Source organism: Vulpes vulpes, chromosome 6 (genome assembly GCF_048418805.1).
Source record: "Vulpes vulpes isolate BD-2025 chromosome 6, VulVul3, whole genome shotgun sequence".
Classification (NCBI taxonomy): Eukaryota; Metazoa; Chordata; class Mammalia; order Carnivora; family Canidae; genus Vulpes; species Vulpes vulpes.
This window is the reverse complement of record NC_132785.1, coordinates 387,914-643,235: the sequence shown is the minus strand read 5'-3', so window position 1 is coordinate 643,235 and position 255,322 is coordinate 387,914. Positions and strand designations below refer to the sequence as shown.

Genomic DNA, 255,322 nt, shown 5'->3' with positions numbered 1-255,322 from the left:
GGCAGAGCGAGAGGTGTGTGCACAGGCAGGCGGGGAGAAGCGGGGTCCCCAGGCCTGGAGCCCCAGGCGGGCCACGACCCCAGCAATGGGGGGTCACATCCTGAGCTGCCCCCGCGCCCCACACCTGAGGCTTCTAAATGTGAAAACCCTTGAGTCTGGAAGCCACACGTGTCCACAGACACTTGGCGTGGACCCCTGTGGGGGCCGAGGGGTGGCGTGGACACCTGTGCGGGAGCATCGGCGCAGAGTGGCTGAGCACAGGAGGAGCGGCAGGTGCACAGGGGCGAGCGCACTGGACCCCAGAGGACAGCTGCAGGGACGCCGGGCCCAGGGGACATGGTGGAGCTCCCTGTCCCTCCGGGGCCTCAGCCGCTTGCTTACGCTCTGTCCTCAGGTTTCTAAGAACCGTCAGAAATTACCATGCAAGGACAAAGACCCTAACCCCACCCTAACACGGCCACCCCCCACCTCGCAGCCCGTCAACGAATCCGATGTCCTCCAAATCTGTGCAGTCTGCTCTCCCGTGTGCTCCCTCCGCCGGCCCCACCCCACCAACTCTCCCTGCCTCGTGGGCCCCAGTCCCCGTGTCCCGGCTTCCACCCTCACCGCTTCTGTGCTCTGTGCTTCCCAGCGCAGCAGCCACAGCAGTGGTTTCCGCGTCCTACCGGGGCTCTGCACGCCGCCCTCCAGGGCACCCCACTCCCGAGGGCACCCTACTCTCCAGGGCACCCCACCCTCCAGGGCACCCTACTCTCCAGGGCACCCCACTCTCCAGGGCACCCCACCCCCCAGGGCACCCTCCTCTCCAGGGCACCCCACTGCCCACAGAAGAAAGCCAGATTTCTTCGCATCTGTATGGTCCTGGACCTTGTCTCTTCCTCGGCGAGGCCCTCGCTCTTCCTGCCCGGAACGCTCACCCCCACCTCCTGCACGACACTTGCATCCTCCTGGAGGTCTTCACCTAAGTGACTGCTCAGTGGGGACTTTCCTGACTACCTTGCGCGCCCCCTTCCCCACTTTACTTTTCTCCACAACACTTATCATTGGCGTGAACTGCAGTTTACTTATTTATAATCTGTCCAGGCCGGAACGTGCAGGGACCGGAATCTTTGTTTTGTCCACGGATGGAACCCCAGAGTCTAGAACAAGGCCTAGCACACGGACATCATTAAGTAAATATTTCTTGAATGAATCCAAAAATCTCTGACTCTTCCAAAACCAGCTTCTAGGGACTACCCTTATTTTTCCTAAAAGTCCACAGTTTGCTCCCACAAAAACAATCTATCGAGACTCAAAATCCTGCAGTTATCTTTGCCATCTGATTAATTGCTAAATTCTTTCCATTTCACCGTGTTATTGGACTCTGTCCCCCTCCTTTTTATTTCTGCGGCCACCACCCTCATTAATAATAGTAGTGGTTGGAATTGGAAGACTCGGGTTTGAATGGCATCTCCACCCTTTCTCAGTCATAAGGTTTGGGCAATTTCATTTGGGATGGGGTAGGGGGGAACGTCTGTGTTCTTCATTGGTCGAGACATACCTACTCTATACGGCGGTTATGAGCACTAAATAAGATAATGTATCTGAAACATATATTTGTATCGTATGATCCCGCTTATCTGCGGAATTAGGAAGCAAAACAGATGATCATAGGGGAAGGGGGGGCGGGAAGGGACAGGAGGAAGGAGACCATCAGCGGCTCAGCTATGGAGAAGCAACTAGGGGCCTCGGAGGGAGGGCGTGGGAGGTGGGGATGAGGAGGGCCCCGTGCTGAGCCCGGCTGTTGCAGGTAAGGGATGCATCAGTGGATTCTACTCCTGAAACCAATATTGCACCATACGCTAACTGGCTAGAATTTAAATAAAAATTTGGCAGCAAAAATAAATAAATAAAGCATCTGTACATGCCTGACACGCAGCGAGTGACTCATCTCGTCCCTCACGCTGACCCACAGCGGCGGATGTCCGGCTCAGAGCCCTCCTCCGGGTCCCCTCTTCATACTTCATGTCCTTACGGCCGAAGACAGTTTCCGCGAGCGTCGCTCTGCCCGTGCTCCTCGGTTTCTCAGCGGCTTCAAAGGCTTTTTACAGACAAAGGAGGGGTCCCTGGGTGGCGCGGAGGTTTGGCGCCTGCCTTTGGCCCAGGGCGCGATCCTGGAGACCCGGGATCGAATCCCACGTCGGGCTCCCGGTGCATGGAGCCTGCTTCTCCCTCTGCCTGTGTCTCTGCCTCTCTCTCTCTCTCTCTCTGTGACTATCATAAATAAATAAAAATTTAAAAAAATACAGACAAAGGAAATGATGATTTGAGCACCTGCTGCGCCTCAGGTGCCCTGACGCACGTTTCATGATTTGATAACTTGGTAAAGGCAAACCGAGTGGTCGGGCGCTCGAGGCCTACCGAGGCCGCCTGCCTTCCTCCGGGCCGGGCCCGCGCGTCCGTGGCCAGCACAGCGCTCAGACGCTCGGCCGCGGGGCGGGTTCTCCCGGGGGACCGCGCACCTCAGCAGACCCTCCGTGAGCCGGTGGCCTCACCCGGCCATCGAAGACGTGAGAAGAAAAAGACAAAGTCTGCCAAGAAGGAAGGAATTTTGCCTCCAAAGCGCCTTCAGACCTGAGCGCGGCGCCGGGCCTGCGGCCCCACTCGCCAGCCTCCCCGAGCTCGCCCGCCCACTCCTGAAGCCACGTTTCTGTCTTTCTGTCGTTTCTGCCTTTCTGTCGCTCGCCCCATCACCTCACGCTCACTCTGGCTTCCTCCGTCCCTCCCTCTGTACACACGTCACACGGGCCCGTTCTCCGGAAAATCCTGACACGTTGGCCAGCCAAGACCGAGGACGCCTTGTCCCGTGGCGTCAGTCTCCTCCTAATCCGGCCACAGGTGGCTGATTCTCCGCTATAGATTTCCTGAATTTCTCTAAAACCCTTCGGCCGCCCCGATTTGTATCGGCAGGAAGTGCACTATCCCACTCGTGCTGCCGGCTTACCAGGAAGATCACCACCTCGGAGCCTCTGGGACCTCGTGGCAAAGTGAGGACAGTCATCTCCTCGCTGAATTTTGCTGTCAAGTGTGCACGCCCCCCGTGGGACACAGCGCGGAGGGCAAGTCGTGTCCCATTCCCCTCGTGGCCAGGAGGCTCGCGTGCAGAGGAGCCCTATCATGTCCCGCAGGCTCAGGAACGCAGGCGGATGTCCCGGGTTGGGTGCTGACCGGTCATCTCAGAGCACAGCCACCTGTGGCTCAGACGGAGCGCACAGCGCGGCAGGCGTGTAAGACCCTCGACCGAAAGGTGGACCCAAGACGAAGACCCCTGCTGGGCCGGGATGCCCACGACCCAGGGCACCCCCCCCCGGGGAGCGTGAGCAGCCCCCAACACCCCAGGCAGGAGGAACGGCAGCCTCCGGGAGCTCCGGCGATTTTCCTTCATCGAGCAAACCCCAGAATTCTAGCAGGGGTTAGCGGGGGCTTATGCAGACGCTCAGAACCCATCCCGGCTCGCAGACGCCCTCGCTTCGGGGCGCCCAGGGTCTGGGTGGGAGCAGAGCAGGTCGGCGACTTGGGGGCTGTGACGTCAGAGGGAAAACGCATGTTCTTCTTCCCCTTTTTCGGGGGTTGCTGCTGAATACAGTTAGACGTCCTGGGTCCTGATGACAAGGACCACACCCTGGGGTCGCAGTGAGGGCAACGGGCTGGGGGCTCCCGGGGGCTCGGCTGGGTGGGCGCCCGCCTGCAGCCCAGGTCAGGATCCGGGACGGGATGGAGCCTGCAGGCCTGCCCCGCTCGGCGGGGAGTCGACTTTCTCACCTCCGTCGATGCCCCTCGTCCCCACCCCTGCTCCTGCTCCTGCTCACTCTCTCAAATAAATAAATAAAATGTTAAAAAAACAAAAAAAAGTCTGGGTCTTGGTCCTTGTGAGGCCGCCACATTGGCCTTCAACTGCCCAAACGTGTGCCTTAATCCTGTTTGGGGTCAGGACGGCCAAACTAGCATGGAGCAGCTCCTAGGGCAGCCTGTCGATCGAGCCGATCGAGCCGTGAGGTTTTGCAGACCCGGGTGGGCACAGGGGCAGACTGAACCCGCGCCCCCGTGCTCTCTCCCGGGGGTGCGGCTCTGGCTCCACGCTGAGGCCTGGACGGTCCTCCCCTACCCGTCGGCCGAGCGGCCGAGTCGGAGGCCCGGACTGAGCTCCTTCTGTGCTTTGCTAAGGGCTGTGGAGCCACTTCTGGGCTCCTTGACCCTTTTCTAGGCAAACGTGATCGTGTGTTGGCTCTTAGTCGCGTCCTGAGCTTCGTTCCTGAAATTCTCTCCTGGCTTTCAACGGAAGATAAGAGCTGGAGGCTTAGACTCCAGGGAGCAGCCCAGTGAATAAGGAACAGCCTGGGTGGCCCTAGAGGCCGCTGGGGTCACCACTGATGAGCGCTTTGCAGGTCTTTGTCCGGCAAGTACGAGCTTCACCCTGAGACCAGCATTGAGGAAACTGGCCCTACAAAAAAGGAGACTCCTGCGTCACTAGACACCTCGAAGCTCATTCTGGGCCCTATATACACCTGCAGACTTTCGCCATGCAATGACTCCAAAACTGATAAATATGTTCTATTTCTGCCGCTTATTTTTTTTTTGTTTTTTCCTGTGATAAAATATCCATAACGTAAAGTTATTGTTTTAGCCATTTTAGGCATCACCTCCATCCTCACCGCCGTGCAACGATCACCACCCTCCTTCATCCCAAACTCAAATGCTGTAGGTGGTGGCCGCTCACACCCCATCACTCCCCCTCCCAGCCCCGGGGAACCACTCTTCTACTCTCCATCTCTATGAATTTGCCTGATCCACGTAAGTACGAGGCACAGAATCATACGATACGTGTCCTTGACTGACTGGCTTACTTCACTGAGCACGTCCTCTAGGTCTATCCTACTGTAGCAGGTGTCACAACTTCACTCCCTCTGAACGCCGGATAATAGTCCATTGCCCGTATATACCACGTTTTGTTCATCCATTTATCCATCGATGGATACTTGATTCCGTCCATATTTCGGCTGCGTAGAAACCTCGCAGCGATGAGCATGAGCGTATGAGCGTCTATTCAAGTCTCAACTTTCGATTCTTTGGGGCATATACCTGGAAGCGGACTTGCTGGGTTATATGGCAATTCTATGTTCGATTTTTTTTTTTTTTTGAGAACACCATACTGTTCTCCACAGTGGCTGCACCATTTTTCATTTCCATCAGCAACAAATAAGGATTCCAATATCTCTACGTCCACGGCAATATTTGTCATTTTCTCCTTTTTTTCTTCTGGATGGTGGTAGCCATCCTAATGGTATCTGCCTCTCATTTTTAATGTCCTCAACTAATTAGAGTTTTTTTTTAAGATTTTATTTATTTATTCTTGAGAGACACAGAGAGAGAGAGAGAGAGGCTGAGACACAGGCAGACGGAGAAACAGGCTCCATGCAGGGAGCCCGACATGGGACTCGATCCGGGATTCCAGGGTCACGCCCTGGGCCGAAGGCAGATGCTTAACCGCTGAGCCACCCAGGAATCCCCTAATTAGAGTTTTAGAAGCTCCGACCAGTCAGTGCTGGTGTGAACCTTCCAGCTCTGACCGTATTCTTTGATAAAGCGCCTCAAGGAGGAGTTAGACATGGAACGGACGCGTCTGCTGGTTTTCACACGTCCTTCCTCAAGGCTCCTTCCCCAATTTTCGACCAAACTACCTCTGCCTCCGATTTCATCGGTTTTACGTAATACGAGTCCGAGTAAGACTTTGTTTGATGAGAGTTCCTCAGCCTACAAGAAAAGTTTGAAAAATTCCAGTCTAGTCGTACTCGCAAAGGTTCAAGGAGCTCAAGTGGCTTTTCCAAGGTCTTTCAGCCAGATATTGGCCGAGGTGGGACCCGAATGGAAATGGATAACGAGTCAGAGGACACCCAGGACCGTCCTGGCACACAGGCGTCCTCTCGATTACGCATTCATTTCTCGGCGTACACGGCACACACGACTGAGCTGCAGAACAGAGCTCACTTACAAAACAGACCAACCTTTGTCTTTCTCTCCCACCGATTTGACCAGGAGAGTGGTAACGGAGCCCGAGCCGGGGGATGAAACACGCTCTGGCAAATACCATCATCTTAGTAGACAAGAGACCGATAGTAGCAACAGTATCGCATCCCTTCCAAGGGGATTACGCATGGGACACAGTTATGCTGGAGAAGTAGGGGCATAGTCCGTTCTGTCTAAAGAGGGAATGTACCACAAGCCAAAATTTAAAACTAGTTACGGAATGAAAAATATTTCTGCGAAATGCACAGCATTAACCCCGAAGGAGATCCAAAGCGGAGAAGGTGGCACAGGCCATGCTTGCGAGAAGCTTACGATATAACAAGGGACGGAGACAAGCGTCCGCGTACCGTGAGCGGGGCAGTAGGGGTACTTATCTCAAGAGGAAGCCAGGAAACACCGGAGCCTCTTGGCCTGTTCTGCTCAAACCACCCGGGGCGGGGGGGGGGTGGCAGCAGGTGGAGGAGGGTGCAGAGTGGATACCCCCGTCCATCCTCGTCACCCCTGATTTCACACAGCAATGGGGGTAACCTGGGCAGACAATTAGAAACAGGATCTTCGGGTAGCGTCAGCCAATTAGTTCAGTTTTGGGGTTGTTTTTATTTCTTATGTTTTTAAACAACAGAAACCGACTCTTAAGTTATTTTTTTATGGGTCTCTAGTTTTATTTACATGTCATACATATTATCTGACATATAATGATAAATATTATCATTATTTCTTATTATACTGTTTGATTTATTAGAAAGTTAGAAGTTGCTCAGAGAACAACAAAGGCCGGAAAGCACGAGGCCCACCGAGGGCAGAACCAGGGTGGCCCTGGATTATCTTGTGGTAGGAACCAATCAACGACCCCTCCAGAGCATCTCTGTTGAAATAAACCCCATTCCTTATTTTTTTTTTCCTTTTAACAGTCCTTAGGTGACCCTACTCAGAGGGAACTGTCCCAGCATGAAATGTGATTGGCCACCGTCAGCCAGGGGTCACTCTGGGCAAGTAGAAGACAGGATTCCTTGCCTGATGCCCACGGAGACCCCCGTAATGAGGAGCCAGTGGCTTCCAGCAGGGAATGCAGGGCGCCCGGGGGACAGGAGGGCGCTGGGTGCTGGGAAGGGCTCCTGTGCCCCAACCCGACCCGACCCGACCTTGCTGCAGGGCCCTCCCGGCTGGGGGCGCAGAGCACTGGCCTGCAAGCGACTGAGAATCAGTCGTTGTTTGGAAAGCTCCAGGCACGATGTCCACAGCTCAGAAGGTCCACGATGTCGTTGGCCTCAGGCTGAAGACCCCACAGCTGTGGAGGAACGTGGGAAGGAAACCGGGCAGGACCCCGAGGGAACAGCCGGGCTGCAGGTGTGCAGGGAAGCTCAGGTGACCCCCTGCCCTGACCCGGCGGCCAGCACGTGCCTTCCAGCTGCAGAGCAGCGCAGGGAGCCCGTGGGGGCCTCAGAGCACCACCCTGCGTGGGGGGACACGAGCGACCCTGCTGCCCTCCCAGACGCCTGCACCTGCCCTCGCTCGGGCCTTCCTGGGGTGCCCGGTGACCCGGCCTGGGCTGCTGCAGGCCCAGGCACCCCAACTCGCTCGTCCTCCCCTCCCAGCTCTCATCCACCCCGCCCTGGACGCGGGGCCGCAGGCAGCATTGGTCCCCTCGGTCCCTCCCTAGCCCACCTGCTCCTGCGGAATCCACGGGGCCTGCGGGTTGAGCCGCCACAAGACCTGCCCCCGGCTGTGTGCCCGCTGCCTGTGCTCCCCGCGCCATCGGTTGTGGTCCCCCGGGCACATGGGACATTCACGCCCCGGTCCTGCGCTGCTGCTGTCTCCGCCGCCGGTTCTCCCTCAATGACGTCATCGCTCGGCAGCCTCGGCCCTGGTCCACCTGCCATCGAGGTCATTGCTCAGCAGCCTCAGCCCTGGTCCACCTGCCAATGAGGTCATCGCTCGGCCACGGTCCACCTGCCGATGACGTCATTGCTCGGCAGCCTCAGCCCTGGTCCACCTGCCAATGAGGTCATCGCTCGGCCACGGTCCACCTGCCGATGACGTCATTGCTCAGCAGCCTCAGCCCTGGTCCACCTGCCAACGACGTCATCGCTCGGCAGCCTCGGCCACGGTCCTGGGCGCGGGGCCACCTGCCTGCAGCCAACTCCTGCCCCAGGCCCATGTTTGCACCCAGATGCGCTGCAGACCTCGCCCTCAGCAGGTCCTGACCTGAGCCCACCCCTCTGTACACACCTAGTCCGCTTTTACGGAAGCTTTGACCTCAGCAGGCACTAGGCTCCATGACTGGGGGTGACAACCCCAGGAATGCTTCAGCCGCCGCATCTCCCTGTCACCGGCTCCAGCCACTGCCCCGGGTGCATCGGCCTCGTGCTTCCAAGGCCTCGCTTTCCGTGCAGCCCCAGGTCTGACCTCCACCAACCCAACCCAGACCTTACAGGAACATCCTGGCAGTCCCTCTGCCTCTGCCCCACCTCGGCCCGGCTCTGTCACTAGAGCTCTGTCCCCAAACACTGGTGGGGCCCATCGGGCCTCGCACCCCCTCCACACCCCGAGGCTTAGAGCCCCCCTGCTCTCCACGTGAGCGATTCGGGCTGCCCACCGCCTGTAGCCTCATCTCCTCTACAATCCCCAAACCTGAGGCCACCCCCTGGCTTCACAGTCCCAGAATATGCCCCCCACTGTCACACAACTCATCTTGTCGGAGCGGTTTCCTTCGTCTTGAATAGTCTTGCCACCCGGCCCAGGATCTTCGTAATCTCGCATCTTCCGAGACACTGCGCTAATTTTAACAGTTAGAAGTAATTGTTCCTTCAAGTAACAACTGCCATGAGAGACCTGAGTGTGCGCCAGGGACTTCCGGACGTCATCATGCTTGATCCTCACCACACCCGGGCAGGTTATGATCCCTTACCCAAAGCCTTGAGGCCAACTGTGCTTCCAAATTCTGAATGTCTTCTTTTTTAGAAAGGTGATATAGTGGGATGTGACTCAGTTTCCCCACCTATGAAATGGGGAGGGTGAGGAGGGCTAGCAGAGCAGCTTTCTCATGGGATTGTTGCGGAACGGGCAATGTGTTCCTTCAGTGAAGGGCCTAGGGCGGGGCCCTTACGGGGCGTATTGTGGGGTCTCTATCCACTTGACCGTTATGAATAATGTATAATAGCTTATGAACAAGACCTTACGAGGAAAATGAACGGCTCTAACTACTTCGTATCAGGAAAGTAATTTGGATGCTGATAAGAGCCCTCATTGTGCTGGATGGTGCGCGTCTTTTTCTTTCTTTACTTTCACTTCCTTCTGCTACTTAACCGCACCCTTTACTCAGCATTTCCTATCAAAATCACAGGCCGCCTGCCACCGCAGAACAAAGTCTTCCTTCATTTTTCTGGCCTGTCTTACCATTAATTCATAATTTTCTCTGGCAAAAAAAAAAAATACGCTAGATAATCATTCCCTTCCTCTCCGACAAAAATAGTTGATGACAATTAATGCTAGTTTTTAAAAATTCAATGTAAACTTCAACAAATTCATTTGCTTGACTCTTTTATTAGCCTGGATGCGGGAGAGACCAAGAATGAAGGGCTGGCAGGGCCCTTGGACATCAGCCAGTGTGTGTGACCTGGGTCTGCTTCGCTCTCTTTTATACTTGAAGGAACTAAGGAGAAGGGGGGCTCGTGTTCAAGGTCACGCAACTAGTTAGCGCCTCAACACTAGCTAGATTCCAGCTGCCCCTCCCCTCCTCCATCCCCAAGCAACCCCTGATCCACTTTCTGTCTCGCAGATTATTTTCCTGGAATTTCAACAAATGGAATCATCCAGTATATATTTTTTTAATCTGGCTTCTTTCACTCAACATACTATTTTTGAGGTTCATCTACACGGTGGCATGTATCGGAAGAGTGTTCTTCCCTATTGTTGAGGAGTATTTTATTTTAAAGCTATATTGCAACATATTTATCCATTCTTGTGCTGAGGGAGGTCTGGGTTATTTCCAGGTAGTGGCTATTATCAATAAAACTGCTATGAACATCCTTGTATATGGCTGTTTGTGAATATACATTTTCATTCCCCTCGGGGAAATGCTCACGCGTGGGTTTGATGGGTCGTAGGGTAGATACGTATTTCATTTTGTGAGAAATTACCGTTTGCCTCACACGTCCACCTAAGGTTGGGGTTGTCAGTCGTATTGGCCAGGGTTCTTCAGAGAAACAGAACCAATAGGCTGTAAAAAGAGATTTATTATAAGGAATTGGCTTATATGATCATGAAAACTGAGAAGTCCCATGATCTGCCATCTGCAAGGGGGAGACCCAGGAAAGCTGATGGTGTAATTCAATCTGAGTCTGAAGGCCTGAGAGTCAAGAGAGCCGATGACGTAAATGCTAGTCCGGGGGCTGGAGAAGATGAGATGAGAGGTCCCCGTTGAAGCAACGAGGCAGAGAAACGGGGGGGAGTTCCTCCTTCCCCCACCTTTTGTTGTAGTTAGGCCATTCACCCATCAGACGATGCCCACCCACCCTGGGGAGCGCCACAGTCTTCACAGAATCCACCAGCTCAGATACTAATCTCATCTGGAAACATCCTTACACACACTCAGAAATAATGCTTCGCCCAATACCTGGTGAACCCCCTGATCCAGTCAAATTTCCCTATAAAATTAACTCTCACGTCCGTCTTTTAAATTTAAGTCTTTCCAGTGAGTGTGAAGTTGTATTTGAATTTGCATTTTCCTGGTGACTAATTTGTGTTTCCCTGATGAACTTTCATGTGGTTATCGGTCATTCTTTATACCTTCTTTTGTGGGGTGTCTGTTCAAATCTCTTGCCCATTTTTAATTGAGTTATGTTTGTCCTTTTACTATTAAGTTAAAGTCCTTCATGTATTCTGAATACAAGTCCATTGTCAGATATGTGTTACAAATGTATTTTTCCAAGAGGTGGCTTTCATTTTCGTATTATTAAAGATGTCATTAGAAGAGCTCATTTCAAAGCTTGTAATGAGCTCTAATTTATCATTATTTTCTTTCAAGGGTTGTGGTCTTTTGTATCCTATCAAAAACACCCTTTTTTGAAGGTACTCCAGTGTCACAGATATTTTTCTCCTTTTTTTTTTTCCAGAATCCTTATTGTTTTAACTTTTGTGTTTATGTCTATGACCCATTTTGATTTATTTTTGTGGACGGTACGAGGTGAGTTGAAGTTGTTTTTTTTTTTTTTTCCGTATAGATTTCTAGTTGTTTCAGCACTATTGAAAAGATTATTCTCTCCCACTGAATTATCTTTGTACCATTGTTGAAAATCAGTGGACCTCGAATGTCTATTCTATTTCTGTACTCTGTTGTATTTTGTTGATCTATATATCTATTGTTAGGACAAATAATACTGTCTTCGTTACTGTAGCTTTATAGTAAGTCTTTAAATAGGATAATTTCTCCATTTTTAAAAAAATTATTTTGGCCATTTTTTGGTCATTTTATAATCAGCTTGCTAATTTTTGCAAAAAAGGCTGTTGACATTTTTATTGGAATTGCATTGTACCTATAGATCAATTTTCGGAGAACTGACAGTCATTCAGATTGATGATATGAAGCCCTCTAATCCATGAACATGGCATACTTCACCATTTATTTGAGTCTCTACATTCTCTCAGTAGTATTTTGTATTTTGTGGTGTTTAGATTTTTTACATATTTCATTTTCCATAATATTACATTTTTATGTTATAAATAGAATTTTAAGTTAGTTTTATTTTCTCTAATTTTTTTAGTTGTTCTATTGTACAGAAATATAGTTGGTTTGTGTAAATTAACTTTATATCTTGAGCATTTATGAGTATTAGTAGCTTTTTTCTTGGTTCTTCAAAACTTTCTTTTTTCTTTTCTTATTTATTTATGATAGTCACAGAGAGAGAGAGAGGCAAAGACATAGGCAGAGGGAGAAGCAGGCTCCATGCACTGGGAGCCTGATGTGGGATTCGATCCTGGGTCTCCAGGATCGCGCCCTGGGCCAAAGGCGCCAAACCGCTGCGCCACCCAGGGATCCCTCTTCAAAACTTTCTATGAATAAAATAGCTTCATTTGTGAATAAAGGCAACTTTACTTCTCCATTTCATTTTCAGTTTGTAGGCTTTTTGTTTCCCTTTCTTTCCTTTTTTTTTCTTTATTGTCCTGCTGGAACCTCTAGCACAATGTTGAATAGAAATGGGGTGAATGGACAAGCTTGCCATATTGCCAATTTTAAGAAGAAAAAAACATCCAGTCTTCCAACATGAAGGATGATCTTAGTCTTAAGATTCTTTGTTTTGCTTCATAGGTATTCTTTATGAAGTTGAGAAAGTTACTTTCTAGTCCAAGTTTGAGAGGCTTTATCGAAATTCACTCTCAATGTGGTGAGTTGCATTGATCGACGTTCAAGGGCTAACCAACTTTGCATTCCTGGAATAAATGTGTTATTTCTATATCTTGTTCATAATGTATTATCCTCATTATATCTTAATGAATTTGAGCTGTCGAAATTTTGTTAAAGGTTTTTGCATCCATGCACATGAGGAATATTGGTCTATAGTTTTCTGCTCTTGTAACACCTATGCCTGGTTTTGGTGTCCGTTTAATATGGGCTTCTTCAATGATTTGGAAATGATCCCTTCCTCCTGTGTTTTCTGAAATGGTTTTTGAAGGATTTGTATTGTTTCTTCCTTTAACGTCTGGTAGAATTTACCAGTTAAGCTATTTGGGCAAAGTTTTAAATTGCTAATTCAATTTCTTTAGTAGGTATGAGATTATTTAAAATTTCTCTTTCTTCTTATGTCAGTTTGGTGAATTCCGTCTTCCAAGGAGGCTCTCTATTTCATCTAAGTTGTCAAATTTATTTACATAAGTTGTTCATAATATTCTTCTTATTATCCTTTAACGCCAGTAGGCTCTATATATTCTTTTTCCTGATATTGTTAATTTGTACCTTGTCTGTTTTTTCATTGATCTTTCCAAAGAACCAACTTTTAGTTCCATTAATCTTCTCTGTTTTTGTTTTTGTTTTGTTTTGTTTTGTTCATTGACTCCTGCTCTTTCTTTGTAACTGCTTACTTTAAGTTTAATTTGCTCTTCTTTTTCTAATTTCTTAAGGTCAAAACTCATATCATTGATATTAGAGCTTTTGACCTTTTCTAATATAAACATTTAAAACTTTAAGTTTCACTCAAACTAAGCACTGCTTCAGCAAAACAAATTTTGAAACACTGTGTTTTCATTATTAATCCGTTCAAAATATTCATTTCCCTTGAGATTTCTCTGACTCACAGGTTATTCAGATATGTGCTATTTAATTTCAAAGTATTTGGCCTTTTCCTATTTCTTTTACTATTTCTCATTTAATTCTACTGTGGTCAGACAACGTGCTATATAAGATTTCAGTTTTTTGATACCTACTGAAACTTATTTTATGACCCAGGATATGGTCTGTTTGGATGAATATCTCATGTGTGTTTGAAAAGAATGTGTAGTCTGAAATCACTGAGGATATTGTTTTATAAATGTCAATTAGATTATAGCAGTTGATCATGTTACTCAGATCTTCTTATATACTTAGTGATTTTTTGGCTGTTCTATTTATTACTGAGAGAAGTATATTAAAATCTTTATGTTTATGCATTTGTCTTTCTTTAGTTCTATCAGTTTTTGCTTCATGTATTTTGAACCTCTACCCTTTCTTTGTATTTTAACAATAGATACAATTGTTACATATTGTGACAATAGATACTATACCATAAAATGCCCCCTCTGCCTCTTATTAAACTTTTTTTAAAAAATCTATTTATCGGGCAACCCCGGTGGCTCAGCGGTTTAGCACCACCTTCGGGCCAGGGTGCCATCCTGGAGACCCGGGATCGGGTCCTGCGTCGGGCTCCCTGCATGGAGCCTGCTTCTCCCTCTGCCTGTGTCTGTTCCTCTCCCTCTCTCTCTCTGTGTCTCTCATGAATAAATAAAATATTTTTTTAAAAATCTATTTATCTTTTATTAATATAGGCACTCTAGCTTTCTTATGCTTACAGTTTGCCATATTTATATATTTTTGATACTTTTACCATATTTATGTCTGTAGTTAAATAAAGTGAGTCTCCTGTAGGCAGCAAACGATTGGGTCATGTAGTTTTATCCTGACGCAGCCTCACAATCTCTGCCCTTGGACTGGAATGCTTAGTCAATTTAATGTAATTTTTATCAGACTAGATTTCGTCTCCCATTTTGCTATTTATTGGTCTCATCTGTTTTTGTTCCTCTGTTCCTCTTTTCTTACCTTCTTCTGTGTTAATCAATTATTTGTAGCTTTGCTTTTTAATTCCTGTATTTACCTCTTAAGTGTTATCTCTTGGTATTACTTCTTTAGTGATTGCTGTAGGGATGACAATCTCTATTTTACAACAATTTACTTAGCGTTACTGTTGAATTAGTACTAAATTTGAAATACAGGAACCCTGTGACAATATGGTTCCACTTAACATTCACTCATTGTGCTAGTGTTATGTATATATTACAACTGTATGTACTATAAACCAAATAATATTAAATTCCAAGTTTCTGGTTTTTTAATGCCTGATTCATGATAATATTTTGAATTTCGAACAATACTCTTAATAGTTATAGCCTGACCCAACAAGGCCAAAACCGATTTCTTATTGCACCAAAAAATTTCCAAAAAAAAAAAAAAAATTCGTGTCTTTATGCCATTATAAAAGCTAGTGATGGGGTAACTGAAGCGGCTCATTGAGGTTTATTCCTTGACTCTGAAACAAACATTTGGAATATTTAAATTTCAAAGTTGAAAGAGAATTTAAAATCCTCTTGTCAGCACTCTCACTCTGTACCCAAAGAAATGGCATCCAGATATGCACAGGGCTGATCTGAGAGGACATGCATTCACTTGTCTAGTAATTCACTGAAAAACTCACCATTCGTCGTAAAAACATTTATTAAGTGCTGACTACATACCTGTTAATGAAGATACAAAGGTGAGTAAGAACTAAAAGGCATTGAATTGTACGCTTAAAACAGGTGATTGTTGTGGCAGGTAAGTTATTCCTCAGATAAAACTGTTAAAAAATGAGTGAGATCCAGCCCTTTCCATCAAGGAGATCAGAATGTAAGGGAAGTGTAAGACACAATTAGAATAAAATGTGAACATACTATAAACGACCCGCATGCTTAACCACCCTGGGGCTCAGGCGGGGACCTCTTATATTTTCTTTCCACGACCACACCCTTTATGATCTCATTCAGTGTCATGGCTTTAAAGATCAAGTGTAAGCTGATGACTCCAAAATTTCTATCTCCAGCAGATTTCTCTCCCAAATTCTAGACTCACACATCCAACTGACAACCTGATACCTCTCCTTTGGAGGCTAATTAGCATCTCAAACCCAACACATCCAAAAACAAACTCCTAACCTTCCCCCTCCAAACCTGCTCCTTCCACAACCTTCACCATCCCAATTCCTAACAGCTTCATCTTCCCAGTTGCTCAGGCCAAAAAACCTTGAAGTCATCTTTGAATTGTTTCTTTCTGTCATTTAATCCATCATGAAGTCCTATTGGCTCTCCAGTCGACTTATATCCAGAATCTGACCGTGTGGAACCCGATGTGGAACTCGGTGCGAGGACCCCAGGATCATGACCTGAGCAGAAGGCAGACGCTCAACCACTGAACCACCCAGGGGCACCAAGCAGAGGAACCTTTAAATTGTAACTCACGTTGGGGCGCCTGGGAGGCTCAATGGTTGAGCATCTGCCTTTGGCTCAGGGTGTGATCCCAGGGTCCTGGGATTGAGTTCCGCATTGGGCTCCCCGCAGGGAGCCTGCTTCTCCCTCTGCCTGTGTCTCTACCTCTCCCTCTGTCTCTCTCAGGAATAAAATAAATAAAATAAAATAAAAAATAAGATGAGGGCAGTCCGGGTGGCTCAGCGGTTTGGTGCTGCCTTCAGCCCGGGGCGTGATCCTGGAGTCCCGGGAGCGAGTCCTGCATCCGGCTCCCTGCATGGAGCCTGCTTCTCCCTCTGCCTGTGTCTCTGCCTCTCTCTCTCTCTCTCTCTCTCTCTCTCTCTGTCTCTCATGAATGAATAAATAAATAAGATCTTTTAAAAAATAAATAAAATGTAACAAGTTAAGTCAGTTCTCTGATCAGGTCCTCCAACGGCTTCCCATCTCCCTACTAGTTAAAGCCAAAGTCCATATAGGGGTCTCACAGACCCCATAAAATCTGGGCTCCCGTGTCCACTCTATTACCTTTCTTATCTAGTCTCCACTGCTGTGGTTTCTGCTCCCCGGGTCCCATGCGCATGAGCTTCCTTGCTCTTCCTCAAATATTCCTGGCAAGCTCTTCCTTCAGGGCCTTTGGACGTGCCGTTCCCTGTACCTGGAGCTCCCTTCATCAGGTATCCCCACTGCTCGCTCCCTCACCTGCTTCGTGTCTTTGCCCCGATGCCACCTTCTCCCGGAAGTTCCCCTGATTACCCAGTTCCAATGTGTAAGCATCTCACAGGTACCCTGGCACTTCCTATTGCTCTTCCGATTCTGTTTTCTCCATAAACACGTATCTCCTTAAATATGCGTCTTAAACAGTGGATTTATTTATTTGCTTCGTACTGCGTCTATCCTCAATAGGCCAAGAGCCCTGGGAAGGCTTCTCTGTGTGTCCATCACTGTTTTGCAGCATCTAGGACAGTGAGATCCTCAAGAAAACATTTGAATGAGGGTATCAACGCACCTGGTGCTGTTAGAGAAGCAAACGGTGGGCTTCCTTCTGTGATCGGACCAGGTTTGTTTGCTTGTTTGTTTGCAGGAGGCCCCTGATGGAGGGGAGGTTGCTAGATGTCAGGGGCAAGTTTACTGTGCAAGTGATAGCTGAACTCGGCTGTGAAGGATGAGGAGGAATTTTCCAGACAGAGAAGAGAGTGAAGGGCACTCCAGGTAGAAGGAGCAGCGTGCGCAAGAGCAGTATTTTACAAAAGCAAGGCACGATCATAAAATGCCAAGGAGCAGACATGGGGGCAGAGCGGAGCGAGGAAAATGAATGAACGGGTCCAGAGAGGAGGCCCGGGGCGCTGTCAAGCCAGCCACGAAAGATGGAGCCACCGCAGACCTGGGTCTCCGCTGCTTCAGAAAGACTCTCTTTTCAGCCCACAACTGATTTTTCCTTCGGGTGTTATAGGTTGATTCCTTTGTCACCTGTGTTGCCCTTTACAAATAAATTGTATGCGTAACACCAGAGTGTGATATTTAAGATAAGTGATTCTAAAAGTATGTACATTTTCCAAAACAAAAAGCTGAAAAGTCATGTATTTTGAGATAGATTAATAGATTTTTGATTATTCAAATCCAAAAGACTGAAATAAAATTTCCAAAGAAGTGACAGCTGGTGCCTGGTGCAAGCCTATTGACGCCATCCATTTAGAGAGTTCAAACTCTGTAGAAAGAAAATGCCAATGATCTAACACACCGAGAACTATGGAAATGGATGTAAATTTGGGGAGGATCGAAAAATGTCCTCCACGTTTTTTGGCAGCTGACAACTGACACTGGTATTATATTTGAATTATGAAATTAAGCAATGAGGAGTAGGAAGTTGAAGGTGGTGAACTGATCATGGACTACAATATTGTTTCATTCTCAAAAGTGGTATTTCTTATACTTGAAATTTTTTTTAAAGATTTTATTTATCTATTCCTGAGAGACCCAGAGACACAGGCAGAGACACAGGCGGAGGGAGAAGCAGGGTCCCTGCGGGGAGCACGATGCGGGACTCGATCCCGGAACCCTGGGGTCATGCCCTGAGCCACCCAGGGGCCCCTGTACTTTAATTTTTCTTAATTCCATCTGTAAAGCTGAAGATCTTGCACCTTTTTATTAACTTCGTCAGAATTAAATATCAAATATTTAAGACAGGCAATAAGCAGAACAATTGTACATGAATTCATTCGACAAATATTTGACGGCCCATCACAGAAAGGGAATGTGATCTGGTTTTGGATTCCGCGCAACACAAAAGCAAGTAGCTATTCCCCTTTTCTTAAAACAACCGCGAGGAATACGCTGCTGTGCAGGGCGAGCTCAGCCGTTCAAATTAACCTGTAAGTTCATAGTGTGATGATGTGTCGTGCGAATGCCCCCGAAGTCCTAGGAAAGCGAATCACTTCCATGGACTCGGACGCACGGCAACTGGCTCGGTTCTGCTGGGAGCTGCATCGGCCCACGCTTCGCCCCAGACAGCCTTGTTTCTGAGACTCCTTCTGTCAGGGTGGACGCGGCCTGCGTCCAGCCCTGGGAGTCGGGCACAACTGCGACAGACCCGCTTCCCTGTGTAAACACGCACCCATCGCCTTCTTAAATTCGCATCGGGGCAGCCCATGGTGAGAGCCCCCCGCTGCTCCGTCCCGCCGACCTGGCAGCTCCGCGCCCGGGAACCATCCGGGGAGCCCATTCCACAGAAGCAAAAATCTACCTGCACAGGGATGGTTAGCACGGGGCCACCTGGAAGGGTCGAAAGAGGGAAGCAATCCGGCTTGCTACAGCAGGAAAACGATGTAAAAACGTGTCATGCGTCAACGTGGTCCTGTTACGTGATCCTTAAAAGTCAGAACCAGGAAGACTGCAGAAATATCAAAAACGTTTTTGATGAACCTTAAATCAAAAGGTAATATTTTCAAAAATGGCATTTACATTGTGGTCATAAATAGGCAAAAAGAGACGAACATGTGGAGGACCAGGAGATAACATGGAAAAAAGGCAAATGAATCTGTTAAGATAGAATTGGGAGTTTACTTCTTGTAAAAATTTTTCAAGTTTTGTTTTACATCAGCTTTTCTTCTTCTTCTTTTATTTATTTTTTTTAAGATTTTACTTTAAAGTTGTCGCTTTGCCCGAGGTGGGGCTTGGACTCCCGAGGCCTGGAGGCCTGCACCACCTCCGAGGTAGGACGCCCCGCATCGTGGGACCGTAGGTCGCAACGGGCGTTGGCAGAACCCAGCGCTGTCCCCTCGTGGAGGGCCCGGCCTCGAGGAGGAGGGGACCCGGAGCCTCCTCTGCAGCCTCCGGTCGGTGGGCACCCCGCTGCTCCCGCTGCTCCAGCCTCGGCCTCGGAGCCGCCGCTGTCCTTGGGGTCCCCGCTCGGAGCTGCATCACTGCACCTGTGCCCCTGGCTTCCCGTGGTCTGTGCGAGGGGATGTGTGTGTGTGTGCGTGTGTGTGTGTGCGTGTGTGTGCCTGTGCATATGTGCCTGTCTGTGTGCGTGCGTGTGTGTCTGTGTGTGCACATGTGTGTCTGTGCGCATGCCTGTGTGTGCACATATTTGTGCACCTGTGTGTGCTCGTCTCTGTGTGTGCACGTGTGCGTGTGCAAGCTGCCGCCTGACGCCCTGCCCTCCCTACCGCGACACCCAGGCCAGGGCCGAGGCCGCCCCACCTTCCCTAATGAGGCCCCAAGGACCCTATTTCCAAGCAGGTGGGCGGCAGGTCCCAGATGCGCTCAGATCCGGGAGACAGGATACAATTCACGACCCGCACTTCTCGCTAAAATACCATGTTTACATTCATGATTGAACAAAACGAGTCTTTTCTTCCCAGGTGCGTTTGTGCGGCTCGTGGGAAGGAAAGTCCCAGGGGCAGTGGGAGCCGACCCCTAGCAGGGCGCGGGGCTGAAGTCCAGGAGGCGCTGATCTCCGGTGCTGCTGCTCCCCGGGGAAGCCTAGGGGGGCGCACACTTCTGGAAGGAACCAAACAGGCCTTTCCCCGAAGGTGCCCTCAGGAGGGGGGTCGGCCGGGCGGGGTGACGGGGTGACCGCGGGTCTGGGCCCAGGGTCCCCAGGATGAGGACAACACACTTGTGCTCCATGAAACGAAAACGTGGGATGATTCAATACCTGCAAACTGTGACCAATTTCTTCTGGAAATAAATTTTTTTAGATTTTTATATATTTATTTGGGGAAGAGGGAGAGCGAGAGGGAGCAGGAGGGGAGGGGCCGAGGGAGAGGCGAGCGGACTCCCAGAGCAGGGAGCCCGACCGGCCCGATCTCAGGACCGGGGTCATGACCGCCCAACCGGCCGAGCCCCCCGGGCGCCCCTAATAGCTTAAGCCCCTCATCTCTCCCCCAGACTCGGCGGGCCCCTCCTGTCCGTGGAGCCCCCTGAGCCGGACCCACCGAGGCCCGGGGGCGCGTCCCGGGAGAGAAGGTGGCCCGGGCCAGCAGGACCCCACCTGCCTTGCCGCCGCCGGCCGTGGCCCTCGCGTGGCCTGGTCTCCGAATAAAGTCACCAGCCCCTTCCGGAGAGGCCCGCGAGCCGCTGCGGCCGCTTCACAGCCAAGGGCTAGTGCGGCCCCGAGGCCCAGGGGAGCTCCCACGCGGCTTTCTGTCTCGTTCTCTGCTGTCCCTCTGTCTCTTACCCAGCCCCGGCCCTTCACACCTTGTCTCCTCAAAACACCAGCCCTATGCTTTTGGGTAGCGGCTCCTGCTCTCTCCACCGTCCCCCACATGCACATTTTATTATTTTTTTTTATTAAAGATTTTGTTTATTTATTCATGAGAGATGCAGAGAAAGAGGCAGAGACCCAGGCAGAGGGACAGGCAGGCCCCATGCGGGGAACCCGACGTGGGACTCGATCCCAGACCCTGGGGTCACGCCCTGGGCCGATGGCGGACGCCAAACCGCTGAGCCACCCGGGGATCCCCCCACATGCACATTTTACCCCCTGCACCTCCATCCCGTCTACCCACAGCTGCCCACTTGACGCCCAACCATACCTCCCCGTTCACTGTGATGTGTAGGGCCTCAGGGGGTCACCCCTGAAACCCCACTGCCTGCGACATGGCTCTGTGCTCAATTCAACACCGTTGACAGAGTCGCCCCACCGCGCCCCGGCGAGCGGCACCGTGGAGAACAGCACAGACACCGCTGCTCGTGCCCACGGAGCCCCGTGTCCCCCGCCCATGTTTTGGGCGTCCCAGTGCTGGGGTTGGCCTGGGCGGGGAGTAAGCATGAAAGCCCGAGTATAGGGGACGTCGCCACTTCCACTGGAGACAACGCTCCGTGCAGCATTTCATCATAGTTTGGCCCCTTGTTGTCTTTCTTTCTGGGTCCCTGCTTTTTCATTTAAGCGGTAGCGACCGAAAACACTGTTGTCTCTAAAGAAAACAAGACACTAAATCGAAACCTATAAGCATCACGGATCGTCGCAACGTGATTTAACGCAACCTGGGACCCGCCGGTGGAGAGTCGTGAGGGGAAGGGCACGCGGACGACGAGGGGGAGGTCCTGCCGGTGCCGCAGCCCCCGGAGCCCGGCCTGGCCCTGGGGCCGTGAGACGGGGCGCAGACCTCATGACCTCCCATGTGCAGACTCTGAGACACTAAGCAAATGGACAAGCAAACGAACTGCAGAATCAGACCTAAAAATACAGGGAACAAAGCGATGGTTGCTAGAGGGGAGGTGGGGGGCGGGCAGCACGGGGGATGGCGGTGGGGGGCACAGGCTTCCAGTTCCGGACTGGCGAGTCCAGGAATCAGAGGCAGGAGGGCACCTGGGGGCTCAGGGTGAGCGGCTTCTCCGGCCCAGGCCGTGACCCCGGGTCCTGGGATCGAGTCCTGCCGTTGGGCTCCCTGCAGGGAGCTGCTTCTCCCTCGGCCTGGGTCTCTGCCTCTCTCTGGGTCGCTCAGGAATAAATAAATAAAATCTTAAAAAAAAAAAAAAAAGATCTGGAGAACAATACCAGAAACCTTTTGATTTATTTTGGGAAAAACACAGCACAAAGCATTCCGTATGCGTCTCTAGCGTGTGGTTCTGATTCCAGAGGGTAACTTGGCGGCCCCCAGGCCTCGTGTGGCCTTTCTCGGGGCCCAGGCTGGTGAATCCCCGTGGGGCCGCCAGGCGCACACCCGGCCCGCAGGCCTGAGTCCGGATCCAGGTTCCCAGAGCCGGCAAACTAAGTGTGCAGCCCCCGGCAGCTTCCCCCATAAGGGTCTCGGACTTATTTTATTTTATTTATTTTTTTAAAAAGTATTTTATTTATTCATTCATGAAAGACAAAGAGAGAGAGAGAGAGAGGCAGAGGCGCAGGCAGAGGGAGAAGCAGGCTCCACGCAGGGAGCCCAATGCGGGACTTGAACCCAGGTCTCCAGGACCCGGGGGCCCAGTTGCTTGGCGTCCGCCTTTGGGGCTGGGGGCATGTCCCAGGGCCTGGGATCCAGCCCCACCTGGGGCCCTGCAGCCTCCCCCTCCGCCCCTCTCCTGGCTCCGGCTCTCTCTCCCTCTCTTTCTCTCTTTAAAATAAAAAAAAGAAGAAGAAGAAGAGGAAGAGGAAGTCCCGATTCCGACCGGGGAGAAGGGCCGGGCCGCACCACGGCCCAGCCCAGTGGCTCCCGGGAGGGCTGCGGCGGCCGCTCTTGGGCTGGACCTGAAGACAAGCTGTCCTGCCCCGTGGAAGGGGGCAGCGCCGGACTTTGGCACATCTGCCCTTTCAGAATGTTCCCCGAACGGTAACAGCTGCAGCGGGGCCTGCCAAGGGGATGCTTCAGCCACACAAAAAGCCTTTCATTACAGTCCTCGATGCTGGTTGTGATGTTTGGGTTCTTCTGTTGTTACTGCTTCTCTCCAAGGTTGCTGGGTCTTGCTTGCAGCGCCGGTGACAACTTGGGAGTATCTTTCCCCTCGGTCGAAGTCACCGTGCGTGCGTGGACGGTGGTGGGTAGGCACTCCACGCGCGGCTGTGGCACGCACGCCCGTCCACATGGGGCGGGAGGCCGGAGCTACTTGCTGCAAACCCACATTCTTAGTGAGGGAGGTTCAGTGCTTGCAGTTCAGTGTCAGGTCCGTGCGGCTTCAAACCTTCCTCCCACTTTATTTATTTTTTTTTAAATATTTACTATTTTTTTAAATTTTTTAAAATTTATTTATTTATTATAATCACACACACAGAGAGAGAGAGAGAGGCAGAGACACAGGCAGAGGGAGAAGCAGGCTCCATGCACCAGGAGCCCGACGTGGGACTCGATCCCGGGTCTCCAGGATCATGCCCTGGGCCAAAGGCAGGCGCCCAACCGCTGCGCCACCCAGGGATCCCCCTTCCTCCCACTTTAAATGGGAAGATTCTCTTTAAGCTCATTTCTTAATGAAAAACAGAAACTATTAGGGAGATAAAAAGTTTAGCGTCTCTAAGTGCACGCTCCAGAGGTATTGATTCACTCACTTCGTGCCCCGCGGTGGTGCAAACGGACGAGGGTACCAGGCCACCCTAGCGGAGCGGGCTGCTTCCCTCCCAGGCTTCCCGGCAATTAACGAGGACGACGGGGGGCGGCTCGTGGAAGTGGGTCTTCGGGCTTATCTTCACTTCTTTTATTTTAACGTGACATGTGATCTGTAATTTCATTTTTCCCCCTTTAATCACGCAGCTTAGCAGCCAATCAAAAGGCAAAGAGAGGGCAGCCCAGGGGGCTCAGCGGTTTAGTGCCGCCCGGCCCAGGCCATGACCCCGGGGTCCCAGGATCGAGTCCCGCGTCGAGCTCCCTGCACGGAGCCTGCTTCCCCCTCTGCCTGTGCCTCTGCCTCTCTCTCTCTGTGTCTCTCACGAATAAATAAATACAATCTTAAAAAAAAAAAAAGGCAAAGAGAATCCCTAACGTTACGGTTACGATGATTTGCACACGATCCGCCACATTCCTAATTCAAAGCCCAGCCTTAATCCGGGGGGGGGGATGTCGCTCCGTGAGCTCCCTTCTCCGAACCGCACTTGGAATCGTGGCTAATTCCTGATTTTCCCGTGTGAAGAGCCTTCCCCAGGCCCTGACGGGGTGAGGGCCGGCGGCGTGTGGCGCAGCACCCGGGGTGCCGGCGGGAGGGCGGCAGGAGCCTCGGCGGCCCGGTGACCAGCGACTCGGCGACCTGGGGGCCACGGCCTGGGGAGGCAGGACCGCCTGAGCCTGCTGGGCCGCCAGCCTTCCTGTGCCCCGGGGACCGGCCGGTGGCTCTCCAGCCCTGTCCCCACAGGCAGGTGGCCTGTGGTTCCCGGGGGACCCAGCCTGGGGACGACTCAGAGGCTGGGCCCCAGGCATCCCCTCGGGGCTCCCTCTGGTGTCCGCGGAGCTGTCCCCGAAGTCTGGGTCCGGCCGGAGCGCTCAGTCCCGCAGGGAAGGGTCCCGGTGCCCACAATCAATCCTACAATCGCTTTCCTGATGCCCTGGCCCGTCTGACGACACGGAGCAGGTTTCCCCCCAGGTGTCCGCCTGGCAGCAGAGGTGCTCCTGGGAACGTCCTCCCTTTCCTTCTTTCCTTGGGTTCCCTTGGAGGGAGCGGCCGTGGGCAGGAGGGGCCGGGGCTGGGGGCCGGAGGGCCTCAGGCGGAGCACCCCCAGCCAGCGGCGGCTCCACCTGGTGACCCGAGGCCCCCCTGAGGGCGACACCCGCCCGCTGAGCCACCCAGGCGCCCCTCTTGTAAATCATTTCTTCTCTCTTTTTAAGATTTTAGTTACTTACTCCTGAGAGACCCAGAGAGAGGCCGAGAGCCGGGCAGGGGGAGAAGCAGGCTCCTGCGGGAGCCCGATGCGGGACTCGATCCCGGGACTCGGGGTCACGGCCCAGCTGCAGGCGGCCGCCCCGCCGCGGAGCCCCCGGCGCCCTTGGAAACCGCCCCAGGCTGAGTGTCACCTCAGCTGCCACCCTCTGTGCCCAGGGTGCAGGAGTGGGTGAGGCCCCTGCACTACCCGTGTCCTCCCGACCGCGTGGGCCACCGCCACTGCGGGGAGGGAAGGTGCGACCCGCCCGTAGCCACCCCGTACCTCAGAAGCAAGCAGGACCGCGGGAGCGTCCCTAAGCGGTGAGTGTAAGGGATGCCTAGGAAAAGGGGCTCCTTTAAGACAGCTTCATGGAGATTAACAGAAAGAATTTCGGCCAATTTATTAAATTAAGCCCATCGCCCTAATGAGGACCTAGGACTGCGCTGCCCAAAGCCCTGAGGGCTCCGTGTCTTGGGAGCGGGTCACGTGGAGGTCGTCGCAGCCCGTGCGTCCGTCCCGTCCTGCCAGGCCAGGCCCGTGCGTCCGTCCTGTCCTGCCAGGCCAGGCCTCGGGGGACCGAAGCTCCCCGCCGCGGGCCCCGGCCTAGGATGGCGCGGCTGCTGGCGGGCTCTCCCCGGCTCCGTCCCCCTCCTTCCCTGGTCCTGTCTCCCAGCTTGTGGCCTCCCTCCACACGCACTTTGTCCCACGTCCCGTGTGGTAGTGACAGGCTCCCTTCCCGCCCGCTGGCTTCCCAGCTCGCCCAGGCCGCCCGACCCTTCCTGGGCCCGTCTGGGCACCCGGCCACCTCCTCCTGGTGGTGCAGGGGTGCAGGGGGGGATGTGGGAGGGGTGTGCTGAGGTGTGGGGGGTGTTATGGGGTGGGGTGTGGTATGGTGAGATATGGGGAGGGGTGAGGAGGGGCTGGGGGTAAGGGGTGGGGGGTAAGGGGTGGGGGTAAGGGGTGGGGGGTGAGGAGGCACGGGGGTGTAGGGAGGAGCAGGGTGTGGGGAGGGCTGGGGGGTGTTTGGGGTTTTCTGGCCGTGCGCACAGCCGAGGCGCTGTCAGCGGCACAGGCAGGTCACCTCTGGCCGAGGACCGGCTTTGCATCCCCCCCACCCCTGCGGGCCCTGGGGCTCCACCTGTGCTGCAGGTGACCGGGTGCAGGGCAGCAGCACCCGGGCCGCCCGCCACCACCCGGCCGCGTGTGCACAGGCCCCTCGAAGGCTTCCGCAGGAGCCGTAGCAGAGCCTGTGTCCCTGTGACCCCTGAATGAGGCGCATCGGGCCGGAAAGAGGCCTGGAGCCCCCCCGAGCTCACCCCGTCGGGGCGTCTGCCCCAGGCCTCCCCCCTCGCCCGCCGCTGCCCAGCCCCGGCCCCACAGCCCGAGACACCGGGACGGCGACAGGACAGAATTAGTCTTCCAGATGGTTTTTGATGTTTTAGTTTTTAAAAAGACCTGGTATTTCAGAGCGGGCTGAGGCTCGCAGGAAGAAGGAGCGGAGCCACCGCGACCTTGCCTGGACCCCCCGCCCCCCGCGCTCCCGCCCGGGACGTTGGTGGCAACCGGTGAACCGACAGCGACACACCAGCACGGCCGCGGGGCCTAGTTCGGTCACAGGGTCCCCGGGCCGGGACCACCCCACGGTCCTCCGGCCCCTCCTCGCCTCCCTCCTTCCGCAGCTGCCACCCACCCCTGTTCCACGATGTCGGGTGGTTGGAGTCACACAGACTGCAGCCCCCTCAGATGGGCCCCTCGCCCGGTCTCCTGCTCTTGAGGCCCCTACGTGTCCCTTCATGACGTCATAGCCCATTTCTTTTTAGGGCCGAGCAGCAGTTCACTGGACGTAACAGGGTTCACCCCCTCACCCCCGAGGCCGCCGCGGCTACTCCCGAGGGCCGGCAATCATAAATAAGGCCTCTGCATATCGCCTCGTTCAAGGTTTTGCGTGGACATAAATCCTCACCTCCTTATTGAATAAGATTCCAAAAGGCCAGAGTTCCGGGTTGTCTGGTAGGAACGTGTTTATTTTTTTTATTTATTTTTTTTTAAATATTAAGAACGTGTTTATTTTTGTAAGGAATTGCCAAACCGTCTTGCAGAGTGATTGTACCATTTTGCATTCCCGCCTGCGATGAACAGACGCCCCTGCTGCTCCACACCTTTGCCTGCACTTGGTGTTAGGCCTTTGGACCGTGGCCACTCTAATAGGTACGCAGTGGTGTGTCTCGTTGTTTTACTTCGCATTACATTTAATTTTTAAAAAATTATGTCTCCTTGTAGTTCCTCTATAGATATGTTTCATTTTGAAAAAAAAAAAAATTTAAGAGGATCTTTAACATGACTGAATAAAAGGTCATGTTTGATCAACGCTGGAACGGTAGATATTTATCAAGCGTTTTTTTTTTTTTTTTTTTAATCAAGTGTTTAACCAGGAAGCATCATCAGGTACTTTGGCATCTGGACCTTAGGCTTTGTCTTCAGTCCAAGGCCTGTCACGGACCTAGGGAGTCTCCCTCTCAACGCAGCTGACCCCCCGGCACCCTGGCCTCGCAGTTCAGATAAGGGTATGGAGCTAGTCCCCTTTATGATCAAATCTAGCTCCGTTCCTGTTGGCTCCGTGACCTTGGGCAATTATCTCCCCTAGAGCCATTAAAGTCTTATGGCTCCATAAAAAATAAAAATTAAAAAAAAAAAAAAAAAAGGCTTATGGCTCCATTGCCTGGATCAACCCGGACATAACTCCAGTCTGGTCTTTGCCCTGGTGACCAATCAGCATATATGGCGCAAAATAGCACAACTGTAGATTTATGACCTCCAACCACAGACAGATCCCCCACAATGCTGTGCAGTCATCCTACGGGGCTTTGTTTATTTTATTTTATTTTATTTTATTTTATTTTATTTTATTTTATTTTATTTATTTATTTTTTCCTACGGGGCTTTAAACCACCCCCAGAATCCTAAATTTCTAGATGGTGCTTCCAAACCGTTACCACCCTCCTCATGACCCTTTCCCACAAACCATCATTAGATGGGAACTCCCTCAATCTTTTACCCTCCCTCCACCCAACTTGAGATTTATTTCCATTTACACTGGTCGTTTCCTGCTTCCACCTGACCCGGAAGGCTGTTCCAATACTTGACCAAAGCTACTCTGGATGCCATCTTTTCTTTTCTTTCTTTTTCTTTTTTCTTTTTTTGACGCTTTCGTCTTCTCACTCACGCATTCAGTATTGCAACCTCAATCTCTCTCTCTCCTGCTATCTTCCCTGAGTCTATGAACATGCTCGAGCTTTTTATCCTTAAAGAGAAAAAAAGGGCCTTCCGTCTTCTGCACCAGCCTTCTCTTTCCAATCACAGACCACCCTATGAAGCCGTCGCTGCTCCTCTCCTACCCTCCCGCTCGCTGCTTTTCGCGCGTCCGTCTGGCTGCCATTCCCTTGAACGGTGAAGCTACCAGCAGGCAGCGGGGACATCCACGTCACCCAATCCGTCACGGGATTCTCAGACTCTGATACCCACGCTCTTCCTGGGTCATTGACCACTGGCCACCCTCCTTCTTAAGTCCCCTCTTCTTTGGCACCTGTGACATCACACTCTGCTGGTTCCCAACTTACCTCTGATGATTATTTTTCTCCGTCTTCTCTTTCTAAGCCATTAAATCCTTATTTTTCTAGGGCTCTGCTCTTACCTTGTGTCTTCCTTTCATTCGCACTTTCGTTGCTTGGTCCCATCCAACTCATGGCTCCGACTTCACCCACAATCTCAGGATTTCCTAAAACATTTGCCTAGACATCCCAGACGTCCCAGAGCACTTCTGAGCCCTAGGACAGCAGCTCCGTTTTGCGCATTTCCCCTTGGTGGCCACACGGACGTATCAAATTCAACACGTCCTAACTTAAATTCTTCACCTCCCCTTCACCCCAGCCCCACCCCCATGCCTGCCCCTTTTAGGCTCTCATCTTGAGCGATACATGATCCGCCCAAGCACAGAAGCCAGAAATCTGAGTATTGTTCTTAGCTCCTCATTCAAATCCTCTCTTTCCTACTATTTTCGATTAGTAAAATCCTATCCCATTTATTTCCTAAATCTCTTGAATTTGTCTTTCTCTTCTGTCATCATCTATTGCTCCATCCTCTCCAACCTGGACCCATGTACCTGAGTCCTGTCTTATCCTTTCCAATCTATCCTTTGTAAATCTGCTAGCAGCTCTCTTTCCTTATTAAAGTAACTTTCTTATTTACTTATTTATTTATTTATTTATTCACAAGAATACACAGAGAGGAGAGAGAGAGAGAGGCTGAGACAGACACAGGCAGAGGGAGAAGCAGGCTCCATGCAGGGAGCCCGACGCGGGACTCAAACCCGGGTCTCCAGGATCACGCCCTGGGCCGAAGGCAGGTGCTAAACCGCTGAGCCACCAGGGCTGCCCTTAAAGTAACTTTCTAAATAGCATATCAATCTTCATTTTAGGGTCTTTAAGTGAGACGAATATGTTCATAGGAGAATGAAGTTATATAAATTAAGTTTAAAAACTTATAATCTATAATTTTTATGTTCATACTTAAGCATAGTTGATACAATGCTACATTATTCTCAGGTGTATTAAATTTATGATTTTAAAACATCAGGACATTTGGTAGAGAAATGTGCGGAACTTCTATATCCTCTTTCCCAGAATCAGGCAAGGTAACGTGGCATTCAAGAATTTGGTTTTTATGGCTAAAATCAAAACCACAAGAAACAACACGTGTTGGCAAGTTTGTGGAGAAAAGGGAACCGTCGTGCACTGTTGGCGGGAACGCGGACTGTGGAGTTTCCTCGGACGGGGGTGTTGGGTGAAATAGGATGGGGTGAAGGAGGGCGCTTGTGAGGAGCGCGGGGCGTGGTACGGAATTCGCTACACCGTACACCCGACACTGATGTAACACTATCTGTTAACTGTCCTGGAATTAAAATTAGAAACTTAAAAAAAAAACCCAACTTGGTGTTTGACGGCTTTCAGCTACCAGTTTGGTAAAATACACACTATATGGAATTTCGTGCTCAAATCAGATAGTAGAACTGCAGTCACTTCATTCACGCAAATGCTAAGGTTCTCCCCACATGATGGGGGAGGATTGCGTGTGTCGTCCTTTTCCTAGGAAGCATGGACTTCCCTGTGGCTCCTGGACCTGCGCCAGGCGCTGGTTTGGCTGGAGAAGCCACCGCCCGGCGACAGAGCGAGGGGCCGAGCAGCGCGTGTCCGTCCCGTGGTCTCACTGTCGCCCCCATTCCTAGGTCCCGGGTCGGAAGGAGGCCGCCCAAGCCTCTGCGTCCACGTGCCTGTGTCTGCAGCCTTCCGGGTCCCGTCGTGCCGGGGCCTGGCCCGCGTGGGCCCCACAGCGCGTGTAGGCCGAGGGCGGTGCCAGGAGGAGGCTCCCCAGGTGGGGGTGGGAGCTGGGCCTCAGGTCACCAGAGCCCCGCCCCCAAGAGCCAGGGGACAGGTAGGCCTGGGGGCTGTCGCACATCTGCACTCGCACAGGTTGTCCTTTGCTCCAGGCCGCACCAGCGACCGTGGTCACCGCGCCTCTAGGCTTAATCAGTGTATTTTTAATGCACTTAGATGTCTGACATGGCCATTATCTCCTCTTAACTTTTTTTGGGTTTTTTTTAAGATTTTAGTTATTTATTCATGAGAGAGAGAGAGAGAGAGAGAGAAAGAGAGAGAGAGAGAGAAAGAGGCAGAGGGAGGAGCAGCTCCCTGCGGGGAGCCCAGTGCAAGACTCGATCCCGGGACCCCGGGGTCATGCCCTGGGCCGGAGACAGACGCTCCACCACTGAGCTACCCCGGTGCCCCTCTTCTTTACTTTTTTAAAGGGCGTATTATCTTTAATTTTAATTTTAATCCTGCTTTTTTTTTTTAAGATTTTATTTATTTAGCGAGAGTGCACAAGCAGGGAGGGGGCAGAGGGGAAGGGAGCACGCAGGGATCTCAAGCAGCTTCCTGCTGAGCTCGGAGCTGACTCGCGGTCGACCCCGCAATCCCGAGCCCCTGACCCGAGACAGAGCAAGGGTCAGACCCTTTACTGCCTGAGCCAGGCCCCTCCCCCGTTACTCTTGCTTTCTTACATGTCTATTATTTCCAAGTGTTTCTGTCAAATAAAATTAAATCTTAGGTTGCTAAAGAGAAAAAGGACCGAGGGAGAATGGACGTTTAGAGTTTATTTTTTATTTCATTGTCCAAAAATAAGCCGGAAAGGCACTTGGGAATTCTTGAAAGGCTAATCCTAGGCGTTAGGACCGAGTCTGGAAGCAAGACTCCCGACGGTGGGCGCCAGCTGTGCCTCACGGCCGGGAGCCTCGGATCGTCTCTTAACCTCTCTGTGTCCTCAAGAGGGACTCCGGGGGCTCACACCCCGACACCTGCCACAGGCCGCAGAGATCGCACGCGGCCACACGCAGCTCCAGGACAGCGCCCGGCAGGTGGGACGTTCTCAGTAACCGCCACCTCGCGGTCCGGCCTCCCCGGGGCCTGTGCTCCCGAGGACAGAAACCCCCGGTCGCCTCTGCCCGTCCCCAGCACCCAGAAGACAGCTCAGTTCAACTCACGACAGGCCCGACGGGCCCAGATGTCCAGCGATGGGTGAGGGTCGGGTCCTGGCGCAGGGGGCGGACACAGGCGGGGGGGCTCTCCCCACTGGTCCTCAGCCCGGAGCCCCACACGCTCACACTCACGCTCACACTCACCCCGTCCTCTGGTTACTTCCTACATCGTTCGCATCCGTAAGACGCTCAGCTCAGGCTCGACACCCGCACAGAGACGTCTCCCTGACGCCCAGCATGGGCAGGCACCGGGGCACCTGCGCTGCTGTCCTGTCCTTGGCAGGTGGCGATGTGTGGGGCTCCTGCCCCCGAGACACTGAGCAATTGGAGGTCGGGACAGGGGATTCCAGCTCTGGGGCCTCGGCGCCCGCCCGGTCTCTGCCGTGTGATCCGTGCGTGATATGTGGTGAAGAAATTAAAGATGAAGAAAGATACCCGGTAATCTTCACCAGGCCAGAGGAGTTTTTTTTTTTTTAATATATTTTTTTAAGATTGTATTTATTCATGAGAGAGAGACAGAGAGACATGAGAGAGAGGCAGAGACAGGCAGAGGGAGAAGCAGGCTCCATGCAGGGAGCCCGACGTGGGGCTCGATCCCGGGACTCCAGGGTCATGCCCTGGGCTGAAGGTGGTGCTAAACCACTGAGCCACCCGGGCTGCCCGTTTTTTGTTTTTTGTTTTTTTCTGAACAGCTCTGTCACAGCTCGGAGAACAAAGCCCTGTGCTCTACTGCAGCCTGGTTGTAAATGGCAGAATAAACCCAACTTTATAAAATCACCTTTCCCGCCTTCCCAGGTACTACCTGGTTTTGAGGCTGCCTCAGAGGAAGTATCTCCCTTCAGGGGCAAGACACGAAGAGGAGATGTCACGTCCTGTTGGTGAGATGGGCAGGACCCAGTAAGAGGAGCCCAAGGGGTCCAGACGACTGCAGACCCGGAGTCGTGTCTATGCGGCCTGGGCAACCTCGCTCCCTCGTGAAACTGTGCAGGGTGGAGGTGGGCCCCCCCACCCCCGTCAGAAGGGTTCTGGGCAATACCTCTTAAAACGGTGAATTAGAGCATCTCTGGGGGTCGTGGGAATGCAGAAGATACCGGTCAAGGTAAGCAAGCAGTGCGGCCAGTGCTGGGGGACTAAGTGCTGGGATGGTCCGGCCGTAGAGTCCCCCGGGACTGGGGGGCTGTCTGGGGACGCTGTCACCGCACCCATGTGTCCTCCTCGGGCGGGGAGGGAGGCTGTGGGAACACGGGCAAGGGCGCCTGCACCCCCCGGGCCTGCTCCCTGCTGCAGCTGTGGCACCTGCCCAAGGAAGAACCGGAAGAAGACCAAGAGGTGAGGCCCCCAAGGATAAGGCCTTCCCCTCCCCCCACTCCCCTCCCCCCACTCCCCTCCCCCGCCTCCCCTCCCCCTCCCCCACTGCCTCCCCTCCCCAACATCTCCCCTCCCCCTCCCCTCCCCCACCGCCTCCCCTCCCTCACTGCCTCCCCTCCTCCATCTCCTCCCATTCCCTCCCCTCCCTCACCTCTTCCCTTCCCCTATTCCCTCCCTTCCCCCCACTCCCCTCCCCCACCTCCTCCCCATTCCCTGCTGGGCTCCCCTCTTCCTCTCCCCCTCAGTCCCGGGGCAGCCTCCCCACCTCCACTCCAGGTGCCCGCCCGCCCCCACGGCCAGCTCGGCCTCCTTACACACCCCAGTTCCGATGACTGTTCAGTTGTCTGCAGCACAGTACAGATTTATTTGGAGAAAGGTTTTTAAGTTATTTCCGTGGCATGATCTCGATGTATTCAAGCTTCTCTGCGCTAATGGAAGAGGCTTGGTACATTTGGGTGCAGGGATTTGGCCTGTCTCTGGCGTCCGGGTTGCCTGCCCTCGGGAGTGACCTGTCCTAGTGGCCGCCAAGGCCCGAGGCTGAGGTTGTGGACTCTCCGCCCAGTGCACTTCGTGTGGATGGATCCCAGGTTTAGCTCTTGCTGTGACTCGGTGAGAAAATGAACTTGGGGTTTAAATAAACCAGTAACTGACAATATTGGGAAAACACCAAATAGTTTTTCTCAGCTTCTTCTCTCTCTTTCTTGTGACCAGACTCTTCACCAAGTCTTCGCCTCCCCTCTGACGCCATAGGACAGCTCAGCACCTTGTTTTTCTTGGGTAAACATTTGATATAGTTTGTATATATTACAGATATTTTTGTAGGTGCGTGTGTATTTCCTTTATTAAAAACAATCTGCTTCCTCCTCTCTAATACTAACTGCTTGTAAGGAGAAGCACAGGCCGCCTATAGGAGAGGGGTGAAGAGGGGGTTTTCTTCTACAGTAGTACTGTAGTCTACCTTTTGAAATCTGAAGTGTGAATTATCTATTCCAGCTCATGGATTGATTGACTCTTTTTTTTTTTTTTTAATGAGGTATTTTTTTTTTAATTTTTTTTTAAATTTATTTATGATAGTCACAGAGAGAGAGAGAGAGAGAGGCAGAGACACAGGCAGAGGGAGAAGCAGGCTCCATGCAGGGAGCCCAATGTGGGATTCGATCCCGGGTCTCCAGGATCGCGCCCTGGGCCAAAGGCAGGCGCCAAACCGCTGCGCCACCCAGGGATCCCTGGATTGATTGACTCTTAAAACTACAATGTTCAAGAGAAATTATTCTCTCCTAGAGAGAGTCAAAAACACCTTATATTTCATTTATGAGGAAGGCCTTATTTATTTATTTTTTATTTAAATTCAATTTAGTTAACATATACTGTATTTCTAGTTCTAGGGGTAGAATTTAGTGATTTATCATTTGCATATAACACCCAGTGCCCATCCCATCAGGTGCCCTCCTTAGTGCCCGACACCTCCCGACCCTTCTCCCCTCCAGCAACCCTCCATTTGTTTCCCAGGGTTCGCCCAGGGTTAAGAGTTTCTTGTAGTTTGTCATGACTTTTTTTTTTTAATGGAAAAATAAACTGCTCTGGATAAATATTGTTGTAGAAAAATATTCCTCAAAAATGATTGTTAAAGGCACCTCCAACAAACCTTAAGCCATATGCAAGTAGAATTATAACAATATATTCTCAAACATAATTTGAAAGCTATTTTACAGTAATGTTATGTTTCTTCGGTTTATATCAGTGGTAGCAAAATACACATGCCGTGGTAGACACGGAAAGGCATTTATTACTGAATAAAGACAAAGTACAGTCCTTAGTGGTGGCAAATGTCTAGAAACACTCCCATTAATGTGAAGAATAGTACAAAGATGATGTGTTCACCACTGTTTTTTTTTAATACCTGAGAAACAAAATAATACATACGTATATTGTTAAAGAGAAAGCAAATTCATCATTTATACATGATAATATCTACTTGAAAAATATACAATAATCCATTAAATCTGTTAAAACTAATGTCAGGTGAGTAGTTATAAAACATTTAAAAGTCAATAGGCTAGGTGCTGGGACAACTGGATATCCACATGCAAAAGAATGAATTTGGACCCCTACCTCACACCATACATACAACTTAACTGAAAATGGATCATAACAGTTAAAATTTAAAAAATCTTGGGAGAAAACGCAGGAGTAAGTTTGTGACCTTGGATTTAGCAATGGCTGGTTTAAATATAACACCCAAAGCACAAATGACAAAATAAAAAAAAGATACATGAGACTTGGTCACGCTTTAAAACTTTTGTGCTTCAAGGGACACCACCAGGGATCCCTGGGTGGCGCAGCAGTTTGGCGCCTGCCTCTGGCCCAGGGCGCCATCCTGGAGACCCGGGATCGAATCCCACATCAGGCTCCCGATGCGTGGAGCCTGCTTCTCCCTCTGCCTGTGTCTCTGCCTCTCTCTCTCTATCTGTGTGTGACTATCATAAATAAATAAAAATAAAAAATAAAAAAACAAAGGACACCACCAAGAAAGTGAAAAAAAAACCAGAATGGAAAAAAATATTCACAAATGATATATCTGATGTATCTGATGTTTAGAATATATAAAGAACTCTTGCAACTCAACGATAAAAAGATAAATAACCCAATTTAAAAATGGGCAAAAGACTTAAGGAGACTTTTCTCCAAAGACAACATACAGTTGGTCGAAAACCACATGAGAAGAGACTTGAGCTTCAGCCACCATTGGATATACTGACCACCTGGAGTTGGGGTCACCCCGCAAAGTAAAGGGCACAACTGGCAAGACCGCCGGTATGATTTGCCTGCCCTTTGGAGGTCCCGGGCTGTCCACACTTCTGATCACGGAGCGATTACTCAGGTGTCTCCATGACTCCCTTCGAGTGGATAACTCACTGGAATGACTCACAGGACTCCAGAAACTAAACTGATGATTATAGTTTTATTACAAAAAAACAGATTAGAAACAGCTAATGAGGAGACTCATAGAGCTGGGGGCAGGGGAGATGGGGAGTGACCTGATGGGCATGGGGTGTTTTTACCGGGTGACAAACATGTTCTAAAGTAGATCGTTGTAGCTGCAAAACCCCGTGAAAATACAAAACACCACTGAGAAGTACACATTGGAAGGATGAATTTTATAGTAAGTGAATGATATGTCAGCGAAGCTGTAATTTAAAATAAGTCAATAGGCTGGGTAAAAGCTAAAAAGTATAATTGAAAAAATCCTATTTAACAATAACAACATTAAGAATGAACTTAACGTGAAATGCGCTAGGATAAGAGAAGGATCTATAAATCTTGATTGAGGGTCACAATCAAAGACCTAAATAAATGGAAGGATAAACTCTGTTTCTTGATATTTTAATATTGTAAAGAGCAATTTCTTCCTGAATTCACATATAAGTTTAATAGTATCTCAATGAAAACCCCAAAGGATTTGAGAGGGTGGAGGAAGAAGAAGTGTGCTAAAATTAGTATAAAGAAGATACTATATGTAACATAGTATAAAAATATATGCAAGAGGGGCGCCTGGGTGGCTCAATGGTTAAGCATCTGCCTTCAGCTCAGGTCATGATCCCGGGATTCTGGGATCAAGTCCCGCATAGGGCTCCCTGCTCAGCGGGGAGCCTGCTTCTCCCTCTCCCTGTGTCTCTGCCCCTCTCTCTGTGTCTCTCAGGAATAAATAAATAGGGCAGCCTGGGTGGCTCAGCGGTTTAGCGCCGCCTTCAGCCCAGAGCGTGATCCTGGGGACCCGGGATCGAGTCCTGCATCGGGCTCCCTGCATGGAGCCTGCTTCTCCCTCTGCCTGTGTCTCTGCTTCTCTCTCTCTCTCTTTCTGTGTATCTCATGAATAAATAAATATAATCTTTTTAAAAATAAATAAATAAAAGACATGAGATAAGATATAAAAAGTCAAAATATATTATAAAATGATACTGATTCAAAGTATAGTATTGGTATAGGACTCATAGACAGAAGAACCAATCAGAATAAAGAGTCTGGAAGTAGATTTAAATTTAAGAATTTATTATATATTAATAATAGCACTTCAATTGAAGAAAGGACGGACTATTTCATAAATGTTAATATAATTGCCTAAACAGTAGGAAAAAATAAAGTTAGGTTCTTACCTCAGAGCTATAATCAGAGGTTGTGTAGGCTAAAGATTTAAATGTGAACAAGATTTTAGGAAATCTATAAACTGGGAGGAAATAAAGTTTCTCTTGGATTATTTATATAATTTCGTGTACTGAATGTGAAACACGTTTTTAGTATTGTGACATAGGCAGAATTATAAAGGAAAAACTGATACATTTGATTACTTTTTTAAAAAGACTTTTAAGAATTATTTGAGAGAGGGAGTGAGTGAGAGAGAAAGAGAAAGCACAAGTGAGGAGAGGGAGAGGGACAAACGGGCTCCCCTCTGAGCAGGGTGCGGGCCTTAGGGCTCGATCCCAGGCCCTGGCATTATGACCGGAGCTGTCGGCAGATGCCCAACCCACTGAGCCACCCAGGCGGCTGATATAGTTGGCTATTAAGATAACCTTTATGCCCAGAAAATTTAATTTAAAATTAGGACAAACTTCAGAAAAACAAGTTGGAATATATGTAATTCTATACATACAATATACATGTGTGTATTATAAGTATATAGACAGGACTCTTTTTAAAACCTTTTTCACCCAATTTTATTAAGAATTTTTAACATTCTAGTATAATTAACATAGAATGTTACATTAGTTTCCGGTGTATGATATAGTGATCCAGCAATTCTGTACATTCCTCAGTGCTCATTGTGATAAATGTATTCTAATCCCAATAAATACGCCATTAAAATATTATTTAATAGTTGCATGATATTTTATAGTTTGTGCATATTGTAGTTTTTAAATCAATATCATGCTATCAAACATTTATATTATTTCCTGTTTTTTTTTAACTTCTGTAAACAATGCATCAATGGACTTCCTTGTAAATAAATCTTTGTATAAATAACTGGTTATTTCCCCAGGACAACATATTTATAAAATATTATGCATCTATCAATAATATTTTAATGGTGTGTTTATTGACATGGATAATATTTATTACATATTGGTAAGCTAACATATAAAATGGCATGAATGTAGCTTGTAAAAATTGTAAATGCTAATATTTTGGCAAAGGTCTGTATGTAAATAAACCACCCTGGTTTATTCTGCTGTCAGGATTATGGATAACTTTTCTTTTTCATGTGTCTCATTTTCATTTTTCTATAATTACATGATAAAAGGATTTTCAACAGATAATGACAAAATTCAAACATTGAAAGGGAATAAATGGAGAAATTACCTAGAGAAATAAAAGAGAGGGCACCTGGGCATCTGCACCTGACTCGGGTCATGAGCTCAGGGTCCTGGGATGGAGCCAGGCTTTGGGCTCCCTGCTCAGGGGGGAGCTGCTTGTCCCTCTCCCATTGCCTCTCTGCACCCGCCTCCCCAGCTCGTGCTCTCGCTCTGTCTCTCAAATAAATAAATAAAATCTTAAATAAAATAAAATAGAATTCTGGGGCACCTGGGTGGCTCAGAGGGTTAAGCATCCGCCTCTGAGTCTCAGCTCAGGTCTTGATCTCAGGGTGGTGAATTCAAGCCCGGCTTTGGGCATGTGAAAGGCATGTGGCCTCTTAAAAAGAAAAATAATAAATAAATAAATAAATAAATAAATAAATAAATAAATAAATAATAAATAAATAAACAAATAAATAAATAAGAATCCTGAAGAGAAATTTTCTTCATGACTGCAGATTAGGCTACTTTGGTACCGTGAGAAAGATCCTCTGGTCTCCTCCAAACCCTGACCTGCGGCTAAGTGACGGAGGAAAGGAGAGCTTGAATGTTCTTTGTGAAATCCTGCCTGTGCAGGGCTATTTCAAAAATCTTACTAATGGTCATAAAGGATCTTGAAAAGTGAAGGCTGAATAAATTACGATGATGGAAATGAATGAGCAGAAAATCTACGGTCTGGGAATTTTTATATGTATGATAAATCAACTCGGCATCTAAGTCCTGATGTTCAGACGGAGCCACACAGCCCCTGCTGGGGAATTCTTAAGGCCTGCTGCCCGCCTGGATATTTCATCTTATTATATTCTCTTCATTGTTTTTTTTTCCAAGAATGCTCGGACCGAAATTTGGCTTCCTGTCGTTATAGTTCTTTAAGAAATAAATATAAATTCTCGCGTAATGGGATTAAAACTCGGTTCTCTCTCATGGTAACGCGTTCAGAGATGGGTCCCGAGGAGCACGCACTGCCCCCTGCCATAGACACGCCCGTGGTGCCAAGCCGGGGAGGGCAGGGTGCATGCAGAGGGCAGGCCGCCAGCCCGGGCGCGGCCGGGGTGCGCTCTGGGCCCCCCACTGGCCTTTCATGCTGCGCCGTGGCCCACGTGAAATAGAAGGCGGCGAAGCTTCGGTCATGTGTTGTTTGAATAAGCTCTTGAGGGAGAAGAGAGCCCTCCCGGAGTCGGCGGCGGGTGCCTGGAAGCCGGGGCCGGGAGCAAGGGCTGCGCCCAGGCCTGCTGGGGACCGATGCCCGGCTCCTGGCCCCGCGGGAAGCCGGGGTGGGCGCCTGCCGGGCCGGGCCCGGGCCTGATCCTCCTCCCCATCCTGGCTGCGCTGTGCGGTCCCCACCTCCCAGGAGCGGAGACGGAGACGATGTGGAGGAAGGCACCTTCCTTCGGGGAGCCCAGGGAGGACTCGGGGAGGCTCTCGGCAGCCGATGCCCGGGCACCTGCAGGTGTGAGGGTCTCCAGGCCGAAAGGCCTCCGAGCTGGGAGCTGCAGGTGAACGCTCGTGTGCCCCGTCCCAGCCCCTAGGTTAAAACCCTGATCACCAACATGACGCCGCGTGGATGGGGACCTCGGGACACCTGAAAGGCAAAGAGGGTTAGGGTAGGCCGTGGAGGGGGGCCCTCACGGCCGCAGGAAGAGACACAAGCTAGTTGTCTGTCCGCGAGGCGAGCACCAGGAGGGCCCCGTGAGGACCCAGCCAGGCCCCGGCCCCACGGCACCCGGATCTCAGGCCTGCGTGACGTGACCCTGTTTGGCTTCCTGGACTTTCCGAGACACTGCGGCAAGCGCAGCAGCAGTACCTGACTCCTGGGAGCACTGGGACATGTCCGAAGTCTGTCCTACTCAGGGCGACTGCGCAGAAGGCAAGTTAGTAGTTGAAGGCAGAAAGCTGAAGAAAGCAGTGCTTTATTTTTACAAAAAAAAAAAAATATATATATATATACATTTATTTTTTTATTTTTTATTTTTTATTTTTTATTAGCTTCTCGAGTGCTAAAGTAGGAAAAAAGTGTTACTCTCTACCTCCTACCCCATTATCAGCCTCAGTTATATAGTCAGTTATTCAGTTAGATGGGAACTTAGCGTCTAAGAGGAAAAGTTTAAAGAACATTTGTTTCCCAGATTACATTTGTTTGCACTTTGCTTAGGACACTGGAAAGGCCACTTAGAGTAAGTCACTTGTGTTTCATATAAATAGTGAAAAATCTCTGATTCAAACTTCATCTTGAAAAATCAGGGATGCCCTGGGAGCCCAGGGGTTGAGCGTCTGCCTCCGGCCCAGGTCGTGACCCCGGGTCCCGGGATCGAGTCCCACGTCGGGGCCCCCCCCCAGGGAGGCTGCTTGTCCCTCTGCCTGGGTCTCTGCCCCTCTCTGTCTCTGTATAAATAAATAAATAAATAAATAAATAAATAAATAAATAAATAAAAATAAATAATATATTTAAACAAACTTCATCTTGAAAAATGAAACAAAAATTGTGAAACTATATTTATTCTTACTTTATGTTGAACAAAATGTAGGCTCTTGAGATAACCACCGGCTGGTTTTGACAACGAAGAACAAATCCAGGGATCGCTCCCGAGTCTTTAACCTGACTTTTCCAACAACGTTCCAGAGTAGCACAAATGACACTCCTTCCCGTATGTTTCATTTGTGCAGCACAACGACGAAGACGGACGTTGGTTTGAGAGTTTTAGTGATTTCACCGGCGTCTCTCGATCCTTTACTTTGGACTCATGGGAGTTGGACTCATCTTTGGAAAAATCTCTGCGGTCTTCATCCTTCCAGATATTTCTCTTCAGCTGTGCACCTCTGCATTCAAACATGGTCTCAGCACGTCCGACATACGACTCTTGGTTCTTGATCTTCCTTGGCGCCCCCCAACCCCCACCCCTGCCCACGTCACCTTCTCTCCTCTAGCTGCTCAAGACAACCTTCTAGGACTTATCTTTGAGTCTTTTTAGCTTCTTTCACACCTGATCCACCGACAGGTCCATTAGCTCTCTACCCCCAAACCCACCCATCTCACTACCTCCTCCGCTGCCTTCCAGTGCCTGCTGCCACCACCCCTCGCCTGAACTACTTCAGCAGCTTTCTTTTTTTCTTTCTTTTTTTAAGTTTTATTTATTTATTCATGAGAGACACAGAGAGAGGCAGAGACACAGGCAGAGGGAGAAGCAGGCTCCGTGCCGGGAGCCCGACGCGGGACTCGATCCCGGGACCCCGGGGTCACGCCCTGAGCCGAGGGCAGACGCTCAGCCACGGAGCCCCCCGGGCGTCCCTGTTCCATACTGTTGCGATCTTGCTTTCTTTCACTTACAAACGCGTCCTCCAACTCTTCCCGTAGCCGTAGATAGAGACCTTCCTTGTCTGCTTCCACAGCTGCGCGTCACACCACCCTCGTCTAGCCAGGCCCCTTGTGCTGCACGTCGCAACTGCATCCAGTTTTTGCTCTTACACATAATAAATAACCTCACACATGTGTCAGCTCATACATGAGTCTTTGGGATAGAATCCCAGAAATGCAATAGCAAGATCGTATATTTTAGACCACTTGCCAGTGTCCAAATGAAGGTTTTAGAGATAAATCTGATCGTCACTTCTCTTGCTTAAAGGCTCCCCAAACTCCCCATCCCAATCAAAATGAGAACATCCAAGAACGACCAGTCTCCGCCCGAGCTGCCCTGTGCCCTCCTCGCCGATGGCGCCCCGTCGCTCCCTCTCCTGCACTATGCAACTGAGCACCCTGGCCTCCTTCACGAATCTTGGAAAGTTCCATAGCTTTGCAAGATGGGCAATTTCTTCACTTTGATTTGCCTTGTGCTTGTGCCATATTGTCAAATATGTATAAAAATGCGGCCGTCAGCTGGGGACCTGATGAAAGGCTTGATCCTGGAAGGAGAGGATCAGTGCTCATGTTGAATGGAGATGGATATTCAAGCCGGTTTTAGGCACAGTCACCTGGTAAGTAAACATGTCCAGGTTACGGCGATTCCTACTGTCCGCCTCCTGCGCCCCTTCAAACTTCGGGAATTCAGGAAACGGCTGTTGAGACCCCGAGGATGCTCCACATTCCAGCGCGGCGGGCCCGGGGCGCGGAGCGGGGAGGCGACGGCCTGGCTCACGGAGAAGCGCCGCGGGGCTGGCGCCGCGACTCCGGCCCTCGAAGCCGCCCCACCTTTCCGGGCCGCCTCATTTATGGATGAAAAGGAAGAAAGTGGGATTCCCCATCATTAGCCTCCACGCCCCACGGATTCTTTTTGTTAACTCCACCCCTCATTTTCATGATCCATCGAGAACCTCTGTCGGCTAAAAATTATTCGTTAGTGATGTACTTATCGCTTTATAGTCTTATTATTTAAATGCAAACAATATTTATTTATTTATATGTTACCGTGTTCACAGTGTGTTGTTCACTGCTGATTTATCAAGGACCCGGATAGTCTCCAACTCTGCTTACCGCGTGCTCAACTGACCTGGGCTGGCCTGACGCAATCCTGCCCGAGCAAAGAGGTTTCGTAGCTTGATCGTCCTCGATGGCCCTGCCTTGTTCAGTCCCCAAGAATGAAGAGGCTGTAGTTGGGGAGCCCCCGGCCCCAGCCGACAGGTCTCCCTGCGGGCCTGGGAGTTGGTGTTGTGGACACACCGTCCGGCGGGGTGTTTTCTTCATGGGGCGCCTCACGGCACCCTGCGGCTCACGAGGGGCTCCGGGCAGAAGCGAGGGTGGGAGGGAGAAGGGAGGGCAGGAGGTCTTAGGGCCTCCCAACCTAGTCTATCCACAGTAGCCCCACTTCTTTCTGTTACGTGCTGGGTTCTGAGACTTTGTTTGAAGAAAGGGCTCAAACTGTTGAAAAATAATTTGGAATCCAAGAAACAATCCAGTCAATAGTGGCAGAAGACGAGCAGACCTTTCTCCAAGGAAGACACAGACAGGGAACCCCTGGGGGGCTCAGCGGTTTAGCACCTGCCTTTGCCCCAGGGCACGATCCTGGAGTCCCGGGATCGAGTCCCACGTCTGGCTCCCTGCATGGAGCCTGCTTCTCCCTCTGCCTGTGTCTCTGCCTCTCTCTCTCTCTCTCTCTATATATATATATATATATATCATAAATGAATAAATAAATCTTAAAAAAAAAAAAAAAGGAAGACACAGACACGGCCACCAAGCACATGAGGAAATGCTCCATGTCACCTGCCGTCAGGGAAACACAAATCAAAACCACGATGAGATCCCACCTCACCCAGTGACAATGGGGAACATTAACAAGACGGGACACAACAGATGCTGGAGAGGATGCGGAGAAGGGGAACCCTCCTGCACTGTTGGTGGGAATGTGACCTGGTGCAGCCACTCTGGAAAACTGTGTGGAGGTTCCTCAAAGAGTTAAAAATAGACCTGCCCTACGACCCAGCAATTGCACTGCTGGGGATTTACCCCAAAGATACAGATGCAGTGAAACGCCGGGACACCTGCACCCCGATGTTTCTAGCAGCAATGTCCACAATAGCCAAACTGTGGAAGGAGCCTCGGTGTCCATCGAAAGATGATGGATAAAGAAGATGTGGTCTATGTATACAATGGAATATTCCTCAGCCATTAGAAACGACAAATACCCACCATTTGCTTCGACGTGGATGGAACTGGAGGGGATGATGCTGAGTGAAGTAAGTCAATCGGAGAAGGACAAACATTATATGGTCTCATTCATTTGGGGAATATAAAAATAGTGAAAGGGAACAAAGGGGAAAGGAGAGACAATGGGTGGGAAATATCAGAAAGGGAGACAGAACATGAGAGACTCCTGACTCTGGGGAAGGAACTGGGGGTGGTGGAAGGGGAGGAGGGCGGGGGGTGAAGGTGACTGGGTGATGGGCACCGAGGGGGGCACTTGACGGGATGAGCACTGGGTGATATGCTATATGTTGGCAAATCGAATTTTAATAAAACATTCAAGAAAATAATAATAATTTGAAAAATCTGACGGTCAAACTTTATTGCATCGACGAGGATGATGAAGCCTCGAAAACGTAATTAGAGTCGCTGAAGGTTCCAGAGCTAATTAAGGGCAAGACATTCAGTCAACCCACAGGTAGCCATTAAACCCCGTGGAAACAAAAATGATAAATACGAAATTTGGATTCGGTCTTGGAGGGCAAGCAAGCTGTGGGCCACCCGGTGCGGGTCAGAAGTGGCGGCGCCGAGACCCTGGCTCCGTCCCTGTGGACACTTGCCCTTGGTGGCCATGGCGGCGGGGACGGCGAGGGGACAGCTGACCTGGGCCTGGCAGCAGCTGGCACCACTATCGCGTGGTGTCTGCGGGGCAGCGGGGGCCCACCTCCTCGGTCACTCTGTGTTTCCCGATGGCCTGGGATCGCCTGGGGAGGCGGGGACCTAACCTTCGAGCCGCGGCCGGTTGGTCTGCCCGGCGGACACGCACTCGCTGGCCCCGGACAACAGGCAGCCCTGGCCCTGCGCTGTCCTGTGCTTGGGCCAGGCCACCGGCCCCCCGGCTGACCACACGGGGTCAGTAGCTCTGGACACACGTCACACGAGACCTCACCCTCAGCCCAAGAAAGAGCGGGGCCCCTTCCCGGCACAGGGACACGGCGTGACATAGGGACACGACAGTGACATGGGGACAGGTTCCTGCATCCCTGGGCCAGAACCCAGTGTCTTGGGGCTCCAGGGCCAGAGGCACTTCGGCGACACCCGCCAGGCCGAGGAGGCGTGGTTGCGGCGACACTCGTCCTAACAGCACGCGCACATGTCACCCACAGATGCGTCTACTGAGCAAACCTGTGCTGAGTGGCCGCCGCTCCCCAGTTCCCGTGCCGGTGTTGCGGGGACCGCCCTGGGTGCTCCCGCCCAGAGCTCGGGCTGCTGCAGGCCGCCCCGCTGCACCCTAAGCCAGTGACGCCCCGTCCCCCGCCTGCGGCCAAGCTGCCATCTGCTTCCCAGGCAGGCCCGGGGGGAGCAGAGCCCAGGGACTGGAGGGCACAGGCGACACCACGACGCGGCGGGAACCCCATCTGACGGGTGCTTTCTCGGCGAGGGAGGGAGGCAGCTTGTTTCTGAGAACGAGGAAGGCAGAGGCTGGGGAGGAGGGTGGAAAGGAGGCTTATTTATTTATTTTTAAAGATTTTATTTACTTATTCCTGAGCGACACAGAGAGAGGCGGAGACCCAGGCCGGGGGAGAAGCAGCTCCCTGCGGGGACCCGACGCAGGACTCGATCCCGGGACCCCAGGGTCACGGCCTGGGCCTAAGGCAGGCCCTGACCCCCCTGGGCGGCCCTTGAAAGGAGGTTTAAAATAATTATTGCTGAACTGTTACTAAGCTAGACGGGAAGCCGGAAGGGGACCCCAGGCTCACGCACAGGGGAGCTGTCGCTAGGCCTCGGGGCACCCCGCGGCAGAGCCCGGGCAGCCGGCACTGATCTGTCCCGCTAGGCCGGGAGCTCCCCCCTCGACCCTCTGGTGAAAAGCCAAGGCGCAGAACCGTGTGGACTGACTTGACTCGCGTGTAAAGGGCAGGAGGAAACGAAAACCACGTCCTAAAGGCATATACGGTGTCTCTGGAGGAACGGAAGAGAGCAGCAGCTCTGGTCGCCCCCGGGAGAGGCCGGCCGGGCAAGGCGGCAGGGGGGCGAGGGGGACACTGCACTGCAGGCTGCTGAGCTTTGGGTACACACACAGGATTCCTTACTCAAACGTAAATTAAGAGCGAAATCTCTGAAATCTTTTCGGAAAATAAAGAATAATTTCCGAGCGCCACGGAAGAAGAAAACTAAATCTTGGCCTCATGGCTGCGTCCCCCAGGGAGCCTATGCTTAGGCCTACCTGGGGGAGCTGCCAAGGGAAATGATCCCTTTCATTAGTGGTTTCTCTTCGGGAAGGTGAGGTGGTTGAGTCACGGGGAATCCGAGCCTGAAAGGATCTACGGGAAAACCTCACCAGGGCTGCGGGCCGGCCCGGCCCCGGCCCCCGGCCCCCAGCCCAGCCCCTCGGCGCCCCGGCAGCACGGCTTCAGTTACATGGAAGCGGCGCCTCCGAAGGATTCCAACACCTGTGAGGCCCCCCGGCGGTGCAAGGCCCTACTGGTACGGGGTGAGCCAAGACAGAACTCGGCCCTTTAGTGGCCGGGAAGTTCAAAGGACACTATTTATTATTTAATACATACACGAATAATGAACAAGACTGACTTCTGGGTGTGGATTCCCAAATCACACACGATCTTACAGATATATTCTTTTTTTTTTTTTTAAGATTTATATATTTAAGAGAGAAGGAGAGAGAGCACTGAGACAGAGGAAGAGAATTATTTTTTTTAATTTTTAATTAATTAATTAATTAATTAATTAATTTTTTGAGGAAGAGAATCCCAAGGAGACTCCCGGCTGAGCACGCAGCCCGACTTGGGGCTCGATCCCACCATCCCGAGAGCATGGCCTGAGCTGTAATCAGGGGCCGGGTGCTCGACCCACTGAGCCACCCGGGCGCCCCGTACAGATGTACCCTTCTAGCTCTAACCACACGATAGAGGTTCTGGTTATTCAACAGTGAGGCTGTGAAGTGGTGTCTTCAGGCCCGACATTGTCAGGCGACGGCGATGCACGGATGGCCGAGCCACGGTCCTTGGGGTCTGGGGCCACACAGGGTGGTGCAGGCAGACATCAAGACCCCACTAGCCCGGAGCCCTGAACAGAGGTCTGCGGGAGCCCCGGGGAGGAGCAGACGGCATTGCCTGAAGGGAGGTAGGAAGGGCCTCGTCCAGGACGACAGCGGCAACCACGTCCTGAGTTCAAGTGGAGGGAGGATCAGAAGGACACTCCAGGCACAGAGAACACGGGCTGCAGAGGAGCGCAGCTCGGCACAACGCCGTGTGCTCTTGGACACCCCGCAGCGGGGCCCGAGCGTGGCGTCGGGGCCTCCCAGGGCGTGGCACCATCAGGGCCGGACGGGCAGGTTCCAGCGGGGTTACGAGGAGCCTGTGCGCCAGCCAACAAGTCCAGGCTGTGTCACGTCAGTAACACACCTTGTTCTGTCGACACGCTGAGCCGTGGGTGTCTTGCCGTGAACGTCTCGCCGTCTCTCGCCGTCTTTCACGCAGCTCATCCTGCTGTTGGCTCCCAGATCCTCGGGGGAGGCAGAGCCAGGGCGTGGAGGACGGGGCTGTGAGCCTGTTACCGCGCCCGTTCTCCCTCCTTCGTCCTCCTCCACATCCAGACAGCCATCAAAGTCGGTCACTTTTCCCTCATTTTCTTTGTGTTCTCTTAGAGCAATGGTAGAGTCAGGGCTTTCCCATGACACGTCTTTGGTAAAGGGCCCGATACACATTGTCCCGCCCCCAAAATGGTCCTGTGAGGACTTGTTCTAGTCAAGGTTCTTGAAAGCAAATAGCAGGTAACTGAAGTGGAAAAGGAAGTAACTGGAAAGATGTCAGGCAATTCACAGGATCCACGGGAAGGTAGAGGACAGGGTTTGGGGGGGAACCAAGGGAAGAAGCAGAGCACAGAGCGGACGTCCTACCTCAGTCACAGTCTCCAAGGAGGTGCCCCATCATGCCTCCTCTGGATTCTTTTTTTCTTTTTTTTAAAGTAAGCCCTACGTGAGGCCTGAGCTCACACCCCTGAGATCAAGAATTGCATGTTCTAGGGACACCCGGGTGGCTCAGTGGCTGAGCCTCTGCCTTGGGCTCAGGGCGTGAGCCCAGTCCTGGGATCGAGCTCCTCACTGGACTCACTGTGGAGCCTGCTTCTCCCTCTGCCTGTGTCTCTGCCTCTCTCTGTGTCTCTCATGAATAAATATTAAAAAAAAAAAAAAAAAAAAGAATTGCACGCTCTACCGACTGAGCCAGCCAGGCAGGCCCGTACCCCCGGATTCTAATCTCGACACAGAGGGCTCAAATATCCTCAAACTGGCCACCGAGTCTTTGCATCACTGTTCCCCAGAACGGAGAGGTGGGTGAGCATCAACTGGCCCTGCTCGGAGCACGTGCCTGTGTCCTAGATGCCGGGGGCCGGCTGAAGAGCAGCGTCCCCTGTGTCTTCGCACTTAGGTTGGGATTCACTCAAATTTGGAAGGATGTTAAAATCCCTTTGGAAGGCAGCAAAATCGACAAGTGTCCACACGTGCGTTTTGTAGACGAAGGGACAGACCTTCAGCAGGTAGGTTAGTTACCCAAGTAACACAGCGAGTCGGTGGTAGAGCCAGGATCGGAGCCCAGATCAGTTTGTCTGCAAAGCCCACGCTGTTATGCAACCCACTGCAATGCCTTCTCTAAGCCATTCCAGCTCTATTTCACAGCCCACACACCAGTCCGGGTGCCCATCACCTCTTTTGCATTCCTGCCTCCTACCTGGTCTCCCTGATTTGTGCTTTCCCATCTCGGCTCATCTCTATATAGTTGCTAAGACAATAGTTTTGCGTGCCATCTACATCATATCAGCCCCTGGTTCGAAAACCTGTGACTCACCCCTGCAAGAGCCCTTCCTGGCTAATATCATTCCGCCCGGATCCCTCCCTCCGTAATCAGCCAAATACTGTTGCTGCAGCGCCGTCACACACGTATAATTTATACTACAGGATCGTACACTATTAATAGCCTCTAGCTGTTACTCACATGTGACTTCCCCGAGGTCGTAGAGCCTGTCTTCTGCTGCTTTTGCGACTCCGAGGAAAGCTACTGGCATCTGGTGCAGTGAAGGTCTTGTCATCTTGGACTCCCAGGGTCCTCCAGACTATTTGCATCACCACCATCAGCGTTATCATTGGCAGAGAAGTTATCATCTGTGGGTTCCTTATTAGCCTCCCTGGCCACACACACTGTGCCCTACCAAGAGTAGGGGTATTAGAAGCAACTGCTGACAGTGATGATCACTTCATTTCCTTAGACATCGCAGGAGGTCACACCTGCGCGCAGAGCACATGGCATGGTGACCAACAGGTGGTGATCAATCTCCAGTAGAATTAACCAAACTCAGAATTTATTTAAGGGATACTCGTCCGGACGACTGGGTGGCTTAGCGGTTTAGCGCCGCCTGCAGCCCAGGGCGTGACCCTGGGGTCCCGGGATCGAGTCCTGCATCCGGCTCCCTGCATGGAGCCTGCTTCTCCCTCTGCCTGTGTCTCTGCCCCTCTTTCTCTCTCTCTCTCTGTCTCTCATGAATAAATACATAAAATCTTAAAAAAAAAAAAAAGGATACTCGTCTATGCTCTGGTCATTCTATAAATGTCAAGAGGAAGGATTAAAAAAGATAGGGGTTCTGTACTCAAGAAGTTAAAGATCTATTGGAGGGAGACAAATCTATCAAACAAATAATTGATGAACAATGAGAAAGGCAATAAATTGAGTTGGTACTTGGTCTAAGAATGGTGTACAGAGGGACCTAATCCCCTCTTTGGGGTAAATGATCCCAAAAGATCTTACGGAGGGTGAAACGCTTGGCCTGGAATTGAGAGCACAGTGAGAATTTACTAGACAGATGAAGAGGGAAAAGAACTTTCCAGAAAGAGGGCAGAGAGCTAAACCACGGGACGAAAGGCTTGGAGAATTGTAAGTAGTTTGGGGTCTGAAGGTGCCTATTTTGCATCCATTCTTTCCTTCCCTCCAAATTTCCCAGCCACGGGGGGAGCATAATGGACCTTACTCTCTCTTGACTGGCCTTAGCCAGGCAGCGTAAACCACTCTTCCCTTACAGCGGGGTCTCGGAGGAGCATGTCGCCCACACGGCATTCCTGGGGGACGTCAGGTCAGGGCTGGGTGTGTCCAACCAGAGAGCACTCCAGGACTGTGGCTTGATGGGTGGGGAAGACCTGCAATCGGATGGAAGAAAAAGCGTCTAAACCTGAGAGCCGCCGGCTTCTACTTTGTTACCTCCAGGAGAGCCAACCAGAGGACAAAGATGTCACACGGGACTAAGCGACGGCAGAGAAAGGAAGCCAGCGGCGTGACCGAACCGGGCCCAGTGCGGTGGCCGCTGGCAGTCCCTCGGTGTCTAAAAGATGGAGCAGGATTTCAGGTTACTTGGGGCCGTCGCTGCGGTCGAGGGGGTGTCCGTGGGAGAGGGATTGCAGAGGGAGGCCTGAGCCAGGTGAATGAAGGTGCTTTCAATTCTGGAGACGTGGAACCTTCCCGAAGGTTCTAGGCTCCGCCAGGGAGTAACCCGAGTTTCAGGAAGCTTACTCCGGTGGCACTGAGGATGGCCTGAGGGGGCGGGCAGCGAGGGAGCCGCACCGCTAGCCACCGGCCGCTTCGCTCCTCGTTCTGCCCGGGGTGCGGCTTCTAGCTCCCCTCCTGCCCCAACTTCGGAAGAGGATCAGCTTTTCGAAAATACTTAATCTGCGAACCTACGATGTAGGATATACGTTCTTTGGGATTTCATACCCTGCAGGTAAAAAATGTATGTTTTGGAAGAAGCCCGTGAAATTCTTCAGGGATCTAAGGTAGGAGGACAAAATTTGGGTTCCACCATTCGGCCTGGCGTTCACATCTTGGTTTCTTTCTCCTTAGGACTTTTTTTTTTTTTTTTTTTATTTAAAGAATTTATTCATTCATTCATGAGAGACGCAGGCAGGGGGAGAAGCAGTTTCAGATACAATTCTTCCAGGACTCCAGCGGCAACATTAGAATCGTGGTCGTTAACCACAACCTTCAGTCAAGGCCTTTGAGATAAAGACGTTCTCGTTCCTTGTTTACAGAATCACTTCTTCTCCTCATGTCTATGATTTTACATGGAAACTGGAACTGACAACAGCCCCATGTAGAAAAATGTGGTACCTGGGACTCCTGGGGGGCTCCGTGGTGGAGCATTTGCCTTGGGCTCAGGGCGTGACCCCGGGGTCCCAGGATCGAGTCCCACGTCGGGCTCCCCGCATGGAGCCTGCTTCTCCCTCTGCCTGGGTCTCTGCCTCTCTCTCTGTGTCTCTCATGAATAAATACAGTCTAAAAAAAAGAAAAAAGAGAAATAAAATGTTAAAAAAAAAGAAAAATGCAGTATTCCCCAAAAGTTGCCACAAAATGCAAAATGTTCAGTCCTTAGTAAAGTCATGGTGGTTACGTAAGAGACTCAGGGGCCGCACCCCTCCAAGTGGATTCATCATTTTGCCTAGATGGCAATTTATTTCACTGCTCCTCCCATCTCAGTATTTTGTCTGAGCAACATTCATTCCTCAGAGGCCCCATTTAATTCCTTCATACATCCTATTTAACCTTATTTGAGGCAGGAGATTTAGAGCAAAACTGACCACAGCAGAACCTGGGCATAGTCCTGACCTTTATTTTTATTTTTTAAAATTTTATTTTAAATTTATTTTTATTTATTTATGATAGACAGAGAGAGAGAGAGAGAGAGAGAGAGAGAGAGGCAGAGACACAGGCAGAGGGAGAAGCAGGCTCCATGCAGGGAGCCCGACGTGGGATTTGATCCTGGGACTCCAGGATCGCGCCCTGGGCCAAAGGCAGGCACGAAACCGCTGCACCACCCAGGGATCCCCCCTGACCTTTATTTTTAAACCCAGATCTTCTCACATCGACTCCTCTTCGCTACTTGCCCAGAGCCAGTGGCCGTCCAACGATGAAATCGGGGTCTGGGCCAAACTGAGCTCTGCCCTTGACTCACAAGGGTCCATCCAGTACCTTGCTCACTCCCCGGAACGCAGCAGCCACTGGTTTGCTGGAAGAGAGAATGAATGAAGACAGTGTCTATAAAAGTGTGAATAGGTCTGACTTTCCTGAAGCTAAACCAAGGGTCTAATAGATCTAAGACCTTGGACGGGTAAACTGAGGGGTTTAGGTTTCCATGCACGCTTTCCGCCAATAAACACTTTTTGAGAGCTACGAAGTGACAGGGGTCGTAGAGCCACTTCTTGACAAAATGCACTTGGGGTTCCTCTGCTCTCCTCTGGGTTTTCTAAGGAGCACAGCCCCAGGCCCTGCCTCTCACCTGATCTCGCTCAGGGCTGGTGTACTGGTGTACGGGTGGGGCTGCAGTGGCATGAGAGTTGTTAGTCAAGACAAAGCAAAGAAGGAACAGAAACATAAAGTCTCTTCCTCTTTCTCTCTTTTCTTTCACTGTTTCACCTGCCGCCATTTCCCTAAGGCTCATTTCCACTCCCACTTCATTCTACTCTGCCTTCTTAGTTCCTCTGCAGAAAAGCCCAGGAGAATTAATTTTCTTCTGAAATACAGATGAACCTAACTGGTGGGAAGACACTTTAGAAGACAGATTGGCAGCTTCTTATAAAAATAAATACACTCTTACCACACGATCCAGCAATCAGGCTCTTTGGTATTTACCCAAAGGAACTGGAAATTTGTACCCACACAAAAACCTGAACACGGATATTTATCACAGCTTTATTTGTAGTTGCCCAAACTTGGAAGTATCCAACATGGCCTTCGGTAGGTGAATGGATAGACGAACTATGATACATACAGACAATGGAATATTACTCAGCACTAAACCCAAATGAGCCAAAGGCCATGGAGGAAACTTAAAAGCATACTAGTAAACGAAAGAAGCCGATCTGGAAGTCCTACGTGTATATATGTCCGAGCATATTCATCCCTCGTAGGCTCCATTTCATTCCTCCGTGCATTCTATTCAACCCTGTTGGATGCAGAAAATCTAGAGCAGCGTGATTCCGATTACACGACATTCTGGAAGAGGCAAAACTATGGGAACAATAAAAAGATCAGTGACTGCCAGGGGCTTGGGGACGGAGGGATGGTAGGCAGAGGACAGAGGATGTTTAGGGCAGTGAAACTATATTCTATAGGTATTATTGTCATGGATACATGATACATCATACGTTTGTCCAAAGGCACAGAATATACAACAGCAAGAGTGCACCTGAGGTAAACTCTGGGCTTTGGTGGTAAAGATGTATCAGTGCAGGTGCATTGATTGTAAGGCATGTGCCACTCTGGTGGGGGATGTAGATAAGCCAGGACACTACTTTCAGGTCAATTTTACTGTGAATCTAAAACTGCTCTAAAGAATATGCATCTACACATTCAGACAGGTTCATAGATGCTCTTGTACATAGAGGAGCCTTACTTCATACCTTTGCATATACGAAAACCTGTTGTTAACCCCAGCCTGCCCAGGCTAGGGGAACGGAGAGGAAGATTAAGGGAAGAGCTCTGCAAAAGTCTTGTGCTTGCTTCTGGCACAGGTGAGGAGGGCTTTTTGCCACTCGATGGACCACACAGAAAGGGACAACGCTCTGATCAGAAGCACTAGATATTACCCGTGGTAGAGCAAGCAGCCTGGCTAGTCCCTCATGCTGGGGAAGGACAAGGGAAGGGGAGATGTGCCCCATGATTGGAGGCCCAGCCCTCTGTACCACTCATCACTTTTCTGCACCCTTCCATTGGGTTCCTAGGTCTGGGCTTCCCGAATGAGACTAGAAACCAAGGGTTACCTGCTTTAGAATCACCTGAAACTTTATAAATATTCATATTCTCAGGCCAAGCTTCCAGAAAACCAAATTCAGTCATTCAGAGATGGTTCCCAAGGCATTCTAATGTGCAGCCAGGCGTCAGAGCCACAAAACCTTGCTGCTGAGGGGACCCTTGTGCCTGCTGCCAGGAAGAGAAGGGATAATTGCACACGAGGCCCTTCTCTTGGATACCAATTATTCACCTGTTGGCTTTACCATATTGATATTTTCATCTGCCTATTGTGTGTCTTCCCCCAAGGATCATCCCATCCTAGGAATTAGGGCAAGGGCCAGATTCCAGTCTTTCCATTATGCTCTAATGGGAAAGACTTAAATTCAGACCCGCTTCTCTTTTTTTCTATTTATTCATTTGACAAATACTTACCCCATGTGCCAGGGACTATTCTAGGGGCTGGGAATACAATGATGAAAGGCAGATAAGGTCCTTTCTCTCCTGGGCTTCTCTTCTACAAGAGGGAGAACTAAAAGATAAGTAGTAATAATAATAATAAGTAGTAAAGATTATTTGGGGCAGAAGTGAAGACCGAAAAACAAAACAGGGTGATAGGACAGTGAGTGTCATGAAGAGGTAGGGTACACAGGTGGTGAGAGGGTAACACTCTTTAAGGAGCTAACACTGGAGTAAAGACTGGGTGGTGAGAAGAAAGTATCTTGGGGACCCCTGGGTGGCTCAGCGGTTTAGTGTCTGCCTTCAGCCCAGGGCGTGATCCTGGAGTCCCGGGATCGAGTCCCACATCGGGGTCCCCACTGGGAGCCTGCTTCTCCCTCTGCCTGTGTCTCTGCCTCTCTGTGTCTCTCATGAATAAATAAATAAAATCTTTAAAAAAAAAAAAAAAGAAGAAAGTATCTAGAGGCAAACACTGCAAAGGCCACCAGCAGGAAGAAGGTTGGTGTTTCTGGGACTTTGCAAGTCAAGTCTTAGAGAGTGTGAGGCTGGAGAAGCATTTTATCTCAGGTGCAATGGTAAGCCACTGACAAATTTTAAGCAGAGCAGTAATATGATCTGGTTTATATATTTCAAACAAAATCCTCTGGCCACTTTAATAAAAATGGATTGGATGGGTTGGGCTCAGTGGGGTAAGGGTTCAAGAGAAGCAGCAGGGAAAGCAGTTAGGTTACTGTGGTGGCAGAGGCCAGAGCATATGGTGACGTGGACTGGGGTAGAGGTGATGTAAGTGGGAAAATAAAGATTTTTTTTTTTTTTTTAAGATTTTATTGGGACACCTGGGTGGCTCAGTGGTTGAGCATCTGCCTTTGGCTCAGGGCGTGATCCTGGAGACCTGGGATCGAGTCCCACATTGGGCTCCCTGCAAGGAGCCTGCTTTTCCCTCTGCCTGTGTCTCTGCCTCTTCTCTTTCTGTGTCTCTCATGAATAAATAAATAAAATGTTAAAAAAATAAAATAAAAAAGATTTTATTTATTTATTCATGAGAGACACGCAGAGAGAGAGAGAGGCAGAGACACAGGCAGAGGGAGAAGCAGGCTCCTCGCAGGGAGCCCGATGTGGGACTCCATCCCAGGTCCCCGGGGTCACGGCCTGAGACAAAGCTTGATGCTCAACCACTGAGCCACCCAGGCGTCTAAGTGGGAAAATTTAAATCTACTTTGGAGGTAGCGCATGCAGACAAGGCTCGTTCACGGTTTGGACAAGAGCTGGGAGGAGAAGAGAAGAATCAGGATGACGCTTAGGAACCGAGTTCTAAACCACTGTGTGACTGATGCAGTGGATTTACAGGTACTCTTCGGGGATGTTCGGAACACCTACTGAACAGGTAAGTGTCGGAGTGCAGCAGCAGCACGTATAGGGGTTTGGAGGTCAGCAGTGGATAGGAGGAGAGTCAGGAGCCTAAGAATAGTACCTGATTCCACAGTGGTCGCTGAATAATGACCCCCCCCCCATATGTCCATGTCCCAATCGCTCGAATCCTACAGCATCTACTGTGCATGAAGACACTTAAAATCTGTCTTTTGCAGGCCTCACGTGACACCCACGGTGGGTGTTACTATTTTCCACTTAAGGGATGCGGAACCTGAGGCTCGGAGAAGTGCAATGCCTCGTTCCAGGTCCCCAAACCGGGAAACACCTGTCTCCCTTTCCAGCGCCTCGCAGAACTTCCGCAGGGATGGGCCGTGGTAGGGACAGGTGCTTCGCAACATGCCGCCTCGGGACACGCGCTTCCAGGAGGCCCGGCCCTGGCGGGGCTGTTGGGACCCCCAGAGCCTGGTCCCAGAGGTCGGGGAGGGTCATGGTGCAAGGAGCCCTGGCGCCAGGCACCCAGCACTCCGCAGTGACCTCGGTAACGCTCGCCCTTGCCCCTGCAGCAAGCTGCAAAGGCTGGACCCGGGATGGGACCCGGGGCAGGTCGGGGGCGCGGGCCCGGGGGAGGCACAGTGACCCCGCACCGCTAAGGTCACTGAAGGAAACCGCACGGATCACAGCGCAGACGGCGTCTCCACGCCCTCGAAGACGCCTGCACCAGGGATTCTCTTCGGTCTCCATCTCCGGGCTGCACAGTCGCAGGCAGCGGCCTGAGCCCAGCGGGTAGGGACCGCCTGTCGGCTCGGCCCGGGCCGCCAGGTGGGCGATGGGTCGTTCCAGGCGATGGGCGAGGAGGCCCCGGAGAACTACAACTCCCAGGAGCCCTCGGGCTGGCCCCGGTGCACGCTGGGAGCAGCCCGTGCCCGCAGCCGCGGCCGGCTGCTCCTTGAGGCCGCTCGCGACAGGTAAGCAGCGCGCATGCCCGGTCACGTCCCACCGCGTTCCGCCTTCCTGCCTGCGGGCGGCTGCTTTCCGGCCTCGCCCCGATGCGCTCTCCCCGCCCCGCGTCCGCCCCCTTGGCGGGGACTCCGGAGGGGGCGGGGCACGTGGCAAGCGCGTTCCCGGGGGTGTTTACACGCGCGCTCCCGGGACAGCAAAAGGGCGGGGACTGAGCCCCTGACGTGGAAGGTGACGAGTCGCGGAGCCCGCAGGTAACGGACGGCGCATGCGCCCCGGGGGCGGGGCTGACGGCGACGGGGCCGCGGGGGGCGGGGCCAGCGGGCCGGCGCACGCGCGTGGGGCCGCCCCGCCCCGCCCCCTGCCCCGCGTTTCCGCTCCTCCCCCACCGCTCTTCCGGAAGAGCAGCCGCCCTCGCGCCCACCAGCGGCCGCCCCCAGGCCCCGCCCTCCCGGCCCCGCCCCCGGCCCCGCCCCCAGGCCCCGCCCCCCGCCGGCGGTGGCGCCGGCTCGCAGCCGGGTCGCGGCGGTCTGGGTGCCCCGAGCCGGGGGCGCGGAGTCGGTCCCGGGGCGCGGCCCCGTCAGCCCGAGTCGCCGCCTCCGCCCGTGCCCGCCCCCGCGCCCTCGCCCCGGCCCGGCCCCGCGGCGCGCCGCGTCCCCGATGGCGGCGGAGGTGCAGCCGCAGCCGCAGCCGCAGCCGCTGACCCGCAAGCCCATCCTGCTGCAGCGGGTCGAGGGGTCCCAGGAGGTGGTGAACATGGCGGTGCTCGTGCCCAAGGAGGAGGGCGTCATCAGCGTGTCGGAGGACAGGTGCGCCGCCGCCTGCACGCGGGGAGGGAGGCTCGGCGGCCCGGCGGCCGCGGGTGTGCGTGCGGGCGGGGCCTGCGGGGACGGGGAGGGGGAGGGGGCCTGGGGGGGAGGGGAGGGGGAGGGGAGGAGAGGGGGGTCTGGGGGGGAGGGGAGGGGAGGGGGGCCTGGGGGGGAGGGGAGGGGGGCCTGGGGGGAGGGGCGGGGAGGGGGGCCTGGAGCCCCGAGCGCGCGCTGGCCCTGCCCGGGGCGGGTGGCCGGGCCGCGGGGCCCTGGACCCGGGGCGGCCCTGCGGGGGGGCGGGGCGGGGGGGGCGGGGCGGGGCCCCTGCAGGTGCGCGGGGTCTGCTCGCGCTCGCAGCGCCGCGGTGCCCGGGTTCCGCCCCTCCCGCCCGTCCCGCCCGTCCCGCGGACCCGCGCCCCCGGCTCCCCGCCCCCCTGCGCATCTCACAGCGAATTCGGCGGATGCCGCAAGTCGTGCAGAGTCCAGCTCCCGAAAGGAGAGTCCCCTCGTCTTTGCTGTCCTTCTCCGGCCCCTTGCAGGGGAAGCACCTAGAACTCGCGAGGGACCACTGCTGCAGACAGCTCCGAGGTCCTTCCCTTTGCTCGCTTCCTTCCTTCCTTCCTTTCTTTTTTTTTTTTGCTTAATTTTACTTAATTTGCAGAAGTGAAGCGGGTTGTTCTGCCTTTCCTAGGTCCCCTTTGCTTTTCAGCCAGTCGTAGCATTTGCGCTTTAACGGAATTCATCGAATATGCAGAAATTAGGCTGATGACAGCAGATTTCCATGGGACTGGTGCTTGAACATAGTAGTCACGGCATTTATCGGGGACTTTTGTTTCACGGGTACCCACTAACGTCCTGAAAAATGCAGCAGCGTCGAGGTATAGGACTTGGGGCTTTTACTTAAAACAGGAGTTAGGTTTTCTTAATGTCAGTTCTTTATGCTGAGCCAGAGAGATTTTTTTCTCTGTGACTGCTCTAGTTGCAGGCAGGGGGAAAGCAGTAACGTGTTCGTTTCTGTCCTTATAGCCATTTCCCCAGAGTATGCACTTTGCATACATACCTACATCGGAAAAATTTGCCTGCTCGGTGTGTTCATATGATAGGTTCTTCAGTGCGACTGGGATGAGTATATTAGGCACATGTGCTTGTCTGCATCCTACTCCCTACAAATGGCCAGAAGGTGCTGGACTCATTTCCTAGATCCAGTAGGGAAAATTGTAAAATTGTAAACATAGGCCAATGCCCCCCCGCCCCACAATGAACAGAAAAAATATGTTGCAGAAATGGAGAACATGGATTAAAAACATTTTGAAATTCTCAAAGAAGTTAATGAGTGTTTAATTTTTTTGATAGAGGCAAAATTCCATTTAGGGGATTGCTTCTGGACCTAGAAATGTTTTGTTACATAATTGTTTCTAAAGGGATATATTGGTGTCAGTTTCCCTGTCTATAAGTCTATAACTGTAGGAAACCACTTAACCTACCTGCTGTAGGAAATTCATAAATAAGTTTGTTGACTCAAGTAAAAGAAGGAGAAAGGTAGTTAAACTTAAGGTCCTTTAACATTAGTTTTGAAACTTTTTGCTTTTGTTGATGGTTTGAGAGTAAGAGGTAAGTTTTTAGGATTTGTCTTTCTTTTCTTTTTTCTTTTTAGAGTTCAGAGGGATCTTAGCAGGTATTTGCTCTAATGGCTTCATTTTATGGATTCGAAAATTTAGGCCAGAGAATTTACCTGCCCAAATTCAGGTAGTAGGTGGTGGAGCCAGGCCTGGCTCAAGTCTCCTGATTCCCGTTTTAATGCGTTTCCCTTGAAGGAACCGGCTTTAGTGAGATGCATTTCAAGGTGTTTGGAGAAGCAGAAGTAGCATGATTTTTTAAAAAAATATCTTATTTATTTATTCATGAGAGAGACAGAGGCAGAGACTCAGGCAGAGGGAGAAGCAGGCTCCCTGCAGGGAGCCCCAATGCAGAACTTGATACCGGGACCCTGGGGTCACGCCCTGGGCTGAAGGCAGTGCTAAGCCACTTAGCCACCCAGGTGTCCCAGGTGTCTGAAAGAAACTGGAAGATAAATTTCATTTGTTTATAGGACAAAAGAAATGTGATGTGTAGCTATATAGTAGCCAGATTTTCACTTTTCTAGTTTATGATGTAAATAATAGGAGTTATCGAATTACTGTTAAATAAGGCCCACCCGTAAGACCAGAATTATTCTTTACATAGATTTTATCAGTACTCAGATTGACAAATCTGTGTTTCCATACTCACAGGTGACAATAACTTTGTTATTTAGAGTAGTTTTGGTGATGGTTTCCATTAAAAGAATTGATCTGTATTCTTTTCAGAATCCACTGTCGGTTCCATTTGACATAATGCTAAAGATATGAAGATAGAATATTGATTTTCGTCAAAACCTACAAAGCCATTTCCATTAACCACTTCAGCTAGAAACTAATCGTTTTCATTCCTGAACTCTAAGGTTAAATCACAAAGAATGTCCTATCCCAAATGGCAGTGTCGCGGAAGTTCTTTGGAACCTGGTTTCCCTTTTTGACCTCTGACTCCAGATAGCCTTTATCTAACCTTTGAAAACCCTTAACATTTTCTATTTTAAGTAGTATTAGAGTTACTTATGGTCCATTCATCCTCTCCATAATTTCCCTACGGAGCTACATGTGGCGTACTCCTTGTAGCATCTTTAGGGCCTGTAGCAAAGCGTCTGACACATGGGGGCCCCCAAACGTTTGTTGTATCAGTGACCCATATATTTCTGTTGTTGTTCCTAAAAGCACAGCATCTTAACTATCGTAGGCATTTAGTTGGTATTTGTTGATTGGCTTTTGTGACAACCTATTAAAGCCCTGTGTGGACAGACGTGCACTTGTGGGAGAAGGACTGGACTGGGTGGTCTTCAGGATGTCTTAAAACTGAGAAAGTCCATGCATTGCTTCATTCATTTCACCAACACACATTTAAGTTTCTGTTGTGTTCTGAGCACTTGTGCGTACCACCTTGGTGAAATGGCAAGACCCTTTTAAGATACAGTGTGGTGAGGGAGCAGCTTTAGAAGATAGTAAGATGAAACCACAACCTCTGAGATTTAGTATTGAAAAGTGAATTTGGCGTGGGTGGGGGGGGCCTGGGTGGTTCAGAGTTTGAGTGTCTGCCCTCGGCTCAGGGCGTGACCCCGGGGTCCCAGACCGAGTCCCACATCGGGCTCCCCAAAGGGAGCCTGGTCCTCCCTCTGCCTGGGTCTCTGTGTCTCTCATGAATAAATACATAAAATTTTTAAGAACCAAAAAAAAGAGGATTTTGGGGTAGGGAAGAGATTTTGGGATAGGGATGTGGCCGGATTCCACAGACCTTACTGCCCCTTACATTTTCTCTTCTTTCTGAGGACTCTTTCACTGGGATTACCATTTTCATCCTACTGCTGCTGTCGGTAGTGGGTTGATAATATTCTAAACTTCAGGCCAAAGAGTCAGTAAAAAGCCTCCCCCTCATTTCATCTTAGCACAGTTAGGACAGTCTGGAGCTTTCCTGGATGCGGGGGAAGGACCTGTGAGGGGCCCTAACAAATAGATACACAGTCCGAGGGGAGAGGTTAGATTCCTGGTGCTGTCAAATGACAGAACTTGTTCTTAGAACTCCCCATTTCCATTTCAGGGTCTGTCTTTGCTCCCCACAGAGCTGGCTTCTGTGGGGGGGGACACACCCCCTTTGGTACTCTGGGTCCCTCGTGTCCCTGCCGCCTTCTGGACTGTCTTTTCTGAGTGGAAGCCATTCCGTGCTTAGGACCTTCGTACAGACATCTCAGCTGGATTTGGGTTAACACTGATACCTAGTCTAGCTTCCCCCCCCCCCCCTTGACCGGGGCTACCCCTTCTGCGTGACGAAGGCCAGAAGAGACCTCTCTCCAGGTGGGACCCAACCCCATGTTTAGGTTTATATGTTCTTTGTGTCCTGTTTGAACACAAATCAACAATCTGGGCATTCATGCAGACGGTTTTGGGGACTCTAGGTAGTTACTATTGGGCCGCTAGAGGAAGTTGTTCTTTTACCAGGAGTCTGTACCTTTGCAGTGGGTAATGGGGGTCTGTTTTTATCTCAGTGTAAGGAGATGTACTGAAGACAGGTGCAAACAGCATCCTCTGGGGTTCCTGAAGAATCTCAGCTCACGGCGCTTAGGGAAAGGCAGCGCTCCTACAGATGGGTCTTGCAGGATGAGTAGGAGTTCATGTGAAAAGGGGAGGGTAAAAGAAAGCTTTGTAGGTAGAGGCAGGGAAAAGAAAACTCATTCATCGAGAAGCCCTAGAATGGACCGGTTAAGAGTATAGATTCAGGAGCCAGTCAGCTTGAATTCGGAACTCAGCTCTGAGTGATTTGAGGAATCTGGAAAAGTGTCTCCAGAGGAGTCACGGCGGCGAGTGAAACTTTCCAAAAATTCTGGGCACAAGAATTTGCAATTCTTTTCTGGGTAAAAAGATCCAAGGCTATGGTGGTGGGTGTTGGGGTGGGTGGGAGGGCACTGTTGGGGATGAGGGTGATGGGGAAGGGAGTGTGGGGGAGCAGCTACCTTATATTCTCATTTTATTCAGGGCCAGTTTAAGCTTCGGGCTGTTAGCGGTGTTCCCTGTAATCCCCTGGGGCAGACAGTTCTCCCCCCCCCCCCCCCATGGTAAAAGAGTCAGATTTTTATCTCAAGGTGAAGGGATCTGGTCCCTGGTGCCTAGCACCAGGCTGTGTACTTGTTCATGGAAGGAGTAGAGCGGATGGGTTTTGAACGAAAGGGGCCTGAGGTGGTGATTGCGGAGATAAAGCCAAAGACCTTTGGACTGAGTGACCGAAACCAGCAGCTTGCTCAGCCAGGACAGCGGGCCAGCAGGGGCTGGGGCTGGGAGGGCGGAGGGGTGGGGTTGTTTTTGTTTTTAATCTCTAAGGCCAGTCTTTTCCTTTTCCTTTTCCTTTTCCTTTTTTTTTTTTTCTTTCTTTCTTTCTTTCTTTCTTTCTTTCTTTCTTTCTTCTTTCTTTTCTTTTCTTCCTTTTCTTTCTTTCTTTTTTTGAAATTCTAAACCACTTGGTTCTAAGTGGTCATGACTGCTTGACTATTTCTTGAGCAGATATGTTAAAATTTCATTTTGTTTTATAAATCCTCATGCTGTTGGTGGATTCACCATTGGTTCTTATTGTGAAATTGCAGTATCTCAGTTCTCTGTTTGAAACCATTGTTTCGGGATCCCGGGGTGGCTGAGTCGTTTGGCGCCTGCCTTCGGCCCAGGGCGTGGTCCTGAAGTCCTGGGATCCAGTCCCTGGATCCTGTCCCGGGTGGGGCTTTCTACATGGGGCCTGTTTCTCCCTCTGCTTCAATCTCTCTCTCTCTGTGTCTCTCATGAATAAATAAATAAAATCTTTTAGAAAAAAGAAAAGAAACCATTGTTTCACTAATACTTAGACCTTGGCTCAATTCAACTGAGTTCCTGGTAGTTTTTATGCACCACGTAATTCATGACACTTGCATCCAAAAAATATGCTTGAAAATGCAAATCAGAGGTTTCCCACAGTGCAAGCATAGTTCTGAAAGTTGAATTCTTAAGAGTGATGATAAGAGGTTGGTAAAGTGGACAGAATTAGAACCCATCTAAAAGAATTTGTGCGTGTCCGGTCTCTACTTAATGGCATAAAATTAATAAACTTTTAGCTCTGCACTTGAGACTCATTGCTTGGTGGTAATAATTGCTGGTTTCAAGGTCCCAAACTGGGAACTTACCCCTTTGTGATGGTTGAAAATTAGACCTTTAAGCTGAATTCAGAGCATGAGGCAGTCTTTATGCCAGCAAATCTGTCCGGAAACAGGCTGCCTCTATGTCTCTAAAGGTCAGAATACAGATTGACTTTTTAAGAAAAGATCACTAAGGGAAAGCTTGTTTAAGGAGGATTCCTGGAGGAGGCTTAGCTCCCAGTGACCCCAGAGCTCCTGATGGTTCTGAATTTTCCACTTAATGTATGCACTTAAACCAGATTCTGTCCAGGACCTCGAAGATCTTAATCAGGGCACATTCACCTGGATATTGCAGGACAATGGAAAATTCCGACCCTTCGAAAATGATTGATTCTTGGATTGTGAAATCCTGGCCAATAATCTTAGACCTCATGGGTTAGCCAAACTTTGAAAAAGAAAAATAGGTAAAAATCATAGGATGTTAGTAGCTAGACAAGGCTTTAGAGAGCTGATCTTTTCCAAGCAAACCAAATCAAACTTGTTAAAAAGGAAATACTGCTTTTCCTTGTAGAGCATCTTTCCCTGTGTTTTCATGTTGAATTTGGCTTTGAGAGAGAAACGTTTTCTGTTTGTCGTTGAGAATCATCTTGATGTCATTAAAAAGTTAACAGTTTTGGGGAAATTAAAACAGTGTCATTTAGAAATCAATCAATAAATTGCGATTTAAGATTATTTCAAGTGGTGATCGGTTGGTATCTGTAACAATGACTTAGATTGTAACAACATATACTTACCTGAAAAGAAAGTGGCCATCAAGCCAAGCTTTTCTTCTCTACAGAATCAGAATAGAAGGAATTCAAAAGGGGATAATACTTGTTTATTTTTATTTCAATAGATCTTGAAGGAGATGCCACAATTAACTTAAAAAGTTTCTTAACACAGAAAAAATAACTGCTCCTGCAACTTTAAGCAGTCTCATTACTTTTTTTTTTTTTAAAGGGCAGTGGGCCTCCTCATCCAAACATTGCATTTAGTTGTTAGTAAAAATTGAGGCGCTCTTGGGTGGTTCAGTTGGTTAAGCGTCTCTTTTATTTCCTTTTTTAAAGATTTTGTTTGTTTCTGAGAGACACAGAGAGAGGCAGAGACACAGGAAGAGGGAGAAGCAGGCCCCCTGTGGGGAGCCTGATGTGGGACTGGATCCCGGGACCCCAGGGTTGTGGCCTGAGCCCGAGGCAGACGCTTAACCCCTGAATCACCCAGGTGTCCCAAGCCTCTGACTTGATCTCAGCTCAGGTCTTGATCTCAGGGTGGTGAGTTCAAGCTCCACTCTGGGCATGGAGCCTATTAAAAAAAAATCATGAAAAATGAATTCAGGGGTGTAAGAAACTAGCAAGTGAGACCACAAAAGAAAAGAGGTCCCCTGCGGGCGTGCGGGCAGGGTGGGCTGCTCTGTGCCGCTCCGGGCCGGCCTGGGGGTTCTGCAGGAGGGCTGGGCCTGGGAGCCTGAGCCCGCCGCCGGGGCCTGGGCCTTCCTCGCTTCTCCTGCAGCCGGGGCCGCTGTCGGTCCGCGGTGCCTGGACGGGCCGGGCCGGGGCAGTGTCCCCCATGAAGGGTCAGGGGCCGCCGCCACCTGGGGCCTGCAGGCTCCTGTGCCGGGTGGGCCCGGTCCGGGGGTGACGCTGAGCGGCCCGGCGTTTGCGTGCGGACTGCCCCGGGGTCTGCAGCACGGTCCTGGGCAGCGCGGACCCGCAGCCCCGCACAGCACACGCGTGTGCAGACCCGGCCGGCGCGGGCCTCCGTGTGCCCTGCGGCCTCCGCCGTGGGCCCGCCCGTGGCCGTTCACGGGACCCCGAGAACCAGCGCGCCGAGCCCACTGCAGCACGGGGGTGCCCGAGGTTGGCCCCGTGAGACGAGGCCTTGGTTCTCCGGAAGCTGCCGGGACGAGTCCAGCCACCCCGTCCAACCGCCCCTGCCCCGGGCCGCGGGCAGTGGGTGTCTAACCCCCCTCCCCCTCCCCACCGCTGCTGGCAGGAGGTGTCTAACCACCTCTGGGCCACTGACAGTGGGTGTCTAACTGCCCCCCAGGCCGCTGGCAGGAGGTGTCTAACCGCCCCTCCCCCCCAGGCCAGTGCCCACCTGGCCACGGGAGGCCCTGGCCGCCCACAGCGCCTGGCTTCCTGGCCACACTCGCCTGTTGGCAGCCCGGGGCCCAGGACCCAGGACGCATCCTTGTCCAGACCGCGGAGCTCAGCTCCCCGCCCCCCTGCGCCTTCCTGCTCAGCTGCTCTCCTTAGCTTCTCACCTTTAATGTGAAGCTACTTGGGGATTCCACGCTTTTTCCATTTGTTGTTACATTCTTAAACTTTTTATTTTAAGTAACCTCTAAACCCAATGTGCGGCTCGAACTCACAACCCTGAGATCAAGAGTTGCATCCTCAGGGTGCCCAGGGGTCTCCGTGGCGAAGTGTCTGCCTCGGGCTCAGGCCGTGCCCCCGGGTCCTGGATCGAGTCCCCGTCAGGTCCCACACGGAGCCTGCTTCTCCCCCTGCCTGGGTCTCCGCCTCTCTCTCTGGGTCTCTCCCGGGTAAAGACTTGACACTGCGGACTAAGCCAGACGGGCACTCTTGCTGTTATATCTTTTATCTTTTCCTCAATTTCCGAGGATTAATTTGTATTTTAAATAACCATAATAATTCCTCTGGAGTCTGTTTACATTTTAAATAAAGGTAATATAACCATAATAAAAAATAATCACTCACAAACCCCATAGCAGCACCGTGACTGCTAGTGTTTTATATATATTTACTTCTAGAAGTTTTGCTAGTGCAGCTTTCAAAAATATGGCTGTAATCACAGACTTTTATTATTTTTGCCCCCACTTAAAATCACGCCACCATCCACCTAGTCCTTAGCCATTGTTTTAAATAGTGGTATCTTTTTGTTTTCCTTCAGTTTGCCCTCATATTTATGTGACGCTTATACTGTATGTACTTGGCCCTTCGTGAGCAAGGCACCCTGCCCTCAGGGTACTGATAATCCGTTAGGATGAAAAGTGTTAGGCAGACGGCTGTTTCTTCTCCCAGATTTTTGGATTATTTCTTTAGAAGAAATTAGAAGGTTACCATCGTGCCTTCCAAAATGTTTGTGCCACTTTATAATATTAATTTGTAATATTAGAATATTAGTTTTGCCACTACTGACCAGCTACGGATATTCTCATTTTAAAATTCCTGATAACTTACTTGATAGTCTTTTCTGTGAGAGTGGGATTACTCCGTCACTTTGCTCTGCAAACAGCCACCTCCCCGACGTGCCGCCTGACGGCCGGGGTGGAGAGACGCGTGTGCTCGCTGGCCGCCACCTTCTCCTTCGCAGGCTTTTTCCTCTTTCCGTGGGCTGCGTTGTCCTGAAACAGTGTGTCCATCATCCCCACTGGTCTCTTGGGCCTTGCTTCCTTGGTGTTTATATGTTTTGGTTGGTGGAAAAATTTTTTTTAAAGATTTTATATATTTATTCTTTTACAGAGAGACAGACAGACAGTGAGGGAGGAGCAGACTGGGAGGGAGAGGGGGAGAGAATCTCAAGCCGACTCTGTACTGAGCACAGAGCCTGACATGGGGCTTGATCCCACGGCCCTGAGATCATGACCCGAGCCGAGTCAGACGCCCAACCGACTGAGCCCCCCAGGGGCCCCCTGAATATTTTGTATTTTACTTGTTTACTTGTTATTTTTCCTTTTGTGAATTGTCTGCTCCTGCCCTTTGTCCGTTTCTCCCTCTCGCCTGCCGGCTCCTGGCTCCTCTGCACGGCTCCCGGCGCGTCCTCCGCAGACGGGTGCGGCCTGAGCCTGCGTCTGATGGTTATCCAGGTGGTTGCCTTGCCCTCTCTGTTTTTCACACAGAGGACATTTCCTTTTTAATTGAACCATCTGTCCTCTGTTGCTAGTGAACTTCCTTCTATCATTCTAATCCTGGGAAGTACTTTTCTTAACCCAGGGAGTCATTGCATATGCGTCTTTGTGTTTATCCTGATTACATAATTTGGTGAAAAAGTAACTTCTTGACTTGTTCGGAATGTATTTCGTTGGTCGGTATAAATTGAGGAATGTAAAGGATTTTTCTGAAATTTGCTGTTGATTATCTCAACATCATTTATTGAATGGTCCTTCTACTTCCTTTTGTATATCTTTGTGAAACCACCTTTATCACAAAATTAAGTTCTCATCATCAGCAGGGCCTACCACGGGCTTCTTTTGATACTAGTTCTACACTTTGAGTTACTGTGGCTAATGAGTTGTTCTTGACGGCTTCCTGTGATGTGTCTGCGGTAGGTAGTACGTCTCTGGGACTGGTCGGTGAGCGAATAAGACGGCATCACTGGGCCCCAGATGCTTGGCTCTTTCCCAAGACATCCCAGACGTCTTGCATTTCAGAGTTTCAGTATCCACATCTGTACGTTGGGCATAATGAGTCCTCCTGGAGTTTTTGGGAGGTTTACATGAGCTGACATTCCTGCAGCACTTGGCTTTGTACTGGGAGCTTAGATGGTGGGGACTAAAGGAGAGTTGTGTTTTTTATGATACCACCATGCCTCTAAGTAGGGAGAATTTTCCCGTTGCTATGGTTCCATTAAGGCTTGACTATTTTGAGTCACCCTGGATACACAAAGGCAGGGCTATTGAATATGTGTTTGTGTGCGTTCATATAGTTCTGAGCCCTTGTTTCTCTTTTCTAGATAGGGGAGGGTAATGTTACTCTGATATTTTTTTTTTAACTGCCACTTCCCAAACTTGCGCCCCGAAAGCCAGTGGTCAGGAGATACATGTGGCTGCTGGCTGCGTGCTCCTTCGTAGGCTGCTTACTCTGTCCGTTTGTCAATGTCCTGAAATGGTGTGTCCATTGTCCCCACGGGTCTCTTGGAGGTTAAGGGCTGCAGCTTCCATGTATTCCATGGGGAACAATTGAGGTAGGGATGTAAGTCTAACTGAGCTGTTCTCAGTTGGAAGCCTGGTCATTAGAAGCCCACAGCTGATGGGTTGAGTTCACCCTCAGGCGGATGTTGATCCTATGCAATGTTTCTGGAAGTTTGAATTAATAGCCAAGTTTAAAAATCTGGATTTCACATAAAAGTCCAGATTGCTGGCTTCTCTTGACACATTGGGGAGTTGTAGCTGTGCCAAGCCTCGAATTCCCCTCTATTTCCCCTCTACGGGCTCCTTGCTCTGCCCACTTCTGGCTAAGGTCGTCTGGGCAAGGCCATGAGCGGGACGCCCATGCTGCACCTGCTGCCTACTGGCGAGGAAACCGCGTATGAGATGCAGCTTTCTGTCTTCCTCTAAATCTAAAAGGCAGTGCTTCCCTTTTGTGAAGCCAGCAGTTTGAGGTTTTTGGGTATTTGGAAGAAGAAGTAGAAGAAATGGGAAGATATCCAGAGAGTCCATATTTTTAAAAAATTAGGTGGGGGGGATCCCTGGATGGCGCAGTGGTTTGGCGCCTGCCTTTGGCCCAGGGTGTGATCCTGGAGACCTGGGATCGAATCCCACGTTGGACTCCCGGTGCATGGAGCCTGCTTCTCCCTCTGCCTGTGTCTCTGCCTCTCTCTCTCTCTCTCTCTCTCTCTCTCTCTGTGTGTGTGACTATCATAAGTCAATAAAAATTAAAAAAAAAATTAGGTGGGGATGGAAGGAGAAAGCATGTATGCTAAATATTAAGACAGATTTTATAAGGGATCCTGATGTTATACACAGTAAATATATAAAATAAAGGCAGATACTGGTAAATTAGGCGGAGCATTTATCCCTCCCTACCCCCTCTCTGAAGGCTTTGTGGCAATGTTGGGGCCTGGGGCTCAAGTCAGGGAAAGTTGGATTTGACCCTTAGTGCTGCCACCACCAGTGGTGTGACGACCTTCGCAGCTATAAACAGGAATTAAAAGAATACCTGCCCTGTGGGATTATTCTGAGGGTTCAGCGATGCAGTGCTCTGAAGTGTTAGGGTTCTGCGTGCCTTCCTTCAGGCTGCTTTTCTAATTCTTCAATAACTGTCTTGTCCCTCCAACTTTTCCTTGTCCCTTCTCTTTCAGTCAATCCTTCTTTCCCTCTAGTTTTCTCCCAGCTCCTTCCTTAGATGCCAGTGCTTCTGGAAAGAGGGCTCAGCATCATGACACTAGTTCTGGGGCCCTCTTTGATCCTCTTCTGAAATTGATTTTTTATTGTTTTGCATAATGTATGTGAAAACACTTCATACACTGGCAGGCCCTATACAGATGTTAAGGACTGTGGCCATAAATAGAAAATGTGAATGTATACTTTTTAAAAAAAAATTATTTTTATTTGAGAGAGGGAGAGAGGGAGAGTGCGCTAGTGCATATGGGTAAGCCGAGAAAGGGACGGGGCGGGGGGGGGGGGGGGGGGGGGGTGGCGGGGGGTGGGGTGGGGTGGGGAGAGAATCCCAACAGGGAACCTGACCTGGGATTCCATCTCACTATCCTGAGATCATGATCTGAGCCGAAACCAAGAGTTAGTCACTTAACCAAAGGAGCCACCCAAGTGCCCCAGATGTATACTTTTTTGAATTTAGAGAGTTTTGTGTTTTCTCTATTTTCGTTTTTAAAGTAGATAGATGTAATATTTTTAAATTCTAGTGTAAAAAACCTCTAAAATTTACATTGTTACCTGTTATTTTGTAGATCTGGGTTAATATTTTTCTGGAGTCAGTTACCTTCAGTAGAAGAGAGGCTTCCCATGCCGGTGGAATTACAATAATCTGTTTTAGCGCTCGCTGGCATTTCTGGCCCTTGGAAAATACTAGCTGTCTGGTATGTTAGAGATTGATTTTGTTGTTACCAGGATGAACCTATATGGACACATCATTATCATCCAGAGTCCATAGTTTACCTAGGATTCTCTCTTTGTGTTGTATAGTCTGTGGACAACTGTATGATGATGACGTATCCGTCATTACAATACCAAGCAGAGTATTTTCACTGCCCTGAATATACTCTGTGCTTGCCTGTTGGCCTTGTCTCCCTCCTACCCCCAGGCCCATAGCTGTGCTTTTTCCAGATTGACTTCTTTCATTTAGTAATACGTGTCTAAGTTTCCTCCGTGTCTTTTCTGATGGCTCATTCCTTAGCGCTGACAATAGTCCATTGTCTAGAGGCAGCACAGCTTATCCATCCACCTTCTAAGGGACGACTTGGTTGCTTCCAGGCTTTGCCAATTATCAGTACAGCTGCTGTAAACATCCCTGTGCAGGTTTTTGCGTGGACATGTTTTCAGCCTCTTTGGGTGAATACCAGGGAGTGCAGTTGGTGCTGACTCGTATGGCACAAGCATGTTTAGTTTTGTGAGAAACTGTCTTCCAGGGTGGCTGTACCATTTTGCATTCCCTCTGGCAGTAAATGAGAGTACCTATGGCTCCACAAATCCTTACCAGCATTTGGTGGTGTTAGTGTCCTGGATGTTGGCCATTCTCATAGGCTTGTAGTGATAGCGCATTGTTATTTTCATTTGCATTTCCCTGATGACATGAGGTGGGGTATCTTTTCGTATGTTTATTTACTTTCTGTTGCTCTTTGGTGAGGTGTCTGTTATGGTCTTTGGCCTGTTTTTTTTTTTTTTTCTTTTTTCTTTTTTTTTAATTGGATGCTTTGTTCTCTTATTGTTGAGTTTTAAGAGTTCTTTTCTATTTTGGATAATAGTCCTTTTTGATGTGTCTTTTGTAAATATTTTCTCCCAGTCTGTGGCTTATCTTCTAATTCTCTTGATATTGTCTTTCACTGAGTAGAAATTTTAGGTTTAAAGAAGTACAGCTGATCAATTATTTCTATCATGGATCGTGTCTTTGGCCTTGTATCTAACAAGATGATCACCGTATCCAAGGTCATCTGATTTTTTTTTTTTTTTAATTTCATCTTTTAGGAGTTTGTAGTGTAAGTTCCTGACATTTTGACTGGGGGCGTTCCTTTCCAAAGGTGTCCATCTTGAGTAAACATGTTGCCAGTCGTCTGACACAGCTGCTCGTTAGACAACCAGATAAGGAACTAGGCCATTCCCACGCATGAAGGTCTTTCTTTCAGAAAGCCCCAGGTAACCCAGATAAGTGACCGCTTGAGAGATCCCACTTCTCTCTTTCTGTGCCTTGATTCTGCTCTCATGTATTAATTTAGCTCATAAAGAGTGAACTCATGAAACCCTAGACACCACCTTTGGACCTTAGTGACTGAAGGCAGAACCTTGGGTCCCTTCTCTCACTCGTTCCCTACCTGCGACCTCCCTCTGTGTCCCTCTGCAGTGCTATGTACCACCCACAGTCTGAGTAATGAATCTTGTTCCTCGAAGTTCTGTAATGGTTTCTTGCTGAAATGTGTTTTACAGTTGTAATGAGAACCCAAGAGGTGACCCAGCCATAAGTAGGGGCTATAGCGGGGGAAGTGTCTGTGGAGCTCACGGTGAGTGATGTGTGTGCTGCAGGCATTCGGGGCACTACCATCCGTGGACTCTGGACTGTCAGAACAGAGTTTTATAGTTTTGCATTTTATATTTAGGTCTGTGATCCATTTAATTTTTGTAAAAGCTGTCAAGTCTCTCTAGATTGATTCTTTCACATGTGGATGCCAGTCTTATAAGCACCATTTGTTGAAGAGACTGTCTTTGCTCCATTTATTGCCTTTACCCTTTGTCAAAGATCATCTATGATATTTATGGGGGTTCTGGTCTGGGGTTCTCTATTTCATTCCGTTGATCTTTTTGTCTGTTCTTTCACCCATACCACACTGTGTCTTCATTACTGTAGCTTTATAGTAAGTCCTGAAGTCTGGTAGCATTAATCCTCTAACTTTGTTCTTGTCTTTCAATGCTGTTTTGGCTATTCTAGGTCCTTTGCTTTTCCTTACAAACTTTAGAATGAATTTGCTAATATCCATAAAACAATTTGTTTGGATTTTCATTGGGATTACATTGAAAATACGCATAAGTTAGGAAGAACTGATGACATCTTGACAATATTGAGTCTTCCTATCCATGAACATGGAATATCTTCTCATTTATTTATTCTTTGATCTCATTCATTCATCAGAATTTTGTAGTTCTCCTCATATAGATCTTGTACATGTTTTGCTAGATTTATACCTAAGTATTTCATTTTTCGGAGTACTAGTATAAATGTCACTGTGTTTTTAAGATTCCGCTTGTTCGTTGCTGATATATAATAAAGCATTGGACTTTTGTATATTAACCTTGTGTCCTGCTACCTTGCTGTGCTACTCTATGCTTTAATGACTTAAAATTATTAAATGAATCTTTAAAGTTTACATACATCTAGACGTATATATCAGGATCAGTATTGAACTCAGAAGATCCATACACACTCTTAAGTTGTTATTTGCTAATAAGTAAACAAAAGGGGACACTTGGGTGGCTCAACGGTTGGGTGCCTGCCTTCAGCTCTGGTTGTGATCCCGGAATCTGGGATCAAGTCCTGCATTGGGTTCCCTGTGGGGAGCCTACTTCTCCCTCTGCCTGTGTCTCTGCCCCCCCTTCTCATGAATAAATAAATCTTTTTAAAAAAAAGTGAACAAAAGGTTAATTTCTTCTTCTTATTATTATTATTTTAAAGAGACCAGAGAGGGGTGGGTAGGGGCAGAGGAAGAGGGAGAAAGAATCTTAAGGAGGCTCCACACTATCACAGAGCCTGACAACGGGGCTCCATCTCATGACCCTGAGATCATGACCTAAGCTGAAGTCAAGAGTCCAGTGCTTAGCCTACTGAACCACCCAGGTGCCCCCAGTAGGTTATTTCTTGAGATTACTCTGAGTAGCTTCCAGTGGTCCATTGGAAATAGGATGGAAAAGAAAAAAAAAAAAAAAAAAAAGGAAATAGGATGGAACCAGGATGGTCCTTTTATATCTCTGATTATAACTGACATTTTAATATTTTGGCATAGGCCCTTGTTGATGTCTTACCACTAAGTAATTACTGGGAAATTCCACTCTTGAGCCTGAAGGACTGCACTTGAACTTAAAAAACTTGAAGCATTGGACAGTTTTTATATAGCACAGTATTAAGTTTGTCCTTTTGGTATGCTATTATATTCAGTATTTTCAGGGCTCAGTGCTGCTGATTTCTACTTTTCAAAACTTTTAACCTAGAAAATTGGTTTCTTTGTTGCTTTTCTTGCTGAGTAATCCATGCCCATATTATGTAGAAAAGTGAGGGTAAAGCTGGTGACGAATCCTGGATGGATTTGCATAGATTGGGATCAGAATGGTGAAACATAGGGACGCCTGGGTGGCTCAGTGACTGAGCCTCTGCCTTCAGCCCAGGGCAGGATCCTGGAGTCCTGGGATGAATCCCACGTCGGGCTCCCGGTGCATGGAGCCTGCTTCTCCCTCTGCCTGTGTCTCTGTCTCTCTCTCTGTGTCTCTCATGAATAAATAAAATCTTTACAACAACAACAACAACAACAAAATGGTGAAACATTTAGTTATTTGAAATGTATTTTAGCTGAGGGATTGCCACAATTTGAGAATTAAACATAGTATAAAAGAAACAAGTTTTCTTAAGGTTAAAAAAATAAAGGTTGCTGATTTGGTAGTTCATTTCCTTTGGGTACTAATTAATCCATACCATAACTGAAGTTCTGAATATTTGAATGAAAAATAGCAGGTAAAAATAGCTGGATACTAGCAGTTATGATTAAAAAAATACTTAAACTTGTTTTTAAGGTGATAGTATGTGTGTATGTGAAACTCAGGCTATACTGAGAAAAGTTAAGCTCTTTCCCACATAATGGGTTTTATGATTTTGTGAAAAGAAAACTGAGAGGATTTGCACATGCTCCATCTGATATGTGTGCCCTGATAGGGATCTCTGGGCATTTCTGCTTTCATAGCTGGAAACTTCTGTAGAACTACTCTGGGGATTAACAATGCTGGCCTGGCCCCCGCCTCCTTGCCTCCTGGTTCTCACCTGATAACTACAGTCCCTCAGCACACTCTTCATGTGTTTATTAAAACACCTCCTTACCTGCACTACAATTATCTATCTTCCTATTTATTTATCTTATGCTCTGGGATCCGCAGCTCTCTGTTTTTCAAGGCCTCTGGCTTAGAACCTAGAATGCAGTGGGCACAGTGGGAGGTGTAGAGGTTTGTGCCGTGTGGTCACGGAGAGGAGGAATCTGTGAGCCAGGTGCCGTCTGGGGGTAGGTGATGGCACAGCTCGCGGGTGGGCTTCTGTGGTGCAGTGAAGAGGAGCCCACCCTGGAACTTCCAGGCGGAAGGCCCCGTTCCCTACAGCCCTCCTACCCTGCAGCCTCCCGCCCTGCAGCCTCCTGCAGCCTCTGAGCACCGGGCGTCTGGGTGCTGGGAGGAGCTGGGGGCTGGGGCAGGCCAAGGTCGGGAGCTCTCCCGTTGTCGCACTGCTCCGGGTCCGCCCTCCGTCTCCCTGGCTCACTGGCCTTCTCCTTCTGACGTCACCCCGTGGCCCCTGGGCTGCACCTGCTCCGAATGTTCCATGCGGGTGAGCAGGGCTGGGAGACTGTGCGGCTGCGGTGCTGGCTCCGCTGTTCCTCGGGCGGCCTGCGGCCCGGCCTTGGCTGGCTGTTCCCGCGGGGACTGTGGGCACGGGTGGAGGGTGGGGCGGCAGGTGCGCGGGCCCCGCGGCCTGCCGAGTTGCTGCTGTTCTCTGGTCGCAGCACAATAGGGGCGCTCGCTGCTTTCCTCAGGATCTTCGTCGCTCTGGGTTTGTTTTGGTTTTTTTGAAATCTACTCCTAGAGCCCTTGGCACCATCTTCTCCTCGTTGCTTCACGTGCTGACTTGACACGTTGACTGCTATTTTCTTGTAGTGAATACAAGGTGGAGAATGGGTAGGTATTTCACTATGAATGTTTTTTGAACAAAAGCCATTATTATATGACAAATTTTAGCACTAGTGAGTAGACCCCATATGGTAACCATATTTTCTAAACTCCAAAACACATGGCTAAAGAAAAGGTTTTTTTCTTTTCCTGATGGATGTATTTATATATATGTTTCATTATATTTTTAACAAACTGAAATTTGAAAAATGACATTAAGCACATACGGGCACAGTATGTATTCCATTCCAGGAAGAAGGCTGGAAAGCCTCAAGAATAGTAATCGTAGTTAGTGACAGTTGACATTCATTGAGTACATACCCTGTGCCAGGCATGGTGTTAAGCCCTTTATGTGCTTTTTCTTATTTAATCCTTGAGATGAGTTTATGAAGCCAGCATTTTACTCTCATTTGAAAGATTAGGGAACAGATGCAGGCAGGAGGAGGCGGGGTGAGGATGTGCTCCCTGGGTCGTCGGACTCCACGGCCTTCCTGTCCCGCCTCGCCGTGCACCTCCACCTCTCCAGCCTCTGGAGGGGTGGAAGGACCAGCCTCCGTGCCTCTCACAGAAGGCACATTTGTTTTTGTTTTTATCACATTTGGTTTTTCAGAAGAAAAGCTAGCAAATCAACTAACTGGTTAACAAATTAGAATACACATTAAGTAGAAAGAGTAGGCATCATTTCACATCCGTATGATACCCTTCTTCACCTGCTCCGAGTGCCGGTATCACAGAATTGTAGATGTGAAATAGATCACGCAATTAAAAACTGGGCAGAGGACCAAAAAGAGTGAAATCTTGCCATTTGCAACGACGTGGATGGAGCTAGAGTATGTTATGCTAACGCAAAGTAAGTCAGTCAGAGGAAGACAAATACCATATGATTTCACTCACGTGTGGAATTTAAGAAACAAAACAGATGAACATGGGGAAGTAATAAAGGAGGCAAACCCTAAGAGACTCAACTATGTAGCAGAGATAGGGCTGCGGCGGCAGGTGTGTAGGCCTAAATGGGGGATGGCCAGTGGGAGGGCACTTGTGTGTAAGTGATGAATCACCAGATACTACACCTGAGACCAACATCACACTGTGTGTTACCTACCTAGAGTTTAAATAAAAACTTGAAAAAACTTGGACAAAGGACCTGAGAAGACATTTTTCATAAGAAGATATGTGAATGGCTCACAGATAGGTGAGAAGTTGCTCGACATCACTAATCACCAGGGAAATGCTAATCAGAACTGTACTGAGGGCGGCCCGGGGGGCTCGGCGGTTTAGCGCCGCCTTCAGCCCACGGCATGACCCCAGGTCCCGGGATCGGGTCCCGCGTCGAGCTCCCTGCATGGAGCCTGCTTCTCCCTCTGCCTGTGTCTCTGCCTCTCTCTCTCTCTCTTTCTCTCTCTGTGTCTATCATAAATAAGTAAATAAATAAATCTTAAAAAAAAAAAAAAGACAAGGTAATGAGTGCCAGCCAGGATGTGGAGAAAAGGAAACCCTGATGCGCTGTGGGTGGGAGCGTGAACTGCAGCAGCCTCCATGGAAGACAGTGTGGAGGTTCCTCGGAAAGTTAAAAATAGAGCTGCCATATAATTTGGCCATTCCCCTTCTGGGAACGTATCCAAAGGAAACAAAAACACTGTTGGGGGACCTGGGTGGCTCAATCAGTGAGGCGTCTGCCTTTGGCTCGGGTCATGATCTCAGGGTCCTGGGATCGAGTCCTGCTTCCGGCTCTGCTCGGCGGGGAGCCCGCTTCTCCCCCTCCCTCTGCCTGCCAGTCTCCTTGCTTGTGCTCTTTCAAGTAAATAAATAAAAATCTTTAAAAAACCCCCACTTTGTTGAAGAGATATCTGCAGCCTCATGTTCATTGCGACGTTATTTACAGGAGCCAAGATACGGAACCAACCAGTGTTTGCCAGTGGATGAATGGACGAGGAAGTTGTTTGTGTGTAATAGAATATTACTCAGCCATAAAAAAGAGGGAAATCTACCGTTTGCGACAACATGGATGGACTTTGAAGGCATCGTCTAAGTGAAATAAGTCGACGGAGATATGATCTCACTTACATGTGGAATCCAGAAAAAATAACCAAACTCATAGAAAATGGTGTCAGGTTTGTGGTTATCAGAGGCAGGCTGTAGGGAGAGGGAGAATGGGAGGAAGGTGGTCCAAAGGTCCGAACTTGCAGTTAGAGGACAGGTAAGCCCTAGGGGTGTGATGAGGTACAACACGACGACTAACGGTGCCATGTGCTATATTTGAAAGTTGTTACGCGAAGAAATCCTAAGTTCTCCTCCCAAGGAAAAAGAGAATTCTTTGTGTGTGTGTGTGTGTGTGTGTGTGTGTGTGTGTCTGTGTAAGATGATGGATGTTAACTGATTGTGGTAGTCAAGTCAGGATTTTAAAAAAAAGGATGTATTGACCTAAAACAAAGTTATAGGTGTGACTCGGAGCTCCGTCAGAAAGGGCTGTGCATTTATTGGTGAACAGGGCTTTTGAATGAGGAAGGCCGTTTAGGCTGCATGGGGCCTCTGTCAGTCAGCCTACCAGGTCCAGGCTTACGTTCCTCCTACGACCAAACATCCCCAGGTAGGTGGTCCTCATCTCTTCTTGTGCAGCCGTCTCCAGCAGGCTGTCCTCCCCGGGGTTGCCTCACGGTTCCAGATGGCTCTTAGGCTTTCAGCTGATGTCAACCCTTCCCCTTCCCCCAACTCTGTCCTTCCTGCCTTTGCCTCTGGGAACAGATTCCCAGATTGGCCTGAGTGCTGTCATCTAAATCCTTGTATCTGGGGACCTGAGTGGAGGCCTGGGACTTTGAGGATGAATGTATCTGAGTGCTTTGGCCCCGGACCCCCCTGAAGTCCATCAATTAATCTGGCAAATAGAAGTATTAGAAAGCTGGCCAATTCCTGACAGCCTTTTAGAACCGCCTGAAAGCATCCTTTGCTCTGCTCCTTTAGGTGCCAGATGTTGAACTGCTGGAAGAATTTGCAAGCGTTCGGGCCCTGTGTGTTCCCTAAACTTGCAGTGTGTTTCCTCCTAATATTGGTGTGTGGGGTATCTGGAGCTTAAGTCCCTTGGGGGGGCTCAGTCATAGGTGTGCGGTGAGGAACCCAGCCCTGGGCGACGTGCTTCTGCTGGGAGGAGCTTCACGTGGCTGCTCAGGGTGCTCTAAAAGGTCGGGAAGCCCTTCTCTAGGGACACTCATGGCTTCTATGTTGTACTTACAACAACCAGATCAAACCTGGCCACCTTTTCTCACTGACATTTTGAGCAAGATTTTGAAAGATGTTGGTTTTTTAAATACTGTAATATATGTAATTTGCCCAGACTTTAAATTCTGGAATTGTTCTTGGGCTGTTGTCAAGCAATGTTCTTGGTAGAAACGGTAGAAAGAGCATGAGAGAAGGACTTCTAGGGCCTAGCTTTAAATAATGCATCTCCCGTGTCGTCTTAATTTTTCTGAGGGTCAGCTTCCTAATTCATAAAACAGGGAGAATAATGCCACCTTTCTTTTTTTTTATAAGATTGTGGTAAGAATTAAATGAGATAACAGATACGAAAACACTTCGTAAAGGCCCGTTGGGGGGTCAGAACGTCCCACAGCCATAGGCAGAAGGCACGTCACGGAAATGAGGGAAGCGGTGTGCTTTGAGAATGATTAATTGTAAGCAGATCCGGCCTCGGTGTCCGTGAGACAGGAGGGTATAGCGGGGCCTGTGGCAAACGGCAGTGCCTGCCTAGTGAAAGAGGACAGCAGCCCCTCCCCTCTTGCAGATGTTCGCCACGTGGGAATGCCGGCCCAGTGTCTCCAGATCCTTGGATTTTTCAAGAAGTACTGGAAACCCAGATACATATGTGACATCTTTTAATTTTTAAAGTTAGTGCAGAACTGTTTTTACAAACTCTACAGACCCAGCAAAATACTATCATGGGCTGAAGCCTGTCCGTGGTGGTATAAATAGTAATTTCTTTGGGAAATGATGCACACCAGTTTATCATACTTACTGACGAGGTGTCCAGTTAGAAAAGGCATTTACATTGGGGTTGCCTCCCTCATTTTGTCTTTTTGTCACTTTGTCCTCTCAGAAGTTTCTGCTTCCGAGTCTCCACTGAGAGTTTCTTCCTGGTATACGTTGAGGAACATCACTACGGTCCTGCCTCTATGATACCAAAGCTCATGAGGAGAGACCCTTCTAAGAGTTAGGAATCAGGTTAAGTCTTGACTTTTACTTATGAAACAGAGATGTACCCAGAGCCTAAGGAACAGGGTGGGGAGTCGATTATGAGCCTGCAGGAAACCTCCGGGAACCAAGGAGGGAGGGAATGCGGCTGAGCCTTAGGAACGTCAGGGTTTGGGAACAGGAGAGACTTGAGGACTCCTTAGAGCTGTGCTTTCCAGTGTGGTATCCACGAGCCACATGTGACCATTTAAATTTAAGTGTAAATTAATGAAAAAAACCCGATACTGGCACTAGCTGCATTTCCTACGCTCAGAACCCACATGTGGCTGCCACATTAGACTGTGGATTATTGAGTGTTTCTGTCATCGCGGAAACGTCCGTGGAGCAGTGTGGAGAGAGTTAGGGCCATGAGTGAGGTGGGAGGGCTGGTGAAAGGTCAGACTAAATGATGGCGGTGCCTGAACTGAAGAGCATCGGCAGTGGGGCCTTTGAAGGACCCCAGGCTCCCTGAGGAAGGTTACCCTGGGAAGGCAGCTTGTGTAGGTGCTAAGAGTGAGGACTGGTGTCAGATGGGAGTCTCCTCTAGGTTTCCCAGCGGTACAGTCTTAGAGAAGTTACTGAGGGGTCAGTTTTCTAGACTAAAACTTGGGATTTTTAAAGCCTTGGGAATGGATACAATAACCGGGAAGGTAGAGGTAGGATGAAAAGGGAAGAAGGCGAGAAGTGTGATCAAAGAAAATGCTGGGGAAGCTTTTTGCAATGAGGACTGTTAGGAAGATCTCAGAAAGAGATGGATGCTAACCAAGTTTCTAAGGATGAGTGGATTCTGGATTTTGGGGTTGGTCGTTGTCCATCCACATACACATAGCACGTTGGATTGAGAGTCAGGCCTGGGTGCAGTGTCACCACATACTAGCCACGATACCACATAATTAGCGTAGCAGCTCTCAGTTACCCAGACCTGTTTTCTTATGAGCTAGATGGGCATGGTGATAGAATTTAGAATCTACTTCAAAATGGTATATTAAGGGATGTATTTCATATAAAGATTCTGGGAAGAGTCTGAAAATACAGTAAGTGTTCAATAGATGTTTTTCTTATTTAAGAATCTATCCTTGAGAAGTAAAAGTTCAATACTGAATGGAGAATCCTAGTGGATGTGGATTGTACAAACATGGAGAATTTCCATCAAATGCGTATTATTAAAGCTAAAGGGGCACCCTGTCAGATATTCAGAATATGAAGAAAATAACTTTGGTATAAATGAAAAAGTGTGACTTTTGTGTACCTGGTCATTACTGTGGGACTCATTACCCCGAGCCTTATTGAGAAAGACAATTAATAAAGTTTAGAATAGTTGAATGCGTGGATGGTTAATCCACACTGGACAATTGAAAAGGATGCTGTGCGTCCGAGAGCGTACAGAAGGTGCAGGAACCATTTTAAATGTTCTCATAATAGTTGCACGCCTTAGAGGGACCTGGAAGAGGGCTTTCCCAGCATTTTATCATGATGCATTGCTTCCAAGAGGACTCTTTTTTCCCCCTTGTTCCTCTATGGGATTGTTCTTCTTTTTCATTCTAACGTAAACCTATATTATTCTCTTCTTACTTTAAATCAAAAAGCACAAAGCAGGGACAGGAAAAGGCGGTTTGGATGGTAAAGAAAGCCAGATAGATGTATCTGGATCAAATCCCAGCTCCTTCGTTGACTAGCTGGGTGACTTCTCCCAGACACGATAAAGGCATTTTTAAAATGTGTCATGTTTGTGTGGATTGAAGGACAGAGAGTTGTTCGTAAAGCTCTTGGCACATGATAGCAGTTTTAGAGGTGAGCAGATACATTAATTCAGTTGATACCTCCAGGTCAGAGTTTAGGTTTTTGAATTTTAGCTTTTATTTTTTGGAGGGGGGTTTGTGTCCCTGCTCCTAAGTACATAAGCACTCAACTGGTGCATTAAATTAATAATTCAAGAATTTATGTAACTTTGTGTATATGGAGAAGAAATTGCTTAAGGGTAAAGCTGCTCTTTCTGCTGCTTATTTACCTTCAGTGATGCACCCAGATCAGGTATTATTATAACCTGTTATTTGGGAAACAAGTACTCTGTAAATGGTAGCTATTATAATAACCCAGAAACTGGATTTTAAAGCAGAAAATTCACTTTTTATTATGAGGCTATTGTTTGACTTAAAAAAAAAACGAAAACAAAAAAACTATGTCTTGTCTGTATCAGTGATCCTTCTGAACAAGAAGGCCACGGTATGCTTGTAAATGCCCCGTCGTAGTGAGAAATGACTTGAACCTCTTTTGTATTTGGAATCATTTTGATTAAAAAATGACACGTAATAAATGCTAGACTCACGCTGTGCCACTGTATTTTCAGTTTTTTAATAACATTATCTACTTTATATGATAAAGTTAAGAGATATTTGCTGGCGTTGTCACTCTTAATTTATGATTCACGGTACCTACCTGTGTGGCAGAGTAATAATTCTTCACCATTTAATTCTAGAGATTGTTAGTTTCTTTCCCATTGAACGGACAAGATCATTTATCTTGCTCTAATACTCCGCTGCGGAAAGCGTATTGCCGCAGTGCCAGCGATCACTTACCCAGTGACTTCAGCCATATGAAATGTAACTGAAAACCAGAAAATAAGCAAAAGTAACCTTTAGCAGCCAAAATGTGGCATAGAAACTAGCTCACTAATTTGTACATTTTCCTCCTAGAAATACCCTTCAGACACCCACTTCTATACTGGTATTATACTGAATATACTTACTGAAATGTCATGTTTCATTGGTTTGAAGTTCCAGGTTTTTTCACCTTTAAATATTTCTGACGTCAGGATCAGTGGCTTCCAGCAGCGGTCGTTACTTGCACAGGATTTGATGAGTCGGCTGGGGTGGCTGGCACGGCTGGGGTGGCTGGCACACCTGCCTGGACTTGTTCCCTTGGCAGAAAGGCAGCATCCAGCGGGAACGCCAGCCCAAGCATTTTCCCATCTTCTGTTTGAGTCACATTTGCTTAGTGTCCCATTAGCCAAAGCAAGTTTCAAGGCCTCGCCCAGCCCTTGATGAGAGGAGCAGTCAAGTCACATTGTAAAAGGTTTGGACATGCTGGGATGGGAGGGATTTCTGAGGACATTTTGGCAGACGATCTTCCATGATATTAAAATGAATATCATAATTTAATAAGTGTTTGCTTCTTAGTCATATATAAAATGTGTATTTTATGAACAATGGCATCTTAGAGCTGGTGAAATATGGTATATGTATTGGGTTATTGGGTTTTTAATTCAAACTATATATTCAGTGTAAGAATTTAAAATAATACACAAGAATAAGAGTTAAAGTGCTTCCCCACCGCTTTTCCCCCACATCTCAGACCCTGAAAAGAATCCTCCATAAGAACAATTTCGCATATACTTGTTGTGATAGGCTGAACAGAGCCTCCCCTCCCCCATGGTAAAAGGGACATTGCAGATGTGATTAAGTTAAGGGTCTTGAGATGGGGAGATTATCCTGGATTGTTGGGGGTGTGCCCAGTTATAAAGGTCCTTAGAGGGATCCCTGGGTGGCGCAGCGGTTTGGAGCCTGCCTTTGGCCCAGGGCGCGATCCTGGAGACCCGGGATCGAATCCCACGTCAGGCTCCCGGTGCATGGAGCCTGCTTCTCCCTCTGCCTGTGTCTCTGCCTCTCTCTCTCTCTCTCTTTCTCTCTGTGACTATCATAAATAAATAAAAATTAAAAAAAAAAAAAAAGGTCCTTAGAAGAGGGTGGCGGAGGATGAGTCAGAGGAGAAGCAGTGTGAAGATGAAGGCAGAGATCGGTGAGATGTGGCCACAAGTCAAGGAATGCCAGTAGCCTCTAGAAGCTGGAAGAGGCAGAAACAGATTCTAGATTCTCCCTTGGGACCTCTAGAAGGAACCATCTCTGCTGACACCATGGTTTTAGCTCCTAAATTAGGACTCATTTTGGATTTCCAACTTCCAGAACCGTAAGAAATATGTTTGCATTGTTTCAAGCTATTAAGTTTGTAGTGATTTGTTACAGCTACAAATGGAAGTAATGTATTTGTTTAATTTTCCCCCTTTTTTTATTTTTTTTTTTATTTTTTATTTTTTTATTTTTTTAAATTTTTATTTATTTATGATAGTCACAGAGAGAGAAAGAGAGAGGCAGAGACACAGGCAGAGGGAGAAGCAGGCTCCATGCACCGGGAGCCCGATGTGGGATTCGATCCCGGGTCTCCAGGATCGCACCCTGGGCCAAAGGCAGGCGCCAAACCGCTGCGCCACCCAGGGATCCCCTCCCCCTTTTTTTAAAAACGATTTTTTTTTATTTGACAGCACAAGCAGAGGGAGTGGTAGGCAGAGGGAGAGGGAGAAGCAGGCTCCCCATTGAGCAAGGAGCATGATTCGGGGCTTCATCCCAGGACCCTGAGATCATGACCTGAGCCAAAGGCAGATGCTTAACCAACTGAGCCATCCAGGTGCCCCTAATTTTTTACTTTTAAAGAAATACAGGGCAGCCCAGGTGGCTCAGCGGTTTAGTTGCCACCTTCAGCCCAGGTTGTGACCCCGGGGTCCCGGGATCGAGTCCCACATCAGGTTCCCTGCATGGAGCCTGCTTCTCCCTCTGCCTGTGTCTCCATCTCTCTCTCTCTCTCTGTGTCTCTCATGAGCAAATAAATAAAATCTTAAAAAAAAAGAAAGAAATACATCATTATTAGGAGTTCACGTAGAATCAAAGAGTATAAAGTAAAATTCCCTATTTTTGATCAGCCCTTTCCACGTCCTCTGGGGGTCCACTGTTAACAGTTTCTTATGCATTTCTTCAAAAATAGTCACATTCATTCTCACATTTTGTACAAATATGACCATATCAGGCATGTGTATTTTGTTCTGCAACTTGCTTATTTAATTAAATGTGTTCTTGGATTTTTTTTTATCAGAATAATGTGATTCACTTCATTCAGTACCATAATATATCTTACATACCCTTTTAAGGAACATTTAGATTATTTTCATGTGTTTGTGGGTGTTGTTTTCTTCTGTTTCTCTCTCTTTTCCTCTGCTACAAACAGTGCTGAATGAAGTGGCCGTGGCTATTATCTACAAGTATAATTTAAGCAATTGAATTCCTACCTGAATGAATGTCCCCGTGTGTGTATGCGCTCATGCATGCTGGAGTGAGAGGGGAAAAACTATCTTCTCCTTCAACTCTTTGCCTATTTTATTTTAGCTCTTTTTTGTAAAGTTCTGTGTATATGAAATATACTGAAAAGCACATAAAGCATAAATATGTAAGTGCAGTATTGAAAAGAAATCCATGTCAGGACATTTAATGCTGTTGGCTCCTCGGAAGGACCTTGTGTGTCCTTCACTGATTACAACCCCCGAGAGGTAAACAGTGTTCTGACTTTTATTTGCCGCTGTTTGGTTTGGACAGAACTCGAGCACACTTGATCATCTGGCTCTCAAAATCTTAGGATTGTGAAATGAGCTGATTAGGGTATTCCTAATAATAGATTGAGAATTGATAGTTGACCTTAGAAAATTGATAGGAACTGGATATAAGAACTAAAAGCCAAAGGTGAGAGTTTGGGGACAGTTAGTGTTAGAAAAAGCAATCTCTGTGTAAGACTGTAGCTCTTGTTGTAGCTACAATTAAGGCATGAAAAATATTTAAAGACATAGGGAAATATTTTAGGAAGAATGTCATAAAGGTGATGAAAGGAAAAACATGGCATTTGAAGGGACATCTGCTTACCTTGAACATTCACTCAGAGAGATGGCCTCAGTGTGCTGAGATGCCAGGTTTGTGCATCCACTCATTATGTGGTGCATTAGGCAACCGTGTCTTCATGTTTAAAAGCTAAATTGATTCTAAGGGAAGTTGATTTAGAGCAAGCCCTGAAGGTCTAGCTCTCCGTCTCCTCCTGCAGACTCCCCGAAGGAGTCCTTCGTGATGGGTGCTGATTAGGCGAAGGTGGAATTGAATTCTAGACACATGTAATTCTTGTCTTTTTTTGACTTTCACCCAAGCCGGTAGTGCTAAAATGGCAAATAGGAGTTCCTACTCTAGGAGAGCTTTGGCCGGGTTCTGGCGGTGGGTGGCGAATGGGTGAAGATGCACAGACAGAGGCAGATCTCTCGCCTCAAGCAGTTGGTAGCTGTGGAGTCTCCTGAGCTGGATTCAGAGTGGTATCGTCTTTGTTATTTTGCCCCCAGACATATCTGGCTTGCTTTGGCCCGATACCCAGCTCTCTGATTCGTTCCATTGATCATTTGTATGGATATAACGTTTCCGGGAAGAGCAATGAGTTTATCATTTGGTTGCCACTTGGTGTGTGGCACACGCTAATGGGAAGGGAGGCGGTGGCGTGGTTGGCACAAAGTAGTGCATTCACGGTGCCCCCTACTTGGAAAGTTCATGTATCATGTATTAGAGGAGTTTATGTATCTTTCTCAGTAAAAAGAGCCAATTTGGTACGGCCTTGAGCGAAGATCTCTAAAGGAGTTAAGTGAAGTGAGTCCTTAAGATGCTCTGCTAAATGCTGATTTGTTCAAAGAAGTACAGGTTTTTCTCCCCTCAAATAAATATGCATAAGTATTATGTACTTATTGTATGAAATTACTAGAGAAGATTCTTTAATTAGAACCCAGGTGGTGAATATTTACTTAAGTTCATGAATTTCATTCTCATTTCTAATTTGTAGGATTCCTTGGTATCAAAGAACTCTATTTTTTGCAGATATGAAAAATAAGGCAACTAAGCCTTCTTTACATGCGGTAACATCATGTATCTCATTTGGTAAGGATTGGTGTGAATTTACTTGTAAGATTCCTGTATAATGTCAAAAAAGTATGAAGTATAATACATAATATAAAAAGTGTAAAGTATAACGTCACATTTAGTGTTCATAGACAATCATGGAAAATATGAAGGTTGTTTCCAGGATTCTCAGCCTGTATTTTGTGTGTATTTTGATTGTTTTTAGACTATAGATATTGATGTTATTTTAGCTCTGCCCTTTGCAAGTATCATTTTCGGAACTGATAGTTGAAACATGGCTTTGCTTTTGGGCATTCATCCAGAATTGGGGGGAAAAAAGCAGCAAAGAAGAGTCTGGTTAACTCATCCTTTCTTCTGTTGGTGAGCACCTGTCCTTTTTTTTTTTTTTCTCTTTCGGATTTGTGTTTTATTTTGGGGTAGTATGGGGAAGTAAATAAAAGCCAGAGTTATTCCAATTAATTCAGAGTATCCATATTCTGATAACTTGAATTCAACATATGCTGGTGATTAAGAATGTTTGTCTTCAAAAGTGGTCATGCAGTTAAGTGTGGTTACGTAGCACGCACAAGGCAGGGATTTTGCATCGTTCGCTGCGCAGTATCCCCAGTGCTTAGAATAGTGCCTCAGAGTAGGTGCTCAGAAAATATGTGTTGCATATAGTACAGAAGTGTATATTGGCTGTGAAACCTATTGCTGGTGCTTCATATCATCCGCATATATCTAAAAAATCCATATATTCACAGTAGTTCAGAACCTCACGTTTTTTTATTATAATATGAATGGTGGTCATTAGTTTGCTGTTTGGCCATTGTTTAAGAAAAGAATAGCCTTTCTCGGGATCCCTGGGTGGCGCAGCGGTTCGGCGCCTGCCTTTGGCCCAGGGCGCGATCCTGGAGACTCGGGATCGAATCCCATGTCGGGCTCCCGGTGCATGGAGCCTGCTTCTCCCTCTGCCTGTGTCTCTGCCTCTCTCTCTCTCTCATAAATAAATAAAATCTTTAAAAAAAAAAAAAAAAGAATAGCCTTTCTCTTCGGTGAATCTATTTCATCATAAAGATTTTGGGGGGCTACATTTCCTCCATTTACAACATTCTTCTTTTTTTAAACATTGTTTTTGAAGATCTTGTTTGAGAGTGAGCAAGTGAAAGCGAGTGAGCACGAGCAAGGGGCGGGGCGGGGGGGGTGGAGGAGAAGGACCCCGGCCCGGACCCAAGGCGGGCAGAGGCTTCACCGACCAGCCGCAGCATCCCTCGGAGGAACCCTCGCCTGGGTCAGAGGCTTCTGTACTCTGCGGCCTTCTCATGCTCTTGCCTTGGACCCGGTCCAGTACTGTGCACAGTGGGGGCGCCTGGCACTGCTGATTATTTGCCCCGTTGTCTGCCATAGTCTGTTGTTTTTTTTTTTTTAAAGATTTTATTTATTTACTCATGAGAGACCCAGAGAGAGGGAGGCCGAGACCCAGGCCGAGGGAGAGGCAGGCCCCACGCGGGGAGCCCGACGCGGCCTGGGCCCCGGGGCCCCCGAAGCTCCCGCGGGTTCCCCGGCGGCGGCCTCCTGCCGCGGCCCTGCTGGTGTGGAGGGGCCCGGCCTGCCTCAGGGCCCTCGCCCAGGGCTCCCGCCTTCCCGCCGTGACCCCTTTTACCTCTAAAGCGGTTCTAAAGTCGTTTGGTGAATGTGGTTCTCAGCGGTGCGGCGCCGCCCCCGGCCCAGGCCGTGACCCCGGGTCCCGGATCCAGGCCGCGTCGGCCCCGCGTGGGGCCTGCTTCTCCCTCCGCCTGGGTCTCTCATGAATAAATAAGTAAAATCTTTAAAGGGAGCCTAGATTCTTGGGAACTAGCAGCAAAATAAAAATTCAGCCTTATATAATTATGAAGAATTCCTCCAATGCTGTGATTTTTTTTTTTTTCCATTAAGGCATCTTTTGTCCCCAAGACTTTGCTTCACAACTAAAATGAGCCGCGCGGCGTCCTGATGAGGGTGATTTCGCACCAGGATTAGCACAGGTGACACCATATGTTGCTGATTACTGACTGCTCCTTAGGGTGCACTTGCATTTCTAGCTGAACTGCTTAATGCTTTGATTTCTCCTCTTTAAATTAATGTATCTGTGAATGGAGAACTTGCCCTTCAAACCGGCAGAACTTTTGTTCAAGGGACGTCTCAAGCCAGGAAAATGGAAAGAAGGCTCACGGATCTATAGATGCTGGCGACCACGACGCGCGGTCCAGGTGTCCTGCTGTGCTGCAGTTGACCGCCACCCTGACTCCGTACTGTCTCAGACGAGTTACGGGGTGATTTTCCTCTTGTAAGGAGGTGGGCATTCCAGGATTGGTCAGAGCCGTCAGGCCCCTTCGGTCACCTTAGTGACCTTGTCAGTGTGAAATCTCGAGGTGGCCGCTCTCCAGCCAGCGCTGCATCTGCCTCCCAGGCAGGCCGAGCGGAGGGCAGGTGGCGAAGGACAGATGCCAGCTGCTCCTGCTCCCTTTCCAGGAGCTTCCTGGAAGCTCAGTCCGTGACGTCCACCTACATCCCCTTAACCAGAACAGTGTCCCACGGCCACCCCTGCCACCCCTGCTGTACGCAAGGCTGGGAAACAGGCTTGTTTTGGCGGGACGTGTCGTCACCCTGAACACAACTGGAACTGTAATGGAAAGTATTTTGGAAAGAATTATGTGTCTGTTTCTAGACTAATGGGACTCGGGAGGGATAAAATAAAGGAATATTTATTGAAAACTTAACTGCATACTGGATGCTGTGCTGGTTGCTTTGGGAGCTTTCTCTTATTTAAGCCTTAGCATTCAGAGAGACAAATCACATACACATTTATATTAAAGAATAAAGCAAGTTCAGGGTGGATTTAAAGAGCCAAAAAGGCAGGATTAATTGTATTCTTTGTAGAAATGTTCTCACAGTCTACCTATTAAGCTTGGCATGAATTTAAAGGACTTTATCTTGAAACCTAGATATTATAATGGGAAATTTTGATGAATGTAAACATATTAATTTAAAAAAATTTTGTGTTGGAACCCAGCATTCATAAATGAAGACTTGAAAATACATCCAGTGTAGATTTAAAAGTCTTAATATTTGTAGTAGATAAAAGGTGTCAACAAATAAATAATAAAAACATAACTATTAAAAATATGGATAGGCACACATTTCTCTGGAGAAAATATACAGATAGTAAAAAAAAAAATGGGAAAAAATAATAAAAGCAGTACAAATTGAACACTAAAACACCATTTTAAAAATTCCTGCTTGACAAATATCTTAAAAAATTAATATCCAGTTTTGTAGGATCTGGGGAGCAAAGGCACTTTCATATACTATTGGTAGTCCTGTTGGATTGATACCATCTTTTTTTTTTTTAAGTAGGCTCCATGCCCAACATGAGGCTTAAACTCATGACCCTGAGATCAAGGGTCACATGTTCCACCGACTGAGCCAGCCAGGTGCCCTGATACCATCATTTTGGAGAGCAGTTTGGCAGGACCTGTCAAAGTGCAAAATGTTCATACCCTTTGATACAGCAGGTCCATTTCTTAGGATAAAGTTTATAGAAATACTAGCATGACTTTACAAGGATGTTTATTGTAGCATTGCAATTAAATAGAAACGTGGAAGGAGCCAAAATGTCCATCAGTAGGGACATGATTAAATAGGGTATAGCCGCACAACGTAATCTTAACTGGCAAGCTGTCTGTGGACTATTACGTAGGCAAGCTGCGAAGTAACATGTGTATTATTTTTGTGACACCTCTCTCTTAAAAAGGTGAATTTATTTATGCACATAAAAGAATTGGGGTAAAAGATGTGATGAATTTACACTTTTTGTACATAGATACTCTTTGAATCTTAGCAGGGGCAAATCTGTGTGTGTGGGGGATTTGCAAGAACGGATTGCCTTTTTTAAAAGTTGCTAACAACTCTTTTAAAAGAATTTTTAAAAATAAAGGAATATACAAATTTTTGATTCTATAAAAATGCTAAAATGCAGATAATTATGTTTATGACTTGTTTCCTGGGAGTAGTAGGGGAGGAAATGATGGGTAAGAAGAAAACAATGTAGATTAACAGTCTAAAGGACAGACCCCCTGGGAGAGAAATGTGTTTTCAGCTACCTCGTAGGAGTCCGGATGGGCTAGATGCTAATGACTGACCGACAGCCTCCGAATTTCGGGGTTTACATCACAAATCCTGATTTGTCAGTCCTGGTTCGGGGCTGGCGGGAGCTGTCTGTGAGCTCCTGGGACAGAGCTGGTGGCCGGAGAGACTCGCCCGCCTGAGCACCACTGCTCCGCATGATCCGGGAGGGGCTCGGCCGAGCCTGCGCTGGCTTTTAAAGACTTTCAGAAGTGACACCCGTCGCTTCCACTTCCCCCGGTTAGTTGAAGCGAGTGCCACGGTCGTGCCCGAGTGGAGGAGGCGGGGACGGGCCACTCTGCGCGGTGCCTGGGAGGAGGAGAATCCACGTGTTGGGGAGCAGCCTTCCGGGTGCCGGGAGCCGCCCCCGCGCCAGGGCCCGCCGCTCGTCGCAGTGCCACAGGGGCTCCCGTTTTTACGGAGGTGAATTCCTTAAGAATCACGCGGGGAATGACTTGCATAGTTATTAATCAGCAGGCATTTGCTGAGTTCATGACTTGTATCAAACCTGTGGAAGTTAGAGATGTGTCTGGATATAGATATTTTTATTTTTATTTTTATTTTATTTATTTTTTTTTAATTTTTTATTTATTTATGATAGTCACAGAGAGAGAGAGAGAGAGAGGCAGAGACACAGGCAGAGGGAGAAGCAGGCTCCATGCACCGGGAGCCCGATGTGGGATTCGATCCCGTGGATATAGATATTTTTAAAGTAAGATTTCGGGAAAATGTTTCTTAAATATCTTGAAAACCCCTGCCCCCAAATTGTTTATTCTTACTATATCTATAAAGAGTCTGTTACAATGGAAGTTTCTGTGGGGCTTTTGGCATATTTTTATACAATTCTAACCAGTAAGGAAGGCCTTAACCTATTCAATAAAAAATTCCTATTTATGGTAGCAGCTGCTAGGGATGTGTTCTATTCTGTTTTATTTAATTTATTTATATTTTTTAAAGGTCTTATTAGAGAGAGAGTGCTCAGGAGCATGAGTGGGGGGCGGGCAGAGGGAGAGGGAGGAGCAGGACCCGGACAGACGGTGGCCTGAGCACCCGGCTGCCCCTCAGGGATGACTTTCGTGCGGTAACTCTTCAGCTACGTCCGTTTGGGAAGGTGCGTTCCATCGATGGGAAGGGAATCTTCCAGACAGTCTTCGGGGCTCGCCGTGGTCCCCGCGTTCCGTGTGGTGTGGAGGTGCGAGGCTGTCTCCCGTGGCCGTGATGGAGCTTCTCTTCCCTCCGATCTTCCTCCCCGCCCCCCTGCCCCCCTCAGGCATTTTTTCTTCCTTCCCTGAAGGACTCAGCCCTTCTCCATCCCCGTCTTCTGCATGAGCACGTCCGTCCTTAGGTTCCTTGGGATGGAGCGGGACGGACAAGCCTTCTCCTCGGGTCTGCGTGGGGAGGTGGGGGGAGCGGAGTCCCGCCTGCCGCCGGGGTAACGTGGCGGGGGAACGCGGGACGTGGCAGAAAGGCCGTAGCCCGATTTCCTTGGGAAGTCGGCGGCTCTCCGGGCTCGGCTCCGCGCTGGCACGTTCGGCTTCCTGGGTTTCTTGTTCTCTTCTAGGTGGTCCGGAGCCGAAGCTCGTGAGTCCTTGTAATCGTCGGGAGGCTTCGTGGGCAGATGAAGCTGCCGGCCGAGCCCCGGTGCCTTCTCCCGCCTCTGCCCGCAGCGGCCCTGGGCCCGCCGTGGCGACGGCTCTGGGGACAGCGACCCCAGCTCAGCTCACGGAGAAGGTTCCCTAATGCCGGAATTCGGGCCGCCTGTCCCATACGAGGGACAAGCACTCTGCAAATCCAGCAGAACTTTGTCGGGTTGCCCTGGGTCGCAGGGTTGGGTGCGACCTTTCGGCGGATCCGCTCCCTCGGGGGTCAGTGGGGAGCGCAGAGACGCGGCATCTGTGGGGGCCCTGGCTGCGCTCCGCCTGTCGGGCCTCATGACCTCGTCGCCCGCGCTGGGCTGACCGACGGCTTGTCCCTGGCTCCGTGATGCGACACTAAGCGGGGTGACCGGCTCCGCCCGCCGCGTGTGTGCCGCCCCTTGGGAGCCGCCTCTCGTGGGCAGGGCACCGGCCTGCACGCCTGTATCGTCGCGGTCGCCCGTGGATGCCTGTGTGGGAGGGACGGAGGTGGGGGCCCCGGCGGGCCGCCCGGTCTCTGACCCGGAGAGCTTCGCGCCTTAGAGGTGGCGACGCGCCCTGGGGCCCGCGGTCAATGTCTGGGGGCGGCCTGCGCTGGAGCGTGCGGCCGCCGACCCGGGGACCCTGACGCGGCTGCTGCCTCCCCGCGGGGCGCCCCGTCCGCACAGGGCACCGCTGGCATTTCCTGGGCCCGCAGCGCCGCGGTAGGAGGGGGCGGCCGGGCGGGCAGGGAGGGCCTGGGGAGCCGGCCTCGTGCTCCCGGCCTCGTGCTCCCAGCCTCGGGCTCCCCGGCCTCGGGCTCCCCAGCCACGTGCTCCCGGCCTCGGGCTCCCCGCCTCGGGCTCCCCGCCTCGTGCTCCCGGCCTCGGGCTCCCCGCCTCGGGCTCCCGGCCTCGTGCTCCCCGCCTCGTGCTCCCGGCCTCGGGCTCCCCGCCTCGGGCTCCCCGCCTCGTGCTCCCCGGCCTCGGGCTCCCCAGCCACGTGCTCCCGGCCTCGTGCTCCCGGCCTTGGGCTCCCCGCCTCGGGCTCCCCAGCCACGTGCTCCCGGCCTCGGGCTCCCCGGCCTCGGGCTCCCCAGCCACGTGCTCCCGGCCTCGTGCTCCCGGCCTCGTGCTCCCCGCCCTCGGGCTCCCCGCCTCGTGCTCCCCGCCCTCGGGTTCCCCGCCTCGTGCTCCCCGGCCTCGGGCTCCCCGGCCTCGGGCTCCCCAGCCACGTGCTCCCGGCCTCGTGCTCCCGGCCTCGTGCTCCCCGCCCTCGGGCTCCCCGCCTCGTGCTCCCCGCCCTCAGGTTCCCCGCCTCGTGCTCCCCGGCCTCGGGCTCCCCAGCCACGTGCTCCCGGCCTCGTGCTCCCGGCCTCGGGCTCCCCGCCTCGGGCTCCCGGCCTCGTGCTCCCGGCCTCGTGCTCCCGGCCTCGGGCTCCCCGCCTCGGGCTCCCCGCCTCGTGCTCCCGGCCTCGGGCTCCCCGCCTCGGGCTCCCCAGCCACGTGCTCCCGGCCTCGGGCTCCCCGGCCTCGGGCTCCCCAGCCACGTGCTCCCGGCCTCGTGCTCCCGGCCTCGTGCTCCCCGCCCTCGGGCTCCCCGCCTCGTGCTCCCCGCCCTCGGGTTCCCCGCCTCGTGCTCCCCGGCCTCGGGCTCCCCGGCCTCGGGCTCCCCAGCCACGTGCTCCCGGCCTCGTGCTCCCGGCCTCGTGCTCCCCGCCCTCGGGCTCCCCGCCTCGTGCTCCCCGCCCTCAGGTTCCCCGCCTCGTGCTCCCCGGCCTCGGGCTCCCCAGCCACGTGCTCCCGGCCTCGTGCTCCCGGCCTCGGGCTCCCCGCCTCGGGCTCCCCAGCCACGTACTCCCGGCCTCGGGCTCCCCGGCCTCGGGCTCCCCGGCCTCGTGCTCCCGGCCTCGTGCTCCCGGCCTCGGGCTCCCCGCCTCGGGCTCCCTAGCCACGTGCTCCCGGCCTCGGGCTCCCCGGCCTCGTGCTCCCCGCCTCGTGCTCCCTGGCCTCGGGCTCCCCAGCCACGTGCTCCCGGCCTCGTGCTCCCGGCCTCGTGCTCCCCGCCCTCGGGCTCCCCGGCCACGTGCTCCCGGCCTCGTGCTCCCGGCCTCGTGCTCCCCGCCCTCGGGCTCCCCAGCCACGTGCTCCCGGCCTCGGGCTCCCCGGCCTTGGGCTCCCCGGCCTCGGGCTCCCCAGCCACGTGCTCCCCGGCCTCGGGCTCCCCGGCCTTGGGCTCGGCTGGAGCCAGGTGCCTATGCAAGGCTGGGCCGCCAGGCTCCGTCCTCCCCAGGGCGCGCTCCCCGTCACATGGGGCCAGCAGGAGAGGCTCCAGGAGGTGTCCCCACCTCCGCCTCCAGGTGAGCTGGTGACGGTGGCCACCCCCACGCGGGCCGCGGGCAAGGACGGGCAGGGCCGCCCCGGGAGGAAGTGGACGGCAGGCCGCGGGCGGTGGCGGGGGCTGCACGTGCCCCGCGGCCCTGGGGCTGCGTCTGGGAGCCCGCGTCCCGTCCGGGCAGTTAGGACACACAGCTCCCCTGTAGGGGGTGGATCCTTTTCTCACCTACTGCAGTGATTTTTCCACTATCCCATCCCTCCCCAAGCTTGTACAATAGAGGAGCAGCGTAGACATGATTAACGGGCTGTGCTCCCCCTGTCCCCGAATATTCCTTTCAAGAGCCCTTGTTGGAGCGATTGAACCCTGTTTTGAGATAATGTGATAAGGGATGAAAGATCACCGGGAGGAGGGGGTTGGGGAGCCACTTAGGGTCAGGTGGATTCATCTAGTCCGGCTCCTCCAGGCACACACCTCTCGGGTAGCTGTGGACGACTACTGCTGGACTCGGATGGAAGGAGTTGTTCATGGCGGGAGTTCGAGTCCATCCGAGGGGCTCAGACCCTGCCCGCGTGTTGCCTGGGTGCGTGCAGCCCTGCGTCCCTGCTCCGTCCTCGCCGCCAATGGCGGGACCTTGTGCGCTGGGCTCCGTGGGTCCGACGAGGCCGCCTGGGCTCTGCTCTGTTTTCCTTAAATCCTCATGTGTTCGGCAGATGTGAGGCGAGCTCCTGACTCTCTCGGGCCCTCTCCTGGGTGGGGGATAACGTTAGCGAGCCAGACAGGTCCCTGCCACTGTGGGGAGAAATAAGCAGTAAGCATCATCGGTAAGTAAAGGGGGTGTCAGAGGTGAATAAGGCGCACGGAAGAAACAGCGCAGGGCCGAGGGCTGAGAGTGCAGGTGTGGGTTGGAGGGGAAGGCTCCACTTTTTGCCAAGGAATGTCCGGGCCGGCCCCGCTGGGGGTGTAAACCCTCCCAGCGAGGGCAGCCTTTGAGTGAAGATGGGGGGGGAGGATCTCGCCAGATGGGCTCCCCAGAGGGACTTCCTGGTCCTGGGAGCTGAGGCCCTGTGGCAGGAATGCCCCCATGGTCCGCAGGGAGGCCGCTGTGGCTGGGAGGAGAGTGCTGGGGCTTGAGGTGGGGGATCGCGTGGAACGAAGCATTGGAGACCTTGGAGACCTTGGAGACGTTGTGCAGATGGGGCTTGCCCAGGGGCAGGGTGGGCGGGAGGGGGCACAGGGGAGGAGGACCGGCTGGGCGGCCGGCCCAGGGCAGCGGCTTGGCCAGGACGCGGTGGCAGAGGCAGGGAGCGGTGCCGGGTTCTTCACCTACGCTCGGGTCATGCAGATCTGCTGGTGGTCTCTGGCCCGGCGTGTCCTGGGCCCACGCTCCCGCCGGACATTCCCAGGGTGGGCACGGTGGCGTCCTCCTCCTCTGTTAAGGGCACCGTGTCTAGCACTTGTTTGTGCAGCTGTTGCAGGTGCAGAATTCAGGTTTCTTGAGTTTGATCTTGTGTCTGGGCTGGATGGACGGCCGTGTTTTAAGCCTCGGTCATGTAATAAACAGGAAAAAGATGTATCTGTTTACCTTAAAAGTGATCATCTTCCTTAAAAAACAAACAGATATTTTAATACACAAACACTTTAATATTTGTTCCACCCAAGCCACCCGCAACCAAACCACCACGACGCTTGGTCCCTGCCCTTCCTAAGAGTCCATTAAAATCTTGCTCGGTCTGGAGGGCCCCGGAGTCCACGGAGTGGAAACCACGTGGAGGAAGGGCCTGGGACCTGAGCGCCAAGCAGAGAGAGGACCGAGGCTCACCCTGGGCGCTCGGCGGAAGCTGCCCCCCGTGGAGGGGCTTCCCCCCCACGGAGCCTTCCGCCCCCCACACCCCTGCCAGTGGCTTCCATGGGGTTGTTGTAGCGTTGTCGTACGTCGTTTGTCTAGTTATGAAGAAGCCCAGTGAAGAAGTTCTGGAGAAGTAGGAGAGAGGCCGTGGTTGGGGCCCTGGAGCAGCCCCTTCCCCGGCCGCCACCAGGCCCCTGACACCCCAGGGACCTTGCGGTGGTCTGCGCAGGGAGACGTGCTGGAGGGGAACTCGTATTTTAGAATTTCACTGGAAATCTCCAGCACTTAAATGGGTGACGGCGTGAGGCCCAAGTTTGTCTTTATTTTTTATTTTTTTTTAAGATTTTATTTATTCAGGGGACAGGCAGAGACGCGGGCCGAAGGCAGAGGCTCAAGCCCTGCACCCCCCGGGCTGGCAGCATTGGTGCAGCAGAGGAGCCGTTTGGTTCACATTCCTGCTTCCCGTCCCGTCGTGGGTGACGCCCGCGTCCGTTGACCTCCACACGGCCCCGCTCACCCTTTCCGGCGGCTCCTCGGGTCTGGCACGGGAGGTGTGGGAGGGCCGTCCCCACGCACGTCGGCCACCCGGAGGCTCGCCAAGTGGCTCCTTCCTCTTTCCCCACTGGTGGCTCAGATGGTTAATTTTGATCGACGATTAACAGCGTAAACGTTCATAGTTTGTTTGGTCTCGTGTGATGGAGCGTGTGGTTCCCGATTCCTGTGACTGACGGGCCGGGCCGCAGAGGGAGCGAAGCGAGCCGGACGCAAGTTTGCATTTCAGTGAATCTCTGTCGGCGAGTTTTGTGAATCTGATGTTTACGACTCTCTGGTGCCTCTCGTGACGTTAGTAAAGACAACAGCAGTACAGGCGGGGGCACCGGGGAGGCTCCCGGTGGAGCGTCTCCCTTGGGCCTGGGGTGTGGCCCGGTCCCGGGATCGAGTCCCGCGTCGGGGTCCCCGCAGGAGCCCGCTTCTCCCTCTGCCTGGGTCTCCGCCTCTCTGTGTGTCTCTCATGAATAAGTAAAATCTCTAAGAAACAAACAAACAAACGTAAAGGCAGAGCCTCACTTCCGCCCTTTGTGGATGGACCAGAGGAGGGAGGAGGCGCTCCTAGGGCACGCGACGCCCCACGGCCTCCCCGCAGCGTGGCGGGCTCCGCGGGGTCCTCCCACTGGGCATTTGTAATGTCTGCGCAGGGCCTTGGGGCTGGCGGCCCGCAGGTACCGGGGAGGGCCCAGCTCAGGATGGGCCCTGCGGCCCTAGGCGCCGTCTGGGACATGACCGTGTGCTCGCCAGAACGTTCCCGCGCGCTGCGTCCATGTAGGTGGCCTTAGCGTGCGCTCGCAGGCTCCGTGGCCTGGGGTCGGCAGGGGCTTGCCCGCAGTATTTCTCAGGTGTCCTTCGGCTCCGAGATTGAAACTGAGACTCCGATCCCGGTGTTAAGCTGAGGAGGTGCCGCCTCGAAGGAGGCCTGGGGGCTCCGGGATTAGGCTCCGCCGCGGGAGGCCCCTCGCGCTGTCCGTCCGTCTGCCGGGGGGAGGGTTGGCAGGAGGGAGCCGCTGCGGCCCGCCCGGCCCGTGGAGGGTCCCCGCTCCGCCTTGGTCTCTGCACGCTCATTCTGTCTGCGGTGGACTCGGCACAGACGGTCGCCGCTGCTAACGAGGAACCTGACGGAGCTGGACCCCTCGGAACCTGATGCATCATCACCAGGGACCCGTCTTCGTGTCACCTCCATGGGACATGACTCAGGAAAGGAGAAGTTCGCTATTGGCGAAAAATGCGTTTCAGTTCCCGGATTTAATGTGATTTTAGGGAGGCCTCTTGAATGGTTAAGGTTTCAAGTTCTTCACTGCAACATGCTCCGTTTGTCTATTTGAACTTTCCTGTATTGGTCTGTGAGGGCTGTAGTCAGTAATCGCGAAATAAAGGCAAATAAAAGGGAACTAGCCTAGAAAGTGTCACAGGCTACGTAGGGGATGATCATCAACGACATCGCCGCTCACTTGTTGTGTGCAACTATTATGCATGTGGCGTGGACTCGGGACACTAGTACCTGTGGCGGATCAGTGTGAAAGGTCTAGCTGGAAAACAAGAAACAAAGTCCCTGCGTCATTGCGGCCTAGGGGTCATCCAGCCCTTTCTTCAGTGGTACTTCTCTTTTCGTTCCGTTGAAATATGGACTTACTTGCTTTTCAGTCTATATGAGTATTCACATTCTTACAAAAAATATGGAAATTCTAAAAAAGTATAGGAAGCAGGACATAAGAAACCACCATGCTACAGGAGCCACTCTCAGCAGATTTCTTTTAGTTTCTTTTTTCTCCAATTTTAGTATAGTTTTATGTATACAGTCTCACAGACTCTGTATTTGCCCAGCATGGTGTCCCCCAGCACCCCGACGAAGGTCATCGGGTGGAAAAATGGAGCCTCAGCCATGGAAGATACATGGGAGCCACTGAGTCAGCCTGGAACTGCCTTCCCTTCTGGCTTTTTTGTTTAAATCGCTGTGGTTGGAAATCTGTTATTTGCAGCCCAAATCATCCTAAACTGAGAAAACTGCCTTGAATTTATTCATTCTTCCCACGCATGATTCCTTACTGTCGCACCCAGTGAGCGCAGAATCCATACTGGGTGACACACTGCCTTTCTCTCCTCATAGCACACAAAATTGCTACCTTTTCTTTATCTCCCTTAATTTTTTTATATTTAAGTAATCTCCACACACAAGACAGGGCTTGAACTCACAACCCTGAGATGGAGAATCGTATCGTACACTCCCCTAAAGGAGCCAGCCGGGCGCCCCTTGGTTCCTTATTTTTTGTTCCATGTGACTATAGAATAAATTCCTCTAAGTGGAATTTCTGGGTCAAAGATTATATGCTTTTTAAGGTTTCTGACCTCGAAGGGTTTCCTTTATTTTCTTGTCAGCTCATCATAAGACTTTAAGAATTTTTTTTTTTTTTAATGAGTTTTTGGTGTTTTAAACTGGTGGAGTTTCCCTCTTTCTTTCTTCTCCTTTTTTAACGTGTTTGGTTCACCACAGCGCCTGCAGTGTTACTTCTTTCTTTATATATACTTTTTTGAGCAGTTACAATGTACTTGGCACTTTTTGCAAACATTTCCTCATTTAATAACCCCAGGGAATAAGTGGTATTTCCTTTTTTTTTTTTTTACCCAGTTTGTGAGAGGGTAGGGGTGTTTTGTAGGGGTGTTTGACCACTTAGTGTTCACTGAATATTTGGTCTTACCTGGCATTTTGTGTTAGGTTTTCACATTATCCTTTCTTATTATTTACCTTTATCTAAGTTTTGTTTTGCTTTGTCATTTTCCTCTCTTTTAAAGTAGAAAAAGAATTTTATCTGTGACTTGGGAGTTCAATGTCCAGTTTTTGTTCAGATTATGAGTACATTTAAAATTTGAACTTATTGGGATCCCTGGGTGGCTCAACGGTTTGGCGCCTGCCTTTGGCCCAGGGCGCGATCCTGGAGACCTGGGATCGAGTCCCACGTTGGGCTCCCGGTGCATGGAGCCTGCTTCTCCCTCTGCCTGTGTCTCTGCCTCTCTCTCTCTCTCTCTCTGTGACTATCATAAGTAAATTAAAAAAAAATTTTTTTTTAAAATTCAAAATTTGAACTTATTTAACATTGGAGCAGTATCTGTGGAGTCCCCATAAGCCACGAGTGCTTTGGCACGCTGCTTCCTCCCTCCCTTCCTCCCTCCCTTCATTCCTTCCTTTCTTCCTTCCTTCTTCTTACTGCCTGAATTTTGTTGAAATAATTAGAAATGTGTTTGTTCATACTTTTTTTTACGTTTTGCTCTTTTAAGCATCATTGCTGAATATTTCCATCATTTCAACACCATTAGTAGTGTTTTGTTAGCTTTATTGTTCGCTGCTATTTCTTGCATACTTCTTTGTGTCTATATTTCTTTTTTTTTTTTTTTTTTTTTAAGATTTATTTATTTGAGAGAGAGAAAGAGCAAGTGATAGGACGGGTAGAGGGAGAGGGAGAGAAATCCCCAGGCAGACTCCCTGCCGAGCACAGAGCCCTATGTGGGCCTTGATCCAGGATCCTGAGATCATGACCTGAGCCAAAATCAAGAATCGGCCGCTCAGCCAACTGAGCCAAGTATGACTACTCTTCTGTAGATCTTCTACTCTCTTGAGTTCCTTATTCTAACTTATTTTTTTCAATTGCTTGTATGTCCTCCCTTCCTTGAGAATTTTCTTTCCAGAGGCACCTGGGTAGTGGCTCAGTCTGTTGAGCATCTGACTCTTGATTTTGGCTCAGGTCATGATCTCAGGTCATGAGATCCAGCCCCGCGTCAGGCTCCGCGCTCAGAGGGAGCCTGCTTGGGAGTCTCCCCTCTCTCTTCGCCTCCCTCCCCCAAAAAACAAAACTTTTTCCCCGGAAAGGGTCTATGGAAAGTGTATTTTTTTCTTATGTATTATATGTTTTTAATTTCTTATATTTCTTACGTATTTTTAAATATTTCTTGGCTTTCTAATAATAATTAATAGTACTGATAATTTAGCTAAGTCTAGACTTCTTAGGTCACTGTCTCTTCCCCTCAGAGTCCTGTAAGTCTTACTCCATCGTCCTTTAGTGGTTAGTGCGGTGGATGAGAAGCTTGATGTTTATTTCATTCATGTTCCTTTTTATTGTCGTTAATAAATCTTGGTGGAGGTTCAGATGTCTTTATTTTTCCCCCAGCATTCAGAAATTTTGGGATGTGTGGCTCTTTCATGATGAATTCTTCCAAGCTCTGAATGGATAATTTCAGTCTTAAAAACTGACTTTTAAGTTCTGTTTTTTTCCCCCATTATTTGCTTACTTACTATTTCTCCTTTACACAACCATGATTTCTTCCTGGTTCATTTTCTCTTTCAGAATTTCAATCATGCACGTATTGGAGCTTCTGGATCTGTTATTCTAGAGCTGTCTTTTCTTTTAGATTTTATTTATTTATTTATTCATTCATTCAGAGAATGCACACGTGTGAGCAGGGGGAGGGGCCAGAGGAGAGGGAGAGAGAACCTCAAGCGACTTGTGCTGAGCGGAGCCCGGAGCCCGAGCCCGTCGTAGGGCTCGATCGTGACCTGAGTTGGCTGCTTACCCGACTGAGCCCCCCAGGAGCTGTCTCTTCACTAGTAGTTTCCAGTTTTTCTGCCTTTCCCTGTGAGTTTTGGGAGATCTCACCGAGCAGCTACATGTCCGCAGGTTCCCTTGGTTTTCTGTGGTGGCCAGTCTGCATTTCACTGCCTGTTTTTTAGGCCTCCAGTTCCACCTTTTGCCTTCGACTTATATTCCTTGTTGCTCCTTTTCACCTCTCACCCTTCTGACATTTGTAGCAGCGATTCACTGTTCTTTTGGATCTTAACCGAGAATGTAAATTTTAAGATTTGTAAACCTGTCTTTTTTCTTGCAGTTGCCCAAATTATTCAGATTATTCTACTTGTCTTAAAATATCGGAGTCTTTTCTCCCATCTCCTTTGCCAGCTTCTCTGTTGGCTCCTCTGCCAAGCGCGGTCTGGTCTGTTCAATATTGGTAACTGAAATATGCTTTGTCAGGGGTTGTGTAGGTCATTGTTCAGTTCTTTTCATCATAGGCAGAAATCGGGGAAAGCTGGATGCATTGTACTTTCTCATCAGCAGCCCGGGTCCCAGTGGTCTGTGTGGGGTAGGGATGGAGAGTGGGCAGTGGGAGACAGCTGCAGGGCGGAGTACCCCTTTGTTGAGGAACAGTCTCCCTTTTGTGCTGCACTGGCAGCTCTCGGCCGACTGGAGTAGTTTCCCTGCCCCCTGAATAGCTGCGTGGCCTGGCACCCAGGCAGGAGCTCCAGCACAGCCCTTTGTCCCCGCTGGTCCTGCTTCCAGCCTCTGCTCCAGTTCACAAGCTCTTCGCACCGTCTGGAGAGGGGCCCCGGGTGGACTTGGGCCCTCTGCGTAGTGGATGCTTAAGAGTTTAAGTTGAGCCCCCTCCTGGCCTTGCTGGTCAACATTGGGCCCCTTGTTTAACCCTCTGAAGCCAGCTTATGGGTGGATGTGACAATATTGAAATTTGTCGACAGCTTGAGGCACTTCGTTGGTCTTCGAGCTCTCAGTAGCTGGTGAATGGCAGCAGCTTTGTTGCTAATGCTGTTCCAGGGACTGGCTGCTGGTTGGGCTCTCCTGCCTCTGCTGACTCCTCAGGGGTTCACGATGGTGGATGGGTCTCTTAGCTGGCCAGTTGGCGGTGAAGAATGATCCTTACGGAGTTGGCTGGGTCATTTTCACAAAAAGTGATGAGAAAAGGGAGTCGTATGCATCATACTGGTTCCAGGTGGTTCCATGTAATTCTTTATTTTATTTTTATTTTATTCTTTATTTTATTTTATTCTTTATTTTATTTTTAAAGACCTATTTATTTGGGGGGGGGGGAGGGTGCATGGTGCCTGTGTGAGCAGGAGAGGGGCAGAGGGAGAGGGACAGAGAATCCTCAAGCCGTCTCCCACTGAGCATGGAGCCTGATGTGGGGCTGCTGAGATCATGACCCGAGTTGAAATCAAGAGTTGGACACCTAAAGGACTGAGCCACCAGGCACCCCTCACATGTAATTCTTTAAACCAGTGCGATTTGTTTTAATAAATGGTGTGAGGTAAGGGTCCACTTTTCTGGAAAGAAATAATTAGGGTAGCAGCTTTTATTGTATAATTTAACTTTCCTCCATTATTTTTAATAACTTGTTAGTGTGCTCATTAGTATATATGCTTGAGTCTGTTTCTGGGCTTTTATTTTTTTCCACTGGTCAGTCTATTTAATTGCTATCATGCCATGATATTTGAATCTTTCTTTCTTCAGTGGTAGGCATGGGGTTTGGAGACAGGCTGCCAGGGTTTGAATCCTGGCTCCTTTTATTCCTAAGAGCTTAAGTAAATTACCTAACCTCTGTGTACCTCAGTGTTATAATCTTGAACACGGATATAGTGTAAAGCTTAAATAGTTGTCATCAAGTAACTAAAACTGAGCCTTGGTTAGTATAGTGCTCCCTAAATGTTATTATTACATCTCAAATCTTTTACCATATACAACCCAGATTTTTTTAGTTTTGAGTCCACCTTTTAAAACTGGAAATCAAAAAACTGTAAAAGATTCTCTTCTTCATGATCATCTTTCCTCTTTATTTCTAAGCAGAGATGTGGCTTCAATTCTATAAATAAAAGCACCAAGAACTCATAGTGTAGTCTTGCAAAGTCCTGGAGTGTGTTTTTGAGAAAGAGTGAATAAAAACCTGCCTCTGGGCTCTTGAGGGCTGGGACCCCGTTTATACCCTCTTAGTATAGTACCAGTCCTGGTTTGAAATACGTACCTGCTGCATGCTTTCCAAAATGAAGGAGAAGTAATACTTTAGCCACTCATTCATTCATTTATTTAAGATTTTATTCATTTACTCATGAGACAGAGACGCAGGCAGAGGGAGAAGCAGGCTCCATGCAGGGAGCCCGACGTGGGACTCGATCCTGGGACTCCAGGATCCCTGGACCGAAGGTGGCGCTAAACCTCTGAGCCACCCGGGCTGCCCTACTTTAGCCTTTTAATAAACAAGAGTTGTAAAAAATACCCTGAGGGGCGCCTGGGTGGCTCAGTCGGTTGAGCATCTGACTTCGGCTCAGGTTATGGTCTCAGGGTCCTGGGATCCCGCACTCAGCAGGGAGTCTACTTGTCCCTCTCCCTCTGCCCCTCCCCTTGCTCGCGCTCTCTCTCAAATAAAATCTTTAAAAAAAAAATAATGAAACTGGGTTAGAGTCGATTAAACTTTTTCACATTTGCAATACGAGTGGAAAAGCCTGATCTTTCTCAAGATACTCAGGGCCAGGAAATAAATTTAGTGGAGCGAGGAGAACTTGTTGGCTAAAGCATTTTCGGTGTACTGATCCAAGTGGTCGATGTGTTATGATTGGACGAAGTGGATTTTGTCCACACTGACAAGGCGCGGGTGGAGAAGCCCCATAGGAAGCCCCCGTTCTTTTCAGGGGCCTAAGAGGAGTTGGGAGAGAAATGAAGAAGTGGTGGTGGTTTTCTGTGCCGGCCTGTAAGGGTCGCAGCCCCGAGAGGCCGAGAGGCCTTGCCTGAACAGCTCGCGGTCTGGTCTGTCTCGCGGCCTCTGGGCCTGCTAGACCTGCCTCAAGTGCTGTGCAAGGGGCTGTAAATGCCCACCGGCCGTTTCTTTGCTTCCTGTCTTCTGTTACTAACAGTGAACATTTCACCAGGCTTCCTGCATGTCCCCTTCGGTGCGCACAGTCTGCTCTGCTCCGAGTGGCCAGACGGCCTCAGAAATAAGGTGGAGGCGAGGGAGACGGAGGCTTCCAGGTCAGGCCCCCGGAGGGAGGCCTCCGGGTCTTCCCTTCACCGGCTGGGGCCCGGGGGGTCGGCGAGTGCACACTGCAGCTCCTCACCTCTGAAATGGAGATGAAAACAGGATTCCACCCCCCCCCCCGCCCCCCCAAGGCAAGTGAAGAACAATGTCTCTTATGTAAGCGATGCCCAGATGGTGGCATCCTAGTTTGGGCTGTAGTAGCAAATTCCCATGGATTGGGTGGTGTTCCCGTGGCGTCGGGGCTGGAAGTCTGATCAGGGTGTGGAGGAGGGTCGGGCTCGGGGTGAGAGCCTTCTCCTGGTGTGTAGGTGACTGTCCTCTTGGACCCTCACGTGGAGGAAAGGTGGTGTTTCTTCCCAGGGCGCTCTTCACGAGGGCTCCACCTTCAAGACCTTATTCCCCCCCCACAGGCCCCCCTCCTAACCCTAGCACATAGGAGGTTAGGGTTCTGGCAGAGGGGGCACCTGGCCTCAGTGCTTGAGCGTCTGCCCTCGGCTCAGGGCGTGACCCCGGGTCCTGGGATCAAGTCCCGCCTCAGGCTCCCCATGGGGAGCCTGCTTCTCCCTCTGCCTTCGTCTCTGCCTCTCTGTGTGTCTCTCATGAATAAATACATAAAACCTTAAAAAAAAAAGGATTCTGACAGAGGAATTTGGGGAGGGACTTAAGCTTTCAGTACCTAACAGTTATTATTCCTTCCACTACTCCTGCTGTTGCACTTTCTCAGCCAACAGGAGAGCTGGAAGCTTTACTCTGACCATCCCCCCAGTCTCCATTGCTGTTTCGGGGTCCCATGTCCGACTTCTCCGACCCTGGGAGTGCCTGCATACCCTTTAATCTGGCTTGACTCTTTTTTTTTTTAACGTTTTATTTATTTATGATAGTCACACACACAGAGAGAGAGAGAGAGGCAGAGACATAGGCAGAGGGAGAAGCAGGCTCCATGCACCGGGAGCCCGACATGGGATTCGATCCCGGGTCTCCAGGATCGCGCCCTGGGCCAAAGGCAGGCGCTAAACCGCTGAGCCACCCAGGGATCCCTGGCTCGACTCTTAATGGAAGGGATGCCTACTGGAAGTTTTTGATCTTTTTTTACAATGTGATTGATGGGTGCCCACCTCTGTCATCCTTTATGTATCAGGAAGCGCAACACGCATCTGTTGGGCAGTTGGCGGTACTTGAAAACTTTCAGCTTTTGCTGGGCTTTGCTCCTTTTCAGGTTGCTGTGTTAGCTTCAGCTGCCTTCCTTAGCCTACATTTATGCATATGAATTAGACTGATAGACTCTGATTTGTAACTACGCTTTACATTTTGTATTTTGCAGTTATCTTAGTTATCTTGGCCATGGTTAACGGTTATTATCAGCAGACCTGTGGGCCGTGATCAGTGTGACTTGGGAAGTGCCATTTTCCTAAGAGAGAATTGACCTTGACCCACTTAGGCAAGATAGAAAACAGCCAGTTCTTTGGCTTTGTGTTCTTTTTAATCACAGAAAGCAGAATCATTGCAGCAGTTACCCAGGCTCAGCTAATTGAAAGGACTCACAACATTTCACAAAGTAAACTCACCTAAAGCTCTAGTAGAGACAGTGAGTACAACACAGCGGGAGGAGGAGAACGCAAGGCAAACGTCCAGGAGGTCTGGCACATCCCAGGTCCTTTCTCACGTGCACATATACTTTTTGTCTTTGCATCTTGAGCCTTCGGGAAACACGTGAGATGGTGTCGCCTGGACAGATAGATCAGTGGAACAGAGCAGAGTCCACAGAGAGAAACACACACATAGACAGTCCACTGATTTTTGACAAGTTTGGTGGTGAAAGGATTATCTTTTCAACAAACGATGCTGGAACAATTGAACATGCACATATTAAAAAAATGACCAATGCCTCATACAGTTATAAAATGAACACAGAATAGATCATAGACTTAAATGTAAAACCCCAAACCACAAAGCTTCTGGGAGAAATATAGGACAAAATTTTTGTGACCAGAATCTGGTCACAGATTTTGCAAAATCCCCAGGTTATTCTTAGGCACATGAAACTTGGAAAAGGACCTGCCTATCAGGTGTGTTTTGAAGGATGAATACTAGTTATGCAGGTGAAAAAGGAGGATGGGGGGGGAACCAATGCTTCAGCAGAGGGTCAGCACATTCAGGGGATATGATGAGTGAGGGCATGGCTTTCACTGAATAAGTTCATGCAAGAATTTTCACCACTGTGCAGTGAAATAAAAACAAAAAGGACATAATGAGGTTTTTATATCTAAAGTTAAATTTATTCAGATTTCAGAATTCTCAGATCATGCCCTTCTTAACTTTTCGTAAAATGAAAGTGCTAGCAAATTGTAGGGTTTTTTGTTTGTTTGAAATCGTTTTTCCTTGGCAAAATCAAAAGGTGACAACCCTATGTTTAACTCACCACCCTTTCAGTTTTAGTTTTAATTTTTCTCCTGACCTATGAAATCCAACCACGTTTGGCCATTAAGAGGAGTTGAGCAGAGTATTGGACAGCTGGGGCCAGAGGAGCAGACGGGGGTCAGGTTTTGGAGGACCTGGCAAGCTGTGCGGGTGGACTTGATCCCCACATCATGGAAGGCTGAGCCACAGTTGGAATCGCACGTTAGAAAGTTGACGTTAGAGGCGGGTGAAGGGAGCAGAGCAGAGTGGAGCGGGAGGCAGGAGACCAGGCCGGAGGCTCTTGATGTATCACTGGGAGTGTGACAGAGGCCGCCGGATAGAGCAGAGCCAGGACAGACTCCACTTACTACAGGTGGAATCAACAGGAATTAACAATCTAGTGGGCAGAAGAGGTAATTTTACATTATTTAAATTATTGTCTGACTTTAAATTTTGGTGAATTTAGTATGCCCAAATTAGTGCGAGTCAGGCCTACTCAAACCTCTTAAAAGGATTGATTTAAATGACTATGGAGTGGAGTGATTGAGCATCTGTGCGGTGTAGTCCCTCAAAGACAAAGAGAAACTCATTAAAATGAGATCAGAGAGTTAATCCATCTTCACACTTAAGTACCCATTCATGAAAAGCCACGCTGTGTGAGTCAGAAAATGCTGATTTCATTCATTTTATTACGTATGTAACGACTTGGGAGAATGCGTGGCTAGTAAAATACTGGGTACTGCTAAGCTTTTTGAATGTTTATTTTTGCAGGGATTAACTCAATACTGCTGCATATTATGTAGCGTAACAATTTACATATCATGCTTGCTTTACGGAATGGCTTCTGGTGGAAGGGCCTCTGATTTGTCTGCCTTTAGCTCAAGATCCTTAGGAAATTCTTAGGAATTTCAGAATCTTTTTGGAAGTTAATGAATTCTTGAAAAGAAATTTAGGAAATGATTTTGTTTCTACTATTACTTTTACCTGACTTCTCCAACAAAAATATAAACGAGTGTTGACTGATAAACAGGAGGTTCTGTTTCTCTGGCTTCCCTGTGCTTTTAATGAATTTGCTTGTAAGCTTTTCTGTTGGTGTGGCTTACTTTTAAGCCTGTTTTTCAAGGAAGGTCAAGATACAGTGATTTATTTCCAGACTTTTACAGACTGTTCAACCAGTGCGTAAACAAATTTGGCTGTTTGTAGGTTCATCTACACTGTATTTTGATACATCAAGGATATTCTGTGGGAGCTTATGTGAGAGGTTCACTATGGGAGGAAAGTTAATATGATTTTGATTTATGGGATTTATTAACATTCATGAGTTTACATTATGTATCTCAAAAACCCACAGGAAGGGAGGTTGATTATAGGAGGAGCGGGTATCTGTACTGTGGTGTTTCAACAGAACATGAAATTTTCCAACCATTCATGCTAAACCATCATTTTATATCAAGCAAAATTGTGGAGGTTCATTTGACCTGGCAAAGTAAAGATGTAGTCTTATTGTCTTTTTTATTTTCCCGTTTTATACCTCCTATATATTCACACAAAGCATATCTGATATGTTTAAAATTTGTGAGAAATATGATTAGTCTTAGTTACTTCATAAAATAGGCTAGATTTTAAGGGCTTTTATGATTCCATCTAGAAATTCACTACTTGTCTCTTGTCATAAGGGAGAGCAGATGGATGTTCAAAATAATGTAGATTATTTAATATGGAATCTGAATACTTTTATGCCATTTAGTGTTTCCCAGTAGTGTGGAGAATTTAATCTCCTAATGAAATATGTTTAAGCACTGCAGAAAATAGACATTTTCATCCACTCTGCTAACTTCAAAGCAGTCCATATGCTATTGTCTCCCTTATCATTTACATGTGCTACTATAATTTATGTATTGAGAATATTTAACAGGAGAACTTTAAAAGTTTTCTAGCAGGATTATTCTGATATTTTGTATTGATTTCTTTTGGGCATATGTGCCAGGTAATTGCCTCAGCTGTTAACACCTTTCAACGCAGGACTTTTTCTAGCTTGGTCATTCATTTTAGAGACCCAGAAATTGTTTGTTAACCGTTTTCTAGAAATAAAACGTGTTTCATTCGTGAACTTTTTATTAACACCAACACAGGCTGTTAAACCAACTCAAGATTGCCAACTGGATGACAAAAGTGTTTAGTACCACTTGAATTAATATCCACTACTGTTTCTTTTTCATAATTCCTCTGTACTCAAAGGAGGCTATGCCTATCTGTTACATAGTTATTTTTATATATATACAAATATATATATATGTTATGAGTTATATATGTATGTATGTTACGAGTTAAGGCCTCAAGATTTTTTAAAGGATATTTTATTTCTTTAAAAGATTTGTTTATTTTGAGAGGGAGAGGGTATGAGGGTGAGCAGGGGGAGGGGTAGAGGGAGAGAAGCAGACCCCAAGCTGAATGCAGAGGCTGATGAAGGGTTCAGGACCCCGAGATCAGGACCTGAGCCGAAACCAAGAATCAAGATGCTTGACCGACTGAACCAGCCAGGTACCCCAAGACCTCAAGATTTTTTGTTTAAAGATTTTATTTATTTATTTGAGAGAGTGAGAGAGATCACAGAGGGAGAAGGGGAAGGAGAAGCAGACTGGCCACTGAGCAGAGAGCCCAGAGAGGGGCTCAATCCCAGGACCCTGAGATCATGACCGGAGCCTCAGGCAGATGAGGCCAACTGAGCCACCTGGTGCCCCCCAAGACCTCAAGATTTTTAAGAATAATTTATTTTGGACAGTTTCAACATATATAACACATGAAAATAATGTTGATACCCATCATCCAGCTTCAGTGATCAACCTTCTGCCAATCTTGTTTCATGTATCTCTCCACTCCCTGCTTTGGGGTTTTGGGATTCACTTCATTCATTCATTCATTCATTCATTTGGCTCCATGCCTGATGTGGGGCTTGAACTCATGACCCTGAAATTAAGAGCCCGCCCCGTGCTCCTCTGGGATTCACTTTAAGTGAACTTTAGATTACTGTATCATTTTACCTGTTAATCCTGTAAGTGATAACTTGTTCCACTTTCCGCAGTGCTGCTCCTGTGGAGGGCTAAATTAATAATAACTTCTTCATATCCTTGAGCATGTTCAAATTTCCCTAATTGGAACATATATTTTTTATATGTGATTTATTCAGACCACTATCCAAACAAGGTTCACATGGTGTGTTTAAGACAGTAGGCATTTTTTTTTTTTTAAAGATCTAATTATTTGAGAGAGAAATCGAGCACACAAGCAGGCGGAGCTGTAGGCAGAGGGAGAGGGAGAAGCAGGCTCCCCGCTGAGCAGGGAGCCCGAGGCGATGCGGGGCTCCATCCCAGGACCTGGGATCATGACCTGAGCCAAAGACAGATGCGTAACCCATTGAGCCACCCAGATGCCCAAGATAGCAGGCTTTTTTTTTTTTTTTTAAAGATTTTTTTATTTATTCATGAGAGGCTCAGAGAGATAGAGAGAGGCAGAGGCACAGGCAGAGGAAGAAGCAGGCTCCATGCAGGGAGCTTGACATGGGACTTGATCCCAGGTCTCCAGGATCACACCCTCGCCTGAAGGCGGCGCTAAACCGCTGAGTCACCCGGGCTGCCCTAAAGTAGGCTTTTAATGTGATTTTTCCCATGATCTTGCCCTGTAATTTTGATCAAATTGTTTGATTCTCTAGACCCCCAGCACCTGCAGACATTCACTAGAAATGATGATACTTTGCTTTACTCACCTTAGGGTATTTTGTAAAGGATAAAGAGAAGTAGGGTAGGGCAGGCAAAAAGGATGGACTTTATATTTTCTGCCCTGCTTTAATTTTGTTAATGGAAGTTACTTCCCAAAATCATGTCTTGCTTAACTTGGGTCCATATTTTCATGGAGCATTTCTAGTCACCGTCAAAATACAGGAGGTGGTGTTGAAAAGTATGCATATGGCTTGTTTCTTATGAGAACATGGACAGCAGAGAAAAGTGGTTATGATCTAATGATGGATGACTGGATTCCTGTTTTCTCTAACATTACCACATGCATTTTTAGAGAATATTTTCTTTGCTTGAAGTTCTAGGACATCAGGGAAGTGGGAGCATAGCTGAGTTATAGTCGTAATCTGATCAGTTATCTAGGAAAGGAAATGATAACTTTTCGGTGCTTGGGTGACTCAGTCGGTTACGCTTCTGCCTTCGGCTCAGGTCCCCATCTCAGGCTCTTGTCCTGCTCAGCGAGGAGTCTGCTTCTCCCTCTCCCTCTGCTCCGTCCCCCTGCTCACTCTGTCTCTCTTTCTGTCTCAAATGAATAAGTAAAAAGTCTTTAAAAAAAAAAAAAAAGGAAAGGAAATGATAACTTTGGATCTGACCTGGGCTCATTTCCCACCATTGATTACCTTCTTCATCTTAGAATTGACATTTTTCAAAATTTCTCTAAGAGGCTAAGCCTTTATCTCTCAACTCTTCCCTCTTAGCCCTTCTCTGTATTATTCCCTTCTAATTATACATTATGTAAGAGCTTCTCATTCTAATCTTTTTCATTCTTTCATGTTTTTAAACTTTTAATATTTTCCATATCATTGTGCTCTGTTAGGATTGTCTTGTAGAGTGTTTTTCATTTATCTCTCTCTCTTTTTTTAAAGATTTTCTTTCTCTTTTTTTTTTTGGCTTTTAAAAGACTTTATTGGGGAAACGTACAGGGGTGGGGACCGTCCGCGGAGACCTCTCCGGACGCTGTCCTCCATCTCGCTGGGCAGTAGCCATCCCCAGGGACCCCTGCTCAGAAGCATCAGATCAGTTTTGGCAGGGGCCTTAAAGATTTTATTTCTTTATTCATGAGACACACACACACACACACACACACACACACACACACACACAGAGGTAGAGACACAGGCAGGGGGAGAAGTGGGCTCCCTGCAGGGACTTGATCCCGGGACCCCCGGGGTCACGCCCTGAGCCGGAGGCAGAGGCTCCACCGCTGAGCCACCCAGGCGTCCCTCATTTATCTTTTAGTTTATAAATCCTCTCTTTGATTGTATCTAATCTGTTCCATTTGTCTATTGAAATTTTTACTTCAGTAATACATTTTTTCATTTTCAGAAGTTGTTTTTTTCAATCCACTTAACTGTCTTCATTTTTTAACCTCTTACTTTTGAAACACAGTAAATGTAGTTATTTTATATCTCTTTCTGATGATTTTAGTATCTGAAGTCTTTATTGGTCCCTTTTTGCTCTGTAATTTTTGTTGGTTCTCACTCTGATACCTAGTTTCCTGGTGGGTTTTGTTATTTTTAAAAACTGGATCCATTCATTTTCCTTAGAACCTCACCTGGGGAAAGTTTTTCAGGTGTCCTTGAAAGTGAGTTCCTCTGTAAGACTTGGTTGCTTTTGCTTCTGTGGTTGCCTGAGGACATCACAGATTTAGGACCACTTATTAAATTCTCCATTAGAGAATAAATTTGTACTGGATGTTTCATGAGCGTCAGCTTGCGGAGAACAGCTTTATTGATTGATTGGTTGATTGATTTTTGGGTAGATACGTTTCCTTACTGTCCCATCTCTGCATGGGGGATTTATTTCTTATAAACTCTTGCACCCAGGGTGTAGCGTTTGGAATCCTTAAATAAGGTTTCTTACTAGACTCCCCCTGTCGTTTAGGCCTAGACCTTTTCTCCCACAGCCCACACCAGTGTGACAAGAAGATGGATACTTGCAGTCTACAGGGTCCAGCAGAAGTTCTTAAGGTCAAAAACATTACAGTTAAAAAGTGCTAAGAACTCCCTTGTTAGAATTTTGGGGATCTGCAGATCCCTCACTTTCAAACAGGTTTTAAAGTAACAACAATAAAAAGAAAACCACCTTCTGCTGCATTGCAGCCAGCGTTTGCGTTAGTCGGAAAGGTCTTTCTGCGTCTATTCTGCAGTCGTGCTCGAAGTCCGTGCGGTCCTCCAGCTTCTCTTTCTGGAAAAGTTAGTTGCCCTTGTGAGGTTTTCCGTTTTTCCGACGTGGGGAGTAACCGAGGCGCAGTCTGCCATCGCCGCGGGGCTCCCCGGGCTGGAACCATTGCGGCCGCCCCGGGCTCTGTGTCCGGCCCGTGGGTGCCACGCGGCCGCTCGAGGCCTCCCGGGGTGTCGGCCCGGCCCGGGCTGCTGCGCCGCCAGAGCCCTGTTCTGAGGCCCCCGTTCTGTAGCCGTGCCCGCCCCCACGGCTCAGAAGCTCTGCTTTGTGCCCTTTGTCCCTGGACGCCGAGCCTGGTTCCTGCAGCCCGAGTCCCGGGGAGCCTCTGTCCCTCCGTGGGGGAGTGGCCGCGTGAATTCCTGTCCCGTGTTCCCGGCAGGGATGCCCTGTCCTGGCCCTCCCGTGGCCGCACCTTTGGCGGCTCTGTGAAGGTCACACTTTCGGAGAGGTAGCCTGTTTCTTTTTTAAAAACTAAAAAAAAAAAAAGAGTTTTTAATGTGGTAAAATAGACATAACATTTACCATTTTACCATTTTTAGGTGCACAGCTCAGTGACCCTGGGGACATCCACAGTGTTTTGCGACCGTCCCTACTGTCCGTTTCCCAAATGCAAACCTCATGCCCATGAAACAGTAGCCTCTCCTCCCAGCTCTGCTTTGTTTCCAGGGTGTAAGACCCTTGGCCACTTGGCTATAGGCAGCCTCCCTGGGAGGGAGCAGGGGCAGCCAGGGCACCTCCGAGTCACTGCTCGTGCGTTCACTGTTTCCTTAGGTCCCTGGTGAGCATCGGTCAGTGGTGTGCGGTGACGACGGACCATGCCCGCCTGCTGTGTGGACGGCCAAGAACACTACTTCAGTCTCTTGTTCCTCTAGTGATTCCGCCCGTGTTCCTCCTGGTGGGGTAGCGGTGAACACTCTCACGTGGTTGAACCGCTCAGACTGACAGTCCACGGCTTGTTCCCCGTCTCTTTAGCCTGTGAGGGCCTCGGGCTGAGGAACAGGTGGCCCTGCTGCTGCTGCTCCCCAGGACCCCATCCAGCCTCGCCGCCCGGTGCTCTCCTCGGCCGCCCCCTGGGTTACACTTCACCACTGCACTGGGCATATGTTCTTTTTTTTTCCTCTTCTCTTTCCTGTTCTTTGTCCTTTCTTTTATGTATTTACATGACCTTTTCCAAGCATGACCTTCTCTGCACTGAGTACTACATATTTTAAATATATGAAAGTGTTATAGGTATTTAAAAAATCAAAGGTAAAAAGTAAAACATCAAAGGCTTTTACCTTTTTTATTTTACCAAAAATAAAAATTTTTTGAAGTTCTCCTGGAATTCCGGGACTTGCTAACTAGCATTGTCAGGCCATGTGACTGCTCGGACACTGGCGAGGTGCAGCGTGGCTCCGGAGCTTCCTTCCGCCCAGGAGTCTGGCAGGCTTGCCCGGAGAGTCCCACTAATACAAGAGAGCGGAGGTGCAGGTCCCAGCGGTGAGAGGTGAGAGGGAGGGAGCCTGGGAACCCTAAAGCCCACAGCTACGCGCAGGCGGGGAGCTGCGCTCCAACATCAGCCACAAAGAGCTGAACCGAGAATCAGAACCTACAAGGCCAGGCTAGGATGCCAGGAAGCTAGTTGCAGCCCCAGAGTAGTGCCTAATAGTAAGGAAACCCCTCGGAATTAAGTCCTTGTGGGGGCTTCTTTCTCTCGAGGCCTTAGTGTTGGCAAAGCCAGTAATTCCGTGTGTTTTGTGTGCGTGTAACTTCTCACCTGCTGTTTACGTCTGTTTCACCTCTTTTGGGCCTTCATTTTATAGGTTTAAAAAAACAAGAAGATACTGCTACTTGATTGTGCTGTGTAGAGTTCTGAGTTTGAAGGCTCGCGTGACCTCTGGTTTGACGGAGGGGCCCAGCCGGCCCGATGGGCGGGGTGTCGGCGGTGCACAGCACCCCTCGCTGACGCACCTGACCGCGGGCGCCCAGGTGGCTGGTTGTTTTGAAGCAGAGCTCCAGGTGGTGAAGTTAGGGGCGCCCCGGGGTCCGTGCTTGGGCAGCGTTGCTCGGGCGGCGGCGGGCCTGGCGTGCAGCTGCCTGCAGGGTGGTGGGGAGCCTGAGCCCCGCCGCGAGCCCCAGTGCCCTGGGGCCTTGGCCGCGCAGCCAGTGTGGCCGGTGATGCGCGTGCCGTACTCCCCACGAGTGATCGGGATGCATGTGATGAGACTCCGCTGGTCTGTTTCGTTACAAATAATCCTAGAGGAAGGGCTGTAAAAAAAATCCTTTAGGTATGTTTTCCGAGAGTTTCCGCAACATTACTTGCATCAGAGGCATTTTCCACCTTTAAACAAGTCACCGTGAAAAGTACCAAAAGTTGTCGACGGACGTCCCGTTGCTTCCAGTTCCTCTGTCCGTCGGCGGGTCGCGGGGGCTGCCTTCGGTTTGCATTGAGCTGCAGTGTGCGACCTGCGACCTGCGACCTGTGGGGAGAGTACTCCCTGGAAATCCAGGGTCGGCCTCCCTCGGCGCCCCCGCCCCGGCCCCCGCCCCCCAGGCACTTCAGCGGTGGCAAAAATAACCATTGTCCCCTGGGAAATGGAGCTCATTGCTATGGTAACTAATGAAGGTTGCATCATTCTAGGGCACATTTTTAAAAGCCTGGATTTCAACACGGGTAGACGCCTCGTCTTACTTTATTCAGTAGCTTAGCAACCCGCCGTGTACTGTTTGTCGCCGCCCCCGTCCTCCTTCTCTGGGAACTGACCTACATAGATAGTCTGTGTTACGGGCGCCTTCGCTCTGTGAATTTGGTTCCGTTCTTGGGTGTGTGACGACCTTGCTTTGTGGACCAAAACCCGGCCCGTGCTGCGTCTGAGAAGCGAGGCTGCTTGTCCTCCGTGCGGGGCGCCCTCGCCGCTCTGCGACCTCCTGCGCTGCACCCCTAATTGTTGCCGCTGCTCTGCGTTTGTCCGTGGTCCTCTCCCCCTCGCTCACCAGCGGCTTAGCTCTCGCCTGTTGCTGGTGGCCTCGCCCTGGGCTCCAGGTGTGCAGCCGCTCGGGGAGCAGCCAGCATCGCCTGCCGGAGCGGTCTTCGCCGCAGCTCCCCACGCGCAGTCACCCCGAGTCTGCAGGCTTCCCTCCCGCATGCTCTACCGTCGCCGCCTTCTCTCCTCCCTTTAGGCCTGGCCTCCTGGCCGCCCGGCCGGTTGCTTCACGTAAGCAGGTTTCCTCCGGGCCTCCCTAAACAAACAAACAAATTGTGGTTTTCTGACTGGCACGAGGCCTTCAGGGCTCCCGCAGTCCTCAGGGTAAACCCAGACTCAGGCGGGCGGCCTCCTGCCCGCCCCGTTGTCCAGCCGTCCCATCACCCCACCTGCGCCCCGGCTGCCCTTGCCGCCGTCCTCGTCCTCAGGTGCCCCCGTCGCCTGCACCCCAGACGCCGTCCCCTGGGGACGCTCACACCTCCTGACCCAGGCCCCATGTCAGGGCTGAGGCCCCGCGTGTTTCCTGACCGGCGTGGCGTCTCCCCCAGCTCCTACCCGGCTGGGCTGCAGTGCCCCTGGGGAGCTTCTGGGACGTCGGTGGCGCGGGGTGGTCTCCGTGGTTCCAGTGCGTTTCCTATACGCGGGCCTCGTGGGCACCTACTAGGTGTTTGTGAGGGAATCGGAATGTGTGTAAATGCGCTCGTGAGCCCCGGGGCAGACCCCTCGCTTCTGGATTTCAGCAGCCGGGAGATCCGGACGGTGTCGTCCCTGCAGCTCCTCGCCTCCGTGCAGGTGGACTGGCCAGGACCGCCGGAGCTCAGAGCCAGGCTGTGCTTTCCCGGGACGATGGGGCGGCCGGCCACCCGCGCCTGTGCGCTCGGTGTGGGCTGCAGAACCCACCCGTGGCCGCTGGAGAGCAGGAAGTCGAGCGCGGGCTGCAGTGTGGGACCCTCCCCAGGGGAGCAGGGGGCTTGGCTGCTGGAGCAGTGCCTGAGCTCCACGTGGCACGTCGGCTGCTGCCGCGGCAGGAAGCACGAAGGCTGCGTGGAGGCAGTGCCGGGTGCCCTTCCCGTCCGCTTCTTTAGGTGCTGGCGGACTCGGGAGCCACAGATCTGCACCCATGACCCCCCAGCACAGTGTGCGGATCGCCGGGTTTCAGGCCCGCGTCCTTGCTGCCACTCCGCACAAGGTCTCTGCAGGTGTGATCAGCGCATCTCCTGGCAGGGGACAGTCGGGGTGGGTGGCAGGGAGGAACTCGTGACCGATCCCCTTGATGTGTTAGGAATGACGAGCCCACGCTCGGGCCTGGCGTGGAGCTCGGCCCTGGGCAGACGCCAGTGGGACAAAAGGCGATGCTGTCCCTGATGGTGCGTGGAACTCAGCCGAGGAGCAGCCTAGCCCTGAGCAGGGTGGGGTTCTGATAGATACTACAGCGCACCCACCTCTGCTTTCTCCTTAAAACAGAAGCAAAAGAAGAACGTTTTTTAGGTTTAAGGGTAATATTTAAAATGATTCTTACCTGCTGAAATGTGGTCAGCTGTGTCCAGTACGGACCAGGAGAGGCAGCCGCCGCCGCGCCGCACACCCGCTGCGGGGCCTTGTCTTACTAGTTTTGAGATGAGAACTTCTCCCCTCCTCGGCTGCCCTGACCGCGAGCGCGAGCGGGAGAGGAGGAGCTGGGAGGAGAGGACCGGCGGGCGCCGGCCCCGGGGGGTTGCGGGAACCGGGAACCGGGGCTCTGTGTCGGGGTGAGCGCTGCCTCTGCCCTTCGGAGGCGCCTGCATTCTTCTCCAGGACACTGACCTCTGCTGGCTTAGCCTGACTCGCAGCCACAGCTGAGTGTCTTTCTTGGATTTTTTTCAAGGAAAAAAATTTCCACTCACTATTAAAGTCTTTTTATGCTGCTTTAAAAATATAGTTTGCCATGAAATTAGTACCTATAGGCTTTGTATAGTGGAATTAACATTTACCTAGGAAATTTGCATTTATCTGGGGGAATTCCTAGCTATCTAAATTTTACTTTTGACCTTTAGGATGTAGTGCTTTTTTTTTTTTTTTTTTTAGTTTTTTTAACTGTTATTATACCTCTAAAGATAAGGGAACAAACATTTTTATAGTTTTGTTTTTATTTTATTTTTTATTTTTTCATAGTATTGTTTTTTATTTTATTTTTTTATAGTTTTGTTTTTGATTGTAAAATTTATCAATTGTTCTTGATACATGTTGGTGCAGGGAAGGCAATATGTCTAGTGAAGAGAGCACAGAGTTTAAAATCACAGGTTTTGGTTCAGGCAGATTCTTAGTTCAGGCAAATTGCTGAAATTCTCTGGGCCTTCTCACCTCTGAAGGGTGATTTGCTCACAGAGCTATTGTAAGGATTAACTATACACAGAGTGTTTTGGGGGCTGTTGTTCCCGCAAAAGTGTTTGTGGCTACTATTAAGGTGAAAACTAACATTAGGCAGCCACCCTGCTGACCTATACAGCTGTCTAAAAAAATCTTAAAATAGACCTGTATTAGCTGTATTGTCCCGTGCCTTTTCTCCGGGATTTTTAGAATCTCTGCTACTTCAGTGTCTGTCTATACGTGCGTATCGGTGTAAGCTGAGAGTTTGTGCACCTGAAAGGCCAGGAGCGTTGGCTGCGGTGACATCGCGGTGCCCCACGACCTGCCTTCAGCTCTGCTCCTCACGGAGGACGCTGTTCCACATCTGCAGTTCTTTTAAACTCAGTATGTTGAACACGGAACCTGCCCTTCTCCTGCCTTCCTGTCCCTGCTGTGCTGGGAGCAGTTTTGCGAAGTGTGGTTGGGAGAGCGCAGCCTTTGGGGTTAGCCTGCCTGGGTCGTGGCTCCGTGTCCTGGGGCTCCCTGTGCTTCAGAGCCCTCCTCTCGGACAGCGGACAGGAGAGCCGTAGCTGTCGGGGTTGTCGGGAGGCCACGTATTGGAATTTTGTTGGCCGAACCGCCCCTTGAAAAGCCCAGCAGACTTCTTTTTGTTCGCCTACGGTGGTTTCCGTGGCCGATCACCTCTGCCCAGCAGCCTGTGTCGCTCCGGGTGTGTTGTCTTCCACTGACTGGCCCCCGCGCCCTGCGCATCCTCCCAGGTCACCGTAAGCGCCGCAAGGGAGGCAGAGGAGAAGGCAGAGGAGAGGAGTCCAGCTTAGACAGCCAGCGTCTCGGCTGCCTTAGACCAACCTATTTTCATCCACCCAACAAATATTTATCACGTATTTGCCATGTGTGATGCACTCCGGCAGCCTCTGGGTAGATAGGAGTGAGCAGGAAAAGATGTTCTTTATCGCCATGCTATTTTCTTATTTTTACTTTTCAGATAATAAAGACATTTACAAGCGGGTAAGTCAAATAACAGATTGTGGCCAGGGCAATGAAGGAAGTAAATAGAGCGACAGATAACGCCGTCCCTCCAGAGTCAGCACTTCCTGAGCCTGCTGCCCTCCTCCCCGTGGATGAGATTCCTTTCCTGCACTGCCGTACAGGGATTTAAAATCCCTCAGAGCCCTTGTCATTCATGGTTGTCGTGATGTTTACTTGTCTGTCTACAGGTTGCTCCTGCACAGTGCCTGGCACATAGCAGGTGCTCGGTACCTGGGGAAGGACTGCATAAGGGACTGGATGAACAGTTCATAGGATGTCTTTGGAGATTGAGCAAAAAATCCCTTCACGTGTTCGGCATGTTGGCAAAGCCAGAAAGGCCTTGGATCTTAAACTCTCCCAAGCTATGGTGGATTAGTGTGTTTTTAAAAAAACAGTGATAATAATGATGATAATAATAACCGTTGGCAATTATTGAGTGCTTCCTGTATGCTGTATGTCAAGTACCTTACATTGAGGAGTGCCGGGGTGGCTCAGTTGGAATTGAGGATTCGACTCTTGATTTCCGCTCGGGTCATGATCTCAAAGTCATGAGATTGAGCCCCATGTCAGGCCCCGCACTCATCGGGCAGTCCGCCTGAGATTCTCTCTCCCCCTCTTCCTCCGTCCCTCCCCCCTGCTCATGTGCTCTCTTTGTCTCTAAAATAATAAAAGAAGAACCTTACATTTAATCTTTGCAACAACTTTCTGCCGTAGGTTCTAGTTATATTTTTCATCTTTCACTAACTAGGAACTCTTCGCTAACTTAAACGCACCTCTGGTTTATTTATTTTTAAAAGTTTTATTGTTTTGTATTTTTAAAGACTTTATTTTAAAACCTTAAATTTAAAATCTTAAATTTGAAATATTAATTTAAAAATTAAAAATTTATTCATGAGAGACACACAGAGAGAGGCAGAGACACAGGCAGAGGGAGAAGCAGGCTCCATGCAGGGAGCCCGACGTGGGACTCGATCCCAGGGCCCCGGGATCACGCCCTGAGCCGAAGGCAGACACTCAACCACTGAGCCACTCAGGTGCCCCAAGACACCTTTGATTTAAATGTTCAAAATTGAGCTCACAATTCTCACCTCGTCCTGCCCTTTTCCATTGTTCCTCATCTCTGAGTGACAGCCCCATCATGTAGTTGGACAGACCCCAAACCTAAGGAAAGATGTTCCTTCCCTTCATCTTCTCTATCTGCTAACATGTATTCAGATCCTGGTAACAAAATCCATCTGTCAGTGGCTTAGGGTAAAAGTAAAGGAAATCCTCTCAGACATATCTAGAGTCCGTCTAAAGGGTTGGTGGATCGGGGTATTACTGAGGCCAGGCCCTTTCCATCTTCAACCCTGTTGACCTCAGCCTGTCTGCTTCTGTCCTCGAGCTTGTTATCTCATGATCGAAGGTAGCTGCCTCAACTCCAGGCAAAGCCTGTACTGATTGTTCTTCTTAAATTTTTATTGCAGCGAAGTTCGCATGACATACAGTGAACCACTTTAAAATTTACAATTTGGTGGCATTTAGTGCATGCACAGTGTGGTCTTAACCACCAACTATCTTTAGTTTCAAAACTGTGTCGCCCCATAAGTACCCACTGGGTAATTACTCCCCTTTTGACCCCAGCCTCATCCCCTGACAACCTCTAATCTTGCTGTCCCTACAGATTTGTCTGTTCTGGACGTTTCATGGAAAAGAATCAAATGTTATGTGACCTTTTTTGTCTGGCTGCTTTTACGTTAGTGTAGTGCGTTTGAGGTTCATACAAGTTTAGCGTGTTATCAGTACTTCATTCCTTCTCGGGGCTGATAATATTATATTCTATCCATACACTTTGTTTATCCGTCCATCTGCTGAGAGACATTTGGCGTGTTTATACCTATTGGCTATTGTGAATTGTGCTGTTGTTTTTTGTTTTAAAAATTTTGGGGGGGGGATCCCTGGGTGGCGCAGCGGTTTGGCGCCTGCCTTTGGCCCAGGGCGCGATCCTGGAGACCCGGGATCGAATCCCACATCGGGCTCACGGTGCATGGAGCCTGCTTCTCCCTCTGCCTGTGTCTCTGCCTCTCTCTCTTTCTCTCTCTGTGACTATCATAAATAAATAAAAAAAATTTAAAAAAAAAAAATTTGGGGGGGGGCAAATTGCAGCGTACCTGCCATACAGCGTTATGTTAGTTTCAGGTGTACAGCGCAGTGATTCAGCACTTCCGCACACCACTCCGTGCTCATCAGGATCAGTGAACCCGTAATCCTTCACCTGTTTTACCCACCCCCACCCACCGTCCCTCTGGCAACTACCAGTTCTCTATTTTTAAGAGTCTCTTATTTCTTATATTCCCCGTATGAGTGAATGCAGACGGCACATGTCTCTCTGACCGACTTACCTCACCAGCAGTATCCTCTCCATCCATCCGTGTTGTTACAAATGGCAAGAATTGTGCTTTATGAACATACATGAACACATCCCTGTTTGCATACCTGTTTTCAATTCTTTTGAGCCGATACCTAGGAGTAGAAGTAGTGGGTCATGTGGTTTAACGCTTTTTGAGGAACTGCCAAGGCATTTTCAACAACGGCCGCGTCATTTTATATTCCTGCCAGCGATGTATGAAGGTTCCTATTTCTCTACAGCCTTTAGAACACTTACTTCCATTAAAAAAAAATTATTGTAGCCTTTCTAGTGAGTGTGAAATGGCATCTTACTACAGTTTTGATTTGCATTTCCTATTGAGCGGTGATGTTGAGCATCTTTTCATGTGTTTGTTGGTCACTTGTTTATCTTTGGGGAAATTTCCACTAACGTCCTTTGCTCACTCTTTAATTGGTTTTCTTGTTATTTTGTCATTGTTGAGTTGCAGGAGTTTCTTACAGAGTATGAGCACTAAATCTCCCTCATCTATGTGATTTGCAAACGTTTTCGCCCATTCTGTAGATAGTCCTTCCACTCCCTTGTTGATGTCCATTGTTGCAGAAAAGTTTTGAATTTTTATGAGGTCTAATTTATTTATTTATTTATTTATTGTACTAAAGGCTGTGGCATCCAATTCAAGAATCCATTATTGAATGAATGCAAGGTCATGAAGATTTGCCTCTGTATTCTCCTTTAATAACTTCAGTTTTAGCTGCAATATTCAGGTCATTGATCTATCTCTTAAGTATAGATACTTAAGTGGGAAAGTATCCTGGCACCCTTGTCAAAAATTTATGATCCATAGATGTTGGAGCCTATCTTGATCCATATCTATCCTTATGCTAATAATACTGTGCTGTTGTGATTACTGTAGCCTTGCAGTTAAGTTTTGAAATAAGGAAGTCGGAGGCGTTCAACTTTTTCTTAATACGGATTTGAAGATTGATGTTTCCATTTCTGCAATAAAAGCCATTGGAATTTTGATAGGGATTGCTTCAGTCTATAGATTGCTTTGGGGAGTGTTGTCATAGATCTAGCCTTCCAGTTGATGAACATGGATTGTCTTCCCATTTATTTGTATCTTTAATTTCTTTCAGCAACGTTTGTGTTTGTGTCTGTGCAAGTCCTTTATTTCCTTTGGTATCAGGTAATGCTGGCCTCAAAGTTAAGTCGTCCTTCCTCTTTGTATTTTGGAAGGTTGAGTAGGATTGTTGTTATTTCTTGAAATGTTTGATTGAATTCAGTGAAGCCATCTGGTCTGCACTATTATTTTTGATTACTGATTCTATCTTTTGACTTGTTACAAGCCTGTTGAGATTATTTCTTTTTGAGTTAGTTTTGGTAGATTGTGTGTTTCTGGGGATTTTTTCCATTTAATCTAGATTCTCAAATTTACAGGCAGACAGTTCATGTACGTTTCATTTCTTTTAGGGTAGTAATGTTCTCACTTTCATTTCTGATTTTAACTACTTCCATTCTCTTTGCCTTTTTGTAATCCGTTTAGCTGAAGGTTTCTTAGTTTTGGCGACCTTTTCACAGGCCACATTTTAGTTTCTCTGATTCTGTCTTTGGCTTTCTAATCGCTATCTTATTTTTCTCTGTTTTAATCTTTAATACGTACCTTTCTCTGCTGGCTTTGCGTTTAGTTTGCTTTTCTGTTTTTAGTCCCATAAAGTGTGAAGTGAGGTTGTTGATTTGAGATCTTTCTTTTGTTTTAATAAAGGCATTTACTATAAATGAACCTCTGAGTCCTGCTTTCACTGCTCCTCATAAGTTTTTTTATGTTCTTTTTATTTTCATTCATTTCAATATATCTTCTGATTTTCCTAGGGATTCTTTTTTTCTTCTTTTTCTTTTTTCCCTAGTGATTCTTCTTTGATCCATTGGCTGTTTATGGTTATATTGTTTAATTTCCACATATTTGTGATTTTTAGATGCTGCAAGCACCTAAGTAGACCTATGAGTTCTAAAATAGCGATTCTGATGGCTTTTGCCAGCTTGATATTGGATTTGGTGTAGGGACTGATTTCTGGAGCTTCCTACTCTGCCATTTCCTGTGATGTCACTTGTATTTATTTTTGTTGAGATAACAACGTCCATAGTAAAATGTTGTACTAGCATATTCTAAAAAAATTTATTTAATTGAAGCTGATATGAATATAGCAAATATATTGAAATTACTTTTTTTAAAATTTTTATCTATTTATGATAGTCGCACAGAGAGAGAGAGAGAGAGAGAGAGAGAGGCAGAGACACAGGCAGAGGGAGAAGCAGGCTCCATGCACCGGGAGCCCGACGTGGGATTCGATCCCGGGTCTCCAGGATCGCACCCTGGGCCAAAGGCAGGCGCCAAACCACTGCGCCACCCAGGGATCCCTGAAATTACTTTTTATAGATTATTTACCCTTATATCTGTCCATCCCTTAAAATAGGATAGTTGACCAAAAGGATGACAATTTTGCGTATATATATATATATACACATATATATATGTAGTTGCGTCACTGTATATCACTACATTGTATCCTGTGGCTGTGCAGAGAAAATGACATTTCTTTATTATGTCTATAGTTAATCTAGTTTTTCCTCCTACTTACTACTCCCTATGGGAAACCCATTGGTTAGGGCAAAAATCCAGTACAATTTTAAACTTAGTCTAGTACAATGACTTAAATAGTGTGAGATCAAAATGCTCAGTCTTTTGTTTTTTACCCTGGGATGATTTAAGTGTGCAGGGTGTGGGGTGTGCCCTATATGATCCCCCCCACCGTGAGGAACTGCTTATTTCCCTTAGTTTGATTTCTGCTACTTAGTCTGGTCTCTAGAAGAATGTTCCATTACCTTCTAGATGTGTTTGCCTTGTCGGCATGTGCAGAGGATGTCATGGCTGGTGTAACTCATAGTGGGCCTTTCTGGTTGGTCAGAGCCTGGTGGTGCTCCCTGACTGGTTCATCTTCTCTTTGGCCCCTTCTCTCTGAGCTCTCCTGGGTCACTGCCATGTCTGTATCTGGCGTGCTGGCCTGGAACTTCATCCACAGCCTTTGCGGAAAGATTTCCATGTTTCACGGTGGGCCCATTGGCCGGCCCTCTGGCTTGGGAATCTGAGTCTCAGAGTTTACAATACCTCACCATGCCTGGAAAAACCTTCTCTCAAGACAACGGCCTGGCCTGTAAGACTATGGATTTGCTATATGTGTCTTTCTGCATATGTCAGAGGCTTCATTTTATTTCTTTACGCTTCCTTTACTAGTAAAGCTTATTAACTCCCCATACAAATGAATGTTTCCAGCAGACTAAGGCAAAGGTCACAAACTTGGACAGGCAAAAGAACAACAAAAATAGTAATTTTCAAACACTTTGACTTTTGCATGTGTGTATATAGACCTATATGAGGATAATACTTACAGAGTCGTGTAATTCTAAGGGTACTCAAGCCTTAAATTTAAGGAATATAGGATCTATAGAGAGGCCTAAGTGGTGTGTGTGTGTGTGTGTGTGTGTATATGTAAATACTTACAGTTAAGATCTCTATGTATATATAATATATACAGTTAAGATGTATGTAAAGTTATTTGGTTTCTGTCAACATTTTCCCATGATTAAAAACGCTATAATTTAACACACTTTTTTTCTTCTTGTAGGACCGTTCGTGTGTGGCTAAAGAGAGACAGCGGACAGTATTGGCCAAGCATATACTATGTGATGCCTTGTAAGTATCTCGATCTCTGTCTTAAAAAATCAGACATGGACCCCACCTCCCTTTCCTTTCCAGATTGCCTTCTCTGTATCTTCTTGAGTAGGGATATCTGAGGGTTGGGATTATCATTTTAATGGAAAGTACCATATTAAATCATTGTGGCTCTCAGTATGTAAAATAAGAGTATCTTTCTGACATTGACTATATATTCACAGTTTCTGAATAAGATTAATGGGAGAAGGACTACAGCACATAGTTATCTCAGATTATAGCTGTCTCCCTCTTTTCCAACTTTTTGTTTAACTTTTTTGTGGAGTACCCTCCTTCAACATTTGAAATTTTGCCCTGTGATTACATTTGTGAAGTCAGTTTTTGCATTATTGTTATGTTATTCATTCAAATACAAGAGAGTCCACATGGACGATTTTTGCTCTCACAAGGATTTGCTTCAGATTGAAACATTCTAATGGGAGGTCAGTCTCATTTCCTCGAGCTCTTATATGCGATATATGTCCTTGTACTGATAAGTAGCTACTCTTTAAAATCTATTTTTAAAAGATGCATGTGACTGATTCTTAGATTTGTGTGCTGGCAAAGTTCTCCTACAGGGAGAGAAGAGCTGGCTCCTCAAAGTAGGAAATTTCTTTTTAGTCTGGTGTTTTATTATTAAAAGTTAATGAAGTGTGGGCATCCTATTCCATGTTTCTTTGAGTCTAAGATCATTATTTAAATTCATTATTAGTTATATTAGGAAACATTTCCCTGAGTCCCCTTCCTTCCAATCTTAATTAAAATTGATACCCTAGCAACAGCCCTCAGGTTTGCTGTTTGGGCCCGTAAACCCTCTGGCTTTCTGCAGTGTGCACCTCTTTCCTTGATAGAAGTATCCCAGTGTGAGAAGTATATATCACAGCGTACAGCCAAAATAAATTCATGCTAAATTGTAGATGAGATTAAGTTTATGCCTCTGGCAAAAGAATGCTGTAATAACTTCAGTAAGCAATTTTGCTTGTGTGAACAAATGAATTATTAAGGATATAATGGTTTTCTGTGATTTTTCAAATTATCTTTGAGGTTTTGCGTGTCTTTAGAATTTTTTAGGAAATATATGGTAATCATGAAGCTGAACCAAGTGTTCAGTCCAGCACTAGGGAAGAAGAAACTTCTTGTAATTCTTATATTGGCTCCTTAACCGTTGTGCCTCCAGCAGACAGCATTATATAGCGAGAGCCCCAGGTGAACTTGACCTGTGGCAGTGCTGAGGGCTCAGGTAAAAGGAGAGGGAAAGGGATTCTCTGATTGTTTTTTCTGATTTCTGAGTGATATAACCAGTCCTAGCTGTGGTCTTGCTTTTTTCATCAAACTTGACATGCTATCTAACTAGAGGAGGTGGGGAAGGTCTTTAGTCCAGGCAGCTGAGAGTCGGCTCCAGACAATGTCATTCCCATGACCATGAAGACAGAGGAGAATCAGACCTGGGCAGAATGATGAGAGCTCAGGGATGGTGAGCAAAGAATTTTCTTGAGGTGAACACGAATAGGAACCTCATGGAGACACAGGGTCCTAATAAGCAATTGCTTATCTGCCTCTTCCCCATACACACATCCAAATGCATTTTTTGCTGTCACTCTCTGATACTCTCTTTATTTGAATGTCACTGAGAATACAGAGAAGCCTCTAGTTGCATTTTTTATCATTGATTAAGCTGTATGAATAACTATGGGCTTGCTGTAGTTCCTACACCAGGCAAGTTGCTCAGTACGTAAATACTTATTGAAGACTTGAATCTGATAATAAAGAAGAGTACCTGAGAATATATATATATATATATATATATATTTTTTTTTTTTTAGTACCTGAGAATATTATCAAACATTTTCCTAGTGATTGATCAGTCTTTGAGGAGGAGGAGGACTCTTTAGTTATTTGCATATTTTGCATATGACCTTCTACTAAAGGGGGTGAAAAAGGCATCACTTTGCTTAATTAAAATGTGTGTGGGCTAACCACATTAGGGTCACCTGAGAACTTACTAGAAATGCAGATACTGGGTTCCATGCTAGATCTTCTGAGTCAGAATCTGCATTTTTAATAAGATCTCTAGGTGATTGTATGTTAAAGTTTGAGAAGATTGTCTTCTGGCATTATAGCCGACATTATAGCCTCTGATCCACTTACATGTGTTTATATGAACACATAGAAAGCCTCATGCACCTATACTATTGATTTATAAATACACAGGTCAAAGTTAACATCATAAGTACATTTTCTAGTGGATCATTCCTGCATCCCTGCTCTACACAGGACACTGAGCTAGTTGCCAGGGTTTGCAGAGGAATAGGTGCATATGGTCAAGACGATTTCCATAATCTTTCCTTGTTTGGTGGCTCCAATACCACGGAGAGGCAAAAAAAAAAAAAAAATCAAAAGGCTGTGTTCATTACAATTGATCAGATACTGGCTTTTATGTTCCTAGGAATTAAGTGCGTTCGGATAACAGAGTAGCTGATCTTCGAGCAAGAGTCCATTTTGTCGAACTCGAGAGAGGTGGAATCTTACTGCATAAGGAATTATGCTGTATTTGGGGGCAGTTAGAAAACCTGAAATACCTTTGGATTTCCAAAAGATTGTTTTGCATTTCTTTCTATTGAAAGGTGTTTTGTTAAGAGATTGCTTAGTAAACAGTTACGTGGTGTTAGTCACAAAATAAGTAGAAAGGTTGGGTGTATCTAGAGGCTGTGACTGTGATGGGTCTCAGGTGGCGAGTAATCAGTAGTGTTCCAAATCTGGAGGAGAACGTAAAGTATCCTGTACATGTAATATATGGCTTATTTGTGTATTTTGTTCATTAAAATACCATTTAATGTAGTGTTTGTCACGTTTTGGGCAGGACAGTAATGTTTTGTAGCATTAGGAAGAATTTGACGTTTAATGGAGGGGAGGAAGCAGAAGGCTAAGGCGTCAGATGAGAAGGAACGGATGGCGAAGGCTAAGTGTGATGGTTGGGAGTGAGCCTGAAGGGCCGGGGAGGGTGAGAAGGCTGATGGATGTAGGGAGTGAGCACATACATCATGATCAAAAACACACCAGCTTTGGGGATGTGTCCTCATTCCCTGTCTTGTCTGAGAAGCCCCGCTTCCCCTTTAGGTGGGAACCAGGAGAGACCAGACTTGCCTGCTTAAGGCTGTTGGCTCCTGAGCCAACCTGGTTTTCCCAGAACTTAGAATTTGGAGTAAGAAATGCTAGTTTCAGCCTCAGCTGGTCCCTGGAGCTGGGAACATGTAAACCTTATAGCTGTGAGGCATTCGTGTGCATAAAGAAACAGTGAAAGCTGATCCGCTTAAAAGGAAGTATGAATCCGAGAGGAAGGGCCACTTGGTCAAGAGGGAGAGAAACCTAAACAGGTGATGGCTGAGGGGTTTTCTCCTCCTCCTCCTCCCAACCTTCAGAAGCCCGACTCTGCTTCTGCCTTTGAATTCAAGAGATGTGCCCATTAGTGCTTACATCCTCTCCGGTGGGTTTGTGGTACTCGAAACTACGAGTTTCTGACTCAGCCTCGCCCTGACTGTGTACCTCCCAATTCCTGTCTGTTCAGTTTCCCCTGGATCGCTCTGATCTCTAAGAGCAAGGACTGAGCCGTGTCCCAATTGATGCCACTGTGATGTTGAGCCGAAAATAGTCTGGGAAAAGTAAGGGCAAGTAAAGAAGAAAAGCAAAGAGACTTGTCCCGTTTAATTTCTTTAGATGGTTCAGTCGATAAATTTTAAATGTTTCTTCCATACTTAGCGATGTCCCAAGGATATGGTGGTTAAGTAGGACAGATGATTCCTGTCTTCATGGTGTGTACATTCGGGGGGGGGGGGGGGCAGACCTAAAATAAACACCACTCACGCTGGGTGGTGTTATAACAGGAAACAGGCGTAATGGGAACCTGGTCACAAAGGTTCCTAAAGAAAGTCCCATTTAAAACCCCGCTGTCTATAGAGAATCTGGGGTGACTGATGACTGGTTTTGTACTTTCCCATGTGCCAATTTTTATGGATGACTGAGAAATAAGAGCCTTTCCTTATCCAGTATTCTTTCAAAAAATAGTATCTTTTTGACGTATCTCATGTGATAGCTGCTTATTGCCTATGACAAGATCAAATTACAAAGTATCCAGCTGGGACCTGCTTGAGCTTGGAAACCAGAGAGTGTTAGCCTTTCTGAGGGTATAGAGTTGAGGTTTCAGGCGTAGCCATAAATGATTATTTGTTCCAGGCTTCTAATAGGTACCATTTCAGCCACCACATTTGCATCTCCCTCTACAGAGGGCAAAAAACAAAACGAAACAAAACATGGAAAGCATAGGCATTCCCATTTTCATGGTTGAGTTATTTTTTTTTTTTTTTAATTTTTATTTATTTATGATAGGCACACAGTGGGAGAGAGAGAGGCAGAGACACAGGCAGAGGGAGAAGCAGGCTCCATGCACCAGGAGCCCAACATGGGACTCGATCCCGGGTCTCCAGGATCGCGCCCTGGGCCAAAGGCAGGCGCTAAACTGCTGCGCCACCCAGGGATCCCTTTTTTTTTTTTTTTTTAATTTTTATAGGTTGAGTTATTTTAGATTTACTTTTTTAACTAGGTTTGCCGTTCATGGGGTCAAAGGGATGGATGGAGGAGAGAAATCTCAAGCAGGAGCCAGGATGGCAGGTGTTTGAGATTTTGTTTACTGTATTAAAGTATTGGGTATCACGTCTGGGCGTCTGTTGCCAGCTTTTCCCCCTGGGCACGGAGACTAGGTGGAGTGAATAGGGGGTAAGAGGCGCGGAGCCTCGGGACTGAGGGTGTGCTGGACAGTCGGAGAGCCTCTGTGGGTTCTGTGGCTGCCTGGGCTGGCGGGTGGAATTTACTGTGGCTCCCAAGTGTATGAATTTGTCCCCAAAGCACAACAGTAGATGGTTTTTCAAAGGTACGAATCAGAGGCGCACGCAACACAGCAGCAAAATGACCTCTTCTTTCCAGCCCTGGGTCTTGGCATGGATCGGGGGTGGCGTTGGCCAGCGGGCGCCGCGCTCGGCCCCCTCGGTTTTCACACAGGTGCAGCCACTTTACCATGTGCTCGGCTAACTGAACGGATCGAATTCCGACCTCACCGAAAAACATAATTTTGAACTTCGAACTAAAAACGTCCTAGTTTTTATCCAAAGCTTGGTTGGAAGACTTTCTACGGAGGGCAGGCCGCAGGCTGCGCAGTCCCGTCGGCAGCTCCCCGGGCTGGTAGCCCTCGGCGGGAGGCCGCGGGGAGGCCGCGTCGTGGGCCCCCAGCTCGCCCCCAGCTCGGCCCCAGCTCGCCCCCAGCTCGGCCCCCAGCTCGGCCCCAGCTCGGCCCCCAGCTCGGCCCCAGCTCGCCCCCAGCTCGGCCCCAGCTCGCCCCCAGCTCGCCCCCAGCTCGGCCCCAGCTCGGCCCCCAGCTCGGCCCCAGCTCGCCCCCAGCTCGGCCCCAGCTCGCCCCCAGCTCGCCCCCAGCTCGCCCCCAGCTCGGCCCCCAGCTCGCCCCCAGCTCGGCCCCCAGCTCGCCCCCAGCTCAGCCCCCAGCTCGCCGGTGGAGTGCGAGTGCGGGCGCGGGCCGCTCTGGCTCCTCGGACGGTTCCCGGCTCCGCCGCACTCGCACTCCTCTGAGGGAGCACGAAGGGGTCTGGAGGCCCTTTGCTTTCTCCAGGGCAGCGCTCAGCCCCCATGTCCTGCATCATGCTGGGACGACGCGGACGGCCTAGAGGCCCCGACAGCCCGTCTCCGAGGCTGGGAGGGGGAGTCCAGGCACCCGGGCCCCGCAGTCCCTTCCGTCTCCTCCTGGGCCTGCTCCAGCCGAGTTTTCTGCACGTATCATGAGGCGAGGAGGACTGGGCGGGCAGCTCCGAGGGACCTGGCTCGCGGTCCTTAGGGATGATGTGACACACGGGCGGGCACGGGCCTGTTCCGTTCGCCAACAGATCTTTACTCGCATTTTCTTTGCTCTTTTTTTCCTTTCCCCCTTTCTGTTCTTATACATCTTTTCCTTAGTTGTTATATTTTGCTTATTTCTGTTGTTTGGTTTCATTGTATCTGCTTTTTGAGTCATTTCAAATTCTTGGTGAAACGAGCTAGGGAATGCATTAAATTATCTTGGTTAAGACAGAGATCCAGTGTGGACATAGGCTCATGTTTACATTCAATTCACCCCAAACTATGTATTTTTTAAGATTGGAGTTTTCAAAATAGCATGTAGGTTGGAACCTGTGCCTGGGTGGGAAGCTGGAATTGGATTTTCATTTTTGTTGCCAATTTGCTGAGTCATTTCAGGCAAATCCTTTACAATTTTGCCTCCTCTGGAGCCGGATGGATAAACTAGCCGTTTCCTTTGATCTCACATTTGCAAAAATATTTTGGTTATCAGTTATGTTAAATAAGTAATTTACAAAGTACTTTCCGGCTCTTGGTATCTAGCAATACAGACTGTCATGGCTGATCTGAACCCAAGGGGGACCAGGAAAAGATTGAGCGGTTTGTGAGGTTGTGGCTAGATCGGTTTCCTTTTCCTGTGTGTTGGGACTTTAGCTCTGCAGCAACAGATAACTCGGAATTGAGGATTTAGAAAATTAAAATGATTACTGTGTTCATATGCTGTACACCTGGGATGGAAACGTGTCATTCTATATGTAAATTGCAAATGTCGATTTTCCCACTGGTCAAAGGAGGATTTTCTGTACTTAAAGACAATGGATGGAGCTGGTTTGTGTGTTGTCCCACCTCTTCTACTGGGTTTATTGGAGTTTTGGGGAAAATTCATGTCGTTAGAGTAGTGATAGAAAGGAATTTAAAATAATGAATTTGGCAGTTCTGTTTTCATAAGGTGGTGATTGTTTTGGTGACTTGTAGACAACATCTTTAACTCCGTTGAGGGACTTTCTTGGCAGCCTGGGGGGTGTGGGTGTAATTGGGAAATGCTCATCATATTATTTTATACCTTATTTCAAAGAACTCCCTGGTTCTTAGTTGAGAAGTGTATTGCTCCTTTGTTGGTTTCTTTTTGGTATAGGTTATGTTGTGGAACCATCGGTAAAAGCAATTTACTATTTTTACCATTTACATTTTCAAAAATAATTTTGTAATATGATCTTCTAATTCTGTATTTACTGAAAGAAAATATGCCCAAGGGACTTTTAGTTTTTTAACGGAAATGGAAACATGGATCATCCAAGGTAGAAATAACATGTTCATCAATCTGAGTAATCACAGCGTTTATTTAGCACACTCTTGCTTGGTTTTCCTGTGACAGGATATTTCAGGATTCTGTTGTCCTTAGATCTTAAACTGATAGTTGAGGCTTAAAACTTGTTGGGAGAAAAGTGACCACTGCTAATCCATTAATTTTGCTGATGTTGCTCAGACTAAAGTCAAGGGAAACAAGTGGTCAGTTTTAGTAGAGTGCATAAAACACTTGAGTGGAATGGAAAATGATTTTTAATGCTAGGCAATTGGGGTCCTGAGTAGAAGTGTTTCTCATAAAGTAAAACAAGGGTTGACTATTGTAAAGCCAGTAAGCACCGTCTTGTGGCAAACGGGACTGAGTGAAAGCGTGTCCACGAGCTCCGTCTACGCGGGCGCCGGGCTGCTCCTTGAGGTCCTTCTGTAGGATCCTGAAATCCCACTTGATGGGGTGCCTTTAACCCCTCCAGGTGTATTCAGGGAAGTGCCATCGTTTGATTAGTTTTAAAGTGACCCCCAGAGCATCCCAGAAAGATGAGTGTGTCCCGCCACGTAATGCCTTTCCAGGCCTTCTGTCAGGTGATTGAAATCCACTGCTTGGCCTTCATGAAGCTGCTGTTTTTTGGGACAAAAGTCCCAACCAATAAGCAAAGGACAAAAGAACTCAGTCGCAAAATGAAAAAGATACAAATAGCAGAAATTAGGTAACTTTCCCCCCAATAAGAGTATTTTGAAAATGCCTTTTCTTAACTTTATTTTTTTTTTAAAAAGCAAGAGCAACATCTTTTTGAGAACATTTGAGGGACAGAAGTATTTGAAATACAAGAAGTCAGTTTCTCTGTAATCCATTTAATGACTAACTGTTGAGGTTGATGTTGGTCCCTTGAGTTCCCTTTGTCTGGGGCTTAGATCTCTTGAGCTTTTCTCTCTTCAAATTATATGGTTTTTAATATAGTGACCCAGACTGGGATTTCTCTTTATTTTACTTTTCCCTAAACCCTAAGCTGAATACCTGCCTGAAACTACAAAAATTTCACTTAAAAAAATGCTCAATGTTATGAAAGTGTTTAATTTTTAAAATAAGATATTGACAGGTCATCAGGATCTACAGTCCTGATACTTACGTAAGAGACTCTTATGTTTCATTATTCACAGACCTGCACAAATTTCTTTGCCGACTTATTTTTATCTTTTATTATCTTGCTTCCTAAAATTTTGCCAAATATATTTCTTCTGGCTGTCCTCAGTCGGAAACAGAAAAGAGGGATGCCAGGTCTTTTTTTTTTTTCTCTAAAGATTTTATTTATTCATGAGAGACACAGAGAGAGAGAGGCAGAGACACGGGCAGAGGGAGAAGCAGGCTCCCTGCGGGGAGCCCGACGTGGGACTCGATCCCGGGACCCCGGGGTCACGCCCTGGGCTGAAGGTGGCGCTAAACCGCTGAGCCCCCCGGGTGTCCCCAAGGTGACAGGTCTTAATCAGAGAGCATGGAAATGCATTTTCGTACTATCTTATTAGGAATAAACCATGGGCATTTTTTTTCTTGGGTTTTAGTAGACATGTTGGGGCAAACATAGGAAGCTAATGAGAGAACAGCAACAAGAGCAGTGGCAGGGCCGTGAGTTCCAGGTGTTGGGTCTGTGTAGGAGCAGCCCCAGGCGAACCGCACGATGGTCTGTGCGCGAGGACCTGGCAAACGGGGCTCGCCCCACACAGCTCGCCAGCGTGCGTGTCCTGCCTCGAGGGGAGGACAGTTAAAGGTTCATGTTGAGGGTCCTGCTACATGGATGCCCTCCGGGGGCGAGGGCTGCGGCTCGATGCAGGCCGGTGGAGGGGCTGCACCCGAGCTGTTGGGTCCGGCCGGCCCGGGCCCTGGGCCCCCGGAGGAGGCCCTGCCCGGTGGGGAACGGGAGGCTCCCGGCCATTTGGTCTCTCACCCCAACTCTCAGCCGTCAGACAGGGCAGTTCTTTACCAATCTCTGCACTATTTTGTGTCGCCTAAAGCTGAATTCCCATCTGCGAGACATCCCATAGCACCTCTGGGTGAGCTGGCTACACACTCCGGGCTTGAACCATGTTTGGTTTGTTCCTTCTCTAACCCTTCCTGTCAGGAGCCCTTTTGCCGTTCGGCCGGAATTACCGGGACCTCACTGTATCGTACTGTCCTCCGCAGACAGTTTTGCCCCCTTGATATTTTCTCGCGCGGATAGGAGCCCATTTTTGAGCCATAACTGGTCTTTCAGATGTTGCTTTTTTGTTAATTTCTGGAGTTAGAAGGATCTCCGTGTCGGTCTCGCTACTCCTCCGCTTCCCACAAGGAGAGATGTTTGCTGTGACAACAAGTACGGCCATCAGCAGTCTTCAGTCCACTCCCTTCTTGGCCCTGCCAGGGTCTATGGGAACCAAACGAGGGCCTGCTCCTGTGACAGTGTCACAGTTGGGCAATGGCTTGAGCAGCCTCATAAGGCTCGGCTCCCAGAAGTCTTCCCTGCGCACATGCACACACACGCACACACGCACACACGCACACACACAGGTTGGCTTGCTGGTTTACCAGTGGTGCCCCTTGGGGGGTGCTTTGGTCTTTAGGCGTCTGGAAGCTGATGCTCTTTAGCTCTGGCAGTCCCCTGTCTAGAAGAACCATCTTGGGTTTCAAGCATCTGGGTTCTAGAACAACAGGATTTCTAAATTCCTTTTGTTTATGTGGCCCTAAGGGAAAGATCTTTTCCTTTGGGATTCTGAATTCTGGTGGTGGTTCTTACCGTGAACATAAAGTGATTTGGACTCTAATGGTGACATTGCAGTTCCTGTACATGGTTGGTGCCACCATCTATAAACTCCATGATGGCAGCTATAGCTCCTTGTGTATCATTATATCATATGCCTGGAACATAGTAAACATTCTAAGTTTTTCTTCAAAATAAGAAATTTAGTAAAGAGGAGAAGAAATCCAGGAATAAAGAAATAGCAGTGTAGATGTCAGCGTAGCCTATACAGTGTTGTAAAAAAGTCATTTAAGTCACGTTCAGAGATCAGTGGGTTTTCTTTACATAACCAGATATGAACTTTGGAGGAAATCACACAGAAAGACTTGTATATAGTCAGGCAGAGGCAGCTAAAGTGATAAGGTTATTCTTGACTAGTTTATAGCCCTTTGGGCGGCAATCGAGTGGTACTTCACATGCTCATGCTTATATCCTAATAAACCATTAGCTGTTTAAAACTTTTAACAGTAATAGCAAAATAATAAGATCAAAGACAGAATTATAGGAGTACTCTTGTCACACAAACACAAAACCTGTTTCATTTCTCCATGTTCATTTTTAGGTGCTGATATACTTGATGTAGTTGTAATCACATTATTTTTCTCTTTTTTTCAGCAAATATGATAACTTTCCAATAAAGTTGTTAGATCTTAATTCTGAACGCACGTTACAAGCTTATGAGACCTGGCATCTTAACACCTGCCTAGAAATTGTGCCAACATAGTTTATGGGCCACCGGTGAGAAAGACTGACTTCTTTAGAGCAGCACATTAAATACCATTTGACTGCTTTTTTCAGCAGTGTACTTTCGGGAATCCACTTTAATTTTGTGGCTCATCAGAGTGAAGATATCCTGCTGTACTGGTGGAAGTCGTGGGGAGGATTATTTTCTGTGTTTCCATTCTCTGAATATATCATGATTGAAAATTAGAAAAAAGTAAATACTTGATGCAGTTTGGAAGATCTTTTCTGTTCAGGGTCCTCTTATAGGGAACAAAAAGAATGTTACCAAGTGATGTGTTTACGAAGTGGCTCTGTCAGAAGAACTTGAAATCCTTTTGTAGTTGAGAGGCAATCTAAGTTGGGTATTTCAAAGTAGGATTGTGTGTTTGAATTGTGTCTTTGAACCTTCTCCAACTTTTTCTTCCTGTGTGACCTTGAGTAAGACATCTAATCATAGCAGTAGACAGCAGGAATAAAGATATCTGAGGCTGACTATGATGATGAGCAGTTTGTGATCTACTGGGCTGTGAAGGTGGAAGAGACATTTAAAATTTGCGTTGGACTCGTTTATCGAACAGCGATTTCATTTGGGATAAACTGTCAACACGCCCCATTCTTACGAGCCAGTGTAGACGGAGGAGGCAGGGACCTGGAAGCTGTGTGTTCAGCAGGCACTTCGTGGCCACGCTGGCTTCCAGGCATGCTTACTTAGGCTCAGGTCTACTCAGGTAGTAGCCAATGCTGCGGAACAGGGAGGCCCTATCCAGACTTGATTTTTTTCCAGTAGAGCCTGGCCCTGTGTCCGGTTGGTTCTCCCTCAAATTGAGACAGATCCTCAGTTTTTTTATTTTTCCAATTAACAGCCTTCAGTGCTGAGAGTAAAAGATTTCTGTTAGTCCACATGCCCTGAGTCAATTCTGAATCACAAAACAGATTTTTATACTAGTATGTGTACGTCGGGGGAGGAGGGAATTATAAGATCTTTCTTTCTTTCTTTTTTTTTTTTCCCCGCCTAGTTGAGAAAAGATAGGTTGTTTGTATTACAGATGGAGTTTGAGTGGAAGAGAGAGAGACCGGTGACAGAGCGATTACACAGCACAAAATATTGTTAATGTAGCCAAGCGCGTTTAGATTCCATACTGACGGAACAGCTGAGACCAAGCCCCCTGGAACTAGTCCAGTTTGAGAATATCTTACTCGTTATATTCATTAAAAGGGTAACTGAAAAACTAGGGGTTGGTTGTAAAATTACTGTTTTTATTTTTTGGTGAGTGGGTGTTAAATGAACTGTTTTTCAGGAAATAGTGGGGGAAAAAATAGCCACACGCTTTTAGCTAGTTAGTCACTCCTGAATCAATGAGAGTCATCATTTTGTTAATTTCATCAACATGTTCATTTCTTTCAGCTCCATGTTCATGCATGTCTTTTAACCCGGAAACAAGAAGACTGTCCATAGGTCTAGACAATGGTACAATCTCAGTAAGTACACGTCAATAAGATTTCCAGTTGAAATACTTCCCTTCCCGTGGAGTGTGCATATGTGTATTGTGATGAAAGTTATGTATTAGTTTTTTTCAAACTAACAAATTAATTTTCTTGCTAAGCGAAGTGGACATTGCAGTGCAGCCGATTACGGTGAGGGGTAGGGAGTCTCAGTTTAAACGTTGACAAGATTCAGCTTGCCTCGCCGTGGACACGGTGGCTAGGAGAGGAGCTTTGTGAGGCCAGTGAGCGAGCTGCTTGAGTCTGAGTGAGCGGGAGCCCGCAGTCATCAGATGGCTCGTCATGGCCCGTCGGTCACATGCTTCCTCGACCAGCGACAGAACACCAGGGAAATGTCTTCTTTGACCCGCATGTCTGATCTCTGATACTTGATGTTTTCCTCCTTTCCCTCTTCTCTGCTCCTTCTTGTCTTAACTCCCTCGAACATGTGAGTAGAGTCCGGTAAATTGTATGAATTGTTAAAGCACAGACTCTGCATGAGGCCTCAGGGTAGATTCAGATAAGTGTTAGGCTCTTTTTTTATTATAGATCTTGAGGGAACTAAAGTGATTAGGGATTGGAATTTCAGGTTTTACCACTTACTTAATCATCTTTTTATATATTTAATCTTAGCTGGTATATTAGCTAAAGATAACAAGACCGATCTGGTAAATTCTCCATTTTGGTAAATCAGCCAGTATTGCCTTCAGACCCAGCAAGAGAGGCCCTTCTTTTGGGGCCCTGAGTGAGAGAACACTGTTCTGGTCACATTTCCCCACAGGACGAAGGACCTAAGCGGTCAAGGGGGTGTGCGCAGCCTGGGCCCTCACACCACCACCCCTTGTTCTGAGGACCTGAATGACGTTTTCCTGACCCCAAACAGCAGAGAGCCTGCACGTACTATATTGTGGAGCTTTCAGGGGTCCGAAAATTCTAGAGTCACTCCTGCACTGCCAGGTGGTTGAAGGGCTATTTGTCAGGATTAGCAGAGGAGAACATATTTCATTTAATAGTTTAACTTGATGTATGACTTTTAAGTAGTTAGACATATGGAATGTGGGTTTCCATCTGTTATCTAACCTGATTCTTACAAGGGTCTGAAGAGGTGGGCTTGAAATTTTCCATTTGGTCTTTAGTCAGAACATTTGTTTGGTGACCTTTATGGAAATTTTAACAATATTGTTATATGTAAATCTGCCTATTGACAAATATTTATGCAGTTTCTATAATGTCCAATGCAGTCGGTAGGTCTGTAAACTCTGTTCTGTAGGAGGACAGAAGAGAAGTGAATGATACAGATCTTCATCTGCTCGAAGGAGAGTTATTTTTAAAAAGTGGGATGTGGCGGGGGGATAAATTTATTTTTAAAAGATGAAGGAAGGGGGGTAACTGGATTGTTCAGTGAACTGAAATATTCACTGCAAAGGAAATCTGAAAAGATGAGCTAAGATCTATATATTGTCCAGCAGTTCATGGGACAGTATATGTAGCACTCACTGTCCATGAAAAGGCTGAAATGTATATAACATATGGGTGAGGTGAGTCTTTGCGTTTTTTGGAATCAGCGTAGGTGGTTAATGGGTGCTGATAAATTTGGCTCTGAAGGTAAGAAAGGTGAGCAAAGTAAGTAAGTCACGGAGAGTTCTGGCTGTTTATCGTGTCCAGGAGGAGAGACCGTCTTAGCCATTACTCCCTTAGTAAATGAAACTGCCGGAGAAGCAGAACGTAAATCAAGGGGTCTCGGCTGGGGTTCTTCTGTAGGGATGTCGGTGCAGCGTGAATGTACCAGACCTTACCTTACCCTGATCTTCTAGAGGAGATTAAGGACCCAGCTCCCATGACATAATTCCTTAAAAGGACCTGTTTTATGTTGTGGAAGAGGATGAATTAATTGTATATGCTCCCTCTTCTCATGTGAAGAACTGTGAAGAGCTGAGTTAGGGGAGGGCACCTGGAGAGAAGGGCTTAAGGTTCAGTGTTCTCATGGGGTGAGAAGTACTTACAGAGTCTCAGCTGTTGAATAGTTTGTGGACGTGAGAAATCCTGTGCAGACTATTCATTCTCTGTTCCCTGAATATAGCAAATACATTTTAAAAAGAAATACTGGTTAACTTTTTTTTTCTGGTTAGCTTATTTTAAAAGAAAGAGAGAGGGCTATCAGAAAGTAAATCCTTGTTTCTGTTTATTCTACCGAATAAAAAGGATTCAAGAAGTAGTTAACCTCAAGTAATCGGATGAATTGGAGATGAAGCAGAGACGACCGCACAGACCATGCTCACAAAAACTTGTCTGCAAAAGGAAGGACAGGGAGAGGGAGCACTGCACCAGGATGAGCCCTTAGACGAGCAGCAGGGGGGTCCTGCACCACTTGGAGACTGTAGCCGTGGGGAAGAGACGGTTATGAGATGTAGGAGGGGAACAGCCTTTCAGCTTCTCACGAAGCAGCAGGTCAGGTCACCACTACCGAGAGGAGCTAGAATGGGTGAGGTCGTGCTTTCATGTCTGCACATCCTGCTCTCGCGGACCTTGTCTTCCCGACCCCCCTTCTGCCATCGTGGTCTGCAGAGCCCCAATTATCTCTCAGCGCCTCATTCCAATGTCCTCTTTTCCCTTTTTTTTTTTTTTTTTTTGGTTTTGTTGTGTTCTGATGGGTGGTTCCTAACGTCCACCAGTAGAAGTTAATCACCCGGCTTACTCCGTAGCTTAGCTATACTGTATTGCTCATTTAACTCGTTTTGTAAAAAGTTTTCAAGTCTGTCTCTTCCATTAAAGTTTTGAGTGTTGAGGACTTGACCGGCCTTTTGTTCATCTCCTCTCCCAGTGGATCTCAGTGTGGCTCCTTGTACAGATTAGGGACTCAGTGAATAGTTTGCCGAATAAGTTGTTGACTAAGGTGCAAACGCTCTAACTATTTAGGGTAGCTGGCTGCGATAAGCACCTGCTTGAATTCTGAGATAATTTATTTGTATAATTCTGTTGCCATTCAAAATGGTTGTCACAATGGAATCACCTTCTGCAGGGGAAAACGTTATGGCAATAGAATTCATGTTGAGTTTTCAGAAATGTCATCTGTTTTAATGTCCAAAAAGTCAGCCCTATTGTGCAGGCTATTCATGCTGAAGTGGGACTTTGAAATTTTCTGTCAATTCTAACATGTGGCTTCTGGTCTCTGAAAGCTTACTCAGTTGGAGGAAAAGGGAGAGTGAAATTAGGGAATAAGTAACACAGAGTAAAAAAAAATAACAGCCCCAGCCGCAGCACACCAGTGAGTGGGAAGCCGACAGGACAGCGAGGTGAGGAGAGCGTGGGAGGTAACGGTCCGGGTCGGCTCCGTGGAGACTGGATGTGAACTGGGTGTTGGCGGTGGGCTGGGGTTCCTTTGGCTGAAGATGGGAAGGGAAGGTATTTCAGGCAAGGTGAATGGCATAGGGGAGGGAAACATGGCGGGAAGAGAGGGCAGGAAAGGTTTGGGGACAAAAGAACCAGTTTGAGAAGTAGAGATAGTGTACAAGGTGGTTGGGGTCCTGGCTCAGGACGAGCAGTTGGCCTATGAAGGAGCTCGATCCCCAGCAGGGAGGATCTCCCTCCGGCATCCCCGGCAGAGTTTCTAAGGTATCCGGGAAGGGTAACTGGTAAGGAAATGTCCACACAGAAATGAAAGAACTTCCTTGAGCCAATTTTCACCGACCCTACTGAATAACGCCGTAGTCACAGACATGTGTAGATGCTAATCTTTATAAATATATGGATTTTCTGCTTCATCAGAACTGTTCGTGGGTGGGCAGCCCGGGTGGCTCAGCTGTTTAGTGCCGCCTTCAGCCTGAGGTGTGACCCCGGGGTCCTGGGATCGAGTCCTCCATGGGGCTCCCCACAGGGAGCCTGCTTCTCCCTCTGCCTGCGTCTCTGCTTCTCTCCTTGAGTCTCTCATGAATAAATAAATAAAATCTTTAAAAAAAATGTTAATGAACTGAAGTTTTTTATTGAAATCTTGCCGGATAAATGCATATTCATTGAAGGTTTTTTTTTTTTTTTAAACAAATCCCCCAAATCATAAATCTCTGTTCTCTGAAGGTTGTTTCCATATATGTGCTTCTGGTAAGTTTGGGATGAGAAGAAAAGATTGACGTTTACGATGCTTAGTGTTCAGGATAATGGTCATGACGCCGACCGTGCGCGGCTGTGTCCTGTTGTGGTCGTTCCCGTGGGGATTGTGCTCCTGTGGGGATTGTGCTCCCGTGGGGATAGTGCTCCCGTGGGGATAGTGCTCCCGTGGCACATGCCGCTGTCAGCTCACAGGGCTGTGCAGGGGGTGGAAGGAGAGAGAAGACACGGTGCTGCGCCTCTGTGTCGCCCCGACACTGGGTGTGTACCCAGCGCCCGGCCCCAGGGGCCCTGTCTGTCACCCAAGGACGCCAAGACCCACGGCATCCCTGGGCCGGGAGGCAGCTGTCCACCCAGCTGGGAGCCCTGCGTGCCTGGCGAGCTGCGTGTCCTGCTGCCCGGGCTGCATCCGGGGCCGTCGGGGGCCGTCGGGAGCCGCCGCCTAGTGCAGAGAGTGTTCCTGCTCAAGGCTTTCCATCCCGCCTGTGGTCCTGGCCCACGGGCAGCTTGTGTCTGTTTTTCCACAGTGTCCTGGCCGTGTGGCCTCGTTCGTCTGTGGGGCTGTGTCCTTCGCTAGGCCGACCTGGCGGAGGCAGAGGCCTCGTGTGCTTCAGTCTGTGTCCCCACGGAGTCCCCGGCCCACCACGGACGCTCTGCGGCATCGAAGCGCGGAAGGAAGGCTTTTAGTTGGGGTGGTCTGGGTGCTGACAGCTCAGTGGGCGCTTAGCCCGGGCCGTAGTTGCTCCGACGGCCGGCACGCGACAGTTGGGGCGCACGGAAGAACCTGGTGTCCATCCTCTGCTGCTTGAAACTCATAAACGGAGCTTCACTAAAGCAAACGGCCAAGAAGTGGAAGCAGAAATACGACCTGCTCCTGACGCCTGGTGGGCCCCCAGACTGCGCTGTTGAGGAGTCTTTCAGGGCCTCTTCTTTTGCTTAGACTACAGCTCTGTTGAGCGTCTGGGATTGCTGCAGGAATATACCGTCCCATGCCGTTTCCTATCATTTGGAGATTCCTGTTTTACAGATGAGTTAACAGCCTTCCGAGAGCACCGCTCTGTGTCACCGGCACTTACTCCCTGGGCGGTGTGCCTGAGGCTGCTTCACCTGGTGGATGCCCAGGGGTGTACGCCTTGGCAGGATCCCAGGGATTGGGCGTCTGCGTCGCAGGAGTCAGGCAAAGGGTCCGGTTGCACCAGGGAGGCAAAAAGTGTCCCCTTCCAGAAGGCTGATGCTTCCAGCAAGAGACGTGCAGGAGGTCACTTTTTCAAATAAAAGGAGAAATTACCTTTTTGAAAATATAATCCTTAGCATCCACTACAAGGTCACTGAAGAATCGTCAGAGCTGTTTTAATCACCTAAAACCAGTGTCTCGAACTCCCCGGGTGTTTTCTCATATTCTGAAGGTCTGAGGTATTGTATGTCTTAGTCCTCACGTGTGGCCGTGAGAGCAGCAGGAGTCGTGACCGGTGCCTGGCCCCTGCTTTCCTGGGGCCGTTCTCACCAGTACTGCCAACCCAGGGGCTGAGGACGACAGAATTTATTTTCTCCCAGGGCCAGAGACTAAAGTCCCAGCCAGGTGGTGACAGGGCCCCTTCTGAGGCTCTACGAGAGAACCCTCGTTTCCTCCCAGCTTCTGGTGGTTGCTGGAAGTCTTGGCTCGTAGATGTGTCCCTCCAACCCCTGCCTCTGTTTTCATGTCCCCTTCTTCTCCGTGTCTCCGTGTTTATACGTGGCCTTCTTACAAGGACGGCAGTACTGGATGGAGAGCTCACCCTAGGGACGCCTGGGGGGCTCAGCGGTCGAGCGTCTGCCTTTGGCTCCAGATGTGACCCCGGGGTCCTGGGATTGAGTCCCGCATCGGGCTCCCCGCAGGGAGCCTGCTTCTCTCTGCCTGGTCTCTGCCGCTTTCTCTGTGTCTCTCATGAGTAAATAAATAAAATCTTAAAAAAAAAAAAAAAAAAAAACCTCATCGTAATCCAGCATGATCTCATCCTAACTAATTACATCTGTAAAGGCCTTTGCTCCCAATAAGATCACATCCTGAGGTTCCAATGGCCATGAATTTAGGGAAGACCCTGTTCAACCCAGGATACCTGATAATACTATACGCACAGTGTCTCCTTACCGTGTTCTAACCGTTGATTAGGAAGCAGTTTGGGGACTATGCACCATGATGGCTCCGGGAAGAAGTATCCAGCGATATGAAAAGGTGATTCAACATCCTCTTGGAGGAGACAAGGAGATACTAGAATTGAAAGGGACCTTCATTCTTCTACAGCTAATGCCCCCCTCCCCTAGACTGTGATGTATTGTAGGTCACGTGTTAAGAACTGGTGGCAGAGCTAGGATTCTCCTCTTACGATGCCAAGTTAATTTTTTTCCCGTGCCACTAAGCCCAGCCGCAGGGAGTTGCCCCACGATGGTCACTACTGGATTGGAGGCTCGTGTTATTCCATGCATTTAGCCATGGCTAAAAAGGTGTAAAAAAAAAAAAGAAGAAGAAGCAGCAGAAAAGAATTTGAGCCTTTCATGTAACGAGATGGTTTGGGTGAGTTGTTTCTTCCTGTGGTTGTAACGAGCGCACGTGGGACGTCGTGTTCTCGGTGGTGACAGCCTGCGGATACCGGGCGTCAGCTGCTACCTGCGCTGAGCATCCAGCCGGGCCGCTCCTGCGGGAGAGATCCTGGTGCCTCCCGACGTCCGTACTCACGGAGGAGCTGTTTCTCTGCTTAGCAGGACGGGCCCTGGGGTGCCGACATGTGCTCATCCAGTGTGATTCACTGACGGTGGTTTTGTCAAAGACCGTGCTTCCTGTCGGGGTGGGCGTCAGCGCGTCGTTAGGGTTTTGTGTGGATCACAGACCTCCTCAGCACGTCTCAAGGATCAGCTTCTCTCCTCAGTTACGTCACCGTGCGTGTCATCCTGTCCTCTTTTGTTCCTAAAACTCGGTCGAGTGGTAGTGAATGCAGATGCCAAGGGCACTCTTTGGCTCAGGGTTATTTTGTGGCATCTCCATTGCAGTCACGGACTTTCGAAGGGCTTCTTGGTCCCACTGTTGCGCGGATTCTGCAGCGTGCGTGTCCGCAGGAACTCCCGGATTGCCCTGCCTTAAATCGGGTGCTGAGGAGATGCAGTGTAGCACATGGTAGGTTGACATCGCTTACCCGTCGTCTCCAGACGTGATCTGCCACAAAGGATGGCCTCCGGGGACCTGGTATTACTGATTCAGACGGTGGTCGTCCTCGTCTCTTGAGCACGTCACGTGGTGTATCTGTTGCAGAAGGGCCATGGCTGGGAGCTGATGAGCGCATCATGTTCCAAGTGACTTTCTCTTAGTCTAACATCTCTAATGTCTGCCTCCTCCCGGGATCCTGCCCATTGGTTATTGGTTTCTGGTTTTTTCTTTTTTAAGCATTATTTATTTATTTAACCAGGGGGACCCAAGTAGGGGGCAGGGATAGAAGGAGAGGGAGAAGCAGGCTCCCCGCTGAGCAGGGAGCCCAATGTGGGGCCTGATCCCAGGACCCTGAGTGCATGACCCAAGCCAAAGGCAGACACTTAACCCACTGAGCCACCCAGGCCCCCATTTTTGTTTTGTTTTGTTTTGTTTTTTTAAGATTTTATTTATTTATTCATATGAGATAGAAAGAGAGAGCACGATCACACAGCAGGGAGAGGCGGGGTGGGAGAGGGAGAGTGCCAAGACCCCCCCCCCGCCCCCCGCCGACAGAGAGCTCCGTGTGGGGCTGTCTCACGACCCTGAGATCATGACCTGAGCTTATCAGGAGTCGGTCCTTAACCCACTGGGCCACCCAGTCGCCCGTTATTGTTTTGTTTTAACGAGAACAAAGACATCGTAGCTCTGTTCTGTCCCAGAGTCGCAGTCCTCCCAGGACCCGTCCCCGTGACTCTGCACCCCGCCCCGGCTCTGCAACTCCGCCCCGAGATCTCCTTGGGGCCTGACCTGCTGACATTTTTAGGTCGTCGTCTTTGGCCTCCTGCAGCATTTAGCTCTTGTCTTTCTTCCTAAAATAGTCTCCTGATTTGTGTCCACAGCCCTGTGCTCCCCCGGCTTTCCCCCGTTTTCTGGCCGGTCTGTTTCCTTTTCTTTTTTTTTTTTTTTTTTTAATTTTTATTTATTTATTCATGAGAGATACAGACAGAGAGGCAGAGACACAGGCAGAGGGAGAAGCAGGCTCCATGCACCGGGAGTCCGACGTGGGATTCGATCCCGGGTCTCCAGGATCGCGCCCTGGTGCCAAACCGCTGCGCCACCCAGGGATCCCTGGCCGGTCCGTTTTCAGCACAGAGGCCGGTAGCCAGCTCTGGCTCAGCTTCCCCTCCCTGGGCCGTGGTCCCCGGGGCACGGCTCCGTGGGCGCCCCTGTGACCGTGGCCCCAACGTGTTGATCTCTGCGCGGAGCTCTTCTCTGACGTTCTGCTTCCTCCGTATTTCCTGTGACTGGTTCCCGGGTCCCAACCTCGCCGGGTTCCCCCCGGCCCCGCCCGCACCCTCCTCCCGGTCCGCTCTGGGCCGCGGTGGCCTCCGTGGCGTCCTCCCGTGCCCACCCTGCCTCCTGCAGTCCGCTTTCCGTACTGGCGGCGGGAGGATGTGCAGGTACGCGCCTGACCTTGCCGTTCCCCTGCCAGGCCCCTCGGTGCTTCCCTTGCTCCTGGGCATGGGCTGCGAGTCTCCCGTGGCCCTGCCCCTGCGGGATCTGGGCCTTTCCTCCACTGCCTCCTTTAGCTCGGCGCCCTCCCGTCTGGAGTTTCAGCCGCAGCTACTTTCTGTTGTTCTTTTTTTTTTTTTTTTTTTTTTAAGATTTTATTCGTTTATTCAGGAGAGACCCAGGGAGAGACGCAGGCAGCGGGAGAAGCAGGCTCCCTGACTCGATCCGGGCCACCAGGGCCGCGGCGGGTGCGGGAGGCCCATCAGCTTTCCTCGCCCGTCCCGCCGCCCCGCTCGCGCGACCCACGCGGCCCTGCTTGGACACGCGTGTACTTGTTGCTGGGAGACCCAGAGGCAGAGACCTGAGGGGGGTCGATCCCGGGACGGGGGAGGGAGGGAGGCGCGGGAGCGCGGGCCTGGGGCTCGGGGGCTCGGTGCCCGGCTGTGCCCCAGGTCCCTGGGGGCCGCCGCCAAGGAGAGGCGCTCCCCGGAGCAGGTGCCCCGCGTGCTTCGGTGCCCGCCCCCTCACCCCTCGCCCCCCGCCGGCGGCTGCCCTGCTCTCGGTTCGCGGCGGTGCCAGGGCCCAAGGACCTGCCGGCGGGCCTGCGGCGCCTGGAGCGCGAGCCACGGCTGCAGAGGGGCAGGGCCGCCCGCCCCGGGGCCCAGGAGGAGGGAGGAGGGCCAGGCTGGGGGGCGGCGGGTATGGGGGGCGGCTGCTGTGTCCATGCCCCCCGCCCCCCGCGGAGCCGCCTGAGCACCCAGCCTCTGCCTCGCGCTCCCCTCCGTGATCCCTGCCCCATGAGCCCCGTGCAGACTCTGCACTTCCCCGCCCTCCGGCCGGGGCCAGGACACCTGCGGGAGGTCATCCCCGGGGCCCAGCGCCTCCCTCCCCCCTCACCCCTGGGGCAGGCTCCACGGCCTGGCCCCCCCGCAGCAGGAGGCAGGGCCGCGTCTCCCCTCCAGCCTCGCAGCGCTCCCGGCCCTCACGGCCCTCGCCCGCTGACGTCAGAACGCCCTGCCCTGCACACTTCCTCGGCCTCTGTTCCACTGGTTCCTTAAAAATCTCCGTGTCCAGGGGCCCCCGGGGGGCTCAGCGGTGGAGCGTCGGCCTCCGGCCCAGGCTGCGACCCCGGGTCCCGGGATCGAGTCCTGCACTGGGTTCCCCGTGGGGAGCCTGCCTCTGCCTCTGCCTCTGCCTCTGCCAGGGTCCCTGCCTCTCTCTCTGTCTCTCATGAGCACATAAAGAAAATCTTTAAAAAACAGTCTCTGCTGCACGTTTCGCTCGGGCTGCTGCTCTGAGCCCCACGTCGGTCCTGCCGTCTCTTGTCCGTGGTCACCAGCTCCCGCCGTCACATACTCCGCGTCCTGCTGCCATCACGCCACTCCTCTGCGTGTAGAGTCAACAGCTTCCCAAGGGCGAGCCCCGCACCTGTCAGCTCCGGCCCGTTCCTTCAGCCTCACCTGTCACAGCCCTCCTGCCCTGCTATCACACTTGCTCGGTTCACACATCAGTGCCCGTGCACGCGGGGTCCCCTTGCCTACAGCCGGCTTCCCGTCCCTTGAGAAGCTCCTCTCCCACCTGTAAGAATGGGCTGCGGGCCCCAAGCCCGTTCTTAGGAGAAGCCCCCTGTACCCCAGGGCAGGGTGAAAGGGTCTCCCTGCGGGTCCTCACAGCGCTGAGCTCAGACTCGCACGCCAGCGCCTGTGATGCCTTCAGCCTACGTGCAGGTTTCATTTATAAGACTGTGGGTTAAATAAGATAACGTCTGCCGTTGCTGAGACGGTCTGGTCCGTGGGAGTCATTTCGCAAGTGCTGAATTGCCTTGTTTTCCCGACCTCCGTGGGCCTGAGCAGCTCGAAGGCTGGGAACATGGTAAAGGCACGGCCACGTGGAGTGCCCGCTGCAGAGCCTTCCGCAGGTGGGAACCTCCGTAGTCGCTGTCGGAGGAATCAAGGCCAACCAGTTCCGTTTGCATTTTTGTCTAGAAGTTCTTTCTCCTTTCCTTCCATTCTGACCATCGGGTCGGCCTTCTAGTTCTTTTTTTTTTTTTTTTTAAGGTAGTCACCAGAGAGAGAGAGAGAGAGAGAGAGAGAGGCAGAGGGAGAAGCAGGCTCCATGCACTGGGAGCCCGATGTGGGACTCGATCCCGGGTCTCCAGGATCGTGCCCTGGGCCAAAGGCAGGTGCCAAACCGCTGCGCCACCCAGGGATCCCCTAGAAGTTCTTGTTTCCTTCCGCTCTCTGCTGTGGGGTCAACACGCTTGGCCTTCGCACGTCAGGGGCGGGCATCCTGGTGCTGAGGTGACCACTTGGCCTCCAGAGAAATCTGCATCTCAACTCCAGCTCTCCCGTCTTTTAGCTGCATAATAATGGGCAGGTTGGTTAACTTTACATGAACCTTAATTTACTCCCTGTAGATTGGGAATAATCACATGTGCCTCTTGGGATTTTTATGAGGATTACAAGAGATCGTTTATATAAAGGCCTTAATAACTGGTAATTATTACTTCTGTAGCAGAAATTGTGTTCAAGAAGAGATGAACTTTAATTTACTTTTTGATGGGGTTAACAGTTTTATTTAAATTAAAGAGTATGATTTGTTACATGATTATTTGCCATTTAAGTTCAAAGAGAATTTTTTTAAAGCAGAGCTTATTTTTTTGTTTTTTACTTTATTTTTTTAAAGATTATATTTATTTATTAACGGGAGAGAGAGAGGCAGAGGGAGAAGCAGGCTCCATGCAGGCAGCTTGACGTGGGACTCGATCCTAGGTCTCCAGGATCAGGTCCCGGGCTAAAGGCGCCACCAAACCACTGAGCCACCTGGGCTGCCCAGAACTTATTTTTTTAAAAGATTTATTTGTTTGAGACAGAGAGAGCGTGTGGGGGAGGGCCACGGGAGGGTGTAGGAGAGATGCAGACCCTGCTGAGCGTGGAGCCTGATGCTGAGCCAGCCTCTCCTCAGGACCCTGAGATCATGACCTGAGCTGAAATCGAGAGTCAGGTACTTCACTGAGTCAGCCACCCCGGGGCCCCTACAGATAATCTTCTAAAATCATAATTTTAAGCCACTTTGTTTCATGTGAGCACCTTTTTGGGGGCCAGTAAAAGTGGGTTTTATGTGTAATAACGCTTTCTATTTGTGCTTACGACTACCTATCTGCACTTTCTTTGGTTTGAATAATGTTCAGGCTGAAGATAATTGAACATTTTAGCAGAGAGACGATGGTTAGAAATAGTTCACCGTGTACAGCAGCACGTCACAATATGTACGACTGTTGAATCTTATGTTGTACACCTGAACTTAATATAATGTTATATGTCTTATATCTCAGGGTTTTAAAAGAGCGGGACCTTATTATGGTTTCCTGTCGACCTGGGAGTGAAACAAAGATAAGTCGTGAGGTTTCAGTCAAAAGTATACTTGGCATTGGGGCGACCGGGTGGCTCAGTCAGTTAAGCGTCTGTCTCTTGGTTTCAGCTCAGGTGATGTTCTCGGGGTCCCGAAATCGAGCCTCGAGTCCAGCTCAGGGCAGCTCAGCAGCTCCACAGGTCAGCAGTTTTGCCAAAAACTCCACAACTGTGGAGTCTGCTTGAGGTTCTCTACCCCCACCCGCCCCTTCCCACCTCTTGTGTCTGTATCCGGCCCGCCCTCCCTCCCTCCCTCTCTCTTTCAAATAAATAAATATTTTAAAAAGTACATTTGACATTGATTACAAATAGTAATAGCATGGCAGTTACTTTTTAAAAATTATCCTTTTTAAAAATTATTTGACTGGTAATTGTACATTTTCAGTCATGCCTACTCTGGGTAGATATGTTTATTGTAGCCATTACTAAAAAATATCATACTTTGTAATACGTATAGCCTATTTATATTATTATTTCCACATATATCAAAGTGTACTAATAATGAGCTCAAAATAACATTTTACATAAAATAACTTAAAATTTCCTTAAAATAACGTTTGAATTCTTCTATTCAGTTCTTTAAAGAAACGTCTGTTGAGTGTACACGGGCCAGGCAGGGTTCTGAGTGTCCGAGATCCGTCAGTGACCACTGTCCCTGCCCCAGTCCCTCTCCGCGTGAAGGTTCCCTTCAGTAAGCAACTGTGGTAACTTCCGTATGTTGGAAGGGGCGAGGGGCTACGGGAGAAACAGCAGAGGAGGGGATTGGAACGTGAGGGAGGGGTGGAGGAGACGAGTCGCAGTTTCCCGAAGGCTGGACGCGCCAGGCTTCATCGGGGAGGTGTAATCTGGCAGAGGGCGGGAAGGCTGGGGGAGTGGACCCGGCCAGCAGCTGGGAGAGGAATGTTCAAGCCGGAGGCGCCGAAGTGCAAAGGGCCTGAGGCAGGGTGTTGATAGTCGTACGCTTACGTCTTGACTTGATATTTTTTAAAGAATGGATGTTTCTTTATGTACAAGTATTTATTGATTTGTTTTCATATGTTTTTGGTAAAACTGCTGACCTGTGGAAGACACCGTGGAGAAAACAAAAGCTCCGTCCCTTTCAGCTTAAAATCCACAAGAAAAGGTAAAACGAGGTGATCGAGGATAGCTTTAACTTAATGAGGTTGTACAGTAGCGTGCGAGATCCGCAGCCTCCCGGGACCCAGCCACGCAGAGGCCCGTCCGGCCGATGAGTGAGGGCGAGAGCGCAGACCGTGGAGCCTCGCCTGGAGACAAGTTTGAAAGGCGGTGGGGATCGGCGCAAGGGAACCGTCTCCTGGGAGACGAGAAACCAGTGCCCGGGCCGGGTAGCAGGACGTGGCGCAGGCCCCCAGCAGGGACACGGGGGAAGCACTGGAAAGGCCGCGGCTCAGGAGGGACGTGCGGGAGCGGCGGTTGGCGGCCGTGACCCTGGGCGCGATCGTCCCCCGCCAGGGAAGCGAGCTGCTGCTGTGGGCCGGCGCCCTCGGTCGGTGCCCGCCGCCTGCCAGTCAGTCCCCTCCCAGGTGCCGGGCTGGGGTGCGGGGCCGATGACGGGGCAGATGTCATTAGTGTGCTCTGTGCCTTCCTTGCGTGTTTGTCCTAGTGGATTGTCATCCTGGTTTCTGAAGAATCTGGTGATTTCGGAATCTGCAGCGTAACGTTTCCCTTTGCTCACGGCAATTCAATGAGGCGTTCGCCTGGGTGTCAGGATCCTTTTGAAGAGACTGTTTGAGGTTTGTTTGAATCAGAAGATCAGTAGGTTAAAAAAAAAATAAAGAGACAGACCCATGTTTTAAGCCTGGGCTGTGCAACCCAGTAAGCCGGTGACCTTGGACAAGTCCCTTAGTATCTCGGGACATCAGTTTACCAGAAGGGTGAGTCACTGGGCTAGGCCGTCTCTGAGACCCCTTACAAACTCCAGAATTCCAGGAAATAACGAAGCTTAGCAACCAGAGATCCCAACTTGCAGCTGCTTTCACAAGTAGGAGCGCTGGTTGCCAGCCTTGACTGTCAGGCCCATAAATTTCGTGACATCAGCTCTAAGCGATTTCCGATGTCAGCAGGCAGCTTTCTTGTTCAGAATAATTTTGCCCAAAGTTTTGAGCCTAAGAAATAAGTATGGGCGACAAGACATTATACAAACTGATCTCTCCTGTAATTTGCTGTTTAATGTTACAGGAGAACTTGTGTGCAGCTGTCACTGAGAAGGTGCAGGCTCTTCCGCTGTCCCTGGAGGGTCATGGGGGGTAGGATATACTTCAGCGACTTTCTTTGTGTCACGCGTCAGTGTTCTGGCTTCGGGTTTGGGCCTGGAGCAGGATATTCCCCATTTGTCGAATAACTTCCAGGACTATTTGTCCTTAAGATTCTGGAATTTGCCGGAGGCAGCCTTGAAAGTTGCTCTTAAACCGGGTGTCTTTTTCTTTTACTCTCCCCCTGCCATCCCCTTGGGAGAGCTACTGTCCAACGACCAACCGCATCTGGTTACTTGCAGTCGGCGTCGGAAGGCTCAGGGTAGGAAAGCACAAACTGTGTTCCCGTCCAGCTAAAGAAGGATGGGGACAGGTAAACCGTTAATCACCCAGGCCGACCCAGAGAGGAGGCAGCCAGCCCTGCAGTTTGTGTGGAAAGACCTTGAAATTGCCTTTTGTGTGTGAACCTGAACTCGAACGAGAGTTTATGGAAAAGAATTTGTAGGGATCCCTGGGTGGCGCAGCGGTTTAGCGCCTGCCTTTGGCCCGGGGTGTGATCCTGGAGACCCGGGATCGAGTCCCACGTCGGGCTCCCGGTGCATGGAGCCTGCTTCTCCCTCTGCCTGTGTCTCTGCCTCTCTCTCTCTCTGTGTGTGTGTGACTATCATAAATAAATAAAAATTAAAAAAAAAAGTATTTGTAGACCTCAATTTGGGTTTCTTTGTAGGTGATATTTTGAAACCAGAGAGGCTAAAAGCTGCTGTTACTACACAGACCACAGTTATCTTTTCTCTTACTTCCACGCATTGTGACATTTGTGTCGTCTTCCTGGAACTATGACTGGGGGTTTCTGACAGAGCATGGAGCTGAGCTGGGAGTTTGCAGCTGGCGTATTCCTTCCCCCTCTAGACTACGTGTGGTCAGAACAGATCAGGGTCATTCGGTTTGAGAGGAGGGGAAAGGGGCACCTCCCCTTCCAGTTCCCGGGGGGAGAGAGTGCTCCAGCGTTCGGGAGCCAGAGAAGCCCCTTGTCATGATTCATACACAGACGAATAATTCTTTGAACTCTGCAGGGCACGCTGTCAGAATCTGAAAATAGGGTTAATCACCACCAAAAGTCAGGTCAGTCACCGAACCAGCAGTTCTCAAACTGTGGTCCACAAGGTTAGAGCTGTTGTCATGATAATAGTAGGATGTTATTTGCCTTTTTTAACTCTCATTTTCTAGTAAATACTCAGATTGAATGCAGAAGCAGATACGAAGATCCAGCTATCTTCTATTAATGAGATTTGCAGAAATGGGAAATGGTGCCACTCTCTCTACTTAATTTTTTTGTTTTGTGAAATAGATCTTTTAATAGCATGATTTATGTGACTGTTAAACATTTTATTATTTTAACGAATTACTATTTTAGAAGTTTCTCAGGGTCCATTTCTAAAATGATATCAATAGATACAACCCATAAAGTCCTTAATAATTTTTATAAGAGTAAAGAGAACCAGAGAATTTGAGAAATGCTAATTTAAACAAAACGACAGCAAAGAGGTAGATATTTTAGGTCACTGATTGCTGAAGTGTGGAGACAGTCATATGAGTAAGACATAAGAATGACAGGACTTTAGTTTTTTAGAATTTGTGTGGGAAGGAAAAATAATAGCACTTATTGAAAGCAAGTCTGGAGAGCGCATGAGACATATTGGTAGGAAGGGACCAGACGAGAACCCCACGGGTAAGGGGGAGACTCCTCTCCTCCTTTTCATCCGCAGGAAAGAACAGCTAGAAACCATGGGAAGGGTGGGCCTCGGGACATTTTGCCTTTTATAAAAGGATTAGGAAATGAAGGTTCCTCCCCTTTAAATATTTGAGCAGAAGTCACTACTTTCCTGGAATTTCATTTCAAAATTCTAAATTTCTCAATAATTTTGAAACACTGCAATTTTATAGATTAAAAACAGCCTTCAAAATAGGGTCAACAGCTGTAAAATTAGGTTTTGTTTTTTTTTTTTATCATTGTGGAGTTTGTTTATTATATGTTCCATCTGATTCCCGAAAGTTCTTGTGGAAGCTTGGAAGAACATATGTAATAACGTAAAAGTGATGGAATTTAAGAAACAAAACAGATGAACATAGGGAAAGGGAAGAGAAAACAAAATGAGAGGAAAACAGGGGGAGATAAACCGTAAGAGACTCTTAACTGTAGGAAACAGAGTGCTGAAGGGCGGTGGCGGGGGACGGGGTGACCGGGTGACCGGGTGGTGGGCATCAAGGAGAGTCCGGGGTGTGGTGTGCAAGTGATGAATCGCTAAATTCTACCTCTGTAGCTTATAATACACCGTATGTTAATTAGATTGAATTTGAATTTTAAAAAAAAACTAAAAGTGAAAAGAAAATTTGGCATTGAGACCAGGGACCATACTTGTGTGTGTGCAGCAGAACGTGGCGAGACCGTGAGCAAGAGCACGTCGGAGCGTGTGGGGCACAGTGTGGTCGCGTCAGGACGGAGCGCGGGTGTCTGTCGTGCTCGTGCTCGGCCCCTTCCATGGCGAGAGACGGCCCCGCGTGGCCCCCGGGAAGGGTGGAGCGGCCGGCTTCGTGGCCCGCGGCCGCGGTTTCTCTGTGAACCACCGATCGGGGAGCGGGCGCTGAGCGCAAGGCCTGGCGCGGGCCGCCCCGAGTGTGCGCCTGGAAGCCCGGAGCGCGGCGGGGCGAGGCGAGCTGGAGGGTCCCCTGCAGAGTCGCGGCGACCGTGCGGTCGAGGCCCAGAGGCTGCGCTTGGAGGAAGAGGACACGGGGCCGGGTCCCGGGGAGGAGCCCCGGGCCTGGCAGAGAGGAACTCAGGGCGGGCGAGTGCAGCCGCAGGGGCCGGGAGGCTGCCCTGTGTGGCCTCCGTGTCTGCCCTGAATCCTCTCTCCTTCACTGGCTTGAGTTCCCGGCAGCCAAGCGCCGCGTGGCACCTCGGGTCACACACAGAGGGACATCACAGGACGATTAAGATGGACTTTGGTTCTGGACCACCTGAGAGCCGAGGCAAACCGGAGGCACCGCACCGCACCCTTCCTTCTGAAACCAAACAACAAAAACGGTGGTTTTAAAGGTAGTAGTAGTAGCTTTCTAACACCGAATTTAAAACCAGTCACCCCCTTCTGTGTAGAGGTCCTTAGAAATTAAAAACAGAATTGTCACGTGAGCCAGCAATCCCGCTGATGAATATACGCCCCAGAGAATTCAGAGCAAGATCTGCAAGAGACACCTGCACGCTCTTGTTCACCGCAGCATGATCTACAATGTGCAAGAGCTGAGGACAGCCCAGGCGATGTCCTTTGAAAGGTCGATGGGTAAAGAAAACGTGATTCAGGGCAGCCCGGTGGCGCAGCGGTTTGGCGCCTGCCTTTGGCCCAGGGCGTGATCCTGGAGACCTGGGATCGAGTCCCACGTCGGGCTCCCTGCATGGAGCCTGCTTCTCCCTCTGCCTGTGTCTCTGCCTCTCTCTCTCTCTCTCTTTGTGTCTCATGAATAAATAAAATCTTTTAAAAGAAGAAGAAAAGGTGATATGTACATACAGTAAAATATCGTGCATCCTTAAAAAAGGAAATTCTATCACATGCTACATTGATGCACCTCGAGGGCATTATGCTGAGTGAAATAATCCAATCATAAAAGGATAAACACTTTATGATTCCAGTCATAAGAAAAATCTAAAGTATCATAGAAACAAGAAACAAAATCAAAGAAACAGAAAGCAGAAAGTGGTTACCAAGGAAGCAAGGTTGGGGCGGAGGTGAAGTTAATGTTTAATGGGTATAGTTTGAGTTTTGCAAGATGATAAAAATTCTAGAGACGTGTTCACAACAGCATGAATATACTTAACACTATTGAACAAAACACTTTAAAATGATTAAGATGGTGACTTTGTTATGTGTTTTTACCACACAAAAAAAATCAGTCACCTTCATGTAAATTAACCATTGGACCTTAAGTAATATATTTGACAATTTTCTGAACATTTCTAAAGTAGATGCAGAATGAATTTTATATGGAAATACAAAATGAGAGTTTTACCGATATTGGGCCTTCCAACGAGATTTCAGCTTTCAATCAATTTCTTTCTCTTTTTTATTCCATATTTAGTATTTAATCTTCAAAAGTTACTAAAATTCATAAGCAACTTTCCTTGAGGGTTTCATAAACGTAATTGGCAGCGATATGGAAGACTAGATTTCTTTTTTTCCCTCCTTTATTTTAATCCCAGTGTAGTTAACGTGGTGCGATATTACCTTCAGGTGTACCATCTAGCGACTCAGCAGTTCCATATGTTACTCCTGCTCATCATGAGAAGTGTGCCCTTAGCCCCATCACCTGTTTCACCCATCCGCCCCCCCCCCCCCCGTAGCCATCAGTGTGTTCTCTATAGTTAAGAGTCTGCTTTTTAGTTTGTCTTTTTTTTTTTCCTTTGTTCATTTGTTTTGTTTCTTAAATTCCACATATGAGTTGAGATCAAATGGTATTTGCCTGTCTCTGGCTTATTTTGCTTAGCATTATACCCTGTAGATCCAGCCATGTTGCAAGATGGTAAGATTTCATTATTTTTTGTGGCTGAATAATATCCCAGAGTGTGTGTGTGTGTGTGTGTGTGTGTGTGTGTGTACATTCAACTGCTGGTGGACACCTGGCTGCTTCCCTAATTTGGCTACGGCACATAATGCTGCAATAAACAGAGGGGTGCCTGTGTCCTTTCAAATTAGTATTTTCATATTCTTTGGGTAAATACCCAGCAGTGTGATTAATGGATCGTAGGGTGGCTCTGTTTTTAATTTTCTGAGGAACCTCCCCACTGTCGTCCACAATGGCCGCACCAGTGTTCCCAAGTCAATTTGTCCTTTATGGAGGCGGGTACAGGACGGAGACACCTTTGTTTCCAGCCAGGAGTGTAGCGCCTCTGTGTTCACAAAGCGTCTTACACACCTGGCTCCTCTCTCTCTCAGTGACTTCACGTAGGTACACATCGGACCTCACAGCTGTCTTTGTGATGCTTTTGCTGGATAGTTAAGAAGATGCCATCATTCCTTCTTTCATTCTTACTTAAGGCGTCTGGGCTAGGTTAAGAGTTTGAAATGTATTTTTTCTGGGAGGAGAGGAAAACTTGCACGGAGACTCTAATTCCGTTTTCTTCATAAAAATTAGATTTATCAAGCATTAAATCAGTTTATATGCTCTGTTACACAACAAGCACAACAAAGAATCAGTAGTTAATAATCTAATTTTAGAATATATTTCTGTTCCCTAAAGTAGTGCTGTATTTTAAGAAACAAGAGATCATTGGCAAACTTTTTTTTTAAGAAAGATTTTATTTTATTTTATTTTATTTTTTTAATTTATGATAGTCACAGAGAGAGAGAGAGAGAGGCAGAGACACAGGCGGAGGGAGAAGCAGGCTCCATGCACCGGGAGCCCGATGTGGGATTCGATCCCGGGTCTCCAGGATCGCGCCCTGGGCCAAAGGCAGGCGCCAAACTGCTGAGCCACCCAGGGATCCCCATTGGCAAACTTTCAATTAAAGCAAGCAACTAAAAATTGATGCATATTTTTTATGCAGAAGGTACTGTGGTTCTGTTACTGGAATTCTTCAGGACCTTTTTCACTGCACCTTAAGACTTAATTGTGAGCTTAGAAGCCGTGTAGCTGTCCTTTACTGTGAACTCCTCCTGAGCAGGTAAGGTGACCACGGAAATAGCAGAGGAGCCAAGCCCATTGCCTCCTAACCTAATTATTATCGATTGCTAACAAGTTCTTATATTCTGCAGTGGTTGGACATTACTTTTGGGGGAAAAAAGAGCGAAGAAGGAAGAGAGGGAGGAAGGGAGGGGGGAAACTGGTCAGGATATGTGCTTGGCCCAGCGTGGGGGCTGCCACCTTGACGTGTGTGAAGTTTGGGTGTCTTGGCGGGGGCTGCAGACGCTTTAAGTCCTTCCAGCACCGGGACCTCACTGTGCCCTGTCATGCCTGGTTCTCTGGGCGGAAGCAGAAGCTACGTCACAGCACCATGGGTTATAACCTCCCTGAATTTCATAGAAGAGTCCAGGACAACCATGGGAACTTGTGAGGTGTAGGCGTCTAAGGATCCCCAGAAAACAAGACCATAGCTTTCATTTTAGTGAACATACAAAGTACTGTCTGTTGACCTCTAATCAGACTACAAAAAACCGAGCAACGACGACTCAGGTGAGGTGACCTCCGTTACCAAGCAAGAGCCGTGGTAACTACGTGACAGGTAAATTCTTAGAAACCAACAGAAAGGAATTACTGTCCTTGTGAAACCTGCCACATGAGAGTTGAGAATGCGCGTGTGTATACACGGGCCCGGGCCTGTTGGGCACTCGCTGATGACAGGGCATTCTGGCAACTTCTCTGCAGGACGATGTTGCCCAAGTAAAGTAACACGACCTCCTGCTGGACTCATTATGGAGGACCTGGTTTTCATAGGAATTCAGAGAGACAAGGAAGAGTAGAAAACGTGTTGACAGATGTACGGAGGAGCTTAATAGTATTACTCCATTTATATTCTTTATTCCACCTTCAGCGTAAAGCACTGGCTGTTAATAATAGCCCATAACCTGGGACTTAACCTGTCTTGCCATTTTTTTTTCCTGCTTAATTTGATCTGAAACATGCCTTTTTCCTTTCCTTCTAAATCTTAAGCACAGCATAGTGCTTCATTCTGCCTTTGGAGTTACGACTGAGTTAAAGATCCCATTTACCAAGCACTCTGTCCGGTATTGATCACCTCGCTGTAACTGCCACAAATCAAGGTTTTTAGTGGATCCATAGTGTGTCTCCAGCCACTGTGGTATCACTGTTTTTCCAGTGTTAATCCAGAAGTAATACCTGTGAGTCTGCCTTTTTCTTCACCCAGGGTCTACTGAGTAATGGAAAACAATCCCATTCACAGAAGTTAGCGACCGAACTCTTAAAAAATGATCTCAAAAAGAAATATGCGAAATTTAGTCAAAGAAAATTATTAAAAAAATATATACTAATGTACATAAAAGAAGACTTGGGAAGGTCAGTTCTTCCTGAATTTAGAGGCTTAATGCAATTCCAATTAGAATTCTTGTGTGATTTTTCTTTTTATGTAAAAAGATTATTCTAATAATCATCAAGCCACATTTTTTTAAGAAGAGAAACTAGGAGACACATTACCTCTGTGTTAACACACATTTTATATCTGCAGTAATTAAATCATTTTCATTTTGACTCAAGAGTAGAAGAGGAGGTCAATAGAGCAGAGTAAGGTAACTCCCAAACAGACCCAATTATATACAAGAACATAGAATATGGGAAAGAAGACATCACAAGTCAGTCATGGGTGAGAAAAGTTATTAAATAAAGGATGCCAAAGCAGTTGGCTTGCTTTAAAGAAAAGCTTCGATTTTAATCCTCATCTCATGTCTTATAAGCAGCTTTGATGTACAAAGTAGCACCTTAAAAAAGAAAAACAAAACATCAGAAATGACTAGAGTGGACATTTATAAACAGTCTATCAGGCAGAATGTTGTAAGCTTAAAACAATGCAAATCACAAAGGAAGATACAGTATTTGCATAAGATTCATAACTTTTTGGTGTAAAAAAGCTATTTAAATAATTATAAAAGAAAATAATACATTGTTGCTTAAAATATGACAGAGGAAGGATAATATCTTCACTTGATGACAAGCACATGCAAATAGATAAGAAAAGTACTAAAACCCTGTAGATAGTAGAATAGTAATAAAAGGAAATACTAAGGGCTAATAAACATTTTAATTTGCGAAGTTTTTAAAAATTTTATTTTTGCCTGAGTAATATTGACTTTTTTATATACATTGGCTGGCATTGAATAAAATGGTCTGTCTTGTACACTGTTAGAGGAGACAAATTGGCATTAACTATTTAGGAAAAGTGTTGTTCATCTGTAACTAGAGCTTGAGAAGTATTTGCATCTTTATATCCATAACTCTACATGTCTAGAAGACTATCCAAAGAAAATAACCATGAAAACAAGGTTATTTATAAGAATAAATAGTATCTTAACAATTATTTTTATAATACTAAAAACGTGGGTGTCCTAGAAATGTTAACAGTCAGGGACTAATTAGATAAAATCTTATGCAGCCTTCCAGTGAAATATCGTGTGGCCATTAAACATGCATTTTTCAAAAAATATTTAATGACATTTGAAATGCTCATGCAATAATGTTAAGTTAAAAAGGAGAGCTACAGAACACTATCACTGGTACTACTATTCCAGTCTAATGTGTTTTTATGAATACAAGGGAAAAGATGGAAAAGCCAAATAATATAAAAATTAGTAGTAATTAGCACTGTTTGGCAGAAGTATGACTATTTAAATTTTCCTTCCTGATAGTGTTAAGTTTATCTGTATCATATTACTTCTATAGTCAGAATAATAAAAATTTTAAATGAAACACATTTTTTTAAAAAAAGCACATTTCTTAGTACATCTATTTCTGAATGTGAAATTCGAGTTGGCAAGAAAAGTGAAAATACAGAATATTTGAAAAGTATCATCATTTCATTGAATAGATATACAAGTAGATCTAGAACTTTGGATAAAATGCATTTTCTTTATATCTATAGAACATTTACAAAACCATGAATATCTTGACTAAGAGAAAAATCTTAGTAAATTTTGAAAAGTAAAGATACTATGTTTGCTAACTATAAATGAAAGAAACTGGAAAGCAGCAACAAAAAGCCATAAATTTAACTGCTTGCTAATTAAGCATTTTATTCTAAGTAATGTCCTAATTGAAAAAGTAAATAAGTATATGTAAAATATATTCCTGAAATGCGTAAAATACAGAAATCATTTTATTTTATTTTTTAAACATTTTATTCATTTATTCATGAGAGACACCAGGAGAGAGAGAGGCAGAGACACAGGCAGAGGGAGAAGCAGGCTCCATGCAGGGAGCCTGACATGGGACTCGATCCCGGGACTCCAGGATCAATCACATCCTGGGCCAAAGGCAGGCGCTAAACCGCTGAGCCACCCGGGCTGCACACAGAAATCATTTTAAAGGAGAACCACTTTGTATTAAAACCTATGGAATACAGTCAAACCTATATTAGGAGATTTTTACCTTAAAATACTACCTTAAAATAAAAAGCTGTTGTACATGTGAATCTAAGCATTCAATTTAAGTCATACGAAAGTGATAAAATACACCACAAGAAGATTGGAAGAAAGAATTATAAAAATGAGTCCTGAAATTAAAGATAGAGAAAACAAAAGGACAGTCAATGAAAACCAAAAGCTGAGTTTTAGAAAGTACTGATAAAATAGATAAATTCCTTGGCATATCTCATGTAGGAAAACAAGCAATAAGAATAGTAATAGCAGGGATCCCTGGGTGGCGCAGCGGTTTGGCGCCTGCCTTTGGCCCGGGGCGCGATCCTGGAGACCCGGGATCGAATCCCACATCGGGCTCCCGGTGCATGGAGCCTGCTTCTCCCTCTGCCTGTGTCTCTGCCTCTCTCTCTCTCTCTGTGACTATCATAAAAAAAAAAAAAAAAAAAGAATAGTAATAGCAGTAATAATATTAAGCATAAGGAAAGAAGTATAACCACATTATATATATGACCAGTCATTTCTGCTATAATGCAGCATGTTTTGAAAAGTCACTGCACTATGTAGAATTGCACAATAAAAGCTGTAAAAGGCTTAGGGGAAAATGAGGTTAGGAACACAGTACTCAAAAACATTGTTAAAAACACACGCATGAGCACACACACGCACAATCACACGTACAGCTTAGTCCGTGGGACCTCAGGAATAAGGACGGGACGCTCATAAACCTGTAACACAGGTTTAGCCCTGCTGCTTGACAGAGTACGGAAACATGTTACCTGTGGGACTTTCCCTTTAAAAAGACCCGAAGTGGGGTCCCTGGGTGGCACAGCGGTTTGGCGCCTGCCTTTGGCCCGGGGCGCGATCCTGGAGACCCGGGATCGAATCCCACATTGGGCTCCTGGTGCATGGAGCCTGCTTCTCCCTCTGCCTGTGTCTCTGCCTCTCTCTCTCTGTGACTATCATAAATAAATTTAAAAAAATAAAAAGACCTGAGGTTTGCTCGTGGAAGTGTGCCTCAGAAGGATCGCAGCTCGTGAGTTATTTTGAAATGGTGGGAGAGGTTCTCTGAAATCGGAGCCAAGCTCTAATGCCAGACGTGGGTCGGTGTGGCTGTCCGACGGTGGCGCACTGGGTGGCCGTGGATGTCGGACACGTGTGTCCCTGTCTTATGTACTCCTACAGAGCTGGTTTGTTCTCTGTGCTCACCTTGTGCTTCTGGACAAAACCATGTAGAAGTGATGTGAAGTGTGAGCTGTGCTCCAGTTGTTCTGGGATTTACCAGTCATGTTGAAGCAAATTCGCATTTTCAGAAAACTCTTTTAGCAGAACTACCTTTATATGAAAGACAGTTAAAAGGAATCAGCAGTATTATGTTAGTTCCACGGTAATATATTTGAAAACCTAAGGGAAGTGGATGATTTTATAATAAAATAGAAATTAATAAATTTGACTCAAGAGGGGTAAGAAAGCTTATGAGACTCGTAACTATAAGAGAAATGAGAAAAGTTCTGAAAGAGCTGCTATTTTTAAAAACCAGGCGTTCAGTATTTTATAGCCAAATTCTCTCTAATTCTTTGATTAATCTTCAGTGTATTCCAGAAGCTTTTTTTTTTTCTAAAGAAAAACTCCTTAATTCATTTTACCAAAGTAGCATTCATTTATTTTACTTCACTCTCATAGAGAACTTACTGTGTGCCAGGCACTGCTTTAAAAGCTCTGTGAATATTAACCAGATCCTCACCACGGTCTTTTGAGCCCATTACTGTTATGGAAATGGAAACCGAAGCGCAGAGCTCTTGGGCAGCTCGTCCCAGACCGTGTACCTAGTGCGTGTTTTAGCCGGGATCTAAACCAGACAGCTTGGCTCCAGTTCCTGAGCTCTTAACTCTTAGCCACTGCGCTTCACTGTCTCTAAATAAAAACCTAAGGAAAATAGCTCTGTGGTTCCTCAGCAACTCTCTGAATTGGGTGAAGCACAGCACTTGCAAAGCCTAAGACCTGACTTCCCCGGGGACTGTTAGCAAGACCAGATCCTGTCATCTTCCAGAAGGAGGGGGAAGCTAAGGTCCCACGGAGTGATGATCAAAATTTAAAGCAAGGGAGAAGACGGCTGGCAGATAAATTCCCTCTCCATCCCTCCCTCCAGCGGATTCTTCCAAAGCCTGGTGTTTAAATTGTGTCTGTTAGAGACTCCCTGTATGCCAGAGAACTAGCTGGGCTTCTTAGGAAATACAGGCCGGCTGGGTATGTACAGCCGAACTTTCTCTGTTTCGTTTTGCTTTTCCTCTGCTCACACTGCTGATCCTGCACCTTCAAATAAAGCAGCAGTACTTAAGTTTTGCCTCACGCTCTCCCTTTTAAAAACCAAGCCGTGGTAGGATTTAAGGAGGAAGTTCACAGAACAAGAAATGAATATGGCAAATAAATATATAAAAATTTCTTTAGCTCATAAGCATTTAAGGTAATGCATATTAAAGTACGGTGCATTGTAGTTTTTTTTGCACGTCGATTTGGCAACAAATTGAAAAGATGAGTAATATCCAGTGCTGATTAGTTATGGGCAGATAGGCTGTTGCATAAGGGTCAGAGAGTAGGGAACTGAAATGCCGCATACTTCTGGAAAGTGAGGTCTAGCAGAGTGTTCATCATCTTTGAGCTAGCAATCTTTTCAACCTGTATATTAACCCATGTATTTGTGCATCCAAAGACATTTTGTGCTGTATTGTTATAATAGTAAAAAATAGAAGACAAATAGAATGTCTATTCAACAGAGAGTATATGAATAAAATACGGCGTATTCATGTTTTGGAGTCCAAGGTAGCCACCAGAAAGAATAAGTTAGAACCATATGTTTTGCCCTGGAAAGATAGCTCTGATATATTTTTAAATGAAAACAGTAAGTTGTAATGTCTGTAGTGTCACCCTAGTTTTGTGCACCAAAACAAATAAAAAACCCTACACACATTTACATGTGTTGATATAAAAGATAAAGGAGGAAGAAAGATGTGAAACGAGACACCAGACTATTAACACGGGTTTCCTCAAAAGAGATGAGGTAGAAAGTGAAGATAATTACTTTTTATTTATATATACTGAAATGTTTGATCTGTTACAGTGAACATTAAAAACGATTAGGAGTGGTGAGAAACCTGAAGCTTTCCCACTAAAATCAGGTTGTAGGCAAGGATGACCCCCTCACCATTCCTTTTCAACATTGTCCTGGAAGTTCTAGCTAATGCAATAAAACAAGAAAAGGAAAACAAAAGGCATACCGATTGGGAAGAAAGAAAACTCTTTGTAGATGAAACGGTTGTCTAATGTAGAAAAATCTAAAAATCCAAACCACCTCTTAGAACTAATAAACAATTATATCAAGGCCACAAGGATACAAAGTTTTAATATATAAAAGTCAGTTTTTTTTGTTTTTTTGTTTTTTGTATACCAATAATGAACAAGTGGAATTGGAAATTAAAAACACAGTATCATTTACATTAGCACCCCCCAAAAATGAAATACCTTAGTTTATATGTAAGATCTGTATGGGGGCCCCTGGGAGGCTCAGCTGGTTAAGTGTCTGCCTTCAGCTCGGGTCCTGGGATCAAGCCCCACATCCGGCTTCCCACTCAGCGGGGCAGCCTGCTTCTCCCTCTCTCTGCCCCTCCCCTCACCTGCCTGTGCTCACTCTCTCTCTCTCTCTCTCTCTCTCTCAAATAAATAAAATCTTTTTTAAAAAAAGATCTATATGAAGTAAGTTATGAAACTCTGATGAGTAAAATTTAAAAAACATTTAAATAGAGATCCATGTTCATGGATAGGAAGGCTCAATATTATCAAGATGTCAGTTCTTCCCAGTTTGATCTATAAATTCAGTGCAGCCCCAATCAAAATCCCAACAAGTTATTTAATAGATCTTGACAAGTTGATTCTAAAGTTTATATAGGGAGGCAGAAGACCCAGAGAAGCCAACACATATTGGAGAAGAACAAATTTGGAGGATTGGCATTGCCCGACTTCAGGACTTACTGTAGAGCTATAGTAATCAAGACACTGTGGTGTGGCTGAGAGAATAGGCAAGTAGATGAGTGGAGAGTAGAGAGCCCAGAAGTAGACCCTCATAAATAAAGGCAACTGAGGAGCAAAGACAATGCGATGGAGAAAAAGTAGTCTTTTCAACACATCATGCTGGAACCACCAGATATCCACATGAAAAAATAAAACCTGACAACACCTCACATCCTTCACAAAAATTAACTCAGAATAACCCACAGACCCTAAAAGTAAAATGCAAAACTATAAGACTCCTAGAAGATAACATAGGAGAAAATTTAGATGACTTTGGGTTTGTTGATGACTTGTTAGATACTATAGCATAGGTAATGATCCATGAAGGCAAGAACTGATAAACTGTGCTCCCTTAAAATGGAACATTTCTTTTCCGCAAGGCACACTGTGAAGCGAATAAAAAGACAAGCCACGGAATGAGAGAAAATATTTGCAGAAGATATATGTGGTAAAAGGAGTTATCCAAAATAAACGAAGAACTCCTAAAACTCAACGGTAAGAGATTAAAATTGAGCCCAAGACCTTAACAGACACCTCGGCCAAGATCTGCAGGGATGGCAGGCATGTGAAAAGACGCTCCATGTCCCACGTCATCAGAGAAGTGCGAATTAAAGTGAGATACCACTGCACACGTAGTAGTGTGGGTAACGTCCAGAACACCGACCCCACCGAATGCTGCCAGGGATGGGGAGCAGCACTGCTGGTGGAAACGCAGTCGTGTGGCCACCTTGGTCGTTGTTCTAAAACTAAACCTACTCGAGCCACACGGCCCAGCCATCCTTGCTTTTTATCCAGAGGAGTTGAAAACTTAATGTCCCCACAGAAACCCGCACACAGCTGTTTGTAGCAGTTTTATTGATAACTGACAGAATTCGGAGGCAACCCCATGTCGTGTACCGGAGAGGATAAACCGTGGTGCATCCAGGCAGTGGGATACTATTCAGTGCTAGAAAGAAATGAGCTATCAGGTCGTAAAAAGACATGGGAAGTACTAACTAAGTCAAAGAAGCCAATTTGAAATGGCTGCGTACTGTTTGGCTCCAGCTCTGTGACGGTCTGGGAGGGGCGAATCTTTGGGGGCCGTGGGAAGATCCGTGGTGCCAGGGGTTAGGTGGGAACAGAAGGGTGAATAGAAGAGCACAGAGGATTTTTTAGGACGGTAGAAATAACTGCATGACACCGTAACAGTGGGTACGCGTCCATATGCACACACCAAAGACCCGAAATTAGACTGTGGACTCTGGACGGGGAAAATGATGTGTCTGGGTAGGTTCATCAGTGGGAATAAATGCATCGCTCTGGTGCGAGGTGTTAATGCGGGAGGCTGTTTTGAGGGGAGCAGGGGGCATGTGAAGAATCTCTGTGTCTTCCAGTCTTGCTGTGAATTTAAAAATGCTCTTAAAAAATTAAGCATCAGAAAAAGTTAGGATGATAGGTACATGGACAGCTGAATGTAAAGAAGTAAGACGGATTTTTATTTTTATTTTTTTAAAAGATTTTATTTATTTATTTATGAGAATACACAGAGAAGAGAGAGAGACAGGCAGAGACACAGGCAGAGGGAGAAGCAGGCCCCGTGCAGGGACCCCGACTTGGGACTCGATCCCGGGACCCCAGGATCACACCCCGGGCTGAAGCGGCGCTAAACCGCTGAGCCACCGGGGCTGCCTAATAGATGGATTTTTTTTTAATTTTTTTTTTTATTTATTATTTATGATAGTCATACAGAGAGAGAGAGAGGCAGAGACACAGGCAGAGGGAGAAGCAGGCTCCATGCACCGGGAGCCTGATGTGGGATTCGATCCCGGGTCTCCAGGATCGCGCCCTGGGCCAAAGGCAGGCGCCAAACCGCTGCGCCACCCAGGGATCCCCTAATAGATGGATTTTTAAGAGAATGTTTAACGTTTACATTTTGATGCACTGAACTTTGGTTAGACCTAACAAAATACTCCAAGCTGCAGCCACGCTTACGCATTGTGCTGTTTGTGAGTGTTAATAGATAAAAATCTTTTAAAAAGTCAATTTGGCAATGTCTATCAAATTTTAAAAGGTCACACCCTGTGATCCAACAATTCTAGCACTTTATTTCATTGAAATATTGTTAGAGATATAAAAAGGTAAAAGTATTTCATGTAATATTTTTAATAAGGAAAACTGGAAATGTGAGCATTTAGCAGTAGAAGACCGTTACTGCACGTCGTCTGCAGGCATTAGAGAGAATGAGGTTGATGAACACGTGCTCATGTGGAGTGATTCGTGATGTGTTCACAGAAAACGGCATTGCTAGAATTAACATTTTTAGTCGGAGAAAGACAGACGCCATGTGATTCTATTCATATGTGGAATTTAAGAAACAAAACAAATGTGCAAAGGAAAAGACCAAACAAACCAAGAAGCAGACTCTTAACTGCCGGGAAGGCAGTGATGGTGCCCGAGGGGTGGGGGCTACGGAGGGCGCTGGTGCGGGGCAGCGGGTGGTGTGCGCAGGTGCTGGGTCGCTGCCCTGCGCCGTGTCGTAACCTGACACTGTGCTAACCGTAGTAGAATTTAAGTTAAACGGAATTTTAAAAAGTATTTTATTATGTCAATGATACTTTTTATAGTAGTCATCTCTGAGAAACCATATCGCGAGGGACTTGTGAGTGCCCGTCTCTCTTACATTTCTTTAAAATAACAGTTTTTCTTTGATCAAAAAAATAAGAAGGAAAAAGGCTGACGAAATGTCCCAAATTTTCTCCATGATCGTGTGTTTCTATTTTCATAGGAAAAGCAGATGAGCAAAAAATTAAGTGTGCCAGTGCGTTGAACTGGTCACTTGACCGTGTTATGTCAACTGTCGTCTGTCGGTTCCAAGCACAGGTCCGCGTGCAGTTGTCCCGCGTTGTGCCCGCCTGTCCTCAGAGGCGGGGGTGAGCTTCGGCCCGCGCCGGAGCCGTCTCCGTGTCATCAGGGTAACGCGTGGGCTCTCGGGCCTCAGTAAACACGCGTCGAACTAACAGCGGTGTCTTTTTTTAAGATTTTATTTATTTATTCCTGAGACCCAGAGGAGGCAGAGACCCGGCAGCGGAGAAGCGGGCTGCCCGCAGGGAGGACTCGATCCCGGGCCTGGGGCAGCTGCTGCCCCGCCGAGCCCGAGCCTGGTGCCAGCGCGGCCTGTGACGGACTCATCGCCTGCTCGCAGCGCGGGGGGGGGGGCGGGGGGGGAGCCCTGCTGGGCCCGGGCGCGGGGGGCCTGGCCGCCGCCTGCTCTCCCGCCCGGCTCCCCGCCGCAGGACGACTTTGCTCTTTAAAAATCCGCCCGCTGCCTCGGTCGGTGCGACTCCCGCCATAAGCAGCAAAGGAGGACGGATGGGGACAGAAGTGACAAGTTGACTAATGTTCGTGCTGAGAGAATCTAGGGCAAGAAAACCCGTTTTGTCGCGGAGCTTCCTGGGGGGACCCGGCAGCACCGTGGACCCCGCGGCCCTGGTCGCCCGCGGGCCCGCACCGCCTGGGCTGCTCTGTGGCGCCGACCCCAGAATCCACGACGTCAGTGTCCCCTCTACAGGGTTGCACTGTGCCAGCCCGCAGGCGGCCGAGAGCAGTCAGGGCGTTCACACGTGTGTCCTCCCACGCGCCGTCCTGCCAGTCCCGGAGGAAGAGTCTGGAAGCCTCCGAATGTTCTGAGAAGACTCATGGTCGTGTTTCCAAGCCCAGATGAAGGCCGCAGCTTATTATCCTCTGCAGCTCCCTCATGCTTGACGACCCACGGCCTCAGAACACGCGGACGTTCTGCCTCCGAGAGCAGCTCGAGGACCCGCCGGCTGGAGCTGCCTCTGCACACGCGTCCTCGGGCCGTGGCTGCCTCGGGGAGGTGCGCCCACGCGCTCCCACAGCTCACCCGCGCCCACGCGCTCCCACAGCTCACCCGCTCCCGCCGCGTGTCCTCACAAGGAGCGAGCACAGCAGGTCACACAGCGACTATTTTGAGTGAATTGACGTCCAGACCCATGTCACGAGGTTCGGAGGCGCCTTTCACTTACCGTTCGCTTGGTACCTAGCGATGTCACCTCACGAGGACGTCGTGCCCTGCGCGGTAGGGACGCGGCGGTGGCGTAGCGAGGCCGGGAGGTCGCCTTGCGACGCCATCGTGGGAAGTGAGTCACGGACACGAGACGGGGCCCTCAGAGCACCTCATCGGCTCCTCCAGGAGAGCGTCGCCGTCCACTTGCAGGTGCTCAGCTCTAGCAATTTGAATGAGAATCATCTTCAGAACTGACCGGTGTCCGGGCTGAGCTGGACCCAGTTTTCTTCTCACACATACTCACAAAACAAAACCCCCCACTCCGGTGTTACAAGTTACAATCGTATTGGATCGTATTCACGATTGTTACTTTTACAGACGTGCGGAGCCGACTGGCAAAGTCCCAGCGTCGCTGAGGGGCCGAGATCACGTGTCCCGGCGCAGTCTGGTTTTAGCACCACAGTTAGTCAAAGAATTTCTTTTTGCTTCATCTTTTTCTTCTCTCTTTACAGGAGTTTATTTTGTCAGAAGATTATAACAAGATGACTCCCGTGAGAAACTATCAAGGTAGGAATGAGGGAACAGTGTTTTTACCTCGACTTTGAAATGTTCCTTGATGGCTTCACTTTACAATAGTCGGGGACCCTCCTGAGGTTGGGTGACCTCCCTGTGGCCCTGTCGCTGATAAAGTGCAGAACCAGACCAGTCGTCGTGACTCCAGAACCTCCAGCTTTTGCCCTCGGTCTCCCTGCTGCCCCAGCTGCCCCAGAGCCGCGCGGCACGCACAGGGATGGGGCGGTGTTGGGGTGAGCTACTTTACTTGGGGCTCATTTCACTTTATGCTGTTTAAGGGAAAGGAATTGCAGTCTCCTTGTGTCAACACTGGCAGGGTAGCACAGATGGGTCAGGAGCCACTTTCTGGAATGGTTTCTTCATCCAGATCAATAATGTTATGGGATCTGGGACCCCTGGGTGGCTCCGGGGTTGAGCATCTGCCTTCGGCTCAGGGCGTGACCCCGGGGTCCTGGGATCAAGTCCCACGTCAGGTTCCCCACAGGGAGCCTGCTCCTCCCTCTGCCTGTGTCTCTGCCTCTCTCTGTGTGTCTCATGAATGAATAAATAAAATCTTAAAAAAAAATAATGTTACGGGATCAGAACATTGGAGATGGATCTTTTAAGACATAGAGGTTGTTTCATCCCCATTTCTTGACTCCCTCCCTCCTGCATGATAATCATCCAGACTCCCTTCTGATACCTCCAGAGACCTACCTAGCAGCCCATCCTGATTTTGTAAAATTTGTAGCATTAAGTTCTTTATTTCTAGATTTTGAGCCAAAGTTCATTTCCCTATGGATTTATTCTTTAATCTTTTTCACGTGACACTTACAAGTATTCATTTAGTACGTACTGGGTTCCAGTAATTGAGGATTATAATAGGGAACAAGACATGTATAGTATCTGCCTATATGCAGTTTATAATTATGTGGGGGTTACACGCCGGTAACCAGGTCACTAAAATGTTGTATTATAAATACTAGACTGTTCCCTGTTGGTGTTCGTTCAGCCTGTTGGAGCCAGAGAAACTGACTACCCTGAGATAATAAATAATTACTGTGTTAAGCCATTAGGTTTTGGTGTAATTTGTTATACAGTAGATAACATATCTATATACACATATTATATATGTAACATAACTATAGAATGGCATTTCCTTCCCTTCCTGGTCACTGTCCCACTATACAGGGCAAACCTTCTGACAGCCACTTTATCCTGTGGGCTCAACTCAAACCCCTTAATGGTTCTCACTTAAGTTTTATTAGGCCATAACTCCTATACTTTTGAAGCTGTTGCTTTTTGGAGGGGGAAGGAGTTGTTGTTGTTGTTTTAGCCTAAATACTGGACTACACATTATTCACCATCTCATTTTATTTAGTCCATCATCTCAGCTTACCAAGACATTTCGAAATCCCAGTTCTCGTTAAATCTTATTTTATGGAATACTAAGCCCAGGAGAGAAACAAGAAGGAGAGTCTCACGTACCAGAAGCAGAGAGAGAACTCAAAGTGATATGCATACTACCCGACACTGCAGATATCTTGGGGAGAAAAATAGAACTTCTGATAGAAGCTTTTGTTTGAACATTCCCTTAGGGGCAGGAGATGAGGCCCAGGGCTTGAATGAGTTGGGGAGTTGCAACTCATATTTTCATATAAAGATGAAATCCATAAAGGGTTATATCCCCATGAAAAAGAGAGGACCAAAACAGTGCACTTACTGGCCCAGAGGACCGTAGCGTACTTTATTCCTGATCTCGAATCTGGATAGAAGGGAGGAGTCTTCCAGATAAATGAAAATTGCAACCTAAGATTTTGGATTTGGATTACAAATTTCAATCATTCACGTGGTGCTAGAATCTCCAGGTTAGAAATTTAACCTAAAAATTGGTCCTGGGCCAGTGGTATCTTGATGGTACCTGCTAGAAGTAAATTTGAAAGCTCTCTTCAGCAAATAAGTCACACAAAGATCCTGCAGCAAAAACAAGCCCTGCTTAAAATGAATACATAATAATAAAAATAAAATTATAAAAATTAAAGGAATCAATCCACTATGAGTAAATATTAACAGATGTCAAAAATGGAGGTGAAATAATTTTTTCAGGCATAAAAGAATGAAGAGAACTCATAGACCTGCACTAAAGGAAATGTTAAAGGAAGTTCTTCAGGAAGGAAGAAAATGAGGCCAAAGGAAAATAGGAATCTACTACACAAAAGGATGAAGAGTACCAGGCATGGTTACTATAAGATTTTCTTTTCTTGTTATTTAAATCTTATGAAAAGATAATTTGCTGTCTAACTAAAAATAATAATAAAGTAGCATGAGGGTCATAACGTGAAATTAAGATGTTCGACATCAGTAACTTAACAAGAGCCAAGACGTGGGGAGCAATGGAAGTAGACTGTTCGTAAGACTCTTGCTCTACGTGTGAAGTGATGATCATCACTTGAAGGAAGACAGTGATAAGTTAAAGATGTAAACTCCTGGCCTTAAAGCAACCATAAAATAACAACTCAGAAAGTTACAATTAGTAAGCCAACCAAGGAGATAAAGCTGAATCATTAAAATCATTCTCAACACCCCCCCCCCCAAAAAAAAAGAGTAAGAGGAAAAAGAACACGTGGGAAAATGAAAAACAAATAGCAAGGTGATGGATTTAAACCTAACAGCTATCAATAATATTAAATGTCTGTGGTCTAAGGCCAATTAAAAGACAGAGGCCATCAGATTTTTTTTAAAAGATTTTATTTATTTATTCTTGACAGACACACACAGAGGCCATCAGATTGAGTGAAAAAAGGAGACCCAAATATAAACCACCTATAAGAAATGCACTATATTTTTTTAAAAGATTTTATTTATTTACTCATGAGACAGAGAGAGAGAGAGAGAGAGAGGCAGAGACACAGGCAGAGGGAGCAGCAGGCTCCACGCAGGGAGCCCGACGCGGGACTCGATCCCTGGTCCCCAGGATCACGCCCCGGGCTGAAGGCGGCGCTAAACTGCTGAGCCACCGGGGCTGCCCAAGAAATGCACTTTAAATATAAAGACATAAAGCAGTTACAAATAAAAGGGTAGCAAAAAATATTCCATGCAAACACTAGTCAGAAGAAGGCTGGAGTGGCTGTGTTAGTAGTAGTCAAAGCAGACTTCAGAGGAAAGAATATCCTCAGGGATAAGGGATTATATTGCCAGAGATTCTTTCATAATGATTAAAGGGTCAGTCCTTGAGGAGGGCGTAACTATCCTGAATGTTCAGCCTCTTAATAAACGTAGCTTTGAAATTTGTGAAGCAAAACCCAGTGAAACTGCACGAGGAGAAAGAGACACATCCTCAAATTTAGTCGGAAATGTTAGTACTCCTCTTAATGATTGATGGGATATAGATCAACAATTGACAGAATAAGTAGGCAGAAAATGAGTCAGGTATAAAAGGCTTGCACCGTACACAGCCGGCTTGCCCTCGTCGACATCTGCAGAACATTCCATTCAACTAAAGCAGGAGACACACTGTTTTCAACCTCACACGGAGCCTTTATCAAGGTAGACCACGTTCTGGGCCGTAAAATGGGTCTGAGTAAATTTGGAAGAATTCAGGTCATGCAAGGTGTGTTCTCTGGTCAAAAGGGTATTGAAGCAGGAGTCAGTAACAGAAAGGTCTCTGGAAAATCCCCGAATGTTAGGAGGCTGAGTAACGACGGGCCGACTGAATAATCCATGGGTCAAAGAAGAAGTCCAAATGGAAGTAACGTACCACACTCCATGGTACGCTGCTAACGTGGTACCTGAGGGGACATGTGGAGCGCTAAACGCCTACGTTAGGAGAGAGGAAAGGTCCCAAATCAGCGACCTCGGTTTCCACATCAAAAAACCAGAAACAGAAGAACAAGTAGAAACAGAAGCAAACAGAAGAGAAGAGAGATCATAGCAGAAGTCCATAAAATAGAAAACAGAAAATAAAGAAACATCAGTGACACCGAAAACTGTTGTTTGTGTTTTGAGAAGATAAATAAACGTGATAAACCTCTGGCCAGACTTACCAGAAAAATAAAAGAGAGAGAGGAGATGCAAGTTACCAGTGTCAGGAACAAGGGAAGTGATACTATTAGAGATTGTGGGGACATTTAAGGATAATAAGGAATTTCGTGAAAAACTTTATGCAAATAAATTTGGCAATCTCAGTGAAAGGAATCTTTGAAAAGTAAAAATTGTGAAAGGTCATTCAGGAAGAAAGAGATAACCCTAATAACCTTGTATCTACCAAAGAGATTGCTTTATAACTAAGACCTTCCCACAAAGAAAACCCCAGGTCCAGACGGCTTTCCTGGTGAATTTTATCAGACATTTAAGGAAGAAATAATACAAACTCTCCACAAACTCTTTCAGAAAAAGACTTTCCAACTGATTTTTGAAGTCAGCATTACCTGATGCTAAAGGTAGGCAAAGACAAAACAAGAAAAGAAATGCACCGGCCAACCTTCCCCGTGAAAACGGAGGCAGGGGCACCTGGGTGGCTCCATGCCTGGGGCTCGGGGCGTGACCCTGGGGTCCCGGGATCGAGTCCCACGTCGGGCTCCCCACAGGGAGCCTGCTTCTCCCTCTGCCTGTGTCTCTGCCTCTCTCTCTGGATCTCTCATGAATAAATAAATAAATAAAATCTTAAAAAAAAAAAAAAAAGAAAGAACAGATGCAAAAACTCTAAGCAAACCTTTGGTAAATCGGATTTAGCAGTATCTACATCAGGACCAAGCAAGGAGTATCCCAGGTTTATACGCAAAAGAAATGGAAGCGGGATTCAAACACATTTGCATACCATTGTGCATAACAGCATTTTCCACAGGAGTCATAAAATTGGAAACAACCAAAATGTCCAGAATGGATGAGTGGTTAAAATATGGTGCATCAATAAAATGAATTATTTTTTGGCCACAAAAAAGGGATGAAGTATTGATACATGGATGAACCTTGAAAACATGTTAAGTGAAAAAAACTAGACCTAAAGGACCACACTTTGTATGAATACATTTGCATGAAATGTCAAGAATAGGGGAGGGGCACCTGGGTGGCTCAGTTGCTTAAGCATCTGGCTTCAGGTCATGAACTTGGGGTCGAGCCCCCACCAGGCTCCCTGCTCGGCAGGGAATCTGCTTCTCCCTCTCTCTCTGCCCCCCCCCCCCCCCCCCGTGCGGGTCTCTCTGTCTCTAATAAACAAATAATCTTCAAAAAAAGAATAGAGGAATTCATTGAGACGGAGCATAACTAGTGGTCGCCCAGGGATAGGGGAAGGGGAGTGGGGATGTGAGTTTCTTTTTGGGGTGACGAAAATGTTCTCTAAATGGAACATTTTTGCATGATGATTGTACAACACTGTGAGTATACGAGAAACCACTGAATTCTACACCCTAAGATGGTTTAAATGGTAACTCTTCCCTCAATAAACATTTAAAAAAAAAATCAGTGATACTAAAACCGGAGACTTTACAAGAAAGGAAAACTGCAGACCAGTAACACTCATGAACTTAGATGTTGAGATCCTTTAAAAAATCCCAACAACATAAAGAAGCAAAAATCCAACAATATATTAAAGGAATTACACGCCCAAGACCGCGAGGGGATTTATCCCAGATTTAACGTTTGAAAATCAGTATAATCCGTCACATCTCACAAAGACTAAAATAAAACGATGTGATCCTATCATGTGGCGCAGAGAAAGCGTCTGATAAACTCGGACACGCGCTCGTGGTAAGAACTCTGAGCGCCACGGGGTGAACGTCCTCGCCTTGGCAAACAGCCACGACATCCTACAGCCGACTTGGGGCCCAGCTGTGAGAAGCAAGATGCTGTCCCCGCGCCGCCAGCATTCCCAGTGGACGCGCGTCGCCAGGCTTCAGGCCCAGGTTCCTGGAGCTTCCTGGTGCGTGTGTACCGAGAGCAGCTTTCCCTTGGAGTCAAAGAGCTGCGCCCCCGTAGGAGCGTGTGCCCCGCGCCCGGGGATTTGTTTCTGTTTCCTCGGGAGGCCGAGGCAGCCGCACACGAGGGCCGAGGGCTGTAGGTCCAGCCTGGTCACCCATCGGTTGTGGGGTTTGGGGAAGTCACGCAGCTTTCGTGAGCCTCCCTCCCCCCCACGTGATGGCAGCCCAGAGGGCTCCCCGGCCTGGCCCCGGGGCCACTGCCCTCCCCTCGGACTCAGAGAGTGATGAGAAGGAGCGGCAGGTGCTGGCGGCTGCTTTCCCCGGAGACCGACGCGGGAGGCGGACCCTGCGGGAGGCCCTTCTTACCATCGTAGAAGCGGTGCAGTCGGACACGCCGTGATCAGGACCTTCTCCAAGAAGTCGTGTCTCCGGAGTTAAAACATTTTGATCCCGATGGTGGCTGATGGTCTGACGGGCATGGACCCCAGAGAAGCCGTCGTGTCACCGCTCTGGGCCCCTCCTGCGTCCCCGTAGGGTCTCCGGCTCCAGCTCTCTCAGTGTCAGGCATGTGGCGGAATGGCTCGTCCTGCGGGTGCTCGCCGGGGACCGCTGCTGCCGTGGCCAGGGCAGAGGGGCCAGCCCGCAGCCGGGTTGGTCTGCGACGTGATGACGCTACCCACGTTTGCAGGGTCATCGCGGTGACTGAGTGAAGGAACCTGTCTCCGTGCTTGGCTCCTGTTCGACCCTCGGGAATCGGCTACTGTCCCTAGGGCTGCACCGGCCCATCCGCACTGACTTCATCTTCATGGCCAAGTGGGTAACGGTTGTGTTCTCGGTCACGTCATCACAGTCCCGACCCACCAGACTGCCGGCTCCCGGGCGCAGGGCCAGTGAGGTCTGGGCTCGAGGGAATCCATCGTAGTTCATTCCCCTCAGCTCTGTTCAGCGGCCGTGGACCCCCCACCTCACCCTCTAGAAGTGTAGGAGAAGGAAGCAACTTTTTATGCATTTTATCCTCTAATTGGGAAGCCATCAGACCTTGGCCAGACTACTCAGCTTCATTGTGCCTCAGTTTACCCACATGTAAAATAGGGAGATAGAGTAGGTGACATGAACAGTTTCTTCTTTTAAAACAAAAAAAAGATTTTTCACTTATTCATTTGAGAGCGAGCGAGTGCACGTGCACAAGGGAGAGCACGAGCAGAGGGAGAGGCGGGGAGCCCGTGCGGGACTCAGTCCCAGGCCCCCGGGACCATGAGCTGAGCCGAAGGCAGACGCTCCCCCGACCGGGCCACCCGGCGCCCTGAACCGTTCCTTGTAACCAAGCCGTGTGGTGCGGTGACCCTGCGGTGGCGCCCGTGTCGGAGCTGCCCGCCTTCCCACGGGCGTGTCCTCGGGCGCGAGGGGCAGTTCACCCTCCTCCCCTGCATGTGATCGCTAACAGCAAACTCCTGGGGCTGCAGGACTGTGCTGCACCCGGAGGCCCAGGCCCCGTGGTGACGGGACAGTGGGTCGGGGCAGGCGGGAGGGCGGAGCCCGGGGAGCAGACGGGTGGTTCGAGACCTTGGGAGCCTTGGGCCTGGCCCTCTCCGGGTGGGCCTCCGCCCGGCGTGAGCCCGTGGTCTGGGCCGTGCTGCTGCCGGGCCTGGGCCGGGGGGGGGGGGGGGGGGGGGCTCTGTGCACCGCGCTCACCCCCTCCCCGTGCCCTCTGGGTTACTTTCTTGTCTCTTGGTTTTTAGCGCACCAGAGCAGAGTGACGATGATCCTGTTTGTCCTGGAGCTGGAGTGGGTGCTGAGCACCGGGCAGGACAAGCTGTTCGCCTGGCACTGCTCCGAGAGTGCGCGGCGCCTGGGAGGCTACCGCACCAGTGCCGTGGCCTCGGGCCTGCAGTATCCTTTGCTGGACAAAAATCCCCTGGTGGGAGCTTAGCTGGTGACTCCTCTGTCAGGAAAAGTTGGGGTATGTGCACCTCGAGACACTGGCTGTATGTGCGGAGCTGCCCTGCAGCTCAGGGGCTCGTTGACGCGACGAATGCACACGTCCCGGAGGGTCTTCCCGGAGGCGGATCAGGGGGGTGATTTCCCCTCAAAGAACAGATCCCGCGGGGCAGGTCGAGGAGTGGCTGTGACACAGGCCTGATGCCAGACGGGGCGCCGCCCGCTGTGCGAGCCTCAGGCGTCAGGAGCTCCGAACACGGAGATGCGAGTGGTTCCCGCGTGGACGGTAAGGCTGCGAGGAGCACGAGATGCCTGTGTGTCCTCGGGTATTCCTGGAGAGGCCGCCGGGCGGGACCAGACGAGGCCGGCCGGCATCCACAGGCCGCGGTGCAGGCCCCCGGGGGGGCGGGGATGCTGGCGGTGACCCCCAGGTGTCCGGGACCCCTCCGCCCGGGCCAGCACTGCTCCACCTGCTGGTCCTCCCGCCTGGCCGGCGGGGCTCCGGCAGGCACGATGCGACGCCGCCACCACGGGGTGAGGAGGGACGGGCCTGGCTGCCGGTTTGCCAAGCAGAGAACCCCCGTCCGCCATCCACCAAGCGAGTAGAGGGAACCTGCGGCCACTGGTCAGCAGCAGGGGAGGAAGGAGCGAGGTTGCTCTCGGGTGCTCGCTTCAGATTGCAGCGATTCTCCCAGCGACAGGGCTGTGCTGGGTCCTTGCAGACTGTAGCTGTGCGCGTGTGCGTGTGCGTGTGCGCACGTCGGCCCGGGTCACGGCCCTGTCCTCTCCTTTCCCGCCCTGGAAGAGCAAGATGAAGGAACGAAGACTGGCTGCTGTGGAGGCTGTACAAGTGGCACCTCGCAGGCCGGGGGCGGGGACGGGGGCGGGTGGGGGCCAGTGGAGCCCAGCCTCGGGCCGGGGCGGAATCGCTTGGCCGCCGCGTGGGCAGATGCGGACTCCCTGCTGGCGTGGCCCGGGCCAGCGCCTCGTCCCCCGGCGGGCCGGCTGGGGCCACACGGGGCCGTGCCCTCACCGCACCGCCCAGCTGCAGAGTCGGCAGGTGGCCCCCCCGGGTCGCGGCCTCGGCCGCCGTCCACCCCGTCACCCTGTCCGCCCCCCGCGGACCGCAGCGCCCGGCGGCCGCGTCCTGGTGCTTCGTACGCTGGCTTCCGTGTCACTAGCCACGCCAAGGGCCCAGGAAACGGGCAGCTCTTGCCCTTACGAAGTTCACTTTTTAAACCCTCGGAAAATGGACACGGGACAGCAGCGCCAGGGCCCAAGTCCTGAGCGGCAGCCTCTGGCTCCCCCGGCGTGGGCTGCGGGTTCCCAGCGGAGCCCCGTGGCGGGAGCCCCGAGCCCCTGCGTGCGCCCGAAAGCGGCGGCGGCCGGCAGTGTCGGGGGCCGTGGGCCTGGCCCAGCCGCGTGGAGCCGCGTGTGTGCCGCAGGGGCAGCCCCTCCCGGAGGCCCACGGCCCAGCTCTGCCGGGCCCTCCCCGGCCTGGGGACGGCCCCCTGTCCCCGTCTCCCGGGCCCCTTCCTGGCGCTGCGGGAGCGGGTGGGGTCCCCGGGCCGGGGCCTCCTGGGAGCTGTCACAGCCTAACGTGCCCGGGCAATGTGGCGCTCACACGAAAGTCCAGTTTTTATTTTTGTTTTTATTTTTTTAGATCTTACTGGAACTCAGTTTGCCAACACACAGTACAGCCCCTGGTGTTCATCTCACCGCGTGCCCTCCTCGGTGGCCACCACCCGGTGTCCCCATCCCGCCGCCCCCCCCCCGCCCCCCTTTGTTAAACCCGTTTTTTCACGGGAACCCTCTACGTCATGTCTTTCCTCTTTTTTCTGCCACTTTCCATACTTACAGGTTTCTTAGGGGAAGGTGTTGGAATAACACCAGTTTCTCTTCCTAGTGGATGCTGTTGGCGTCACACACACGAAGTGGCCTGAGACCAACCACCTCTCCCGTCTCCATCTCGAACCGTCGTTCATCCAAGTCAGTGATGCAGGGGAATCGGCCTGTTTTCCTCTTCGTTCGGGTCTCGAACGGGAGAAGTTCATGTGCCGTGAAAATAGCCAAAATTGAAGTAGAGAGAGAGAGAGGAAGACCAAGGGACTGACGCTTCAGAGATTTAATTTCCAAACAACCTCAGAGTCTTTGGTTGCTGTGGCTGAAGGTCTGAAGCTTCAGGGGCGAAGTGAGCGACAGGACTGAGCAGTAGTCGGGCGGACGGGGGCAGGGGGGGGATGGGGCCCCCAGTCGCAGCTCCCGAGGGTTCTGCCCGGGGCTTCTCCGCTCACTGTCGGGACGATCACTAGAGGTAAAAGCAGAAAGACCACGTTGTCCGTTTCACAGTGTGGAGACCAGGGCTCGGGAGGGTGAAGGGACCTGCTCCAGGTCACACCGCGCCGCCCTGGGATGCGGGTGGGTGTTGGGAAATAGACCTGGTTTCCCTCCCCCTTCACGGGCCAGTATTTAAATTGTGAACACTTCGGCCTCCCCTTCGGTCTCGTCACGTGACCGTGTTTCCATCGCGTTTCTCCTGCTTCTGCGCGGTGTAGGGAGTCCTCGTTTTAAGCCGTTATTCACATTCAGGATATTTCCAAGACGTCCCCCTACCTAGTACAAGGTCTTTTCACCAAGACGTCTCTCAGGTCTGCTCATATTCAGGGCAAGGTACTGGAAGGCTATTCGGGTTATCTTGATTTTTGTATTTCCTCATCTCACCCTTAATGCCAGTCACTGGCTTTGAGGCTGTATGATTTTATCTCCGCTCCCTTTCAAATAGCTCTTGTTTGCATTTGTACTTCTTTAGGAGAATACTACTTACCTGCCATCATAAAGACTGGTCGGTGTCAGAGTGCACTTGTTTCGTCACCTGCGTTCTTAGAATCAATCTATAGGTAAATGTAGCAGGTGATCTTACTCCATGTAAAGCTAAATACTGTTATGTGAGCATATATATATGTGACAGCTTGTTTGGAGGGTATAACCTCTCTGCTGTCCATGAGACTGAAAGAATTTGTGATGCCTTTTTCTCCTTTACTTTAAAAAAAAAAAGTTTTATTATGAAAATGTTCAAAACATGCACCAAGTGGAGAAGAGGCTATAACGGATGCTCCCGTACTCATCAGACCCAGCGTTGATTCTTCTGTCTTTCTGGCTCACTCGCTCGCTCGCTCTCCCCCTGGAGTATTCAGAAACAAACCTCAGACCTCACGTCATGTGACCCTTACGTACCTCACCACGGAAGAATACAGAACTTCTCGGCAATCACAATGCTATTGTTACTCTTAAAAATGTATAACCACCACGCGATAGTGTAGAATGATCGATCCATGTTCACATGTATCACTTACTGGCTTTTTGCAGTGAGTCTGTTGAAATCGGGTCCAGATCCACTTCACACGCTGAACGTGGTTGTCACGCCCGGGGTTCCCCCCCCAGTCCCCCCCAGTCCGGAGCAGTGATCTCCTCCTCCTCCTTCCTGAGCGTCTATATGGTGTCGGAGGCACCGAGGCTGTGTTCCCGGGGGCAGCCCTGTTCCTAGTGATCTCCCCGTCCTTGTGCTGTCGTTTCGCTGGTTCTACCTGCGCCTCTGCCATGTGTTCTTGGGAGCCGAGAGCTGCCTCTCGAGGTCTTGATTCAGTGCAGAGTCAGCTTCAGGTGAGCACCCTTGGTTGCCTCGCAGCAGGAGGCGCATCGTGGCAGGTCGTCACCCTTCCGGGGATGCCCAGCTTGATCCGTGTTGCCGGTGGTGACCGCCAGGTGCCTGCAGTGCTGGCCTCCGCATCAGCCCTGCATTTAGTCCTTTCCCCTGAACCGGTTCTTTCACGGGCGTTGCAAAAATGGCAATTTTGTCATCATTTTCCCCCACATATTAACATATGTGGAATGCTTCCATACAGTGGAACTTCCCCCTCATTAGCTTGAGCTACGTGGTTACCCTGAGCTACAGTCAGTTTGGCAAAAGCAACAGAAGTTCTGATTTCTCTTTAATTGCTCATTTTCCGAGTAGAGATTCAGCACCCTGGTTACTCCGATAGGTGTCTTTTTTTTTTTTCTTTTTGAGCATTATTATAAACTCTGACTTTAAAAACAGTACATTAGTAGATTTCAGGAACTTGCCTTTTTTGAATGCTGATATTGTCCCATCTTTGGCCAATAAGAGCCCCACGTTGGCTCCAGTGTCTGGATGTAACCGCACTTGCCTTTGAGCGCTTCCTTGCTCTGGCGCGTCTGAAGCTTCCCTTGTCCCTTTCCGCCCCCGTCCTGAATCAGCCGCTTCCCTCGGGGAGCGGTGTTCCGAGCTGGCTAGGAAACAGACGTGTGTGTATCCCTGAGAAGAAGCTAAATCACTGACTCATGTAATGAATTCAGATTTAACATAACAGGGTTCTAACTTCATTTTTGTATTTGGTTCTTTTGTCTTGGGCTGGAAATTATGGCTCGTGAAACGTTAACATACCCGTTTTATGCTACGTTATGTCTAAGCTGTTCCAGAATGATAATCGCAGCATGATAGCAACAAGGCTACGGAGTGAGATCTCTGCAGTTCTTTTTGTCCTTAGAATATATCCTCCCGAGGATGGACAGTTGAAAAGCGTTTCATGCAAGTGAAAAGTCACTTGAAACAATTCTGTTAACTACGGCTTTACCACCAACTCGATAGTTAGGTTCACTCACTTTACTTTGTTGTCACTTTGGGGGATTTTTTTCCCTTTAATTTTGTATATGTTTTTAATAAGTAAAATAATGACATGATTCCAGAGCTTCATTTAGTAAAATAAGCACACGCATGCACACGCACACGCTTCCGTTGCCCTCCCTTTCTCAGGCGAAGATCGTGTAGCTCATAAACTCTTAATGTACCTTGGCTTGTTTTCGCCACTTAATAATATGCCCCGGAAATTCCCCCACGATGGTGAGCTTATGAGCTTAGGATCTTTTCCCCTAGTACCACATGGATATATCCTAGTTAATTCAGTAAGTCCCCTTTCGATGGAGGCCTCTTGCTGTTTTCAAACATGAGCCATCTAAAATAACATGGAGCGAAGAGCCTCGGGCATGCCCTCGTCTGTCCTCCGGCCGGTGTATCTCTGGACAGATCTCCAGGTTCGCCAGGTGTCCTCAACCGGGGAAGCCCCTAGAGACTCCGGAGTGTGCCTTAGGCTTTCGCTGCAGGCTGGTCACGTAGGCAGCCTCTCTCTGACCCTCACATGCACCGGAATTCCAGACTGAGAGGAAAGCAGGTGTTTGGCGTGAACCATGTCACGTGTACAGCCCGGGCGGAGGGAGCCACTCTCGTCCGTCGAAGGTGGGACCCTCCTGGAATCCCGGTGGCCCGACCCCACGTCCGCCCCGTGGGCAGCCTTCTTCCCAAGCCTGGCGGTCGGGCCCGTTTCTCACGTGCTCAGTCTTCATCTTCATTTCTTCCTGAACTGTGTGTTCATACGTGTTGCCCTTGGTTCTGTTCGGCCTGTGGTTGCTTTCCTCCTGATGGTTCTTTTTGTGTTGGGGGCCTGGGCCTCTTGTGACATGGATCGCAGATATTTTTTCCAGTTTGTCTTTTGGCTTTGCTGATGGTGTGTTTGTTACGTACGTTTTTGAGTAGTGCGTAGCGTTTCCCACTCCAAGGTTATAAAGGACTCTCCCTTCCAGAACTCAGAGTTGTCATGTTTTACACTTAGATCCTTAATCCATTTGCAGTCCATCCTGATACACAACGTGAAACACAGATCCTGTTTTGTTTTTCCAAATGCCTATCCAGTTTATGCCAACATTTTTTTTTTTTTTTACCCATCTCTTCCTTACTCATTTGAAGAGCCACCCTTATCAGACGTGCTCTGGGGTCTGTTCCTAGACCTGCCGTCTCGTCCCATGGGCCTGTGTCTGTTCAGGCACCAATACCGCACTTCTGATTACAGAGATTTTGTGACGTGTTCCACTTCTCCCCTGTCACATAGCGTGATCGTTCTTATTTTCACAATGTTCCTGGCTCTTTTTATTTTTTTATGTGGACTTAGACTTCCCTAGCCCTAGGGGGGGAAAAATGCTGGTATGTTTATAGGGATTGTATTAAATTTGTAAGTTCATGTTGTAAGGAGTGACATCATTCCCGCGTTGAGTCTTTCTGTCCCATGGTACTGCATCTTTCACTTTGTTTTGTCTACTTTTTGTATCTTCCAGCGTTACGGCCAAGCTGTCTTCATACGAGATTTGCACGTTTCTTGGTTTCATTTATTTGTTTATGTAAATCCATCAATTCTGAGAAATGATCCTTAATGTTTACATGATAGATTTGATGTTGAAACCCGGCATGTGTTTATTGGTGACCAGTCAGGCCAAGTGACCATCCTCACACTGGAGCAAGACACCTGCACCCTGGTCACGGCATTCAGAGGACATACAGGTGGGACTGGAAGCAGAACCTCCACGCGCCGCTCTCACAGGGACCTGTCACCTGCCGTGTGGTCTGGCATCACGATCCGTGTTGTCAAAGCGACACAGAACGGTGTGCACGGACGCAGGCTTCCGGAATGGCGCAGTAACGTAGAATGTCAGAGATTGTCTGGAATTTTCAGTGCAGACAAAAGAGGAATCAGCCTCTTTTCAGAAGGTTGGAGATTTGGTTCTCTGTCACGTCGCACTGGAGGAAGCCAGTGTTGGCGCATGTGTTGATGAGACGTGGTTTGAGACCATGTGGCAACCGCACAAACCTCAGAAGGCCAAAAAGCTGCCTCAGTCTGCCCTTTCCACCCTTGGGGTGAGAAGATGGTGTGTGAGACAGACTCCCCCGCTTCTCAGACAAGTGAAATAAAAAAAAAAAAAATGAGCTCATTGTGGGTAGCGAGGCTTCATAAAAAGGTCCAGTTCTTTTTTAACTTCCTTCTGGGCTCTTTTCAGTGTAAAACCCAAAGCCCCCTTTATTATTCAGGATTTGTTGGTTGGGGAGGGAGTAGGATCTGCTCAGGATCATGTAAGGAAGGTAACAAAACACCCATGCTTAGCCTCTGAAACGCTGGAATAGATGATAATGACTCGTCTTTACTAGTGTGTTTAACATGTAATGTTGACCCTGGGAAATGAGTCACTGCCTGTTTTCATGGTTCTTAATGGGCTTTTTATGTCTCCCACAGATTACCAGCCTATGACTTAGTACAGAGCAAGGTTCATACTGAGTTTAGATGGCGTATGAGAGCATAAGTAGGTGAATCAGGGTGTAAAATGGGTTAGTACCTAGACCATGAGGGATTTCCTCAAGGGGGAGAAAGGAATGCAGTAAAGAGGAAATTGAATCCAGCGGAAAGGGGTCGTAAAAGATCATCCTAATTATCTGTGTTTTCTGGGGAGAAGAACACACAGAAGCTTCCCCCGTAGACAGGACCCAGGTCTTTCCCGACTGCATTTCTCTTCTTAGCCACCGACACCCCGGCGAAGCCTGGCCTGGGAGGGACCCAGAACTGTCCACGTCAGGAGCCTGGCACTTCGGTGTTTCTCTGCTCACGCGAGTCTCCTCGTCTTTCAGTTTTTTAAATCCTGCCTCCAGCTCCGTTTGCTCTTGTCTTTGTTGACCAGTCGGTCCCTGATCCTTCATCCCTGGTCTGTGCTTGGTGGGCAGTCTGCTTGAGAGTCTCTCCCTCCCTCCCCTCCGCCCTTCCTCCCCCCCCCCCCCCACTCTCTCTAAAATAAATAAATCTTCTAAAAAATATTCTTTTGGGGCCCCGGGCTGGCTCAGTGGTTGAGTATCTGCCTTTGGCCCAGGGTGTGACCCCAGGGTCCCTGGATCGGGTCCCGCGTCGGGCTCCCTGCATGGAGCCTGCTTCTCCCTCTGCCTGGGTCCCTGCCTCTCTCTATGTCTCATGAATAAGTAAATCTTTAAAAAAAAAAATAGTCTTTTTCTTGCCCCCCTGTAGTCTTCCCCAACAAACACACTTTCTCTCTCCTGTCCTCACCTGGTGCTCCTGCCTCACCGGGGAGTCCCCAGGACTGATTCTCCTGGGATCTGCACATCAAAGCTACGCCCTTTGTCTCCCTTTTGACTAACTCCCTCTTCTCAGTGCATTAACATGCGTAAGCATCTCGGCTTTCTGTTCAACAAACAGACCGTCCTGGGCCCTATTGTAGCAGTTTTCATCTTATTCTCTTAGTAGCAGTGCTTTTTTTCTTTTTTTAAATCATAGTACAATGTACAGAAAGAAAATTCACCATTTTAATCATCTTTAAGCATGTGGCTCAGGGGCCTCCAGAACACTCAGATCACCACCATCCGTCTACACAACATTTCTGACGTGTCAGACTGAAACTCAGCCCCCATCAAGCCCTGAGTCCCACTCGCCTCCCCCGGCCCCTGGCAACCCCGGGTCTCCTGTCTGTCTCGGACTTGACCTGCTCTGGGGACCACTTGACCTGCTCTGGGGACCTCGCAGTCGGGGGAGCGCAGTCGGGGCTCCCTTCAATGGGTGTAATTTCTTCGTGTCCTAGCAAACAGCACAGCCTCTTAAAGGAATATCACTTGCCAGCTGCTGCGAAGTCTTCCCCTGTCGTTTGCCCTCGTCCCGCCCGCAGTGTGGCTTGTCTGCTGCTCCACCGTGGCCAGGGACCCGCTGGTTGCCAGATCCTCTGTCGTGCTTCACCTTTCCGCCGCGTTTTACAACGTGGCCACTCCTGGCTTGTAGCAGCCCTCCCTTGGCTTCCGTGACACCTTCTCTTCTAGTTTTCTTTTCTTCTGAAATCTTTATTGGAGGGAGGGAGACAGAGAGGGAGGGAGAACGTGCACAAGCAGGGGGAGCAGCAGAGGCAGAGGGAGAAGCAGACCCCGCTGAGCAGGGAGCCCGACGTGGACTCGATCCCGGGACCCCAGGATCACCCCGTGAGCTGAAGGCAGACGCTCGACCCCTGAGCCCCCCCCCCCCGGGCACCCCAGTCTCTCCCAGTTTTCTTCTGCTTCTCTCGCTGCTCGTTGCCATCTCCTTAGGAATCTCCCTTGTGAGCTGTGCCCGGACCCTGGCTCTCCCTGGTTGGCCTCAGCCACGACTCCTGTCATACAAATAACAGGTACGGTGTCCTCAGATCCTCCCCAGCCCCGTGAGACACACAAGCTAAGGAGTGAGGCGGTGGCGGGGCGCAGGCCCGGGCACCTCCAGGAACGCCGAGCGGGCCAGGAGGGCCTTCCCAGCACAGGTGTTGCTTGACTGAAGATATTTGGGAAGGAAGGAGTGTTGAGTTCACAGAACAGCAGTAGTCCAAGGCGTGGAGATCTGCAAAATCTTTCTTGGGGACTCTGGGACCCTGTGTGGCTGGCACGCCGAGCACGAGGTGGCGGGCGGCCCGAGCGGACGGGAGAGGCCGTCTGGATCGCTGACGATCCAGGCATTAGCCTGACGTCAGTGAGAAACCAAGAAAGCTTTCTAAGCAAAGACGCCAACCTGGTCAGAATTTAAAGGATGGTTCTGGCCCCGCGTGGAGAGCGCAGTGGGCCAGCCGCCAGGAAGCCGTCCTCACCCTCCCGGAGTGCCGCGCAAGGGCGAGCCAGGGGTGGGCCGACGGGCAAGGGGTGCCCGCACGGGGCGGCAGCGGGCCCTTCGGCGGGGCTCCAGCCCGCGACCCTCCCCAGGTGGCCCACGGCCCCCCCAGCCCTCTCACTGCCCCGAGCCCAGGGAGCCGTGGGCAGCCGCATGGCCCCGGGGCTTCCTGTCGCCCGGGTTGGTTCTCACATGCAGTGTCCCCTTGGCGTCCTGCCTTCATCTTTCTCAGAGCTTAAAGCCTTCTCCTGGCCTTATCACGAAGTATCTTTGAGGAAGCGCAGATATGGCCCCAGAACGTCCCTAACCAGCACCGAGGCCAGCGCAGCAGGCCCCACCAGGAACGTGCTCTTCTCTTCCCCGGCCGGTAGGATGGGCCCCTCGCCAGTCTGGCTACCGCCCCGCTCGTCCGTGTGTCCGTCGCCAGAGCAGGGATGTCTACGGGACCAGGCTGGTGCAGACCTGCCGTTGAGCTCATTCCCTCCTGGGCCCTGAGAGGCCCCAAGCTCTGGGCAAAGGGGTTTGCTAAGGGACAATCTCCTCGTTCCCTTAGCCCCGAAACAAGACCTCACGATGAACGCAGGTCCGCTGAAGAGTGACGGGGGGGTCTCCTCAGCCGGACCGAGCGCCGGGCACAGCGTCCTGGGGGCAGAGTCCCAGCCATTCACCCCTCAGCCCGGTACCGTACAGGCCTCGTAAAATGTGGGTCAGTGATGATGGAATTGGCCTAGTACCAGAGGCCAGCAGAGCGTTTGCTAATCCACGGGGACCTCGGAAACTAGTTTTATGTTCCTGTGCTCCCTCTGCTGGTTTTATTTCTGGAATATCAGAGTTCTTTGCTATTTCTGCAGAAATTAGAATGTATTTCTACCAAGAAGTCATGCTGACTTGAACAAAGTGGGGGAGAATCAGCTTTTAACCACTGGAAATTCATGGTATCAGTGGAGTTATTTTTCCTTTTCATTTCTAAGGATCATTTTGGTTGCATGAACATAGTAGAAACAGGAGGGCTTGAACGTAGATGCCAGAGCACGCGACTGGACAAAATGTCAAATACAGACTTGTTCATTACTGTTAGGGGCACCACTGAGGGCGACGGTGTCACCGTATACAAATAGCCAAGGCAAGGAGAGGCACCGTTGAGTGCGCGTCTGCAGGTCCGCATCACTGAGCTGCAGGCTTGATCTTCGTGCACAGTGGAGGCTTTCACGCCTGGTGGACCCGGACCTTCTGGAGCTCGCCCGGTCCTTAGCCGTGAGGTGATGAGGGCTGGGCCTGAGGGCTGGGCCGGACAAGCCTGACGCCCGCCACCTGGGCGTCGGGTCCGGGGTGCGGCGGCTGAGCCGGTGCGTGCAGGCGGTGCCCCAGTGTTGGCGGCGCAGGCACTGGGCAGGCAGGGCCACGTGAGGCTGCCTCGGAGCAGATGACAGGAGGGCCCTGACCCAAGAAGTAAGGGGGGCCCCCGGGGAAGCGGTGTTTAAACAGGCCTTAAGGAGAAGGAGCCCCCCAGGCGACGAGACCCCTGCGGGCGCAGTGGGTGGCCTGAGCCCACAGCCTGGATGGGGCCCCCGGGGGGCGGCGGAGCAGGCCCAGAGCTCAGGCTCACGTTGTGGGTGCGGGAGGAGCTCCCGACGTCCTGGGGGGTGGGGCTGTGTGTGCTGGGGACAGGAAGGGCCGCGGGGAGACCATGGTGGGGCAGCCAGGGGAGGTGGGGGGGCGTGCTGGGGTCGGGGAGGGCTGTGGGGAGGCAGGGGGTGCAGCCAGGGGGAGGTGGGGGGGCTGCTGGGGATGGGAAGGGCCGTGGGGAGGTGGCGGGGGCTGAGGTCGAGAGCCGCTGAGGGGTCAGGGTCTCCTCGCATTGGGGGCCTGGGCGCCCGGGCAGCCGCATTTGCAGCCTTGGGGGCTGTGTGCCACCTGCCGGAGGCGGAGCCTGGGAGCCCCCGGGGTGGCAGGAGGCCGCTGGCCGTCGGGGTGTGGCCACCCCAGGGTCCCCAGGCAGGCGGGGCACGGTCGCCCGGGATGCGGCCGCAGCAGGTGCGGTGGAGTCCAGGCACCACACGCCCCGTCACCCTGCGGTGGGTGAGGCCGCCCGGACCGGCTCCACGGCGCTGTCGCCAGCCACCACACACAGGTCTCTTGGAAGTTAGTTCCCTGTGCGTTTCTGTAACGTGCGTTACATTTCCCAAGATTTTCATACTCTTTGGTCAGTCTCCTGTCTGGGAGTCTCTCCTGACCAGTAGAAGAAACAACAAAAGTCTTACAAATAACTGTGCATTTTAGCAAAATTTATAATAGTGAAAAGTCAGGAAAAATGTAACAATACGTGCAATAAGGGACAACCGCGTGTCGGGGTCCCGGGCGACCGTAGGACCCACATGTATGAGAACATGTAACCGCACGAGTGCGTCTTGCAGAGACAAAGCGTCTCTTTCTAAGAACAGATCCATTGACGTCGGAAGCCGCGCTACGGGGTGTAGTGAGAGCGGGTCGGAGGCAGGCGGAAGCACATGGTGACACGAGGGACCGATGTCTGTGATCTGAAACACCGTAAACCCGGAAGCCCCCACCGCCGTGGCCCCCGCCCTGTCCCCGGCCTGGATACGGAGGGCGGGAGGTGTGGCCGGGCCACAAGGGAGGCGGCCAGCGAGGGGGGACCCCGCCCCTGGAAGGACGCGCCCCCCTCCTGGCCTCGGTGCCCCCACGGCCCCTGCCCCAAAGCTCTGCCAGGCGCCTCGGTGGTCTCAGAGGCCATCCGGTTCACGGGCCAGCTGCGTAAGCACTCATTGGGCGCCTGCTGTGTACCAGGCACGCGCACCGGGCCTGAATACAAACACACCGGACGCCAGGTCTACCGTGGGGAGGGATTTATCATCTGGTAAAGTGCAGCGCAGCGGGTCAGCGTGAGGAGGGAAGCACACAGAGGCCGGGACTCACGGGGACCCTGAGTGTTGGGGGGCGTCCGCGGGAGGCGGCCCCTGACCCCTCCTTGGAGAGAGAACAGGTGACCTGAGTGGGAGAGGGTAAGACACCCAGGTGGACGGCGTGGCCCACGTCCCCGGAGAGCACGGCCCACCAGGCCCAGTGTGCACGCCCGTCGTCGGATGCTCCGTTTGTGTTGTGTAGGGTCTGGGTCTCCTGGGTCTTGAGCTGATTATGGCCGCAGAGCCCAGCACGCTGCGCGGCGTAGAAGGTGCTCAGGACGTGCCCGCTGCGCTGACTTGAGCGAGGGCTCTGCTTTACAGCTGCCAGGCCGGCGTCCGAGAGCCGCCCCGCTGGGACGCCTCGTGCAGCCGGATGGACCCCAGCAGCTCCTTGCGGTCCTGCGGGGCCGCGGCGTCCTGCCCTTGAATTTGTCTGCTGTGTCCTCGTGGTTAAGTCCAGGTTGTGCACTTTTTACAAGGAGGCCACGGAAGTGCTCTTAGCCCTTCTCCGGGGGGCGGGGGGCACGTGGTGCTGATCCATCCCATCTCTGGAGGTGGTCACGACGACCGTGGGGTCACGTGCGTCTCCCGGGCTTCTCCACTCCAGTCCCCCTTTGTGATTCATGAGTATTTTACGAGGAAATACTCTGCAGCTGTGTGGATACCGTTTCCCGTATTCCTGCCCAGTGACTTTACTCTCCGCCCATGGCTCTTAGAGAAGCAGGACTGCGGCGCTCGCGGGTTCTGCTTTTTCCAGTCATTAGCTCTTCGCCTTTCAGTTGCAGTTTGTGAGGAGAAACTGGTCCCCCGTGCTTACTTATCTTTCCAGTTGTCCCCACCAGTACGGGCTCACGAGTCCTTAATTACTTCTGTGCGTGAGGACCCGTTACCACCACCTGTTTATTTTCTTGCCCACATGGCCCAGGATTCGACCGGGGCGACACTGGCTTCTGTGACCTTTACTTTGGGACTCCACACTCACCTTGGGTACCACGGGGTGTTCCCGGCTCGTCTTGTATTCCCCGGCCTCAGCCCCAGAGTTAGCCGAGCCTGCAGCCGTCGTTTCACTCGTGAAGAAGCCAAAATCTGGGTGCTACGAGCGCTCACTGTTGGGGAGATCGTTGGCCTCCCGGGGACAGGGCTGGAAAACACGAGTGTGTGCTCACGCGTCTGTAACTCTTCCTGTACCTTTGTGTGTGCGGGGGGGGGGGGGGGGGGGGTGCACGCACGTGAGGTCATCCTGAACTGCCCGCCTCGTCCATCACCAGGGAGTTTATTCCGCCCTCCCCCCACCAACTGCAGCTCCTGGGATAATGGTGAGAAACTCCCCAGCATGTTTACTTGCTCAGTCCTAAACGACGCACGGGATAGCTTCAGGGCTGCTAAGCCGCATACCCCATATGCAGACCTACTAACTCAAGTACTATGTTCGTGTACAAATCTCACATCTTGCCTTAGGGTGTGTAGGGTGTGTAGTAGGGTTCCTGCTCCCCAAGGTGACTTTCCAGTCCCCCCCACGCCCCCCTGCAGCCTGTGCCGTTCATTTGTGATACAGTTAGGTCCGCTTGTTTCTGTTCATGTTCTGTTTTGGGTCCACACCCTGCCCCCGCCTCACACTCCTTGTTGACTTTATATACTTATTTTTGAGGGTGTGAAACATTAACATGGTCCCAAAACTCAGAACCAAACAAAAGATAGATTCTTCTCCATGTCTGTTCCCGTGCACCTGCTGATGTCAACAAATCTCCTTCATTGCTCATTTACCCTTTTTTCCGTAGATGAAAGGTAGCACAGTGTAGCTCTGCTTCTGCACTTTGCCTTTTTCATTCTACAGCGTGTCCTGGAAACCACTTGGTGTCCACCTAAGCGATCTGTGCGTTGTGTGTTCTTGCTCGCTGCATACTGTGTGGACGGACCAGGCTTCCTTCACGCAGCCTCCTACCGAGCCTTCTCCTTGTGCACGTGTGTCTTTGTGTTACCTGATGGGGATGGGGATGGGGATGGGGATGGGGACGGGATCCTCAAGATAAGTTCCGGGAAGTGAGGTGGCTGGTTAGAAGCGAAGCACGGGTGCGGCTTGTTGGATGTGGCCTCCCCGTTGTATCCGGTTTGCAGTCTCATTAGTGAGGTATGAAAGTGCCTTTCTCTCCCATAGGCTTTGCAACAGAATACGTGTCACGCTTTTCAGTTTTCTAGGCCAAGAATTTGTATAGTGGTTCATGCAAGGACGGTAGGGGTAGAGGTGGTAAGAAGTGCTCAGACGTAAGACACACCTTGGAAAAACACAAATCAGAGTTTAGGAATGGATTGCTTTGGAGGCTGATGCAGCGGCTTTCCAGCTGGGTCCTCTCTATCCTGTTTAAACATTAGGCGTCAGCATAACAGTCTACACAGGTAACAACTTTGTGCTTGTCTGATGGATGAAGCTTTTGGTGACTCTCACCTTCCTCTTGGGCCAACCTTAATTTTTTTTAAAGACATTTTTATTTATTTTAGAGAGAGAGAGCACATGAGCACGGGGCGGAGGAAGACGGAGAGAATCTCCGGCAGACTCCTCACTGAGCACAGAGCCATACTCGGGGCTGGACCCCACAACCTCGAGGTCATGGCCTGAGCCAAAATCGAGAGCGGGCCGCTTACCTGACTGAGCCCCCAGGCGCCCTTTGGGCCGGCCTCGTTATCACCCCAGTGCGTACCTGGCCTTGTGACAGCCAGTGCTCCCTGCTCTAACAAGCACTTTCAGACACTTCGGTGGCTTAATGCAGCAGGGTATTCCTTGCCCACGTTACGATCCAGCGCGGGTGGTTTTGGATCCCAGCTCTCTTCCACGTGGTGACTCAGGGCCCCGGGCTCCTCTTAGAATGTAGTTTCTCTGCACCCTGCAGTCTTGGGATCCTTGAGGAGGGAGTACAAAGAGCAGGTGCAAAGGGGGCATCCTAACTGCCGTGGCCTGGACGGGGTGCAGATGACGTTCCGGGTCGGCTGTGAGAACTGGTCACCCGCCCGCCAGGTGCAAGCCGGCCCGGTGAGTGTGTACCTAGCAGACAGCAGCTTTCCTGGGAGCGCCCATGTGCTAGAGGGGGAATCAGGGTTTAGGTGGAGGAGTAGCTCCCTCTGCTGTGGGTATTTAATGAAGCCAGCCCCTTGGGTGACAGGAGGGACTGTCCTGAAGTATTACATCGCCAAATACTGAAGAATGGTTTAAAAAAAAGAAGAGTACGGAGCAGCCCCCCTAATCTGCGGGCCCCCGGGGGATGCTGACACTGAGATAGTACTGAGCCCCGGACACACTGTTGAAATGCCCTGTAGCACGGGCTGTGTGAACGAGGGCGCTCCCTCTCCCCGCGCCCCGCCGTGCTGTACTCCCCCTTCTTGTGCTGAGGTGGGGTGATTCGTGCCTGTGCAATGGGGCGGTGTGAGGTGCCCTGCTAGGCCACTGCTGCGTCAGAGGGTCCTGCCGAGGAAGGATCACCTGCTTCCGGACCCAGCTGAGCACGGTGCCTGAAGCCCCAGGAAGCGCGTGGGGAACAAGCGGGGACTGCTGTAACCGGGGAGTTTGAGGCAGGGACCGAGAGCGGTTGGATCAAAGGAGGAACCGTGTCTAACTTGGGAGAGTTAGTAAGTCCAGTAGAGGCGTTACAAGTAACAAGAATTGTGGATGAAAAAAAAGAGATTTTTTTGTGTTGTCATTCATCTGCTCCTGCATTCATTCAAGAGACAACACTAGAGCCCGTGTGCTGCTGGCCCTGTACTGGGTTCTGGGGTGGCAGCAGGGGAGAGGACCGGGAGCACCAGGAGGTGGGCTGCGGGTATACTGCAGGGGGCGGGGGGACGGGAGAGTGTTGTGCAGGTGTAGGGAGAAGGGACCAAGCATGAGCCAGAACACTGGGACTTTCCCTCCCCTTGTGATGTTAAAAAAGCAAAATCTTTCTTTTTTTTTTTTTAAACAAAACCCTTCGAGAATATTATATAAGAGAAACTTTGTAAAAGCTTTTAAAGCACAGCACTTTATTAGAACAAATTGATCATCTACATAAGAAAAATGTCAGATTCTAATAAACAAGCTGTGCTATTTTATGTTCTGTTCAGAATATCCTATTTTCCAATCACATAAAAAAGGAGTATTTCTCGCATTCTTAAGTGTTTGTAGACTTTGTGCTCATCTTATTTTTTTTTTGTGCCTGTCTTAAATGGAAAAAGTTAATATTGTTCTCATCATGCAGGAGTTTGATTTTTAGGGGGACTGCCAGAGAGAAAGATCCGTCATAGTATTTTATAGCCACGCCAGGGGAGTAATGCCAGTAGCCACCACGTAGCGCGTGCGCCGCGCACTGCAGTTTTCAGAGGAATCCTATAGAACCGACCCACCCCGGCTGTCGCCACAGCCCCGTGAAGCAGGTGGTGGCTCGGCGAATGCCACCATTAGTAACGGTAGCAGTTGTATGTAGATGTTCAGGTGTGTCGCCACCTGAGCACCCGCAATTGACAGTGAAGGAAACTGACCCTCTAGGGTGTCGATGATGTGCCCAGAATCTGTAAATCTAAATTCCCAAAGACAGAAAATAAATCTTCAACTCTGATGTTGTAGTCTAATCGTATCTGTGTTCAAGAATGAAAAATCCAGTTGAGCTTTTGAAAACTCCATTTACTTCTTGTCTCTTACTGTGAGGGTGGGAGGTAGACAGAAGCCAAGAAAATATGGTTAATATTTCCAAGCAGTGTGATATTTTCCTTCTTCGAATTATATCCCTTGTCTGACAATTAATTGCCTTTTCCTTTTTCTTTCGGTCTTTATAGTAATTGATTTTATGGTACATTAAATTTGGGGGGGAAAAGCTGAAAGGGAGGGACTTTTATTCGGGAGCCGGTTTCTTTTCTCTTTGGGGCCTTACTTGTTTGTTCTGTAGGCAAAGGAGCGGCCCTGGAGCCCGACTCCTCTGCGTTCACATTTATTGGTGAATAATACTGTCGCTTTGTGACTAATGTCCAGCTGTGCCTTCTGCTCTCAGGTGGGGTGACCGCCCTGTGTTGGGACCCCGTCCAGCGAGTGCTGTTCTCGGGCAGCTCGGATCACTCTGTTATCATGTGGGACATCGGTGGGAGAAAAGGAACAGCCATCGAGCTCCAAGGACACAAGTAAGGCTGCTGGTGCTTTTATTAAAAATGCTCTGAGAAAAGATTGCCTGGAACAAAGGCGTGTGGTCTAGTCGCTATGGCAGGATCTTAGCGTGGAAGGAATGTTACAGGAACATGACCAACGGCCTCTTTGAATTACACCGGTGCGTAAGTATGTTTATTTATTTATACCTCATTTAATTCCACAGAGGATTTGAGAGTGCCTGCAAAACCCGTAAAATAAAATAATGGCAGCAAAGAGATAAAAAGTAAAAATGAGAACCGGGGAGACTTACGAGTAAAAATCTGAGAATGCGAGAAGAAAGAGCTTAAAAATATAAGCCGTGGAGGCCTATGGAGTTTCTGCAATTGAGTTCAAATGTGGCAAGATTACTGGCAGCTTGAGAAGGGGGAGGGAATATCCGCACTCTGTGTATTTTGTACCTTGCCAACTATTTATTGAGGACCCCCCTTGGCTCATATCGGGTCTTCTTCCTTGAGGGGCAGATCTCACAGGGCTGAGAGGGAGGGCAGAGGAAGCCCGGTGTCCCCTGGGAGCCGCTCTCGGACTTCACAGTGTGCAGAGTCACCAGGAATTTGTTAGGACGTAGACTCGTTCTGGTCCTGGAGCTCCCCCCGTCCGCTGGACGGAGCCTCCGGGCAGCTCTCCCGGGGCCCTCAGCCCACGCTCCCATCTGCCCCAGCCGGCGCGGCCCACCGGTCCTGGGGCACAGCAGAACCGCAGACCCGCCTCAGACCCTAAGCCCAGCCTGACTTGTTTCTCACCTGCGGCTTTCCCAGTGCGTGAACAGCGGCTCCAGGCAGCCACACACAGGTGTGAGTGAGGCCCCGGGAACGCACTGGTTTTGAGCAATGTTGGTTCTTTTTGTAAATCTACCCAGAAATGCTAAAGTTAAAATATTCTCCTAAGTAGTTGGGCCCACCGTTGGGATTATTAGGTATGAACTGTTCAGAATATCCATTGGGGAGGGCCTCCGCACAAATGATTATTTTAGTATTCGGATTGAGGCTTCGAGCAGTGGTGATTAAGCCTTCTTTCCCACATGAGAGAGTAGACCTGCTGCCGGGGCCAGTCCTGGCCCTTGTCATCCGCTCATTAGAGGAATCGTTCCCTTGCATTTATCTCCATGACAAGGCGACAGGCCTCAATATTATATAAAGTTGACGTCATCCCTGTAAGTGAAAGAAAAGAGGAGCCAAACACAGTCCTGTTTAATAAAACTCCGTTATTATCTAATCTGTGAACCAATTCCTGTCACATCAGGCTCTCTCAGAGAAACGAGATGCCAGTTTTGAATGAAGATCAGTAATGTTTGTTGGGCTCATCGGATTAGCTCGTAACTAGTTTTATGTTTGCACAGTGGTTAGTAAAGACTGCAGGCAATTTTGCATGACCCATCCAGAGGGTGGTAAAGTAGGACAGTGCTCGACGCCCCACCACGTATGCTCAGCGCCCTCGTGCAAGCTGTTGGTCGGGATAGTTTGGTAAGAAAGGAGAAGCTGTAAAGTGGAAATGTAGCCTCTCAGCCCCAGAAAAATGGAACCAGAACTAACGGGTCTTCCCGTTTCTAAGGAATACAGAGCTGGCCTTTTGGAACATAGAACAGGCCATACCTGGGAGGCCATCCTGACAGTCCACACCCTTAGGACCTAGGGGGTGGCAGGCTGGTGAGACCAGGAGCCGCCAGCGGACACTGGCTTCCAACAGGGATGGTGGCAGAAGGCCTTTGCCTGGTGTCACCCGGTCAGCGTGGGTGTGCGTGCTCGAGGTGGAGTCAGGCTGGGACTCACGGAAGGTGGCGCAAGGAAGGGGCCACGGCAGCAGGCGAGAAAGAGCCACGGGGCCACTTTGACCGCCACTCCCCTGGAGTTGGCCACAGGATTGGTGATCAGTGATCATACTTTGTCAGAGAGCAAACACAGATACGTCAGTGGAGTCTTGCAAGAACCCCGTACGTGTAGGAGGGAAGCCAGATGTCCTCTTTTAGAGGAGAATACGGAGCCCTCAGAGGCCCCAGCTGGCGACGAGGCCTCCGGAACCTTAGTTGAGTCCGTCCGACACAGAAAGCTCCTTGCTTACGGCCTTCTTGGTCTCCCGTGCCGCGCTGGGTACTGGGACGCACCGAGGCGCCCGTGGACGGACAGAGGGTCCCTGCTGTGCTCCGTGATGGCTTCCGTCCTTCTACTCTGGAGGACGGAGAGTCTCTTCTTGGGGCCCCAGGCTGCCCCTTGCTGTCCTCCAGTTCCTCATTTTCCCACCTTCCCCCCGCAGCGTGACTACCGGTGGTTGAAGCTCCAAATCAGTGAGCTTGGCAACGAGGCAGAGCCGACCGGGCCAGAGACCCCCAGACGGGTGGGGAGCTGCCTTTCCCCCTTGTGGGGAATAGCCAACCATCACGTGGAGGGAAATAGGACATTTTTGCCAGGAATTTGATTTGGTGATCAAGGGATTGGATCCCATTTTGAATGGGATAAAAATCCCATCAAAGCAGAGCGAGCTTTAGCACTAGAGTGACGAAATGTCTCCAGGTCCAGGAGGGAAAAGCTAAAGTATACTTCTACACTGTATTAGCTGCATTTGAAACGTTTCGGTGTTTTTATTCCCTGCAGCAGTGGAACGCGGTTGTGTGCTGCTAGCTCTTGTGTGCTGCTAGCTCTGTGCAAGGAAAGGCAAAGAAGCGGTTTCAGTGTCAGGGACCAGATACACCTCCGAAGGGCCATCACCGGTTGGCTGGGTATTACAGAGGCATCAACCTGGACAGCTACGTCCCACGCCCGTGTCGAATCGAATAAGGATACTTGGGCTTTTTACATCCCTTTTTATTCTTAGATAATACCTAGCATTTCATGACCAACATTATGACCATAATTTCCCTTTCTTTTTTTTTTTTAAGATTTTATTTATTTATTCATCAGAGACACAGAGAGAGAGAGAGGCAGAGACACAGGCAGAGGGAGAAGCAGGCTCCACACAGGGAGCCTGACGCGGGACTCGATCCCAGGACCCCAGGGTCACGCCCTGGGCTGAAGGCAGTTGTTAAACTGCTGAGCCACCCGGGCTGCCCATAATTTCCCTTTCTAACAGCATTTTTCTTAGGCCTCTGAGACCTTGTGGCAACCTAATTTAATGGTAACGTGGTTTAAAGCACAGGTAAAGGTCTATGCAATTCTTGGGGTGGAATCTTCCCCGAGACTGGGATCTGTAGGTCCCACGGGATGTGGTCGCTGTCCTGGCTCTTGGTTTTCCTCTTCTAACCTTAGCATGTGTAAGACATTTGTTACGAGCATCTTTGAAGCCTTTTGGTAAAGAAAGGGGCTGTTCATGAATTTGGACCTTTCCGTCCTTATCAGGTAAATTGCGTGTAGAGTGAGGAAGGGAAGTGGAATTCTCACACTCATCCTCTTGGGGTTTGGGGAAGGACAGCAAGCCTCTCTCTTGGAATCTCAGATTTAGGAGCATTTCTCATTGTAGAGAGTTATTAGGATACAGGGGAAGAGATGTCTTTTCCATTTCTAATTGAGCCAAGCGCATAACAGATCACAGAATTAGAAATGAGGGTTTGCAGAGAGGCTGGAGTCTTATCCGAGGGGAGGTGCTATACCGCGTGGCCGTTAGTCGCTGGCCTCTGGGTCAGGCCGGGCGCATCTGAGCCCGCCCTCGGCTAATGGCTGTGTAGGCCTTGGCAGGACTCTTCATCTGTCTGGTCCTCGGTATTCTCATCTCTAAAATAAAGATAATATTGGAAAGAGAAACCCTCAAAGATGATCAAAAACCGTAAATTATAAAACGCATGTAAAATAACCAGCATGAGACTTAAGGGCTAGGAAGTGCCGGTTAACAAAAAATTATTCTTGTTAACAAAAAATCATGGTGATTTGAAAATCAGGCTTTTGGCTCAGAGTCCTGTTTCTCTCTGAATATAGCATTTTGAATGGAAATCGAGCCGCGTGAACCTACTCCCTCTATTTGTATTCAACACGGGCTTCCTGAGCTCCGTCCATATACCAGACTGTAGGCACTCGGGATGCAGGGTGGCTGGGACGACAGTCGCTGACTACACGGAACGGGCTCGATGCCTGAGAATGGGGCAAAGGGGCAACCGCGTGCCGGGCTGCCTGAAACCGGGGGTCTCCGTGGAGGGGCCGCTCTTGGTTTGGATCTCGGGGGATGAACAGGCTCTCGTAGTTCTCAGGATCAGTACCGTGTTCTCAGGAAATTGCAGGGGGACCGAAGGGCAGCGGCTAAGCTGAACTTGCACCTCAGCCAGCGAGTCAGCCAGGTGTTGCTGGTCGGGATAGCGCGTGCTCCCGGGCAGGATCCCGGAGTTCAGGTCCAGCTTGGCTGCGGTCAGGGGTTCCTGCGGCGGCACGTCCTCCCCGGCTCCCTTGGTGTGAGCTGACCCAGGTGTCCCGTACCCGGAAGACCTCGTGTGTGTGGATTACTCCCGAGCCTTTTCTGGCGCCTGGAGGTTTGGGAGGCTGATGACTATGAGTCATGTCCGCACCCCCGCCCCCGACCCTCAGGAGGTGGAAGAGGGCCCAGGTTGACATTTGGGCAGACGTTAGCTTATGTCTGAAACATCTGTTTCTATGAAAAGGACAAAGGCTTCTCCACCCTTTTTCCTGAAGGAGCATCAGACGCAGGACCGACGTCCAGGCACACAGGGCCCCGTGCTTGGACGCGCCCCACGCTTGGGCTACTGTTGTGTGCCGTCACCGTCTTGTCCTTATGCTGCCTTGTGTTGTCATTTGTCATCAGGACCCCCAGATCACGTATCTGTCTTACAAGACATATGTTCCCTCTAGGGCTGGTGAGAAAGGAAATGAGGCCACCCCTAGTGAGCGTAGGCTTTGCAGATGGCGGGTCCTGGTAGTTGTGAACGTGAGGGTGTTGTGCACCGGTAAGAGCACTCGCGGTGCAATACGTGGAGCTCTCGGCCGTGAGGTAATAGCCGGCTTTGAAATGCTTTCGAGTAAGTGCCGCACTGATGTCAGATGAAACACGAATGTAAGAAGAAGGTGTCTCCTATTCTTTATACCCCTTAATCTGTGAACCTGGAGAGGTTCTCTTTCCTCGTTTTTAACTGCAAGGTGGTTACACGGTGAATCCTTAAATCAGGAAGTCCCTGAGCAGCTTTATTACAAGGCTTGGAATCCAGCATTCATCACGGTGCTCCACGCTCCTGTGCTGGAATATGAACAGTATTGGAGCCCCATAAATTATGTATTTGTTGCCGAATGTTGCTGCCAGCCCGGAGAGGCAAAGCAGTTCCTTCTGTGGCTTATTTTGGTTTTACAGGATCACTGATGCGTATCAAGATGCCTTAACAAATGAAATGCAGTTGGAAGCCCAGGGTTACGAGTCTGCTCGACTAGATCGAGCTTCCTTCTTGCCCTTGAACGGCAGAAGGGTGGCACTCCGTACTTGCCGGCCTGTGAAGTGACCGCCGAGGGAGGGAGGACAGCAGAGTGCCTGTCGGAGGCTTTCTATTAGTCATTAACTAATAAAGGAGCGAGATGGTACAGCCGGTTGAGAGGAACATCCAGAGAGCGGAAGTGAGCGCAGGCAGGGGAGAGCGGAAGTGAGCGCGGCCTACGTCATCCACCTCTCCCTGGGGGGCGCAGCGGAGGGGACTCCCGGCACCTTCACCGGGAAGGCGCGTTTGTGATCCTACCAGGGATACAGAGTCATACAATAGCAGGGTTAGGTCGCTGCCAGGTGAGGGCCCTGTGGCCAGGTCGCCCAGGAGGGCTGCCAGGTGACACCCGATCCTCCAGTGAAGGTGCCAGAGCTTTCGGTCCATCTCCTTCTTTCACCGCATCTGCCTGATAGTCCTTCCCCCGTCCTCTCCGTCCTCTCCGGTAGGATGGTGATCTCCGAGGGTCTCGTAAGGTTCGGCCTAATGGTGGACGTTGTGTGGTGTGAGTGTTAATCATACAGGTGTTCTTGGCTCGCTTGGCGAGTGTAGAGCCACGCGGTGTCAACCGCTGTCAGGGCCACACATTGGCTCCTGCCTGGAAGTGTTTATAAGGAATCCTGGATCAGGCTTTTCAAAGCCTCTGCTGTTTGCTATACCAAGCCTCGGAGACCAAGCCCCGAATGTTCTCCGCCATACGTCACCCATGGTACTTAGGCCTTGGTTGACCTCCTCGAGGTTTCCAACGTTGGCCGGGAGCCTGGCCTGGTCGTTTCCTTACCACCGATAAGGCCAGGACCCTGCACACCCGATACGCGGCCGGTTTTCCTAGGAGGGCTTTGTGGATACAAACCTGGTTCCACAGGTTCAAGCGGCTCGTCATATCTGACTCAATGAGCATCGTTCTCTAATGTGACGTTCTAGGTAAGGACTTGGTCGCCCGACCATATCCTGTGGCTCGGCGCTAACAGCCTATGAGATAAATATATTGGCATTAAAATTAAGGGGATTCAGTATTACTTTCTGAATTCTGGGGGAATCATTGAAAACTGGGCATCATTTTTAAATGTTTCTATTTAGCTTATAAAAGCAGCGTTTACAAGATTGTAGGTTAGAGAGAGGATAAAAAGTAGGAGAAAAGGCACCTCCCATATCCAGAAAACAGAACATTAAAACGTCAACATTATAAATCGTAAAATAAAATTTTAAAGAATCTAGAACGTCATCAGTATTCCCAAATAACTACGGTAAAATGTCCCTCCTCGGTGCATCCAGGCCTGTGTACTTAATTCTTGTTCTGCTGACTCTTGGCTTAGCAGTCTGCGTTCACGAAGCCATCTGCGTCCAGACTAAAAAGAATCCAGAAATCCAAGTGTCTGTCCTTTGAAAGATCAGTATTTTCAGATACTTGGTACATTTAAGTCCTTTTCCTTGAGACTCTGAGGTTGTCCTCTCTGGCCTGTAGCTTATAGCAGAGCCCTCAGGCAAGCATCAGAGTACAGCAGAAATTGTCTATAGATTATAAAGACTTCAGTGGTCAGGGTTTTTTTTACTGTGACAAATAGTGATCATAATGAGGGAGAACAAAGTTCTCTGTGGAGACGGCCTGTGTAACGGTGTCCTGAGAGCTCTGATCTGTAGTCCCTGGAGGGGAAAGCATAGTATAGACGATGAGGGCTCTGATGAACCTCCAGGGTCGTCCCACAAAATATGCCACCTCAAAAATACTTACTTTAATAAAATTTTATCCATACCGACTTGACCTAGGGAAGGCCGAGCCTGTCTTCCAATGACTGTTCCCATGAAACTTGTAAAATAGCAACACAGCAAATACAGCTATTTCTAGCATCTCTCTTTTCACAGGGCAAAGGAGTACGTGTTCACAATTCCCAAGGATCCCTCTAGGAAATCTCAGAGATAGTTGGAGGTGTAAGAAGTATCCTAATTTCTTTATTCTGCTTTTTCGAAATATAGGGTACGGCCGAGGAAGGCAAAATCAAAAGAGTTGTCAAAGGTGGTGTGGGGACTTGAACCGAGTCAACATAAAGCTCTGAAAGTAACGTGGTGACACACAGAGTCTGTGCTAGCGAGGCCGACTTTATGGAAGGTGAAGAGCATCCTTTGCAGTGTAGTCAAAGGCATTAATCCGTAAGGCAAGGAAGCGAGCCGTCAAAGCCGGGGGAACTGTGCCAAGACTTTAATGCATTTCATAGCCCCTTTTCCAGACTCGAGTATTATAAACCAAAGCAAATAAAATTCGCTTTCCAAGTCTTGTCCTTCATTTTTCTCTCCTATTCTACAACAAATTTCTACTTGACTTCAGAACTGCCTTTCTCATCCATAGTCTCTCAAAAACGTACAGTGGAGTTTTCCGGAGGCTGTGTGGCGAGTGGTATCAGAACAAGTGCAGAAAGAGATGAGTATCTGCCTCTCGTCTGTTAAGCCAGACACTAGAAAGACTTGCAGAAACGTTAATGTCATTTTTGTCATCAGAATTTGTCACTTTGGGAAGTACAGTTAATTTCCACCAAATATACGTTATTTATATTAAAATAGAATGGATTTATCGTTGCAATTATCAAAGTAATATTTTTTTAAGTTCTCAGATTTGATTTCAAACACAATAAGTATTAGTAGTTATTTCTTATTTAAACCAAAGCTCTTCGGTGTCTTTAAGAAGGTAAAGGGGTCCTGAGATGGAAAGGTTTGAGAACCATAGCTTTAAGACAAAACTACCCTGGTTTCTCTTTTAAAAACAAAAGCCTTAAATGCATAGTTGTATCTTGTTTCCATTATTGCCTTTGGCATAGTCTAAACCACCCATTTTAGATATAATTAACCAGAGTAACTAACTTATATTTCATAGAGAAAATTGGGAGGAGGGAGGATGTGGGTAAGTGGGAACTGTCTGCCACATACACGCATTTTAGTAGATTGGCAAAGCTCATGAGCCCTAACAACAGAAATCTCCGCTGTGTCCACACCACTTGCACGTCTCCGTAAGGCAGCAGAAACGAACGTGTTCACTGGTGTGACGGCTGAGTCACAGCCTCTCTGTAAACCTAGAAGAGAGCGGGCAGGGGGTGGGGGGGCTCGGTGGTTGAGCGTCTGCCTCTGGCTCAGGGGGTGACCCCAGGGTCCTGGGATCGAGTCCCGCATCGGGCTCCCCACGGAGCCTGCTTCTCCCCCTGCCTGTGTCTCTGCCTCTCTCTGTGTCTCGCGTGAATAAATAAATAAAATCTTTTTTAAAAAAAATGAATGAATTTATATAAGCACTTGTTTATCTTTAAGCCAAACAGAACAAGTTCTTATAATTTAGGAAGTATTAAAATCTTAAAAAAAAGAAGAAATTAAAAAATTAAAAACAAAGAGCAGGGTGATGATTTACTGAGGCCGCCTGGCGGTAGGCTGGCGCCCCGGACTCGAGAGGGGAAGGCCTTACTGAACTGCAGTCGCGGACACCAAGCTTCACTGCTTTGGTCGCACAACCCCGGATGCAGGGCAGGAGGCTCGAAAGCACACGGGTCACCACCAGTCTGGGTTGCAAGGGGCTGTCCCCCTCCCCCGTGGGCTCAGAACTCTTCGTCGATTTGAGCTCAGGACAGAAAAATAAACAGAATCACCCAAGAAGCACCATCCCCTGCTCCCTCGCCCCCTGGGCCGCGTCTGGAACCTTCTGTTGGTGATCCCCAAGGTGTCACACCCTGGAACCCAACCCTCCGTGGTGGCTGCCACCCAGGGGGGGAATAATTCATCAGCCGTGTATGAACTAGAAAGAAAAATAAAGCACAAAATGAGTAGAGAGGGAATGAAAACTGGAGGAAATTGAGGGTCAGCAAACCGCAAGTGCGGCTGCTTTGGTCTCAGCCCGGAAGCCAAGGACGCAGGTCTGGGCTCGGGCGGCCGGGACCTGGCTCGGGCCCACCAGCGCGGCGGCGCTTCCGCGGGCGACCTCCATCCTCCGTGGGGACGCTTTCTGTCAAAGACGGGAGAATCGTGGCTTCTGAACAAATACAGCAGGAACACGTGCACGGGTTTCACGTCGCGGCTCAGTGGGGGCGGCGCGGCCCCCCCGCCTTGGGGCCAGGTCGGCAGAGCGCGGCCTCCCCTAGGTGGGCAGCTCACGGGGCGGGCGAGCACCGGCTGTTACACTGCGTGTTGGCAAACCGAACGTCCGTAACAACAAATGGGGAAAAACGGTGTCGCAGCGGCCAGAGACGCTGTCCTGAGGCCCGGCGCCCCGAATAACGTGTGTGTTGGTCCAGCCGCTTTCCCAGGGGGGCTCGGGGGCTCGGGGGCAGCGGGCGCCGACGGCCTCCGGGGCGGCCCCTAACCCGGCTTTCTCCTGCAGCGACAAGGTCCAGGCCCTGTCCTACGCGCAGCACACGCGGCAGCTCATCTCGTGTGGCGGAGACGGCGGGATCGTGGTGTGGAACATGGACGTGGAGCGGCAGGAGGTAGGCCCCACGGGTCCAGGCCGGAGCGCCGGCCTCCCCCCCGCGGCTCTGCCTTCTCGCGACTAAACCGCGGGGGTCGCCTGTTGTGTCAGAGAACGAAGTGGTCTAGAGTCCAGGGAAGCCCCGTTTTCCTCTCACCCCTCACGGGGTGGCGAGGAACGGTCACGGGATAGTGACTCCATAGAATGTTGGCCGAGACTAAGGGGTTCAGCCCGAGTCCATCGCTCCGTCACCACCAGAGTTCGGGTCCGAGAGCGGGAAGCAGCTGTTTTCAGAGGATTGTCCCTTGACGAGCCCCGGGGACACGGAAGACCCCAGGGGGTTACGTTAGCGGGGAGGTGGCGAACGCGGGACGAGGTAAGAGCCCTCGGCTTGATATCACTAGAAATACCAGAAATAACTATTTTTGTGCCTCTTATGAGCCACGCTCCGAACCGTTCTCCAGCTGTACACGCGGACCCCGCCGTGTTCGAGGCCACGGTTAACTGCCCCGTGGCCTCCTGTCCGCGTGACTTGTCTTTTCCCGTCTTTGAGCGTCGTACCCATGTCTGTGTTTACCGAGTAGCCCCTTGACGGGGACTTTGAAGTCAACCGTGGTCCCACTTCCCCAGAGTCATGCTGGGGAACCTTCCCTTTGACGTCCGTGTTCATCCATCTAATGTGCTTCCTCGCAGGATGCCAGAGCTAGAAAAGCGACACTTGAAGAAGCCAAAGCAATTTCCCAGCTTCTCCCATGTCCTCACCCCAATCTCCTCTCACGAGGCGCCGGTACCCACCGTGTGATGCCTTCCAAATGCCAGTAATTAACTGCTTAAGAAGATTAAGGCCTGACTCGCTCGAACCATAAATCCGTGGGAGTTCTATTAGTAACTAATTAAAATGATCATTACTGTTAGGAAGTGGGGTATTGTAGGATTTTGCTTTTGAAAGTATCGCTTGGCCCCCTCGGGATAAAGGCAGGGAAATCGTAGGTGCGTGTTGGCCTCGCCAGCCAGGCCGCGGGCCCGCGGATTCCGCACAACAGCCGGCCGTGGGTGACGCAGTCAGCCCTCGTCTGTCCCCGCGTCTTCCCAGGCCGCCGGACCAGCCCAGGAGCGGGCGCCCCGCCCCACCCTTCTCCCCTGGTGCCCGCAGCCCCTGCCCCTGATGACAGAGGCCCACGGGAGGGTAACGACGGGGCTTCCAGAGACGAAGCCGGAGGTCGATGGGCAGTACGTTGAGGCGTCTTGCTTAAATTATGCCCGTTGACCTGCAGATACGGGCACTTGCAACTCGTTGGCTATCTAGGATCTTCCACTGCAGGGGATTCAGGGATCCGCATGGGGTGGAGAGACGGTCGCAGCCGTTTTTTGCAAGTGTCATGTTCTGTGAGGCTGATTCCCCCGAGGTGTGTGTGCGGGGGGCTCCTGGGTCACGGGAGGTGCCGTGCTCTCCCCAGGAGGCCGGAGCCCTGAGAAGACGCACTCCCCGTGCCCGTAGACTTTCTGGAAGAGAAAGTACGGGAGAGGACTGTCGAAGCCTGTTCGACGGTGTGGGTGATGGGATCACGGTTGCTGTGAGCTCCACGTCAGTGCTGGGTGTGCAGGAGGGGGCAACGGTTGTCGGCGGCTTTCCCAGCAGGAGGCTGTGGAAGGACGTAGGAGGGTTGACGGGCCCTGGCTGTGCTCTGAGCAGGCAGGAAGCACCGCGGCCAAGCAGGGTGAACAGGAGAGCGCACCTGTGTGCTGGCGCTCGGGAGCAGCAGGGCCAGCGGGAGCCACGGTGGCCGCGGGCGGCCCGGAGGCTCAACAGGTGTTTATATCGTGAACGAAATCCATTTTTCCTAAAACTGAATCATTCTGTAGGACCATATGTAACACATGCTCGGTGTAGCAGGGTCACAGAGGGCTGCTTGACGGGTAGGAAAGGCGTCGGCCACTCCCAGTGCCGCCACCCCGGGAGCAGCACCTGTCACGTGTTGGCAAAAACCCTTCCCATGGTTTTCTCTGCAAATACACGTGGGCAGGGTTTGTTTTTTAGGTTTTTGTTTTTTGGGGTCTTTTGGGCAAAAATGAGGTCATACTTCGCGTGCAGATTTCTTTTTTTTTCCCGTTGCCCAATCCTTTCCCTTTCCCCTCTTCATAGCCACCACGGTGATGCCTTTGGTGTCTGTCCTGAGCCTGCATGTACCCTTATAAAAGGTGTAGTGTGTGCGTGTGTGTCTGAGTTTCTTGTGGATCCTTCTGATTTTCCTGCATCGCGTGTTGAAAAATCACAAGCACAGATATGTCTTTAAAGGATAAAATGTTTTTCTTGAAAAAACTGTTATTTCGTTAAAGCAGTCCTTAAACCGCTTGGAGCTTGAAAATCACAAAGCAAATCAAGGCTTGCTTCTTAAGGACTCCTTGGTTTTAACAAAATAGACCAAGAATCGGAACTCTTCAGATGTCACCTCTTTACTCCTCTTTTTGGGGACAAGGTGTCGCCTTAGGTCCATTTCTGCTTGTAGGTAGGAGAATAGGCTAAGTCCCCCCGTTGTCCTGCAAGGTCTTCAGAAAGGGACGGAGCCGAGGAAAGCTGCGCTGCTCTGTTGAGTCCCCGACAGGGGCTGACCTGTGTTGCCACATTTCTCGGTGTGCGCTCGGGGTCTGCTACAGTGAGCGTCCGTGGATCCAGTTGGGGTCCCTGGGACTCAGTTTTGAGAGACCCTGGGGCTGGATATATTATCCCGGGTTCCTTGGGTCCAGTGATACGTGCAAAGACCGTGCAGAGCTGAGCGTGGACCCCGGGGCGCACGGGCCGGAGCGTTGTCTCGGGAGGTTTACAAGGAAGCGCTTTAAGCTTGACTCCTCCTTTTAAACCCATGCGACACCGTGAACAGGCGCAGAGTGGGGTGAGGTCCAGGAGGCAGGGGCGGAGTCTGCACCTCGCTGGGCCCTGCGGAGAGCGGGAGCGGGTGGGCCTCCCCGTGGGCGCCCGCGGGTGCTTCCAGCCGCCCAGGCAGCCTTCCGCCGCAGGCAGGAGGTGCAGTTGTAACGCCGATGATGTCACAAGCAGCCGGAGCAAATAGGATCGCACACGCCCCGAGAACACGAGACCGGGTCAGCCTGGCTGTCGGGCCTCTGCGCGTGGGCCCCCGCCCGCCCCGCGCCCTTCCCCCCCAGCCCCCTGCCTCTGCTTCTCGGGCCTTTGTGCTTCCGCTTATTTAAACCGTCGATGGCCCTGGTACTTCCTTGTTTAGTCCTGCCCGATCAGGGGAGCTCCAGGACGGTAGAGATCCTGTCGCCCACGCGCCCCCACCCCCCAGGGCGCCGCACACGGTCGGCGTTCGGTGACTGACTGAGAAGTCCCACCTCTGTTCCTTGCGAACACCTGTCGGTCCTTAACGGTCCTCAGCATCGATGGCTCCGTGTCCCGCCGCTTCTCAGTGTGGCCTGTCGTGTGCTTCACCCCACCAGACCCCGGAGTGGCTGGACAGTGATTCCTGCCAGAAGTGTGACCAGCCTTTCTTCTGGAACTTCAAGCAAATGTGGGACAGTAAGAAAATTGGCCTGAGACAGGTGGGTGATAGGGATCCCTCGTCAAGGTGGGGCAGAGTGGGACCAGCCCGCCTGCGGCGTGGAAGAGCCGCGCGCCTGCGGAGTGGGGCCAGGTCCGTTACTGCCCGGGTCGCCCTGCGGCGGCAGGACCCTCCTCCCCCCATGTGCACCGCGGCTCATTCCTCCTGGATTCGGTGTCTGGAGGGACTTGTTCCAAGGGCTTAAGGGATAGGGTTTGAGAATTCTAGCGGCATCTCTGGAAATACCCCTTCCACCGGAGGGGCTGCCCAGCTCACGGCGCTGCCGAACCATGAGATCGGAGGAGCGGTGCTTATTTCCTCCGTGACCTCACTTTCCCTCCTGCCATCTCAGTGTCGGGCGCTTAGAGATACTGTAGCGATACAGCGTTTCCGTCTGATCCTGGTTGGGTTTGGTCCTCCCAAGGAGATCAGCGCTAGTCCCTTGCGTGAGCGTGGCCAGGCAGCAGGCCACACATTGAATGGGGTTCCCTTCACGCTCCCTGTCCGCGGCGTCTTCCCTGGGGACGGCCCTTCCTCACTACGCCCAGCTCCCAGATAACCTGACCAGGGCGGTCCTCTAGGGTTCACGGGAGCGATAGCTGGGAAGGACCTGGAATGGGCAGCGGGGGCCGGGGTGGGGAGGTGGGGGTGGGGGGCCGCGGTGGCACAAGCAGAGGTGTCCCAGCAGCTCTGCATTTGCACAGAGAGCCCCAGGGGACACCTGTGTTCCCTCGGTCTCCCGGGCGCCCTTCGTCTGCCCTGCCCTGAGTGCCGTCCAGCACGCCCGGAGCCACAGCAGGCCCTGTGCTCTCTCCCTGCAGCACCACTGCCGCAAGTGTGGGAAGGCCGTCTGCGGCAAGTGCAGCTCCAAGCGCTCCTCCATCCCCCTGATGGGCTTCGAGTTCGAAGTGCGGGTCTGCGACAGCTGCCACGAGGCCATCACCGACGAGGAGTGAGTGCCGGCGGCGCCACGTCAGGGTTGGGGGGGATGTGGTCGGGAGGCCGCACTCAGCGGCGCCCCAGTTCCTCTGGTTTCAAATACAGACCGTGCGGGTGGGCGAGGCCTGCCTTCTGCCAAGAGGTACGTGTCCTCTCGTGCGACAGGGAAGCAGAGTCCGCTCGGAGGATTCCTGTGCTCTGTCTTCTCCACCGCGGGGGACGTGCACTGCAAACCCTCCCGTCCCTTCATTCCCTTGAGGGTTGCTCGGGACTGCAGGAACCCAGGCTGCACTTTCCAGCCCAAGTTCATTTTTTTTTTTAAGATTTTATTTCCATATTTATTAGAGAGAGAGAGAGAGAGAGCGCGTGCAGGTGTCCCAGCAGGGGGAGCAGCAGGCAGAGGCAGAGGGAGAAGCAGGCTCCCCACCGAGCCGGGGGCCCAATGTGGGGCCCCATCCCAGGACCCGCGGTCACGACCTGAGCCGAAGGCCGACGCTCAACCGCGGAGCCCCCCGGGCGCCCCCACCAAGCTGGTATTCTTAGGGGCTAAGTCAGCCCTCGGGCTCCACAGGCTGCATTTCCCAGGAGGAGCTAAGCCGCTTCCCCCAGGAGCCCAGTACTTCCAGCTGCTCCGTCTTGTGGTCTTGCCGATGACCTACGACCTCAGCTGGCTGCGCGGCCCTGGGCCCTGGGGCGCGTGTGGAAGGGTGCGTCTGCGTGACCCCCTCAGTGCCGCGAATGGCCGACTGCCCCAAACGTGAGCAGAGCGCGCAGCAGCCAGTTCCCCTATAACGAGCGACGGCAGGATCTCCCAGGAAGCTCGTCCGCCCGGTTCTGTGAAGATTTGCTAAGGGAAAGCTTGCAGGCTCCCCCACCTCGTATATCATAGAAGCGTTCCAAGTGCGAGGTGGGTGTCTCGGAACAGCACGTAAGTAGGAATGTAGTTAAGATGCACCACAGGAAGTCAGCGTCTAAAGGAAAGTCCTGGCACTTAATAAGCCAAAGCACTCTTAACGGACAACCCTAATTTATGTGTTTTTTCATTCTTACTTATCCGAAGCAAATATAAATCAAGATGCCCTGGCGTCAGCAAGCATTTATGTTCATTGACTATTTTCCGCTCATCATATGTGCTGAAATTAATGAGAGTTCTTTTCATTAAATCAGAGAGCTTGCAAGAGACTTGAGAGATATTCTAAATTAATTATTCATGTTATAAAGACACAGACCCAGAGAGCCTAAGCAACTGCACGTTAAGCCCAAATCTTGAATTCTAAATGTTTTAAAGTGATCGTCTTAGGATCCTGAAGATCTGTTCTGCAGACCTAGCCCCGGGCCACCACTGGCTTCGGAGAGCCCCTGCAGAGGGGCCTGATGGCGGACCCGCCGCCGCCTCCCCGGGGCCCGTCTCTTCCGCGTCCCCGGCATCGCCTCCGACCACCAGGCAGGTGGTGGGCCACAAGCCCTCTCGCCAAAAAAAAATGCATCAATTTAAAAATACTAATGTTTGCTTATGGGCTGTTTGACTCGTTCAAGTGTTGGAACGCCCTGGAAAGAGTGAGCCTGCAGCTGCCCAGGGAGATGAGGAGGCTCGGCCGCTCGTCAGCGGGGATGGTGGCAGTATCTGAGGCTTCGTAACAGCTGTGCTCTTGGGTTGTTTTTTTTTTTTTAAATAGGCACAGGTAGCTGTTCCCCCAGCGGGTCCTCCTGAGACTTGGCAAAAGCACGGAGGTGTTTGTTTTAGGACTCGTCAAAGGCAGAGATGAGGTTTTCGTAGACTCCTTCCTATCAGGGCAGCTAGTGGTCCCAAGACTTGGGGGAGCGTCGTCACCTCTTTCCCATTTCGGAGAAGACAGGAATCCTTTTCACTTTTTAGAACAAAAAGGGGCTCCTGGGTGGCTCCGTCGGTTAAGGGTCCAGCTCCTGGTTTCGGCTCAGGCTGTGATCTCAGGGTGGTGGGATCCAGCACCCTGTCGGGCTCCAGGGTCAGCGTGGAGTCCGCTTGAGATTCTCCCCCCACCCCCGTCTGCGCGAGCGCCCTCGGTCCCACACGCTCTCCCGCTCTCTCCCTCTCCGCTCTCTCCCCACCCCACCCCCCACCCCCGCTCTCCCCTGCTCTCCCCCTCCCTCTCCCCTGCTCTCCCGCACTCTCTGTCTCTCCCACTCTCTCCATCTGTCTCTCCCTTCCCTTCTCTCTCTCTCTCTCTTTCTCTCTCTCTCTCTCTCTCTGAGATATGTAAGTCCTGGAGCCCATGTGGGGTGGGTGCAGGGGGAGGGAGGGAGGGAGGCCACCACCTCCAACACTGTCTTCTCTCCTTCCTCATCGCTCAACGGCCTTGTTCCCGCAGACGCGCGCCCACGGCCACCTTCCACGACAGTAAGCATAACATCGTGCACGTGCACTTCGATGCCACCCGAGGATGGTTGCTGACTTCTGGAACCGACAAGGTTATCAAGGTGCGTCCCTGGGTCTTGCAGCCTCGGCTCCATGAAGTGTGCGGGGCCGCAGCGTCATGAGGCCCGTGCACAGGAACACACCGAGGGCACACGCGCCTCCTGGCCAGGGACACGCCATCTACTGAGACACACGCGGGCTTCCCGGTGCCTAACGTGGGTCACGTGTGGAACAGACAAGTGGGCAGAGGCCTGGATAGGGGAGAGGCTGGGATGGAGGGGAGGCGGGGATGGAGGGGAGGCGGGGATGGAGTAGAGGCTGGGATGGAGTAGAGGCCGGGATGGAGAGAGAGGCTGGGATAGGGTAGAGGCCGGGATGGAGGAGAGGCGGGGATGGGGTAGAGGCAGGGATGGGGTAGAGTTAGGGATGGGGTAGAGGTGGGGATGGAAGGAAAGGCCCAGGATGAAGGGAGAGGCCAGGATAGGGTAGAGGCAGGGATGGGGGAGAGGCCGGGATGGAGGGAGAGGCTGGGATGGAGGAGAGGTGGGGATGGAGAGGTGGGGATGGGGGAGAGGCCGGGATGGAGGGAGGGCCGGGATGGAGGAAAGGTGGGGATGGGGGAGAGGCCGGAATGGGGGGAGAGGCCAGGATGGGGGGAGAGGCCGGGATGGAGGAAGGGCCGGGATAGGGTAGAGGCCAAGATGGGGTGGAGGCCGGGATACAGGAGAGGCAGGGATGAAGGTAGAGGCCGGGATGGGGTAGAGGCCGGGATAGAGGAGAGGCTGGGATGGAGGGAGAGGCCGGGATGGGGTAGAGGCTGGGATGGGGGAGAGGCCGGGATGGAGGGAAGAGGCTGGGATGGGGGGAGAGGCGGGGATGGGGGAGAGGCAGGGATGGGGTAGAGGCCGGGATGGCCATGAGAGCTGGGCCGCAGGAGGGAAGCGGCTCGGCGCGGAGAGGACTGGCAGGGGCGAGTACCAGCTGGTGTCTGCCGGGTGAGGGCGCTGGCCCAGAGGCGCGGAGCCGGCTGCGGGGATGCGGTGCCGCTGCGGGGCCAGGACAGGAGGCCCGCCGGGGACAGTGCTGCTGCCTGGGCGCCTCCGGCCCCTTCCGGGAGCAGCAGCAGGCGCGGGGCTTGAACCCGGAGGCCGCCGTGACTTCCAGCAAGTGCAGCGTAAACCCTGGGAGCCTCGGCTCCTCTGTTTTTGAAAATAGGACCCGTGGGAGACTGGGTGAGAGGATGGGGCGGCCGCGCTGCGGGAGAAGCTGTGTCCCCAGCGCCCAGCCGCCGCTCATGCCCGCCTGTGTCTCCGCAGCTGTGGGACATGACCCCTGTCGTGTCGTGACGGCCCCGCGGGCGTCCGAAGGCCGAGCTTACTCTGCAGCCGCCGCCGGAGTCCGCACCTTCCCGGAGCTGCGCGTGGACGCGGAGGCGCTGGGAGCCGCGGCCTGGCGGGGCGTGTGCATGGCCCCGGCGACGGGCGTCCACAGCTGCCCCCACAGTAAGACGGAAGATAGTTTTTGGCAAACGGTGCGCGGCCCGGCTGTGCTGCCTGTTGCGAGCATCTGAGAGCCGCGTGGGCTGAGCGCGGCCCGTCTCCCTCGCTCGGCTGCGGCTCCGCGGCTGGAGGCTCGGCCTCGGCGTCTGGGCTGTGGTGAGGGAGCCTCCCGCCTCCGCCCGCCCAGCTCTGTGGGCCGCGTCCCCCCCCCCCCCGCCCTCACCTGCGGTCGCCCGCGTGTTGCTGTCCACTGTCTCCCCAGCATGTCCTCAGCTTCCACACACGCCTCCTGCGCCGGGATGGGGGGCCCCTGGTGGGGGTTTCCCCTGACTCCCTGAATCACCCGAGCGATCCCCTTGGGCGCCCGCCTCGGCCTCCGCCCTTGCCCCCCCACCTCGCGGGAGCACATGGCCACCTCGGAGCCCCAGCTCGGGGGCCTGGGTCGTTGTCGCCCGGTTGGAGGCTCCCAGCGCGGCTCACGGGCTCTTCCCCGCCCGCCGCACTCCCAACGCGCGGCAAAGCCAGACCCCAAACCCCAGGGCCTCCGGAGAGAAGCGCCTGTAAGCCGAGCCCCCGCGACAGCCCCTGGAACGTGGACGCGCTCCCTACCCGGCCGCGCCCTGCCATGCCCCGCGCCGTCCTGACCCTACAGACCTACACGTCCTCCGTGGCTTGCGCGCTGCTTACCGCACCGGTGTGATCCGAGAGCGAGAGGTTCCGAGTCCGGCGGCTCCGACTCCTCTGCTTGGGGATTATTATTATTTTCTTAAAGAGGGCTTTGAAAAGTGACCCCAAAGAATTCTAATCTTGAGGAAACCCAACCAAACTTGACCAAGTGGAACACGCGTGTGCGCAGTGGACCCACCTCGGGATGCTGAGGTCCGTTCTAGAAACGTCGTTTCCACCTGGAGAGAGACTTGGTTAGCGGCAGCGTGTGCCGTGAGCCCTGGACACGTCGCACCTGTCGGGGCCGTCGGGGTCACGGAGTCCTTGAGCCTCCCCGGGCTGAATAAAGGCCAGTCACTTGCCCTTCACTGTCCACGCGTCCACGTGATCTGTTCCCTTCGATTTTGACAGTTTCTTGGTGTCGGAAATGCTCCGTTTCTTTCTTTTCTTTCTTTTTTTTTCCGAAAGCCGTTTCCCCCTCGTGGCTAGTAACCCCTTCCTTTCCAACCTGGGAGGAGCCCTGCGCGCCGTGCCAGGCCGCCGGACTCCCGTTCTCCGAGGACCCGGGACCCTGAGCGGCACCCCCGGGCCGCGTGGCCACAGCGCTGGGGACCAGGCCCCAGCGCAGCTGCTCGCGGGAGCACACTGGAAGCTCGTACACGCGGGTGCACACGCACGGAAGCCGTCCCCACGAGCCGCCCCGCCAGGCCTCCCGCGCTCCTTGCGGGCCCGAGTCAGCCGTTAGGACCAACCCGAGCCTTCCCTGCGCGGGGCTGAGAGCTCCGTGAGGGACTGAAACGTAAAACACTCCAATGTCCTGGACTCCGAGCCGCTCGCCAAGCCGTCGTCGTGGGGAACCACGTGTTGAGTCAGAAACGAGCGGGTCTCTCCGTCCCCGGTGGTGGAGGGGTCTGCGTGCGGAGAGGGGCACGGGCAGCGCAGCCGCACGTCGGTGCCCAGCGAGCACGCCGGGTCCCCGGGTCCACCGTGGGCGCCCTGGGCCGCCACCCTGTGCCCCGCTGCAGCCCCCGCCCCCCAGCACGGCCGTGCCCCAGCCCGCAGAGCCCCGCAGGGTCGGAGCCACCGGACGCCTCATCGGGGAGGGGAGCCGTGGCCAAACCCCCGGGTGCCTTAGTGTCCACGGCCCCGCCCCCTTCTCTGTCCCCATCCCTGTGGGTGCTGGGATTCCTGAAGGACACTTCGCGAGCCAGCGTGCTCCGTCCTACGGTGAACCTGGAGCTGGACGACGGGCCGGAGCGCGGGTGGCGGGGTCTTCGCGCGTGTTCGGGGCGGGCTTCCCGCCCCCCAAGTGACAGCGTCCCGCCCCCAGCCTTCCCCTGCCCACGTTGGCTGCCATCGCCCGCGAGCCCCGTTGGAATCGCACCTCGTGGGGATTCTGCTCGGTTACTTCACTTCTGACAGGTGGCGAAGCGGCAAACGGCACCGGCCGCGCCCACGCTGGTTCTTCCTTGGTTTGCCTTTCCCCGGTTCACTCGCACGTCCGTGATCTTGATCTTACTCACTAGGGTGTGTGGCCTGGGGTGACGCCAGCGCCTGCCAGAGCAGCCTCGCGCCTCCTACGCCACCGGCAGACATCCCTGGAAGAGCCGATGCGCACGCGGGTGGGGAAACGGGCCACCCTCGGGCTCAGCCCACCTGCCGGGCACCCGCCACGGGCCGCGTGGATCTGGGCTGGGCAGAGGCCCCCAGGCCGGGGCACGGGTCATGTCGGCACCGGGGGTCCACGCAGGGACAGGAGTGTGCCCGGGGCCTCCCCGGGAGCCCCACACGCGGGGCCCGTCCCCGAGCAGGAAAGAGCTGGGAGCCGAGGGTTGGAGGTGTCGCGGGGGCGAGTCCGGCAGGGGAGTGACGAGGTGCACAGAGGACGCAGGGGGTGGGGCTGCTGTCACCACGGGGCGGGCGTGACCTGGGGGGGCAGCTCCCCGTGGGCCGCGAGGGGGCCGCTCCTGGAGAGTCAGGCCTCCCGCAGCCGCCGCAGCTGGGCTGGTACCTGGGGTTCTCTCCCCTTTGGGGAGACCCTGTGCTCCTCGGAAGATGACCCGCGGCAGCTACGTGTGGAGCTCCCTGGAGGCACAGCCCCTCCCCGGCCGTGTCGGGGCGTAGGCCGCTGCGTGGGCCTGGCCGGGAGTGCTCACGTCCCAGCCTCGTGCCACCGTGTCACTGCGCCCACCCCCACTCCTCCCGGCAGGCGCCGCCTCCTCTGCTCAGAGGCCTGTGAAGTGCCAGGCAGCCCCCCGCGACCCAGCCCTGCCCCACAGGGCATCCAGCACCCCCCCACCTGCCCCTGCCCCACAGGGCATCCAGCACCCCCTCCAGGTCTGGCACGGTCTAGGCCCCACCGTTTTCTCCCCGAGCCGTGTCCCCTGAGCGCCCAGGTACCAGACGCCCGTGACCTGCTTCAGGGACACCCACGTTGGGCTCCACTCTGCACCCGGGAACCATGCACAGAGCAGCCCTCGGGCCTCTGAGTTTGTCACCTTCCCCTCCCTCCCTCGGGGCCTCCACCGAGCGGCCTTTAGGTCCGACGCACAAAAGCAGCTGCTGAGTGCAGAGGCGGCGGGAAGCGGACGGGGTCCCTCCCTTGGGTTTCTGGGGGGCGGGGGTGCAGCCGAGCAGGGCCTGGCCGGGTGCTCGCCCTGTGCTTTTAAGATTGTGCTCATTAAAAAAAATAAATTAAGGGGATCCCTGGGTGGCGCAGCGGTTTGGCGCCTGCCTTTGGCCCAGGGCGCGATCCTGGAGACCCGGGATCAAATCCCACGTCAGGCTCCCGGTGCATGGAGCCTGCTTCTCCCTCTGCCTGTGTCTCTGTCCCTCTCTCTCTCTCTCTGTGACTATCATAAATAAATAAATTTAAAAAAAAATAAATTAATTAAAAATGATCGTGTTCATTAGCGGGAGGCAGGCTCCCCGCCGAGCAGGGACCCCGATCACCCCAGGAGCCGGGACCACGGCCGAGCCCCAGGCGCCCCCGATGACGCCCCGGGGCCCCTTCCAGCCCAGCGCCGGCTGCAGTCGTGCCCTGAGGCCCCGGGGAGGAAGCGCGGGGCTGCCGCTGGCGGCCGGGTCACACGCGGCATCTGCCCCTGGCCTTGGTCTCCCCTGGTGCTCAGGGCACCGAGGGGTGAGTGGTGGTACCGAGGGCACCGCGTCCTGCCCGCACGTTTCCCAGTGGACGCGACGGCAGCCTTGGGTCAGCAGCGTCCCCGCGTGCGCCGCGGCCCGAGCACGTGTGTCGCTGTCCCCGCAGCCGCCGAGTCTTCGACGCCGGTGCTGTGCTTTTCACGTGACTTTGTTTTCATCATTTTGCAAAAGAAAATGTTTATATGCAGAGTACAAAGCTGTCGGGACCTGCCCCCGGGAGGTGCTGGCCCTGCGGTCGCTGCCTCCCGGTGCCGTGGCCCCACAGCTGCAGCCCGCGTGTGCTGTGCCGTCTCCTCCTCCGCGCCGGGAGGCTCCCCGAGGGTCGGGTGCAGGAGGCCTCGGCCCTGAGCTGGGACATCTCCCAGGCCAGGGCACCGCAGAGGCCACCGCGCAGCCAGCTCCCCGCCAGCAGGGCCCGCCCGCCGGACCCCGCAGACTCCTGGCTGCCGACATGAGGTCCCAGCAGGAATGTGCCACCACGCTAAGGCGTCCGGTTCCACGTCCACAGGCCGCTGGGTGTCGCGTGCCCTTGAGCTCTGCGCCCGGCCTGCCTCCCCTCACAGCGCAGCCCTTGCCACGTCGGCAGCCGCGCTCCGCACCGTGTGGTCTCCCCGGTTCAGGATACGTCCCTGTGGACCCTCCCTGCAGCCGCAGCCCTGGCCCTGTCACCGTCCAGACCCCTGCACTGGGCACCCGCCCGAGGCAGGGGAGGCAGCCTGGGCCCTGCACTGGCCGCCTGGACCCAAGGGACCCGCCTGGACCCAAGGGAGCTGCCTGGACCCAGGGGACCCGTCTGGACCCAGGGGACCTGCCTGGACCCACAGGGTCCGGGGCCCCTTGGCACGGCTGTGACCACGCAGCCCTGCCTACTTGGTGTCTCACGTGGACCTGCCCCGCCTGAGCTCAGAGACTTGGCAAGGGGGAGAAGGCACGGAGGGGACCCCAGAGGAGCAGGCCTGAGGGCCCAGCTGCCCGCGCCCGGGTCACCAGCTGCTCCAGCGTACACAGGCCGCGGCGCCCTCCCCCCAGGAGGAGCTGAAGCACCTTTCTGGCCACGAGTGTCCGGCCGGCTCTCCGAGCCCCTTCCCAGGGACCCTCCGGAGTCCTTCCAGGCCCACAAGCACCAACACAGTAATAATCCGCTAAAAAAATAACCTGAAAATAGGGGCACCTGCGGGGGGGGTGGGGCTTAGGGGTGGAGCGTTGGCCTCAGCTCCGGCTGTGACCCTGGGTCCCGGGATCGAGTCCCGTGTCCGGCTCCCCGAGGAGCCTGCTCCTCCCTCGACCTTGTGTCCCCGCCTCTTTATATTGCTCAGGAATAAACACATAAAATCTTTAAAAAATAAAAGTAAAATATAAGAGTTGGAATCAGGAGAATCCCAGGGACACTTGGTGACTTACCCGGGTTCCCAGCAAGTGCTTACCAGGTGGAGAACACGGCACAGCTCCCTTTTCTCGCCTCGTGGAACCGCTCGGAGTCCCAGGCCGCCCGGGTGCTAGCGCCCCGAAGCCTCCGGCGGTTTGCGGGTCTTTGTCCCCCAGGCCAGGCTGCGCCCGGAGCGCTCCGCCGCCGTCCCTGACCCCCTCGCTGTCCCTGACCCCCTGCTCCTCCCCCCCCCAACTCTCTGTCTCCTGGGCTTCAGGGGGTGGGGTCACTGGTGACCTAACGATCCCCGGATGCGGGCCTGTCTCCCCAGGAAGCCCGTGGGTCCGCTGCTGATCCGCCACCTTTCACGACCCCGACCCCGACACCGGGGCGCCCAGGGGCTCAGTGGGTTGAGCATCCGCCTCTCGACTTCGGTCCAGGTCATGATGTCGGGGTCGTGGGGTTGAGCCCCACGTGGGCTCGGTGCTCAGCAGGAGTCTGCTCGGGACGCCGGCCTCTCCCCCTCACCCCAGCCCGGCTCACATGTTCTCTCCCCAAATAAATCTTTAAAAAAAAAAAATGACAATATCCAGGTGGAACCTGGAAATGGCTCGTCACAGGGCTTTGGTCACTCCCTCTGAGCGGAGCCAACCTGGTGACTTCCTTTCCCCCAGGACCCACTGGGTAGGATCAGGAACGATTGGGGATCAGAGTTTTGATGGAAAAAAGCAAAACCCAAGCAAAGCAAACCAAACCGCAGCAGCAGCAAAAGAGGTGGCCGAGGGGAGGGCGCGGCGTGGGGAAGGCCCGGCGAGGGGTGAGCGGGGTCAGCCTGCTCCCCGCCGACGGAGGCAACTCCCGGCCCTCGTGCCTCGTGCGTGTTCGTGACGTGCCCACCGCCCTCCTCCCACGGGGCTCCTCGCGTTGGTGGAGGCTCCTTAAAGGAGAGACGCTGGGGACCGGAATGCGTGGGGGGCTCAGCCTTCTAAATACGGCGACAAGGACCTTTGTGACCCGCGTCCCCGGCCAGAGCGGGCCCGTCCCTGGGAGCTGACCGGCCGGGGCACGACACGAGTCACCGGAGGCTCCGGAGGCTCACGAGCCGCGTCCTGTCCAAAGGCGAAGCTCACGCTTGGAACGAGCCATGTCACACGTCGATTGCACGTCAAGGCCGAGAAGCCCTGGCGCTGCTGAGGGCAGGACGTCGACTTTACCACATTGGCAGAGCGTGGAAGGCCACGATGGCTTGATGAGAAAAACATCGTGTGGGTTTTACACGAGGGGGCAGGGCCGCGGGGGGTGGTTCTGCCGAAAGGCCTCGAGCCTGCGCCAGGGAGCCGCGCTCTGCTTGTGCGGCCCGTCCGTGGCCGAGGAGACGCCCCATAGCGCCCGCGGCCCGACCTTCCAGGATGTGGGCACACGGCCCCCGGGAAGCAGGCGGCACAGCGCCCCGCACAGCAGAGGCCTCAGGAGGCCTGGGGTCGCGGCTTCCCACGTGCCCTTGGCTTGGGTCAGCAGGCTGAGCCCCCGCCTCCACGCAGCCCCCCATCCAGTAACATTCACTCAGCAGGTGCCTATGGAGGGCCCGCAGGATGCAGCCCGGGGCCCAGTCGTGGGGAAACCGAGGCCGGAGGAGCAGCACCAGGGGGAGACCCGGGCAGCGCAGAGAGCCCCGGAGCCAGGACACACGATGGCAGGCCCGGGGCTGTGGGCAGGGCAACACCCCCCACCCCCCGAGCAGCGCACAGACACGGAGCCCAGGGCTGGCTGCGTGGGGCCGCAGCAGGTCAAGGTCGTGCAGAGACACTGTACCCCGCTTGGGGCCTTGGGGGACCGGAACTGGATGGGGGCCCGAGCCCACGGCGCCCCCAGGAGCCCCGACAGGTGAGCTGGGGAGGGAGATGCGGGCTCCAGGGTGGCAACGCAGGGGCCCTGGTGACCTTCACGGGAGGTGGTTGGGGAGAACAGCAGGGGGGCTGCGGGGTGGGCGGGGAGTGAGGAAGGGGAGAGGCGGGGGGCGGGGGGCATCCCGCTGGTGGCCAGGACCCGGGCGTCGGTGCCAAAGGCCCCCAGGCCCGGGAGCCCTCGCGAAGGTGGTGCTGGTGCTCGTCTCCACACACAGACGTCCATGAAGGGGGGGCAGCCGCTGAGGGGCGGGAGAGCCCTGGCTGCTCCCACAGGAGTGGAAATGTTGTCGTTGCTCAGCCTCCCGGGCCACCAAGGCCCCAGCCTCGGGGTCCAGCAAAACAGTGTCCCTGGTGCAAGTCGACCCAGCTTGCTCCCTCCTGGCCCATCCTAGGGCGGCCCCTGCCCCCCCCCCTTGGGACCCGAGGGGAGCACCTCGCCCAGCAGGGAGACCCTAAGTGTGGGCCTGGGGCCTCCCCTCATAAAAGCATGAAAGTGCTTAATTGGGATTTTGTGTTTAAAATTCCCCCAAATGAGGGCTCGAGGTGCTGAGTGATACCCCTTTAAAAACACCTGCTGGAGCCCAGAGGTCGTGATCAGGCCTGGGGCCACGGGCTGGGAGGACTTCCAGGCACAGAGCTGGCTTCCAGCCCAGGACAGGGAACCAGGGGGGTGTCCCCGCAGAGCTGGGCGCGGCGGCAGCGCACACCCCACCCCAGGGACAACGGGACCGTGGCCCGGAGCTCAGCTCTGGGAGGGTTTGGTGCCTCACCCAACGCAGCGTCGCCAGCAGGCGGGGAGCCAAGGGCCACGGGGTCCTTCCACTCTCGCTCCTTAGCGGGGCGGACAGGACTCCTGGGCTGCCGGAGGCCAGAGCCTCCCCGGGGCCCCAGAAGCCTTCTGCATGGGGTGGCGCAGGTGACGGTGACCCGCTTGCGGCTTGGGGAGCTGCAGACTGCACCAGTCCCCGCTGGCGCCCGCAGCCTGCCCTCTCACCCCAGCCTCCCGGTCCTGCGGGTTCAAGTGCCCCAAGGAGGGGGGAGGGAGGCGCTGGGCTTGCCCGGGGAGCCGGGAGGCTGCTGGGAGTAGCGGGAGTAGCGGGAGTAGCAGTAGCGCACTCTTGACAATCATCATTAGATCCCTGGGCCAAGAGCCCGGAGAGGAAGCCGCTCCCTGAGGATTTTGTGCTCGGTTAGACGGCTCCCCACCCCCCCCTCCCCACCCCCCACCTCCCCACCCCCCCACCTCCCCACCTCCCCACCTCGGGGACAGCCAGGCAGCCAGTAGGCAGGGCAGGTGACGCTGCTACTAGAACCCGGAGGGAGAGGTCACCTGCGGGCTCAGCAGTGCAGCGTCTGACTCGATTCTGGGTCAGGTCGTGACCTCAGGGTCCTGGGATCGAGCCCTGTGCCCACTCCCTGCTCAGTGGGGGGGGGGGGGGGATGATTACTTAGAATAACAAGGGATTTTTTTTTTTAAATCATAAAAATGTACATCAGGGCAGCCTGAGTGGCGCAGCGGTTTAGCACTGCCTTCAGCCCAGGGCATGATCCTGGAGACCCGGGTTCGAGTCCCACATCGGGCTCCCTGCATGGAGCCTGCTTCTCCCTCTGCCTGTGTCTCTGCCTCTCTCTCTCTCTCTCCATTTCTCTCATGAATAAATAAATAATTTTTTTTAAGTGAACACATCAGTCTTACTGATAAATATACGGCTTGACTACATTTTAAAAATGCAAACATCTCTGTGGCAGAACACGAAATACACAACCAAAAAGGAATTTGCCAAACTGGGGGTGGGGGACTTGCAATAAATGTGCCCAAGGAGGCTTATAAAGCAAGCTTAAGAATTAACGATCCCCAAAGAAAAATGGGCAAAGGACAAGAACAGGCAATTAGCAAAAGAAGTACAAACGGCCAATAAACCACCACCGGCGACACCGACTTCAGTATCACCCGTTAACAAAGAAACGCAAAGGAAATAAGATGTCACGTGTCATCCGTCAGTTTTGCAAAGATCACTCACGTGAGGACGCTAGGAAGTAAAAAAAATAAGCACTTCCCGTGCTGGGGGGCATATAAATTGCTACAGTGTCTCCGGAGAGTAATTTGGTTAATCTATGACAGTCTTAAAAATGCTCACACCCCAGCCTCCGTCACTTCACCTCCAGGGACCCACCGTACGGCAAGAACCAAAGTGGTAAACAAAATGTGTGTACAAAAGCGTTTATCCCAGAGTCATTCTCAATAATGAGAAATTAGAGACAAGCTAAATATCCCACAATAGGGGGTTAGTTAAATAAATCATGGAACCTTCATCCAATGGAATAGATTCCAGATAGAAGCGACGTTTTAAAGGATCTTAACTGACACGAGAAAACATTTGACGCATGATGTTCGGTGGGAAAGCACAGGACTGAGCCCGACAGGTGCCATGTGCCTCCAAGTGGGAGGCGGGGACATGGGTACACAAGGGCTTAGAGAAAACAGCAAAAATGTTAACTGGTTATTTCTTAAGGATGGAATTACAGGGACACCTTGGGCTCAGGCCTGACCCCGGGTCCCGGGATCGAGTCCCACGTCGGGCTCCCCCCAGGGAGCCTGCTTCTCCCTCTGCCTCTCTCTCTGTGTCTCTCATGAATAAATAGTCTTTAAAAAAAATAGTGGAATTACAGGAGAGATTTCTATTACTCTTGTATATTTTATTTCCCCATTTGCTAAGTGAATACCTATTTTATGATTAGGGGGGAAAAAAGGTGATCTTGAGTAAATACTTCCTCCCCTACCCCACCCCCCGCATACGAAGTCCCAGGACGGCACCTGTAGGTGAGCACAGATCCCTGGGTTTGCGTAGGAGCGGGCCCGGAAGCAGGGTGGCCTAAGGGAATGACAGAAGAGACGTGTTCGGCAGGAGGGGAGTGAGGAGGAATAAGGGAGGGAACGGGGAAGGCGCGGAATGTGGAGTGACGCTGAGGCCATCCTGGCCTTGCCAGGGCCGGGGTAATACTCTAGCATCCATTAGTTTGATTTTTTGAAGAGATCAGAAGAGTCTGGGCACCTTGGGGTCCACTCTCCAAAGTGGTAAAAGAAAATCCAAGGGAGACGTGTGATGTAGCTGGAGGACGGTCCTCCCCGTCTCCATCCTCCTCTCTCCTTCCTTTTCTCGCGGCTCCTTAGGGGAAGGGCAGTGCAGAGGCAATTCTGGGATCATGATGAGGCCGCAGGAACCACAGGAGCCCCGTGAGGCCCTGGGGCTGGCTGTCATCTCTTGTGGCCTCTGTCCCCTTCCCGATTTTGCCCAGAACCATATGGGCTCTCATTTGGGGTTAAGAGGCTCTCCAGGACTGAAAGGTTGCTGTTTTCTCCTCCTTCGGCCGTTGTGCACCCCCTGTCCTGGGGGCTGGGGGGCCGGGAAGTGACCCGCCCCTGCACAGCACAGCGTGGGGGGCGCAGGTGCATTCATCCCGCACCACCTGACACTTGGCAACACCTGCTACCACAGGCACGTGCGGGCTGATCCCCGCTCAAAGTGAGAGAAAGTACCGTCTCCTGGGGGCTCACTGACGACCAAGAAAAGGCCCCAAAATAACCGTAATAAATAGTTACGCTTCTCACTAAGGCGTGGACTCACCGCGTGCCTGACATGGACCCGACCTCGTGCTGAAAGCTCCGAAGCTCCTCCTGTTCCCTTCCACGGACACAAACCCAGCACGGCCCGGGGCTGCCCCTGAACAAGGCGGGGTCGCGGCTCGCTCGAGCCCCCGCGGGGTCAAAACTCCGGGAATGATGCCGACTCCCCAGAACTTAGCTCCCAAGAGGCTACTCTTGTCCAGGAGCCCCCACGACTGTAGGAAGCGAATGACACGGGCTGCGTCCTGCTAGTAGACGGAGCCAGGGGAGGACACCGCCCAGGTCAGAGGGAGAGGAAGAGGAAGGGCACTTCTGGCAGTTACCCAACCCCAGCCACGCCCAGTGGGACCCCTTTGAACCGTGTTGTTCTGGGGTCAACCTTCACACTCCCTATTTTTCACGCACAGTAAGACTCCGCACGTGTGTTTGTGTATGTGCGTGTACAGGTGTGAGCGCGTGGGCAACTGCACGAGGTCGTGGCTGACTCCGAACAGCTCCTTATCCCAGATATTCCCTTAGGGTCACCCACTCCCTCGCAGCCTTGTCCCCTCCCAGCCACCCTGCCACCGCCGAGGTGTGTGTCCTCAGGCCCTGTGGGTTCGCCTTTTCCACAACGGCTTGTACATGGAGTCACACGGGGCGTGTCCTTTGGGGTCTGGCTTGACTCTTGGTGGCTCAGTGGCGATTCGTCCCCGTGGGAGCCACGGCCACACTGTTCCTAGTGCTGCGGCGGCGCGGGTGGCCGGGAAGGCCCGTGGTCCATCCCACCAGCTGGGGACACCTGCTTGTTCCCAGGCCGGGACCTCCAGTGAGAACCAAGCAGCCAGGGTGCCTGGGTGGCCGGCCTTGGGCTCGGGGTCCTAGGGTCCAGCCCCACATCCTGCTCTCCCTCTGCCCCCCACCTCGCTCACATGCACTCTCTCCTTCTCTCAAATAAAATCTTTTTTTTAAAGATTTATTTACTTATTTATTTATTTATTTATTTACTTGTTCATGATAGACATAGAGACACAGAGAGAGGCAGAGACACTGGCAGGGGGAGAAGCAGGCTCCATGCAGGAAGCCTCATGTGGGACTCGATCCCAGGACCCTGGGGTCACGCTGTGAGCCGAAGGCAGATGCCCTCCAGGTGTCCTTGGATTTTTTTTTAAGACTTCTTATGAAGAAAATTTAATGCCATGAAGGATGCAAATATGATCAGGCTAAAAAGTCCAAGAACCCGAACAGTTGACTGATGTTTTCCTGATGCTTCTGCAGTGTCCTCTAAGTCTCTGTTTATTTTGCTAAATACAAGTGAGAAAACTGCTCTTCCTCTGTGGGTAGCAGAGCGTTTGCGTCCTCAGTGAGCTTGGTTTTATCGACCTTGGTCCCTGCGTTACTGATCTAGAGACTACGGTTCCCATTCCCAAAGAAGGGCAACCAGGGCCAGAAGCCCCGTTTCCAAACTGCGCCTCCACCGCCACCACCAGTCCCGCACCCAAGTGACGACAGTAATCCTGCTCGACTGTCCCTTGCAGTCAACCTCCTTCCAGGAAAATGCCATTTGTGCAGAAAGCTCAGTCCCCGAGATCTGTGATTACAAGGGGTTGGCTGGGCAACCGAATCCTCAGGAAGGTGCTCCGGGGTTGCACGTGGGCCAGGCCGTCCAACAGAAATACGTAATTTAAGTTGTCTTGAAAGCAGCCACATTTTTGTCTTGAAAGCAAAGGAAAAGAAACAGGCAAATGTTAGTAATATGTTTTCTTGAACTCAGTATATTCAGAATAGTCTCATTTCAACATGCGATCAATATAAAAATCTTAATGAGATGGTTTGCTTTTTTGGGGTTTCTTTTTTTTCAGACCAAGCCTCTGAAATCGACTCATTTTCACACGTACAGCACACTTGGATCCAGACTAGCTACTTTCCAATGCTCCGTAGCCATACTGGACGGTGCAAGACCAGACCTTGACCCAAATGGGCATTTGGGGCACATGAGAAACTGTTTAGATAGAACAGCAGCTCAGGTCCGCGCAGAGCACCCGGGGGGGCAGACACATGCCGCCCGCCTGGGTGCCCCGGCCCCCTGGAGGTCCGCGCTGTGTCACTGAAAGAGAATGCGGCAGGAATTCTCTTGGACCAAACTTTGTATTTTTATTTTTTCTCAGAAACTCTAATTATTCTAATACACGCACCCCCAGATCTACAGAGCTCAGAGCCCACGTCACCATTCCATGACAAATGGAATATCCTCACCCTCCGGTGGTACCTGCGCGTGGGTGGCCCCCTCCTGCACCCCACAGGGCACTGGGTCTCCTCTTGAGGCCCATGAGTAAACCTGGTGGTGTGAGCAGGCCTCACATAGGTGCTCACGGAGATGTCGTCATAAAGACCCACGGACATACCCATGAGTCCAGATCCACATGGACGAAAGGTCACGTGCACGAGGTGTAGCCTCTACTTGTATTTATAAAACTTACCAGAATATTGATTTATTCTCCTGCTTGAAATCGTCAGCGAATTTCCACATTTTCTTGGGATCAAAGCCACAATGTGCATGAAGATGTTCTAAGATGTTCTAAACCAGAAAACAAACAAACAAAAAGCATTATAAAGCTTTTTAGGGCAGCCTGGGTGACTTAGCGGTTTAGCACTGCCTCCGGCCCAGGCCGTGACCCCAGGTCCTGGGATCCTGTCCCCTGTCGGGCTCCCTGCATGGAGCCTGCTTCTCTGCCTGTGTCTCTGCCTCTCTCTCTCTCTCTCTGTCTCTCTCTGTGTCTGTCATGAATAAATAAGTAAAGTCTTAAAAAAAAAAGCTTTTAAAAAAAGAAACAAGCTAGCGTTTTTTAAAAATTAAATAAAATATAGTACATGGTTTTAAAATAAAACAGTTTGGAATAATACAAAATGGAAAGTGACACTCTCTCGCTCCTCAGAAGTAAACCATCACTCACAGCTTCTTGTTAGTCATCCGGAAATACTTTAAGCACATGCAGTAGCTACATACATATATTTAAAGCATAATGTATATTGTGTATATTAAGCATGATATGCATATTATAAATATGTGCCTCTTTCCATACAAAAAGGATCAGACCATACATTGCTCTGCAGCCTTGTTTCTCATTTAACATATTTCAGAGATTAGAAAAAAAAAAACCTGTTATATAAATCTGCCTAAATCCAAAGCTCCCTTCTGCGATCGTTTAGGGTTTTCTTGTTTTTTTCTTTTTTTTTTTTTTTTTTGGTCCATGTTTTGCTCCCAAGACCCTGTCTAAGGTACACCATGAGACGTCAGCTTCCTCTGTGGCTCAGTTCTTGCTACGATGTTTATCAGCTGCCGCCTGCTGTGCCGGTTCCTGCAGCTCCCGCTCAGTCCACGTTGACGGAGGAGACGCGTCGATCCCCCGCCCTCGTGGTGCGCGGCCACCGTGGAGGTGTCCTACGGCTGTTCAGCCCTTTTTCTGTCCGGGCACAGGAATGGGCCGCTGTCCCCAGGACCCCGGGGGTGGGGGCGAGGCCATGCCCCTGAGCCGCAGCCCTCCCGGCCGGGGCCCACGGGCTTGGGGGAAGCACCTGTTGACCACGTGGGGCCTTCCGAGGCCGTGGGGCGGCCGCTGGCTCCGTGACCTCGAGGGCAGCCCCACGCGGCAGGACACGTGATCCCGCTCGGCCCACCCCGTGGCGGCGCCTGTCCCACCCCAGGAAGCACGTCTGCTCCCTCTTCCCAGCTCTGCCCCCCACGCGGGGTCAGCTCGTCCACGTCCTGGATCCTCTTCGTAAAAGATGCCCTTGGGCAGCGCGGGGGCTCAGTGGTCTAGCGGCCCTGCGGCCGGGCGTGACCCCGGGTCCCGGGACCGAGGCCCGCGTCGGGCTCCCCGCATGGAGCCTGCTGCTCCCTCTGCCTGCGTCTCTGCCTCTCTCTCTCATGAACAAATAAATAAAATCTTAAAAAGAAAAAAAAGCGCCGCCCAAGGCGCAGCAGGCTGGGCCCCCGGCAAACGCTCCGCCCGCCGCCCAGGTTCGTGCTCCGGTTGCGTCCCGCAGCCGCAGCCGCAGGTTACCCGCAGGACGGCGCCGGGCGGACGGGCCGGTCCAACAGCTGCAGCCCGGCTGGCGGCGCGCGGGGTTAGAGACCCTCCCCCCCCCCAGGGCGCGGCCGAGGGCGTTAGAGACCCCGCTGCCCCGCGGGCCCCGAGCCTGCAAAGCCGCACCTGCCGGCTGCACCTGCACCTGCGCCGCGACCACAGAAAGGACACGGGCCCCAAGCGTTGTCGCAGATGATAGCGGCGACCACCTGCGGAGCGGAGGCAAAATACCCCGTTGTAGACGGGAGCCCCCAGCCCTGGACAGGGTCCTCGCGCGAGGGGGCGGGGCGGCCCGACCAGGCCCCGCCCCCCGCTCCAGCCCCGCCCCTTGGTCCGGCCCCGCCCCTGCCCTGCCCCAGGCCCCACCCAGAACCACCCCCGCCCTGCTCTAGCCCCGCCTCCGGTCTGGCCCCTGCCCAGGCCCCGCCCACTTCCCCGCCCACCGCCCCGCTCAGCCCAGCCCCGCCTCCTGGCCCGGCCCCGCCCTCCTGTCTGCCCCGCCCAGGCCCCGCCCCTTGGTCCTGCCCCGTCCCAGGCCCCGCCCCTTGGTCCGGCCCTGCCCCTGCCCTGCCCCAGGCCCCGCCCACCGCCCCCGCTCAGCCCAGCCCCGCCCTCCTGCCGGCCCCGCTCTAGCCCCGCCCTCCTGCCGGCCCCGCCCCAGCCCCGCCCCCCGGCCCCCCAGGCCCCGCCCCCGGAGCCCGTTCCCCGCGGAGGAGGAGCGGCGGGCGGGCGGGAGGACGGCTGCAGGGCGAGGGCCGCGGTCACCGGCACCGGGGCCCTCCCAGGGGCCTCCTCGCCCCCTCCCGCCGCCTGCAGCCCCTAGCGCGGCCTGCCCGAGGCGCCGTCTCAAGCACGTGTTCGAACACAGGATCCCATCGCCCCCATTGTCCAGAGGAGGAAACTGAGGCGCGGGCAGCTAAGCACAGCGCCAAGCGCCCTCACAGGGGTTCCGGGTTCTCCGCCGGGGCCAGGTCCCGCGGCCGCTGTGCAGGTGTCGGGCCCCAGGTCCACGGCCCGCGCGGCTGTTTCAAGGCACCGCCTTGATGCATCTAATGCTCTTTGCACGAGGGTCCGCCTCCTCGTGGCCCCGCACGACCCCGCCAGTCCTGGCCCCGGGCCAGAGAAGCCAGAGCCCCGAGTGGGGCCCGTCTGAAGGCTCTGGTGAGGGGCTGGCTCCCACCAAGGCCTCAGTGTCCCTGTGCCCTTGTCTATCGGGAAGCCGGTGGGTCAGTTTGCGGCTTGGCGTGTGATGGCCAAGTCCCCGTCGAGTGTCACCGAGGGAGGCTCCTTCCCTGGTGGGGACCCAGCACAGTCACCGGCCACTGTAACGTCTCTGCGGCAGGAGCCTGCCGTCTCCCAGGCCGCCCGGGCGGGGGTCAAGCCCGGCCACTGGAAAGCCCAGCCCCAGCTCTGGGGTGGCCCTGGGGCCTGCAAGCCAGAAGCACCCACACCGGCCACTGCCGAGCGAGCGGGGGTGCAGGCAGCAGTGCGGCCCTCCCCAGGCTGGTGGGGGGAGGTGAGCTTGGAAGAGAGCCCCGGCGGCAGGGCCCGCTCCCCGGGTTGGGGTTGGCACTGCCCGCTGCCCGATGATCTCACCTCTGGAACCAACCTCCAGCTGGGGCTTGATCTCAACAAACCAGGTGAACTGTGTCCCCCGGTGGAACTCAACGAAACCTGTGAGCTCTAGAGAGGGCTGTGGCTGGGGAGCCCCGACGCGCAGGAACGACACCTGAGACAGGCTTCCCTGGAAGATGTCCACGGGCGGTCGCGGCAGAGCGGCGGGTGTAGCGGTGAGGGCGACCCTGGAACCTGCTCTCCTGCCTACGGATGGGCTCCGGGATAAGCTCCTGATCTCCGTAGGGGTCTGGACGCACCAAGGATAAGAAGTGTTGGTCCCGGTCAGCCCTGCATCCCTAGCATCTCACGTAGCACCTGGCCCAGAGGTCTTAACCTGGCCGCGCTCTACACTTGCCTGGGTATGTTTTAACCCCCTACCCCCCGGCCCCGGGTGAGTCTAATGCTCAGGCCAAGTTCAAAAGCCCTGACCCACATGCAGGGACTCGATTAACAGTCACTGAATGGCTGGATCCGTAAATGGCACTCAGACTACTCCAGCAGACCACAGCATCATCAGTCAAAGTTCACCACAGGGGCCGTGCCGCGGCTGTGGCAGTCACAGAGTAACCCTTACAGAGCCCGCTCTCTTCACTTTAGCTCAGCTCGCTTTATTCAACGGGTCCGTTTCCCGGGAGCCTACCAGCTAGCCACGTGGCCAGCCCCTCTGCCCTCCCCTGTCCCCGCAGCACGTCGCAGGGCCTCCCGTTGCTAAGATGCACGTGCTCCTCACCCTGACTTGGCAGGTGATGAACTACAACTCCAAATGGTATAATATTCCTCTGGAAAATGCCTGACTTGATCTGGAAATCTTGAAGGAAGAAAAAAAAAAACCTGTCTCTGAGGATCTAGAAAAGAGATACGTTCCTAACCTATTTCTCCAACTTCTGCTGGAGCATCCCTTTTTCTGGAGGAGAGTCCCTGGAAAGACACTGGACTTTTCTAGCCAGCACAGTGCCATTTGGTGACCCAGGGCAGTTGAATTCATGCAGGAGATCTGGGGCATTTACCCAGAGGAGGACTTCAGCTGATTAAATGATTGCGGGGCACCTAGAGAGCCTTTTCATAAAATGAAGATTAGGGAAGAGAAATCGGAGGCTACCCCCAGCTGCTCTAAGCCTGGAAGCCGGACCCCAGGACACCAGGGAGGAGGACACACTCCTTCCCTGAAGAAAGCTCAACACACTCTTGTCTCCAGTTCCGGGGGCACTGATTCGAGGGTCCACAGACAAACTGCAGGGGACTCCCTCCCTGCCCCAGGCCACCCCGCAGATGCTCACTGACAAGACACCAGGCGGGGATCACTGGTGGGGACACCCGGGAGGCTCAGGGGTTGAGCGTCTGCCTCCGGCTCAGAAAATGACCCCAGGATCCCGGGTTCAAGTCCCGCATCGGGCTCCCTGCATGGAGCCTGCTTCTCCCTCCACCTGTGGCTCTGCCCCTCTCTGTGTCTCTTGTGAATCAATAAATAAAATCTTTAAAAAAATATACAATTCCACTGGGTGACTCAGATGCCCGGGGTTGGCTGGAGCCCGTCACTGCTGCTAATGGTGTGTGGCCAGGCCCTGAGCTCTCCTGTGAACCGGGGGAGCTGAGGAAAGGCTCCTTGTGGCTGGCCCGGCCGCCTCCCGTGGAAGCTCCGTGCACAGCTGAGAATCGGCAGCTGCGCAGTCACAGGGGATCCAGGCCACCTGGGCCGCCCGCCCTGCCGCGGACATCGGGCCTTCTCCCCAGGGGGCCGGCCCCAGGCTGGCCTTGACAGCGGCGGACAGCAGGCTGCTCGCCCGCTTGGCTTCCCGGTGCCACCGTTCCTCAGCGGACCAAGCAGGTCTTCCAGGAGCTTGGACCTCCAAGTCCTCGGCTCCAAGTCCCCGGATGCAGATTCCCAGCCGCCCCTGGGAGCAGCCAAGGGATGGTCGGTCGCTGGAGCAGGAACAGGAGGCCCTGGCGTGGGGGGGCTAACTGCAGGGTGGGCTTTACTGCGGGGCCCTAGCCCTCACACAGCCCCTTCCTTCCTCCCCCCTCCCTCCCCGGTCTCAGGAACAATCCCAGCCTCTCCGGCTTTGCATTTCCTCATTAGCTTCCTGAACTTTCAAAATGATTTGGAGACTAACAATTTTGCATTCAAATCAGCTTTCTCGGACTGCCTGTGATCCTGGAAGTGCCCCTGTCAAACATTAAAATAAAAGAAATAATCCTCTGATGGATTATTTTCCCTTTTTCCAATTTTGGGGGGAAAAGAAGAGGAGCCTAGGAGACCACTAGCGTCATGCTGTTGCGGGGCAGGACAGGGACCCCCACCCCGCTGTCGAGGGGCAGCCTGGAGCGGGGGCCTTGCAGCCACAGCACCGCAGGCGAAGGTGGGAGCCCAAGAGAGCAGAGGCCATGCAGGGCACAGGGTGTGTGCTGCAGGATTGGGGCGCCGCGGAGCACGGGGGTGGGGGGCAGATACGTATCTGGCAGGTGGAGCAAAGCATGCCGAGGAGGCGCCTTTGCTGTTGGCACAGAGGGATTGCAGGGGGCGAAAGCAACCCTGGGGCCGTGGGCTGCTCCTCTCGGGCACCTCTCCGGCCCCTGCTTCCCTGGGAGTCGCTGGGGGCCCTGGGGCAGAGGGGCCGGGAGTCGCCAGCCGCAGGGGCCCCAGGGCAGGCTGCCCCCCACGCAGGCGGCGGGCTGGACCCAGAGCTCAGATCCCTCACGAGAGCCCAGAGATCCCCCTGCAGTGGAGAACAGGGTGGCCCCCGCAGGTCCCGGGGAAGGCGCGGGCCGGGCAGCGGGCCACCGATCGGTCCTGAGCCTGGGCCAGGTGTGGAAGTCCCTGCGTGGGGACAGCCCCCGCCCCTGGTCTCACGGCCAAGGGACCAACCAGGAAGGCTGGTCCTGTCCCCACGCCTGGAACTGCTGCCGCCCAGAGAGGAGCCTGCCCTCCGCTCCTGTGCTCGGCCGCGGCCGGCTGCCGTCGGGGCCTGCGGGAGGCTCCTGAAGCCCAAAGGAAGATCAGTAAGGAGGGCTTCGGGTCAAGCAACCCGGGTTTCAATCCGAGCCCTGCTCCTTAACAGCTGTGCGCAGCCCCGTGTTGACCTAAGCTTCCCGGCCCCCGCGGCCCAGCAGACGAGCAGCTTCTGCAGAAAAGGATAATGACTGCGACCTGCGGGGCGGCCCCGGGGACACGCAGGCGGGCACGTACTGCCGCACTTGGAGGAGAGCAAGGGCTCAGCACATAGTAGGTGCTACCAATATTCCCATTACTAATAATGACATCGATACTCCCCGCGCTCAAGACTGAGCTCCCAGTTTGCCCCCCGGCCCCTCCCGGGGCCCACATCATTGGGGACTTTGAGAGCCTTCTAAACTAGAACCGAAGGTGAAGCCGGAAGATTGGTTTTCCCGGACAAAATTGGCCAGGGGCAGGGAGGACCGCGGCGAAAGGATTTTTTTACAGGAGCAAGCGGTTCCTCAGAAAGGGCTAAGGCAGGACGCCGGGGGCTCAGCGGTCGAGCGTCTGCCTCTGGCTCAAGCCATGACCCCGGGTCCCGGGATCAAGTCCCACATCGGGCTCCCCGCAGGGAGCCTGCTCCTCCCTCGGCCTGGGTCTCTGCCTCTCTCTGGGTCGCTCTGGAATAAATAAATAAAATTAAAAAAACAAAGGCTACGGCCCGGGAGTCCATGAACAGGGCACTAGCCCAGAAAAGGTCCTGGTGGGGAGCGAGCCAGACCCTCCCAGGCCACCAGGGAGCCAGAAGAGCAGGCCCCGCAGGACGCTGCGCAGAGGACGCCCTCCCTCCGGGGCGGGCAGCTGGGAGGCTTTGCTGGGACACCTGCCCGAGGACACCCGAGCCTCCGGGCGGCCACGCTGATCCCATTAGACCCCGAGGTTTGCTGAGGGCAGCTCCTGGGGTTTAAACCTCTTCCTCAAACGGCAGGCTCCGAGCCAGGCCGCGGGGCGGCTCATGCCCTCCTGCCCTGGCCTCAGCGCTCGGCCTTCCGCACAGGAACCGCCCGGGGCCGGCTGCGGTCAACGGTGAGCTTTGCCCTTTTGTATCCCCTGCGCCCCCTTCCTGGGGAAGCATTTTATCTTCACAAACTCGGTATCAGTCCCTGTTTTTCCCTGCAGAGAGGAAATAAATGACTTGCCTAAGGTCACAAAATGGCAAGTGATAAAGCTAAAGGAGGTTTCCATTCTCTCGACGCCCAGCCTGGGGCACCTTCTACTGCACCCCGATGCTCGGGGGTGCTCCCCCAACACGCAGCGGTGGCGTCACGTAGGAACCCGTTGGAGATGTGGTCTTTGTCTACTGAGCCCGCAGGTCCAGGTACGGCCCGGCAGTGTGTGGTCACGCCCTCCAGGGGATTTTGATTCGAACCGTGTACTCCCCGTACCTGGGTGTCCTGAACCTCCGAACATAGGAATCACCAAAGGGCCGGCCCCCAGGCTCGCTTCCCTCAATTTCCCCAATATGAGATCTGCGTAGGCCCCACCTACATCTGTGAGGGGCTTAGGAGTCAGGTTTGGTTTTCTTTTTAGTTGTCCCAGGTAATTTTGAGGTCCGGGCAAGCTTAGGGAACAGTGACTGATGCTGTTGCATACGAGGCCAGCTTCATAAAAGTCACGGCGTGCCGAGAAAAACCATTATAAACCCGAATTACGAGCTGTCACACTGGAATCAAAATAAGGAATGACCTTTCCCTCCAATTCACTAAAGGTACAGGAGCAAGGAGGCCCACCTGGTTCTCCCCCCTGCTTGCCCGGGGCGGGGGCCTGAGCTCCCCAGCGGCTCCGTGTCACACGGGGATGCCCAGCAAACCGCGGCCGCCGCCCAGGACGCCCCTCGGAAGGAAGCATTTGCTGCCATCCAGGGGGCAGGGTGACGGCTATGCCCCCCCATGGGCAGCCCTGCCTCCTGAGGAAAACATGCACCTGTTCCTAAAGGATGTGGGGTGAAGAGAAGGGAGCAGCAGCCCACCTGTTGATGGCAACTTGCCGGGCTGCTTGGGGACCGATGAAAACCCTGAGCAGGGAGGAGAGGGCGGCTTGCAGCGACCAGGCCGCAGGGGACCATCCCGAAGATTTTGAGAAAAACGTCTGTGTGGGCCCCAGTGCGCCGGCTGGATCCGAACCTCTGGGGCCGGGGCTCCAACCTGCTCTTCTAACTCACTCCTGCCCTTACTCAGACTGGAGTGGGAGCCGCCGCATGAGCCTAATTAATTCCAAGGTTCAAAACCATCTCTGCAGCCGCCCTGGCCGCCCCTTCCCATCACGGGGCAGGGGTGGGGGCGTGCAGGGCCACCTCGACCCCTCGCGAGCCCGGGGACCCCCGCGCGTGCTTCCTGGGACAACCGTGCAGAGTAAAAAAGGAGGCGCAACGACGTGAGAACGATTCCCGGTCTGCCGAGCTTTACCCCAGGGGAGGCTGTGCTAACTGGCGTGTCCAGGCTCCTACACACCTTATTTCACGAGGGGCCTCGAGTAACTCTGCAGAGACGAGCTCCCCTGCCCGGCAGGTGCCACAAGTCAGGTGGCTGCTGTGCACACGGTGACAGCGGCAAAGGCAGGCCCGGGTCGCCCGCCGAAGAGACAAGTCTGTCTTCTAAGTCGGAATTTTTTGCAACTAGTTGGGCAACTTCATGCAGCGCCAGGGAGGCCCCTCTATCTCCTCTAACCCTCCATCAGCCCGTCACCCCGCAAAGTCTAAAAACATGCAATGTTTTCAAAACCAAGCATGGCTTCTGTGCAGACTAGATCCCAGGGAGGTCATCCAGCCCCTGTCATCCCCGGCCGCATCGACCTCCGGCCCTAAGGGTCGCTCAGTTAAGTTCGGCACAGGTGTACCCAGCTTGCCCAGACACGGGGCCACTCTTACGTAAGGTGTCCAGAGACCTGCTGGTTGCATGGGCTCATTCCTCTGATGTGGGACACAGGGTCACCGCTGCCCACCCCCTCCAGGTGGACAGATGTGTCTTTACTTCAGAATGACTTGAACTAAGCTTCCCCAGACCAATTTGTTCCTCTGCACAGGACTGCGAGGTTCCACGGTGCGCTCTGATCCCGGACTGAGTGGTGAAAGGAGGTTTAAACAGGGACCACCCAGCCGGCTGTGACTTCCAATATCGGTCTGCTTTGGCTCGGAGAATATTTTGGATTCCCAGAGTTACACGACTGTGTAACTTTGGGTCAGTGATGGAAAAGGTGTCAGTCTGCTCCGTATCCCTCTCTCCACCTCAGGAAATATGCTTTTGGCTTGCAGAGGGGTGAGGCGTTGTTTGGGTCCACAGGGTCCACTGGGGGCACGAGCAGCCCCTGGAAGTAGAAGGTTGGGCGGGTGGTCGGCTCTCAATCTGGCGAGTGGCCCCGGGCGCGCTGCACAAGCCCTCAGTCCCCGTGTTCCCAGTTGTAGAGTGGGAGTGAGTACGCTCACCTCATGAGGTCGTGGCGACGATGACACACTTTCGTAAAGACCTTAGCCGAACGCCTGGTTTTGACCGAAGGGACCTGAAAGTGCTCACTTCCCTCCTTAAACTTTCTTGTCATTCCCTTCTCCCCTCCCACGACGGCCGTGCGCGGACACTCAGCCGATGGTCCAGGAGTTCACGGCGCGGGCAGTGTTTATCCTCAGACCAGCAAGCGTCCCTGGGGTGCCTGTGCGTGCACCACGCACGCCGCGCGGGAGGATTTAAGCAAAGACAGCCCCCACTTCAGGAGGGCCTTCCACTCTCCCCAGATGGCAAGGGACATACAACAAAAACAAACATTGATGGGAAAAAACTCCAGGTTAAGCCGGAGTTAGCTGAGCTGGATTTTAGTCCAATTTCCGATTTCCCGTGTGACCTGAGCTGATAATGACAACATTTATTGAGGGCTTAACACGTGCCAAGCATTGGGATTATCTCACGTAATCCTTTTGGTGACCTAGTAAAGTCACTCCTGATATTATCCCCATTTTACAGATGAGCACACTCAGACTTAAAGAAGTGGGTCACTTAGCTGAGGTCATGGTATTCATGCCAGAGCCATACGATATGTGGGCCAGTCCCTTAGCCTCTCCCGGCCTCAGTTTTCTTTTCCCAGTGAAAGGGGAAGTCAGACGGCATGTGGGGTCCCTTCTAGCTCTTTCTGTATTTAAAAAGAGAATCACATAAACATTGTAGAGAATTAGGCCCAAGGTGCCTAAGAGTGACACTGAGTGGGGGTGGCTGCCTCATTTCACGTGGGTAGAAAGACTCTAAAATATTTCTTAGGTGTCCCAGCTTCCCACTTGCTACCCAACAAGCCAAACAAAGAAAAATCCTGCTCCAAAGCTTCCTTCCAGTTGATTTAGAGTCCTGAAGCTAATTTTGACCAAATTGGAAGGAAAAGCTGAAGATGTGGCCTAAGGAATCATGGCTTGTCACACCACAGATATACATGATGGGAAGCCCACACGCACACGCACACGCACACGCACACACACGCACACACGTGCGTTGACACCGTCTCCACCCAAGCTCCCGGCCGACTTCTCCAGCCCAGTTGTCATGGCAACAGCAGCTGCCAATGAAATCATGGAAGACAAGGTCATAATGGCAGCGGTGCCTTAATATTTTACCTGGCAAAACCACTTAGTAAGAGGAAGGACCATAAATCATGAACTCACCGAAGGCCAGGCCCTACTCCTTGGATGGGTCCGCGTGCACGTGCGGGTGGGACGAGAGGTGAGGGCGAAGGCGCAGGAAGGGAGGCTGAGGCAGGCGGGGGAGGATCTGTGAGGCTGAGCCCGGGGTGCTGCGCGGGGCCTCGCCTGCTGTGTGTGCATCAGCAGCCGGGCTCCCCCGTAAGGAGCAGGGCTGGGGGCTCCCAGCCTCGATCACAAGGTCTGATGATGAGAAGCCCAAGGCAACCCTGATGGAGGAGAGGAGCGGCCCAGGGGACACCTACATGGGAGCCAGTGAGCGGCCCCGCAGTGCTCGCAGTCACCCGCAGGAAGCCAGACCCCATTGACCAATACCTTTCTGGGGGCGCCTGGGGAGTCAGGGGGTGAGCGCCTGCCTCGGGCCCAGGGTGTGACCCCGGGTCCCGGGATCGAGTCCCACATCTGGTCCCTGCAGGGAGCCTGCCTCTCCCTCTGCCTGGGTCTCCTCCTCTCTCTCTGTGTCTCGTAAATAAATAAAATTTGAAAACAGAAGAGACACCTTTCTGGTTGCCTCCCTGGTCCCTTGTGGCTTACGGGCTGGCATGGCCTGGTGGGTCCCCTGGAACCAAGGTCCTGGAGGGCGGCTCCACTTACTTCCTGGGTTTCCCTCTGTGTGCAGGAACCCGAGCCGGGGGGAGGCGGGGGAGGGCCAGGAAGGCTGCAGAGGGGAGACGGGTTGGGGGGGTGGGGGGACAGAGGGGAGGCAGGGAGGGGGGAGGCAGAGGGGAGGGGAGGCAGGAGCAGGGATCCCAATCAGAAGGCCCCCCTCGAGCGATGACATGTGTGAGAGGAGACGCTGAGCTGTGTGAGCCTCAGTTTCCCCTCTGCGCAGCACTGGGCCTGCCCAGTCCCCTGCACAGGGGGGAGGAGGAGGCAAGGAGCAGCGCGTGCGAGCCCCGGAGCAGGTGTCCGTGTGCCCGCGGCCGGTGGCCGTCCACCATCCTGGGAGGCCGCAGGGACGGAGGAGCACACGCCTTCGCTTTATTTCTTATTTCTTATTGTGGCAGAGTGTACGTGACATAAAATTCACCACATTCATCACTTTTAACTGCAGAGTTCACGCCACCCGGCCACCCTGTCCCCCCGCAGGCCGCATCCCCGCCGCCGCGCTCCCCGGTTCCTGTGACCTGGCCCAGCCGAGGTGCCTCACCGTAGCGGGGTCACCAGGCCACCAGGACTGGGCACCCCTGGCGCGATGTCCTCCCCATGTGGAAGCTCGTCAGAAGGTTCTCTCGGGGGTGGACGAGCTTCCGTGGTGAACGTGCCATGCGCTGCTTCTGCAACCGCCTGTGAGGACATTGCTCCGTCCCCATCCTGGGTCACGGACCCGTGGGAGACACCTGCGCCCTGCCCGTGGGGCGGAGAACGGGAGGTGGACCGGCTGGAAAGGCCCCTGTCCCGCCACGTCCCTGGCAGGCCCCCCCCCCCCCCCCGCCGACACCTGCCACCTGGGCTTCTGGGCCGGGGCCTGGAGCTCTACCCGGCCCGCGTGAGGTGGCGCCTGGTCCGCAGCGTCATTCCTTGCTCTGCACCTGTGCCAGCCGCTGCCCCGTGACGTGGGCGCCCCCACTGGCGGCGAGGTGCAGGCCCCGCGCGGCGATGCCGAGGCCGCTTGCTCCGGGCCGAGTCCGCCTGTGCCTCGCAAGCCGCCCGCTCCACTGCCCTCACCGCCTCGAGGGGTCCCCTGAGCCCCGGGGCCACGGCCTCAGTCCCCAGGGCTCGGCCACCGACGTCAGCAGGGGCTGTGGGTCCGTTGGCCTCGGGGCATCAGGCGCCCCCGGGGGGTACGACAGCTGTTCTCCCAGCTGCGCTCCCACTTGGTCACTTGGCAAAGCGAAGCGTCAAGTGACTGGTCTTGGCGTCTGGCTTCCCGGCGCGCCGCCCAGGCCCACCCGAGAGCGTGCTGCCGAGGTGACTCCTACGGATGCTGCGCGGATTTGGAGGCAGATGCTTGACGGATGGAGGTTCGTGGCCCAGCGAGTGGGACCGAGCAGGTGCGAGGCGGACGGGGACACCCGTGACCTGCAGTCACATACCCGGGGACACGTCCCAAGTGGACGCTAACAGCTCAGCACTGGTCCCTTTGGGGCCTGGGGGTGCGGTAGGGGGAACTTTGTGGTCTCACTTCAGCCCCCGACTCCTCCCGCGTGCTCAGCCACAGGCGAGTGTCACTGCTGTAGCGCCACAGGCGGTTCTGAAGCAGCCACTTTAGGGGAACGGGGGCGTCGGGCTGCGGATCGGTGCCTTCGCAGCCGTGTGGCCGAGCCACGACCCGGGCGGGCTCCACAGAAAGCCAGGCCCGAGAGGCGGGCCCTGGGGTCCCGAGGGCCAGCGGGGCAGGAGGGACCCAGGCAGTAGGGGGCCCCTCGGGAGCGGGGGCCTGGTCCGCGGGGCCCACGGGGCCGGCCCGAGCCAGGGTGGCTGTGCCGGGCTCTCCTCCCGACTCGGCCAAGCTGAGGAGCCGTGTGGGGGCAGAGGGTACGGGGCCTCGCCTCGCCTGGGCTGTGGCCACCGGGCACCGGCTCCCCGCGGGCCTGGCCTGACCCCCTCCCTGCCCCGGCGACCTGGGCCGTGAGCCACCCCGGCTTCTCTGCAAACACGTACAAACTGTACATGTATCTGGAAACGCCTCCTATTAATATGACTATTGGCCGTGGAGACATCCAGACTGTTTTAAAGCTAAAATCCTCAAATCAAGAAAAGAAGAGTAAAATAGTCGCTTGGGAACAGCCCGTCAGACCGCAGCTCTTGCAATCGTGGGGAAAATCGTCACAAGGCCGGAGGGGCCGGAGCCACTCACCAAGGGGCTGTCCCAGGCGGGAGCGTCCTAACCCCGCGTGGATGGTGTCGGGCGCCTTTTGTTCCGTTTTGGTTTTGGTGTTTTACCCCAGGGACGATGCGCATCTCGTTGTCGATGGCGTCTCCCTTGTGCTTCGGTTGTTGAGAAAGTTCAAAGGCAGATTTGAGTCCAGGACGCAGTCGGGAAATCAGGCAACCAAGGGTCAAGACTGGTCTTGGAAGACCCCAAACCCCACGGGCGGCCTTGACATCTGTGAGCCTCACGGGGCTCAGAGGACTGACCGTGAGCTCCTTGCTCCCACCACATGTCCCCCCCCCCCCCCCTGGGGGGGAGCCCGGGTCCCGCTCGTCCCCACCTGGTCCTCGCTGTGATGGGTTTCACCTCCCTACTGGCTCAACACATGACTCAGACAGGACGTCACATCCTCCCACCAGGACCCGGGGCTACGTCACCCCACAGTACTGGAGCGCGAGCCCTGGAGCCCTGGATGTCCGTCCCTGTGGCCCCACCTAGCTCGCTGTCCTCCCCCGGGCTTGAGCACAGCTGACTCATGAACCACCATCATCCTCGACGCCTGTGCAGTGTCAGGTGTGTGTGCAGCCATCTCCTACCATGTAGGGCCGGGGACCCCTCTCACTAACGGGGTGAATAGAAGGCAATCAGCAGAGGGACATTTTGGGGGGTGCTGAGGGGCTCAGCTGGGTGAGCGGGGTCCCGGAGCCTGCTTGTCCCTCTCCCCCTGCCCCTCCCCCCGCTCACGTTCCCTCTCTCAAATAAATAATATCTTTAAAGAGAGAGAGAGAGAGAGAGAGAGAGAGAGAGGGACCCTTGAGGAGCATCTGCCTTCAGCCCAGGGCATGACCCTGGGGTCCTGGGATCGAGTCCCATGTTGGGCTCCCTGCATGGAGCCTGCTTCTCCCTCTGCCTGTGTCTCCGCCTCTCTCTCTGGGTCTCTCATGAATAAATAATAAATAAAATCTTTAAAAAAAAGCAAACTAGCAAAAGAAAGTTGTAGAAAAAACAACAGAAGTTGTATTGGAGAGACACCCACCTCCTGTTTCGTGTCTGCGGGCAACTGCAAAAGGCTCCTACGGTGGCCAGGGTCGGTGGGCCGACCTGAATCGTGAACTACTGAAATGTGATCTTTATAAAAGAGAGATTTGCTTTCTTCTTCTTCTTCTTTTTTTTTTTAAAAAAGATTTATTTATTTATTTTATGATAGATATAGTGAGAGAGAGAGAGGCAGAGACACAGGCAGAGGGAGAAGCAGGCTCCATGCCAGGAGCCCGATGCGGGACTTGATCCTGGGAGCCCAGGATCGAGCCCTGGGCCAAAGGCAGGCGCCAAACCACTGAGCCACCCAGAGATCCCCCAGTTTGCTTTCTTCTTGGTCCTATACTCATAAAACAAGAGATCACCTCTAGAATCGATAAGGATTTTCTATTAATTCATTTTTCTAGGATCCACCCTGAACGCATTTGCCCACCCAAGGATTGTGAGTTTTATGGAGCAAAACTTGCCTCGCACAGGCCCCCGCCAGCTGTTGGCCTCTGTGCGCAGCCCGTACCCGTGGGAGTCCCGCTGGAACAAGGAAGGAGAGCAGCGTCCCCGGGCCCGAGGACGATCCCCCGGGGTAATCGGGAAGGCGCAGGGGAGCAGCTGCCCCAGGTTTATTTCATCGACGATGGAAAATGCCCCCACGGAAATGAAGCACAGGATTGATCTGCACAAAAATGAAAGTCGCCGACCGCTTTGCCTCGTCTCACACTAAAACGGATGGAAATAACGTGCAATCTTGGGGGGGCATCACGGTGCCCTCAGGGTCGCAACACGAGAGAGCGGCTCCGGTTCCGCCTGTGTCTCCCACGGAGTCCGCGTCTCTGGGGACCGTGGTCCCGCATCCTCAACAGACCCCGGGGTAGTCCTGACGGCTCGCGGAGGCTGCGCTGGGGACCACGGACGGGCTTGGGCCCCGTGAAACGGTTCCACTTGTACCGCTTTCACCCGCGTCTCTGTAGGTTCAAGCAAAGAATAGGAACCGCGGTTCTGAGCTCGCCGCCCGGGTAGCAGGGGAAGTGCGGGAGCTCAAGGTCTACGCCGCGTTTCCTACAGCCCCTTCTTGAAATGACTGATGACCCCTTCCGTGTGGATCTGGTCTCCGCCTTCTCATCACACCGGGAAGGCTCGGAGGTCGTCGTGTGCGTCTCCCCAGGACGGCTGGCCTCTGCGTGCCCCTCGGCCGGGCGCTCTGGTTGTGCAGGTGGAGGCCGCCCGTGCGACACCAGTGCGGCGTGTGTGCCCGGCGGGCTCTGCATTTCGACTGCGCTTGCTCTGCCCTTCTGTGCTCAGGAAGCCCAGACGAAGGAAACGATCCCAACGAGGAGTCCCACAGACGACATGCAGGACCCTGGACGATCTGAGCGTCCTCTCTGGCCAAGCCAGCTCTCCAGAGAACCACGGTCGGGGACCATCTGCCTTGGCCCGGAGCTTCCCGGACGTGCGCCCTGCCATAGCCGCCTGACCATCCTTCGACGGACGCCCTGATAAATTAGAACTCGGAGGGGGATCCCTGGGTGGCGCAGCGGTTTGGTGCCTGCCTTTGGCCCAGGGCACGATCCTGGGGTCCCGGGATCGAGTCCCACGTCGGGCTCCCAGCATGGAGCCTGCTTCTCCCTCTGCCTGTGTCTCTGCCTCTCTCTCTCTATCATGAATAAATAAATAAAATCTTTAGAAAAAAAAAAAAAGAATTCGGAGACCGCCGGTGCATCGGGTAGCACACTGACGCCGCCACCCACACGTTCCCTCGGTGAGTGGGTGCCCAGCCATACGGTCGCTCAGACTTACCCCGAGTTTCTCTGCAGGGGACATATTTTTTTTCCCTCCATGGAAAATGTGCAGCTCATGGCTGATTATCATATTTCCCTTCCGTCTTTGGTGGCAAGGAAACTCAACGCCAAATATCTAGTCCAAAAAGTAAATAAGAAATAAAAATAAAAATAAATAAAAATAAATTTAAAAAATAAATTAAAAAAATATCTAGTCCAGGTTTTAGTAATTATTAAGGGCCTAGAACCACCACTGCCCCTCGCAAAGGGGGGTGGGCACACATGGGAACGATCGCCTTTCTTTGTCACTCGTCTGGGGTGCAGATCTGGGGTGTCTGCAGCGGGGGAGAAAACGGGGTTGAAAACTGCTTTCTAGTCATCTTAGTTCTTCCTATAGTCCTATTCTTTTTGACTATATACTTTCCTTCAATTTTATCATCTCAAATACAGCATTAAAAGACTCTCTCAAACTGTTGGGAAACAAGATATAAACAGAGAAAGAAGTGAGGGGAGGAAATAAGTCCTTCTACCAGGCCGTTTCTGGGGAAGGGGATATTTTGCCACTTTCAGGAGCCTTTTGGGTAAGTCATCACATAACCAGGATAGAGATCTCTGCAGCACTCCGGGGATGGTCGTGCCCATCAGAGAGCCGCAGTCTCCAACAGTCGAGACCTGGCTACCGGCGTACCCAATGCACAAGATTTTATTTATTCATGAGAGACATAGAGACAGAGAGAGAGAGAGAGAGGCAGAGGCACAGGCAGAGGGAGAAGCAGGCTCCATGCAGGGAGCCCGACGTGGGACTCGATCCCAGGACCCCGGGGTCAGGCCCTGGGCTGAAGGCGGTGCTGAACTGCCGAGCCATTGGGCTGCCTGGAATAAATAAAATCTTAAATAAAAATAAAATGTGTGAAAGAAACGCCTTCTCCCTCTGGGACCAATCTGGCCCAAGCGGCCGGGCTGTGGCTGGGTTGCAGCGAGCCCCCGCGTGCCCCCGCGTGCCCTAGCCCCTGGTGGGTAGCCGGGCTGTGTGACTGTTCCAGCCCGGGCGCTAGGGTCACTTCAGGGCCAAAGCACTTAGAGACGGGCACATGCGTGACCTTCGTTTTCTTCCCCTGCTTTGACCTCCTGGAACAGGAGAGGTGAGACAGTCGGTGCTCGAGGCCGCGGTCGCTGGGGCATGATGTCCCCGCCCGGCCCTGCGGAGTCCCCCGGAGCCCTGGAGCGGCCCCTAACCCACGACAGGACTTTCATGAGCAAGACAAACGCCTTCACGGTGCGGAGCCGCTGAGCCGGCGGGGTCAATTCCCACCTGCAGGACGGCAGCCGCATCTGTCAGCGGAGCCCAAGGCAGGGGACACTCGCTGTAAAATCAACGGCTTTGGTTCAAACAACATTTAACGTTTTAGCTCTGTTTTTTTTTTTTTGTTTTGTTTTTTGTTTTTTAGCTCTGGTTTGGTTTTTGTTTCCCATGAATGCCTTGGCACGTCAAGGAGGCACGCCACGTCCCCGTGGTGCTACCATTTAGGTTCCCGGGCCTACAGAGACCTACAGATCCCGAGCCGGGGTCCAGCCAGGTGCGAGCACCGCCCCCGTCGTCAGCGGTGGAGGGTCGCCCCCCAGGTGTCCCGACGCCCGGTGGAACCTGCACCCGGACGGAGATACTTTCCAAGGCTCGGTGCAGCCTTTTCCCACAAAGACCTTTTATTTATTTTATTTTATATTATTTTATTTTATTTTATTTTATTTTATTTTATTTTATTATTTTATTTTATTTATTTTTTTATTTTATTTTATTTTTTCCACAAAGACCTTCAAGTGCCAGATGCCAAAGTCCGTGGAGATGAGCTGCCTTTCAGTCCAGACGAACGCTGAGTAGCGACGTCGGTGTCTGCTCCTTGCTGACGGCCAGGACAGCTGCTGCTCGCGGGAGGGCCCAGCAGCGCGGCTTCTAGTCAATCCAACACAAGCGTCCTTCCCCTTGGTTCTCCACGTATTGCTTGGTACCTGCCTTGCCTCTAGATTTGCTTCGGTCTGGTCGGCAGGCTCACAGTGATCCTCTTTAGGCTTTTTTGGGGGGCCCCGTACTATGGGGTTTGTAAAATTATTCCTTACATGTTTTATTGCGATAAAAACAAAGACAACACACTATTTTGTCACTGGAACCATTTCTACACGTACGGTTCTGTGGCACGAACAGCACCCCCACTCCTGCGCATCTGTCATCGAATCTAGTTCCAGAACTTTCTCAACACCCCAAACAGAAGGTCGTTAACGACGGGGTGGTGGCTCCCCAGTGCCCTCTTCCTGCAGTGAATGCAGTGATGTGAGTCGGTGATGTCGCTGGGACCGGCCTTGTAGGTTCCTGCTCCACTCAAGCGGCCTTGTTAGTGAATGAGCTCTTCCAGTTAAGTCGTTTTCCACATAACTAAACCCCGGGATCCAAAACCTTTTTTTTTTTTAATCTCCATAAAAATCTATCTTTTAGGGGCAGCCCCGGGTGGCTCAGCGCTTCAGTGCCTGCCTTTGGCCCAGGGCCTGATCCTGGAGACCCTGGGGTCAAGTCCCACGTCGGGCTCCCGGTGCATGGAGCCTGCTTCTCCCTCTGCCTGTGTCTCTGCCTCTCTCTCTCTCTCTCTCTCTGTGTCTCTCATGAATAAATAAATAAAATCTTTAAAAAAATCTTTTATTTGATAGGTTTTGCATAGGACATTTTTTTTCCGCAGGACACTCCTGAGTTCCTACGCAGGGCGTACCTAATGTCTTAGAAGGTCTCCTCCGAGAGCAGAGCCATATGTCACGTTTATTTTTGAACTCCCTGAATGATGACGGCTTCGGGCCTACTGAAGTGGTTCTCGGTCCTTCCGCGAAACGGCCCTAGACCTCTTTTTTTAAAAATATTTTATTTTTCATGAGAGATGCAGGCAGAGGGAGAAGTAGGCTCCATGCAGGGAGCCCGACGTGAGACTCGATTCCGGGACCCAGGGTCACACCTTGGGCCGAAGGTGGTGCTAAACCGCTGAGCCACCCGGGAACCCTCAGCCCTAGACCTTTTACCTATTTGAGTTCGGTGCAATTTTCAAAGTTTTATTTTTTGCTCTTTTCTTTCCCACCAAGCTGTCAGCTGTTGCTTGTTGCGCATCTAAGGTACTAGTTGGTGTTACTTTCTTTGTTTTTTAGTATTCAGTTGCTTTTTTTTTTTTTTTTTTTTTTTGCAGAGCTTAATTTAATAAAATAAAATTAACCATCTTTCAGGTGAAGTATTCCGTGGCATTGAATGTGATCACTGTGTAACTGCCACCTCTATCCAGTTCCAAAATGTTTTCATCACCCCAGGGGAAACCTCAAACCCATTAAGCAATCAGGGGGCTGGGGTCTCTTCAACGACCCCTATGCCCTCCTAGTTTCTCCTCTGCGGGGCTGCGACCTTGGGCCCTACAACACCGGCTCCACTGAAGTAGGGCTGGCTAGGTTCTGCGTGCAGGGCCCAGGGGCCCCACTGGTGACAGTCGAGGCCATGAGGTTAATCTCACTACCACGTGACAGTGATTGCTAGCTCCTCAGGGAGCTTCCCACCCCGACACCTCACACTTCTAGATCATCGAGGTTCCTTACTACATGTGACTTACGGACGACGCGTCAGAGCCCTGCCCGTGACCATGCGTTCCTCCCACTGCTCACGACAGGCTTCCAGGTGGGAACCTGGGGCTGCGAGGGGCCTCGGCCCCCAACCTGGTCCGCAGGTTCCAGACTCCCCCAGCCACAGACTTCTTAGCTACGGACCCTGCCCCGGACATGCTGCATCCATGTCCCCAGGGCAGCACCTGCGAGCCTGTCTTTCTAGAACGTCCAACCACGCGATTCTGAGATGGCTAATACGTGTATGGAAATCCTCAGTCCCGCAGCTCTTCCTGGCACAGCTTCATGTTTAAGGACGGAGCACCGCTGTCCCACGGCGGGAGGCTGACCTGGGGCGTCCACCCCCCAGCATCTGCTAACCTGGGGCACCCAACGCCCAGCATCCACTCACCTGAGATGCCCACCCCTCAGCAGCTGCTCACCTGGGGCTCCCACCCCTCAGCAGCTGCTCACCTGGGGCGCCTACCCCCCGGCATCCACTCACCTGGGGTGCCCACACCCTGGCAGCCGCTCACCTGTGAAGGTGCCAGCCATTGCAGCACCTGGAAGGCCAAGTGTGCAAAGCCGGGTGGGCTGCAAGGAGGAGGAGCGGGTGCAGGTTGGAGCCCTCAGGGTCTCATTTCCATTGCCCTGTCCTCACCTAGGCATGTGAGGGCGGGGCTGCCCCTACCTGCTTTGCTGGCAGAGTGGGTCCTCCCGTGACGGTGCTGCCGTCTAAGACCCACATTTCCTGCAGCAGCTCTCTGCACTCTGACGGCTCCCAGGCTGCCTGGAGCTGCGTGCTCACCTGGCCAGCCCGGGTGGTCCGGCCGGTCACCCAGCAGCTGGAGGGCTGCGGGCAGCTGAGGTGGCCCCCCGGGGCCTCATGTTCTTTGGTCAGAGCAGGTGCGCACGGCAGCTGGGTGCAGGGCAGTGTCGGGTCAGGCAACTATTGCCCTTGTGGTTTCTTGGCTCCCGGCCTGCGAGGAGGCCTGCACGCACAGGTCTGGCCTGGCCAGCTTCTTCAGCCCTGCGTGGACGCCCTTGGGTGGGCCTGCCCCCAGCTCCCGCCGGGAGGGGCGACGACCGTCCAGGAATCCCGCGGTTCCGACGCCCCGGAGACCGGAGGGCATCGCGGGGCGCGGGCCTGTGGCTCCCTCAGCGCTCACTCCTGTCTCTCCAGGCGATCGCCCCATGTTTGCGCAGGTCTCCCCACCGGCCCACCTGCCCGCACAGGCTGACTCCGCCGGGCTGGACGGGGCGGGAGGCTTAGCCCCGGACTACTCGGCAGGGGGACATTCCTGGATGTGTTATCATTCGTGGGTAAGCTTGCGGCTTGGGCCAAGCGGACTCAGCAGAGAAAAGAAGAAACGTCTGTTATTCTTCAGATAAAACTTCTGGCAGCAAGACTTCCCCATCCCGGACACCGGGGTGCCGGCCTCGAGCTCCGGCGGCTGCCGTCGAGCCCCGAGAAGGGCAGTCGGCCCGAGCGCACCCCGGGGAAGGCAGAAAGGACAGGCCAGGGGAGACGAGGTCCTCGGTGGCGTTTGTCACCCACAGGATCACACACCAGGAAGCCGAACTCCGGGACCTGCCGCTGATATGAACCAGTAAATCCTCTTTATGCATTAAGCCAGTCAGAGCTGAGATTTCTATTCCTTACACCGAACCCTCGGGAATTATTAATCTGCAAGGTGCATTCCAGTTTCAGATTGTCAAAGATCTCGGGTTTGTTTGTGAATCCCAGTCATCTCCTTTTTGTTTGTTTGTTAAGATTTTATTTATTTATTCCTGAGAGACACACACAGAGAGAAGTATGATGTCAAACTTTTGGATTTTTGCCAATCTGATAGGTTGGAAATAAAATATTTATATTAAATTGCATTTAAGTGTTGATTGGGAATTTTTTCCTAGAGTCTGTAATCAATTTATTCGTAGCCTTTGGTCACTTATCTATCAGGTCATCTTTTTCTGCTTGATTTCAGAAGCTCTTTGTAAAATGGGCGAGCGTGGCAGGACCAAACAAAGTCTCTGCCTTCACAAGGCCAACAACTTCCCATGAATGATCTCTTCCTATGACTGGTGCTGCTAGAAAGAATTCTCTTCCTTCAATACAGAGACTGAGGCCATGGGCAGCAGTGATTGATTATCTTGTCATTGTCTTCATCTGTGAGCAATTTTCCGGTTTGACCTACTCTTCCAGGAAAATAATCTCTATTCCTAACAGAATAAATCAATTTCCAAAAAGAGAGGAATGTGCACTCTTGTGGTTATTAAAAATCATGTTCTCAGAAATATTTAAAGAAATGGGGAAGTGCTTATGATGTATTGTTACATAAAAAGGCAAGCCACAAAGCACTGTGCACAGCATAAAACCAGTCGCATAGGATATATCTAGCCATTAGCATAGGAGAAAAAGTGGAAGATTACACCCAAATGTTAATAGTGGTTACCTCTGAGCACTGGGATTATGGATGATTTTAATTTTCTTCTTCATCCTTGCTCTATTTCCTAATATTTTTTTTTACAATGAACATGTATTGTTCTGAAAATTGGCAATACTGGCAATATTATTTTTCAAAATAATAATATTGAACAAAATTTAAGCTAAACTTTCTGTCTTGAGGGAACAGGAGCTGTTGGTTGGGTGCAAAGTAAGTGATGCTAGGGGAAAGTTTATCCTTTTCAATCCTGTGAGCTCACTGATGCTCAGGATCTAGATATTTTCAGTACTCCAGTCACATTCAGCAATAATAAGTTTATTTGCTATTTCCCCCAAGACTGTAAGGTGGGTTTTCTTTTTAAGATTTTATTTATTTACTCATGAGAGACACAGAGAGAGGCAGAGACACGGGCAGAGGGAGAAGCAGGCTCCATGCAGGGAGCCCGACGTGGGACTGGATCCCAGGACCCTGGGGTCACGCCCTGAGCCAAAGGCAGACACTCAACCCCTGAGCCACACAGGTGCCCCAAGGCTGTAAGGTTTATTTGGAACAGCCAACATTTTGTAAATTGTGAATTGCTGAGGATCCCCAGCTCATCTAAATCAACTCCATCTCAATTTCAAACTTCTAATCAGGGCCTGGTCATTTTCCAGGCCCTGAAGCCAAGTACCATAGATTTGCCCTTCTTCCTTCATCTTCATCCCACACAACTGTTCTGATCACCTAATGAATCTTTCTTTGAAATATTTCTTGTAGCTATTTATTCCTCTGCTGTCCCAGCTACAATACCCATCATGACTCAGACTACCTGTTGCCTTCATTATCACTGCAATCTTCTCCATCAGAGAGAGACATGTATTCTGAACAAAACTGCCTAGGTTTAAATACGGGCTCTACTTCTGCATGACTTCAGGCAAGTTTCTTAATTTCTCTCTGCATTTCTTTCTTCATCTGTAAAATGGAGATAGCAATAATCTCTAATTTATGTATTTGTTGTGAAGAAATACGTGTAAAAGCACTTAGAACAGCAACTGGGCATAGTTAATGATCAATAAATCTTAGCAATATCAATTATATTATCAATTTATTTGCATCTGCTTTGGGCCTCTTGGCTAGGCCAACAATCTTGAGTTATACCATGTCACTCCTTTGGTCATAAGCTCCCCCATATGAGTTTTGTCCTGGGAGTGGCTGACCAGGTTGTTTGAGACAACATATCCTGCTGGGAACAAGTAGAAGTGCTGGACATCTCAGAAATATCTAGTCAGAGAGAATTTTTGAGACCAAGATCTGAATAAGGAACGCAGTAAAAGTGAATGACACTTGAAACTGATTCCAAAAGTGAAAGCAGTGAATGAAAAGCTGGAAAGTATGAGCAGAGGTTTCAGCAATCTAAAAAGGTTTAGAGGAATAAAATTAGAGCTCTGAACCTCTGGAAAAAGAGAGCATCAGTAAAAGTAACCAATCATATAAGAAAACAAGTTTTGACAGATAGCCAAGATGGAAAAACAGAGATCCACAGAAGATCTGGATCGTTTAAATAATAAGACATACACTTTGAACTATTATTAATATGTTCATGGGATTAAAAAATCAAGGTGAATAACCATGGCAAAAGCCCCCCTGAAAATGATGTGAAACAATTACATGGATATTCCAGACCTGAATGATATCTAACAAATAAAAGTAAAGGCTGAACAGATAAGTTGAACAGCAGATTAGACACAGCTAAAGACACAATAATGAATTGGAATATAGGGCAGCAGAAAACACACAGACTAAACCACAGAGATTTAAAAAAAAAAAAGATTATAGAAAAGAGCATAATAAACATAAGGGACCCAGCAAAAATGTTTAACTATATGTTATTGTAAATGGAAGAGAGAGGAAATTGAGAAGAGGTATTTGAAGAGATATGGCCACAAATGTTCCCAAAATGATAAAAATCATACAGGATATGCTTCAAATTCCAAGCATGACAAATAAAAAGTAAAGCATATTTAATTACACAAAATAAAACTGTTGAAGATAAAAGGCAAAGTCTTAATAGCAGCTGAAAACAAAACAAAAAAAAGCATACTTACTTTAAAAAAAAAACCAACAATATTTAAATTGATGATGACTTTTCACAGAACAGTGAAAGCCAGAATAACAACTAACCTAGACTTCTCTAACCAGTGGAAATATACTTTGAAAATGAAGGCAAATGGGATCATAAAGGATTGTATGTCTGAATAAAAGAATAAAGTTACTTATTTTTTAAAAAGATTTTATTTATTTATTCATGAGAGACACAGAGAGAGAGAGGGGCAGAGACACAGGCAGAGGGAGAAGCAGGGAGCCTGATGTGGGACTCGATCCCAGGACTCTGGGGTCATGCCCTGGGCCAAAAGCAGATGCTCAACGTCTTGAGACACCCAGGCGTCCCTTCTGATGTTTGAACTTCAGGGTTGGGTAGCTCCAAAGTACATTTTCTTCCTTTTTGTCAAGAATTTAGAACCAATGTCATGATAATACAGATTCATCAGAGACAAATGCTGATTTTGTCATCAGTATGTTTACAGAAGTTAAAATTCATTTCTTAAAATGTTTTGAAATCCTATAACCATGAAATACTCAATACTATGAAGACCAAAAAAATGAAAGGCTTATTTATTTACACCACAGTAGAAACACGTTAAGCAAACCATTTTATAAATAAAATCTGTTAGATGGTATAAAAAGTGAAGGCAAAATAAAAGTATTTTCAACAAATAAGTGCTGAGAGTAGTCATCACAGTGTCCATAATAAAGGAAACCTAAAGGGTGTGATTTGGGGGGGGGGGGCAGAAGAAAATATCCCAAAGAGAAGCATAGAGGTGCAGCAAGAAATGAAGAGTGCCAGAAAGGATAAAAATACATGTAATTATAAATAAGTATTGTAAAGCCTTCTGGAGTCTTAAATGTATGTAGAATTAAAATTCATGCAACAAAATGTAAAAAATGAGAGGGAGGGATGTAAATGGAGCTAAAATCTTTTAAGGTTGTAGGATTATAAGCAATGTGATAAAGGTAAAAATATATATTGAACTTTAATAGTTCAAGGATGCCTATCTTAATCTCTAGGATAATTACTAAAAGATTATATAACAAATGAAATAAAGAGAAATGAAATAATTACTCTGAAAGAAAAAGGAAAAAGTAACAGTGAATAAGTGAGTCTAGGAAAAAAAATGCTAAGATGAAAGACCCAAATTGAAATATACCTCAGTAATGATATTAAATGTGAATATAAAGTAATACTCCAATGAAATGACAAACTGTTTCAGAGTGGAAAAAAACAAAACTCAATTATATGCTACTCACAAGAACAGCACTTTAAATATAAGGTCACAGAAAAGTTGAAATGGAAAGATAGAAAAGATATACCATGCCAACATGAAAAAAAGGTGAAGTGCCATCCTGGCATCAAAGTAAAGCTTAAGAAAAGAAACATTACCAAAAATAAAGAGGGGCATTTCATAAAGATAAAAGTTAATACGCTAAGAAAACATAACAATTGTAAGTATGCATGTACCTAATAACTTAGCCTCAAAGTATATAAAGCAAAAACCGACAGAACCGGAAGGAGAAACAGATCTACAGGTATACGCTCTCAGTAACCGATAGAACAGACAGTATAAAAATCAACAGATATAGATAATTAGACTATTTTTAATAATAGTTAAAAACTTAACCTAGTTTATATGTAGAGAGAACATGGCATCAAACAACTGAAGAACGCCAATTATTTTTGAGTGAACATGGAACATTTATCAAAATTTAATACATGCAGGGCCATAAAGGAAGTCTTGACAAATTAAAATAATTGAAATGATACAAAGTATACAAACCATATACTTTATATAGAACATAGATTATAGTGGAATTGAGCTAGAAATCAATAACAAAAAGGAAATTGGAAAATACCCGTATTTGGGCAGCCTGGGTGGCTCAGTGGTTTAGCACTGCCTTCAGCCCAGGGCGTGATCCTGGAGATGGCGAACAAGTCCCACACGTCAGGTTCCCTGCGTGGAGCCTGCTTCTCCCTCTACTTGTGTCTCTGCCTCTCTCTCTGTGCCTTTCATGAATAAATAAATAAAGTCTTTTAAAAAAAATGAAAATACCCGTGTTTGAAATTAAGCAACATATTTATACATAGCCAGTGGGTCAAAGAAGAAATTACGATGAACTTCAGAAAATAGTTTGATAGTTAAAATGTGACATATCAAAACATGTGAGATCCAAGTAAGTGTGTTTATAGGGAAACTGATAGTCTTCAGTACATATATTAGAAAAGAATAATGATTAAAACCGATGATTGGGACCTCTAGAATGGCCAAGTAAGGAGGTAGGTTGGGTTTGGAGCCCCCAAAAATCCCATCTCCAAACTATCATTACCATTTGACTAATCTGGAGTTCAATGAAAAGCTCCCCTCTACAGGACTTGTCTTTATTTGACCTAAGTCAATGCCTATTTTGTGCAAATAGCCCTATCCTCAGGGCATTTGCCAAAAAAAAAAAAAAAAAAAATAGTGGAATTTTTTTAATATCTCCATTTCCTGAGGCAGTGTTAACAGTTGGAGCTAATAAGAAGCTGAGCAATAACCGAAAAGGGAAAACTGGGGAATAATATGGAGACTGAAAAGTTCTAACATATGAGAATCTTGAAGGTCACATGTATGTGACTGTATACGTGTCCGTGAAAGACGTAAGGTCACAGTCTTTAACCTCTGGCTGACCCTGAGGTCTCACATAAGCAAAGAAGTGAAGGCAGAATTGTAAACTGCCTGCATGAGCCTTGAAGGCACGAGGCAACACACACACCTGTACTCAGTCCCCCAGCAAAGAAAGGGAGACTTACCAGTTCGAGGAAATCCCTTAGTTTAATCATTAGCTGACCACTAGGCTGAGCAAGCTGACTTCAGTGGCCACACGACAAAAAATGTAGACTTCTCAGAACTCATCCAGGAAAGTCACTAGATAAATAGTAACTACAACAACAAAAAAGAAACAACAAACCTGAGGAGGGGGGACTTTCATTTCTAGGGCTGCCATATTATATTATTTGTATTATAATTTTATTATTTAAGGTGATATTATTTAAAATTATATTATTTTCAATGTCCAATTTCAACCAAAACTTACAAGACACACAGAGAGGAAAGAACGGCTTACACATGAGAGGAAAAGTGGTCAATAGAAACCTATTTTGAGCTATTCTCTTTTGGGTTAGAAATTATCTCTGAGGAAGGGGGATGATGATGGTCTTCCCAGACCAAGATTTTATATCAACTATTATAAATAAGGTCAAAAAGAGGTGCCTAGGTGGCTGAGTTGGTTAAGTGTTTGCCTTCGGCTCAGGTCATGATCTCAGGGTTCTGGGGTGGAGCCCTGCATCTGGCTTCCTGCTCAGCGGGGAGGCTGCCTCTCCCTCTGCACCCCCCCACTGATTCTCTCTCTCTGTCTCTCTGTATCCCTCTTTCTGTCTCTCTCTCTCAAATGGATAAATAAAATCTTAAAAAATATGTGGTCAAAGAACTAAAAGAAACCATGCTTGAAGAACCAAAGAAAAGCATGAGCACTATGCTTCACCAAATAAAGAATATCAATAAATAGATAGAAATCATTTAAAAATAAAAATCAAATAGAAAGTCTGGACTTGAAAATGAAAAATAGAGGGGATCAAAATCGACTTGACCTGGCGGAAGAAAGAATCGGTAGACTTGAAGACAGATCACTTGAGATTACCCAGTCTAATCAAAAGAAAGAAAAAGGAGTGAAGGAAGGTGCACAGAGCCTCAGAGAGCTGCAGGACGCCATCAAGCTACTAACTTCCATATAGAAGGAATCCTAGAGGAAGAATAAAGAAAGTGGAAGAAAGAATATTTGAAGAGATAATGGCCAGAGCTTCTCAAATTTGAGGAAAATCTGCACCAAATCTGTATCTCCGAGAAGCTCAACAAACTGCAAGTAATATAAACACGAAGAGAGCCACGCACAGGTGCGTCAGAGTCAGGCCGTCAAAAGCCAAGACAGCATCTCGAGCGACGAGGGCAGCGGGAGAAGGGATGCAGCCCTACTAACCCCCAACCGTGACGGGACTTCCAGAAGGCGGCTGCCGGACACAATCCAGGTGGAATGTGAGGTAACAATCACTTGCCAGTCGGCGGCGGCCACCCCACCGGTGCAAAGATGAAGACGGGGACGTCCTTGTCTCTGCCCCTCAGCGTCTCTCCCTTCCTGGCCCTCCCTGCCCTGTGGTCAGGCCTGAGAGGGCCCAGGGGTCACAGCCGGCAGCGTCAGGGCTCTGTGAGGTGACAATGACTGCCTGCCCTCTGAGGGCCACAGGCCTTGCCCAGTTGGGAAACAGCTAAGCAGTAAGTAACTGTTGCCTTTCATATTGGTTCCAAGCATAGAGTTTTATATGACATTTTCCTTTAAAGTAAGTTCCTGTCCTGAAGTTCCTAGTGAAGATTAGGCGTGTCCCTTTGACTCACGGTTTTCTATCCCTGTAGCTGCACATTCACAGTCTGGTGTTATGCTTTATACCTGAATATGCGTCTGAATATCTTATGCTTTATATCTAAATAGACACCCAATACGTATTGGATATTGTACTTAATTTATCTCTTCCTCAAAGATAATTTGGTTGTGAGCAAAACTTGCAGATGAATTTTTCTCTAACGTTTGAACCCAGAGACTCCCCTTCACTCAGCTGCCATTTACTTAACTTGTACTGTGTACCTGGCGTTGCCCTGGATGCTGGGGGCGGGGATGGGAGACAAAGTGTCCCCAGTGGGACAGGAGGGGCATCGGCTCAGTCCGAGCTTGGAGGCAGGAGTGTCAGGCGAGGCTGCTAGAGGAGGTGACGAGTCCTGAAGGGTTGGCTCGGGGAGGGGAGGTGGGGTTGGGCAGGCTGTCCAGGGAGACGGAGCAGCTCGGCGGGACTGAGGGGCTGTGCGTGGCCAGGG

At 50.9% G+C, this 255,322-nt stretch overlaps 1 protein-coding gene and 3 long non-coding RNA genes across 22 annotated transcripts; 2 read left to right on the top strand and 2 right to left on the bottom strand.

Annotated features, from left to right (window-relative positions):
• Positions 1 to 40,386: 40,386 nt before the first annotated feature.
• On the bottom strand, positions 40,387 to 57,626 carry LOC112910830 (uncharacterized). 13 transcript variants are annotated; one of them, XR_012001929.1, is made up of 4 exons: positions 51,391 to 55,299; positions 50,669 to 50,833; positions 48,512 to 49,704; positions 40,387 to 40,705 (listed from the first exon to the last, which is right to left on the bottom strand). It is a non-coding gene; the product is annotated as an uncharacterized lncRNA (long non-coding RNA). The 13 variants fall into 13 exon arrangements; XR_003233309.2 differs by lacking the exon at positions 40,387 to 40,705 and adding an exon at positions 57,328 to 57,626 and having other exon boundaries at positions 46,201 to 49,704; positions 51,391 to 53,816; XR_012001927.1 differs by lacking the exon at positions 40,387 to 40,705 and adding an exon at positions 46,201 to 48,125.
• Positions 55,958 to 213,603, top strand: WDFY2 (WD repeat and FYVE domain containing 2). Of its 7 annotated transcripts, XM_072760506.1 has the most exons (14): positions 56,134 to 56,325; positions 56,798 to 56,880; positions 57,420 to 57,468; positions 124,497 to 124,564; positions 136,676 to 136,749; positions 168,857 to 168,911; positions 176,551 to 176,701; positions 183,043 to 183,155; positions 194,198 to 194,324; positions 204,093 to 204,198; positions 207,636 to 207,737; positions 208,558 to 208,688; positions 211,024 to 211,132; positions 212,387 to 213,603. In XM_072760506.1, the coding sequence occupies exons 4-14, from the start codon at positions 124,558 to 124,560 to the stop codon at positions 212,414 to 212,416; spliced, it is 1,005 nt and encodes a 334-aa protein (XP_072616607.1). In that variant the 5' UTR covers positions 56,134 to 56,325; positions 56,798 to 56,880; positions 57,420 to 57,468; positions 124,497 to 124,557; the 3' UTR covers positions 212,417 to 213,603. The 7 variants fall into 7 exon arrangements, with proteins under 7 accessions (XP_072616602.1, XP_072616604.1, XP_072616600.1 ...); XM_072760501.1 differs by lacking the exons at positions 56,798 to 56,880; positions 57,420 to 57,468 and adding an exon at positions 55,958 to 56,079 and having other exon boundaries at positions 56,269 to 56,325; XM_072760504.1 differs by lacking the exons at positions 56,134 to 56,325; positions 57,420 to 57,468 and adding an exon at positions 91,149 to 91,318 and having other exon boundaries at positions 56,718 to 56,880.
• Positions 105,197 to 116,814, bottom strand: LOC112910831 (uncharacterized). The gene is made up of 2 exons (XR_012001937.1): positions 116,593 to 116,814; positions 105,197 to 115,329 (listed from the first exon to the last, which is right to left on the bottom strand). It is a non-coding gene; the product is annotated as an uncharacterized lncRNA (long non-coding RNA).
• Positions 185,807 to 192,382, top strand: LOC140599273 (uncharacterized). The gene is made up of 2 exons (XR_012001938.1): positions 185,807 to 187,202; positions 187,346 to 192,382. It is a non-coding gene; the product is annotated as an uncharacterized lncRNA (long non-coding RNA).
• Positions 213,604 to 255,322: the final 41,719 nt, after the last annotated feature.

Coding starts and splice junctions, on each gene's coding strand:
- WDFY2 (XM_072760499.1), top strand. CDS start 56,093: ATGCCCGGTCACGTCCCACCGCGTTCCGCCTTCCTGCCTGCGGGCGGC. Junction 176,702..183,042: donor GCCGTGGCCTCGGGCCTGCA/GTATCCTTTGCT, acceptor TTTACATGATAG/ATTTGATGTTGAAACCCGGC. Junction 183,156..194,197: donor GGCATTCAGAGGACATACAG/GTGGGACTGGAA, acceptor TTCTGCTCTCAG/GTGGGGTGACCGCCCTGTGT.